This window comes from Opisthocomus hoazin, chromosome 4, assembly GCF_030867145.1.
Source record: "Opisthocomus hoazin isolate bOpiHoa1 chromosome 4, bOpiHoa1.hap1, whole genome shotgun sequence".
Lineage (NCBI taxonomy): Eukaryota > Metazoa > Chordata > Aves > Opisthocomiformes > Opisthocomidae > Opisthocomus > Opisthocomus hoazin.
Genome location: NC_134417.1, coordinates 18,608,934 through 18,875,461, shown reverse-complemented (window position 1 = coordinate 18,875,461; position 266,528 = coordinate 18,608,934). Strand labels below are relative to the sequence as shown.

The following is a 266,528-nucleotide window of genomic DNA, read 5'->3' as shown; positions in this document are numbered from 1 at the left end:
GGGCTATCGCTCCCTCCCTTTCCCGAGGGGGGTGACCCCGAAGTTTTGGGGATGCGCACGGGGTTCGTAGCTGCTCGCCCGCATCCCATGCAGTCATGGAGGCTGCCTGCGGCGTGAGTCACTGCTCTCTGCTGCTGCCAGAAGGGTTTTATTTCCGTGGGGTTTTTTTTCAGCTCCCTCCCTTGGACTTTGTTTGCCAGGGTGGGGATTGTATTCAGGAAGAGTTGCCCCCCTCTTCCCCCAGCCCTGCGGCTCTGCGAGGCAGGGTCTGGCCTGGCGGTGGGCGAGTGATGGACATCCCGTAGGGATGGCCGGTGGGTGCCACGCTGCACGATGCCCCACAGAGGGTGCAGGGGCAGTTGGGCAGCAGCCCTGGGGCTGCGTTACTCCCCACATAAATCCCCTCCTGTCAGGCCAGGCTGCGTCTCCCTCCCATCAAACCAGCAGCTCCTTTTCAGCCGGGGGAGCTCCGCTTCGATTCCCTGACCTGTTATCCCGTGGCTGTCAGTGACTGTCATGTTCTCCCCAGAGGTGACCGCAGCTCGGCACCAGGAGATGTGATCTGTGTGCGGAGGTTCAGGGTTGGTATTTTATTTAAAGACACTTCAGCAGGAAAAGTGCTTATGCAAACCTCTTGGTGGGGAGAGGGGAGCCCGGCTCCGGCTGGAGGGACTCGCGTTCCCGCTCCGGAGCTCCCAGGCTAATTCCCCGGCGTGCTGGCCAAGACAGTGGTTGTTGTACAGGCAGTTTCTTGCAGAGAAGAGATGACACAGCGGCTTATCCACCGGGGACCCGGGATCAACTTTCAGCTCGGTTGCAGCCTTCAAACGTGGCGGCTGAGAGCTGTCACGCTGCCACTGAGGTCTTTATGCTCTGATTTATGAAGCGGGGTTGGAAACTTGAACGCTGGAGTGCATCTGGGCCTTGGTCTCTCTCCCATTCTTCCCCGGCTTAGCAGGGCTGGGACGTGGCTCGTCCCCCTCCTGCCGGGGTGGCACGAGGGTGCAGAGAAAGGGCCTTCATCCTTTACTTGTGCGGGGTGGCAGGTAGCTGCCCAAGGGCAGCTCTGCCCATCCCTCCCGTGTCCCGGCGTGTGGGAGACACTGTCCCTTCCGTGAGCAGCACGCGGCGGGTGCCGAGCGTGCGGGAGGCCGAGCACCATCATCCCTCCTACATCCCCTGCACCGTGCTTGGGCTGGCAGCTGCACACGAGCCCTGGTTGCTCCAGCTTTGCTCTCCCCCATCAATCCTGTTATTTCAGGGGGTTTTATCCCTGGTGGATCTGGGCTCCTGTCCATTACCGGAGCACGTTTGGCAGCTTTCTGAGCCCAGAGCGTTCCTGTCCAAGAGGTTTCAGTCATCGCTCATTCCTCAGCAATCTGGTTCCTTACGCGTGAATCTGCATCCGCCCAGTCTGAGCCACCCGGGACTCCGGCCGGGCTGGGTCTTGCCTGTGCCGAGGCTGCTCCGCTACCTCTGGGCATCTGCTGTCCACGTCCTTGGGTTTCATGGTGGCGAGGGTGGCCCGGGCTGGGGGGACAGGAGCCCTGGACCTGCTCACCAGGGGCTTCCATCGCTCACAGAGGAGCAGATCTGCGCGTTCCTTTGCCCTCCAGCCTGCGCAGTCGGGATGGGCTGAGCTTTCGTTTCCCAAGGGAAGGCCCAGAGGCTGGGTGAACTCAGGTCAAGGAGATGGAGTGAGTCGAGCCATGTGGCCAGTCCCATTCTGACCGAAGAGGAGTCTCCTTGCCGGAAGGCTCGTGCCGTAGGAGCAGGAAGCGGCTGCTGCCGGTCAGGGGGGACGGAGACCATGGGTCTGTGGGTCCCCTCCTCGGCAGCGGGGTGCCCACACGTCCCCCTGCCCAGCAGCACCGCGATGGAGGGAGGCTTCTACCCTGCGGCTGCTCAGTGCTGGGCAAACCGGGGGGCCGGCTGGGCAGTGTGTGACTCAGCAGCGCTCCACGCCCCACGCGTGGGGCTGCAGCCAGCCGGAAAACTTCCACGGAGGGTGTCGGGAGATGCCTCATAGCAGGAAACTTCCGCCTGCCGCAGCCCGGTGAAGCACCGGGAAACCTCCTCCTGTTTACAGGGCGATGCGTGGGAGGCGGGACGGGGCTGTCGGCAGGGTTACGTGCCCTCGCCGCGGCCGAGCGAGGAGGATTCACCCTCCACCGGGGCCGTCGGTGCTGGTGCCACCCCGGCCGTGGCAAACGTGGTGATGCCAAAGCAGAGCCAACGCCGGCGGGTCCCTTGCTGCTTCGGCTGGCTGCGAACGCAGAGCACGGCTCCCCCGTCCTCGGGGCAGCACTGCGATAAATCAGGCTATTTCGAGGTGCAGGTCGGGTTCTGGAGGCTGCTCTGCTCCTCGGCTCAAGTGCCGTTAATCCTTTCACTTGCCCCTCGTTACGACTAAACGCCCCGCGCTGCCGGACGGGCCGGATCCCAGGACTTGTGGCTCCTTGAAGGACCCTGATCGGAAGCGGGAGTAGGAGGCGGCACAGCGATGCCGAAGCGGCTCTTTAGTCAAGGACCTGCAGGAATGTTTTCATCTCGCTCAGCACTCCACTTGAGCTGGCCTCGGGAGGTGCCGCTGCCCGGGGCTGAGGGGTGGCTGAAGAGCCCGAGGAGGAGCTGAGCGGCTGCATTTTGGGCATTTGGGGTGGCGGGGGCTGCTGTGGGCAGGGCTGAGGGGTCCTTTCCTTCCCAGCCGTGTTTCCCCAGAGAACGGATCGCTGACCCTGTGGGAGGGTGCTGGGCACGGAAACCAGCTGGGGAAGGGAACGTGGCAAAGCCCTTGGGAAGTGCAGTGAAGAAACAGAAGTGGGGCGGTGTTCTCCTGGCTGGAACTGCCCTGATCCACACACTGCTGGTGGTGACAGGCTCTGCCCATCTCCGGCTGCGCCAGGTCTGCTGCCGGAGCACAGCATCTCCGGGCAGAGCTGTGCCGGCGGACGCCAGCAGCCCCCTCGCACCCACCCTGCCCGGCCAGGGTCACCGCGTCCCTGGGCACGGCTGGCAGCGGTGGGAAGGCTTGTGGGTGGCCTGTAGTCCTCGAGCCGCCCATCAGAGTTCTGGCAGGGTGGCGAGGAAGGGTCTGCCCAGCCTTGGGGGGGGCGGTGGATGTTTGCTGGGTGCGCTTTGTAACTCAGGTCTGCTTTCTCTTTCTCCAGCATGTGGCCCGGGAACCTTCAAGTCTAAGCAGGGGGAAGGTCCCTGCTCTCCCTGCCCTCCCAACAGCCGGACCACCTCCGGAGCGGCAACAGTCTGCACGTGTCGAAACGGCTTTTTCCGCGCAGACACGGACCCCGCAGACAGTGCCTGCACCAGTGAGTCCTGCCCTGGGCGAGGAGGGGAGGTGTGGAGGTGGCGGGGGTCCACGCCCGGGGAGGGGGGAGTGTGCTGTGCCCACGCCGGAGGTGAGCCGGGCATGGGGGCATGCTGTCCCTGACCCCCACCTTCCCCCCACAGGCGTCCCCTCTGCCCCCCGCAGCGTCATCTCCAACGTGAACGAGACGTCACTGGTGCTGGAGTGGAGCGAGCCGCAGGACACGGGTGGGCGGGATGACCTGCTCTACAACGTCATCTGCAAGAAGTGCAGCGTGGAGCGGCGCCTGTGCACCCGCTGCGACGACAACGTGGAGTTCATGCCGCGCCAGCTCGGCCTCACCGAGCGTCGCATCTACATCAGCAACCTGATGGCCCACACCCAGTACACCTTCGAGATCCAGGCTGTGAATGGCATCTCCAACAAGAGCCCTTACCCTCCCCATTTTGCCTCTGTCAACATCACCACCAACCAGGCAGGTCAGTGGAGCTGCCAGAGAGCAGGGATTTCTTGCTGACAGTCTCAGAGGCTGCAGTCCTTTGTGCTGCCACGTTACTGGCTCTCCACGCCTGCATCTGATCCCCTGGGTAAATTCTCCTCTCCTTTTAACGCGTGTCCCTGGAGGAGATGAGATCAGAACGCGCGCAAGCAGAGAAGGGCAAGGTTGGCAGATGCTCCAGAGAGCTCTGGATCTCCTAGACCTACCCCAGAGATGTTGTGCCTGCTGTGAAGGGAGGAGGAAGGAAATGAGATTTCTCCCCTGTGGGCCTGGGAAGGCTCAGCACCAGCCCAAGCCTTCGCAGCCAGCCGACTGCTCTGCCGTTCCCTCCTTCCTCCCGCTCTGGCCCGGCTCCAGCGCGCTGCTAATCTCCAGCCGCTGCGCTCTGATCTGATTTCACAGGTCTCATCGGTGGGGTGGAGCACAGAGCTCCTGGTGAACGGAGGAGGGAAAAGAGCCCCGGTTTGGGCTGGCAGGGCCCTTCCCCAGACCAGCTTGCAGTTAGGCGTGGCGTGAAGTGTTGCCTCGGTGCTATTTCCAAGACTCCCCTTGGTCCCTTATTGCCTTGACTGCAAGATGGTGAGATCGCACCTCCCTATGGAGACTTGCGGGAGGCCTGTCTCAAAGGTTTTCCGTGCCTTTCCACGGGGGTTATCTGAGCAGGTCCCAGGCAGAGCCCCCTACACCGATGCGGGATGGTGGAGGGGGAAGCCTGGCACAGATGGCTCACTCCTCCCCTGCTCTCTTTCCCAGCCCCATCTGCCGTGCCGACGATGCACCTGCACAGCAGCACTGGGAGCAGCATGACGCTGTCCTGGACGCCCCCAGAGAGACCCAACGGCATCATTCTAGACTATGAGATCAAGTACTCGGAGAAGGTAAAGCCAGGAGGCAGAGCAGCCTTTCCCTGCTCCAACCCTTCCAGCATAGGGGATACCTGCAGATGCAGTGCCCAGGGGATGGAGGGGCGGCGAAGGGGGGATCCCTTTGCAGAGGTGACACCCACCTGTCTCCCCTACAGCAAGGCCAGAGTGATGGCATTGCCAACACGGTCACCAGCCAGAAGAACTCGGTGCGGCTGGACGGGCTGAAGGCCAATGCTCGGTACTTGGTGCAGGTCCGGGCACGCACGGTGGCTGGATACGGCCGCTACAGCCTCCCCACGGAGTTTCAGACAACTGCGGAGGATGGTGGGTACCAGGACTGGGCTGCCTCCATCCCACAGCCCTCCTGCAGGCTCCTTTCACAGCTTGACTTTGATTCCTGCCTCCTCCTCCACCAGGCTCCACTGGCAAGGCTTTCCAGGAGCTACCTCTGATCGTGGGTTCGGCCACCGCGGGGCTGCTCTTCGTCATCGTTGTGGTGATCATCGCTATCGTCTGCTTCAGGTACCGTCTTTGCAGGGAAGGAGGGGTCGGAGCTGGGTTGGGGGGTTGCTCGTGTCTGCCCGGAGCTTTCCCTCTTGCCTGTGGGCAGAGCTCTGGCAGCTCCAGTCTGAGCGAAGGACTGGACCTGCCGCGCGTGGGTATGAGAGCGTGGGTCCTGCGGGAGGGTGGTGCGTCTGCTTCCCCAGCACCAGTTGGGGCTCTGCCCAGGCTCCTGCCGTCCTCGCTCAGCACAACTAGGCCATCATCTCCCATCGCACCTCGGGCAGAGGGATGGCTCTGTTCGCAGGCTGCCGGGGGGGAAGCTCTCTGACATAGGCTGGCTGTGCTGGGATTTGGAAGCTGGCAGTGAATGTCTTTGCCCCATCAGGAAAGGGATGGTTACTGAACACCTCCTCTCGTCTCCTTTGGGCAGGAAGCAGCGCAACAGCACGGACCCCGAGTACACGGAGAAGCTGCAGCAATACGGTGAGTGTGAGAGCCCAGCAGGTGGGCTCTGCCTCCCCTCTCCAAATTCCTGCCCTGTGCATGAGCAAAGGGGTGGCCTTCACTAGCCGGGGACCAGGAGGGACGGGCTGACAGCTGGCTGAGCTGGCTTGGCATCTGTCACCTGCGCTGCATCTTTCCTGGTGACAACTCCTCTGCCCTTGCAGTCACCCCTGGGATGAAGGTCTACATTGACCCCTTCACCTACGAGGACCCCAACGAAGCCGTCCGGGAATTCGCCAAAGAGATCGACATCTCCTGCGTCAAAATCGAGGAGGTCATTGGAGCAGGCAAGTCCCGGGGCTGGGCACAGCAGCTGCTGCAACCGCTGCCTCTCGCCCTGCCGCGTGGCTCACCGTGCCACCCCCTTCTCCCCTTCCCCACCGCAGGGGAGTTCGGCGAGGTGTGTCGCGGGCGCCTGAAGCTGCCCGGCCGCCGCGAGATCTTCGTGGCCATCAAGACGCTGAAGGTGGGCTACACAGAGCGGCAGCGGCGGGACTTCCTGAGCGAGGCCAGCATCATGGGCCAGTTCGACCACCCCAACATCATCCACCTGGAGGGGGTGGTGACCAAGAGCCGCCCTGTTATGATCATCACAGAGTTCATGGAGAACTGCGCGCTCGACTCCTTCCTCCGGGTGAGCATCCATCCGCTCCTGCCCTGTGCTTGGGGGCTGCAGCATGCCGGGGTGGCAGCCCCAAGCCCTCCTCCATCCCTCTGCACTGTTGTGCTGGCATCCCCAGGGCTACGCTGTGCGTATGCACCATGGGGTAGGGAGGGAGGGGTGGCCCTAGGGAGGAGGAAGGTGGTGTTAGCACATTGGGAATCCTTCCGCAATCCATCCGGGGTGTTGCAAACTCCTCTGATCTCTGCTCTGGCAGCTGAACGATGGGCAGTTCACAGTCATTCAGCTGGTGGGAATGCTGCGAGGCATCGCCGCCGGCATGAAGTACCTTTCGGAGATGAACTACGTGCACCGGGATCTGGCTGCCCGCAACATCCTGGTCAACAGCAACTTGGTCTGCAAAGTGTCCGACTTCGGGCTCTCTCGCTTTTTGGAGGATGACCCGGCTGACCCCACCTACACCAGCTCCCTGGTATGGGACGCTCGTGGGGGATCCACCGATCTGGGGGTGGGGGGAGACACCCCAGATATGTGCTAAATAACGGAACCATGTATCCCTGCAGGGGGGCAAGATCCCGATCAGGTGGACGGCTCCCGAGGCCATTGCCTACCGCAAATTCACTTCAGCCAGCGACGTATGGAGCTACGGCATCGTCATGTGGGAAGTGATGTCCTACGGGGAGCGACCCTACTGGGACATGTCCAACCAGGACGTAAGTGCTCCCTGGGGAGGGGGGAGCTGTGGACTACGCGTGGGGGCCTGGGTGGCTCACAGCCTGCCTCTGCTTGTCTCTCCGCAGGTGATCAACGCAGTGGAGCAAGATTACCGCCTGCCACCCCCCATGGACTGCCCCACAGCACTGCACCAGCTGATGCTGGACTGCTGGGTGCGGGACCGCAACCTGCGGCCCAAGTTTGCACAGATCGTCAACACGCTGGACAAGCTCATCCGCAACGCCGCCAGCCTGAAAGTCATCGCCAGCGTCCAGTCTGGGTCAGTGGCATCCCTGCCTCCAGCCACGACTTCCCCCAAGCCCGGGGAGCACCGGGGTGGTTGGGACAAGAGAGGTGGGAGGGCAGGGATAAGAAATCTGCCCCGCTTCCAGTTACACCTCTGTGTCCCCTGCTCCCTGTGACCTGTGGCTCTCTTGTCCTTTAGCATCTCCCAGCCGCTTCTGGACCGCACCGTCCCGGATTACACCACCTTTACCACCGTGGGCGACTGGCTAGATGCCATCAAAATGGGACGGTACAAGGAGAACTTTGTCAATGCCGGCTTCGCCTCCTTCGACCTGGTGGCACAGATGACTGCGGAGTAAGTCCCTGCTTGCGGAGGAGGGAGAGGGCTGGGGCTGCAGTGCGTTGTGCCTTGCCTCTCCGGCAGCCAGCTCATCCCGCCTGAGCATCTGGCGAGCGGAGCTGTGCGTGGGGTTTTCCCAAGTGGGTTAAGGTCTGGGATTTGGCATCCAGTCCCCTGTGGTGTTCGAGGGACACGGGAGCTTGGCAGAGCGCAGTGATGAAGACGGGTCCCTTGGCAGCAGCTGGATGTGGCAGGGCCATGTGCTGGTGTTGCTGCTGGCTGGGGGCTGAGTCTTCACCTTCTCCTTGCAGAGACCTGCTGAGGATAGGGGTGACGCTAGCAGGGCACCAGAAGAAGATCCTGAGCAGCATTCAGGACATGAGGCTGCAGATGAACCAGACGCTCCCGGTGCAGGTTTGACCGCAGGGGACTCTGCATTGGAACGGACCGAGGGAACCTGCCAACCAGGTTCAGTTTGCGGTGCAGCCCGGCTTCCCGTTTCCCCCTTCACATGGCGCTCCTCTGCCTCGGACGGTCGCCTGGGACGGGTCGGGACGGGCCGCCCCTCCCCAGGTCAGAGGCACTCGTGCCGAGAGGGAGCCCAGCTTTTCGTCCCGTGTCCTGGAGCGGCGAGGCAGCAACGCATCTTCATATTGAAGATGGATTATGGGACAGAGACGGCACATCCCGCTTCCCGCCCTGTCTCGGTGCTTATCGGTTTGAAGAGTTGTTCTGCTTCTTGGATTTCTTTTCACCCCGTTTCCCCCCCTAAGTCTTCACTTCCCTCCCGTCCCTGAGGCCACAGACTGTTGACCCGTCCGCCGAGTCCGTCAGACACGTCCGAAGCCTTCCCTATCTCTGGTCACCGCGTGGAAGCAGCCGGGGCAGGCCGAGCCGGCGACAGGGCCGGGGCCATCGGCCCCAGACAATCACTCCTCTCCTCCAGCCCTGGCGGCCCCTCCGCCCGAGGGTCTGCACTGGAACATGTCCAAAGGGAAGGCTTCGCTCCCTTTCTTGGCTTTGCACGCCAGAACCCGAACCCCATGAGATTTACTATGCAGGGAGTTAGGCAAAAAAAAAAAAAAAAAAAAAGAAAAAAAGAAAAAAAAAAAAGAAGAAAGAAAAAAAAAAAAGAGAAGAGATATATTGGAAAAACAATAAGAGGGAGCAGAAAGGGGAGGGAGGGGGACCAGGCGCCCGGCTCCGCATCTCTTACCCTCTTGGTTCTCCTGGCCAGCTCTGGACTGCAGAGCGAGGCCGTCAGCACGTTTGCACAGGGACCCTCTGCCCCCGGACCACGGCAGCTGCGCTCCCCCCAAGGGGCCGGAGAGCAGGGCTGGGGCGGGGGCTGCGCCGGGGGCCGAGGCCCGGCCTCCCCCAGCCTCCTCTTTTATGCAGAAGGAGCGGGTGCCGCCGGCGCAGCCGCCCCGCTCCTGACACACGCTGTGATTGCTGCCAAAAGACTCAACTTCACCTTTTTTTCCCTGCGGATCCACTGCAGCCCGGTTCCTCCAAGCCGAGGGAGAGCCTCCCAGCGTGCCTGAGTGTGCGTGAGTGTGTGCGTGCGTGCGTGGGTGCGTGCTGGCCGGCAGGACTCTGCGAGGCAATGGGCAGAATAAAGGCAATAAGAATTTTAATGGAGTTTCCTTTGCTCGATCGTGCTCCCACTGGATGGGCACGGCTGCCTGCGGCTTCGCTGCCCGCCAGGATCCTCCTCCTCCTCCCGGCTGGCTCTGCGCCCCTCTCTGCTCCCGCTTTTTCTCGCTATCGCGTATTTGGGTGGTCCCACGGGCTTCCCTTCGGCACCGGTGCTGCCGCAGGGTCGGGCCAGGTGGCGACGCTGTACCCGCCCTGCAGTGCCGAGGGGCCCGGTGTGCTCCGCTGTGGAGGGTGGAGGTTACGAGGCCCAGGGCAGAGCCAGCCATCAAACTCCATCTAATGCGCTCGGAGATGCTCGTGGTTTTTTTGCTCCCCTCCCCCCCCCCCCCCCCCCCCCAATCTTCTCCTCCAATCAAGCAGGAACTGTGGGAACCAAACCCAGCGTGCAAAAACCAAGTGGGGAGCAGCCATGCTTGCTCCCCATCCCAGCGCCGGAGGGTCCCCGCAGCCCTGGGGCTTCTCCCCGGAGCGCCGGTCCTCCTCTGCTCTCCCCGGGCAGAGTCCGGCCCTGGGCGGGAGTGTTGGAACAGCCGCCGGCATCCCCGGAGCATCGGCCTCGCTCCTCCTGGCCGTGACATGGCAGCGGCAGAGCCAGGTGGGAACACGCCAGTGCGGGCAGCAAGGTAACCCCCGCCCAGTAGCCGAGTGGGACCCCCAGTTGCTCATGCTGGGGGGGTTTCAGCTCCGAACACCCCCTCGGCTGCAGCACCCCTCGCTGGCTCGCTGACCGCGATGCTTTGCTGGTGGCACAGAGGTGCAAGCAGGTGCTCTCCGAAACGGGGGGGTGCAACCCTCTGCTCCCCCACACTCAGCCCCGCTCACCTCCTCCCCGGGCTGGCCGAGCAGGTGCTGGTTTTCCCTTTTCCTTGAAACGTGCCTGCCCTTGGGTTTCTCATTAACCCCGTCCTCCTCCGCGAGGAGCGGTAACCCAGGCCGGGAGGGCGGATGTCCACAGGTCCTGTGCCAGGGAATGGGCTCCCCGCACCCCACTGTCCCTCCTCCGTGGGGGGTAGGGGGGATGCTGGCTGCTGGGGACAACGCAGCCCCCCGTCACGGGGGTTTCCAACCCTGCCCGCCCTGGCTCGCTCCCTGCCATGGTGGGACCCCAAAGAGAGGCAGGGCAGACCTCCCCCCCTGTCCCCCCCAAGTCAGGCAAAGCGACCTGGCACTGGGAGGCTTTTAGGAGCCCGTTTTGGGCTTGCTACCCCCTTCAGCCCCCCCACCTGGAAGCACTGTGGGGCTCAGGGGCTGCCCTTGCTGCCCCAGCCCCTGCTGCTGCAAGGTTTGGGGACCCACCAGCCCTGGTGCACCCCAGCCATCCCTACCTCACCCCTCCACCTGGCCTGGCTTTGTTTCCAGGGGGGTTTCTACTCATTTTAAACAGCAACCCCACAACAGACCCCTCCTCCATGCCCACCCTGCTCCCACAGGGCAGGACGCAGCACCCCCGGAGCCAGCCCCGGGGGTCCCCCCACCCTCGGCCCCCCACGCTGCCCAGTTTGCACCCAGGGCTGACCCCAGGGGCTCTTTGCGCCGTACCTGCCGCCCCTGCCCCTTTTTATACAGAGAGGTGCGGGGGGAAGGCTGTGTTCGACGGCGAAAGAACAGCAGCAGCGAAAAACAGCAGCAAGGGAAATCAATGCGAGCGTGCGTTTGTAAAAATATTTTTTAACGGAAAGACTTTTTTTCAATTAAATTATTGAAGGAATTTTATGGAGGTCCATGGTGCCCGCGTGGTTCTTGGAGGGGGCTTTGGGTGGTGGGGAGCCCTGTGCTGGGTGGGGGTTGGTGTGTGTGGAAGCGGGTCCGGGGCGGCGAGCAGCAGGCGCTTGGCCCCACACGGGTGCAAACCCAGCCTGAGCCCCCCCAGAGATGCTCCCCGCCACCTCCCTGGGCAGCCGGTGGGCGAGGGCTGCTGGGGGGTCTGAGGGGAGCGGGCGATGCTCCCCGAGCTGCCAGCCCTCGGGTGCCGCTGCAGGGACGTCCTGGGGCGTCGGGGATGGGGATGGCAGCAGCGGGGTGGCCCCTGGGGAGCACGGCGGCCAGGCTTGGGGAAGGCAAACCCTGCCTGCGCCCTGCGCTTCCCCCCACCCAGCCCCTGCGAAAGAGCCTTCTGTGCTCCAGGGGTTTTTTTCCCCCCCTTTTAATTCCTAACCAGGAGATTAAGGGAAGACAAAGGCTACGATTGTTCCCGCTCTGCAGAGAGCTGGAAAGTTCGAGGAGGGGGGGACCGTGCCTTTCCAGACAGACCCAGAGGAGGGGGATGCGACCCAGGTGGAGGGGCCGGGATGGAGCGGGGGCACCCCGGGAGCGGCGGTGGGGAGTCCCGGGGGCATGGCTGGGGTGAAGGCACAGCGGGTGCTAAGGGGGACCCCGCTGGGGTGGGCCAGGGGCTCAGGGCTCCGGCGGGAGGGTGGGAGGCGAGGAGGAGGAAGGCTGGGGATGATGGGTTGGCCGACTCGCCGGCTGCTTGGCGTTTTCCCTGCTAACTCTTGGCTGACACCTCGGCGACTTGGCAGGGAGAGGATCCCGCAGCCCCGTCAGCCTTCTGGGGCCGGCGCAGCTGGAAGGAATCACGGCTCGGCACGGCTCGGCACGGCCGTGACCCAGCGGGCCAGCCTGGGGCACAGGGCAGCAGGGGCACAGCGCATCCCCCCATGGCCACCGCCATGCCACCCTGCCGGAATCATCAGCCGGGTCGCGCTGGGGGCCGCAGCTCAGCCGAGGACGGGACGGACGCCGGCCAGGCGGGTCGTTGCCTCTTGGCTGGAGCTGGGGACACGCCATGGCCCGGGAAGGGGCTGTCCCCGTGGTGTGACGCACGGGACCCGGCGAGTTTTCCCATGCTCGCAGGGAGCCACAAGACACCCACGAACGCCCCAGCTCTCCTCCTTCTGTTTCCCGTTAAGATTATTTATTGGTAATTTTTAAGACCACTTACAAGACTCTGTTCATGTGCCAGGACCCTACACGGCTTTTTCCCAGGGCTTTTTCCCTAACAAAAAAAAATAATAAAATTGTTTTAATCATTTTCTTCCCACTCCTTCCTTCCAGTCTCCTTTGGTAGTTAGCAAGGGGCTTGCGCGTGGCGCAGCGCCCGTCCTTGGCTGCCGCCGCAGCTCGTCCTCCCTGCCCACTGCTGCATCCTTGGCTCCTCGGGCAGGGCAGGGTGTCCCCACAGGGGGGACCATGGGGGACAGGGCCTCCCCTCCGAGCGGTGCCCAGCATCCCTGCACTGGGAGCTGCCAGCCAGCCAGAGATGGTACCGAAAAGGGGATCCGGGGGCCGGGGGCTGCCTTGGGGAGCAGGAGGCGGCTCTCCCTCGGATGCCTGGAAGCTGACATCGTCTTTGGCAGCGCTCAGCCAGCGAGCGAACGCGCCCGCATCAATCACCCCTCGCCTGCCTGCCTTGTTTGAGAAGCAGAATCCTACCTGATGCTGGACCAGGAGGCAAAAAGCAGCTTTGGGTGATTAAACAGCACCAGGGCAATGACTTGACCCGATGGGGTGGTCTGGTGTTGGGGAAAGGCTGGGTGCACAGGGGGAAATGAGAGGGAAAGCCGTACTGGCCTTGCTGGTCTGGCTGGGGCTGGTGCTAGGGGCTACATCGCTCCCCCCATGGCCCACCCCGGCTGGAAGCGTGGGCTCCTTCGGAAACGAGGGGAGCGAAGGGGCTGCTGTGCCGCCGGGAGCAGTAGCTGGAGGTGCCCCGGTCCCTGCCCGCTTGCCTCGCCCAGGTTTCGCTGGCCATCGCACCTGCCCATCCCCGGGTGCCCGCTCGGTGCAGACCACCCCTGGAGCGGGTACCACTGCCCACGGCCTGCACGGCAGCATCGCCCGCTCCGCTGCCCACCCAGCCCCTCCCGCCACCCAGACCTGCCTGCTCCTGGAGCAGCGCCCAGGGGAAACGGGGAGACCCCTTCCCCCTACGGGACTCCCCACCATGGCCGCAGCCCAGCCGGCTGCTGAGCCCCCTTGTCCCCCTCCCCGCTCCCGCTTTGATCTCCCCCGCAGCCGGGACCGGTGTCAGCGCCGGGGGCCGGGGCAGCCCGGGTGTCAGACAGGTTCAGCCGCACATTTCTGCCTAATGAGAAATTTCCTCTCGGCCGGGTTTCTTTTTTTTAACCTCCGGTATCGCTACCCCACCTCTGCCTCCGCCACCATGGCTTCGCCCGCCGGCCCGCTGCTCGCCGGGCCCCGGCAGCACCCCCTCCCCACCCCCTCCCCACCCCCTCCCCACCCTTTCCCCGGGGGATGGCGTGGCCGGGAGCCCGGCAAAACCAAAACTCCGATGACCCATCCCAGTGCAAGAGCCAGAGGCTGCAGAGCGATGCTCTGAACTCTGGCGCTGGACCGAAGCCGGGGTGCGTGGGCTCGGTGCAGCGGTGGGTGGGGTATGGGTGCTGCACCCCGCCGTGCCCCAGTGCCACAGTCCGTGCTCGGGGGAACCACAACACCAGGTGCCTGCGGGAGTTTCAAAGGGAATGGAAAAAGCAGCAGTCCCACTTCTGCATGAGGATTCAGGCTCGTTTCATGCCTTTAACGGGTTTCCTCGCTCTGAACTCGCTAATGAGCCAGTGTGGGAAGTGGCAGGGGCCGAGGGCCCCCAAACTGGGGCAGCAGAGGGGGGCGAGCGGCTCCTCCCAGCATAGCACACAGTGGGGAGCGGCGCCCGCCATCCACCCTGGTCCCCCATGGGGTCCCACCTACTTTTGGGGCTCCCCGGCCAGCCCAGCTGACCCCCAGCCCATCCCTGCCACCCCAGCAGCCCCATGCCGGTGCCCCGAGAGAAGGGTGCCCTGTGCCACCACCCCCGTGAGGGTGCCTCATCCTCCGCCACTCCCACACGGGTTTCCCCCATCCCTCTGTCCCCATCGTCACCCAGGCGGGGAGCCGGGACTGCGCCCCGGGACGGCGAAGCTGAAACCATGACCCATCCCCGGGGCGGTGAGTCAGGCCGTGCCAGAAAACACGTTCCAGCGCCGTTCCCTTCCCAGTCCCTGTCCCCAGCCCTGTCCCTGTCCCCAAGCCCATCCCGCGATGCCACGGCACGGATGGACCCCACCGGAGCCAGCAACGGGGAGGAGGGAGGCGAGAAGCTCCGGGAGGTGGCGGGCGTTTCCATCCCAGGCCAAGCCTTGGCAGGAAGGGGAGCGGGAGGATGAGCCAAGCCCGCGGCAGAAGCACCGGGGCGGGAGCGCAGAGAAGTTTCAGCCGGCGTCACCAACCCTGTGCAAACAAACCTGCAGGACGACGCTGCGATGGGGGAGAGCTGGGAAACCCCCACCTCTTGGGGTCGAGGACCTGGGTGATGGACCCACAGTGCAGCACGTCTGGGGGCTGGTATGGAGCAGGGGGTGTCCCTGACAGCGCGACAGCAGCCATGCCACAGTCCCAGCCCATGTCCCCTTGTCCCCTTGGGCCCAGGCGGCAGGCAGGGGACGGGGTATGGTGGCAGCGGGGGGCCCGGGCTCCTGTTCACACGCTTCCACCGGGCGGGCGGTGGGTGATGGACGAGGCATGTCCCAGCCTCCGCGCCGAGATAATCCCGTCCCTGCCAGCACCACCGGCTCGCGGCCGGCATTTATCTCACACCAGGGCTGACGTCACCCCCCAAGACCCCAGCCAAGGCGGCCTTGCTGCTCCTTCCAGCTTTTCCCAGGGACAGGGGCTTCGGGCCCCTCGCCCCGGGCTGCAAGCAGGTGGATTTACGACCGCAGCCCGCTCCGGCATCCAGGGGACAGGAGAGGCAAAGGGGCCTTTATGGCTTTAATACACCTTTCTGACAGTGAATTTTAAATGGCCTCATAAACCCCCCTGTTGCCCACCCCCAGCAGAAGGCGGTGGTTTATTAGGGCTGTAATTCTTCTCCTGGCATTTCACGAGTGTCCTTTTAATCTGCACTCTGGGTTTTTTTCATTTCTGCTTAATACCGGCAGCTGTAAATGCTGTTAGGGATGGTCTTGTGCAGCGACCCTCTAGGGGGGACCGGGTGCTGGGGCAGGGGTGCGATGGAGCAGCGGGAGCTGGTGGCTGGGACGAGGGGTCGCACCGCTGAAGAAGAGACAAATTTTGCTGCTCCAAGCGCATCCCTCCTCTGCCGAGCGGGCCCAGGCAGGATGCGGCCACGGTGCAAGGAAAGCCTTCCCGGGGAACCTTGGGATTTCGGCAGCGGAGCTGGCCGGGAGCTAATCCTTTGTGCCAGGCTTTCCGCTTTCATCTCATTAACTCCCGCTCTCTGTGCTGCTACCCTCTCGGTTTTTCTGGCGAGGAGATAAGTCTCCGTGCTCGGCGTGGTGAATCCTCCGCGCCTGCTCGCCCGATGCTCCCGGTCGCGCTGACGCTGGCAGGCAGCTTCCACCCAATTACAGCGGGGTGAAGCTCATTTTAATTGCATAGAGCAACTGGGATTACGCAGACTTTATCTCCTAATTCCCTCTTTATCTCTTAACTTCACACTCGCCGCTTGCATTGAAGAAGGAACGCTTGTGCCGGCGTTTGCAATTTCTGAAGTAGCCTTTCGCCATGCACCTCCCACTTGCCCAGATGAGGTTGGCCCCAAAATGCCCCAAAATGCTCCAAAATGCCTGCGCTGGGGAACCCTCCACATCCTGTGGAGCTGGGATGAGCTGCTGACCACAGCCCCAAGGACATCCCCACAGTGCTGGGGGGTCAAGCCCACCCACCCAGGGGATGACACCCATCACACCGGCTGCTTTGGGAGGAGGGCTCTCCCTCGAGCTGGTGTCCCCAGTGAAGGCCACATCTCGCCTGGAGGCAGAGGTTCTCCAGGAGTAGCTGGGATGGGCACAGTGTGGGGAAAGGGCTTTTCCCCTTGACACCCCACGACCCCCAGGGACTGCTGGGGCTCCTGCGGGGCTCGGGGGGTCCCTGCGAGGGAGGGACAGGGTGTTTGGCCCCCAAAATGCAGTCTGGAGACAGCGAGCGTCTCAGCCAGCTCCTTGGGGATTCTTGAGGACCCTTTATCTGCCCTGCACACTTAAACGCTGCTGCAGGCCTCTGGGGGTTTGTTGGTGGAGCCAAACGGCGCTTTGTAAGCTCTTTGGGTACAAATAGCACCCATAGGTGCCTGCCTCCCCCTACGCAGGCTGCCCCGTCGTCCCTCCCCGCAGCAGGAGCGGCAGAGAGCCAGGGTGCTCTGCCCTTCACGCTTTTGTTTATTCAACTCCCTGAGCCATCCCTCAGTGCCCAGGGCAGGGTGGCGCGGGCATCCAGCAACACCCACTTCTGCGTGCAGACACGTCCACCCCGACCCAGAACGAGCTCTTGAGATAATGAGATAGCCAGAGGCTGCCCCGGGCAGGGGCACTTGGCGGGGCCGGCCCCGACAGCAAGGCGGCAGCAGGTCCCCTCTCCCTGTGACTATGTTTCCCCGTTGGTTTGATGTCCCTTGGCATCACGGAGAGCCAGGTACCGGGCTCACCCATGCTGCAGGTGGGTAAACTGAGGCAGCAGGGCAGGGGGCAGGTGTTTGGCTTAGCAAGCTCTGCATCAGCTCGGCCGGGTGCTAATTAGCCGCCATTAGCACACACTAATTAATCTAATTCCGATGACCCACAATTCCGGAGCGTGAGAGCTGCTCCTTGCCCTCTGCCAGCGCCGTGCACGGCTCTACCCACGCTGCGGCCAGTAGCAGCAGGGAGGGGACAGATCGGGGAGCCGCTGGTGCTGGTGCCGGTGATGTGCCCTCCCCGGGCTCAGCGCTGCGCGGCAGCACGCTCCCAGACTCCACTCCCCAGGCACTGCCAAGACAAGCCAGAGCTGGCCCATCAGGCATTTCGGGTGCCGGGAGAGCTGCCCTAAACCTGTCAGCTTGTACTGCAGGAGTGCCACAAGCGACCATTGCCCCGGTGTCCAGCCGGCCGCCTGCCCCCTGCACCTCGCATGGGGGGCCAGGCGTGCTCGGGGGGCCCGGTGCTTCGATATGGCGGCTACGGCAGCGAAAGGGTGCCTCTTAATCTGGCGGCAGCTGCGAGGCCCGGGCTTGCTTGTTCAAGGGATATGGCAGCTCGGTCAACAATCCCCCGGCCCGTTCCAGGGGGGATTAGCAGCCCCCCGGGGAGGGAAGGGGCCCACATGAATATTGGGCGGGTGGGAACGTGGCCCGTGGAAACAAAGCCGGCCGGGGAGGCGGTGGGGAGCAGGAACCCGCCATCCCAGGGCATCCCCAGGGCAGGGGACGGGGGCTTGGGGACCGTCCCTGTCCCCGTCCTGCTCTCACACCTTGCGGTGCCGACAGGAGGGAGCTCTGGTTATCATCCCGCGCTGCCCCGCTGCGATAACCCAGCCAGTGCCGGGGCAGACAGCAGCCCCCCACCACCCCCTCGACCGCCTGTCTGTCCCCACGTCCCATCGCCCCCAGCCCCGCAGGGAGGTGGCATGGGATGCACCCAAACGCCAGCACCTGGGAGCTCCCAGCAAACCAGGGCAAGTGTATAATTAGCCCTCATTTGTGAAATCCAAGCTGGAGGAGGGCATGGGGTGTCAGGTCAGCCTGGCCAGGAGGGGAGCTGGGCTGCCCGGGGACCCCCCAGGGGCTGTGGGAGCTTCCCTCCCTGCTCCAGTGCAGGGGCAGCCCCGGCCCCCTGAAACACCTCTGGGTTCAAACTGGGAGGCTCCATCTTCTGTTCGAGCAGCAGGTAGGACCCTGTGGGAGAGGAGGAGGGTGTGCCTTGGTGGCATCAGACCCATGTTTCCCACATGTTCGGCTCCCCTCCAAACCAGAGCTGCTCTCCTCTGTGTCCTGCTGTGCCCTGTGCTGGGTCCCAGTGTGCGAACCCTCCAGCCTGCCTTTGCCTGATGTTTGGGATTACCAGTGCGAAGGTCTCAGCGAACAGCCCCACAGCCCTCAGTGCCTACTGAGCAGCTTAGAGCCCAGCCCTGGAGCTTTGCCTGCCCCAGGCTTATCTCCCCGGGGATCATACCCCTCCCCGGAGCAGCTCCCGTGGGGGCTGTGGGGGTCCCTGGGGGGCCACGAAGGCAGGAGAGACCAGAGCATGCACCCAGGGAGCGGTCCCTCGTGTCGGTGGCATATGGGGGGATCATGCCCATCTGGGGGGATGTGCATGGGGTGCACGTGTGGGTGCACACACACGTGTAACTGGGTGCTCCCGTGGGGCCCCCTCACCCCGCTCCCTCTGGGTGCCGAGCAGGGGCCGCTTTTCTGCTCCGTTAGCCACGGCTGTGCTGGCACATAATGACATGGTAATTGCGAGCGGAGGCCCGGCCACACGCACTGCCCAGCTCACCGGCCAGCCCTCGCCACACCCGCGTTAGCCGCTGCCCGGGGGGTCTCGCTGTCCACTCCCCTCACCTGGCCAGGAGACCCCTGCATCCGGCTCCATCCGAGCTCTGCTCCGGCAGCAGGGTAGGGGGGAAGCCCCTTGGCAGGCTGCGGTCACCTCCTCGCCTGGGAGCTGGGAAACCTGTCCTTCCCCGTGGTGTTTACACGGGTAAGAGGGGTCCTCCGCCGCTGCACATCGCATTTTCTGCTTGGTCACTTCCATCTGTGTCCCCGCATAATGATTTTTTCTGCTACATTAATTTAACACACTGCGGCGAGCCGAGGCGCTGGGACCTCGGGCTGCTTAATTGTGTCAAAGGAAAGGCTCCCCGCTCCCGCTTTCATCGGCGGCTGGGGCTGCCGCAGGGTGGGTGTCCCCGCGGGGGGGTGGGAAGGGTCTCAGGGTGGTCGTGGGCTCCAGGAGGAGGCGGCGGTGGGAAGGTGGGGGGTGTTGGAGGGCTTGGTGTGAGCACCCCTAGTCCGGGGCAGACGGTGGGTCCTGGCTCAGGGCATCTACTGGGGGCTGCGGGGTGAGGGGGTGGTCCTGGGCACCCTAAAAACATCCCCTCCAGAGACCCTGGCAGCGTGGGCCATGCCACCTCATTCCTACAGACGCTGCAGCAGGATGGCGGCGGTGCCTGACGCGTTGCCTGGAGCCGGCTGGCCCGGGACGGCGGGAGCCGGAGGGTTAAGTGCCGTGTTTGTGTTGGCTGAATGCGGCGGGGAGCCCAACAAGGCCCCCACAAACGGAGGTGAAGGGCTGCCCAGACGGGATGTGACAGCCCGATTTCAGGGCTGTCAGCCCCGGCATGGTGGGCATTGAGCGGGGACATTCCTCCCCGCCGCTCCCCGCTCCCCTGGCTCCCGCGCCGTGGCCGCTGACAAAGGCGATGGGCAGCCCCTGCCCGCCTCGGCCCCACCATCTGGGGTGCCATGGGGCATCTGTGGGGCACTGCCAGGCTCGGGGGTGGGCTCCGTGCCCGGCTCATCTCCCCCAGCACAGGTGGCGCTCGGGGAGCCCCCCTCGCCGTCCCCTCCGGTGGCCCCGCCATAAGTGGCCTCCGGTATTTGCAAACATTGTGGCGAGGGGCTGGGAAGGTCTCGGCCCACCCCAGCGGGCCCCTTTGTGCGGCGCGGACCCCCGGGGTCTCATTTCCATCCCGCCCGGGCATTCGCCCCGCTCCTTTCAGCGCCGCCGGGCCTCGCTCCACGGCGTGCCGGAGCCCGGTGGAAGCGGTGCCAAGCACCCAGCTGTGCCCCAGCCCGGCACGGTTCCCATCCCGGGGGCCCATGCCTGCGCCACCGGCGTGCCGTGTCGTTGTGCCTGCTGCTGCTGGGCTGGTCTGTCCCGGCCCCTCCAAAGCCCACCGAGGGTCCACACGGGCTGCCGTGCTCGGAGGGGTGCGCAGCCGAGCACGCACCTCCTGCACACCCAGCTGCGTGGAGGCACCTGCTCACTCACGGTAGTTGAACTTGATGATCTTGGAGGTCTTTTCCAGCCTTAATCATAGAATGGTTTGGGATGGAAGGGACCTTAAAGATCATCCGGTTCCAACCCCCCTGCCATGAGCAGGGACATCTCCACCAGATCAGGGTGCTCAGAGCTCCATCCAACCTGGCCTTGGACACTGCCAGGGAGGGGGCAGCCACAGCTTCTCTGGGCAACCTGTGCTAGTGTTTCACTACTCTCATGGTGAAGAATTTCTTCCTAATATCTAATCTAAATCTGCCCTCTTTTAGCTTAGAGTCTTTCCCCCTTGTCCTATCACTACACACCCTTGTGAAAAGCCCCTCTCCATCCTTCCTGCAGGCCCCTTCAGGTACTGGAAGGCTGCTCTAAGGTCACCCTGGAGCCTGCTCTTCTCCAGGCTGAACAGCCCCAGCTCCCTCAGCCTGTAATGATTCTATGATTCTACGCACACCCACCCCATCCATGCCTGACAATGGCCATGTGCACCTACTCTTCCCCTGTTCCCCCCACTTTGCAACCCTGTGCACACCCCCTGCCCTCAGGACCCCCCAAACCCCCCCCAACCCAGCTGAGCGAGGTGCCCTGGACTGGCAGGCAGCTCTGCCCAGCCTGGCACAGCCGGTCCCCACGGCGCGGGGACGCCGTGAGCAGCTCTGGGCTCCCCATGGCTCCCAGCACCCTCCCTCTGCACCCAGCTGCACGGTCACCCCATCCCCTCTGACAAAATCTGGGAGGCTACCGTGGCCACATCCCCCACCGCATGGCAGGGACCCAGGCTGGCGCGGCGCAGCCGGCTCCCAGGCAGCGCCCGTTGGTTAGCACCGGTGTTTTATGGCCCTGTTTGACGCCGGCCGATCAATGCCAAGCCCCGGTTTATTTGCTTTAGGGGTTATAAACGTGAATGAACCCGGCTGCGCCTTTGCAACGGCTCTGCTCTGCTGCCAGGTGCGGGGTGGAGGGGACGGGCAGGGGACAGCGAGACCACGGGGCACGGTGCCCGTCTCTCGCCGTGCCCGCGTGTGCCCGAGGGAGCCGGGGTTGCTCTTTTCTCGCGCTTTTTGTGGCCGGCAAATCTCCTCGGGGGCCGCGGGCAGTGACCCCTTCCTGGGCGCAGCCACTAAGCCCTTTGTAATGGGATTTTGTGGCAGAACCGGCAAATTAGGGGCGAAGTGAATGTGTTAAGCTGCTGGTTTCTTTCTGGCGGGTTCCCCCTTCCCGGCCCATGCCGGCTGGAGCCTGAACAAAGGCGATGAGCTCTGATTTATCTTGGGCCTTTAGAAGTAGGAGCTGCACAGGGCTGTGTGTCATGTCCGTAGTTACCCCCCCCCCCCCGCCCCGAAACAGGCAGGCTGGGACAGGGATGGGGACAGGGACAGGCAGAGCCCAGGGCTGCAGGAAAGGAGTTGTGCCAACATGTTGGCCATGGGGGCAAATTTGGAGCAGGGGCACAAAAGGTCCCATCTCCAGGACAGGGTGATGAGGCACCAAGGGATACCCCGCAGCATGGGACCGCTCTGAGACCCTCAGCATCCGAGCTGGAGCTCAGCACTGGGAGAGCGACCAGGATGGGGGAACAGCTAGGGCTGTCCTGGCACGGGGACAGTCCCCAGGCGATGCCGGGGGCACACGGTCAGAGGAGTCACCTCTGCTCCAGAGTTGACATTGTTCCAGTGCAAGGACTTCATTAACACCGGCAAACACAAGCCATAAATACTCATTAATTCCGTACGTCACGGGTGGCCCTGGGAGCCAGCGTGCCCCCCAGTCACCCGGGGACCTCCACCAGCCCCATCCCCAGGGAGGGTGAGGGGTGCTGAGTCCCTCAGTGGAGAACAGTGGGTGACCCCCAGCCGGGGGCATCTCCCCGGGCATGGCCATCCCTTTCAGGGGTGCCCCACCACCCCCCAACTTGGGGTGAGAGCTGACCCCCGGGACCAGCCCAGCAGCCCCGGGTGGCTCTCAGTGCCTGCAGGCAGGAGGGGAGCACCCCGGGGATGGGGCTACTTTGGCACCCCAAAAACCCTCAAACGCAGGCGGGGAGCAGGCGGGGGACAGCACGGTGCCCCCCACGGCCCTGGTAAGGGCCTGATTTATCACTGCCTGCTGAAGGATGCCGTTAGGGAGCGGCCGGAGCCGGGAGCGCAGCTGCTGGAGCAGATCAGTGCCTGATTAATGTTGGGCAACTTGTTATATTGTCAGATAATTATCCCCAAACTGTATGACTTTTCTGCTAAGTGGCAGCGCTTAATTGTGTTTTTAATTACACCGCCATCACCGCAGCCCCTCCGTGCAGGAGGCAGGGATGCCAGGAGCTGGGCAGACGCGGGGTGGGGGGCCCGGCACCCCTTGCAGAGGGCATGGCAGGGGCATCCCGCTCCCACAGAGCCCCCCCGGCGCGGGGCACCCAGCCGCAGCATCCCCAAGCCACGGGTGCCATGAGCAGAGAGGTTTCGGGGTGACCCTTGTCGGTGGTCCGTGGGTCAGCAGGCACAGCGGGTGCAGGTGAAGGCGGGGGGTCGAGGCAGGGTGCTCCCCCCCGCCCGGCGAGGGCTCGCCGTCCACTGCAGCCCCCCAAGCCCCATGCGGCTGGGGGCAGCCCGGGGTCTGGCTTCCCCTCGCAGGCAGGGCCGGGTCAGGGGTCAATGCATTTAAAATTCCTCCTCGCTCTTCAAACTCCAGCGAGCGGCCGGGGGGGGGCAGCGGCTGCGTGGGGAGCCCCCACCCGCACCCCGGGGCGGGCAGCACGCGTGCACGGGCAGGGGTGGGCGTCTGTGCCTGTACGCGTGTGCCCACACGTGTCTTTGTGGGCTTTGGTGCGTGTGCGCTGACGGGCGTCGGAGCGCGCGGAGGGGTGCGTGTCGGTGTCCGTGAGCGGGGGCACGTCCGCGCTGCGAGGAGGGGTGCGTATGTGCAGATGTGTGTGCATACGTGGGGTGGGGGGGTGCCCCTGTGCACCCACCCAGCAGACCCTGCCACCTGGTGTGGCTGCGGTGGGTCCTGGCTCAGCCAGGGGACAAGATCCCCCCGGGGCTTCAGGTGCAGGGGGCACCTGCGGGTCACAGCAGCCCCTCTCCCCGTCCCTCCCCGGCACAGCGATGCTCCTGGCGCTGCGAGAGGGGCACAGCCCGGGACCCCAAGCACAGCCGGAGAGCCCAACCCCCGCAGGGGTCCACTGTGCCCCCCAGGGCCGGGGGGCTGTTCATGCCAGGGGACAGGGTGCCGCTGCCAGGCAGCCACTGTGTCCCAGTCCTCCCCACCAGCCGGACACTGGGCAGCGCTGGGAGGAAATCCCGGCGTTATCGGGCGGCTGGCTGGAGTCCCTGCCTCAGCTGCGGCCTCTGGCCCAAAATTTCCTGGTGTGGCCATCACAGCAGCATTACCCTGGGCTTTGCCTTCACCAAGCGGCGGCAGAGCCAACTGGAGACATGGCTTCCTCCTGGCGAGGAAGGTTCTCCTTCCCCTCTACACTGCCCTGGTGAGGCCTCATCTGGAGTACTCTGTCCAGTGCTGGGCTCCCCAGTTCAAGAAAGATGAGGAGCTGCTGGAGAGAGTCCAGCGGAGGGCTACGAGGATGATGAGGGGACTGGAGCCTCTCTCCTACGAGGAAAGGCTGAGGGAGCTGGGCTTGTTCAGCCTGGAGAAGAGAAGGCTGCGAGGGGACCTAATAAATGTTTATAAATATCTCAAGGGTGGGTGTCAGGAGGATGGGGCCAAACTCTTTTCAGTGGTGCCCAGCGACAGGACAAGGGGCAATGGGCACAAACTGAAGCACAGGAAGTTCCGTCTGAACATGAGGAAGAACTTCTTCCCTCTGAGGGTGATGGAGCCCTGGAACAGGCTGTCCAGGGAGGTTGTGGAGTCTCCTTCTCTGGAGATGAATTCAAGCCCCGCCTGGACAAGGTCCTCTACAGCCTGCTGTAGGTGACCCTGCTTCGGCAGGGGGTTTGGACTAGATGACCCACAGAGGTCCCTTCCAACCTTGAACATTCTGTGTGATTCTGTGATTCTGTGGGGTGGATCAGGCCCCCCAGGTCTCTGTCACCAGTGGAGAGGAAGAAATGTGGATTTTGACGGGGAAGGAGCCAGTTCCAAGTCCCCCCATGGTGCTCAGCTGTGCCTCCCACCCGCACAGTGAGAATGGACTGGGGCGAGCGTCAGGGCCTGGGGGGGAATAAGCCCTCTGAAACCCAACCTGGCCCCCAGCAGCCCCCTCACCAGCCCCTCTTATCTCCACAGCAGCCGGATGGGGTCTCACCAGAGAGAGGCTGAGATTTCAAGGAAAAAATGTAAATAAAGGTCCCTGTCCCGTTATCTCAGGAATCCGGAGCGCGCCGGCCCCTTCCCGAGCTGTATTTCACCCCAGCCATCGCTGCTGGCCACGGACCAAGGCGGTGACGATGGGGATGGAGGGAGGCTGTACTTGGGGACCCGCCGCTGGGACCCTGGGACCAGGGGAGCCACAGCACAGCGGGCTGGGGCCACCTCTCCCCCCCCCCCCCCCCGGGCCTGGGGTCATGGGATGGGCAGGGGGGCTTGCTGCCCTTGCCCTCAGCACCCAGCCACGGGGACACCAGGGTGGGGACACTTCTGGGTCCCTGTTGCCCACCTGCAGTCCCCGAGCAGCGGGGTGGGGGCTCGGCCACTTCCCCTCCCTGCTCCAAGATCAGCCGCTAATGATGTCTCCCGACCTGCTTGCAAAGAGCGTAAATTATTCAGCTCCTCATCAGGGCAATTAAATTAACTCGTCATTGCGGGCCATGAATATTTCAGGGGGGCAGGGGCCGGGGAGCTGCGAGGGGGGTGACACGACTAGGGCTGAGCCCCATCTCTCGGCCGGGGGGTGCAGTGAGTGTGTCAGTTCTCAGCCCGTGGGGTCCGGAGGGGGCAGGGAGAAGGGGTTGGGGGGTTTCTGGGTCAGGGGCTTGCAGACGGGTGCCTGGTGGTCTGGGTCCCGTTCTCGGCCCCGCCATCGCCCAATCCACTTGGGTTGCTTCCACTGGCTGCCAATGGAGGCTGGGTGCCGTGCAGCCCACCCCGACCCTGCTCCCCAAGCGCCTCCTGCACCCCGCATCGCCCCCATTTTTTGGGGGGGAAACCGGGGGTTGGTGGCACCACGAGGGTCTGCCTCCACCCCAAGGACCCCAAATCCCCCCCACCCTCCCCTTGCCCTGGGCTGTGCCAGCCTCTGCCCGCTGCCCTCCCCAGGGCCTGCAGGGTCTCCGTCAGGATTTCTCTTTCCTTTCTTCCTCGCGCCAAACAATTAATAATTTATCCCATAATAAAAGAGGAAACGGTTAATGAGATGAAAACAAGCCAGAAACATCTGCTGGGGCTGCTTTCATCGCCTCCCCGGGCCGCCTGCGCAGGAAGCGGTGGTGGGAGGGGGCCAGGGGGTGCCGGGGGGGCTGCAGCAGCAGGAGGTTGTCCCCTACACCCAGCCTTCCTCGCCGCAGCCCCCTCCTCCTCGAGGACCCCCAGACCGCCCCAGCCTGGCACTTTCTCCCTGCTGTACCATCAAAGCCTGGCTGAGACCTGATGAATGGCGCTGGGGGTCCCACCGTGGGGGTGTCACCCCGAAACGAGCAGTGAGGCTGTCCCCCCCGTCCCCTCTGTCCCCAGCTCCCACGCCCAGATGTTGTTCATTACTGGTGATCCGTTCTCCGGCCATCAGGGCTGCCCCGGGGACCCGACGCTATCGGGGTGGCAATGTAACCCCAAACCCTCCTGGGGTGCCGGAGGGGGGAACACGGGGACCGGGCACAGCACCCTGCCAGAGAAGGGGGCTGCAGGACTGCCCCCCCAACTCGTTACTTCACTAAGATTTTGGGGGGCCCCACGAGGAAGCTGATTTCGGGACTGATTTCCTCAGCGGCTTCATGGCGTGCGAGGAGAGGTGTGAGGGGACACGGCTGGGACGCAAGAGGGGTTGCGGGGTGCTGGGGAAGGGGAGGGCAGGGAGAGGGGGCATGGAGAGCGGGAAAGGGATGGGCAGGGAAAGGGAAGGGGAAGGCAGCAACGCCCGGAGGCTGCTGACGTGCGGCCAAGACCTAGGCTGGAGGGAAGAGCCTGCCGCGACCAGCCCCGCCACCAGTCTGACCACGGGAGGGGACCACGGGGACCCCGAGAAGGCTGGCGGGGTGGGGACGGCCTGGGGTCTGCAGGGACTGGGCTGGGGTCGGGGTTTGGGCAGGGTGGAGCAGGGTTTGGGCAGGACGCTGCCGCCTGCCTCTGCTTCCAATTTAGCCGATCCTTGCCCCGATCCCCGCAGCTCCCTAATCTGTTTGTCTTCCAAAGCCGTTAATTCGGAGCCTGGAAAAATCCCCCGGCTCTGATCCCAGCCCACCATCTGGCTCGGCCGGGTCCTGCTCGGCGGGTCTGGCAGGGGCATGGCAGGCAGCGGCCGGGTGCTGCCAGCGCCCGGCACCCAGGCCCTCGCCACCGTGGAGAGCGGGGACCAGCTCCAGCCGGCTCCCGCCGGCTCCCAGCCCCAGCTCCAGTAGTGCCCAAGGTCCCTCCTGGGGCCGGGTGCCACCAAGGGCCATCGTGGGGACAGGCGGGTGCGATGACAGCTGGGGGACATGGCCTGTCCCTCCGCCAGCCCGGCCGGGCACCCAGCCCTGCTCCAGAGAGGTGTAGCGGAAAAACCGACGTCAGCATCAGCCCGGAGGAATTCGGCTGCCCTGGCCCGTCCTGGCTGGGGACAGGGATGGGGACGGGGACAGGGGCCTCTGCCATGGACCACAGCAGTCTTCAGCAGGGCAGTGGGGGGGATCTATAAGCCCCCTTCCTTGCTGTACCCCTCCAGGGGCCAGGAGCAGCCAGATGGTCCGGGACCCCCCCGGGCACAGTCACCTCCAGTCCCTGCACGCGTGCCCCTCCATGCCCCGAGTGCAGAGAACAGACAGCTCGTGACACTGATGACCCTCCCTGTGCCAGGCAGGAACGGTGGTTGGGGTTGATTTCCTCAGAAGCTCATTTTTTCCTCCAGAGCCTCAGCGGGGGGGAAGGGGCCAACCCCTTTCAGGGACCCCCGGGGCTCCTGGCATGGCTGTGGCTCTGCCACCCCTTGGTCACCTGTGTCCCCCATCCTGCAGGACGTGGCTGGTTGTCCCTGGGGGGGGGGACAGAGATGGTGGTGATGAGGAAGCTGTCGAGACATGGTGACACCCCCCCAGCCACCCCCACGCTGGGGACCCCGCATCCTGCTCCCCTCCCCCAGCCCCCCGCCATCTCCTCATTCCCAGCCTGCGTAATTGGTGGCCTGGTGACAGACGGGCTCGTTAACAGCTCCATTTTGGCTTCGGGTCTTCCTGCCCGACCCCCAGCCCAGGTGGGGACCAACCCAGCAGCGTGCAGGGATGGGCACCCCGAGGCCTCTCTGCCCCATTGCTGCGCCCCAGGGGGGCACTCACGGAGCCGGTGGGAGAGCACGCGTGCACACGCATGTGCAACACGCATCGGCGGGCAGCCCACGTGGCCTCGGCTCCCTGATGTTGGGGCGCAGGGGGGGCACCCCCATCCCTGGGCACGGGGATGGTGCGCCCTGTCCCTCGCCGCAGCGATGCCGCCGTGGCGGGTGCCCGCAGGTGCCGGTGGCTTCCTGCCCTCCCGGCCTCGCCCTGCCCGTGTTTGCCCGCGTAACGGCAGCGACGGTTCGGCTCCTTTGTGCCGGCGGATAACAGCGGCCGCCGCCGCCGCCTCTGAAGCACCGGCCCGCAGCCCGGGCACCGCTGCCACCCCGCAGCGGGCAGCGGGCAGGGGAGCGAGCGGGGGGTCCCCGCGAGGGGCGCAGGCAGAGGCGGGGGCGCGGGGCGTGGGTAGGGGTGCAGGCAGGGATGCGCGGCAGTACCAGGCTGCGTCGCGAGCAGTGGGGATGGGCACAGGGTGCGGGCAGGGGTGCGGGCAGGTTTCCCAGCCTCACCGCTCCTCTGCTTTTGCCCTCGGGTCCATCTTGCAGCCCAGGAGCCCAGCCCCAGCACCCCCTCGCCCAGGCGGTGCCCAAATTCACGGCCCCTGTCCCCGGCCCCCCACCCGGCGGAGGCAGCCGGAGGCAGCCCAGCGATGGGTGACGTCGGGCCCCCAACGGCCGCCGCGCCGGATGGAGGCCTGGCCGCTTTTCAAAGGCTCCCTTGTGTTGTATAATTTAACAGCAGGAGATAACGACGTTAACGAGGAAGGGGAGGCTGCACCCCCCCGCTCTGGGGAGCCTGGCACCGCGGGCACCAGGGATGCTGGGATTCGCCATGCCAGGGGGAACGGGCACCTCCCCGGCCGCGGCGGGACAGGGGGACCCCCCCAGCGGGTCCCGTTTTCCACTGGGATGTTTTGGGAGTGCCCCAAGGCAGGGGCAGAGACGGTGCCGCCCTGTGCCCTGCTTCTGGGGTACCAGCGGAGCGCTGCCCCCCACCCCAGGTATGCCTGCCCCGGCCACCCCGATGCGCGGAGACCCCGGGGGCTATGGCACAGCCAGAGTGAAGGGAGCCTGGGGTCAGCTTTTGGGGGGCTCTTCACCCCCAGGGACTCATGGTCTAGGTGTCCCTCTGCAGCCCAGCGTGGGAGGGGGCCCGGGGTAGGGGAGGTCTGATCCCAGGGGCACAGGGGCAGCGCCTGGCGCTGGATCTGGGGAGGGTTTGTTTAATCCCAGATAAGGAGGCGACGCCAGGCACCTGGCTGGCAAACGGGCGCTCCAGAGGCAACGGCACCGAAGGCAGTGCTGACCCCCCCCCCAGTGCCCGCTGGCACCCACCCTGGGGCCGTCTGCTCAGCCCCAGCAGCGCGGGGCTGGCGTTAGCCAGGCACATGGGTCCCTCCGGCCACCCACACTCCTGCAGCACAGCACGGCACGGCATGGCATGGCACATGGTCAGTGCGGCAGCGGGCACACAGGCAGAGCCAGGGCAGATGGGGACGTGGCGCAAGGAAAAGCGGGGTGCCTTGTCCTCTGCCAATCCCAGATGGATTTAGGCCAGGGCCAGCCCCCCAGCCCATCCTGCCCAAGGACTGCCTGGGCATGGGGCTGAGGAGGGGGCTTGGCACGGTGGCCGTGCCGCACAGCCAGCCCCTGAGGGGCTCGGGGTTGTGCCAGCCTCCTGCTGCCACCCCATCCCCGTGGCATCTGGGGGGCACCTGGAAACCTGCCCCCCCACACCAGCTGGCCCCGCGGGTGGCTGCGTGCCCATGACCCCCGCGTGGGGCCGTGCCCGCCTGCGCCCAGGGTCGGGGCTCAGCTGTGCCAGGGTGCCGCAAGAGCGGGGAGACAGACGGCGCTGCCAGCTGGCAGGAGCTGCGGGAGCAAGCATCCCTGGGGGGGCTGCCTCGCCGGCTGGTGGGCATCGCCCCGGCTGCCTGCTGGCCTGCACCGAGTGTGCCAGGTCTCAGCAAGGGCAGGCAGGGGCAGTCGGGTGGGATCAGCCCAGAGTGAGCCCTTTGCATCACCCTGCAGTGGCTCTGAGAGCACCCAAGCAGGGGGCACAGCCATGCCAGGGCCCCCCAGCCTGAGTCGCATCGGGTTCCCGGGGGAGGTACCCCCGAGCACAGTGGAGGCTGGCACATGGGGCCCTCCCCAAAAACCAGTCCTGGACCCCTGGCCACCCTGCCCGGGCTGGCCGGTGGGTCATATCCCTCCAGGACGGCACCCTGGGGACACTGGAGGGAGCAACTGGTCAGACTGGTGAGCCTGGCTGGGATTCGGGCCCCCCCCCTCCCCCGGCATCCCCCGGGGGTGCTCTGCCATGCTCGGTGTGCTGCTGCCACCGCCTGGCAACGCGCACCGCCCCGGGTGCCTCTCGCAGCCCCCCCGCAGCCCAGCCCCGCACCCCCACAGCGGGCAGGAGCACCCCGGGGTGCAGGGAGCTGGGGGGGAGTGTCACAAAGCGGTAGGGGGGGGCCTGGGGATGGACCCCCCGCTGGGGCAGGGAGGTTTGTGCCCCCCGGCTGGGCAAAGCGGGGAGGGGGCGCGGGGCTGGGGTGGTCGGGTCGGAAGAAGCCGGGTCACGTCCCAGCGCATTCAGGCTGTCCCCGCTGAGTGCCACCGCCGCGGGGTGACTCCGCCGCGAACGGCCCGTGGGCCCCCCTCGACGTCGCGGGTGGGGGGGACACGCGGTGGAGAGGACACGTTGGGGGGGGCCTGGGTACCACGGACATCTGGTGAGGGGCATCCCGGTGCCGGGGGCACCGCGGCTCCGATTCCCCCCCCTCCCTGAGTCACGTCCCGGAGATGCCCGGCGTGGGAGCACCCCGCGGAGCCCCGACGTGTCAGCCGCCCCCAGCCCTGCCAGACACCACCCCCCCCCGCTCCCCTGACGGCCGATGAACCCGTCCCACGTGGGGAAGGGGAAGCAGCCGGGGGGGCTGCAGCCCCCGGCCCCATCGCTGGCTGAGCCCGCGCAGCTCATCACACTGACACCCAGCTGCGGCGGCCGGGTGAAGCCCCTCTGTCCCACGCCTCGGCATGGGGGGGGGTGTGGGGGGCTGCGGGGCCCCCGTGGGGCAGCTCGGACCTCCCCACGAGGGGGGGGCTGCGGGGCGGGCCCCGCCCGTGGGTGACGCCGTGTCGGTGCCATCCGCGGCCTCGCAGCTCCCCCTGCCGTCACCCGGCGGGGCGGGACAGGGGCCCTCCGGGGCCAGCCCCCGGCAGCGCGGCCACGCCAGGGGCCCCGGCAGCCCCCCCAGTGCAGCGCACCCCCCCCCCCCCTTCCCCCTCCGCATTGACCCAGCCGGGAAGCACAGCGCGGCCCGGGATGCAGCCCACGGGGAGGGGAACCGGGACCGGCGGGCACTAGGACCAGGCGGACTCCCGCCAGTGGCCGGCAGCAGTGCGCATGCGCAGGAGTGGCCCCGCCCACCCTGAGGATTCTTCCGCCCCGCGGCGGAAGTGAGGGCGCGTCATCAGCCGGCGCCGGGCGGGAGCGGGGCGCGGGGCCGCCGCCATGGCCGGGATCCTGTTCGAGGACATCTTCGACGTGAAGGACATCGACCCCGAGGGGAAGAAGTTCGACCGCGGTGAGCCGGGCCCCGCGCCGCCGCCCCGCCCGCTGGGCTCCGGCGGGGCCGCGCTCCGCCCTTCCCGCCGCCGTGCTCCCTGTGCCGCGGCCCCTCGCCGCTGCCTGGCACTGGCCCCGTCGTGTTCCGCCGCGCCTCGGTGCCCCCCGCTTCCCTGCGCTGTGTGCCCGCGGCCCCCGGTGCGCTCCGTCCCCTGCCCCGCCGCGTCCCCCTCTCTGCTCCCAGGCCCCGGCGTCCATCCCTGAGCCCGGTGCGCCGCTTCCCCCGAGCAGCCCGGGTGCCGTCCGGGGTGGGGGGCACAACAGCGGCCTGGCCCTGGCACCTTCCCACCCCGCCGCGCCCCTGGGGGTCTTCTCCGTCCCTGCCCTGACTCTGCGGCTCTCCCCAGTGTCCCGCCTGCACTGTGAGAGCGAGTCCTTCAAGATGGACCTCATCCTGGATGTGAACATCCAGATCTACCCCGTGGACCTGGGTAAGCCACCGGGCTGCTAGCTCGGGGGGGGGGGGGGGGGTTAGAGGGGCGTGCTGGTGCTCGGAGCGGGGTGGCTGAGGTCGCTGTGAGTGAGGAGCGAGCTGCCCTGGCCTCCGGTGGGCCCCTGTGCAGCCCTGGGTCACGGGGGGTGCTGGGCACTCTCACTGTGCTGGGGCTGAGCTGCGGGCTGGTTTGTCTCACTGTGATATTTGTTTGTGATCATCTCTGGCCTGTTCTCCAGAGGTGCTGTCTAGTGAAACTGCCCCAGCTGGTGGCAGCCGAGCTTTGAGGGGACACCTTTTGCAATGAGCTTCTGCGGCTAGATGGAGCAAGCGGGTGGAAAAGAGAACCTCGCTGTCAGTGAAGTGCAGAAGGGCTGGAGCGGGCGCTGCAGGGTCTCGCGTACCTGTCCAGGGCCCAGCCAAGCCCTCCTGGACTTGCCCCATGAACCTCTTGCCGTGAAAACACCAGTGGCAGTGTCCTGGTGGCTCTGGTCTCCTCCATGGTGGTGACCAGTATCTGCGAGGAACAGGGAGGCAGAGGATCCAGTGTGATATTTGTCCCATTCCACACAGTCTTGTTGGAAGACTGAAGGCAAGGACTGGGGGTTTGTGCTAAACCTGCCAGGACGGCTTGTTGCCACCACCCCAAGATTTGCTGTGGCCGCTGCTGCTCTGGCTGCACCTGCTGCCTGCTCACCACCCCTCTGCCCTCTCCTCCCAGGGGACAAATTCCGCCTGGTCATCGCCAGTACCTTGTACGAAGACGGCACGCTGGACGACGGCGAGTATAACCCTACGGACGACAGGCCATCCAGGTACGGGGTCTGGCTGAGAGCCACGCGGGGGTCGATGAGGGGGCAAAAGGCGAAGCACCGTGGGGCTGTGAGCTGCCGTCTCCTGAAGGAACGCTCTGCTGGGGGAACGCCCAGCTTTGAGTCTTCTCTGAGCTCCCGCCGTCCCGTCGCAGGGCAGACCAGTTCGAGTACGTGATGTATGGCAAGGTGTACAGGATCGAAGGGGACGAGACCTCCACGGAGGCAGCCACGCGCCTGTGAGTGCCAGTCGCAGGAGGGGGTGGAACGCGGTGCCCGCGGCAGTGCAGGGAGATGCCAGCATCCCAGCCTGGGTCTCCCGTGGGATTTCCCGCTCTCACCGCTCCTCTCCTCCCACCCCAGCTCTGCCTATGTGTCCTACGGGGGGCTGCTCATGCGGCTGCAGGGAGATGCAAACAACCTGCACGGGTTTGAAGTGGACTCTCGAGTTTACCTGCTGATGAAGAAGCTGGCCTTCTAGGAGACCTCCTGCCTCCCCGCCTCGCCCCAGAGACATCCTGCTGGCGAGCAAGCAGGAGCCCTGTGCCCCCAAATCCTGCCCCAGCCCCCACGCTGCCTGGCTTCTCCGGAGCTGGGGAGGAGGGAGCAGCCCCCCTGCTCATCCCGGCCTCTTCCAACTCCTGCCGCGATCCGCAGCCCCCTGCTGCGTGGAGAGAGGTGTCTGACAGCAGAGCGGAGACTGTGCCGCATGCCCCGCAGTCCTGCCTGCTGGGGGGCTGCTCCCACCTCCGCCCTCCTGTGCTTCGGAACCGGGCTCAGCCCTGGCCAGGGCTGGTTGGACTGGGACAACCCCCTCATCTGCCACGGGGCCGGGCACCGACTCCTGAGGAGCCATGCTGAGGCAAGGCGGGCTTGTTCTGGATTAAACTGGGATGTGTTTTCTAGCTCTGGCTCTGCTGGCTGAGGGGTGAGGCTGGCAGGGAGCGGGTGCGGGGGGCCCGGGCCACTTTCCCAAAGGGGGACGGTGCAGTCCAGACCCACCCCGGGCTCCACTGTGCGGCGCTGCCGGCCATGGTGCGCGTGGGGCTAGGGAGAGGCAGGTGGGTGCAGGGGCCGAGGGGTGGGAGCCGAGCACTCCGGGGGTGTGCAGTTCCCCAGCCAGGGCCGCGAGGAGAGGACACAAACAACCTTTAGAAAAATAGTTCTTTAATTGTAAAGTGTTCACAGTAGAGGGGCCTGCCTGGGTGGGAGCAGGGCCTGCCGCCTGCGTGGGCACCGAAGGCTGGAGGAGCAGCAGTCAGCCCTTCTCCTGTGGGCACCTTCCTGGGCACCCAGAGCGCAGCTCAGCGTCCGGCAGGATTGCTCTGACCCGGGGTTGGGGCTGAGCCCCGTGCGCAGCCTCACCGGGCCCCGCACCGGGAGTCTCTGCCACCCCCCTGGCCTTGCTTGCACAAGTCCTTGGCCAGGTCGTGGAAGAAGAAGCGCAGCTTGCCCTGCACCAGCTGCCGGTAGGTGAGGAAGATGCCGGTGACGTGGGTCTGCTCCGCGGAGCGTGGGGAGCACCCCGGCTCCCAGGGTCCTGCCTGCGGGGCGAGAGTGGGCCAGAGGGGTGACAAACGCTGCCGGCACCCGCGCCAGGGTGGGCTGGCTGGCATGGGGGGTTCTCACCTCCCAGCTGAAGGTCTGCAGGAGCAGGAGGAAGGAGCTGGCGTGTCGGTAGAGCTGGCTCAGCTGCCTGGCCCCGCACTCCTGCGTCACCTGGCCCTGGGCCCCCGCCACGGCACCCACCAGCAGTGCCAGGTCGCAGAGGATCTCCTGCCGCTTGGTCTCGTTCTAGGGGAGCAGGCAGTGAGCAGGTTGTCTCCTGGGGCCCGATTCGTTCCTAGGTCTGGATGGGGCCCTCCACCCCCCTGTACTGCCAGGTGTGCCCACAGGCACCACGTTCAGCGTTTCTGCTGCCGGTGCCAACCCGGGGGCTCCTTTTCCAGCCCTGTGGGCACCCCGGTGCCAACATCATACCCCCACCCCTCTCACCGATCTGGATTTCCACTGCTGGAGGCTGAAGTCCACCAAGGGCAGCACCACGGGGCAGCTGAGCGTGGGTGGTGGCTGGCACTGGCCCTGGGGGGAGAGGAGATGCTGGGGTGAGGCACTGGGAGCTGCGCCTGACCGTGGGTTTGGGGAGGGGGGGGACTGTATCCTCACCGCTCTCTTCTCCATGTCCTTGGCCTCCCCGATGTACTTCTGGATGAGCCGGTTGTCGCAGACCAGCCGTGCCGGGCTGGCGCGGCCCTCTTCCACATGCAGGAGGAAGGACGTGAGGAGGAGCAGTCCTGGGAGGACAGGGTTCCTGTGGGCACCGTGCCCCCCTCCCCGCGCCCTGCCTGCGGCAGCAGCCCCTCACCCCAGCCCGCTGGTGGCCGTGATGGCCCCGTGGTGGGGGGGGCTGAGGAGGGCCTGGTGCTGCCCTGCGGTCGGTGGGCGCCGGGGCCCGCTGCTCGCTGGGGAGAGCCAGGGTTTCCGTGCCGAGGGGCCGCACAGCAGCGTCTGTGCCAGGGTTTTGGGCTGCGCTCCAGGCCAGGCTGCTCCCTGCGCAGACCGGGCCAGCCCTCCTGAGCGGTGCCAGGAGCGGCTCCGGGTGTCACGTGCGCTGCGGGGAATCCCTGCCCGCAGCGTCCCGCAGCGTGCGTCTGCTCCCGGCCGCTGCTCCGGCCCAGGGCTTGCCGGCCAGCGCTGCCTGCTCGGGCACCCCGGCACGCTGCCGGGCCGGCTGCTTCGCGGCTCGATGCCTGCTGTGCCCCGGCCCTGCCCATCCCAGCAACGGGCATCTCCTCCCCAGAAGCCCTCTGCACACCCACCTGCCTCACTGCCCACGAGGCACGGCCGGTTCCCCGAGGCCGGGCAGGGAGAGGTGCCCGGCTGCCCTCCTGCGCCCGTAGTGGCCGGGTCCAACCCAACCAGAGCCCGCCTTGGGGTTCGTCGCCTGCGCGTGGGTCTCGTCCCACGGGGTGCCCGCGTGGGGGATGCTCTGGCTGTGCAGCCATGGTGTCCACCGCTACGCAATGCCCTTTCCCGCTGGCTCCCGCCCGCCCTTCGGCCGCGCACTCACTGTTCAGCTCCATGCTCAGCTGGGGGCTTCGGCCCTGCATCTTCCACCCTGGGGCCAGCGGCTGCTCCCCGGCTCCCGTCCCCCTTCCATGGAGGGCGGCGGTGGTGCGGGCTCCCCGCGAGTTGCCCAGCCGGGACGGAGGGCCGGGGGCCGGGAGCACCCCCGGGGCGGCACGACGCGGCTCTCCGGCTCCGGCCGTCCAGCCGAGGCAGCGCGATTTCCTGTTGTGTCGCCGATGACCTTCCAGCAAAATCGCGGCGGGGGCCCCGGGCCCGGGGGACGGCTTCCTGCCTCCGGCCGCTTCCTCCCTTGGCTCAGGGCACGGGAAGGGCGTCCCAGGGCGCCGGCCGGGCCGCTCACCTGCCCCCCAGGCCTGAGCGCTCGGCCACCAGGACCGCGGTGCTCGGCGCCTCGGCTGTGCCTATCCAGGGGGTGAAGGTGGCACCGGGACCTGCACAAGAGGTGGCATCGGTGACCCTGTGCTGGGTGGCCCTGGAACCGTCAGCCCTGGCGCTGTCTTGAGCCTGGCTGCGGCAGCCAGGCACGAAGGCCACCAAAAACCCTCACCCAGAGGTGGGCTCCGACCCTGGTGGCCCTTGTCCAAAGGTGGGTCCCAACCCCAGTGCCCCTCGCCCAGAGGTGAGCCCCATCCCTGGTGATCTTCACCCAGAGGTGGGCTCCGACCCTGGTGACCCTTGCCTGGGGGTGAACCCCATCCCTGGTGATCCTCACCCAGAGCTGGGCTCTGACCCTGGTAACACTTGCCTGGAGGTGAACCCCATCCCTGGTGGTCCTCAGCCAGTGGTGGACCCCAACCCCAGTGCCCCTCACCCAGAGGTGGGCTCCAACCCCAGCAGCCATCACTCAGAGGCGACTCGGGGAGCTGGAGATCCCTGGCAGGGCTGCAGTGCACGGGGACCCCTCTGAGCTGGGGAGGGTGGTGGAGCGTGGGGGCCTGGTGGGCACACTGTTTCCCCAGGGCATTGGGGGGGCAGGTGAAGCACCCATGGACACCTCTCCCTTGGGTGGGAGAAGCCCAGGGGGTCTGCCCCAGCGCAGCCATGACTCAGCTCCCCCGGGGCCCTCTGCCTGGGCAGGGAGCAGGTGTGCAAACCCCCATACCCATGTGCACATGTGTGCCCGTACGGCATGTGTGTACACACCCCCACGTGCACCCTCAGACCCACGTGTGCACATGCGCACTTGCCGCAGCGAGTGTTGGATAACCCCCGGGGCCGGGCAGCCCCCTGCACGCTTCCCTTTTGGGGGGGAACACCCCCCCCCCCCCAACCCACGTCCTCTCGCCTCCGGTCTCCCCGCAGCCCCCACCTTTCCTTCTCACACCCCTGCTCTCGCACGCTCCCACCCCTGTCCCTACGGTTCCGGGCAGCGCCTGGCCGGGTGACAGCAGGCAGAGTAAACACCTCGGCCCCGCATGGCCTGCCCAGCGCCCCGCTCGCCCCCCGCCAGCCCACCTTGCGGGTCACGGGGTGCCCGGGCGGGGGTCCGCTGGGCACCGTGTCTCTGGCGATGAGGCTGGCGGCGGCCGGAGCCGTGAGCGCCAGGGGTCAAACGCCACCGGACTTCCCGCGCATGGCCGTGCCCCGTCTCTGCGGACGTGACAAGCTGCAAACGCGCCCCGCTGACCCCCGCTCCCGCCGCCGGCCCCACGCCAGCCCTCGTCATGCCCGGGTCCCCGTCGCTCCAGAGCCAAAACCCTTTGCGATGCTGCACTGGAGAGCTGCAGTGCCCTGCGCTCCCTGCTTGCCCTTGTAATTAGGCAAATGAACCCATCGGCGGGAACTTGAGGGCGGCTGGTATGGAAGACGCCTACTGGACCCCGCTGGGCACCAGAGCACCCCAAGTTGCCTAAAATGGTCCCTTTGCTCCTAAATTCTGCTTTCCAGCCGTGCCATGAGCTGGTGGGCAGTGGGAGCCTGTGGGCAGCCAGGAATTCTGCTGCTGGGAAGGGCAATGCCAGGTTTGCTGCCCATGCCAGGGGGGCAGAGCAGGATGCGGGGGGCAGCTGCTGGCCCACCGTGCTTCCCCCAGCCTAAACCCAGGGATGCCCTGGAGGGAGGGGGACTGGGGCGGGGAGTGGGGCAGCGAGTGGGGCTCAGGGACCCCAGAGGGGCACGGGGGCCCTGGCCGAGGCGGCAGGGCTCCGGGGGGGAGGGGGGGGGGGGCAGGAAGCTGGGCGGGGGCCGTGGGGCTGCGCAGCTGGCCGGATCCTGGTGCCAAGTTTCCCACCTCTGCTTACAGGGTGCAAAGTGCCGGGAATCCCGCTGCGGGGGGGTGCAGCCGTTCGCACCCACTTTGCCAAGGTGCTGAGGGCAGCAGGAGGTGCCAGGCAGCAGGAGGGGGTCAGGGGGGGACCACGGGGCGAGTGGCACAGCTGCTGTCCCCGCGGGCCATCCAGATGTGCCCAGTGGTCACCCCCGGGGATGTTGGCACAAGGCGGGGGGGGCATGGGAAGCAAACCTGGGTCCCAGCCCCCTTTGAAGCCCCCATAAAAGGGTCCAGCATAAAGGGAGGAGAAAGTCAAAGGAACAAAGCAAGCGGCTAATCCTGGCGTGAGCAAACAGCCCCGTTTGCTCAGGGCCCAGCTGGCCCCGGCGCCAGGGAAAGGAGCACAGCGGGGTTCTGGGGGTGCCAGGCAGCTGGGGACCCTTTACCCAGGCCGGCCCCCTCCCTGTGTGGGGGCAGCCCCCGGGGAGCTGGGTGCCCCCTGCCCCCTCCAGGCCTTTTTTCACGTTTGCAAATTGCCAATAAACATCCGAGGCCAAATCCTGCTCCCCACATCCCCGGCACCGCTCCCCGGCAGCCCGTCCTGGGAATGCACCGTGATGCTGCTGGGCAAAGGGGCACCTTGGCCGGGGTGGCACAGCTGGGGGTGAAGGCTGGCAGAGTTCCCCCCCCCTTTCCCAATTCCTGGCAGGCCACACACTGCCCGGCACACCGGCACGAAGTCCCCAGTGCTTCCCGGCGGATGCCCATGGGCAAACCCTCCAGCCGCCGCCTTGTGCTAGGGCATCTCACACCGGTGGCCCTGCTGGCATCCCGGGCAGTCCTGCTGTGCCCCCTTTCCCCATCCTGCTGCTCGGCTCAGGTCCCCACCCCAACGGCGGGCACAGGGGGTGCTGGGAGGGCACCTTGCCCCTCTCTCTCCATCCTGCGGGGCAGCGAAGGGGTTAATGCCAGGCGGCCGAGCCGCAGGTGGGCGCAAGAATGAAATTCCTTCTCGCTGTCCTGCGAAGTCTGGGCACAAATATTTGCCTGCATGTCCGGTGGGGAGGGAGGAGACCACCATCGCTCTGAGAGTTTGCTAATCCCCATGCCAAACACGGCCCCCCCGTGCCCCACACACCTTCCCCCACCGGGGTCACCCCGCAAGGCCTTTGGGGAGCCCCCTGTTTGAGAACAGGGGGACACCAGCGTCTTTGGGTGCTCCTATAAGCAGGGAGTTCTGTGGAGCTGACGGGGCACTGGGAGCCAGCATGGTGCCCTGGGGCACAGCCAGGACCTGCTTGACCTGGGAGATGAGGCTGCTTTGGGGTCTCCATCCCTCTCCCTGAGCCGTGCCCACCACAGCAGGCTGGGACGAAGGCAAGAGCTCCAGCCGTCCCTGCCATGCCGGCAACACGCCCTCCGTAATAAACTCCATGTGTTCACAGAAAGAAAACAGCCACTTCCCCCCCCGCCCCCCAAGCTGCATCCCCCTCCCCGTACCTGCCACGCCGAAAACCCCCTCCATCCCCAGACCCCCCTGGCCTTCGTCTGGGGCAGCCCAGCCCGGCGAGCCGCCTACCAGTTGTGCAAATATTGCCGGAACGGCTGTAATCCCCGTGTCCAACGTGAATTATGAGATATTTCCACCCATTACGACAGCCCCCCCGCCCCGCTGCGTGTGTGCGAGGCCGGGGGGATTAGTCACGGGGCAAGCCACGCTCGGCACAGAGCTTTGGGGAGGCCAACGGCTCTCCCCATCCCGCGCTGGAGCGAGGCGTTCAGCGGGGTGGGGGGGCTCTTTCTGGAGAGAGGGGGTGCCCCCCTCGCCTTCCCACCCGCCTGGCACCGGGCGAGGAGGGGGGTGCCCGGGAGGCTGTGGGAGGCTGTGGGAAGCGGGGGCCAGGGCACGCGGTTTCGCCTCGACCCCCTCCCCAGGGAGCAGAGGCTCCTTCCCACCACCCCGAGCCCAGCTCGTGTTCAAAGCCACGAGTGGGCAGCGCCCGACGAAGCCGGCTAACAGGGAGCTGCGTGGGGCGGGAGCCCGCTGCGATGCCCCAGCGCCGCGGCCCTCCAGGACCCTCGGCGGGACTCTCGCCGCCGGGCAGGGCAGGTGCCCACGAAGCCCTGGCTGCACCGCGGGGGGTTTCAGGGTGTCCCACTCACGCTGTGCCGGGATGGCACCCCACGGGGCCATCGCATCCCCACCCAGGGACGAGCCGGGCACCCACTCCGGGCAGAGGTGCTGGAGGGGTGCGGGTGCCAGGCGGGGTGGCCGGGGTTGTCGTCCCGGTGTGGCTCCAGCTGCCCGCAGCCGGTGGCCCCGCTGGGGCTGTGCCGGCGCCAGGCCTGGCTCCGGAGCGCCTCAGAGCTGCCTTTGTGCCGGGCGCTCCCGGCACACATGTCCGGGCGCTGGGAAGCAGCTGGCGGGACAGGGGCCGGGACCCTTTCCCAGCACAGCCCCCAGCCGGCGACACCCCCTCCCCACCAGCACGGGGACCCCTGAGGCTCTGGCAAGCCACCCTCTGCGCCTTGCCCCGGGCACCCCTGGGCATTCCCAGGGGCAGCTGGGGCTGCGGGCAAGGGATGCCCGGGCACAGCCGGGGTATCCGTTCCCTCCCCACTCGCGTGCCCCCACCACAGGGGTGATGCCCCCTCCCCGGGCAGGGATGCCCAGCATCTCTCACCCTGCCGGCCCCCACGCTGCCATACCAACCCGGCAGCGCCCGGGCACCCTCGCAGCCCCCCTCTCCCTCACGCTTCCACCCCGTGCCTCAGTTTCCCCCACACTGAGGGCCGCGGCCGGGCGAGTTCCCCATCTCTCCCTCCTTCCTTTCCCCGGGAAAGGGGAGGGAGCTTCTCCCGCCGCTTCCCCACGTCCCACAGCCAAGCCAGGAGACTGTGACGAGCTCTGGGTGCGCGGAGCCAGCGCCGGATTCCTGGCACTGTCAGGACGGCCGGGAGCCATCGCCCGCCTCCTCCCTGCTCGGCCCCGCTCGCGTCCCGCCGTCCCCCAGGGCCACTGCTGCTCTGCGGTGGGCACCGCACATCGACGCTGGCACGGACACGCAGACCCCAGCCCTCCCCTGCCGGACCCCGGGCCAGCGGGGACGCCGGGAGAGAGAGGGGACAGGTCGGTGGCACCACGGGGGACAGCAGGGAGGGCACGAGGTGGGCAGCGAGGGCAGAAAGCGCTTTCAGGCAGCGGAGCGTCGGGCATGGCCGTGCCCGGGGGATGCCCGGGACCCTGGCAGCGTCCCAGCCCTGGCGATGCCAGCGGGCCGTCCCGCCGGGGGATGCCCGGCTGCTCCTCGCTGCCTCGTGCCAGCGACAGCTCCTGCCACCAGGCAGGTCCCCGGCACGGCCGAGCCCCCTGTGCCCCGCTGCCCTCCCCAGGAGAGGTGCCCGCTGCACGGGGACACGTGCCAAAGCGGGGCGGGGGATGGGACAGGGCAGACACGGGCAAGCCAGGAGTGGGCAACCCCAGGCGGGCTGGCATCAGGGGCACGGGGTGGTGGGCTGCAGCCCCCCGGCCGCTGGCCGGGCTGTGGGGAGGCCCCGGAGGAGCCTTCTGGGGAGGCAGGGGCCTGTTGTGCTCCAGCTGCGCCGTGTTTCCCTGGCTACACCACACAGCTGGCCGGGTGTTTGCACCGCCCGGAGTTGATTTTGGCAGCCCCCCACTTCCCCCTCCTCCCCTCCCCACCCGTCTCCCCCTCCCCAGGCGCCCACCCGCCACGCACCCGCCACCTCGGCAGGGTGGCAAGGCAGGGACACAGGTGGCACACACCGCCCCCCCCACCCCCCCCCCCAGTGCGTGCCTCAGTTTCCCCAGCTGGACGATGGTCTCTCCAGGCTTTTCCAAGGCCGCTGCTCACTGCCCGCCATCGCCACCCTCGCCAGCTCGGCCACATGTGGGTGAGGAGCCGGGCTGGGTGCTGCTCTCTCAGCCTCCTCCACGGTTCCCCCATTCCCTCCCCTGGCAAGGGAACCCGGGCCTCGCAGCTCCTGTCCCCCCACAGCCGCTGCCACCGGTGGGCAGGAGCCCGGGGTCCCGCTCTGGAGTCTTCCTCTGCCCAGGGTGGGCGGCAGCCAGAGGGATTTGGGGATGCGGAGGGCACAGCTGGGGGGGGGCGGTGACTTTGCAGAGTGCGGTGTGGATTGGGGTGGGGGGACATGCTTTGCGGGCTCCTGCTCAGGGGTGCTGGGTGGGTTGAGGATCTGTATGTCCTGGGGAGGGGCTGGCTGGGGGGCAGAGGTCTGCAGGGGGTCCACGTGCCACAGGGGGCTGTGTGCATGGACAGTGCCCTGCCATGCCCCATGTCCCGCAGTGCCAAGCGGCCTGGGAGGGGGCTGAGCGGATGGAGCAGTCCCCGGGATATCCCACGCCTGGGGGGCCCAGCGAGCCCTGGGAGGGCTCGTGTCTGAAGGTGGGCTGTGTGGATGGGGAGCCCCCAGGATGCCCCGCGCCCAGGAGATGCCCCGTGCCAGGGGAGAACAGAAGGATTGAGGAGGGGGGCATCTGAGTGGGGATGCCCCGCAAATGCCTTATTCCTGAGGGTATTTGTGTGGATGGGGGACTCCTGGGGGGGCATGTGGATGGGGGCATGTGGGTGGGGGCATACCCGGGATGTCCAGCGCCCAGGAACACCCCAAGCTCGTTGGAAGGGTGCGGATGGTGGCGGTGGCAGCGTCTCCCAGCGCCCTGTGCCCCGTTGGGTGCTGTGTGGATTGGGAGGGGGTTACCCCAAGACGCCCAGCCCGTGGGGGATGCCCCGTGTCCCGACGGAGGGTACGTGGACGAAGGCATCCCTCAGGTACCCCACGCCCCGGGGCTGGCACGTGCGTGGGGATGCTCCGGCTGTACCCCATACCCGGGGGTACCCCATACCCGGGGATACCCCATACCCGGGGGAGGGGGGACAACGGGTGGATGGGGGGGGGGTGGTCCCAGGACACCCCCAGCCCGGCGGGGCAGCTGCGAGCTCCGGGCTGCCGCAGGACGGCCCGTACCCCGGGGCGGGGGGGGGGGGGGATGGGGGGTGTCGGAGCGCCTCGGGGGCGCGTCCCCCCCCCCAACCCCCCCGGTCCGGCCGCTGCCTGCGCCTCATTAGCGGGGCCTTTGTTTGCACAGGGCTCGCAGCTCCCGCTTGCCCATGCCGCCGCCTATAAAGCGGAGCCGGAGCCGGCGGCTGGGCAGAGGCGACGGCAGCGGCAGCGCCCGGTCCGGCCCCCCCCTCCCCGCCCCCGGCCGCCCGCCCCGGCCGGCACCATGCCCGCCGCCCTGCTGCTGCCGCTGCTCGCCCTGCTGCTGCCCGCCCGCGCCGCCCGCCCCAAGCTCGCCCTGCCCATCCGCCCCGACACGGACCCGCTGCCCCCCGGGGGGGCGGCAGGTAGGAGCTCTCCCCCCCCGGTCCTTCCCCGCGTCCCCCTCCCCTCCCCGCGTACCCCCCGTTCCATACGCGCCGCTGCCGCACCCCCCCCTTCGGGCACCCCAAGCCTTAACCCCCCCCCCATCGCCTTTTTTATTGCCCCCCCCCGGCGGACCGGGACCGGGGTGGTGCCGGGGCTGCGGCAGGGGGGTGCCCGCGGCCCGGAGCTGACCGGGGGTTGGGGGGGTGGGTGTTGTGTTTGGGGGGGGGGTCTCCGCAGGCTGCGCTTTCGGGGGACGCTTCTACGCCCTGGAGGAGACGTGGCACCCGGACCTGGGGGAGCCCTTCGGGGTCATGCGCTGCGTGATCTGCCACTGCGAGCCGGTGAGTGCCCCCGCAACCCCCCCCGCGCCCGGGAGGCCCCACAAGATTCGGCCCTACGGTGGGGAGGGGGCTGGCGGGGGGGAGTGCGACCCCTTCATTCAATACACACACACACCCCCCCCATGGGAAAGGGAAGCGGGGATCCCTCCAGCCAGCCGGACACCTGGATGTCCCCCCCCACGCCGAGGCAGCGGGGAGCAGAAGGGGGGTTTGAGGGATCAGGCTTCATTCCTCCTCCCCTTCCTCTGGGATGGCCCCCGGCCCCCTCCCTCCCTCTGAGCAGCCCCCCGAGGCCGGGCTTGGCGGGGCCGCGCACAGCTGGGCAGGGGGCTGGGGGGAGGGGGGGGCGGGGGGCTTGGCCGCCGTACAGGCAGCTGGGGGCTGTGCAAGGTGTCCAGATGGGCCGGGATGGGGGGAGCTGGGCTGTGCCTGGGGGGGGGGGGGGGGGCAGCACACCTTGGCACGGCTCGGCACGGCTCTCCGGGGGTCTTCCTCCCCTTGCCCCCCCCCGCAGCAGAGGAACCGGCGGGGGAAGCCAGCGGGGAAAGTGAACTGCAAGAACATGAAGCAGGACTGCCCGGTGCCCGCCTGCCCCCGAGCCACGCTGCTGCCCGGGCACTGCTGCCACACCTGCCCCAAAGGTGAGCCCCGGGGGGCACGGGAAAGGGGGCTCGCTGCGTTGTGGGGGTTGCCATCCCCGAGCCACCCCGGGGCGGGGTGCACAGGGCTGAAAACCCTGCCTGTCCGTCTGCCTGCGCCCAGCGTGCCCCCGTGCCCCGGTGCAGAGCCCTGCGGTGATTCGCAGGGCGCCTCTCGGTCTGGCTCGGGGGGGGGGGGGGATTTGTTATTGAACCCCACCCTGAGCTCTTGGGCACAAGCAGCCTGGTGCAACGGTCTCCCCATGTGCCCGCGCCATGCCAGGCCCCCCGGAGAAGAGCCCCGTGCCCCACTTCGACACCTTCGAGTACTTCCAGGACAAGGAGGATGACCTGGACAAGCCCTACAACGACCGCTCCTACCTCAGCTCTGAGGGGCTGGCCCGCGACGATGCCCGCACGGGTGAGCCGCCCGCCCGGGCGGGCAGCAGCGGTGCGGGGCACCCCCCGACCCCCACCCCGCGCTCCCCGCCATCACCGGCATCCCCTCCCCAGAGTTCGTGGCCTTGCTGACGAGCGGCCCGGAGCCGTGGCACCCCACGTCCAGCGCGGTGGCCAAAGCTCGCTTCACCCTGCTGCGCTCCTACCTGCTCTTCTCCATCAGCTACGAGCGGTGAGTCCTACCCCCAGCCTTGCCCAGTCCAGCGCAGCGGGCACCCCCCTGGAAAAGGGGGGGATGCAGCGGCGCTTGTGTCTCAGTTTCCCTTCCGACAGTTTCCACCCCCCGCACTGGCAGGGCGAGAGATTTGGGGAGGGGGGCGAGGTGCTGAGGGTCCAGCCCCGGGCAAGCAGCTGGGATTTCGGCTCACCCACAGCGCCAGCCCGGCCTCACCCCTTTGCCTCCAGGTCTGGAGCGGGGACAAACGGGACCAGGTCCAGGGCTCGGCAGGGGACATGGGCGCAGCGGGTGACGGGCACCACTGCCGCCCCATGGGCTCTGCCGCCGGGGTCCCCCAGCCTCGCCGTGCCCTCCCCACTTGCCCGCTGGTGCTGGAGCCTTTCTTCTCCCTCCCTCCTTCCCGCTCCGGTTTCTTCTGCTCTTCCTCGCTTCCAGGCCCCTTTGCATAGTAAAGTGGTGACTAATTTCCAGCTCCGACCGGGGGGAGCCAAAACCAAGCCGAAAATGCTCCTTCCTAATTTACAGCCGGGCCCGAGCACTCGGCTCCCGACGGGTCCTGCCCCACCGCCTCGCCCTGCAGGGACCCCCTCCTGCTCGGTGCCAGTCTGGCATCGCTCTGGGGCCGGGGGAGCCCAGTGGACCCGTGCCGAGCTGGCACCCAGCGGTTTGGCAGTGTCGGGCTGGCGTGGGCACGGGTGGGCAGAGCGTGGCGCTTGGGACCCCAGGAGGATGTCATCCTTCTCTTGCCCACCCCCCCCCCCAAATCTCTGGGTGACCCCTGTGTGCCCTCCCTGGCGCACCCCTGTGCCCGGTGCTGAGCAAGGGTGGTGCAGGGGAAGAGGGGGACCAGGTGGGGGTCCTTGCTGACCCCCCGGGTGCCCACAGGCTGGGGCGGCCGAGCCGGGTGCGTTTCAGCGACCCCGAGGGCAACGTGCTGTTCGAACACCCCGTGCAGAAGAGCGCGGCCCCCGAGGACGGCATGGTGAGAGGGGCCGGGAGGGCAGGGGGCACGACACCCCTTCCTCCCCCAGTCTGGGCATGCGGTGCCCCCCGGCCCCTGCCCAGCCCTGCCCTCGCCCGCAGCTCTGCGGGATGTGGAGGACGGTGTCCAAGGCCAACATCCAGCTGCTGAGGGGCGAGCAGCTCCGCGTGTCCCTCGTCACCCGGGCGCAGCCCTCCGGGGAGGTCCATGGCCGCATCCTCAAGCACCGGGCGTTCTTCGCAGGTAGGTTCAGCTCCCGCACGCCCACCTGGTGGGTGCCCACCAGGATGCCCCTCACGCCCCCTCTTCCCACGCAGAGACCTTCGGTGCCATCCTGACCTCATCGGACCCCACGCACCTGGGCACTGGGGGCATGGCCATGCTGACGCTGAGTGACGCCGAGAACAACCTGCACTTCATCCTGATGGCGCGGGGGCTGCTGGAGCCCGGCGCGGGGGGTGAGGGTGGGCACGGGCACCCCAGGGGGGCTGCGTAGGGCTGCGGGGTGCCATGGCACGTGTGTGGCGTGGGGTGCGTGGGTCAGCATCTGTGGGGTCAGGGTGGGCGTGGGGCTCAGGGTGGATGCAGGGGCTGTTCATGGCAGGGGGGGGTGAGGTTGTTGCGTGATTTGGGCTGTGCTTGGGGGTGTACCTGTGGCGATGTGTGGGGCCAGGGGTTTCTGGAGGGCACATGGGGTGGGGGGTTGGTGCGCAGAAGGATGGGTTTGGGATGTGGGTTGTGCAAGGATTTGGGGGGTGCGGGGGGGAATGGTAGGAGGTCACGGTGTGTTCAGGGGTTGGGGTGTGCAGGACGGGACAGGGCCGGGAACTGGCAAAAAAGTGAGGGCACAGGGGGTGGGTTTGGGGGGCAGAAGGACAGTGATCACAGGCCTCCCCGGTCCAGTGGGTCCAACCCTCTCTGCCATGGCCAGAATCCCCCTGGGTCCCGCTGCGGGTCCGCATCCTGCACCAGGGCCAGGCGCTGCGGGAGGTCCGTGCCAACATCACCGTCGAGGTAGAGCCGTGCGTTCCCCCACATGCCCTGGCAGCCCCACTGCCCGCCATGCCAGGGCTGAGCCGTGGCACCATGCCCCCCCAACCCTCCCCGGCAGGACCCCGACTTCGCGGAGGTGCTGAGCGAGCTGTCTGCCCGCGAGCTGCAGTGGCTGGTGCAGGGGCAGCTGCACATCGTGGCCGAGACGGAGGGCAGGCATGCACGCCGGTTGGCAGGGACCATCACCACCCGCCGCAGCTGTGACAGTGAGCGCGGGGCGGGCACCCCGGGGCGCAGGGGGGTGGCTGTGTCCCTATCCCGTGCCAACCTCACCCCCCCCCCTCCCGTGCCTCCCTCCCCGGGCTGAAGCCATCCAAAGCGTGATGTGTGGAGCGGACGCCTTGCTGCCGACCAAGACGGGGGCCGTGGGCTCAGCCAAGCTGGTGCTTCATGAAAATGGCACCCTGGAGTACCAGGTGAGCAGGGGGCACCCGTCTCCTTCCTGGGTGTCCCGGGGGTGTCTCCCCCCCCCAGGCACTGCCCCTTGGCACCCTGCCCACAGGTACAGGTGGTGGGCACGGCCAGCGAGGTGGTGGGCATCACTCTGGAGACCAAACCGTGGCGGAAGAGCAAGAGAAACGTCCTGTTTGACATGACACCCAGCTACAAGGACGGGCTGGTGAGCGCTGGGTGGCACGGAGGGGCACCGCGTGGGGACCTAGGGTGAGTCCCCATTCCAACCCGTGTGGTCTCCTGTTGGCGGCAGGCCTGGGGCACCTGGCAGAGCCCCAGCGCCCGCGATGCCCACATGCTGCTGCAGAACGAGCTCTTCCTCAACGTGGCCACCAAGGACTGGGCGGAGGGCGAGCTGCGGGGCCAGGTCATCTCCCTGCCCTACAGCGGGCTGCTCGCCCGCTACACAGGTACCAGGGGGGAAGAAGGGTGGCAGTGGGGGCAACGGGGCAGCCCCCCCACCCACTGCCTTCCCCCATCCCCTGTCTGTGTGCAGAGATGCCGGTGGCGCTGGCAGGGCAGCTGGTGTCCCCGCCGGTGGGCAGCGGAGCCGGGGGGCACGCCTGGCTCTCGCTGGACGAGCACTGCCACCTCCACTACGAGATCTCGGTGGCGGGGCTGGGTCGCCCAGCCGACGGCACCGTCAGCGCCCACCTCCACGGCGTGGCCGAGCTGGGCGAGATGGGCGCCCGGCCCCACCAGCACAAGCGCCTGCTCAAGGGTTTCTACAGCACCGAGGTGAGGCGGGCGCCCAGTCAGGGCACGCCGTGGTGGAGGCTGGGCCGGCCCTCACGCCCCCCATCCCGCACCCCTCTCACCCCGGCAGGCTCAGGGGGTGGTGAAGGACCTGGACGCCGACCTGCTGCAGCACCTGGCCCAGGGCACTGCTTTCCTGCAAGTCAGCACCAAAGCCCACCCCAACGGGGAGATGCGGGGACAGGTAGGTGCCCACCCGGGTAGGGCACCGCTGCCCTGGGTCTCCAGCCTGTGACGCTGCCCAGAGCGGGGTGGGGACAGGCTGGGGGGCACAGAATGGCGCGGTCCCAGCAGCCCGCTGTGGTGTGTCCTGTGGTCGTGGGTGCTTCCTCCACCAGCTCTGGCCACGGAGGGCAGCCAGGCATCGGCACGGGACACGGGGTGCCCCGGTGGTGCCAACACTTCTGCTTCATGTCCAGGTGCACATCCCCAACCGGTGCCACACAGGAGGGACCCGCCTGGCTCCGGGGGAGGCTGAGCTCGCCGAGGGCACCAAGACCCAGGACCTGGAGCAGCTGAAGAAGGACCCCAACTCCTGCTTCTTCGAGGGGCAGCACCGGGCGCACGGCACCCGCTGGGCACCCGACTATGACAAGAAGTGCTCCATCTGCAGCTGCCAGGTACGGGCTGGGGGGGAGGGCAAGCTGGGGGTGGCACCCATCGGTGGTGCCCCCTCTAACGAGCCCCGTACCTGTTGCCCCCAGAAGCGCACGGTGATCTGCGACCCCATCCTGTGCCAGCCCCTCAACTGTACCCACCAGGTGCACCCCGAGGAGCTGTGCTGCCCCATCTGCGAAGGTACCTGGGGGCTGGGGGGGGTGGGGGGTCCCAGATGGGCAGCTGGGGGAGCAGGGGGGTTCCCCATGGGTACAAGGTGGGGGGTCCCTCTCTGAGCCTCTGCACCCCGTCATGGCCTCCCTCTTCCTTGCAGAGAAGAAGATGGAGCAGGAGGGGCTGAAGCTGGAGCGGGCACGGGACAGTAGCGAGGGTGAGTCCCAGCGGGCACGGGCTGAGGGGGCAGCTCTGCCCCCCTGGCTTCCCCAGCACCCCCCTCCCCTCCGGAGGCTGTGCCTTACCTCCTCCTCCTCCTCCTCCTCTCCCAGGCTGCTATTTTGACGGGGACAAGACATGGCGAGGCTCTGGCACCCGCTGGCACCCTGTCGTGCCCCCCTTTGGCCTCATTAAATGTGCCATTTGCACCTGCAAGGTGAGTGCGGGTCCTTGCCCACCTCCCCGGACCCCCCCTCTGGGAGGGGGGTGCGTGCCCTGTACCCCCTGCACCGTGCCCCCCCGCGAGCCCCCCCCTCTCCCCACAGGGCACCACGGGCGAAGTGCACTGCGAGAAGGTGCAGTGCCCGCGGCTCACCTGTGCCAACCCGGTGCGCGCCAGCCCCTCCGACTGCTGCAAGCAGTGCCCAGGTACCGCCACCCCATCTCCGCTCTCCCGGCATCCCTGGCACGGCCGCTGCCACCACCGGCGATGCCACGGGGTGCCCGTGCCCCCCTCCCAGCGCCCTTTCCTGCAGCCCCGGAGAAGAGCGTCCCCGAGCTGGCCGACACCATGCAGGCGGACGGGCCGCGGGCGTGCCGCTTCGGGCGCCGCTGGTACCTCAACAACGAGAGCTGGCACCCCTCCGTGCCGCCCTTCGGAGAGATGAAGTGTATCCTCTGCTGGTGTGTGGTGAGTGTGCCAGGCCTCGGGCGGCACCGCGGTGAGGAGGGGTGCCCCCTGTGCCAGTCCCCACCGCCTCAGGGTGGGTGGGAGAGCGACGCGGGGCGTCACCCCAGGGACCCCCTGCCCCCCCGGGGAGCCGCCGGCCGCTCGGTGCCCGCGCTCAGCCCCTCATCCCGTGCCGCAGTCGGGGGAGACGCACTGCCAGCGCCAGGAGTGCCCACCGGCCGCCTGCGCCAGCCCCGCCGCCAGGGACAACCCGTGCTGCGCCAAGTGCCGTGGTGAGTGCGGCTGCTTGCTCCCGGGCACGGCTCCCCGACACCCCGCCGTGCCCCGGGACCGGCCCAAGCACCCTCCTGGCACCCGCCATGCCCGCCTCAGCCCCACTTTCCCCGCAGCCCCAGACACCCCCTCGGATGCCCAGAAGAAGGTCCACGATGCCAGGGCGGAGGCATGGAGCCGCTGAGCAATCACCACTGCCCCGAGTGGGGCGAGTGTGCTGCGAGGCTGGGTGGCTGGGGGGGTCCCTGCCACCCATTGCCCCCGTGCAGGGCGGGGGGCACAGAGGAGCACGGCGGGGCGGACACGGCCAGGCGCCCAGCCTGGGCACCCCATCTCGGCACGGCCATGGTGCCGGGGCTGCCTGGCCCCGCTCAGGCTGGCGGAGGCCGGGGCACCCGCTGCCCTCCCCCTCCGAGCCCCCCTGGCCAGAGGGCACAGCGGGCATCAAGCCCACCTTGTACATAGTGTAAAATCCCCCCGGCCCCCATCTCTCTGCGTCCACCCCGGCTTGGCTGGGCTCGTCGCATAATTTATGGTGCCCGGGGACGGGGGTCCCTATGTATTTATTAAAACCAGAGCTATTGCCCACCCGGCTCCCTGCCTCTTCCTGGCAGCGGCAGGGCTGTGCCCCTGCACCCCACGCTGGGCTCTGGGGGGGTCCGCAGGCTCTGGCCTTGCGGGGTTTGGGGGTGCGTTACTGGATGGCAGAGGGCTTGGGAGCCAGTGCCTAAGCTGGGGGCACGCGTGGTGGGCTGTGGGGTGGCACCGGAGGGGACCGGAGCAGGGTGCAGGGCCCACTGCGGGGGATGCGATGCCAGCCCCGCCTGTGTCGGTGGCGGGAGCTGCGGAGGCAGAGCCTGGGGTTGGTGCCTGCTGGCACAGGGACAGCGGGGCTCTGTCCCCTGCACCTCGGCGGTGGCACCAAGGGCCCGGTGCCCACAGCTGGGTGTGCCACACAGCCACCCGTACCGGTGCCAGGGCACGTGTTCCGGGGCAGTGCCCTCCCAGTCACCCCAGTACAGCTGCACTGGGCCAAGGCCTCGCCTGGCTCATGGGCCCATGGGAGCCCCAGTGCTGCCCCCTGCCCTTGGGTCCCCAACATGGGCGACTGGGGCATCTCTGGGGACATCACTGTGCAGTGATACAGTGGGACGACGGGGACAGCACCAGAGCTATACTGGGCTATACTAGCACAGTGCCAGAGCCTTAGGCAAAGTAACACTGGACTCTACTGGGGCATACTGGTACAACAATGCTATAGTAGGACAGTGTTAGCCTGTACTGGGACTGCACCAGAGGTGACACTGGGTTAGCCCGGGGTAGTGGTAGGGCAGCAGCAGGATGGCACTGGGGCGTACCGGACTGGCGCAGAGCCCTGGGTGTCCCACCCTGTGCGTGCCAGCGGGGTGGCAGCACCCGTGGTGGCCTTGCAGCGTGCCAGTGGCCCGTGGCCGGGCACGCGGGTGGCAGCGGGCAGACCGTGTGTCCTGGCATGGGGCTTCCCCTCCGGATGAGCATCCCGGCTGCCGCGGGGCAGTGCCAGGAGCAAGGAGGGAACTCCGTGCTCGGGGACGCAATGAGCGGGCAGCCCATTTTATCGCCTCCCTGCTGCGAACCGGTTTGCGTCCGGCGATGAACCCTCCCAGGCTGGTGCAGGGCACATCCCAGCCCCCAGCCTGGCCATCGTCACCCACCCTTGGGGGTGCCAACGTCAGACTGGAGGGTGGCACCCGGGCGGTGAGAACTAGCCCATTCCCGGTCCTGCGGCACCAGTGCCACAGCTGCGTCTTTCCCCGCAGCCGGTCCTTGCCGCGGAGGTGCCAGACAGTGCCCCGGCGAGGAGGGCAAGCTCGGCCCTGCCAGCTGCCCCTGACCCCGCGGCGGGGGTGAGACGGGGGTCCCGGCAGCCAGCCTGCCATGCCGGAGGGTTGCCGGTGCCAAGCTCTGCCTGTGTGCCTCTCCGGAGAGGGCTGAGCCGCTGCTGCTCGGCGGTTTGGGCAGCGCAGAGCGGAGCCCACCTTCCTCCTGGGGGCTGGCAGCACCACGGTAAGGACGCGCTTCCGGCCAGCTTTGGGGTGACCGGCGAGTCCCCGCAGTGCCGAGGTGCCCTGCCACCCGCGGGCACCCACGGGTCACCCCCTGCGCCCTCCAGGCCGAGACCTCAGCCGTGCTGCGACCTCCCGCCGGGCACGGCCGTGAGACCGCAGTGCCCCCCAGCCCCTCCGGGGGGGGGACCCCGGGCAGGGACCCCACGCCGGCCCCTTCTGCCCGCGGGGAGCTGCACCCGCGCTCACCCCACGCCGGCTTCACCCCGCACCCACCGCCCACCCTCAGCTGGGACCCCCCCCAAGCCCGGCTGGGCGCTGCGGGGGGAGGCGGAGCGCGGCCGGTCCCTCCCCCGGGCAGTGCCCCGGGCCCGCCCCGGGAGGAGCCGCCGCCGCCGCGGGCACCGGCAGCGGCACCGGGAGCGGCGGCACCGGCGGCACCATGGCCTCGGGGGGCGAGGCGCAGCGGGCGCTGCAGTACGAGCAGACCCTGGTGAGCGCCGTCGGGGGGGCGGGGGGGGCGTCGGGGGATGGGGGGGGCGTCGGGAGACGCTGGGCGGTTCGGGGGTGCTGCTGTCGGGGGCAGCGCCGGTGGGCTCCGCAGTGCCCGGTGTGGGGGGCCGTCCCCGGGCTGGGGCTGGGCAGGGGGGCCACCCCGCAGCCCCCTCCTCCCCGCGGCGGAGGAGCCCACCTGAGCCCCCAGGACAGGTCTTTTGCACGCACCTCCCCCCCCCCCCCCCCCAAACTCACCATCATCACTGTGGGGGTGACGCCCCCCCCAAACCCATCATCACTGTGGGGGTGATACCCACCCCCAAACCCCATCATCACTGTGGGGGTGATGCCCACCGTAGGCACCACCCGGGCACCGTTCACCCCCTGCCCTGCGCCTGGCCCCAGCTCTCTGCCCCCGAGATAGCGTATCTCCCCCGCCCGCAACCTTAGCCCCGTGTTTACAACTCCATCCCCTCCGAGGCCTCCCTGCTGGCACCCGGGTGCCCGGCCGGCTTGGGGGTGTCCTCCCTCCCCGCCGTGCCCCCAGCCCCTCCGCCGGCCTTCAGATGCCCTGGGCAAAGGTTTCTCCCCAGCCTCTGCCTGTGGCAGTGCCGGGGGCGGCTCAGCGAACGGGTACTTTGCCCTGGCAAAGGAATTCGGACAGGCAGGGCGGGGAAGTGGGCATGGTGGGGGGGCTGAGCCGCTGCAGCGTACCCGTGCCCACGGCTGCCCAAGTTTGCAGAGAGCCTGAGCTCGTTGCTGCAAGCCACACCGGCCCTGCTGGGGCTTGCCCACCTGGCAAGCGGGCGCAGGGCAGCGTCGGGGCACCCTCTGCATCATCTTGCCAGGCACCCAAGGCCTTTGTCCGGGGGTGGCCCTCGCTGCCCACCCCTCTCAGCCCCCTCTCCGTTGCTGCCGGGGGGCTGCAGGGCACTCTGCCATCTCATCGGCCCCGCGGTGCCTCCCAGGCAGGGCTGAACCAGGGAGTAGCCGGGGGCACGAGCAGGGGTGTGGGGCACCGTCCAACGTGAGCTGCGGGGGTGCCTCTGCCCCCCATCCCCAGCACCCGACTGCTCCCTCCGGCGCTGTGCCCGCTGTGGGTGGGCAGAGAGGCCGGGCCCCGCGGGGCGGAGGAGCCAGCGGGCAGCACGGAAGGGGAGAGGCTCGCTGGGCTGGCGTCGGGGCAGCCTTGCATGGCACCAGCAGACTTTGCCCTCCCTTCCTCCGGGCAGGGTGGCACCCGTGCCCCGGGTGCCCCAGGGCGCCCATCCCCGTGGCCTCTGGGCTGCGACGAGGTTCACAAAACTGCCTGGGGCTCGTGGGTGAGGCTGGGTGCTGGCTCCTGTCCCACGGCCTCATGCCTGGCAGAGGGGTGCCCAGCTCTCCCAGTGCACCTGAGCCAGCCCCAGCTCCTGCCGGCACCTGCCAGGAGGGTTGGCTCCAGCCGGAGCCTGGCACGGGCTGGAGTGAGCCGGACAGCCGTGGGGACAGCCGTGGGGACGGCTCTTGCCCACAGCCGGGGCATCACAGCCAGGCTGCAGGGCTGTGCCCAGCCTTGCCCAGAGAGCCCCATCCCCCCGCCACATCCTTACCGTGCCCCCCCCCTCTGATTTTGCCAGCCCTGGGGTGCCCTGGCCGTGATGCCACTGGGGGCTGGCACAGCCTCAGCCCTGAAGGTCTCCCCAGGCCACGGCATCCCTCCCTGGGGACCCCGTGCTGGGCAGGTCCCTGTGAGAATCCCCAGCCGTGCCGAGGGTGCCAGGGTGCGTGCCAGCCCCCGTGCCCCCCACATGCCAGGCTGCTGTGGCTGGGAGCAAAGGGCCCCCGGGGAGGGGGATTAAGCTTGACAAACTGCCCTTGTTCCCTGCTGCGACATTCAGGGCGATTAGAGCCCGGCTAAGACGGCAGCGTGACACACAGCCGCCCGCTGCCAGCCCGCGGGACCCCCGGCCCCCCAAGCCTTGGTGTCCCCCCAGGATGACGGTTTTGGGGGGAAGGTTGGCTGGCACCAGCCGTGCGGCGGTGGGCACCGCTGCCAGGCAAGCTCAGTGCTATGGGACAGGGTGGCACGGGGACGCGGCGGTGACAGATGCCAGCATCACCCAGGCGCGGTGGGCACCGCGGGCTGGCACTGAGCGGGGGGCTGCAGCACGGCCGGTGCCCGCAGCGCGGGAGCCCGGGACCGTGTCCCTGGGTGCCCCCCACCAGGCCCCCCCCGTGCCCGCTCCCTGCCTGCCCGGCACTGTGATTGTTCAGCTGCTTCGCGGCGGAGGCTGTTTGTGTTTCAAAAGGCCTTTGTGGAAAAATAACCCGAGCGGGAGGAGGAGGAGGAGGAAGGAGGGAGACCACCACTGGCCTTCACCACAGCCCTGCGGCCATGCCAGGGCTGTGGGCACGGGACAGAGGGGTGGCACAGCGTGGCGGGGTGGCACGGCCCCGTTGCTTGCATCCTCGTTGTTGCAAGGGGGTTGGCAGCAAGCAGGGGGCAGAGGGGGAGCAAAATCCCCCCTCCCCCAACTAGGTTGGACTCCCTGGGACTGGGCATCCTGCCGGGTGCCCCCAGTAGCCGGGCAGCAGCGCGCCAGCCCCGGGCACAGCCCCAGGAGGCGGGCGCGGAGCCGGTTTGGGGCGCAGTCAGCCTGGGGGTGTCCCGGTCCCGGAGCTGGCCGTGGGGAAGCAGCGGGGCCGGGGAGGCGGGCGCTTGGCAGGGGGACAGCACTCCTCGGGGTGCCGGCCCGCATCGTCTTCCAGAGGAAACAAGCTTTGCCCGAAGGGAACCTTTGAACACTGGGCCCCATGCGGGGCCGGGGTCCTCCTCCGGCAGCCGATGCTGGATCCGGAACCCCCCCTCCCCGTGCCGGCATCTCCACCCGGCTCCTGCCGTCCCCCCGGCACGTTTCCATAGGTCGAGGAGCTGCCGGCCCCGTGCTGAGCAGGATTTTGGGGGGACATCTGTTCCCAGAGGGGGGTCAGCGGTGGAAATGAATGCGAACCCCCTCCCTGCCTGCCCCCTCACCCTCCCTCCCGCTGCCGAGCACAACCCGGGTATTAGACAGTGGAGAATCCACCCGGCGCCGTTCTGGCTGCTTTCCGCTCCCTGCCGCAGGGACCTGGGCAGGAGCGATGCCCGGTGAGAAACGCACCTTCACGCTGGCCCCGTGGCCAGCTGGCACGTGCCGGCAGGGCGGGGGGCTGTGGACGGGACCCGGGCGTCTGGGGTGGGCACCATTGCCAGGAGCCGGGGCTGGGCTGCCCACGTGCCAAGCGCGGTGCCCACCCACAGCGTGGCCCCTCTGCCATGCACTGGCACGGGCCGTGCCGGGGAGGAGGGCGGCCGCGTCCTGGCTGGGCGGCCACGCGCTGCGCTGGCACGGCGCGGCAGGTGGGCACGCCATCGGCATGGGGCTCACGTCAGCCCGACGTGGGAGCCTGGCAAGGGCCCCCGCGGCCCTGAAGCCTCCCTTTGTGCCGGGCCAACCTCTGGCGCTTGGCATTCAGGTCATGCCGGGGGGGAGGGAGGCGGAAACCAAGCAACCAAGTCCTTGGCAGTGCCCGCCAGCGTGGGACAAATGCCCCCGGCTCGGCGGGGAGGACGGACACAAAGATCTCCCGGCTGGGACGGGGGGAACTGCCAGGGCCACCCCCTCACCAGGACCAGGTCGCATGCCATGGCCAGGCACGAGGCACCCGAGGAAGAGGGGATGCCCCTCATGTGGGCACAGAGCCCCTTGCACCCTCTTGCTCCCCAAAACCTCCCCTCACCGCCCAGGGATCGCCCCATGCCTGATGCTGTGCCCCGCTCTCCGCTGGGACTGGGGATGTGCTGCCCTTCTGCCTCTGCCACCGGCTGAGACCGGCCAGCTCGTGTCACGTGTGGGCTGCTGACCCTGCCTCCCGGGGGGGACCCAGCCCTGCTTTCGGTGACGCCAAGGGGAGGCACCCACAGAGCGCCAGCACAACCCCAATATCAGCCCTCGGAGAGTCTCCCGGCCAGGCTGGCCGTGCGCCCATCGCCAGAGGCCCTTCCCCACCCTCCGCCAGCCCAGCCCGGTGCCCGGGGCACCTGGGCAGGGCTGGGGACTGGTACCAGCGGTGCCAGCTGCCTGCGCTGGGCGCGTGGGCGAAGCAATCGCCATCGATCCCCCCATTCCGTACCTGCCCGGCCCCTTCCCACACCCCGGCGGGCGGCTGGGGACCCCCGGAGGCATCGCTGCCTCTTCCCCTGGGGGTGCCACGGCCGCCTGACTCCCCACCCAGCACCCCCGTGGGGCTGGGAGGCCGTGCCAGCATGCCCGCCGCTCCCTGCCTCAGTTTCCCCACTTGGGCGCGGGAGCCAGGGTGCCAGCCCCCCGCTGACGCCCCGGCCTGCTCCTTCTCCCGCAGATGTATGGGCGCTACACGCAGGACCTGGGCACCTTCGCCAAGGACGAGGCGGCCCGGCTGCGGCTGCAGCGGGGGGACGGGGAGGGGGGCACCCCCCGGCCACGCCGCCCCTCCGAGCTGCTGGAGTACACCCAGGGCCGCTGTGCGCCCTGCCGCGGTAAGGACCACCGGGATGGGGACACCGGTGGGCACAGACCACCGGTATGGGCATGGCTGCCCACCCTGCCGTGCCAGCGGCGGGTAGGGTTTCTGCGGCTGTCATGGGACACCGGCGCCAAGGACAATGCCACCGGCCCGCCGAGCAGCGGGGACACAATGGCCCAAAATAGCCGGGCACGCCGCAGGGACCGGGGGGCCCCCAGCCCCTCCGCCTGGCGCTGTGCCTGGGGGGGGGGGCCGTGCTGGTGGGAGGCTGTGATGGCTGGGCACGGTGGTGCTCCTGCACCGGACGGTGCCGGGTCAGTGCCGCTGGCTGTGAGCGCTGGTGTCCCTGCCGCCCCGGTGTGCCCGTCCCCACGGCGCCCGGCCCTGAGCCTGCCCTTGTGCCCGCAGTCTGCGCCTTGCAGTGCCAGCAGTTCCTCGTCTCCAAGGTGGGTGAGGACTGGGTCTTCCTCATCCTCCTGGGGCTGGTCATGGCACTGGTCAGCTGGGCCATGGACTTTGCCATCGCCACCTGTCTGCAAGGTGAGTGGGCACCGGTGGGCTCCCCGAGGCGGGCAGGGGGTGGCCGTGCCACAGGGTTGTGCCATGCCTCTTGCCCTGCCTTGCCGGCTGTGCCCACAGCCCAGAAGTGGATGTACGGGGGCCTGGACACCAATGTGATGCTGCAGTACCTGGCCTGGGTCACCTACCCCACTGTGCTCATCACCTTCTCGGCCGGCTTCACCCAGATCCTCGCCCCCCAGGCCGTGGGTAGGGCACTGGAGGGGCTGCCTGTGCCCTCGTGGGGTGTCCCCTCCCTGGGGCTGTGGATTGGGACCTGCATGAGTGTCCTCCTGGGCTATGGGGTTGGGGATCCTGAGGGTCTTCCAAGAGCTATGGGCTGGTCTTCAGAGGATGTCCTGGAGGCTCTGGTGTGGATGTCCTCCTGGGCTATGGGACTGGAGGTCCTGGGGTCTTCTAAGAGCTATGGGCTGGTCTTCAGAGGGTCTCATTGGGAGCTAGTCCTCCTGGGCTATGGGATTGGGGGTCCTGGGGTCTTATAAGAGCTATGGGCTGGTGTTCGGAGGGTGTCCTGGAGGCTCTGGTGTGGATGTCCTCTTGGGCTATGGGGTTGAGGGTCCTGGAGGTCTTCCCAAGACTATGGGCTGGTCTTCAGAGGGTCTCCTGTGGGCTGTGGCACTGGGGTCCCCACAGGGCTGAGATGTTGCTACGTGGCCATGAGTCTGTTCCTGCAGACTGTGCTGTGGGGAGAGGTGTCTCTGGGGTCTCCCTGTGGTAGAGGGGGGGTGACAGAGCGTCAGGAATCCCCTGGAGCTATGGGGCAGGGGGTGCCCAGTGTGTGCCCCCCATGACCATGGGTCAGGGCTGTCCCCACGGTGCCAGGCTCGGGGATCCCTGAGATGAAGACCATCCTGCGGGGCGTCGTGCTGAAGGAGTACCTCACCCTAAAGACCTTTTTGGCCAAAGTGATCGGACTGACGTGTGCTCTGGGCAGCGGCATGCCCCTGGGCAAGGAGGTGAGGGCAGTGCCCCCGGGGCGGGCGGGGTGACGGGGAGGCCACCGTCCTCAGCTCCGCCGCTGTCCCCGCAGGGTCCCTTCGTCCACATCGCCAGCATGTGTGCGTCCCTGCTCAGCCGATTCCTCTCCCTCTTCGGGGGCATCTACGAGGTGAGCGGGTCGGGCTGGCCTCGGGGGCTCCGCCTGTGCCCCCCGGCAGGGTGGGCAGCGCCCGGCGTGGGGGGAGCGGTGCCCACTCACCCCCCTCGCCCACAGAACAAAGCGAGGAACATCGAAATGCTGGCGGCCGCCTGCGCCGTCGGTGTCGGCTGCTGCTTCGCGGCCCCCATCGGAGGTAGGGTCACCCCAGGCCCCCCGAACCCCCACGCACACCCCAGCCGGGCACCGGGGTCTGCCTGGCGAGGCAAACAGGTCCCCCAGGACAGCTGGTGTGGGAGAAGGCAGTGCCGCTCGGCGGGGAGGAGGAAGGGAGGAGCGGGCGCCGTGCTCCCGGAGGTGTAATGTCTGCTCTCGTCCTCTCCCCTGCCGCCCCGCGCTCCAGGGAGCTCCCTGCTCCGGCCCCGCTGAGCGCTGCCCGTAGGTTGGTGACGTGTCTAACTCTTTCCTTGCCCTCTGCCTGCTGCGCTGCCCTGTCCGTCTGTCCGTCCGTCCGTCTGCGTCTGCTCCCAGTGCCGCCCGCCATGTCTCTCCTCGCGTCCCCACGCTGCCCTCTTGCTCGTGCTGACTCCTGCTCTGCGACCAGCTGCGGTCCGGCCGCGCGCTTTGCCAGGGTCACCCTTCATCCTCCCCACAGTGTGTCCGTGGGGCCGGCCGGAGCCCCGCGGGCCATGCACGGCGTGGGCTCGGGGCGGGAAGCATGCCAGGCGCCGGGGGCCTGCCTGGGTTCGGCCGCCTCCCTCCTGCGCTTCCCCCCGGTGCCAGGCGTCCTCTTCAGCATCGAGGTCACCTCCACCTTCTTTGCCGTCCGCAACTACTGGCGCGGCTTCTTCGCCGCCACCTTCAGCGCCTTCATCTTCCGTGTCCTGGCCGTCTGGAACAAGGACGAAGGTACCTCCGGCGGGGTGGGAGGCACAGGCATCCCCCCACCCGGCCCCGCTGACCCCCGCTGACCCCCCCAGAGACGATCACGGCGCTGTTCAAGACCCGCTTCCGCCTCGACTTCCCCTTCGACCTGCAGGAGCTGCCCGCCTTTGCTGTCATCGGGTGAGTGCAGCCACTGTGGTGCCCGTTCCGTGGCCCTGGGGTGGAGGTGGCAGCAGGACATGGCAGTCCTCACCCCTTGCCTCCGCCCAGGATCGCCAGCGGCTTCGGTGGCGCGCTCTTCGTCTACCTCAACCGTAAGATCGTGCAGTTCATGCGCCGCCAGAAGACCATCAACCGCTTCCTCATGAAGAAGTAGGTGGCCTGGTGGTCACCGGCACTGGGCTGGTGGACCCAGGACTGCACCAATATCACCCCCCACCCCGTGCAACCCTGCAGGCGCCTGCTCTTCCCTGCCCTGGTGACTCTGCTTATCTCCACTCTGACATTTCCACCTGGCTTCGGACAGTTCATGGCTGGCCAGGTACCTGCCGTGGGGTGGCACACCGGTCCCCACCCCAGGGTCACCACCAGCCCCAGCTGACCCCTGCCCCTCACCAGCTCACCCAGAAGGACACCCTGGTAACACTCTTCGACAACCAGACATGGGCCAAGCAGGGTGTCAGCGATGAGTTTGAATACTTGGGCATCCTGGAGGCCTGGCACCACCCCCGCTCCAATGTCTTCATCACCCTTGTGGTCTTCATCCTCATGAAGGTGGGTGCCTCTTGACCCTGCCAGCCCCAAGGTGCCACCAGGAGGTTCTGGGGAGGGGGTCCTGGGTGCCACCAGGGAGGTGCCGGATGGTTGCCAGCAAGGTGGCACCAGGAAGCAATGAGTGGCTGCTCCCAGAGGCCACCGAGGTGTTGGCTGGGTGCCGCCGACATGCCGTCAAAGAGATCTGGGCTGGGAGCCACCAAGGTGCCCACAGGAGGTGCTGGAGGGGTGCCCCACCGGGGAGGTTCTGCCCCAGGAGGTATTGGCTGGGTGTCCCCGGTAGCTCAGGGAGGTCCTGGCCAGGTGTCTCAGGGAGGTCCTGGCCAGGTGCCACCAGGGAGGTCCTGGCAGGTGTCCCCTGGGAGGAGCAGGGCTGCCCCATGGCACAGTGCGGTGCCCACATGTGCTGCTCCACGGCAGCTGGCTGTGGGGTGCAGCAGGGGCAGGGCTGGCCGGGGGGGGGGGGCAAATAATGTGTGCCTGCATCCCCTGCACAGTTCTGGATGTCGGCCCTGGCCACCACCATCCCAGTGCCCTGTGGAGCCTTCATGCCCGTCTTCGTCATCGGTGAGAGCCCGTACCCAGTGTGGGCATGGCTGGAAGAGGGGGCTGCCTGCTAGCCCATGCTGGGGCACCCCCGGATGTCCCCCTCCCCAGCAGCCCCGGGGCCAAGGAGGGGCTGCGAGGTTGGGTCGGGTGCCCGGAGACCCTCAGCGCCTGCTCCCAGCTCCTCTCTGTGGTCAGGGGCGGCCTTCGGGCGCCTGGTGGGGGAGAGCATGGCAGCCTGGTTCCCTGACGGCATCCACACCGACAGCAACAGCTACCGCATCGTGCCGGGGGGCTACGCCGTGGTGGGTAAGCACCGGGCCAGCACGGGGACACCGCGGTAGGCACTGCTCAGAGATACTCCAGCGGAGCCAGTGGGTTCCCCCGGCTGAGCTGGTGGCACCACCGTTGGCAACATCCCCGGGAGGTCCCAAGGGCTCTGGGTGTGGTGGATGCCCCGGAGCTGGGGACCTAAGGTGGGGACCTAGCCTGGCAGGCAGCGCCTGACAGCCAACCCCCATATGTCCTGGGGATGGGTGCAGGGGCGGCTGCACTGTCAGGCGCTGTCACCCACACCGTGTCCACGGCTGTCATCGTCTTCGAGCTGACGGGGCAGATTTCGCACATCCTGCCTGTCATGATTGCCGTCATCCTGGCCAATGCCGTGGCCCAGAGCCTCCAGCCCTCGCTCTACGACAGCATCATCCGCATCAAGAAGCTGCCCTACCTCCCCGAGCTGGGCTGGGGCCACCACGAGTGAGTGCGTGTGTCCCCTGCCCTGTCCCCAAGCCGGGCGCAATGGGAGGGGGTGGCATCACCCTGAGGCCACCGTTATCCGCCCTGGGCAGGAAATACAACGTGCGGGTGGAGGACATCATGGTGCGGGACATCCGCTACGTCACCCTCAACTGCAAGTACCGGGACCTGCAGCACGTCCTGCAGAGCACCAAGATGAAGAGCCTGCCGCTGGTGGAGTCGGCCGGTGAGACGTGGGCAGGGGGCTGCTCCGGGATGGCGGGGGGTGATGGCGAAGGGGCCACCGGGAGCCAACGCAGCCCCTCACTGCCCCCGGCAGAGTCCATGATCCTGCTGGGCTCCATCGAGCGGGCACAGGTGGGGGCCCTGCTCAGCCACCAGCTCAGCCCCCAGCGCCGGCTCCAGGCCCTGCAGCAGAAGGCGCTGGCCGAGGACGGGCACCAGCTCTCCGATGCCGGCATCCGCTTCCAGGTGAGGTGGCGGCCACCTCAGCCGGGGGGTGCCCGGCCATGGTGCCCCCACCATCATGCCCCCACCACCCCGTCCCCCCGCAGATCAGCACAGAGACCTCCTCGGGCGCCCCTGCCCGTGCCGCCCCCCGCAAGCCCCTGAAGCCAGCGCTGAAGCGGGTGCCCAGCAGCCTGGCCGAGACCCCCCCGGGTGAGTGTACCCAGCCCCCCCGGCCCCCACCTGCGCTCCCCGCTGACCCCCGCTCCCTGCCCACAGCCGGCACCGCCGACCACACCGGCATCGCCCTGAAGAGCCTCTTCTGTGCCAGCACCTCCGCAGAGCCCACCGAGGTGAGTGTCCGGCCCTGCCCCATCCCCAAACCCTGCGTTTGACCCTGCCTGGCCCTTTCCACACACTGCCGTCCTTTCCCGTCGCTCCCATCCCTTTTCATCCCTTCCCGCCTCTTCCCACTCTGCCCATCCCTGCCTGGCCCTTCCCTTCCCTGCTCATCCATGCTTGTCCCATCCCATCCCATCCCATACCACCCAATCCCATCCCACCCCATCCTGTCCCACCCCATCCCACCCCATCCCACCCCATCCCATCCCTACCCATCCCATCCCATCCTGCCCCATCCCATCCCATCCCATCCCGCCCCATCCTGCCCCATCCCATCCTATCCTGCCCCATCCCATCCCACCCCATCCCATCCTATCCCATCCATTCTCATCCTATCCCATCCCATCCCGCCCCATCCCACCTCGTCCCACCCCATCCCATCCCATCCATTCCCATCGCATCCCACCCCATCCCATCCTATCCCATCCCATCCTGCCCCATCCCATCCCATCCCACCCTATCCTGTCCTATCCCATCCATTCTCATCCCATCCCATCCATCTCCACACCACGCCCTAACGCCGCTGTCTCTCCCCACGTGGTCCCAGGCCCAGGGCATGGCCTATCACAAGGCCAAACACGTCCGCATTTCCATCGTGGTAAGCTGCAGCCAATCACAGGCTGGGCAAGGCTCCTCTCAGCCAATCGGAGCCCACCATGGATTCTCAGAACTAATCAGGGGGCCTGGCAAGATTCTGCTTGGCCAATCACGTTTGGCCTGTGCCTATGCAGCCAATCTCAGACTGTCCCGATTTTGCTCAGCCAATCACGGTGTGCATCCTCCGAATCCTAAGCATTCCTGGCCAATCGTGGCGTGACCCAGAGCCTCTCGGCCAGTCACAGCCATGGGATTTACCCCACTTTGCTCAGCCAATCATGGCACAGCGTGCATTCTCTCCACCGATCACAAGCCTGGCTTGTCCCACCTTGGCCAATCGCTGGTGTGTCCTGTGTCCGTTCACCTCCCCCCTTCCGCAGGAGGAGATGGACCTGGGTGAGAAGATGTCCCCGTCGGAGGTGAGCGGGTGGGTGGGGGGCACCCGGCGGGTGCCACGGCGTGATGGTGCTGGGGGGGCATTGCCTGGCACCCCGGGGGGCTCTGCCCCTCGCCCTGCCCCACGGCGCGTCCCACCCCCCAGATCCTGGACTGGGAGGAGCAGCAGCTGGACCAGCCGGTGGACTTCAGCAGCGCCAAGATCGACCCAGCGCCCTTCCAGCTGGTGGAGCACACCTCGCTGCACAAGGTGCGCCCGCGCACCCCCCCAGAACCCCCACCCACCGCAGACCCCCACCCCGACCGCCAGCTCAGCCCCCTCTTCCCCCAGACCCACACCGTCTTCTCGCTGCTGGGGCTGGACCACGCGTATGTCACCAGCATCGGGCGCCTGGTGGGCATGGTGTCCCTCAAGGAGGTGAGCAGGTGGTGGTGGGGGTGGTGGGGTGCAGGGTGGGGGGCACCCAGAGTCCCCCGCCCACGGGTCTGGGGTGCCCGTAGCTGCGCAAGGCCATCGAGGGCTCGTTGACGGCCAAGGGGGTGAAGGTGCGCCCGCCGCTCGCCAGCTTCCGCGACAGCACAGCCAGCGCCGGCGAGCCCGACACCACCGCCCTGCGCCAGCTCTGGGACCGCCACCAGCACCACCCCATGCCCCGCGAGGCTGGCCCGGGGGGCGACGACGGCGAGGACACCCCCAGGGGCCAGTGAGATGGGGGTCCCCCCTCCCCCACCACGTCCCCGGGCTCCCGGTGGGTGCTGGGGTTTGCCCGCCCCATGCCCACCCACCTCAGCATAGGGGTGGGCACCCCTCAGTCCAGTGCCAGGGGCTGGCCGGGTGCCCCCCAGGCTGCCCTTGCCCCCCGCCTCCCTGCCAGCTCCTGGGGCTGCTCACTTTGCTACCTCTGCCTCCCCCGGTCCCGGTGCCCCCCACCCCGGGCACCCCAATGTCCCAGCTCAAGGTGGCATCACGCCAGGGTGCTGACGGGGACACTCATGGCTGGGAAGGGGGGTTCTGCCGCCTGTCTGCTGCGTGCCCCCCATCCCCCCCGGTGTAAATACAGAGATTTTTATATTAATTTAATAAAAGGACTTTATGAACAGAGCCAGAGCGCTGGGGGTCTGGGGAGGGGTCACAGCCAGCGGGCACCGGCCGAGCCTCGCTGCGGCACCGGCATTGGCGTCGCTCGGGGCGAGAAGCCTTCCTTCGCCCGGTGCTGGGTCAGAGCGTGGCCTCGCTGCGGTACCGCGGCGGCGGGGGCTCGCCGGGGCGCGTGCCGGCGCGGCGCCAGGCGGTGATGACCAGCGTGCCGGCCTCGGTCAGGACGCAGCTCACTGACAGCGGGTCCGTGTCCTCAGGCAGCTGGCACTTGTGGGCAAAGGTATCGCAGACGGTGCCGTCCTCGGCCACCTGCGGGGAGCCGGCACGGTGGGCATGGCACCGCATGGCACCGCAGCACATGGCACTGTCCCAGTTACCCCAGTAAGGGGCAGCTCCCAGTCACCCCAGCTCCAGCAGGGAGCTCAGGAGGGCAGTGCCCAGTTACCCACTGCCTCAGGGGCAATTCCCAGTTACCCCATTGCCAGCAGAGAGTAGCTTCCAGTTGTCTCAGTCCTGAGGGTGAGGTAATTTCCAGTTACCCCAGTGCCAGCAGGGACTGTTCCCAATTGCCCCCATCAGTAGAGAACGCAATGGGGCAGGAGTTCCAGCTGCCCCATTCTCAGTGAGGACAGCTCTCAGTTACTCCCAGTGCTGGCAGGGGCCACTCCCAGTTACCCCAGTGCCAGCAGGGGCCGCTCTGAGTTATCCCAGTGCCAGGGGATGCAGTTCCCAGTTACCCCAATGCCAGCAGAGGCCATTCCCAGTTACCCCCTGCAGGAGCGGGTGTGGTGGGGCAGAACCCCCTCTTGCTCCATGGCCGGGGTGGGGGGTTTGATGCCCCCCAGGGTGCCTCACCTTCTCTGCCTGGATGGTGACGTGGCAGTTGGAGGTGGTCACCACGATGTCGGGGGGCTCGAACTGGCTGACGTCGGCCACCACCTGGTAGGTGTCCCCCTGGGCACGCACCCAGGTGCCCAGGCTGCAGGGGCAGATGGCGCCCGGGGACCCTGTGGGCATTGGGGGGGCTGCTGAGCACGGGGGCACGGTGCCCAGGGGCTGGGGGGGTGCGGGAGAGGCTGGGGACACTGGGAGGGGGGCTGGGGATAGCAGGTGGCCCTGGGGGCTTGGGGACATTGAGGGTACTGGAGGTTTGCAGGGGGAACTGGGGGGTCCACGGCTATGTGGGGTACTGGGTCGTCTGGGGGAGCAGGATGCAGTGGGGGGGATGTGGGGGTACTGGAGGGCACTGGGCAACCTGGTGCAGGAGGCTGGGGACGGCCGGGAAAGTCTGGGGGAAGTGGGTTGGGGAGGGGGCTGGGGTTACTGGGGTCTCTGGGAGTGTGCAGGAAAGTGGGGGGTGGCAACAGGGGACACTGAGGGGTCGGGGGTACAGGGGGTCTGGGGACATAAGGACAGCTGAGATGGTCTGGGGGGGGGTGGGAAGGGACATGGAGGGGTCTGTGGGCACCGGGAGGCTTAGGAGTGTCTGGGGAGTGGGGAGCTGGGGGCACGGTGGGCCTGGGGACAGCAGGGACAGTGCGGGTACCAGGGACTTGGGGGGGGGGGGGCACAAAGTGACTTCGGGGGGAGAGGGTTGGAGAACAGTCCAGAGAGCCATGGGACACTTGGGGGGCAGTCGGGGCTCCCCCAGCCCCCCCAGGTCTGTGCTGAGGGGGGGTCCCACACTGTCCCCAGGCCCCAGGCAGCTGGGGTAGCAGGGACCCCCACCCCCCCCCCCATGCCACCCCCATCCCCGATACCTGGGTACCCAAAGGCGTCGTGCGCCCGGTGCCGTCGGTCGCCCTCGAAGCGGGGCTCTCCGTGCCCCGGGCCGTAGCCCCCGACGCGGTACGTGGGGGCTGAACCCAGCGAGGCCATGGCTGCTGCCGCCCGCGCCCCCCGGACCCCCGCCGTGGGGAGGGGGCCCCCCGCCTCTGCCACCGCCACCGCCAGATGCCCATAATTAGGCACCCGGGCCCGGGAATGCGAGATAAGGGCTGAGGCCTCGCCGTCACCCTGCGGGGACGCGGGGAGGGGGGGGACGCACACGCGTGCCGCTGGCACCCCCGGCCCCCCAAGAAGAGGTGCCCGGCGCAGCGCTCGCACGATGGACTTTATTGGAGACCTGGTGGGATGGAGGAGGGGGTGCCAGGACGTGGGCACCCCGCGGGTACCCCCACCGCAGCGGGGTGGGGGACTCGGGCAGCTCCCGCGGGTGTGCACACGCGTGCACATGCACATACGCTCCTGGGTGTACACACACAGAGCGAAGCCCCCCACCCCCCCACCCCATCTGCAGGCACCCCGTATCCCCCAGCCCGTCCCAGCGCCGTGGGGGGCATCCGCAGTCCCCAGAAAGGGGTTGGTGGTGGGTGGCAGGGAGCCCATCGGCATGGCGTCAGGCCACGCGTGCCAGGAGGCAGCCCCACGCCGGGCACCCCACGGCGGGGAGGGGGAGCGGGTGCTGTGCCCGGCAGAGGTGGCTGGGGGGTGCTGGGGGGGGGGCGGGAGCAGGGGCGCAGCGGGTGCTGGGGGCACCCCGGGGGCCTGCGGCGAGGAGCAGCATGCAGCGGGCGAGCGGCCCCACGAGAACACGTGCCATGCGGGAAGCGGGTGCAAGCGTTGGCAAAAAATGACATTCTTCTCCCCAAAACAGTGGCACCGCCCTGGGGGTCCCCCAAGCCGGGCTGCCACCCCCGGCCGGGACGGGGGGGCTGGTCACCCTGCGTGTAGGCACTTGGTTCCCTGCCATCAGTCCCGGGACCTGCCGCTCCCCCACTCTCCCCACCCCGCGTTGCCCCACGGCACACCTGGGGGGGGGACCCTGGCCAGGCTGAACCCCCCCACCGTGGGGCTGGCTTGGGTGTGCTGTCGCTGGTGGCCCAAAGCCCCCGGGCTGGGGGTCCGTCACCCCCTCGCCCCGCAGCCTCCCCGTGCTGGCCTCACGCGCGTACAAAAGTGTAGAAAGCCCCCAAACCATGGCACGTCCGCGGCCCCCCCGGCCCCCCCCCAGCAGTTCACAGTATAAAACTCAGTCCGATAAAAGCCGGCTGGGGAGAGAGGAGAAAAGTGCCCCGCTCCCCAAAACCCCCCTGCCACCCCGAGCCGAGGGTGCCGGCTGTGGGGTGGGGGCACTGGGGGGGGTGCTTGGAGCGGTTCAGCCATGCCAACATGGGGAGGGGCCGGTGCCCGAAAGGGGAGCTCGGGGTGGCTTAGGGGGGGGACATGCGAACAGCCAGTCCCACCGGTTCAGTCCTGTCAGTTTGGGGGGGGGCACATCTGAGAGTCAGGGCAGGGGTCGGACCCCCCCAAAGCCTTTCCCCACGCCGCTTCCCTGCTCTCATGCAATGAATCCAGGAGGGCAACGGCGTGGCCGGGGCACAGCAGGGGCACGCTGGTCGGGGGGGGCTGCGGCAGCCCCCCGAGCCCCCCCTGCGCCTGGCTAACGAGGGGCAGCGCCGGCAGGGCCTGTCCCTCGCCCCGTGTAGGGTCCGTCCGGGGAGCGGCGGCGGGGGGTCTGGGCCCCCTCTGGGAGAGGCAGGGCACCCCGGGGGGCATCAGGGCTCTTCAGCCTCCTCCTCCTCCAGCGATGCCACCCCGGAGGAGGCCACGTCGGAGGCTTTCCGGCGGAGCGGGAAGTCCTTGCTCAGCACCACCTCGTCCTCGGCAGGCGAGAGGCAAGCGTCGGCGTAGGACACGGAGTAGATGGAGTCCTGGCACCGGAGCCGTGCCAGGCCCCGAAAGGCACTTTGGCTGGCCGGGGGGGGCAGCTTGGGCAGCAGCAGGTCCTCGCCCCCCAGGGAGCCCAGCAGTTTGGCAGTGAGTTCGGAAGGGGACACCATCTCCAGGCTGCAGAGGCTGGAGCAGAGAGTCTCGGGGGAGAGGGTGTGCGAGGAGTCGCTCTCGGGCTCGCAGGAGCCGTGCCGCACGCCCAGCTGGCACAGGTGGCCCTGCAGCAGGTCTCGCAGCAAGGCGCTGGCGGGCACCGCGCCGGGCAGCTCTGTGGGGAACCGCAATGCCCGGCGTCGGTTTGGGGCTGACGGCACCGGGGGCTGCTGGTCGCCCCCCGCCCCGCAGGACGGGAGCAGCGGGATGGGAGCAGCCCCACGCCAGGCACCGTGCCCCCACTGCCCGCAAATTGCTGTGCGCGTGGCGCCAGTGACCACCAAAGGAAAAGCAAAAGCACCGGGAAAGGTGCCGCATCACAGGGTTTCCCCGTCCCCAGCGCGGGCACCGCTTTTGCCGCGGTGCCCAGTGGGGGACAGCCAGGATGGGGAACGTGGCCAGGCAGCGGGCACCCTGCTCCTCCAACCCTGGGCACCGGCAGCGGGACGCCGACACCGGGACACCAACACCGGGATGCCGACACCGGGACACCCTGCCCGTCTGGCGGCTGCCGGCTCCCCGTGGCACTTACCGGTGGGCTGGGAGCTCTCCGTGGAGGGCATGAAGTCCTCGTCGTAGGACTCGTCGTTGGAGTCATCCCCGTCCACCGAGGACCAGGCTCGCAGCTTGGCCTCGGCGATGGCAAACTGCTCCGCCACGCCTGGCACGGGACAGGCATGGGTCACGCCTGCACCGGGACGTGGCCCCAAAATCCCCCTGCCATGGCACTGAGGGAGGTGTGGAGGGATGGAGGGATGGATGGGTGGGTGGAGGGATGGACGGACAGATGGAGGGATGGAGGGACAGACGGTGCGCACCGGCGGCGAAGCGTGCCTCCTGCTCGCCCTCGCTCAGGTGGCAGTAGGAGCTGAAGGCGCTCTCCAGGGCGGCGGGCGGCTCCACCGGCTTGCACCAGCCCTTCCACTCGATGAGGTGGGCGACGCGGCCCTGCGCCATGGCTGTCGGCTTCGTCACGTGCTCCTTCACCACCTGTGAGATGCCTGCGAGATGTGCCCCCGTGTCAGCACCCCCCAGGCACCCCGAGTCCCCCCTGTGGAGCCCACAACCCCCGCACCCAGCACCTCTCAGCCCCAGCCCTTAGGACCCGGTGCCTCTACACCCTCTTCTTGGGTGCCACCAGGGACCCTGATGGTACCCTTGGGGACCCCAGGGTACCCCCCAAGTCCCAGAGGGGTGACCCCAGTGCCCTCCCCAAGAGCCCCAGCCCCCTCACCCAGAGGAGAACCCCTCTTCCCCGGATGCTCCCCCAGGCACCCCGATGCCCGGCGGTCAGTTACCGTGCAGCGAGGAGCGGGCCAGGGCGGCGATCTCCTGGATGGTCAGCGCGCGCCGCGACTTGGGCAGCATCTCGACAGTGTCCTCAACATTGACCTGCCAGGGGGGACACGGTGTCACAGCCCCCAGCCGCCCTGCCTGCCCCTCCCGTGTCATGGGCAGGGGCTGGGCCCTGCTGGGTGCCCACCCCGCGGGGCCGGGGGTGTCTATGCGCACAAGCGTGTTACAGGGATGTGCACAGGGATGGTCGCAGCCACCACGCGCAGGTCGGTGGGGACACACACACCCGTGCCCCCGTGCTGTCAGCGCACCTGCACGCCGCCGCTGCTCGCACACGCGCCCTTACCCATGCACGGACACAACGTCAGCGCACACGCGTGTCCGCCCAGGTAGCCACACGTGGCCGCGCACAGCCACTCCTGCACTGAGTACACACACGCGTGCTCGCACACGCATTCATTCTCCGCAGACAGGGCCCTCCTCGCTGCGCACACGCGTGAACTCACGGCACGCACACACGCGCTCGCCGCGCACGCTCTTTGCGTGCACATGGGCACTCCCTGCACGTGCGCACACACTTGTGCACACACGCTTGTGCGTGCCCTGTGCTGGCTGCTGCCACCGAGCATCCTCCCTCTCACAGGCGCGTGCGAGGCCCCCGGTGCCCGCCGTGCCGCTACGCCCCGCTGCCTGTCTCCACCGCCCGTCCGGGCCGTGCCAGGCCCCAAGCCCGTGGCCACGGGGAAGCAATGCAGGGTTTGGAGGCGCGCAACAAATTGCATTGCCATGGCAACAAGGCACCGTGGACTGATTTCTCCCAGGATACAGCCCGGCTCGCGGCTGACGTCAGAGCAGCCCCAGCGCCGGCTGCGAGCTGGCATGGCTGGGCTGGCATGGCTGGGCGGCCGGCGGAGCCCCACGCACCCCCGGTCACGGCCGGGACGGGGGTCCGGCCACGGGGTGCCGGCGCGCAGGGAGCCTGGCCAGGCTCGGCGGTACCTGGAGGAAGTCCTGGCTGTCGAAGGAGGGCTGGCGTGCCAAGCGGGGCAGAGGGCGGGCAGCACTCAGCGGTGACAGCGCTTTCACCTCCTTCCACTCCACGCACAGCGTCGTGTCCACGGCCACTGTGAGAAGAGCCGGGGCCGGCGTCAGCACCTCTGTCCCCCCGGCAGCCCCCCGCTCTGGGGCAGAGGCTTCTTGCCCAGTCTGAGACCAGACACAACTCGTTGCAGGGCCGCTCCGGAGCAGCCGGGTGCTGCAGCAGGGGTGACTCATGCCCGGGCAACTCTTCCGCCTGTGTCAGCGGTACCGCACGGCCCCAGGCTGGCACCGGGGACCGGGCGCCCGTCCCGGCTTGGCCGCTGTGTCGAGAGAGGTGGGGGCAGCTGGACCGGGCTGGGGGGGACCGACTGGAGCAGGCGCTGGGTGCGTGGAGGGAGGCGGCGCTGGGCATTGCTGCGGGGGGCTGGTGCTCCTCTACCATCTCCAACACGCCCCTCCCCTGTTCCCCATCCCTGGGGCAGGAGGGAAAGGAGCAAAAAGGAATGGGGGCATAAAAGCACCCGTACCCGTCCTCCACCCCAACAGCCTGACCTCCTGGAGTCGTGAACGGGTGGGTCCCCGTCCCCTTGGGCGCTGACTCCCAAGCACTGGGACTGGGACACTGCAGCCCCCGGACCACACCAGGCCCCCAGGGGCCGGGACAGGATGGCCCCAAGGAGCCTCGTTCCCCCTGCACCGAGGTGGGCCCGGCTGCTGTAAACCAGCCCTGAGGTGGGATGTGGGGGGCCGAACAGTGGTCCCCCCATATCCCATCTAGGGGCAAACCCTGGCTCCTGGAGAACCTGCTGATGGCATCACCCCCACCCCCAGCTGTGGGTGATACCATTGGGTGACACCAGGGCAAGGGCAGGGGCACCCCATGGTGGTCCCTCAGCATCGACACCCCTACCCCATAGCAACAACACCCCCAGGCCCCCCTCAGTGGGTCTGCAACACCCCCAACTCCGGCTCGGCCCCCAGAACCGCCTCGGATCACAGCCACAGCCCCCATCACCGCCATCTCTCCTGCAGCACCCCCAGGACATCTGCGGCACCCCCACAGCACCCCACACCCTGCATTGCACCCCTGCCACCCCCCATAGCCCCTCCAATCCCCCCGAAACACCTCCTTCCCCCCACAGCACCCCCACACCATCCCAGCCCTGTGACCATCCCACACCCCCTTCCCAGCCCCCTGCACCCCCCCACATATCAACCAGCTCCCCCAAAGCTGTACCCCAGCCCCTCCACTCCCCCCACCCCTGCACATCCTCACCCCCCATGTCTCCCCGCACCCCCTGGGCCACCCAGCTGCCCCGGAGCAGCATCCCCAGGCCCCAAACCCCCCCGTCCCTCCATAGCCCCTCCCCCTGTACATACCCAAGTCTTCCAGAGCCCTCAAGCTCCCCGTATCCCCCCCCCCATCCTTAGGCACCCCAATCCTCTGTGCCTCCCTCCCCACCTCCGTACCCCCAGTCCATACACAGCCATCCCCTCTGTGGGGTCTAGGGACCCCCCCTCAGCTCCCCCACACCAGCCCCCCCGTCCCCCACTTTCCCATATCCCCCAGCCCCCGCAGAGCCCAACACCTCATCGCATCACCCCCTGCCCCCCCCAGCATCCTCCCCGCACCCCCCCATCCCTTTTACACCCCCAGTACCCTCAGACCCCCCCCCCCGGTGGCATCCCGGTGCCGCTCACCCACCGATGGTGGTTTTGGAGCCGATGCAGCCCATGCTCCCGGGGGGGGCCCCGGTGCGGGCTCTACCGCCGGCTCCGCGCCGCCCGCATTGCCCCCCGGCCGCATGGGCGGCCCCGGGCAGCCCCCGCGCCCCCCCCGGAGCCCGCTGCCGGGCCGGGCCGCGGTACCGGAGCCCCGAGCGGTGCTTGCGCCGGGCCCGGGGAGCAGCACGGCCAGAGACGTCACCGGTGGGGGAGGAAGAGGAGGGAGAGGGGGAGGGGGGAGGAAGAGGAGGAGGAGGACAGGCGGAAGGAAGGCTGGGGAAGAGGAGGCAGAGGGGGATGAAGGATGAGGAAGAGGAAGGGAGGATGGGGGAGAGGAAGGCTGGGAGGAAGAGGAGATGAGGAGAGAGCGAGAAGGGGGATGAAGGCAGCCGGGGAGGATGAAGGAAGAGGGGGGCTGAAGGAAGAGGAAGAGGAGGATGGAGGAAGAGGAGGGGGGGGCGCAGAGGGCGAGGATGGAAGGAGGAAGAGGAGGGGGCTGGGGAGGAGGAGAGGAAGGCCGGGCACTGCGGAGAGCGCTGTGCCAGCACCGCGGACAGCGCCCGGGCCCCCCCCCGGGGCGCCCCCCCCCGGCCCGAGCCCCCCCGCCAGCCCCGGGTGGGGCAGGGGCAGGGCCGGGACCCTCCGGCAGCCCGGGACCCCTCAGCCCCCGGCCTGCCCGGAGAGGGGGGCTCTGACCCTGCCCGGCCCCCTGCCCCGCAGGGCTGCTGCTGCCAGGGGCCCTGAGAGCGGGCTGGGGGTCCCACCCGGCTGGAGCTGGGTTTGGGGCAGGGGATGCAGCTTCAGAACCACGGTGACCCCCCCCAGCAAGAGACCCGGGCCAGCACTGATGCCAGGCGGAGGGGTTAACCCGCAGCCAAAGACGTCTGTTCATTCTGAAACCTAATGACGGCAGGTAGCGCTGCAGTACCTTTTCCCTGGCATGAAGGGGTGCAGGAGGGCACCGCCAGGGTGCCACCCTCCCCTTTGGCAAGCAGGGGACCGGAGCAGCCCCAGGGCCTCCCTCCTCACTCCCTCCTAGGCAGGGGAACTCCTGGCCAGTACCCCCTCCCACCTAGCCACCGGCCCTGCTGCCCTTTCCCTGCCAGCTGCTTCCCAGCACCAGCGCTGCCAGGGCCGCAGCTCAGACAGATCGGCCTCTAATCTGGGGAACAGCCTCCGGCTAATTATTCTGTACCCTCTGGGCCGTGGCCAGGGTGACTCAGCAAGAGGCAGCCCAACACATGGGAGACCAGCCCACCCTTACCTCCAGCCCCAGCAGGGCCACTCGCACCGGGGACCCCCCCGGCTCACCCCACCTGCCCGACAAAAGAGAAGGTTTTGGGGGGAGCCCAGCTCAGCACCCCGAGGCAGAGCACAGGCAGCCCACACAGGTCCTGTCACCTCTGAGCCCGCAGGGAGGAACGCTGGGGGACACGGGACACCCTGTGCCAGTCCAGGCTCATCCGACCCGCCCTGCCACCCTCCCAGCCCGGGGGTGGGGGGTACCTACCGCCTGCCTCGGGGTGCCGGGGGAGGCTGGCACCCCCACGCCAGCCCAGGCACAAGGGACGGGGGGGCTGCAACAGCGGCACACGGGGCATTATTTAGCAATGTTCTTTTATTTCCAGTTTTAAGGTGAAAAGATGCCTTTAAATCTTCAATTAAATACTCCATAAAGAAAAAAAAAAAAAAAAGAAAAAAAATTATTTACAAATTCACGTGACCAGTAATTGAATCCTTGTTTTAATAATTACACGTGCGGCTCGTCACATCCGGCGCTCTATAAATACAGGGGACGCGGATGGGGGGGCCGCCCCGTTGCTTGCCCAATTGTGGCCTTAAACGTTTGGGAGGAGGATGAGGGCTTTGGGAGGGAGGAGGGGACTCGGCCTGGCCCAGAGAGAAGGGGTCACCCCCCCTCCTCCCCGGCACCCTCCCCAGGTGTCAGAGCAGGAGCTGGGGGGGAATGATTTATATTTAAAATAAAAAACCATGGGGGGGATCCAGGCAGTGATGGAGGAATAGAGAGAGGACAGGGGAGAGGGAGAAATCAAGCTCCTGTCCCCAAACCAAATTTAATAAGTTTATATATATATAATCTCTCTATATTTCAGCAAGAAGTGGGGAAGAGGAAGAAGAGGGGGGAGAGGAGGGGAGAGATGCGTCCCCATCCCATCCCCTCTCCCCATGCCATGAGTCCGGGGGTGCTCTGCGAGACCCGGTGTGCCTGCGCTGGGAGGGGGGAGAGGAGGGGCCCCAAGGGGACCCACGGTGACAGCCGCCTCCGTCAGCATCCGTTTATTGTCATCGTGAGAAACTAGTACAGGCCTCGCAATGGAACCGGGACAGAGGGAGGAGGGAGAGGAGGAGAAGTGAAAAGAGAGAGGGGGGCTGTGGGGGGAACAGCAGGTCTCTCGGCCCCGGCGTCAGCAAGTCCAGGGGGGCCGGGGGTGGGAGGGGATGGAGTCGCTCCCCAGGGTGCCCCCACTCTCTCTCCCCCCTTCCTCCTCCTCACGGCTGCTCAGTTGTTGTCCGACTCGTCCTCAGCTTCCCGGAGCCAGGTGAAAAAGGCTGTCACGGATTTGAGAGCCACCCCTTTGCCCTGCTGCTCAGCCGGGTCCTTGCTGGACTCCCACTTGTAGAAAGCCTCCTCCTTGATGACGTCCTCATCGTACAGAGCATCAAAGAACATTCGCAGCAGGTCTGGAGGGGGGACAGAGGGGGACCCCTTGCCATTCCCTAGCCACCAGCCACCCTGTTGGGGTGGGGACACGCCTGCCACCCCCCCTCCTCAGCCCACCCGTCCCCGCGACACTCACTGGGAGGCTGTTCCAGCTTCACCACTAAGGCTTGCAGGGCGTAGAGCGCCTGGAGCTCCTTCTGCTCGTCCCGCAGGTACTTCTGCAGCAGCTTGGCTTGGTTGCGGATGACCAGGGCATCCACGCGGTAGGGGTTCTCGACTGCGGGAGACGGGGCATGAGAGGGGGGCAGCGTGGGCAGGGGCAACCCCCCCCCTCACCCTGGTACTCACAGACAACGGCTGAGTGGCACACGGATGTCATCAGGGCCCTGATAAACGTGTTGGACGAGACCTGCTGCTCGCTCAGGTTGGCCTGGAGGAGGGAGGGCAGAGGGTTGTGAGGTGGGGATGGAGCCAGGAGGGGGATGCCGGACCCGCGGGCGCTGCACCCGCACCCTCACCTCGATCCAGTCGTGTATTCTTTGGTTGTTCGGGTTCTCCTTCAGCAGTTTGTCTATCTGCTTGCACAGCTCCTCCGAGGTCAGCTCCTTGCGGCTCGGCGTGTCCGAGCTATCCCCCACCGTGTACTCCAGTTTCTGGGGGAGCGGGCAGAGTCGAGCTGTTAAAGGCAGCACAGGGGAACGCTACGCTCCCGGCAGCAGGCCCCCCCTTCCCCAGGGCTCCCCCAGCCTGTCTCTGCCACTGAGCTCCCACCTGCTCGGTGACAAATTTGTTGACATCCTGGTCCTCGGGCAGGAATTCCTTCCAGCTCAGGCCCCCGTCCCGCCACAGCTTGCCGGCGGTCTTCTGGCCCTGCAGGACAGGCAGGCAGTCAGCACCGGCACCCCATGCCCTCCATCTCCAGGGAGCGGGATACAGCGGCTCGGCCACGCCACCCCCGGGACCCGGACATGGCAAGGGAAGCCCCCCGCCATCCCCTCTGGTGGCAGAGGAGCTCGGTCCCTGCATGCCAACCTGCCCCCACGAGCAGGCTGCCGGTCCCCGGGACAGCGCCGGCAGCTACGCGAGCCCCACGCACTTACCATGCACTTGCACAACAAGCCCAGCACCTCGACCAGCAGCGTGGTGGCCTTCCCAATGGGCACCAGGGGCTTCGTTATCTCCCTGCGGGGCACGAGACCTAGCTGAGCGACCTGCCCCCAGGAGACCCCCTGGGACTCCAGGGCAGCCCTGCGGAGGGGCACGGCCCTCACCTGAACAGCTCCTCCATGGGGATGCCTTCTTCCTGCAGGATGGGCGTGATGAGCTCGGCCAGGTACAGCCAGATGTGCGGGATGTCGATCTCCATGTCTTCCGCGACCTCCAGGATCTCCCGCAACCTGGGGGCAGAGGGGGGCCGTTGGGATCCAGCAGCCCCCACGCCCTCAGCTGGGAGGGACCTCGGGAGGTCTCAGCGATGGAGCCCCACTCGAGGCAGGGCCGAATTCAGAGCCGGGCGAACACCAGCTCGGGGCCAGGCTGCCCCGGCCCCTCACCCTTTGTAGTACTGCTCCTTGGCGAGCGTGCCCGCCTTCACCAGCTGGCACAGCAGGACCCCCATGTGCTCGCGGGAGATGGTGCTCCTCTCCAGCGTGGACTCGATGCCGTTCTGCACGAAGATGTAGAGCGAGGAGGGGCTGCCCAGCTCCTGCACGCACTGCAGGGCCTCCTGCGGGGAAAAAAGGGGGGTCAGTACTGTCCCACGGCCAGCCACGGCCCCCCCCTTCCCCACCCGGGCACCGCCGGCCCCCAGCCCAACAGTGCTACAGCCCAGGGAAGGGGACGGAGTGTCACACGGGCCATACGACGTGGTGCCTGGCCACCCCCTCCTTTCACCTTCATGTCATTGATGTGCAGGTATTCCTCTATGATCGCCTTGGATTTCTTCTCCAGCTCCTCGTCCGACAGCGCGGGCTTGGGGGATGCTGTGGGAGGTGCTGGTTCTTGCTTAACTGCGAGGAGAGAGCAAGGATCAGGCCACCGCGCGGGACAGGCAGAGCCCCGGGTCGCAGCCAGACCCCCAGGACACCGCCGCTCCCTGGCTCACTGGTCTCTCGGCTCCTGTCCCGTTCCTCCATCATGCCAGCAGCCTTGCACACGGCCTCGGGGCCGCTCGGCTTCTCCCGTTCTCGGCTCCTGTCCTCTGTCTCTTTGCTGAAGCTCCTCTTGGTGAGGGCAGACCTGTTCCTGTCTGCCCGCTCCCCCCGGTCGGGACGCTCCGCGCGGTCGCTGCCTTTCTCCGAACGTGACTCCCTGTCCCCTCTGTCCCCAGCCTTCTCCGACCTGTCGCGGCTGGAGCTGCTCCTGGGCAGGAAGGGACAGACACAGCGTGAAGAGCCCATCACCACCCTCCCTGACCCCAGACTGCAAAGCCCTGTGAGGCAAGGCTGTCCCACTCCAATCCCAGCCCTTCCCAGGGCCTTGTCTAGCACTTGACCACCCTCAGAGGAAAACACTTGTCCCTGTTTCTCCCCTGTTCCAACTCATGCCCTTTTCCTTTCACTCTGTCCCTTGGCATGGCTGAGCAGAGCCTGGCCCCAGCCCGCCCACACCTTCTCCCTGCTGCAGACTGTGGTGAGATTCCCCCTCTGCTTTCCTCTTCTCCTGAACAGAACCATCTCCAGCTTTCCCTGGGAACCTCATGCGCCAGCTTCCACGGGCTTCTCCCCAGCCCATCAACGACCCCCAGACCAGACCCAGCACCCAGGTGGGGTCCCCCAAGTGCCAAACAGTGGGGAGGATGCCCAGGCTGGACCCAGCCTTCTTTGCCACAAGGACTCAGCACCTTATAAATGCTTATAAATATCTTAAGGGTGGGTGTCAGGAAGACACAGCCAGACTCTTTTCAGTGGAGCCCAGCGACAGGACAAGGGGCAACGGGCACAAACTGAAGCACAGGAAGTTCCGTCTGAACATGAGGAAGAACTTCTTCCCTCTGAGGGTGACGGAGCCCTGGAACAGGCTGCCCAGGGAGGCTGTGGAGTCTCCTTCTCTGGAGATATTCAAGCCCCGCCTGGACAAGGTCCTGTGCAGCCTGCTCTGGATGACCCTGCTTCGGCAGGGGGGTTGGACTGGATGACCCACAGAGGTCCCTTCAACCCCTGACATTCTGTGATTCTGTGACCCTGAGTTCCCCCCAGGCCCCACTCTGCCCCAGGGGGTTATTCCAGCCCAGACACCATATGTTTGCCTACATCTTGACCAACCAGTGCCCAAGTTGGGGGTTTCCTCCCTGGGCTGCAGACCGGAGCGCCCACTCACCACGGCAGGGCTGGCCCCTCACCTCTGCACCACGCGACGGGACTCCAGGCTCTCGGCAGGCGTCGACTGCTGGAGCGCTGAGAAGCGGTTCAAGGTGCTCGTGGCTGGTCGCCCTGAATCAGATGCTGGGCGTGAAAAGAGGGGAGCCTCAGAGTTCGGCACCTCCCCGGTACGGGAACCGCCAGGGGAAGGATCCCCTCCCCCCCCCTCCCAACCTCCCCAACAGCACCCAGCCAGCCCCACGCTGCCTACCTGAATCTGCAGGCTTTGCGCCAGACCCTCCGCTGCTGCCTTTGCCCCAGCTCAGCCGCCCACCCGGCGCAAAGAGCTGGTTGTTGGAGTCAATGGATCCAGGCTGCAGGCGGAGAGACCGAGTCAGCTCTGAACCCCACACCAGGGCATGATCGCGGCTGGGGAGGCAGCTGGCTCAGCTGCCCACCCCGCACCCCCAGCCTCACCTTGGTGATCTTCGTTAGCCGGCTGGTGTCGATGGGCCGGTTGCCCTTGCTGATGGGCACCGTGTTCCAGCCATCATCTGCGACCAGGCTGCTGCGCCCACCTGGGCACAAGGGGGACAGACATAAGGCCTTGAGCAGTGCCCAGCAGGAGCAACCCATCCCTGGCAGCCTCAGGTGCCCCCAAGCCCGGGGCACTCACTGCTGGAGGACGGCCCGGGGGGTCCTCTCCTCTTGTCCTTTGACATGAGCTGCTGCACTTTGATGTGTTCCCGATGCTCCTCCAGCTCCGCTTCCTTGTGGATCTGGTCAATGGTTTTGGGGCCCTGGTCTCCTCGCCGCGGCACCCAGCTATTCTGCAGAGGGCAGGGAAGGAGGGAAGAGGGCACTGAGCTGGCTGGAGGACGGAGGCAGAGACATTCCCCCCTCCCAGCCATTCCACCCTCAAAGCCTCAGGCCCGTCTCCTGCCTCGACCATCCCCGTGTGCTGTGGCAGCTTTTGGCACAAAAGGGCTCAATTTCCAGAGCCCCCCTGCATTAAACAGCTGCCAGTTACTGTGTGCCCACTACCACGACCATGCTAACCAAGGGCTGGGGCCTAGCATGGCGTCTCTGGGGCTGGCCACAGCTTCCCCTCCTGGGGACACATGGAGTGCTGTCTGTCAGACGACACAGGCCAGCTGCTCCATGGAACCAAGCAGGGGACGGACGACAGTCCCCAGGCAGCAACGGGCCAAGAGCCTTACCTGTCTGAGGTCAATCACATCCTGCAGCATGAAACGGATTCGGGATGATGTCTTCTTCTCTTTGATGATCTTCTCCATCTGATTGAAGTACTGGTCCATCCTGGGCTACAGGGGGACAGAGTCATGGTCACATCCCTCCCGAAGGCAAGGGCAGGATAGGGCAGGGCAAGGGGTACCTTGGCCTTCTCAAAGTCCAAGTCCTTGCCAATGGTGGTAAGCAGGCGGCAAAGGCACTCAAGAGACTCCTCATCGTGGTTTTTGAGCAGCTTCACCACGCAGTCGTGCATGATGGCCTCTGTCAACATCTTTAGTTTGAAGAGCTCTCCAATAAACTTGATGTTGCCCAGGGATCGCCGGCGGGCCTTGTCCCGTGCCTCCTCCAGCTCGTCCTTCATGCGCGCCTTCTCCTCGGGCTGCAGGAGAGCAGGGCAGCTCAGAGGCCAGGCCCACCCCGAGGACACCCACACCAGCCCTCGGCCGCAGCCTCCCACCCCAACTCACAGCACTGGCATCGTCCATCTCCTTCTGCCGCTTCTCAAAGATCTCATCGTCGTCCTTGTCCTTCTCAAACTCCTTCTGGCAGCGGTTGAGCAGCAGCTTGCGGAAGTTCACAGTCACCGTGGGCTTGTCTGTTGTGGGCACTTTGAGCTGCAGGGAGAGGTACAACCCAGGCAAGAAGCATGAGTTGTGTCTCCCCCAAAAGCTGGTCAGCTAAGGCCCAAGCACTGCTCAAACCGAGAAAAAGCCACCCTACACCCTCATGATGCCCTGCTGAGACGCTGGACTTGGTCGTCCCCCCACATGCCCCAGTGTCCCCACCCCACACAGAAGGACCTGCACTGTGCCAAGCTCAGCTGAGGCCCCCCAAACAAACCCCTGCCAGCTTGGTGGAAGACACCCCCCCAGCTCCTGCTCACCCCCATAAGGCAACGGCACATGTTAGCATAGGCAACAGAGAAGTTTGGCTCCGAGATAGCCTTCTCGAAGACGAGGTCGATGACACCCTTGAGCCGCTCCTCCGTGTCGATGGACAACTCCATCACCTGCTTCATCAGCTGCTGGAACATCTGGGGTGTCAGCTTGTTGAGGATGCTGCGGACGCGGCGGAGCAGTTCCTGCAAGGAGAGCAGGGTCAGCAAGCACCAGGCACGTCCCCCTCGCCCTCCCACTGCCCGCCTGTCCCAGCTCCCACCTGCGTCTTGATGTTCTCGGGATCCTCCTCCTCGGAGGCACGCTTGCTGGTGGGTTTCCAGGCCTTCTCAGCCTTGTTCAGCTTGACATCCTCATTGAGGGACACAGTGGCAATGATTTTGCGGGGCTCCTTTCTCTGGCTCTGCTGGGAGCGGCGGGGACCCAACCCTGAGGGCTGACACAGGGAGAAGAAACTCAGCTCTCTGCTCCGGGACCAGCCGGGCCAGCTCCTGGGCTGTCCCCCTCCGCCTGCTCAGATCCTCAGCTCCATCACAGACATCAGTGGCCCAGACACAGCGGCTCGAAAGCTTGATCATCACGGAGAGGCAGAGGGGGACAGCGCGGGTGAAGCGAGGAGATACTCACCAGGCCCCGGTTGCCCATGACGGGCCGGCCGAGGTTGGCAAAGGAGGGGGTAAAGTCAGGGCTGCAGTTCATGCCACTGAGGCGGATGGGGTCGAGCGCCCGCAGTGGGGTCTTGTTGGCCTGCGAAGGTACACACGGCTGAGGATGCCCGGGGGGCAGAGGAGCGGGATGGATCCATCCCCCAGCCTCAGCGCCGGGACAAGGAACTGGAAAGAAGGCCCCAGAAGTGCCCCCCCCGCACCAACCCCAGGCTCAAGGCTCGTTGCGAATGCTGCAACAGGACCCCGAGCACAGCAGTTAAGTCCCTGCCCTGCCTCGACAAGGCACAAAGAGGAGCCAGACCCCCACCTGGGCACCACCCACGCTCCCCCAATTTCCAGGGCCGCGCCGACCTTGTCCAGCACCACGTCCGTGATCTGGGGTAGCCCCTCGGGCTTCTGCATGCTGGCGAAGATGAACTGGAAGCCCAGCAGGAACTCCCGGTCATATCGCTTCTTCTCCTCAGGGTTGAGTGGCTTCCATTGCTCTGCAGTGTGGGGCAAGAGGGAGTCCCTGATGTGGCCTGTCCTGTATCCTCCATCCCGAGCTGTGGCAGGTCCAGGCCCACCCAGGGACCAGTGAGGTGGGATGTAGACAACCAGAGCTGCCTCAGGCTGGTACGCCATGAGCACGACACTGCTTGCTCAGACAGAAAGCCTGATGCCACCGGCTCCCTGCCTCCTGCCAGGACCCTTGCAGTGGGGTCTCTGTCCCCATCCCCATGCCAGGCTTAGGGACAAGATGGGAGGAGAGCGTGAGGTTTAGGACAGCTGGACCATGCCACCTCCACCCTCCCCACCACTGGGTCCACAGGTGGTGGCTCCAAGCAGAGGCCTGGGCCAACACACGGCTCACCTTCCTTGTAGCGGTACTTCTGGTCGGCAGCCTTGCCCTTCTCCGGGGCCAGCTTGTCCTCCTTCTCCTCCCACGTCTCCTCCGACTCTTCCTGCGGACGAGCAGGGACTGCATCCTCTGCTTCACGGGCAGGGGCGGACGTGGGGGGCTTGTTCTCCGTCTCCGAGGCACTGTCGCTGATCTGAGACTGCACAGGAGGGACGGGGACAGCAGTCACCCTGCGGGCCTGGTCCTGCCTCCTCACCCAGCACCCAGGCGTCCGCCTCCCCTCAGATCCTCATTGCCATCAGGGAACATCAGTGGCCCAGACACGATGGCACAAAGCAGAGTTCATCCCAGGAGGAGACAGGGCCCAGGGTGACCCGCGGACGTCCCCGGGACACTCACCTCTTTAAAGGCATCCAGCAAATCGCCTACTGCCTCCTTCTTGTTCAGCTCCTTCATCCTTCGCTTCTTCTTTGGCACCGACATGGCGACTGGGAGCAGAGGCACGGAGGTGAAGGACAGGAACCCTCCCAGCCCCCCGTATACCCTGACGCCAGCTCGGGGGTCACCAGCAAGGCCTCAGTAACACCAGGCGAGCTTCGGGACTGGGTCGCGGGGAGCCATGGGGACATAGTCCTGCCACGCCAGCACAGCCCCCGTCCCCACCCAGGAACCTGCAGCCCTGCGGATCCTACATGCAGTCCCACCAAGGCACCTTGCTCCCTAAGCGTGTGCCCCAGAACATGCACCTCGCACCCCTCCCACCATCCGGACACTGCACCCCGATTTACCCTGTGCCTCTCCCAAGCACCTCATCCAGGCCTCTTCCCCCCTCAGGGGATCCCTGCAGACACCCACACCCCTCTACGGGGCAGCCCTTGCAGGGACACCCCCGTACACACCTCCACCCCCATATACGCTCCCCTCCCTGGCACCCCTATACACTGCCCCGTACAGAGGTGCTTCCCAGCAGCACATCTGCCCCAGGCCGCCCTCCTACAGCCCCCCCGTATCCCTGCACAGGGTGCTCCGTATGAACACGTCCTGCGTGCCCCCATCCCCCAGAACCCCCAGGTAGCCCCCACACTCCTGTGCAGGATGTTTAGAGGAAAAAAAAAAAAAAATCAAAACAAAAAATACCTTCACCCCAGCATATTCCCAGGGCACCCCACTTTCCCCAGGCACCCCTCTGTACCTGCATATCCCTATGCAGGGTGCCCCACCGAGCTACAGCTCCGCATCTCCCCTACCACCCCCCACCCCCCGGACGGCTGGGGACAGCCCCAGCACGCCCGCCCTACACCCCTGCAGAAGGCATCACATAAAACACGCTTCCCTCGCAGACCCTGAGCCCCAGGGCACCCCACACACCCCTCTCTACACCCACCCCACCCCTCCTGCATATGGATGCGCTCTCCAGACATCTCCCCCCGCCTCGGCATCCATAGGTGCCTTGTGTCCCCCCCCAGCACCCCGTACCCACGCGTCCTGGGCCACCCAACCCCATCGCCCTCTCCGACAGCCTCCCCGTGCCCCACGACTTAGCCCCGCACCCAGGTGACCCCCCACATCACCCAACACCCACCCTGGGGCACCCCATGGCCCCGCACACCCCAGCCCAACATCCCCAACCTTGTGCGGTCGCCTCCGAGGTCTGTGAAGGGGCAGGGGCCGGGCTCGAGCTCCGCTCCTGGGCCTCGCCGGGACCTTCGGTCTCCTCCTCCTCCTCCTCTGCCGGCGGGGAGGCAGGGGTGCCGGGCTGGGCTGGCTCCTCGGGTTCCGAGATGGGGCTGACGTCCGACTCGGGTTGCTCCTCGCTCGGCTCCGCTTTGCCGGTGCCCTCCACCCCGTTGGGCACGGGCAGCTCTTCAGGCTGGGCGACGGGGGAGTCCAGGGCGGGCGCGGGCAGCGGTGCGGGCGCTTGCACCGGCTGGCACACGGGTGCCTCAGGGACCGGCTCAGGCACCTCCTCTAAGACCCCATTGGCCTCGGTGGCAGGCTCGGCGGCAGGCTCGGGGCAGGGCTCTTCCCGGGGCGGCGGGGGGCTGGGGGAGGCGGGTTTGGCGGGCGCTTCAGGGGCCTGCGGCACGACGGGCGGCGGCGACGGCGCGGCCGGCACTGGGGGCACGGCTGGCATTGAGGGGACAACGGGCACCGGCGGCGCCTCGGGGGGCACAGGTGCCTGTGGTGCGGGCTCTGGGAGGGGAATGGTGACCTCCTCCTCCTCCTCCTCCTCCTCCTCCGCGGCCACCGTGTCCATGTCGGGCGCGGGCACGAGGGGCAGCTCCACAGTCCCTGGCACTGTAGTGATGGCGCGAAACGTCTCGTGCGGGTCGGGCGGCGCCTCGCCCAGCTCCGCTTTAGTGTCCGCGTCCACAGGGGTCTCCATTGGCACCAGCGTCACGGCCGAGAGCACCACGGGCTCCGCCTCGGGGATGAGGGGAGGGGGAGGCGACGGGGACGCCGACTTGCTGGGCTCCAGGGAGACGGGCTTGCTCACCAGCAGCGCAGGCTTCGGGCGGTCATCTGCAAGGCGGGTGGCGTTAACAGGGGGGCTCTCCGATCCCTGACCAACCCTGCAACCCCCCCAAATCCCTCCACCTGCAAGAGCAGTAGGGACAGATGTGCCAACCCACATCACAAACCAGTGGCGGGGACAACGGGGGTCTTCCAGTGCCCAGCTAGGCAGCTGGGGTGAGCAGACAGCCCCCCCAAACTCTTTCAGACCCAACATGGGGACACGGGTCCCCAGATACGTAGGGAACACGTTTGACCCCACGAGCCCCAGCTGAACCAGGGCTGGCATCTCACCTCCCACAGTGCCAAGGAGAGGGAGCCTGGCACCAGCCGTGCTGGCTGGCATGCCCACCCCTGGCACAGGCACTTACCTGGCCGGACAATAACTGCTACATGGGGGGTCTCTCCATTGGCCTGGGGCTCCAACCCGCTTCCAGCCTGGGGGTGGGGACAAAGAGGGAGCTCAGTAAGGCCCTGTGCATCTCCCGCTGCCCCAGTCGGGGAGTCGGGGGTCCCCTTACCTGCGGAGGGGTGGGGGTGGATGAGGTCCTTGCTCCAGACATGATTTCTTCAGTGATGTCTTTGCCGCCTTGGTTGGGGTCTCGTATTCGGATCTGCCCGGAAGTCAGGGCAGAGAGGGGGAAGCCGTCAGTGGGGTGGGGGACCCAGCACACGGGCCACCTGCTTTGCCTGGGCTGGACACGCCCAGGACACCCCCTTCTCCGAGGGCAGAGGCGAGAGGCTCATCCAGGGCCGTGCCTGCCCCAGCCACGCACAGCCTGGGGACCGGCAGGTGCCACCTCCCCTCGCCACAGGGCACAGCACCCCGCAGACACCAGCCTGTCCCGATGCCCAGCAGGCAGTGACGGCGCGGGGCACGGTGAGCCCTGCAAGCCACCGCGCCATGCAGCCGGACCCAGCACCGTGTCCCCAGGGGCTGGGGGACCCTGAGGCAGCACCACCATGCTGACACACAGGGTGCAGGACCCTCTGCCTCAGGGAGGGTGCAGGGGAGCAGCCTTGGCATGCAAACATTGCAGCAAGCCCCGTGCCACCCACAGCTTTGCCGGCCCTGCGCCTGCCATGGGTGCAGCAGGAGCCACAGAGCACCGTGGGGTGCGGGGACACACAGGTCTGGGACCCCAGTGTGGGGCACAGCGCAGCCACGGGGTCTCGCTCTCCCACTTCCAAACAACCTGTGCCCAGGGCAGTAGGAGCAGAGCCTGAGTGGCACTGGGGCCTCTCCACTGATAAAATGCCAGCATCCCCCCTCCTGGTGCCAGCGGCACCCCATGCCCCCCGATGCAGGGCTGTGCCGGCAGCCGCCCGGCTCCCCGCTATAAATAGGCCCCGCGCAAGGCCTCCCAGCGCCGGCATCTCCGGGAGCAGACAGCAGTTGGCAGCCGCGGCACCCCCGCCCCCCCCCCGGGAGCCGTGACTCAGCACAACGCTGCCCGCCGGGACGGCCAAGGTCGCCAGCACCCACCGTGCACCCCGGTCCCCCCCTGAGCCCCCCCAGCCAGGGGGACACGGCCCCGCACCGCCCCCCCTTCCGCAGCACGCCGTGCCCCATCCCGTCCCACCCCACGCACGGCGGGCACCCGGGCCTGGCACCATCCCCCCCGGCACGCCAACGCCCCGCCGTGCCCGGAGGCGGCCGGCTCCTTACCGTCTTGCGCTCTCGTTTCGGGGGGATCGGCGGCTGCTGGCTCACAATGACCTGGGCGGCGGGGACCCCCGCCGGGAACTGCTGCACCCCCCTGCGCCGGGTAATAAGCACCCGCTGGAGGAGAGGAGAGAGCGTCAGACGGACCGGCCAACCCAGATCTTCCAAGCCCGTCCTGGGGAACCCCCGCTCCCCCAAACACGGGGTCTGCCAGGAACCTGGGGAGCCCGTGCCGCTCCGCAGCGAACCCCCATCGCATCCGGCCCGGATCGTCCCAACCCGCCCGACAGGCCCAGCCGAATTCCTTCCCCGTGAAGCAGAGCGTCCCCGCGCCACCCCCACGCCCAGCCGGGCCCCGCGGGCACCCGCCGTGCCCACCGGCTCCACGCCACCGACGGCACGCGCGGCCGTGCCGGGCGCGGATGGACGCCTTCATGCCGGTACCCTTATCTGCACGGGGCCGGCACCAGCCCAAGGGCGGCACCGGGCAGCCCCGTCCGCACCCTCCATTCCCACCCAGACCGAGGGGCTCGGGCTACCCGCTCAGCCCGAGCCCCCGACAAGCCCAGCCCAGAGCCGCAAGCCGTGCTGGGGGCTGGCGGCAGAGCTGGACCCCATTCAGGGCTGGCTCGGCCCCGAGGCACTGCGCTTCTCCCCGGGCACCTGCCAGCATCCCCCCCCGCATCCAGCACCCTCCCGGCTGCGCTGAACCTGGATCGTGCCCAAGGCGCTCTGGTGACTGCCCCGTCCCCACGCTGGGGAACCCTCCTCTGCCCACCAGCCGGGCCTCGCACCCCGGGATTTGCCAGGCGCGGGGGGAGGCGGGGAGACCCCATGCTGCCCAGCCCTGGGGACCAGGAGGGCTGGCCCACGTCGCCCGCCGAGGGGCACGCTGTGCCAGGCCACCCACCCACCCCGCCGGCCTCGCGGGCAAGGGGTGTGCCGCTGCCAGCTTCCCCGAGAACAGCAGCAGCCCCGAAGCGGAGGCGGGGGGCAAACCCATCCCGGGACCCCGCGGAGACACCCAGGGGATGCCACAGCACCGGGCACGAGGAGCAGCCGTGCCCTGGCCTGAGCACGGGAGCCGGCCGCTGCTGGGGGCCACCTCTGTCCTCCGAGGGACGGGAGGGAGGGAGGACGGGCACATACCTGGCTCAGCAGGAGCCCATCTCCGCCCCGGCTATGCCTCGCTGCCGTGCCGGGCCGGAGGCCTCAGCTCACATTTCTGTGTCTGCCGGGCCTCCGGGACCGACCAAGCCTAAATATAGTCACAGCCCGGGTGGCCACATGCGAGCAGGGGGAAGGGAGGGGGGGGCTGCTCACACCGCAGCTCCCCAGTGCCGGGAGAGGGCAGGCACGGCGCGGCGCGGCTGGGGAGCCAGGAGCTGAGGGGGGGTCAGCGAACACCAAACTCCTCAGCGCCTTGACGGTGAGCGATGGGGAGCAGGGGATAAAGTCTGCCCCGGCCCTCCGCCAGGAGAGTTAAATATTAAACGGCCCCGATTTGGAAAAGGGCGGGGGTGGATGGACCGGTGGGACGCGATGCACAGCCCTCAGCGCTGCTGGGAGACGGGCAACACCCCCTGCCCCCCAAAACAGCCTGTCATGGGGTCACAGAGACTGCCCCAGTGAGCTGGCAAAAGCTGAGGGGTCTGTGCTCCGCTCCTGCGCGTGGGGGCTGCAGGCAGGCCAGGGGCCAGGCAGCAAAAGAAAAGAGGGGCTGGCAGAGCGCTGGGGAGCGGAGCAACCCTCCCGCCCGTACCGTAAGTCCCGAACTCGGTGGGGCTGGCTCCAGGGTAAAAACTAGGGGCGCCGGGCTGGACCGGGTACTGCTGGGTCGGGACAACGTACGTAGAGCGACCCTGCAACGGGGGAGAAGAAAGGTCAGCTGCCTCCCGGTAACGGGAGGATGGACGTGCCCCCCAACCACCGATGTACCCCCAAAATCTGGGTGCCAGGGCAGGGAACAGGGCGCGGGCAAAGCAGGCACCAGGCGCCTCAGGGGGCTGCTGGGGAGGGGGACCAGCACCGCCTGCCGCCTCTCTACGGAGCCGGGCAGCACCCCGCTCGAATCGGTGGGTGCTCGGAGAGTCTGGGGGATCCCCTCCACTCCCCCAAAACAGACCTGGGCTCCAACCCCAGGCAACACCCCGCACCGGTGCCCGTCCCAGCCCCCTCCCGCAGAGCCCGGGTCACGGCCCTCACCTGTCCGGGAATGTAATAGGCTCCTTGGGAAGGTGTGTAGGATATCTGGGAGGGTATCATCATCACCTGGGAAGCGGCCGGATACACATGGGCAGGGGGGCCGGGCCGGGCCGTCGTGTTACTCTGCACGCGGGTCGCGCTGGCGGGAGGCTGCGCCCTGTTCTGGTAGAAATGCTTGGGGAGAGACGGGGCTCGGCGTCAGGCGCAGCGCAGGCATCCCCGCCATCCCCCCCTGGCACTGACACACGCAGCGCAGAGACCCACCCCCCCCTCCGCGGCCTCCTGCTGGGATGCAGCCCCCCCCTCCCACACACCCTCCTTCGTTGTCGTCCCCCCCCCAGCACCATCCCGTCCCCACACACCTGCGGGGCCGCCTGCGTCCACCCCACCCAGCTCATGCCCGGCGTGGGCCGGCAGTTCCAGCGCCCGGAGCCGGCCACGGCCGCACGCAGCTCGGCGGCGGCGGGTCCCGGCGTCCTTCGCACCGGTTCCCGGCTCTCGCACGGAATGCTGGGACCTGTAGTCGCGCCACGCCAAGCTGTGCCGGAGCCGGACGGCCAGGGCGTGCGGAGCTGGCTATTCGCCCGCCCCCCCCCAGCCCCCGCCGTTCATCCCGACCCGGCTTCTCAGCCGGGCGGGAGCATCCCCGGGGAGCAGCGGCTCAAGCCCAGCAGCGAGTGGGCAAGGAAGGGTCTGCGCGCACGCCGGGGCAAGGAGAAAGCGTTACCTGAAGAGACCTGAATCCTCCCTGTTAGCAAGCGCACACGTGCAGAGGGAAAAGGGGAAAGAGAGAGACAGGAGTTACCCACATTGGGACAGGGTGGCCGGCAGAGGAGCGGACAGGAGGCTGGGGAGCCCTTTGCCCGGTCCCCATGTCCCAAATTCACCAGGGTTCCCTGCAGGGACCCCCCGAGGGGCAGGGAAGGGCCTAAGGGACTCCCAGCCGGCACAGCCAAGGACATCGCCGGATCTGTCCCCCAGCAGCTCCTCCGCACAAGAGGGCTGATGGAGCTCTGGAGCCTTGCACGGCATCGCAGGGCCTTGGGAGACTCCCACAAAGCGGGGAGGAAGAGGAAGAAGAGGATGAGGAAGGGCACAGGCAGAAGCAGCAGCCCGGGCTGGGGTTAGCACAGGCACAGCCACATGCCGTAGGCTTCATGCAAGGAGGAAACTGGGGAGACACTGCAGGGAAACCCCCCCTCAAAGCAGAGCGGGTGCCCCCCACTTCCCCCAGACCAGCCCGTCCCCCAGCTCCGGGGTCCCCACGTGCTCCCTGGCCCCTTCGTGCCCAGGGTGGGTGTCCCTGTGCAGTGCCAGGGCAGGGTGCTCGGCATGCGGGGCGGGGGGAGCGGGTTAGTACCTGCTGGTGAATAGCCCGAGGCCCTGCTGGAAACTGAGAGAGGAGGAGAGGGAGGTTTGGGGCAGGGGAGGAAGGAGAGAAGAGCAGTCACTCGGTGGGCATCCCTGGCCGGAGGCGTCTGCCCCCGTCCGAGGGCCGGGAGGCCCCCGGGCAGCGGTCGTGGTCCAGATTGTGGGCGCGCTCCCCCTCGCAGGCGCACGCCAGCCCCGAGGGGCTCCTCACAGCCCTGGGCACGGCAGCAGTGGGGGCTGCTCGGCCGGCAGGCAGAAAGCTGCTGAATGCCCCCCATTGCCCCCTCTGCCGCGGGGCAAAGCCCTTACCTGGCGCGGCTGAGAAGGCGTATTCATTTGTGAGGTCGGTGCCGGGTTAAAAACCACAGGTGCCGTCTGACCGGGTGGGAACGTCGGCTGGAGGGAGGCAGGGAGGGAAGGAGATGGCACCGTTGCCCCTGGCACCAACCGGGGAGGCAAAGCTGGGTGTGCCCCCCCTCAAAACCCCAAGGGACCGGTTACCTGCGGCAGTCCAGGAGAAGGGGCAGGGTGCGGGGCTGTCGGGGCTCCTCCTGTGGGCTGTGGAGCTTTGTTCATTTCATGGGGTTGTGCATAAGGATCCCCTCGCTATCTGCGGGGACAGGGACAGCGGGTGTCAGCCGGAGGCGGGCAGCAGCCCGGGCATCTCCTCCTGCCCACATCAGCCCTGAAAACGGAGCCTCTCCAGCCGCTCAGCGTAAAGCCAGGCACCGGCTGTGCCCCACGGGCAGCACCACGCCAGGGCGCAGACCCCCAGCCATCCCATCCTGCCCCACTGCGGGACGGGGAGAGGGTGGGCACCGCCGGCCAGCCAGGCCCCGGCTCCCTGGGGAGTGGAGCCCCCCTCCACCGTGCCCCAAACCCCAGTCGTGCCCACCCCTGAGGTGACCCCACCGAGCCGGGCGCCCCACACGAGCAGACACCGGTGCCCGTGACCCGCCGCCAGCTCCGAGGGGCTGGGTGGGCCGGCAGCACCCCGGCGTCAGCCGTGCCCAGCTCCACCCCGGCTGACCTACTAAGCCTTTCCCCCGGCCGGCCAAACCTGTTCCTGCCAGTGGTGCCGGGTCCCGGCGTACGCCGCAAACGCCTACCGGGGAGGGCAGGGAGCAGCTCCCGCGTCCCCCCGCCCCGCGCCGCCGATGCTGCTCTGCCCGGGGGACCCTGCAGCCCCCCGCCGCCACCCAGCAGCCCCGGCACCCTCCCGGCTGTCCCGGGAGGGACTTGGCAGCCGGTGCCGCGCTCCCCGCCCCAGTGCAAAGGCCGTCGGGAGGGCAGGGAGGGGAGGCGGTGCCCCCCACCCCCGCCGGGGGTCCCCCGCGGCACCCGGTGAGCCCGCTGCCGGCCACGGCACCCACGGGAGTGGCCGCGGTGCCTCCCGTAACCAAACACCCGGCCACGGGGCTCTGCCAGGCGCGTCCCACCCACACCAGGGTGCCCTGACCCCCACCCCGGGGCCGCACCCCGGCGTGGGGGGCTGCCAGCCCACCACGAGGGTCCCCCCCAGACACAACCCCAGGGGAGATGGGGTCCTGCTGTGGTTTCGGGAGGTGGCAGGGGCTAGGCTGCTCCCCCCGGTGCTCCCCCCCCAGCCCGTGACCCACCGGGGCACCGACCACCCGGCCCTGGGCTGCCTTCGCTCAGCCCTGGCACCAGTTACCCCAAAAAAAACCGGTGGGAGGGTGTTACACAGGGGATGGAGATGCCCGGGGACAGCCCCGGCCCCCCACCGGCGGCACAACCGGGAGCCAGCGGGATACTCACCCCCCCGCGGGAAAAACCTGGGCCGGCTGAGCGGGCCTGCAGAGACCGTTCATCCGACTGACTGGGAGAGAGGAGGGGGAGACATCAGCCCAGGGCGCGCTGTCCCCCCCGGCCCAGCCCCGGGAGAGGGGGGGGAAGGGGAACCGCCGGGGGTTTTGCAACGGGAGGAGCCGCCGCGGCCGCTGCCTCCCCCGCGCCGGGAAGGGCCGGGCCTGCGCTGGGCCCGCAGCCGGGCGGGGGGTGCCCGCCCGAAGCCGGGCCCCGGGGGCAGCTAGGCCCGGTCCGAGCGGGAGGCCCGGCCCGGCGGATGGGGGGTTGAGGGGCGGCGGGGTCGGGCCAGGCCGCGGCGCCGGCCCGGGATCCGCCGGCCCCGCCAGGCCCGAAGCCGCGGCCTCCCCCCGGGCCCGAGGCGCTGCCGGCTCCGTCCCGGTGCGGCGGGCGGGCCCGAGGGCCGGCACCATCTTGGCGCGGGGGGGGGGGGGGGGGGGGGGGAAGGGGTGGAAGCGGGGCGCGGCGCGGGGGGCCAGGGCGGCATCTGGCGGCCCCGCTCCCCCCCCCCGCGGCGGCGGCCTCTGCCAAGCACACGTGTCACTGCCGGCCGCCGCCATGGCCCGCGGCCCCGCCAGCACCGGCACGGGCGGGGCGGGGGCGGCGGGGCGCGCACCACGTGCCGGCGGCGGGCCTAGGCGGGCGCAGCGGCGGCAGCACGTGCGCGGCGGCGGCGGGGAGCAGCGGCCGGCACGTGGGCGCGGGGCGGCGCCGCGCGGGACCACCGGGGCCGGGCCGGGCCGGGCGGGCGGCAGGGAGCGGCGCGGGACGGGGCCGCTCGGGGGAAGGGGCCGGCGGCGGGGCGGCGCCCACGTGGTGGCGGCGCGGCGGGGCCCGGCGGCGCGAGGCCCGGGGCGGCGGCGCGAGGCCCGGTACCGGTACCCCCCTCCCCTCCGCTCCCCTCCCCCTCTCCCTCTCCCTCTCCCTCCCCCCCCCCCCCCGCCCGCCCCCCCGCGGCGCGCGCCCGCCCCGCCCCCGCCCGTTACCTTCAGTCTCCTTCAGCGCGCGCGGCCCGACGCAGCCGCAGCGCAGCGCAGCACGACCATTTCCGGAGCCGCGCCGCGCGCAGGGGCGGGGCCGGGCGCCGCCGCGGGGGAGGGGCGCGCGGGGGGGTGGGGGCGGGGCGCCGACCGCCGCGCCTTGAAGCCGCTCCGGGCACCGCCCCGCGGCACGTGACGCCGGCGCCGCGCCCCCTGCCGCGGCCGTCACGGGGCGGGGCGGAGCCTCCGCTCGTCCCCGGGGGAGGGGTGGGGCCGGGACCGCCCCCTCCCCGCACCACGCCTCCTGGCGGGCCACGCCCACCGCCGCGGCCCTCCCCTGCCTACTTCGTGCGGGAGCACGTGGCGCGCAGGCGCACTCGGCCCCCTCCGGCGCCGGCACGTTCGGGTCCCTGCACCCGCCGGGCTCTGCTCTCACCAGGACTCCCACCCCGCACCCACGGAGGGACACGGCCCCTTGCCCCCGTCCCGCCCCCACCCCAGGGCCCTGCCCCCCCCCCCCCCCCCCCCCCCCCCGGTTCCCACAGCTGGGGCAGCGCAGGGTCCATGGGGCACCCATGGCACACCAGGGCTCTGCCTTCACCCCCCTGCTTCTTGGGGTCTGCGCTGTGCCCAGCCCGCCCCCCAGCACCAGGAGGGTACGGCAGCACCAGAGTCTCTGCCCAGTTTATTTCCTTGACTCTCGGTAACAAAACCAAACAAACCAGGATTCATCCCCCCACCCAAACCCTCTACCCCCCCCCCAACCCCCCCCCCACCCCTGGCTCAAACGTCGTAGTTGGGGTTCTTGCGCAGGATAACAAACCCCTCCAGGATGGGCGTCACGGGCACGTGCTCCTCGGTGGCCAGCTCTGCCCGCTCCCCATGCGCCAGCAGCACCGGCGTCGTGTGAGTCTGGAAGCCAGTGATGGTTTTGGGCTTGCCCGCCTGGCCCACCACGTCCACAGCCTGCGAGAGATGAGCGAGGTAGATTTCGGGGACACGCAGGGATGCCAGAGCACACCAGCCCCAACTTTGGCTGCCCCTTACCTGTCCCACCCGAACTGAGACGGGCAGAGGCCGCAGCTCCTCATCGAAGGTGACCAGCATGCGGGGCTGCATGGCGGCGACGAGCCCGTAGAGAACGTAGTGCGACTTGCCCAGGATAACTGGAGGGGAGGCAGCAGGGAAGGGGCTGAGCGATGCCCGCCCCGTGGGGCAGAGGGCTGCCGGGGTGGGGCCAAGCCCACTGGTACTCACTGTTGCGCACGTCCAGGAAGGACACGAGGACGGTCAGCAGCCCAGCCACGGCCACCTGGCTCATGAGCTGGCGATCGCTGTGGTACGGGCAGAGGGTGAGCGTCCCCTTGCCCAGGTGGGTCAGACCCTGGTGCGGCAGAGAAAGCACGAGAGAGCGTGGTGGAGCGACGCCTGGGACCTCCAGCCCTGCCCGGCAGGAGTGTGACACCCCTGGGACCCCCCTGACCTCCCACACCCAGGGCAGGGACCCCAACCCACCCCTTCCCTGCCATGAGCGGCAAGTGCCGGATCATCACCTGGGCCAACCGCACCATGAAGAGGTTGTTGGGGTCCTTGGCGTGGTACTGGGCGAGCTGCCGCAGCATCGCTGCCAGACGGGCATTGTTGGTACCTGGGGAAGAGGGGGTGCAGGCAGAGTCAGGCACAGCGCTCAGGTTTCCCACCTTCCCCCCGACACGAGCCCCAAACCGGGCCGTCCCCCCCCAGCTTACCACTGCCCACCATGCCCATGGCGAAGATGGAGTTGTAGGAGACCTCGGGGTCAGCGTCGTGGGAGAACTTGCTGAGGGTGTCGAGGATGTTGAGCCGGGGGTTGGAGACCGAGATAAGTGCTAGGGCCAGGGGCACGGCCCGGCGGAGGGTGGGCTCCCCGTACCGCAGCTGCACGGAGGGAGGCTGTTAGACCCAGCTTAAGGGCAGCGAGGTCTACACAGACACGAGGGAAGACCCAGTCTCTATTCCCGGGTCCCTTCCCGGCTCCGTGCTGTCCCCCCGGTGTCACTCACCAGGTGGCCAAAGGTACGCAGGGCCATCTCCGCGCCAATCTCCTCGCCCATGGCAATGAGCGCGATCCCCAACACCGCCACGCCCTGCGGGAACACGGGCACTGAGCGCCAGGCAGGGAGCACCCAGCCCAGAACCCAAGTTCCCACAGCCCCTGCACCCACCCTGAGCCCAGGGGGACAGCGACAGCAGGGGGTACTGCTGGGGACTGTTTTCCTCCAGCTCTGATCCCACACGGGCCTTGGGCAGCCCCCCAAAGCCAGCTCCTGCCCCAGGGACACGGGTCCCAGCCCACACTTCCCCACCTGGTGAGCGCCCATGTCAGCTGAGCTCTCTTTCTTCTCCTTCTCTTTCTTGTCCTTCTTCTCCTTGTCCTCCTCTTTCTCCTTGGAGTCAAAGTGCTCACTGCAGATGTGCAGCAGCTGTTGCACCTTCAGGACATTCCCCGAGCCTGGAGGGCGAGCAGAGGGCCAGGATCAGCAGGCGGAGGGCCAGGCACCCGCTCCTGCCTCTGCCACCTCGATCAGCCCGACTCACCCGCATAGGCGCAGATGTCCACCAGCGTGTTGGCGAAGCTGCGGAACGGCTCCGACACCACCTCCAGCGCTGCCAAGATGGCCTCGATCGCCTCTCCCTTCCCTGATGAGGAAGGCGTGGTGGTTAGAGGACAGCGGAGGGACGCTCACACCCCATCCGCCAACCCAGCCTTGCCCAGCCACTGCCCAGCCTTACCCAAGTGGTTCAAGCCCAGGCCGAGCGGCAGCCACCGGGCGTATGTGTCCTTCAGCTCCGTCTCCGACTTCTCCATGATGGTCTGGAGGATGGTGGAGGTGACATCGCCGTTGCAGGAGCCCACCGATATCATCCCGCAGGCCAGGGCAGTCACACCAGCCACCTGGCGAAGGAGAGAAGGAGACATCTTGTACATGGGGACAGTGCTGAGTGAGCTGGCCCACAGCTCAGGGCTGGCCCTGCAGTCTGATGGCTGCCCAACCTGAAAGGGCGCGAAAATTTGGGCTACTGCGGCACCTGATGGCTTCCCACCCTCCCACATCTGCTGCAATCCCATCATGGGAGCAGCTCAGACAGGGAAAATAGGGTCACACTTCTGGCACAGCACAGCACCAAGCAGGGACGCGCAGCCCTGCTCCCGGAGCCCAAACCGGCTGCAGGACAGCCCCTGTGGTCCCCGGAGCTGCTGGGGACCAGGTGGGTAAGCAGGAACCCCAGGCGAACCCTGCCTCGCTCCCTACCTCCATGCTGGACTTGGAGTCTCCCATCACAGGTAGCAGCAAGGTCAGGACGTCCTCGCGGTTGGAGCCTGCGTACGCCAGCCCCAGCCTGCGGAGAATCCAGCGGAGCATGAGGGGGAAGCACGAGGGGGGAGCCACACCACCCTGCGCAGTCCCAGGTCGGCTGGGGTTAGGCCCTTACCCAAAAATGGCTCCGATCCTCATGGTGTTGCTATTGTGGAGGACGTAGTCAGACAGGAGGGCCAGGGCAGGGTCGCACTCGTTCCTCACCCCCGAGTTGACGATGCCGCAGGCCAGGAGGGCTCCCGACTGCGAGGCAGAGGCGCTGTCAGGCATCAGCCACCAACAGGCAAAGCTCCCTATCACCCAGTGACTAACGTCACCCCACGCATCGCACCCACTCCCCGGGACGGGCAAGGGGGTACCAAGAGAGCAATGCCACTCTGGATCCAGCTGAGCGGTCCAAAGCTCACAGCTCTGTGACAAGGGGACCCCAAAGGTGCCTCAGGCAGTCCCCAAGAGCTCCCTGCCCTGCTGTGAGCCACGCAAAAACCTGGGACACAGGGCATCCGACCCATCTCTGGGCAGGAGCTGAGCCGCACAGCGGACCAAGGCAGGGCCAACCGTTCCCCGAGCCAGCCGCGTGCCCAGCCCACCGCAGAGCTGCCCCACGCAGCCGCGGGGCCCATGCTGGGATCGGTGCCACCGACCTTGATATAATCCTCCGAGGAGTACAGGTACTTGTCGATCTGCGTGAGCCCCCCATCCACGTCCCACAGCAGTATCGTGCCCAGCGAGGCTGCAGCACTCAGCATCCCTGCGGTTCCAGGGGAGAAGAGCCCATGTCAGCCCTGAATTGACGTGCCCTGCCTGGGGCAGGTGGTGGCCAGGGACACGGGGCAGCCGTGCCCTGCAGCCCCCCCTTGCAGCAGGTCCCCAAAAGGGACACGGCAGCAACCCCAAGCCTAGGGGTACCTCCAGCCGGCCCCCTCACCGTGGTCCTTGTTCTTGTACAACCATTTATTGCCGTCGTCCGTCAGCAGCTTGTCCTGTCCAAACGCAGCGTTCACAAAGCCGTTCACGAAGGAGGAGGCCAAATTCATCCGGGCCGAGTCCACTTGGGAACCGCTCCCCCCGAACCCTGGGGAATGACAGCAGGGTGAGCCGAGCAGCGAGAGAAGCCTTGCCTGCCCTCCACCGCAGAGCTGTCCCACGCCACGGCCAGGCGAGGACCTGTCCCACCACCAGCAGCAAGGAGGAGCCCAAATCCACGGCAGGCAGCTGGGTCTGCTCCCTGCCAGGTCAGAGACGGCGGGTGGGCCATCTGCCCACCCCGGGACACACAGCTGACTGCGCCGGCCCAGAGGTGCCTCGCAGCCGCAGGAACTCCCCTCGGGAGGAACGACAGAGGCCACAACACGAGCCCTTACGGTTATTTTCCAGGTGGGTTTTGTAAATATCATCCGGCACTTTGGGCTCCATGATGTCCAGCTGCAGAGACAAGGGAGAAGGGGGTCACCTCCCGGCCAGCACACTCAGGGCAGCCACTCTACAGGGGCAACCTCTCCAGGCAGTGCCCGGCCAAGCTCACAGGGATGATGGATCTCTTCCCAGATCTTGCCACGGAGCCCGGCAGCCAGAGCAGCTGCAGCTGGAGGCAGCCCAGGGCTCCTTCCCCAGCCGGGAGACTCACCTCTCTGGCCAAAGCCAGGAAGTTGCTGTTGAGCTGGACATTGGACATGATCTCGGTCAGGTCCTCGTACTCCTCCACATCCTCGTTCAGCTCCAGGAAGACCCCGTGGCGGCCCAGCATAAAGGCCATCTGCTTCTGGACAACTCTGCGCAGAGGGAAGAGCTCTCACAAGTGCCCAGACCGCTGCCAACGTCAGCACAAACACAGGCTCGCCAAACGCCAAGCCAGCCCGCCCCACTCCAGAGGCATACAACAGCAGCCCAGAGACAACCCACACTTGCCCACCTTGATTTCAGGACCAAGAACCCCAGTCCGAACCCCCAGACAGCTCCGGTGGTGGCAGGATCCCACCCAACTCTGCCGAGGCAGGGAGCCGTGCCCCACCATGACGGGAAAAGGCCCCAGAGGCCAGGGAAGGAGTCTCCGCTTACACATCTTTGCAGGAAGTGAAGATGTCCTCCACCAGCTCCACATCGTTGAGCATCAGAGCCAGGCGCAGGGCTTCAGGGTAGCGGCTGAACTTGCGGAAGATGCCCAGGGCACAGCGCAGGAGAGCCGAGTTCTCGGGCTCTGGGACGTAGCTCACGCAGCTTTGAGGAGGAGACAGGCACGAGGGCGACGACCACGTCAGTCAGCCTCAGCCCACCGGGGACCAGGCCCCTTCCGGTGCCTGAGACTGCCAAGGCCCCTCACCTGGTCAGGTAGAGGCAGACTTTGGAGTAGGCGTTGTCATCGATGTACTTCTCCAGCATGTCCATCTGCTCGATCTCCATGAGCAGGTCGCAGGCCTCATGCTCCGCGTTGTGGGCCATGTTGTAGGGGACGATCTCCTTGACCAGGGTGAGGAGCGTGTCCCTCTGAGCCTTGTCAGCCTCATCGATCTCCTGCCACTCCTTGGCCACCTCCCCTGCCAGGTGCCTGCGGGGACAAAGTGACATCACCGCCACAGAAACCAGCTTCACCCACCCCTAAGGATGGGCAGCCGCTGCCACCAGTTAGCCAGGGCTGCGTACTGTTTGTGGGGGCTCCACATTCCTGCCAGAGCTGATGGAGGACAAGCCCAGGGGAGGACTAGGGTTAAGAGCACAGATTACAGAGGTCACGGCAGCAAGATCTCTGCAGCTAGCAAATCACTCTGGAGAGAGGTTGGGGTGACACATGTGCAGACACGACGGGGTAGCCGAGCACAAGCCCAGCACGTCGGGACACCTCCCAGGCAGGCCAGAGTTGAAGCGCTCCGGGAAATCCCCCTGAGCCCTTGTCCTTCCCCAAACCCAGGTCCCACCCAGGCTCACCTGACGTATTCATGTCCCCAAGACGCCAGCTCCTCCTGGGAGCCCACCAGACGATACTTGAGGCATTCGCGCTCCCCGCTCATGGTCATGGCCAGAACGGAAATTATGTCCGCCGCGAAGCGCTGGGGAAAGAGTGCCGGGGGGCTCAGACACCCGCCGGGCTGGGGCAAGCAGGGGCAGCCAGGGACGCACCACCTTCCCTGCACCCACAAGCCACCACAGCCAGCAAAACCCACCGGAGCAAGCCACGGAGGCTGTGATTAGATGACGGGGTGCGGCGGGCTCTGAGACCACCTGCCCCAGCACCGTCCCCCTAGACACGCAGGATGGAGAAGCCAAGAGCCTCTTACCTTGTTCTCTCCTGGAGCCATGTTCTCGTAGATCTCCTTCAGCTTGCCGTAATGCGGCCGTAGGAACTTGAGGGGCTTGGGAACAGAGGTCATGGAGGTGGTGGAAGAGCGGATCTGTCTCCGCAGCTCCTCCAGGGCCGGGGCGGTAGAGGGACGTGTCTTTCTCCTGCGGAGGGAAGCTGCCTGTCAGGGAGCAGGGGGCTGCGCCACCCCCCCAAGCCCTCCCCAAACACTGAGCAGAGGGAGGCGGCAGCTTCCCCGGGCGCAGGTCAGATGGGGGGACAGACCCCAGCGGACAAGGAGGGGCCCTGCTAAAGGTGAACCCCCCCTCTACCCCCGCCACCTCCACTGCAGAAGGAACAACGGTCAGCGAGGGACAGACAGACCCCAGCCCCGGCCTCCACAGCCCCTTGCCGGGGGGCACGGCTCAGACTCACCCCCAGGCGCTCCACCAGCATCTCCAGCTCGTCCTGCAGCTGCTTGTCCTCCTCAGACTGCCGCCAGGCGCGGGAGGAAGCAGAGTTACGGCACCCGGCACAGCCGCCCCCGGCGCCACGGGGACGGGGGTCTCACCCCGAGCCGCAGTGGGACCAGGGCACAGGGACACCGCCCGCCGAGGGCACCCCCAGAGCTACTGGGGGTCAGTGCCCGCGTTACTGGGGACACCCCCCGCAGAGACCGCCCCCCCTTCCCCTGGGCGCAAAGACCCCCCGCCGAGAGGGGCACGGCAGGGACGGCCCCAGAGCGGGGGACCCCCGGGGACAGCAGCCCCCTCCCCAGACACAGCCCCCCCGCGGGGACCCCCCCACAGCCCCCACCGCCAGGCGCGCACCCCGATGACATCACGGCTGCCCTCACCCCACCCCGGTGACATCAGGACCCCGGAGCCCCCCCACACGCCCTCGGGGCAGGGAGCCTTCAGCTGCGTCACGCGGGCACCCCTCGGACGTCACGGCCCCCTCCGGGAGGGAGCCCCTCGCCTCAGTGACGTCACGGCACCCCGGAGGGAGCCCCTCGCCTCAGTGACGTCACGCGGCCCCGCCAGACGGAGCCCCCTCACGCCGGTGACGTCAGGCGCCCCCGCCGGAGGGAGCCCCGGCGACGCCACCGACGCCCCCGGGAGGGGTGCCGGCCGCCCCGGTGACGCGCGGTGACGTCCCGCCCCGCCGGTGACGCGGGCCCGGCCGGGCCGTGACTCAGCGGCGCGGCGGCGCTCACCAGCTCCTGCTCCTTCTCGGGCCCCGCGGGCGGCTCCCGGCGGTCCCGGCCCCAGGGCGGCGCGGGCTTCTCGTCGCCGCCGGCCCCGGGGCCGCCCTGCACCCGGCTCTGCCCGCCGCCGCCGCCCGCCTCCATGGCCTCTCCGCCGCGCGCCCGACGCTCCGCGCTTGCGCGCCGCACGCACGCGACCGCCGCCAATCGCCGCCCGGCGCCGCCGTGACGGCTCCACCGAGCGACGGGGGGAGGGCGGGGCGACGGGCGGAGACAGGGGCGGGGCGAGGGGCGGGGCCAGAGGTGGGGCCGCCCCGCCCGTCGCCGCGCAGCGCCGAGCACCGGCACCGGGAGCAGGCCGGGGGGGGGGGGGGCGGGGCGGGGGTTCCGCCCCGCCGCGGCCCCCCGTGGGCAGCCCCCGCGCCCCTCCCGCACGCGTGTGCCGCTCTGTGCCCCCGGCCCTGCAGCTTGGACGGGCGGCACCGCCTCCCCCCCGCCCCACCGGGGCATCCCGGGGACATCCCCCCCCCCCCGGGGCAGCACCGGGCGGGTGACCCGCGGTGACACCGCGTCCCGGGCAGGCGGTCGCGGAGGGTCGAGGCCTCCCCCCCCCCGCCCAGCTCCCCGCCGTGCCTGCGGGACCGCCCTGGTGGCACGGGCTTGACGGTGACCGCGGGGCGCCTGCCGGTACCGGCGTGCGGGGTCGGCCCGTGTGCGTGCGGTACCGGGCACCGGGGGCAGGCCGGGCCGCTGCGGCCGCGTCCCGCTGACGGTGCCGGTACCCGGTGCCGCGCAGTGCCCGTGCTCGGTGCGGGCGCCCGGGTGCTGCTCCCGGTGCCGGTGTTCCTCCTCCGCTGGCCCGGGTGCCGGTGCCAGCCGCGGTCACCTTGGCGGCGGTGCCGGGCGGAGCGGTGCGACCGGGCTGGGCACCGGTGCCCCGGCTCCCGCCACCCGCAGTGCCCCGTTTCCAGCCCCCCCCTCGGTGCCCCTGCCGCAGCCCCCCCCCCCGCACCGTTCGTGCGGGCCGCGCCCCGCCGGTAGCAGCCCCCGCTGCCCCATCCCCGCCCGGCTCCGGTCCCGGTGCGGGCCATGGCGGCGGCGGAGGCAGGCGGCGCTGCGGCGGCGGCGGGGGCCCGGCGCGGCCCGGGCGGGGAGCGGAGCTAGGTGGGAGGCGGCCCGGGATGGCCAGGATGAACGTAGCCCTCCAGGAGCTCGGACACGCCGTGAGTGCCCGGGGCGGCGGCGGCGGAACGGGGCGGGGGGTGGGTCACCGGCTCGGGGGGCGGCGGGGGGTACGGGAGGTGCCGGGACAGAGGAGAGCGGGGGGGCTGGCCGGGCTGAAGGAGCTGGGGGGGCTGCGGGAGGGAAGAATGGGGGGGCTGGGGGAGCCCGGGGGGGCAGCGAGAGCCTAGGGCGTGCAGGGGGCTGGGGAACGGCCTGGCTGGAGGGTCCCCGTCCCCCACGGCGGAGGGGGAGAGCTGGAGGAAGGACCCCCCCCCCATCTCTGCCTGGGGTGGGGCAGAGGGAGCTGGGGCGGTTCAGAGACAGCCCCACAGACCCTGCTCCGCCGAGGCGTGAAGCCCACCCGGGGTACAGTGATGCTGCTCGTAGGGTGCCCCCCCCCGAGGCAGCACCCCTGGGGGGAGCGGGGGGGCCTGTCCCCGCGGGTCTCAGCCACACGGAGGGGCCAGGAGGAGCCCCAGGACCAGATCCTGCTCCTGCATTGAGGGTGCCAGGTGCCGGGGAGGGGGTGCTGCCGGCGGGTGTCCAGGAGGACAAGGACAACCCAGGAGGGGAGGGGAGCGTTCCAGGGGAGCAGGGGTGGTGGGGGTGCCCAGCTGGCCCGGCTTCCCCGGGATCTGAGCTGTCCCTCCCAACGCCAGCGGCTCCTGGGAACCCACCCCGGGGAGGGAGGGGGGGCTCCTCCCAACCGTCGATCCCAGCCACACGCCCTCCCGCCGTGGCAGCCCTTGGCGAAGCTCCCCCCGTGTCGGTGGGATGGCGGTGGGCAGAGCTGGGCACGGGGGACTTGCTCTGCTTCACCCCGTGCCCGTCATCCTCCTCATACCAGCTCCTTTCTGGCCCCCACCACCAGCCCTGCAGGTGTTGGTTCATCCTCCTTAGTCTGCAGCACAGGTGGGAGGGTGAGCCCCAACACACCCGGGCATTAACTCTGAAGCCTAAGGATGGCTCACGACCAGCAGCACTGCCGATTCTCTTCCAACAAAGCCTCCAGCTTTTTCTTCCAGCTTATTCCCCCCTCCCAAAGCTGCTGGCTCAGCTCCACCACCTCCCTCTTGGCTGGGTCCTCGGCAGCCCTCATGGCTGGGTCAGTGCAAGCAGCCCCTGCCAGGCTGCAAGGGGGTCGTGCCCCGCCGGCTGCCATCCCCCGTAGCACCCCCATTCTGCCCGCGCGGGCTCAGCCCTGCACCCCGGGCACCCCCGGGGCCAGGATGGGGCGGGAGGCACTTCCAGATGTTTCGGACCGGTGCACATCTGCATGGAAAGTTCCAGGCGGGGGAGGAGGGGCGAGGCAGCAGCACCAGGCAATGGTTGCCTGGCAACGGGGACCGTGTCTCCGTGGCGATGTGGCACCTGTCGGCAGGGCTGATGCCACGGCTGCCATGGCGACACGGAGGGATGCTCCAGTGCGAGCCCCCGAGCCCCCCACCAGTGGCTCTCCCCGGGGCCACCCGGGGCTGGGGACAGCCTTTGGGGGAGGCCCAGGCACACCGAGGGGGGTCAGGGGCTGCCCCGGCCCCCCCCGTGCACCCGCTGAGCCGGCACCGGCCCTTGCTGTAAGAGCCGGAGGGCATGGCAGGGTCGGGGGCAGCTGCCCTCACGCCCCTGCCCCAGCCCGCTCCCTCCCTTGGCAGATGCCCGACTACAAGCGTGCCACACTGCAGGACGACGAGGGGCCAGAGCCGGCCGGGGACGGCAGCGCTTCTCCCGACAGCGTGGAGGTGAGGTCTGCCCCAGCCCCTCCATCCTCCCCGGCCCCCTCCTCGCCCTCAGCCGGAGCCTGCCCGCAGCCGGGTGGGCAGCGGGAGCAGGGCTGGGAGCCAAGCCAGCCCTGGCTGTCCCCGGGGATGTGCTGGGAGGCAGCCAAAATGCGGCAGAGACTGTGCCCGGGCCATCGTCCTTCCTTGTGGCTGGGGGGGCCGCCAGCACCCGCTGCCAGCTCGCCAGGGCCAGTGCCTTGGGCACCTGCAGAGGGATGCCCCGGTCCCCGCCTTGTCACGCAGCCGATCCAGGCACCGGGGAGCAGCAGGGGAGGGAATGGGGAGCAGCGAGGTCTGGTCGCCCCGTGGTGCGACGGCAGGTCCTGCTCCTGCCCAGGTGGGGTTTCGGAAGGGGCCGGGGCCGCTGCTGAGCCGCCTGGCCTCACGGAGCCAGCTGGAGCTGGTGCTCTGCGCCGTCGCCGTCTCCCTCGCCCTGCTGCTCGGCGTCGCCGTCGTCGCCCTGGCCATCCAGTACCGCAGAGGTAGGGAGGGTCCCCACGTCCCCGCCGAGGCGGCGGCGGTGGCCCCCCACCCGGGGGGCACCCGGCAGGATGGGGAGGGACGGGTCAGCCCGGGGGTCCTGCGCCAGGTGCGCTGCCCACCCCGGGGTGCCGGCAGGGCTCGGCCCCGCTCCGTGCCTCGGTTTCCCCCGGCACACGCGCACAGCCCCGGGCATGCCTTCCCTGCCAGATCCCTCTCACAGCACGTGCCTGACGGACGCCTGCATCCGGGTGGCCAGCAAGATCCTGGAGGCCCTGGATGCGGAGACGGACCCGTGCCAGGACTTCTACCAGTACTCGTGTGGGGGCTGGATCAAGAGGAACCCACTGCCCAACGGGCGCTCCAAGTGGAGCACCTTCAACAGCATCTGGGACCAGAACCAGGCCATCATGAAGCATCTCCTAGGTGGGTTCTGGGGGTGCGGATCACGGCCACCAGCGGGCACAGGCGGGCAGAGCCCTGGTGTCCCCAGGGCTGACCCGCAGCCTCCCGCAGAGAACGCCAGCTTCAACTCCAGCAGCGAGGCGGAGCGGAAGACGCAGCGGTACTACCTGTCCTGCCTCAAGGAGCAGAGGATAGAGGAGCTGGGCTCCCAGCCCCTCGTGGAGCTCATCGACAAGGTGGGCGGCCGTCCACACGTGAGCTGAGCTGCTGGGGCTCAGCCCAGTCCACCTCCCACTCGGCTCTTCACGTAACTGGGGAGGGGGCACCCTTGGGGGTGGACCCCATCCCTCCTTGAGGCACCGGGTCCATCTGCTGGCAGATCGGGGGCTGGAACGTCACCGGCTCCTGGAACCAGACCAGCTTCATGGAGGTACTCAAGATGGTGTCAGGCACGTACCGGGCGACCCCCTTCTTCACGGTGTACGTGGGTGCGGACTCCAAGAGCTCCAACAGCAACGTCATCCAGGTTGGCACCTTGGCACCGAGGGATGGTGGGCACCGGGGGGGCACCGGCAGGCACCGGGCTGCCCACGCTGCCCCTCTCTCCTCCCAGGTGGACCAGTCGGGGCTTTTCCTCCCATCCCGGGATTACTACCTGAACAAGACCGCCAACGACAGGGTGAGGCCAGGCGCCGGGCACCCTGCGGGCAGCAGCTGGGGGAAACCCACGGCAATGGGGCGCGAGCAGGGCCGGGGCGCAGCTGGCACCCGCGCCCTGCCCGGGCTGGGGTGGGCAGCGGCTCTGAGACCCCCAGGGAGGTGGGATGAGCTGCAGCCGGGGCTGAGCCAGGGCTCGGGGTCCCATCAGGTCCTGGCAGCGTACCTGGACTACATGGTGGAGCTGGGCACGCTGCTGGGGGGTGCCCCGGACCCCACCCGCCTCCAGATGCAGCAGGTTCTGGACTTCGAAACCCAACTGGCCAACCTCACCGTGCCCCAGGCTGAGCGGCGGGACGACGAGAAGATCTACCACAAGATGAGCATCTCCGAGCTGCAGGTGGGCACGGCATGGCACAGCCTGGGGAAACCCTCTGGGGATGCGAAGAGGGGGTTGGCCAGTGGGCGCTGAGGGGTCCATGCCCGCTGCTGCTCCCCCACCCCCAGGACACCCCAGGCAGCCCTGTCCGTCCTGGGACACGCACTGAGTGCTGGAGTGAGGTGCTCATCCCCCCAGTCGTTACGATTTGGGGAGAGCTGCCACCCCACATGGTGGAGGGCCCTCCTTGTCCTGCAGCAGGGAGCCACAGGAAGGGTTTGGGGCAGAGAAGCGATCTGGGTTGGTGAGGGACCTCAGGACGTTCCCAGGGAGCACAACCCCTGCCCTGGGGGATCCCCCTATGCTGGGCAGGATGGGGCAGAGCCGTGCCAAGCACCCGGGTGCTGCATCCCTATGTCCCCCCCAGGCCCTGGCCCCCGCCGTCGACTGGCTGGATTACCTGTCCTATGCCCTGGCCCCGCTGGAACTGGCCGAGACAGAGCCTGTGGTGGTGTACGGGGACACCTACCTCCAGCAGGTCTCTGACCTCATCAACAGCACGGACAGAAGGTGAGGTGCCCGCAAGCCCCCAGCCATGCCCCATTTGGGGCTGCCCCTGCAGCAGGGGCACGTTTTGGGCTCGCCGGTGGCTGGGGCATCCCCCATGGCACTTACCCGTGGCAAGCTGTGGCACCTCTCTGCCTCCGCAGCATCCTGAACAACTACCTGATCTGGAACCTGGTGCAGAAGACGGCCTCCAGCCTGGACCAGCGCTTTGAGACAGCCCAGGAGAGGCTGCTGGAGACTCTCTACGGCACCAGGAAGGTAATGGGGGGTCCCAGGACCAGCTCCCTCTGCCCCCTCTGCCTGGAAACAGCCAGGACCTCCTCTGCCCTTGGGATGCCCTTGGGATGCTGCAGAGGGAGCCCAGGGATTAGCTTTTGGGATGGGGACTTAGCTGCTGAGCATCTCCCCACTGGGGAGGGGGCAGAGCCGAGCTAGGGGCAGGGAGGGGAGCAGGGGAGGGGGCTGGGGGTCTCACGGACCCCCGTCTCGCTCCCACAGTCCTGCACACCCCGCTGGCAAACCTGCATCTCCAACACAGACGACACGCTGGGCTTCGCCCTGGGCTCCCTCTTCGTCAAAGCCACCTTCGACCGGGACAGCAAGGCCATTGTGAGGACACTTCTGCCCCCTTCCCCTCCCTGTCACCGCCTGCAGGAACCCCCCCCCCTTCCCCCCCCAAACCCTAGGGCTGGAAGGCGGGCAGCAGGGAAACAGGACCCTCAGCCCTGGGGAGGTCGCATCCTGCCCACTCTGTCCCTGCCCGAGGGGCGGCGGGGGCAGAGGGGCTTCATTCCCCCCCTCCCCAGGCTGAGGAGATGATCAGCGAGATTCGAGCGGCCTTCGAGGTGTCCCTGGACCAGCTGGACTGGATGGACGAGAAGACCAGGCAGGCTGCAAAGGAGAAGGTGACCCTGGGGAGGGCAGCGGGTGGGACACCACCCCCATCCCAGTAAGACCCCCCCATCCCAGTAAGCCCCCCCAGCCCATCTCACCACTGGGGCCTCTCCCCATGCAGGCGGACGCCATCTACGACATGATCGGCTTCCCTGACTTCATCCTGGACAACAAGGAGCTGGACGATGTCTATGATGGGGTAGGAGGGCACCGGCTCGTGGCAAGGGGGTCTGGTCCCTGCTCACACCAAGCCCTGGGGGGCCCCACGGTGGGGCGATGTCCCTTTTTGGGGGACCTGTTTGGGATGGGGCATTACACAGAGACACCCCGGTACCGAGAGCATCCTGGACAGGGGGGAGGGAACCACCCCATGGACCGCTCCTCATCCCTCCTCTTCCTCACCAGTACGAGGTCTTGGAGGACTCCTTCTTCCAGAACATGCTCAACTTCTACAACTTCTCTGCCAAAGTGATGGCCGACCAGCTCCGGAAACCCCCCAACCGTGACCAGTAAGGGGGAGGGCCCGGGAGGCGCGGAGGATGTGGCACCGTGTCACAGCACTGTCCCCAGCATGGCCTGGGTGGCACTGGTTCACTGGGGGGGCAGGTCCACCCATGGGTCACACGGCACTGGGGGTCGCCTGTGGTGGCTCTGTCTTGTCCCCGGGACAGGGTCCCTTGGTCACGGGGCAGCGGTGCCAGCCCAGGGCAGGGCAGGACAGGGGACCTGCGGTGGGACGTGACACAGGGGGGTGCTGGGGCCGGGGGAGAGGGGACACATCCCTGCCCGTCCCCTGTCGCTGCCCCAGGTGGAGCATGACCCCGCAGACCGTCAACGCCTACTACCTGCCCACCAAGAACGGGATCGTCTTCCCCGCCGGCATCCTGCAGGCCCCCTTCTACGCCCGCAACCACCCCAAGTGAGCCTGGCGCGGGATGGGGGGCATCTCCTGGGGGTGGGGGGCACGGGCTGCTTCAGGGCCGGCACCCCACAGACCCCCTCCCCACAGTCACAAAACAAAGCCCTGAGGGGCTTGAGGGTCCCTCGAGGCTTTACATCCCGCAGCTGAGACAGCCTGCAAAGTCCCCGTGGGGCCACCAGTGTCCCCAGCAGGACTCATTCCCAGCTGGGTGCTAACCGGAGCAGAGCCTTGCCGGGTGCCCAGGCTGCGGAGGGAGTGCCCCGGCGGGGGGCACGCCGTGATGGCACCACCCCACCTCCCCGCGCTTACCTGGCTCTCTCCCGCGGCCCCACAGAGCCCTCAATTTCGGCGGCATCGGCGTGGTGATGGGGCACGAGCTGACCCATGCGTTCGACGACCAAGGTGAGAGCCCGCGGGCTGACCCCCATCTCCTTCCCGCCCAGCCCCCCGCCCTCGGCGCGGGGAGGGGGTGCCGCGGGGGTCCCGCTTTGCCATCCATTGCATCATGCGTGCTCGTGCCCGCCCGGCCGCCCCCCCTTCTATCGTCCTGTCTCCCCAGGTGGCACCCGCCGATACCTCCCCCCGGCTTCTCTGTGCAGCTTTCGCTCCATCCGCTTGGTGAGGACACGGTGTCTGCAGCCCCGGCCCCCTCCTCATCCTCCTCCCCGCGGGGCGCGGGACGGGTCCCTCTCGCATCTGCTCTGCTTTGCGCCTTCACCGCAGCCCCGGAGCTGAGATGGGGGTCAATGGGGGAATTTGGGGTGACAAATTTGGCTTGGGACAGTGGGGATGCCCCAGGGGATGGCTGGGGACCCAAGTGCAGGGCTAAGCCCCAGCCGGAGCCTGCCCAGAGCAGGGCTGGGGGACACCATCTCCCCCGGGCAGGGACCCAAGGCGCCGTGTCCCCACCGCACCCCACCCTGCTTCAGGAACCCCCGCAGCGGGGGCTCCACAGGGGGCTGACGTCCCCTGGTCCCACCACGGCTCGGTCCTGCAGGGCGGGAGTACGACAAGGAGGGCAACCTGCGGCCATGGTGGCAGAACTCCTCCCTAGAGGCCTTCAAGAACCGGACAGCGTGCATGACGGAGCAGTACGGCCGCTACACCGTCCACCGTGAGAAGGTCAACGGTCGGCAGACGCTGGGCGAGAACATCGCCGACAACGGCGGGCTCAAGGCAGCCTACAACGTGAGTGCTGCCGTCCCGAGGGGACGTGGACCCCCGTGCCTGCCTGTCCCTCCGCGGGGCTTCAGGGAGCCTCTCCCGCAGGCGTACAAGTCCTGGCTGCAGAAGAACGGGGAGGAGAAGCGCCTGCCAGCCCTGGGGCTCACCAACCACCAGCTCTTCTTCGTGGGCTTCGCACAGGTAGGGCGCGGCGGGGTGGTGGGTTCCCCATCCTTCCCGGCCCCTCGGAGCCACTCCGCAGCCCTCCCATCCCACCCTGGGGGGGGTTCTGTCCCCCCGTCCCTGAGGCTGCTCCCGCTCCGGCAGGTGTGGTGCTCGGTCCGGACCCCCGAGAGCTCCCACGAAGGGCTGGTGACCGACCCCCACAGCCCTGACAAGTACCGCGTCATCGGCACCCTCAGCAACTCCCGGGACTTTGTCGAACATTTCGGCTGCCCGCTGGGCTCCCCCATGAACCCCGGCAAGCACTGTGAGGTGTGGTAGGGACGGGGAGGGTGCTCTGCTGTGCCCCCCCCTCCAGCCCTCGCCGGCTGCCGGAGCTGGCCCACGGGCAGAGAGCGGGGTCACCCCCCGGGTCACCCCACCCCGTGCACCCACCGCACGCTGCCTCTCCCCACCTCTGCCCCCCTCCCCAGAACAGACGGCCCCGCACCGGGCACCCACCGCAGCCCCCGTCCGCAGCCCGGGGCTGGGCACGGCCGGCAGAGAAGCCGTAGCACCCCCAAAACGCAGCTCTGCCCCCAAAACCCCGACACCCCGGAAGACGGGCACGACTCACCCCCCCCTCAGCGCCGCGTCCCCCCCGGGGCGGGCACGGCAGAGGGTTCCCAGGGAGAGCCCCAGAGCCGAGCCCCCCGCTCCTGCCCCCCGACCTGCTGGAGACAGGGGACCTGCTTGTGCCTGGCTCCCCCCCGTCCGGCTTGGCGCCCCCATCCCCCTCCGCTGGGACCAGCCGGGCGGCAGCGGGGGCTCCGGTGCCTCCGGCTGCGGGCGGCTGTCGCTGGGTTTATGGAACGATTAAAAGCAGTTTCCACGTACTGCGGCGGCTCCGGGTCCTTGGCGGCGGCGGGGAAGGGGGGTGGGGGGGGTTCTGGAGCCGGGGGTGCCCCAAAACCCGGGGGCGTGGGGGAGAGGAGGCACCCCGGGGGAGGGGACACCCCGGGGGACCGAGGGGGTGTCCTGGGGGGCGGGCACGGGAGACCCCTCGGCCACTGGAAGGAGGGGGCGGGGGCCGTGCTGCCGGCCGGCACCGAGCGGGGCGGCCGGGGGACACCGAGAGCGGCTCTGGGTGAGGCTGGGGCAGAGCGCCCGGAGCCTGTCCTGGCCGGGCCCCCCGCACCGGGGTCCTGCACCCCCGCACCCCCGCCTCTGCACCGGGACCCCGCCAGGCACCGGGCGGGGGGCGCAAAGGCCGCCGGGAGTTGTGGTCCCGTCGGCTGCAGACGCAGGGCCCGACGGGAGCCGTAGTTCGGCGCGGGGGACGCTGGGAGCTGTAGTTCCGGTCGCGGCCCGCCCCGCCGCCGCGCCACGGGGGGCCGCACTCCATTTCCCAGCAAGCAGCGCGGCGGGGCCAGGGCCCGGGCCTGGGCGCCTCCGGCCTCGGGGGGCAGCAGGGGGCGGCGGGGCCGGGCCGGGGTGAGCGGCGGGCGGCGGGGCCGGGCCGGGCCTAGGGGGCTGGGTCCGAGCCGGGGTGGGCCCGGACCGCGGGGCTGGGCCGGGCCTAGGTGGGGCCCTGGGTGCAAGGCCCAGGCTGGGCCATGGGCGCTGGGCCTCGGCCCGATCCTGGGTGCAGGCCGAGACGGGCGGCTCCGGACCCAGGCTGGGCGAGGGGTGCTGAGTCGGGCCAGGGCTGCCGGGCACCCGTGGGTGCTGGAGCTGAACTGCCCCTGAGGACAGGGGCACTGGGAGGTCCCTGCCCTGGGAACAGGGGTGCTGGGAGGTCCCTGGCCCTGGGCACGGGGGCGCTGGGAGGTCCCTGCCCTGGGGATGGGGGTGCTGGGAGGTCCCTGCCCCTGGGCCAACCCGGCCCTGTCCCCAGCCCACACGCTCACCTTGCAGGCGTGCTGCCTGAGCCTGGCATCATGGATGCGCCGCCCATCACGCCCGGGGAGCTGCTGTGTCTGGGCTCCAGCCTCGCCTTCTCCGGCCTCTTCTACTACCTGTACAGGAAGAAAGCCGGAGTTGTGGCACGCATACAGGTAGCCCTGTCCCTCAGATGCTCTCTTCCGCCCGCTGTCCCTTCCCTACACTGCTCGGCCCAGAGCCTTTGATTTGGGTGCGCCTCACTGATGGCTGCAGCCCACTGCATCCTCCACCGATGTCACGATGCCCAGCACCAGGCAGGTCACATCCTGCTGCAGATCTCCACAAAGCCGTGCATGACCCACCCCCTGCCCCTGCCCGTGTTCACGCTCAGTCCTTGCTCTTCCAGGAGGCCCCAAAGCTCCAGGTTGATGACGCTTTGCCCGCACTGGTGTCTGCGGCTGATGGGAGGTGCCTGCCTTATGTTGCCCTGGAAGGTAAGGAGTCCCTGTGGCCCCAGGCCGGGGACAGGGGCTGGGCTCTGCTCCTTTGTCCGTGATGCATCCCTTGGTCCTTAGGGATAGTGCTGCCAGCCAAGGCTGCGCTGAGCAGCCATTACCATGAGGGGCTGCAGGGCGTGATCCAGAAACTGCTTCTGAAAGAACATCGGCTGATCTGGAACAGCTTGGCCCGGAGCTGGTGAGCGATGGGAGGGGATGGCAGGGGCTGGCTTGCACCGGTGCGTCCAGACCTCATCCTCTGGGGCCGTTCGAGAGGCAGAAAGCAGCTCAGTTAAAGGCTCTAGTCCCTACCCTGGGCTTAGCCTCGGGAGCTGAAAGTTGCCCAAATCTCAGCACCGCGCTCTTCGCTTGCAGGAGCGAGAGCGAGCGGGTGCTCTCGGAGCAGGTCTACACCGTTCCCTTCTTGCTGGCCTCACCGGACGCCGAGGCGGTGACACAGGTGAGCGTGGAGAGCCCGCTCCGAGCCGCCTGCCTGCCGCTGGAGACGGTGTACGAGCGGTTCCAGCAGCCGGCCCACGGCTTCCGTGACCTGCTGGGCCAGTACCTGAGCGGGGAGAAGCCCAAGGGCATCCTGGAGACGGAGGAGATGCTGCGGGTGGGGGCTGGGCTGACGGGCATCGGGGAGCTGGCCCTGCACCCCGACGGCTCGCTGCACCTCCAGCCACCCGCTCAGGGGGGCGAGTATTTCCTCTGCCTGGGGGACTGGCAGACGGTGCTGGCCGAGCTGGAGTCGGCCAGCAGGCTCTGGAAGGGGGTGGCCGTGCTATGCGCTGCGGCCGGCCTGGCCGTCCTCCTGCTCGCCCTGTGCCGTGCCTACCGCCGCGGCCGCCTTGGGCAGCGACGCGAGGACAAGGAGCCGGACGACGAGGTGGCCGGGGACGAGGGGCCCGAGGACTCGTGCGTGATCTGCCTGACGCGGCCCCGCGAGTGCGTCCTCTTGGGCTGCGGCCACATCTGCTGCTGCTTCCACTGCTTCCAGGCCTTGCCCGCCCGCCTCTGCCCCATCTGCCGGGGGCCCATTGACCGCGTGGTGCCCCTCTACCAGGCCTGAGAGCACCGGGGAGGGGGGGTCCCAGGGAGGGGCAGCCTGAACCAAGCTGAGCCCAGAGCCTGCAGAACTCTCAGCTGTCCCCTTGTGTGCAGCTGCATGATTTGTTTGGGGAGGAAAGGGTCCTGGTGTGCCTTTGGGGGGGGGGGGGGGGGGGGAGGAGGAGTTATAGCCTCCTCATCCTCCCTTTGTCTGCCAGAGGCATCCCCCGCCCCGCCAAAACATGAAGGCTTGGGGGAGGCAGACTCGGTGCCTGAGCCGAGGGGCCAAGTGCCCAGCCCCACACCGGGGCGTTCCTCTGGCAGGGGGCTGTTTGCCCCGTGCCCAGCCCTGACCTCCCTGGCGGTCTTTTTCCCTTGTTTGGCTTTTCCAGCGTGTGGCTTTGCCCGTGGGGAGGATGGTGGGGGTGGCACCAGGGCTGGTGGGACACAGCCGCCACGGTGGGGTGATGGAGACCCGCCACAGTGACGCACCTTGGTGCCGCCGTTGGCCGTCCCCCCACGATCCGTGTGCCTACAGCCGCTGCCCAGACCGCACAGGGCACCCAGGGGGCTGGTGGCGATGACGTGTGCCCCTTCGCCAGCTGCCCTGCCACCCAGGGAGGGGGACAGCGTCCCTCCGTCCCTCTCCACAGGGTCCCTGCTCCAGGAGCAGGAGGACAGCCCTGGGGGACCCCGGAGCCTGCCCGTGCCACCAGTCCCCAGTATGCCCAGCTTCGCTGCCCTGCTGGGACCAGCGCCAGGAGCGGCTTGCAGCGGTGTGTGTGGTGATAAAGCCAAGGAGCAGAGCTCGGCCTCGCCTCATCCTTCGCGCCGTGAAGCCCGGGGACGCGCTGGCGGCCGGGGCTCTGCCCGGAGGGGGGGTCGGGAGGGCACTGCCGCCTCCCTCCCCACCCGGGGAGCCGTCCCAGGTGCACGCTCACCGGTGGGTGGTGGGCAGGGGACCCCTGGCTGGGGTGCCTCTCCTCAGAATGCAGCCCCGAAGGGGGGGGGGGGGGGGGGGGGGGGAAGGAACAGGGCTGTTGCCAAGGCAATCGCGCTCCTCCGGTCTCCATGGCAACCGCTCCCCTGGACCGCTCCCCATCACTGCCTGGCTGCAGTTGCCCAGGCAACCCACGGGCTCTCCTGGCTCCTGCGGCTTCGGGGCGCCCAGGATTTGGGGGGGGGCGTAAGGCAGGCCTCTGGGAGCCAGACAGCAGCCTTGGGAGGGGGGATGATGTGCCCTCCCTGGGGCAGCAGCCCCAGTTTGGAGCCGGGGGCGAAGGTGCTCCTGTGGTGTTGCCCCCAGGGCCCACAGCCAGCCATGATGCCCCAGAGCACCCAGCGAAACCTTCCAGGACCCACATCCATTTTCAGGGTGGTAGGGTCCCTTCTCCTCTCGCCATCTTTCAGCCCAGCCTCTCCCTCCCATCAGCTCCACGTCTCCCATGCCGCAGAGTGAGCAGTGGGGCCCGCGTCCCCCCCGGAGCCGGGCATCCCCCCCACAGCAGGAGGGATTTCGGGAAGCAGATAAATACCAGATGGGCGAGGGCTGGGCTGCCAGGAACACACTCCCCACGTGCCAAGAGCTGCTGGCACCAGTGGGTGCGTGGGCCGGGGTGGGGGGGCCCATGCTCCCCGAGACTGCTCGCCTCGCTCCCCGGGCCCCGGCAGGCAGCCAGGGACGGGGACAGCTAGAGAAGGACCCACAGCCACCCGCTCCCCTCCGTCCCCATGGGTGCCGAGGGTGCCCGGGGCAGGGGACCCATCCCCTGTGCTGGAGCCACACAGGGAAGGTGCCCTACCCTGTATCCCCACCTTGGGAGGCCACCGGCCCCGCGGTGGCCTGGACACACAGACCCACACCGAGCAGCCCTGCCTGGCACCGTGCCGGGCAGCAGCGTGACTCAACCGCTCGGCTCAGCCAAAGCCTGGCCGTGCCAAACCGCCCAGCACAGGGGCTGTGCCGCAGCGCCCATGCCCCCAGCCGAACCCACTGTCCGCCATCCCGGCTCACAGTGCCCGGGCTGAGCCCTGCCCAGCCTCCCTCCCTGCCACGCAGGGCCCAAGAGGGACCCAGGGGTCCTGCCAGCTGCAGCCCCCCCACCCCCCGCAGGGTCCCATGGCCCCTACCCGCACCCCCAGGGGCTGCCAGCCCACTCCCAGCTGCCACCCTGTCTGTTGCCATGGTGACCAGAGATGTGGTGACAGACGAGGATGGAGCCTCACACCCCAGCAGGGCTGTTCACACCCCCTGGGGTCGGCCTCCACCCCCATGCTCCCCCCTGCCCCAGGCAGCATGCTGGGGGTGCCCATCTGCTCAGACACAGCCCTGGCATCGCTGGGGCCGTGGCTGTGCCCCGGGCAGCTCATGTGAGGGATGCGGACAGTGTCATCCCTCTTCCACCCCCCAACCTTGGGAGCACCGTCTTCCCGAAGCCAGGCTGTGCACCGGGATGGACAAACTCATCTTGCTGGTGACAACCTGCTGGCTGGCCCCAGCTCTCTGCGAGGGCTGGAGCCCTTCCTCCCTGGAAAGGCGATGTCCCTCCAGGGATGGCTCCTTGGCCTCACCTTCCCACACCGCCGGCTGCAGGGACAGCGCAGGGCGAGGGGCATGCTGCCCACCCGCGCTTGCCCCGGGCTCACCCACAGCAGGGTGCCCATGCCCTGTCCCCCAGCATCTCCCCGTCACAGTGATGAGGGCCACCACAACCGTCGGCAGAGCCACCCCCTCCGCCCAGCCCCGGTGCGCGTCTCCGCTCTCCCAAAATGCCCGTAAGAAGGAGCTGCCCGACCACGGCACAGGCAGCGCGCCCGGCGCCGTCCCCACCCACATGGCTACCGGGAGCTGGCAGCCATAGCCAAGGGGGGAGGCATCCCCGACCTCGTCGGTGACCTTCGTCCGTGCCCCGCGCAGGGATGGGGACGGGTGCTCGGAGAGCGCGGCAGTGCTGGCAGCAGGGAGCTGGCGCCCGGTGAGGCCCCCCGGGCCGCAGCTGTCCCCGCCGCGGAGCAGAAGGGCCATTTCACGTTTCTTGGCAGGGCTGGAGGCAGCACAGATGGAGGCACCCGAGCCGGCCCCCAGGCACGCCTCCGCAGCCCCCAGCCCCGTGGCACCAGCCCCGGGTGGCGGCACTGATGAGCTCCTGGACCTGCAGCAGAGAAAGCCCCAGGTCTGGTGGCTGATGTCTCCTGCCCCCTCCAAGCTCCCTGTCATCCAGTGCCAGATCACCGACCCCGTCCCTGCCAGGCCTGGAGGATCACCCGGTGCTCCCATCCTGCCCAGCTCTCGCAGGACATACCCCACCACGCACAGGGCGTTTCTCCACTGTAAACTCACTTGGAGCACCAGTGACCGCAGGGAAACCCCTCCCACCTCCATCACAGCACCCAAGGCTGGCACCCGAATCCCCACTCGGGGCAGCACCCAGCTGCGGGGCTGGGTCACGGTGGGCACCGGTAGGTTCCTGGAGCATCGATCCCCATCGCCAGCCCCACTGCAGCTGGGAGCCCTGCTGCGTGCCCCCTGCCCTGCCCCATATCCATCCCCGGGGGGTCACGGCCAGCCCCCAGCCCTTGCATCACCTGCAAGGTGTCCCAGCTTGGGGCCTGCAGCCCAGGTTGAAGGAGCCAGGGCAGGAAGAGCCACCTGCTTCCCGCGCCCACAGCCCCGTCTTCCCGCTGGAACCGGCTTTGTGTGGGACAAAAGGCTGCAAAGGAAGCGAGAGAGGAGATTGCGTGGCTGCTAAAAGGCGGATAACGAAGGTGGGATGAGTGCCAGGGGAAGGAGGGCCCGCAGTCCAGCTCACCACGGCACCTGGCAGGGGATGAGGATGGGGTCCCTCCTGCGTCCCCCTGCCCACCCTCCCACCCACCTTCAGGTCCCTGGTGCCTCCTCTGCCCCCGGGAATGCATGACCAGCTGCACCTTCGGGGAGCCAGGGACGAGAGGTGTCCCAAGGAGAGACGCAGTGCCCGGAGACACAGCGCTGCCCTGTCCCATCTGCAGCCCAGCTGTGCTGGCACAAATCCTGCCCGGGCTGGGTGGGGGGTCCCCCCCACACCCCCAGACCACAGCCAGCCCCACAGAGCTCCCCCCCACCCCACAGCCAAACATGTCCCATGGGTGCAAGGCACTGTACAGATGCAGCTGCAGGATAAGTGGGGCCATTCCCAGGGTGACCCCTCTCCAGCCTCTCCCCAGCAGCCCACCGGGCTGAAAAACCCTCCCGGAGCGCAGCACCAGCCCCGCTCACATCCCACACGGCCCATCTGCTCCTGTTCTCGCTCACCCCCGGCCCCGCGCGTGCCACGGGCTGCCTGTCCCTGCCCACGGGCAGCGGCACGTGGGCTCGGTGATGGGGAAAGCAGGCCACATCTCAGCGTGGGCCTCTCGCCTATTTTCCCCAGGCGCTTTTTGCGGGAGCAGAAGCCATCACATGAAAAAGTTCAAGCTGGTTCCTCAGCAAAGGCAGGAATAACGGCGCTGCCTCGCCAGTGGAGAGCGGGCACCGCTGCCCCCCGTCCCTCCCCGTCTCTGCTCCGGGAGGGGACAGTGGGGACCCGCGCTCTGCAGAGCCCAGCACAAAGGGAAAGGCACGGCTGAGCCTTCCCAAAATAGAAGCACCTGCCCTCCTGCATGAACCCGCCGGACTCTTCTGCAACACCTTTCAACAGGATCTCAGGCCACGGAGATGCCAGCATGGAGAGATGGTCCACAGGGCTGTCTGCACAACCCCGCTCTCGCTCCCTGGAAATGCCCCAAGTGAGATTCTCCCGGGGCTCATATGGGGCTGGCAAATTCTGCTGCTGCGCAGGGCTCCGGCTTGGCTGCAGCCCAGTGGGGCAGTGGGGCCTGGATGTGAGAGAGCAGCCGGAACAGGCTGTGCTGTGACAGGGTGGCCCTCTCCAACCAGCCTGTACCATCATCCTGCCCAGGGCCCAGCCAAGCCCAGGGGCCAGAGCCATACCCACAGCTCAGGTGAGGAGCAGCAGCCCCAGCCTGAGCTTAAATAGCCCCCCAGCCCCAGGTGGCCAGGATGGGGGGTTCCAGGTGAGGCCGCTCAGGGCCAGCGATGCCGATTAGCGCAATCACTGCCCTGGCAGTGGAAAATGCAGGAGGACAGGGCCAAGGTGGGTGTGGGGCAGGAGTGTGCAGGGGGGACACAAATGGGGCTCTGGCATGGTGCTGGGGCCACTCTCGTGGGTCTCTGCTCGCTGACCCACGGCAGATCCCCACGGGGGATGGCTCCCCTTCCCCTTGTCTGCAGACAGCAGCCCCCAGGGAAGGGCCAAACCCTGGGGCAAGGGGCATCCAGGGGCACGGCCCCTGTGTGGCCACGCTCATGGGCACCTGCGAATCACACCCACGTGCCCCCCGCAGCCCTGTGAACACACGCAAATGGGCACACATGTACACACACATGCACATGCGTGTGCAGGGACCCACACACGGAGGGTCAAGGGGGCTGGCAGGGGCTGGGGCAGGACCTCGTGGCCCCAAAGGGTGACCCCAGCACTGGGGGGGCTGTGGGAGGGGGTGCCTGGATGGGTGTTGAGCAAGGGGCACAGCGGGGGGCTCCGGACAACCTGGCTGGGGAGACCCGGGGTGGGAGCTGGCCTGGGGGGTCTGGGGGGGTTGAGCCTGCTGGGCTGCAGGAGGCTCGGGGCTGGGGGTGCTCGAGGTGGTCTGCGGGACCGGAGTGGGGTGTTGGGGGGGGATGGGGTGTCTGTTTGTCATCATCTTGGCGCGCTGGGCCAGGGCCCGGCTGTGCCTGGTGGTCCCCGGCTGCCCGACGCGGGGATATCCGGCTGTGCCGAGCGCTCCCCGCTCCACAGGGGCACCCCGCGTTTAGGGGCACCCCCGAATTGGGGTGAACGCCCCGGCAAGGCTGCGCCGAGGGGACCAGGCTGCCCTGGGGACGCGGCGGGGGCTGAGCCAGGGGTGTCCGTGTTCCGTCCTCCCCCCCCATCCCAACCGGGCGGGCGCCGGGCACCGGCCGCGGGGGTCCCCGTCCCCCCCGTCCCCCCCGTGCGGTACCGGGCCGCGGCGCTCCGGAGCCGCCCCCCCGCCGAGGGGGGGGTCCCCGCTCCCCCCGGATGCATGACTTCATCCTTCCGCCCGGGTTTCCTCCCCGCCGCCGCCGCCGCCGCCGCAGACCGGCTCCCGGCTCGGCGCGGCGCGGCTCGGCCCGCTCGGCCCCCGCCATGTCGCAGGTGCTGCCCTACGGCGAGGACAAGGTGGGCCGCTACGGCGCCGAGCCCGAGGCCGGGGAGCTGCCCTTCAGCTGCCGGCTGCAGGACACCAACGCCTTCTTCGGGGGCAACCAGGGCAAGCGGCCCCCCAAGCTGGGACAGATCGGCCGAGCCAAGAGAGGTACCGCCCGACCCCCCCCCCCCCGACCCCCCGCCTCAGCCCCGCGGCAGCCCCGCAACCCCCGCGCCTGCCCTGTGGCATCCCCGGCATCCCGGCACCGGCGCTTGCATCCCCAGCGCTGCCCCCCCGGCATCCCCGGGACCCCCGCCTCTGCCCCCCGGCATCCCCGGGACCCCCGCATCTGCCCCACGGCATCCTCGGGTCTGTCCTTGCGTCCCCGGCTCTGTCCCACGGCATCCCCGGGACCCCCGGCTCTGTCCTTGCATCCCCAGCACTGCCCCCCGGCATCCCCGGGACCCCCGCATCTGCCCCACAGCATCCCCGGGTCTGTCCTTGCGTCTTCGGCTCTGCCCCACGGCATCCCCGAGACCCCTGGGTCTGCCCCACGGCATCCCCGGGATCCCCGGATCGGTCCTTCCGTCCCCGGCTGTGCCCCACGGCATCCCTGGGACCCACGGCTCTGTCCTTGCATCCCCAGCACTGCCCCCCGGCATCCCCGGGACCCTCGGGGCATCCCCGGGACCCTCGGATCTGCCCTGCCGCATCCCCGACGCTGCCCCCCGGCATCCCCCAGCGCCGCCCCACAGCATCCCAGGGACCCTCCGTTCTGCCCTCGCATCCCCGGTACCCCCGGCACCTGCCGGTGCGTCCCCGGCGCTGCCCCCCCCGGCGCCATCGGCATCGCCCCACAGCATCCCTGGGGGTCCCAGCTCTGCCTTGCGTCCCCAGCGCCGTCCCCTGGCACCCCCGGCACTGCCCCGCAGGACCCCCGGCTCTGCCCCTCAGTATCCCCAGCCCGGCATCCCCAGCATCTCCAGCTCTGCCCCACATCATCCCCGGCACTGCCCCCCGGCATCCCCGGGACCCCCAGCTCTGCGACCGGCACCCGGCACTGCCCTAGAGCCGCGGGACCCCCCCGTCCCCAGCTCCAGACACCAGCGCTGCTCCACACCCTCCGCAGCACCCCCGGGACCACCCCGCAGCACCCCCGGGGCTGCCCCCCGGCACGTCCGCGAATGCCCCCGGGACCCCCCCGGAACTGCTCCTCAGCACCCCTGGGATTGTCCCCACATTGCCTTGGATTGCCCCCCCCATCCCTATAAACAACCCCCCCAGCGGCACCAGGAACGGGCCCCCCAGCCCCATAACCCCCCCCCCTCCACATTTCTGCCTGCCGCAGAGACCCCCGTCAGCAGCCGCCGGCGATGCCGATCAACAAACAGCCCCCCCCCCGGTTTAGTGTCCCCCCAGGACTCCGTGAACCTGTGTGCCCCCCCCCCTTTACTGCTTGCCTCAGAGACCCCCATCAGCAGCTCCCCTGCTTCCATCAGGACCCAAATAAATGCCCCCCCCCCGCACCCCAATCTGTCACCACTGATCCTCCTGCACGCCTTGGGGACCCCCCGATAACGGCCCCCCCCTCTCCCTGCAGCCACCACCCCGCCTGCTTGGGACCCCCATAGGCAAACACCCCTCCTTGAGCCGCAGGGGCAAAACGGGGGGGGGGACACGACAGAGCCCCCCCCCCAGCACAGATACACCCCAGCCCCGAGGGGGGGTGAGCCGCTGCCCGCTCATCCCGCCCCCCCCTTTGCGGTGGCTGGGTCTCGCAGCCCCCCCCGGGGGCGATGTGAGGGCCGGTTCCCCCTCGGGGGGGATGGGGGGGGGCTGGGTGCTCCCCCGGTGATGCTGGTGATGGGGGGGGGATTAGCCAATCCGCCCCCCGGGGGGGGGTAGCTGAGCACCCCAGTAGTGATATTGGGGGGGGGTGTCTGTCTAGCCCCCCGGGGGTGATGGTGATGGGGGGGGGTCCTGCCCAGCCGGTGATGTTGATGGGGGGGGTGTCTGTGTAGCCCCCCGGTGGTGCTGCTGATGGGGGTCTGTCCAGCCTCCCAGTGGGGTGCTGCCCAGCGGGTGATGCTGGGGGGCGGCTGTCTGGAGGGTGATGCCGGGGGGGGGGGGGGGGGTCCGTGCAGCCCGCCACACTGCCGGGGGGGGCTGTCCGCCTCCCCCGGCGGCGATGCCGATGGCGGGGGGGGGGGGTGATGCTGGTGACAGGGGTCTGGCTGCCGCCCCCGCCGAGCTGGCGGTGCCCCCCCCCGCTGGGTCATTACCCATTCCAGTCCTGTTGCTCTCATCAGCGCCTGCCGCAGAGAGGGGGGGGGGGGGGGGTCCTTCCTGGTCTATTCCTGCCCCCCCCTTCCCAAACCACCCATTCGGAGGCGGCCGGCTGGCTGCAGGGGGGGGCCTGCCCCTACCCAACGCGGGCCGGGGAGGTGGTTGGGTATCCCCCTCCCCATCCCCATTGCACCCACCTGCGCCCCAGCATCTGGACTGCGGGGGGGGAGGGGGGGGGCACATCTGGAGCCCTCCGGGAGCGGCGAGCGGGGTGAGAGCCGGGGTGAGGGGGGGGTCAGGGGCTGGGTCCGCGTCCCCTCGCCCACCCCCACCCCCCCCCCCGCCTGTCCCCGCAGTGGTGATCGAGGATGACCGGATAGACGAGGTGCTGAAGGGCATGACGGAGAAGTCGCCGCCGGGGGGTGTAAAGCCGGGACCCGCCGCCAGCACCCACCGCGGGCCCTGCCCTGCGCCCAGCCCGGCCCCGCATGCTGCCTGGGCGACCACCGGGCGGGGGAGGCCGTGCCCGTGCCCCCCCCCACCCCCCCCGGCGCGGGGGGGGCTCAGCGGCCACCCCCACCCCCCTCCCGAGCCATGCACTTTACCCCTCCGCTTCCCCCGGGGATGGGGCGGGGGGGGGGGACACAGAGACCCCCTCCCTCCCCGGGGGGGTCCGGGCCCCCCCAACCACCTTGACGGGGGGAGGTGAGGTGGGGGGTGTCCCCCCGAATCCCGGGGACGGATCGGGCCCCACCAGCGGGTAGGGGCGGGGGGGGGAGCGGGGTGGGGAGCGCTGCTGTCCAGAGACATTTTTTGCTCCATCGTTTTTTGCATGAGCTTGGTGGCCCGGGCGCCCGGTCCTGGGGCCGAGGGTCAGCCCCACCACTCCAGCACGCTTCTTTTTAAACAGAAACTCCTCATATTTGTATTTTTATATCCGAATCTTTGTTAAAAACAATCTGCTGACGTTGAGATGTCGAAGTAACCGTATCGGGAAAACAAACAAACAAACAAGCAAGCAAAAATGGTTCATATTTTTTTCCATAAGAAAAAAAAAAAAAAGAAAAAACCGAGGGGGGAAAAATAAAGAGGGGGGGCACAGAACGATGGAGGGTGCATAAGGGAAGCCGAAGACGCAGGGAGGGGAGCAGGGACCCCCCGGCCTGACCCCCAGCACCGGCAGTGGGGCTGGCCGGAGGGTTTGGCAGCACCATCGGCCGCCGCAGTCCCCCCCCCCCCCGGCAGCACCGGGGCAGAGCCCACCGGGGCCGGCTGCGGGTGCCAGGGGGTCCCGGCACTGCCCCTTGCTCGAGGGTGGTGGGGCCGGGAAGGGGACTAGGGAAGGCAGGGACCGGCCTGAGTCGTTGTTTTTAATTTTGTACTTTAATTTAATTTTATTTTTTAAGAAGCTTCTCGGGGGGGGGGGTCTGATGTGCATGAGAAACTCGTCATCTTTTTCAATAACCTACGAGTGGCATTTACGGAGACGACGACGCAAAAAAAAAAAACACCACAAAACCCACAACAAAAACCACCAAACAAAAAACAAAACCAAGGGGAAAAAAAAACTACACAAAAAAAAAGGAAAAAAAAAAAAGATACTTGTGTCATGATGTTCTACGAATGATCCATTGTAAATTTAAATGCCATTTTTCACTGTACTGGTGAACAAAACGCGATGAATAAAATACATTCATGTACCGAGGCGAGGCCGGCAGCCGCCTGCTCCTTTCTGTCCCTCCCCGCCGCCAGTTTTTGGGGTGCCTGCGGGATGGGGTGGCATGGCGGGGACAGCGGGGCTGACCCTGGAGCCCTTCACCGGCTCCCGGTGCGGGGGGAGCCACCGGCTGACCCACTTATGCCTGGAACAGCAGCCCGGCAGCGCATGCCTCTTCAGCGTCACCCCTGTCCCTCCGAAGAGGGGTCCCCTCCGTCCCACCTGGTGTCACCTACCCTGGAGTGGGGGGGGTTTGCAGCCCAAACGACCCCTGGGGACACCCCCGGTAGCAGCCATGACGCCGGCGCCCACGCACCAGCACCCACACGCTGCCGGCCGTGCCGGCACCCGACGGCACACCTGTCACCAGCCCCGGCACACGTGTGTCACCGCGCTGCCAGCCCCAGGCACGGGCAGCGCACCGGGGGTGTCACCGCGGCCAGGAGTGGGGATGGGGACGGGGGGGGGACACAAATGTGCCACCCTGCCTGCACACACGCCCCGCGGTGACACGGCCCAGACCACCCCCCCATCACCCGGCTGGGGGGGTGACAAGGACGTGGTGCCCTTGTGCACCCCCACAGCTGAGGAGGCCGGGCTGGGGGTCCCGTGGCAGGATGGGGGGGCAGCAGGCACCCCCCCACCTCCCCATCCTGCCCCCAGCCCAGCTGCCGGGGGGGGGGGAAGCAGGGAGCCGCTCCCCACAAGATGGATGGGTGGAATTAAACCCGATTTGGTTTCATTAGCAGCCGCAAAGCCTGGAGCCCTGGCTGCTCTCCAGCCGGGCGAGGGAAGGGCTGGGGAGGGGCACAGCATCTCTGCTCCCTGGAGCATCCCGCTGCCCCCCTGGGAGCAGGCCAAGCCCCCCACCCCATTTCCTCCCATTACTCACACCGCCGGGCAGCTCTGGGGGGGACACACCGGTCCCTCATCCCCCACCTGCGAGTGTGGCAGCTTAAGGCTTTATCGGGGGGTGGGGGGAGGCCGGGGAAGCCCCCCCGGCTCACAGCTCGATGGCAAGGAGGTAGTCCTCGTCGTCGTCTGGCGGGGCGGGGGGCGGCGGCGGGGCGGGGGGCGGCGGGGGCTGGTGCAGCCGGCGCCCCAGGGCCACGTCGAGGGGGTCCAGGGGCTGCCCCTTGCGCATGATGTAGAGGAAGTAGTGGAAGGCGCCGGGGTCGCCGTCCCCGCAGACGGCGTGGCGCAGCGACCAGCCAAAGGCCTCCTGCGCGTAGTGGGGCTTGCGGAAGTGGGGCTGGGTGAAGGTCATGGAGAGGAAGCAGCCCCCGGGGCGCAGCACCCGGCTCACCTGCGGCAGGAGAAACCCCCGGGCCGGGGCGGAGAGGGGACACAGTGAGGTTCACCCCCTCCAGCAGGGGACCCCCATCGCCACCTGCCAAAGATCCCCCCCCCCCCAGCCTCTCCCGCAGCACCCCCAAATCTCCTGTCCTAACCTTGCCCCCCGGTTCCGACACGTCCCCAGACCACCTGCAGCCCCGGGGGTCCCCACGCACAACCTCTCCCTGCACCCCAAAACTCCTCACCCACAGCGGACAGCACAGAGCCCCAACCCCGGCGCAGGGAAAAGCTTCGCCCTCCCGGGCGCAGGACCCCCCACTCCAACCCTGAGCAGCGCAGGGGACCCCGTCCCACCCACCCCTCCCCAGTGCGCCCGGTGCCACCCCCTGCCAACACCCAGAGTCCGAGGTAGGGGGGGAAGGACCCGACACTTTTAATCACCATTTTCTTCCTGCTGGAACTAAGCCCCCGCTAACAGGATGGAAAAGAACGTCAGTTTTCTTGCTTGGCTTTATCCAATGTCAAAAGCATTTTACGGCCAGCGCTCGCGTGCTCTGCATGCAAAGTCAGTGCCCGGGGCGGGCAGGCGGCCCCCCAGCCACCCCCCCCACCCCCCAGGTGGGGACACCCCAGATCCACCCCCCCCCAGCAAGGGCACAGAGCCACTGCGGCAGGGGAGAGGGCTGGGGGCTTCCGGAGCGCTGCTTTAATCCCGCTGGGAAGCTCCGCGCCTCGGCATGGGCTGGGGCCAGGGGTGGAGAGGGGAGCAGGGGGCCTGTGTCCGTGTGTCCCCCCCTGCTGGGGTGGGGGCTTTTGAACCAAACCTTACTGGGTTTGGCCAGGAAAAGGGGAAGGTGGGGCCCCGAATTCCCTCCCCGGGCATCCGGCTCAGCGTCCCTCCTGCCAAGCGCCGGACCCGCGCGGCTTCCCAGCTGCGGGGTGCAGGGGGGTCCCAGCGAGAGGCATCCCGCATCCCTGCATCCCATCCCTCGTTAACTAACGGAGCGCTAACGGCCGTTGCTTAGAGACGGCGCAGGGAACCTTCGGGGGGGGGGCGAGGGTGGCTGCTCCCCCGCTCCGGCACCAACCCGTCACCCTGGATGGCGGGGACAGGGCTGTCCCCGGGGCATCCCCACAGGCACGGCAGGTTTTCGGGTCCTCGCGTCCCCCCGCCCGGGGACAGCGGGGCAGAGGCTGTGACAACCCCAGCCCCCCCGGGAGAAGGGGGCTGCCAGCTCTGGCCGGACCCACACAGCCCGTTCCCCCCCCAAGAATGCCCGGCGAATCCCCCCGGGGGCGAGGACAGCGGGGACCGGCTGTGGGCAGAGGCTGGTGCCCAGCGGTGCCGGGGGAGGGCAGGGATTGAGCGGGGGATTAAAAATGGGGAAAAAAAAAAAAGAAAAGAAGAGCTAAATCCTCACCGTTTGGCCAAGCGACAAGGACAGGCGTTAGCACCGGCAGGGCCCGGGGGGCGAGGACAATGCCGAGGGTCCCCGGGCTTGGGGGAGGGGGGCAAGAAGGGGAGGGGGGGCAGTAGCCATGAGCACCCTCCCAGCACCTCGTGTCCACACCAAAGGGCGCCGGGCAGGGGCAGCGATTAATTAATTCATTAATTATCCTCTCAGTTCTTGCCCTGGGGGAGGGGGAGGCTGCCGGGACCCCCACCCCTGTGTGCCGGGGGCAGCTTCAATCCGGTCACTGCCTCCGCCGCCAATTAATCGGGGCCCGGAGGCATCGCCCGTCCCCGTGGCAACGCCGCGGCCCTGTCGATGCTGACGGGCGTTGCCATGGCAACCCCGGACCGGATGATGGGGACCCCGGCTAACGAGAGATCGGCTAACGAGAGATCGAAGCCCAGGGCGGTGAGGTGACGCCCCAGGCTGCCCACCCTGACCCCGTACCTCCACCAGCACCCGCCGCACGTCGGCGGCAGCCCGCGGCGAGACGTCCCACGGGTTGGCCTCCCCCGCCATCAGCGCGTCGAGGGTGCCCTTCTCCATCACGACGTCGAAGGCGGCGTCGGGGAAGGCGAGGGCGCGGGCGTCCATGACGGCCCAGCGCAGGCCGGGGCAGCGGGCGTGGCGGGCGCGCATGGCGGCGATGCAGGCGGGGGAGAAGTCAACGCTGGTGATATCGCGGTAGCCCAGCTCGTGCAGGTCGTGGCTCAGGGCGCTGGTGCCGCAGCCTGCGACGGGGGTGGGGGACGGGGTCATCACCTCGCTGCTAATTAACGAGCACGGGGCTAGGTCTTAATTAGCCCCCTTCCTGGCGGGTGGGCGTGTCGGGGTGAGGGCAGACCCCATCCCAGGGTGGGTGGGTGGGGGATCCGGGTGCTCCCCCCTCTCCCCGGGACCGTGTGGCTCCGGGAGCCGCAGCGGGGCACGGCCCCGCACCCTGAGGACCGCACCGGGAAGAACGGAGCGGGGTCTGCCCCCGGTGGGGGGGCGGGCCCCCCGGTGCGGCGGGCCCCCCGGTGCGGCGGGCACGGGGGGAGGCCCCCGCCCCGCCCCTCCCCTCCATGCCCCGCCCCTCCCCTCCATGCCCCGCCCCTCCCCTGTTCGCCACGCCCCTCCCCTGCCCGCCACGCCCCTGCCCTCCCCGCCCCGCCCCTGCCCGCCGGGGCTCGGGCGCTGCTGACCCCGCCCCGGGAGAGCCCACGGTGGGGAAGGGGGGGGGAATCACCCCGCGGGCGGGGTCACGGTACCGCACCGCCCCCTCGCGGCCCGTACCGGCGCGACCCCCGGACCCCTCCCCGGCCGCCGGGGCACGTACCGAGGACGAGGATGCGGTCGGCGGGGCGCAGCTCGGGCTGCAGCTGCGGGAGGAAGCGGGAGAGCCCCCCCAGCCACTCCCGGGGCTCGGCGCCCTCCCGCCGGTACCGCTCGTCCCAGAAGCGGCGCTGCCGGTACCGCCAGTCGGCCGCGGGCGCGCGCCGCCGCTCCATGCCCAGCGCCCCCCCCTCCCCAGACACGTGCGGCTTCCGGTCTCGGTTGCGCCTCCCCTAAAACCCTCCGGGCGGAAACCCGGCACGGAGCAGCGCAGGCAATGGCGGCGGGGCGGGGGGCGGCGGCGGAGCTGCGGCGGGCTTGGCGGGAGCGGCGGGCGGCGCTGCTGGAGCCCCGCTACACCCCGCTGGTGGCCGCCTGCCTCTGCCTGGCCGAGGGCGGCGTCAACCTCTGGGTCATCCGCAGGGTCCCCTGTGAGTGCCGGGGGGGGGCTGGGAGGGGATCCCCCTGGAGCGGAGAGCTGGGGGGGGCTAAGGGCCCTGGGGGGGGACCGCGGGGTCTGGAGTGGGGGGACACACCCCCCCCCCCCCGCCTGACCCCCCCCGGCCCTCCCCGCAGACACCGAGATCGACTGGAAGGCCTACATGGAGGAGGTGGAGGGCTTCGCCAACGGGACCCTCGACTACACCCGGCTGAAGGGTGGCACCGGGCCGCTGGTGTGAGTGACGGGCACGGGGGGGCTCCCCGGGGGTCCTGCGGGGCGCAGGGCCCGGCCCCTCACGCCTGTCTCCCCGCAGCTACCCCGCTGGCTTCGTCTACATCTTCCTGGGCCTGTACTATGCCACGGGCCGCGGCACCGACGTCCGCCTGGCGCAGCACCTCTTCGCCGGCCTCTACCTGCTCAACCTCCTCCTCGTCTTCCGCATCTACTGCCGGACCAGCAAGGTAGCCCGGGGCCGGGGGTCTCTGCCCCGCCGCTGTCCTCACCCGGGAGATGGTGGCTGGGGGGGCGGAGGTTTGGGGGGGCTCAGTGGCAGCGGGGGGGACAAGGCTGCTCATTGCCCTCGTGTCTCTCTGTCCCCTGCAAGGTCCCCCCGTATGTTTTCTTCTTCATGTGCTGCGCCTCTTACCGCATCCATTCCATCTTCGTCCTGCGGCTCTTTAACGACCCCGTCGCCATGGCCATCCTCTTCCTTGCCGTCAACCTCTTCCTGGAGGAGCGCTGGTCGTGGGGCTGCCTCCTCTTCAGGTGAGGGTCTGGGGGCAGGCCAGGGGCCGCTCTCCGTGCCACGGTGCGTGCCTGAACGAGCTCAGCCCCGGGGAGCGGGCTGCCTGGGCACCTGTGCTGGCAGCCGCAGCAGCAATGCAGCTTTCTGCTCAGCCTGGCCGTGTCCGTGAAGATGAACGTCCTGCTCTTTGCGCCTGGACTGCTCTTCCTCCTCCTCCAGCGGTTCGGTCTCCTGGGCTGTATCCCCAAGCTCTGCATCTGTGCCCTGCTCCAGGTGGGTCCCTGCTCACATCGGCTCCCGTCGGCAGGGGTAGGGGGCTGCCCTGCCTGCATCGTGGCATCCCACCTGGCTGTCCTGGGGGCTGGGGTGCATACACAGCGGTAGCAGCGTCTGATTTGGCCCCACACAGCAAGCTGGAGGTTGATAAATAATCTCGTTCATGGGGCCCCCATCTTTGGCTGGCTGTCCCTGTCGCCCCACACGGTGCTGAAGGTCTCGGGAGGTGGTGGGGGTGACCGAGACCTGGCTTACGGCCGCTGCGAGGGTGCTGGTGTCTCCCCGGCAGGTGGTTCTGGGGCTGCCCTTCCTGCTGGTCAACCCTGTGGGGTACCTGACTCGATCCTTCGACCTGGGCCGCCAGTTCCAGTTCAAATGGACGGTGAACTGGCGCTTCCTCCCAGAAGAGGTTTTCCAGAATCGGGCTTTCCACGCCATGCTGCTCCTGGCTCACCTGGCTGGCCTGGGGCTCTTTGCGCTGCACCGGTGGCACGGGTGAGACCCGGGGGTCCCCACGGGTGCTGGTCCCCATCAGCCCCCGCGGGGCGGGATATGGGTCCGTGACTCCCCTGTCCCCACAGCGCTGCAGTTGTGGGGTTCCAGGCAGGAGCAGGGGCGAGTTACTGTTCCAGTTTTGGGGAGCGTGCTGCCCAGGCATTCTGGCTCACAGGGGAAGGTCGGGGTGGGAGAGGCTTTGAGCAGCCAAGATTGACATCTGTGCTTCCCTCTCAGGTCCAAAGAGAGCATCCTGGCTCTGCTGAAGGATCCTGCCGAGAGGAAACACCCGTCCCCTCCCTTGACCGTCAACAATATCCTTTGGCAGGGTGGGCAGCAAGGGGAGGGGGCAGAAGGCAGGGCAGGGCAGACCCTGGGCTCGGCCTTTGCAGGCTCCCGGTCCTGCGGTGCTGTCAGGACTGGGCTGTCCTGGGGACAGGAGCTGTGCTGTGCGGCTGGGGAGCTGCTGTGGGATCGCACCTCCGGCTTCCTGCGTTTGTCCCCTTAATGCCGGCGCACAGATCGTCTTTGTCCTCTTCTCCTCCAACTTCCTGGGCATCTGCTGCAGCCGCTCCCTGCACTACCAGTTCTACGTCTGGTATTTCCACACGCTGCCCTACTTACTCTGGTGCACCCCCACCGCCAAGCTCGCCCACATGCCCAAGTACCTGCCGCCGGGGAGGGGGACCGCCCATCTGCTGGGGGGTCTGGGAGCGAGGGGACTGGTGTGTGTGTCCCCCACGATGCTGACCCCCAGCTTCCCCCCCCTCCAGGGTGCTGCTGCTGGGCGTGATCGAGCTCTGCTGGAACACCTACCCCTCCACGGTCTGCAGCTCCCTCTCCCTCCACATCTGCCACGGACTCGTCCTGCTCCAGCTCTGGTACGGCACGGCCCCCCCACCGGCACTGCACCCCCCCCAGCCGAGCCGGCGTCCCGTAGCCATCTCCAAGAAGGCCCGGTGAGAGCGTGGCCGCCCGGCCGGTGGGACCCGGCCTCTGGGACTGCCCCTTCTGCCCGCGCCTTCCCCACCCGGCTCCCAGGCTGGCCCCGGCCATCCCGGGAGGGCGGTGAGCCCTGGAACTGGAACTGTTCGAAGCGGGCGGCCTGGGGACCCCCGACGGGCAGGACTTCCCCAATAAAGGGGGCTTTGTGTGCCCTTCCCCGGCCACAGCGTCCTCGTGCCGTGACGGTGTCGGGACGGCCGTGGCTCAGCCTGTCCCACCGCGGGAGGCAGAGCAGCCCCGGGGCCGTGGGAGCTCCCTTCCCAGCTGCGGGAGAGTTCTGCCCGGGGCAGGGGAGCAGCCTCTGGGCTGAGGTTGACACAGAGGATCTACAAAACTGCTTTGCCTCAAGGTTTGGACGGCCTTGATGCAGCCAAGCGGTCCCTCCAGCACGGCTTTTCCTGCTCCCTCCCGCGGGAGATGGCGGAGAAGGGGGTGATCCCTCCTGGGCTCCGGCGTGTAACGGAGACGCGTGCGCAGGCAGCATGGAGCCAGGCGTCTTTATTGTCCCCGTCCGGCGGCCATCAGACGTTGTTGGGGTTGTAGCACAGCATGTTGAGCTTGATGTTCTCGTCCCAGTGACGCAGCAGCAGGAACAAGTGCCTGGCCGCCCCTTTGAGGCAGCCCACGTCCACCCCCTCGGGCAGCCGCTGCGCCTGCAGCCACGCGTCTGCCTTGGCCGCCACCAGCTCCCACTCCTCGAAGAAGCCGGCGCAGCGATGCTCCAGCCAGGCCAGGGCCACCGCCGTGGCCCAGCTGGCACTCTCCAGGTCCTCCAGCCCCGCATCCCGCCAGCTCGCGCTGGCCTCGGAGGGGGCGGACGACTGGGGGCCGGTGTCAGACTCGGAGCCGTGCCCGCTGTCGGCCTGCGCCCAGACGGCCACGCTGGGCAGCTCGGAGCAGGTGCTGCGGGATGGGGGCGAGCTGGGCTGGGGGGTGGCGGTGGGCTCCTCGCCCTCCCCGCCGCCGGGCCCTGATGCCTCTGGGGTGCTCCTGGCCCCCGGGGACGCGGGGCTGAGGCTGGCGCGGTGGGAGGCGTAGGGGGAGGCGCGGCGCAGGCGCTCCAGGGGGATCTGCACCACTTCGGAGAAGCTCTCGGAGAGCTGGAACGGCCCCTGGGCTTGCTGCAGCTGCACCTGCGTTGGGGGTGGGCCAGGCAGGGACGCAGACCCGCCGTGGCCCCCAGCACTCAGTGGTGGGGCTGCAGGAGTGTCCCTGGGGCACAGAGGCTGCCCAATGCACCCCCCCACCAAAGCCAGCAAAGCCCCCCAGGGCCGTTCAAGGGCTGAGCAGGCACCCGGGGAGGGGTTCACATCCTCAGCTGGGCGCTGGTGCCGCTGGGCATCGCCTGAGCGGCTTGGCTGGGACCCGGCAGGGTGGGTGGCTGCTGGCCCCCCCGGGTGGGTCGGGCGGGGGTCCTTACCAGCGGGAGGTAGTCGTGGCTGGCGTGGTTGCTGGAGCGCTCGCTTTCCGGGCTGAGGCACTGTGGGCGCAGGACCAGGCTGGGCCCCCTGCGCCGGCTCAGGCTAAACCTGTGGGGCAAATGGGGGAGCTAATGGTGGCAGGGGGACACAGTTCCCCACGGGCAGAATCACAGAATGGTCGGGGTTGGAAGGGACCTCTGTGGGTCACCCAGTCCAACCCCCCTGCCCAAGCAGGGTCACCCAGAGCAGGCTGCACAGGACGTTGTCCAGGCGGGGCTTGAATATCTCCAGAGAAGGAGACTCCACAACCTCCCTGGGCAGCTGGACCCCAGCCTGCTGCAGGGAAGGGGCTGGAGCACCAACCCCACCCCACATGCCGCAGGAGCTGGCAGGGGACGTTGTACCTGCTGTGCCCAAGAAGTGGCACTGTGCCCCTCTCACCTGCAACGTGCTATTTTTTGACCCCCTGCATCCCCCCACTGCCCCGCAGCCTCACCTGGAGCCAGCGATGCTCTCCGTGGATTTCTGGGAGCCCATGGAGGTGGTGGAGGGGCTGGTTGGAGGCCCTGCAAGGGCATTGGGGGGTCCATGATGCACCCAGAAGTGCGTCCCGCTCCCTGGCACTGGCGAGGGAGGCTCAGCCCAGTGCCCCGGGCAGGCGTGGGTGCTGCAGAGGCTCCGGCTCTCAGCTGCCAGCAGCAGGGTGCTGGGGGCAGCCCCCCACCCCCGCCATCCACCCCTTGGCCCCCTGGACGCACTGTTGGAGCCGTTCTGCTTCTCCCAGCCGTAGGTAGCGGAGGAGACGCTGGCTGGAGACCCGGGGGTCTCATCTCGCTCTGCAAAAGAGCAAAGCGCTGAGTACCCCTGCGACTCACAACCCAGAGCTGCTGCCAGGTGCTGCTACACTGCCCCCCATGTTCCCCCCCACCGTGTGGGGCAGGGGCCGATGCCTCTTCCCGGGCACCCACAGCGCTCCAGCCGGGGCTAACCAGGAGCTGAGGGTCCCCAGGGACCCCGGTGCTCAGGCAGGTCCCTGGGGATCATGAGCTGGCGTAAGGGCCTGGATGGGTACCTGCAGCGACGGGGGGCTCATCCTGCTCCTCTGCGTGCTGCTGCTGGCCTGGACCCCCTGAGACGCTCCTGTGGTGCCAGCTCACTGCTGCGGCGGCTCGTGGCCGGCTGGCCGAGCCTGCTGCATGGACGGTGCCACCTCAACCCGCCATCCCCTGGATGCCCCCTCCCCGGCACGCCGGGCCCCCCGGCCGTACCTGTGCCCCACACCTCGGGGGCTGCGGGCAGGGCCGCCTGCGTGGCCACGTCCACAGGCACCAGGCGGGTGTAGAGGGAAGGCACGTTGCAGGCTTTGCTGGTTTGCACGGCTTTCAGGCGAAATCGGCGGGCGAAACCTGTGCGGAGCGAGGCGGTTAGGGACAGGGGGACGCTGGGGCTGTGTCGGGATGGCGGGGGGACACACACCGGCACCCACCCTGCTCCAGCTTGGCTTCCCGCTGCGCTGCATTCTCGTTGTCCTGGATGACGGAGCGTGCTGCCAAGCGGTGCAGTGGCTTGTCCCAGGCCTTGGCTGCCCACCGCGGGGAGTCCTCCCTGCCCGGCCCCTCCGGGGGCTGCAGCAGTGGCTCCAGCGATGCTGTCACTTCCCAGGACACCGGCTTGCCGGCTCGGAGCGCGTGGATCACTACCTGGCAGCGCAGGGGCAAGCTGGCATCGCCCGGGCTGGGGTCCCCCGGCTCGGGTGCCAGCGAGGCACTGAACAGGTAGGAAGGCTCCACCAGCATGTCCCAGTCCAGGTGGGTGGGCGAGAGGAGGTTATCTGGGCAACAGCAAGATGTGGGCTTAGCAATCTGGGGACACCCGGCTCCGTCCCCACCTCCCTTGTCCCCCCGGAGCCAGCACTCACTCGATTCCACCGCGCTCGGCTGCGGCCGCCGTGCCCGGGGTCCCAGCTCATCCAGCCGCCCCTCCAGGGACTGGTTCCTCTTCTGCGACACCTTCTCCAGCGCCCGGCACAGCCGGAGGGTGTCCAGCTCCCCGTGCGGCGAGGAAAAGCTGCGGCTGGCCAGGGCGGCATGTGCCAGCGCCTTCTTCCGCCGCGCCAGCTCCTCCGTGCTCAGAGCCACCGTCACCTGCGGCACGGGGTGGCTGACGGCGAGCTCGGCAAAGGCACCGGCACGGAGCCCAGGCTGCGCCAAGCTGTGATGGGGCACCTGTGGTGGCCCTGGCTGGCTGCTGGCTGACACCCAGCCCTGCGCTCGGCAGGCTGGCACCCGGCAGCCTCCCAGGCGACGGGCGATGCTCGCCAGGCTCCTCACACGTGTGGGAAGCGCCGACGCCGAGGCAGGAGGAGGTGGCAGAGATTTTTGTGTGTGCGGGGGGGGCTTAGCTCGGCTGCTCAGGCTCGATGACCCCAGAGCAGGATGCTGACCCCAGCACAAAGCGATGTCCCCGCACTGAGGTGCTTCACCTGCAAGCTAGGGTAGGGCAGTGGCACCCGTGCTGCCTCTCACCCCAGCGGCAGGGAGCCCGGGGAGATCATTTACGCTGCAGGGCAATCACTTACGCTTGACATTTCGGCAGCAAAGGCCACCAGCTGTGCCGTGGCGCGGAGAGCGGGTTACCTAACCCGTGCCACCGGGAAGGCGCATGTCCTGGAGCTGGGTGACAGCTGGCCTCACCCAGCCTCGGGGACATCGTCAGCAGCGGACCCACCCCTCCCCAGCCCAGCGACCTGGCTGGGTTTGAAATCCAGGTATGAAGCCGCAGGGACGTGGCCCGTTGCTGGCCGAGGGCTGAAGGAGCCAGGCAGGAGCTCAGCCAGCCCAACCCCTCCTCTCCAGCTTGGCACGTTCCTCGCCTGATGCTGACCCAGCTATTTCCACTTGATCGCTGCAGCACCAACAAAGATCTGAGCTGGCCAGGGGGGCTGCTGGCCACCCAGCTGCCCACCGGCTGGAGGAGTGGGGAACCAACTACTTGGTCCCCAGCTGTCCCGTTCCGGTTGGGCAAAACCACCGGAGGAGCATCCTCACAGCACCCATGGGTGATCCTTGTTTAAAATCCAGGCTGCAACACTCTGGTTTCCACCCCAGCAGCCACAAGTCCGGGCACAACGGGGCAGCGAGACCCCAGCTAAGCCAGGAGCAACCCCCCCACGCGTGAGCTCTTGCACCCCGCCGGCATCCTTACCTTGGTGCTAGGCGGGGCGGAGGGCAGCGGGGCAGATTTGGTGGAGGACTCGCAGAGGGACAGGCTCTTCTGGCCCTGCTGGGAGGTGGTATCGGTGCCGGGGGCTGACGAGCTGCCCTCGGGGGCCACGTCACGGGAGCCGGTGGACTCGCTGCTGATGGAGCTGCGGGAGAGCAGCCCCCGGCTGGGGTCGGTGCTGACGGAGCAGTGCGTCAGGACGTACTGCTCCTGGATGTAGGAGGGCTGGTAAATCCGCTTCCAGATGTCCGCCCCTGAAACGGGATCCGCACCTGCCCAGCGAGCACAGACCCCGTCAGCCTAAGGCTCCCGTGCCACCCCCTCGCCCCAGCCCCGGCCCCACTCACTCCGCTCCGACGCCTCCGTGCCCCCGGCAGAGAGCTCCAGGGAGGCGTCCCCTGATCCAGGGCTGCTCCGGGGCGGCTGGCGGCTCTCCCCAGGACTGGGCACCTCCTCCTGGGATGGGAAGGCCGAGCCCCGGGAGCCTCGGCGAGCCCCTTCCCAGCCCTGGCAGAGAGCGGGCACCGCCGTCAGCCCCCTGGCACGGGGAGAAGCCGGCGGCACCGGGATCGTGCCATCCTCCCCGTGCCAGAGCGGTGCCAGCCGTACCGGCGGGCGCCTGTCGCGGAAGCGGGCGATGCTGTAGAGGACACAGTAGCTGACGAGGCGGTCACCGGGGTAGAGGGCTGGGAGCTCGGTGGGCGAGAGCAGAGCCTCCATGCTGTCGGGGACGTACCAGTCGATGGTGATGTCGCTGATGGCCGGCTCCATCGCCTTCTTCAGGGACTTGATCAGCTGGGGCAGGGAGAGGAGCCTGTGTCAGACACCACGGAGGGCCCTGTGCCCCCCGTGCCCCCCGGTCCCCGCCCGGGCATTACCTTGGGCTGCAGCCTCTCAGCCGGGCTCAGGAACTCGGCGCGGCCCCGGCTCACCTTGGCCATGCCCTTCAGCAGCCGCCGGCACGCCCGTGGGCCCATGCCGAAGCTGAAGCACCTGCGGGAGGGAGCCTGGCGATGAAAAGCCACGGCGAGCCGTGCAGCAGGGACAGGCAGGGGTGTTCGACAGGCAGCGATGCCGCCCGGGCTGCAAGCCAGGTTGGGGCACGTCGGGAGGGCTCAGCCGGTGGCACTGGGGGCTGTGATGGGTGAAGGACACCCTTGGGGCGAGATTTGGGGCTGCAGAAGGAGAAGTCGGAGGGGATACGGAGAGCACGGTGACCCCGCAGCGGTGCCGTACCTGATGGTGCTGGCCTGCCTGCGCAGCAGCCGGAGAGTCCTGCCCGCGCTGCCCGCCGCCGCGCCGGTGAAGAGGAAGAGCTGGCGGGGGTAGCCGTGGTGGAGGGGCTGCGCCAGCGCCCAGCCCAGGGCCGCCAGCAGGCTGGTGCCGCCGGTGTCTGCTCGCAGCCCGCCGAGGTGCTCGCAGGCACGCCGCAGTGTCTCCTGCCCGCACGGACAGCCGAACTTGCAGCGGACCCCCGGACCCCGCGCTGGGAGCCGGGAGGGGGCACGGGGAGGGGGGGTGTGAGGGGCTCTGCCCCGCGGCACTCACGTTGCTGCAGAGGCGGCTGGATGGGAAGAGCGGCTTCACGTTGGTGCCGAAGCCGGCGATGTTGAGCAGCGTCCCCGATGGGAGGCTCCGCAGGGCCACCAGCATGGCTTCCTGGGGTGACAGCAGGGACCGGGGAGGGCTGCTAAGGGCTGGCCACCCCGGGAGCATCCCCGGTCCCGCAGCCGTGCCTCACCTTGACCTTGTCGAGGTCGGGAGCATGCATGGTGCCACTGCAGTCGACGAGGAAGAGGACCTCACGGGTGACGCTCTGCAGGTCCCCAGGGACGCCCTCGATTGCCGGGCAGAAGTTCAGCATCAGCACAGGGTTGGGGAAGATGTCTTTGTGGAAACGCTTCTGCACAAAAGCCACCTGCGGGCCGGGTGGGACGAGCCTTTCTCGTACCCACCCCACCCCGCCGGCCCGCGCCGAGGTCTTCCTCACCCCCCTCCCACCGCCTCCCACCTTCCTCCTCCTCCCCGCCAGGCTGGCGGTGGCCATGCCCCATCACCTGTCTCTCGCCGCTGCCATCCTTCCTGGCAATCCGCGCGTAATCCCGGCGGCTCCGGACGTGGGCCTCATACTCGGGGTACGTCATGGTGCCATCCTCCATCACCAGGTGAGGGTGGTGGGGCTCTGGGGAGTACAGGGGGGGGTTTGGAGCTGCCCCGTGCCGCGCAGGGCCGAGCGATGCTCCGGACCCTTTTGGGGTGATGCCCCATCTCCCCCAAACCCGCCAAGGGTCCCAGTCCCCCTCACCGCATGGGTAGAGGATGATCTCCAGGTCCCTGTCGTAGCGGTGGGGCTCGGCCAGCGTGACACGGGTGGTGGTGGCAGAGCTGGCCCAGGGGTCAGCGTCGGCTCGCAGGGCATGGGACGGGCTCTCCAGCCCTGCGGGGAGGAGGCGGTGGCGGGGCAGCCCCTTGTGCCCCCCCCCCAGGCCCTGTCTCAGCCCCCCACCTGCTGGGCTCTGCACCTGCGCCGGACCCAGCACCACAGCGGTGGCTGCTCCCTGCCAGCTCTAATGGGATTAACTGGGCTGGCAGCCCCACCGCCCTGCATCCCCACCTCACCCGTCCTCTCCCTCGTCCATCGCTTCTTCCCGCGGAAGGAGGTTGCTGACCTGGAGCTGCCCCAAGCCATGAGCGGGGAGACCGTGGGGGTCCCAGCCCCAGGGGTCGGATGGGGAAAGGGCTTCTTTGCGGATAGGGAGCACAAGAGAACGCCCAGAGAACGGGGGGCTGCACGGAGGGACTGAGGGGACGCCATCCCAGGGGACATCACCCATGTTTTGGGAGGTTTTGCCCAACCAACCAATGCCACCCGAGCCGCCCCCCTACCTGCCAGCAAGCAGGGGGCCTTCACCAGCAGCTCGAAGGCAAACTCGTAAGCGAAAGGGTTGCAGGGCTGTCCCCGAAAGATGTCCACACTCTCCACAGGCGCTGCGGGGGACGGCTGGTTCCGGGCACCCGGCCCCCCGAAACAGCTGGTGGGGCTGCAAGGGGAGAGGGGGTGATGGCTCCAGCCCCCCTCCCCGCTCGCCCGACTTCAGCATCCCCCCCCCGGGATGGCGGAGACTGAGGAAGCCGTGAAAATCACCATAGGGCCAACCTGTCGTCACACAAGCTTGCCGGCTCGCTCTCGGGTGCGGCGGGGACGCGGGGCATGAGGACGGAGGGGAGCAGGAGGCGCAGGGCCCCGTCCGGCAGTGTGGCCAGCTCCTGCGCCGTGCTCAGCGTGACAGCCAGGCTCTCCGCCGGGCACAGCGTGCCCGTCACGATGACGAAGGTGGAGCGCTCCGCGTCTTCGTCCAGGACGAGGTGGCCTGGGCAGGGGAGGGATGGTAGGGGGTCAGCGGGGCGTGTGAGGTGGTGGTGGGGTTTAATTGCACTAGTTAATTAGGGCGATGTAACAAGGGCCATGCAAAGGGATGGGATAGGTGGAAGGAGGGGAAAGCGGAGGCTGAGATCTCCAGCCCCAGAGATCCCCAAGGCACCAGGGTAGCCTGGCAGGGGCTCTCAGCCCCTCGTATCCCCCCACGCTTCCTCCCTGCTCGTTCTGAGCCTCCCAGCTGGGAGGACCCAGCGGGATCACCCGTGCCATGGCACTCACCACCGGTGCAGAGGCGTGGCTGGCCGGCGCTGGGGCCGCACTGGAGACAGCAGTCCTGCGCCCGGTGCCGGTCCTGGACCTGGAATGTCACCCGCTGGCTGCCCGCCGCCGCCTCGAAGCCGGCCACCACCTCCGACTCCTCTAGCGGGTAGATGAAGATGCCTGTGGGTGGGAGAGACCCTCAAGGCAGGTCCCAGCACGGACATGGCCGTGGCACGGCGTAGCCCATGGCGGCACGGCTAAGAGCCTGTTGCAGGGCAATTCAGATGCACGAGAGTGGAGCAACACGCGGGAAGGACCCAGAGCCTCAGTAGCTGGGAGGATGAAATCCCTCTCTTCCTCAGCAATGGGAGTGTTTCTGCTCAGCCTCACTCTTCTCCTGCCCACAGGGCGATGCTAGGTGTTGGTGGTGCCCTCACCACCGCCAGCCCCCGCTCCCCACACTGAGCGAGGTCTGGGACGCAGGCGGGCTGGAGACAGGATGCTCTCCAGCACGGGTGCTTTTTGGGGTCCCTGCCAGCCCCGGTATCTCGCCCTTACCTTCCACGGGCTCCTCATGGGGGTTGGTGTACACGAGGTGAGCGGTGATGCTCAGGGAGTACCCGTTGGCACAAGTCTTCACCCTGGAGCTCTTCAGGGGCAGAGCATCCCAGGAGGAGAGGGCGTAGAGGCCCGGCATGGTCCCTCGGCGGGCGGCTGCAAGCAGAGGGGACGCAGGCACTGGGTTCTTGGGGACGGGGTCTGCCGGGAAGGGGCTCATGCACGCAAGCTGCTTCCATCTGCCCAGCCTGCAAGGGGGGGGGCAGGTCCCCAGCCTCCCCATCCCGGGAACACTTCTCTGCAGCATCCACAAAATGCAGGGACCTGGACCCAGGTCTCTGCTCAGATCCCAGCCCACCTGCAAACTGGGTCGGGAGCCACAGGAGCCCACAAAGAGCTCTTCCACACCACAGGGAAATCACCCTGGCTGCTGGGCAGTGAAACGACTTCTCCTGTGGGCAGCAAAAGTCACAGGCACGACCCAAGCCCTGGCAGACAAGCAGGGGCTCCTAGACACGATGGATAACGTGCCACACGCAGCCCATCTCTCAGCCACCCCACAGCATCTCGGTGGCTCCAGAGCCTCCCCGGACCACCTCCTGCACTGCCTGGGAGAGGAGCATCTGCTGCTCCCATCTCCATCCACCCAGAGGTTACCAGGGCAATTTGTTTAAAAAAAAAAAAAAAAGGCGAGAAGCCCACGGTGTAACTAGGCCAAAACAGCGAGCAGTGTTTGCTGGGGGTTTAATAACTAACAACAAGGTCAGTGCGGCACTGAAGAGCGGCACAGAGGGGAAGGCACTGCACGGGGGGAGCCCAGCTCGGGGGATGATGCTCTCTGCCTCCGGGCAAGTATCTCTCTGCCCGGAGATGGACGTGCCTGGCATCCCACCCTTCGGCAGCGGCTGCGGGAAGAGGGGCGGCTGGGGATGCCTTCTAGCCAGGGCACCAATCCACTCCGCACCTCTCTTCCCCTCGGGAAGACCACCTGGGAGCAGCATCCCAAATGATCGCCTGGAGTCACAGCGTCTCTCTAACATCACCCCATCCCAACGCCATCAAACACGCCCCAGACAAGGACAAGGCCAGGTGACAAGAGAACCATCTGGTCCCCCGTCTCCGGTGGCCTTCGTCCCGGGAACGGCTCGTACGAGCAGCGGTAATGGGAGGCTCAGGGTGCCCTCGGCACGCGGTCACAGGGTGCCTCTCCCAGAGCACCCCTGAAAGCCGAGCAGGGCTACATCCGCGGAGGCAGCGCCAGGACCAACCTCCCCAGGCTGGCACGAGGCAGGGAACCCCCCGAGAAGCGCAGAAGTGCATTAGCAACGTGGCTGCATCCCAGGAAAAGTCCATTATCCCAGAGGGGAGCTGTTTATCTGCTCGATTGGCGTGGCAGGGTTATGCTGGCAGCTCCTGGCCACCCAACCCACCGCCCACCATCCCCCATCCTCCTCCCTGTGTGCAGGACGCTGCTCGCGCTGTGAGCCCCCCACACCACTCTCCCAGCACACGAGGCAGCGCAGGGTCCCTGCACAGCCCGGTTTTCCTCCACACCAGCTGTGCCACCGCCGGGAACATCAGCAGCCGGGTCCTGCCCTGACCACAGTGCCCAGCCAGGCTCCGGGGACCGGGACTCCCCCTGCCCAGCCACAACCGAGCCGTTAACGATGGATTTCACCCCAAAGCCCTTCCATTTGTTCCCAAGGCACCCGGCTTAATGCTCAGCAACGCGCCTGCTATTTGCCGTGCCGCCCGCTGGCCGGGGCACTGCCAGCTTGTTTACCAGGAACTTACTGGAGAAGCCGTCCCGGCTGCTTTTTATCACTTCTCTTTACATTTACCCTCGCAGAGTAAACAGGCCCCATCTGGCCCCGCCGCGCTTCGTGCTGGCTGCTCTAAGCCCCGTGGTAATGAATAAAACCAGACCTGATGGTCCTCGCCCCGGCCTCTTCATCCTCTTCCCCTGGGGCGGCAAATTGTCCCCAGGTGCCAGCGTGGCATCACCAACAGGTCCCCAGCCCCCTCCCCACCCCCAGCATGGATGCCACCGCCTTCGCAGCTCCCTCCTCTTCCTCCCTTCCCACCTGCTGCCTGCAGGAGCTGGTTCAACCAGCAGCATCCCCAATACGGAGGGGGCCACAGCAGGAGCAGGGCTGGGAGCCGCTTGCCGTGCCAGCGGCAAAAGGCCCTCGGTGCAGGCAAGAAGGAGCTGTCTCTTCTCTAGGTCAGAATAACTTCACATTTCTCTTCTCGCCCGTGGGCAGGCTGAGCTTTCTGGGGAGGCTGCCGCAGCGAGCCAGGTGCCTGAGCCCAGCGGAGCCTCCTTAGCTGCCTGCGAAGTTGTCAGAGTTTCACCTGCTGCAGTGACAGCCGCCCGCGCCGGGGTTCGGTGTGGACCCCGCGAAGGGTCAGACCAGCCCCGGCACAGGCAAACCCAGCGGAAATTTCCACTGGTGACAGATGCACAGGCTGGTGCAAGAGAAGGATGGAAACAGAGGAGCCCAAGCCTCCGCGGCAGAGCTGTGCTGTCTCTCCTGCTGCCCCTGTCCCACCCTGCTCCCCTCGCTGCGGGACATCCCCGCGTCGCTCCGCTGGGACGGGGCACGAGGGCAGGAGAGCAAGATCCGTCCCAGCTGCTGGAGCAGGGAGGAAGCCTTGGAGGGAGGAGGTGAGGGGCTTCGCAGAGAGCCCCAGGAGGGGGAGTGGAGGGGAAAGGGGTTTCCACGGCAGCTGCAGGCGAAGGGGACGGGGCGAGGGGCTGTCCCCGGCCCGAGCCTCCAGCCTGCGGTACTGTCCCCCGGCCGGCACCACTGCTGCATCTGCTGGGAAGTCGAAACAGCGAGCAGACTCCGCTGCACACACGCGTGCATGCATGCACACGCGCCCCGGCACATGCATCGCACCCAGGACCCCCGCATCCAGGACCTGTGCTGCTGCTCCCGCCTCCCCACAGCTGCCAAAACCCCTGGAAAACCCCAGCCCCGTGCCAGGGAACAGGAGATATTTACCCTCGATGCACCCTAACACAGGCACCCCCCAAAAAAAATGCCCCAGCCCCACGGATTTCCCCCAGCACAGGCATGTCCCGGTGGGGCAGCCCCGTGGAAGGGTCCCACTGCTTCTCCAGCCACGGGACACTTGTGGCGTGGGCCAGGGACCGGTTGTGGACACCCTGGGATATGTTCCCAGCAGTCATCAAAGCCAGCCCTGTCAGGTCCGTGCCCGATGGCGATTTCAGCACTTTTGTGGCCCTGCTGCCTCATCTCCCACCTCTCCCCGCTCCCGCAGTCCAGGCCTGCCCAGCAGTGGGTCTGCGACCCAGGAGCACCCAGAAATTGCAGGACCCCCTCAGGGTCCCGCGGTCGCAGACTCCCCCCCACCCTGGACCTTACCTGGGGGAGGAGGAGGATGAGGATGACACAGGGGCTGCAGGCTTGGCTCAGCACCCGCTGGGTCCCTGCCCTCCGCAGAGCCCTCTGCCCTGGGGTGGGTTTCGCTGCCCCTCTGGCTGCGGGGCTGCGGTACCCGGCAGGATGAGCAGCCTCTCCCTGCTGCAGGCTCCCTCTCTGGCACCGGCTCCTTCACCGCCCTCGCTCCATCCCTCGCTCCCTGTGCCAGCATCAGAGCTGCTCCAAGCCCAGCCTCGTTAAAGAGACACACTCCCTGGTGCCGCCGCCCCGGGGAGGGCTGGGGGATGCTCTCACCGGTGGCACCGGGGCTCTCAGGGGACCGCCAGCACCCCCGAGGGTGACAGGCGCTGGCCAAGAGCAGAGCCCACTGCTGTGGGTGGCTCTGCACTCACAGCGTGGTGATGTCTGGCCAAACTTGGGTGCCGGTGAGACCCCAGGGTGACGCACAAACACAGGGTTTGGCTGCCTGGGACATGTAGCTGCCCCCTGTGTCCCCCCCCCAAACAAAGCACGGGGCAAAACGCAAACCCCCACCAGCCGGCTGAACTCTTGGGTACAAATACCGTGGGCCACGTGTGTCACAACCAGCTTTGCTGGGAAAGGTCTCAGCTGCCCTGAGACCACCAGAAGAGGACTGGGCACAGGCAGATGCCGAGCATCCACCCCAAACCCAGGTGCCCTGGGGTCTCATGGGGGCCGTCCTCACCAGTTTCCGTCTGCTGCAGTGAAATCCCAGCGCCCAAGAGCAGGGAAGAGGGGGGATCTGGGGAGAGCCCAGGCTCTGGGTGACAAGTGTGACATCAAGCCCCCTTGGGGAGGGTGCAGACGGTCAGGAAATCCCAGCAAAGCCAGGACATGCCTGCTGGCAGGGAGATCGCCCACCGTGGTGCACACCGGGAATCCCTCAGCCGCTGCTGCCTGCATTCCCAAGCGGGACTGAAGAAAACCATCAGCTTTGGGGCTAGCCTCTGCCCGGCCTCTCCCAGGCAGCTCCCTCGCCGAGCTACGGACAGGGCTGTGCTGCTGCAGCTCTTTTTATAGAGCACGCAGAGGGGAGCCCCCCCCCCCCCATGCACCGCAAAGCCCCGCGTCACAGCCACGCTGAGCCTGGGGCCAGCCCAGCCGCACCGGCACAAAGCAGGGCAGGGAGAGCTGGCCGTGCTGGGGAGCGAGCAGTCCCCGGGTCCTCAGCAGGGGATTCTGGGGTGGCCCCAGAGCGAGGGGGCCTGGCAGAGCAGCATCTCCCCACCCCATCTCACCTCTAAGCTGACCTACGCATGGCTTTGGCTCGTCGGTGCGGGTTTCACGGGTGACGGCAGGAGCAAAGGAGGACAATCTCGGTGGAAGACGCCCTTCGCTGCATGCGGTAGCACGGGGCACGCTCCCCCCTCCCAGCCCCTCACCCTGCGCTTCAGCCAACACAATTATCTGGCAGAGAGGCACTCTGCGCGTCCCTGGGGTGCTTCCAAGAGCATGCTGAGCCATTCCCTCCCCCCTGTGCGAGGTGCCCCACGGCACGCCGCTTCCCCTCCTTGTGCTGCATGGGGAGAGCTGAAGCGTGCAGCTGCCCTCGTTCCCTGTCACTTACGGCCGCAGGAGAAGGACGCTAACCCATCTATCACCCCACACACAACGGACGCCAGCTCTGCGCGCTGCTGGAGGCACGGCGCCGCAGCACGTCCGCCCAGCCTGCGGCTCGCACGGGGCTCCTGCTCCCATCGTCACGGCCAGCACCGCGGTTGCTCCAGCCTGAGAATAAAAAACAAACCCACAAGCTTTGAGTTTTCCCTGAGATGCTGTTTCTAGGCCAAGCTGAGGCGAAGAGAAGCGTCCGGATGTGAGCGCTGGGCCGGTGCCGCCAGCTGGGGCGATGGGGCTTGGCTAGCCCCTGGGGACAGCCGCTGCCTGCGGCCCCGGCGTTACGGCAGGTGAACAGCCACTGCGGCCGCAGCGCCGGGGACGCAGCCGGGTCTCCCTGAGCCCACTGGCGACGCGCGGCAGCCCTGGTGAGACGCAGATGTGCTCCGTCCCGCTCCGTACAAGCGATCGCACCGGCGTCAAACGGGCATGTGTGTCCCTGCTCCGCACCGTCACAGCCGCGCTACAGCAGCTCGTCACGGCCACAGACCGACCCGCAGAGAGCTCGGCGTCGCTTTTCATAGAATCAGAGAATGGCTTGGGCTGGAAGGGACCTTAAAGATCATCCGGTTCCAACCCCCCTGCCATGAGCAGGGACATCTCCACCAGATCACGGTGCTCAGAGCTCCATCCAACCTGGCCTTGGACACTGCCAGGGAGGGGGCAGCCACAGCTTCTCTGGGCAACCTGTGCCAATGACTCACTACCCTCATGGTGAAGAATTTCTTCCTAATACCTAATCTAAATCTGCCCTGTTTTAGCTTAGAGTCTTTCCCCCTTGTCCTATCACTACACACCCTTGTGAAAAGCCCCTCTCCATCCTTCCTGCAGGCCCCTTCAGATACTGGAAGGCTGCTCTAAGGTCACCCTGGAGCCTGCTCTTCTCCAGACCGGGGAGCGTCATGCCCGCAGAGATGGGGGCAGCTGGCGGGGACATCGGGGACCCCAAGGTGGGGGGAGCGGGGAAGGCCGTCGGCCCCCGCTCGCCCTGCCCGGGCTGGAAACCCTCCCGGGGTGCCGCTGCGGGGGGCTGCGGGGGTCTCCTCGCCCGGGAAATCGCCGGGGCCCGCGCAGCCGGTGGGGCCTCGCCCACAAGGCCGCTGGAAGCAGAACTCGGCGAGTTTCGGATCCCGGCGCTCCCCGCCCCGCGCCGCCGGTGGGGCCCTCGCTGAGGCGCCGGGGGAGAAACCACCCCGAATCCGGGGGGGGGCACGGAGGGAGCAGAATCCTGCCCGCGGGGTGGTGCGGGGGGGCGATGCGGGACCGAAGCAGAGGGGAAGCGGAGGGGCCAGGTCCCCGGCGGACGCGGATGGCCGAGCGGCTGCTTCCCTCTAGCGGGGAGCAGCGGGGGGGGGGGGGCCCGCCCCCCCGTCCCCCCCCGCCGGCACGTGGTGCGGGCGGGGCGAGCTTCCGGAGCGGCGGCGGCGCGGTGAGAGCGGGCGGGTCCCGCGGGCCGGGACACGCGTGGGGAGCCCCGGGGGGGTCCCCGGGCACCGCTCTCCCCCTCCCCGGTGGGGTGGCCACCCCGCTGTCCCCGCCGCCCCGTCTGCTGAGCCGGCGGGGCCCCCACGCGGGGCTGGGTTTCGGGGCAGGGGGGGGGGGGATGGCGTGGGGACAGAGCCGCGCGGGCGGGGGACCCCGGGGGACAGCGGGGCAGGGGCGTCGGGGAGAGGGACGTCGGTGTTTCGAGGACGCGCGCTCAGCTTTATCCCGTCCCCGCAGCACCAGGCCCTGGGAGACGTGGCGATGGGGAGGCCCAGGAAGGAGCCCGCCGGCACCGCGTCCCCTCGGCCGGCCACGGCCGCCTCCAAAACGGCCCCCGCCGCACCGCCGCCGTCCGCCTCGGCCACCCGCGCCAAGGCCGCGGCTGCGGGGAACCGATCCAGGAGCACTCCGGCTGCCGGGGCCAGCCAGGGGCGGGGGGCAAAGCCGGATTCCGCCCAGCCACGGCCCGCAGCATCCCGCGGAGCCCGAAGAGATGCCGGGGACCAGCACAGAGTGTCCACCGAGACTTGTTCCAGGACCCAGAAGAAGCCATCAGATGCCAAAGGAGCCGCTGGTCCAGCCAGACCTGACCCACGTCCACAGAAGAAGCAGCCCGGGGCTGACCCGAGCGGGGTGTGGGGCCAGTTCCTCCCCCCCCTGGAGCCCCAGGACATCCCACAGGTGGAGAAGGAGACCCGGGGCCAGCGGAGCAACCCCAAGTGGTACGAGTGGCGGGAAAACCGCATCACCGCCTCCGTGGCCCCCAGGATCGCCAACAGCAAGTTCGCCAACGGCAAGACGGATGAGGTGCCCCAGTCCTACCTGAAAGCGGTGGTGAGCTCCAGCCCTGGGGTGCAGACGCCGGCCATGTCCTGGGGGGTCCGCAATGAGAAGGCGGCCGTGCAGGCCTACGAGCAGCTGAAGTCGCAGGCGGTGGGCAAGCCGGTGCAGGTGGAGGACTGCGGCCTCTTCATTCACCGGGACAAGAAGTGGATCGCCGCCAGCCCGGACGGAGTCATCAAGGAGGCGGCCACAGGGAAGGCCCTGGGGCTGCTGGAGGTGAAGTGTCCCTACAAGCACAGGAACAGGACGGTGCGCGAGGCCTGCAAGGACAAGGACTTCTGCCTGGAGGTGGATGGGGATTCCTACGCCCTGAAGAAGGATCATGCCTACTTCACCCAGGTCCAGTGCCAGCTGGCGGCCGCCGGCTTCCAGCAGGCCGACTTCGTGGTCCACACCACCAAGGAGACGGCCGTGGTCCCCGTGGAGTTCGACGCCGAGTTCTGGGGGCAGACGGTGCCCAAGCTGGAGAAGTTCTACATGGAGGCTGTGATTCCCCACCTGGAGGAGAAGGCACGTGGCTCTGTCTGGGCCAAGGAGGAGTAGACCCCCCACCCCGCCTTGCTCGCCTGGATGCTCGCTTGGCCGCACAAACCCAGCTTTGGCCCCTAGCGCAGAAATTATGTCCGGTTTCGCTGCTGTTCTTGGACCATTCACTGCCTCTGCCCCAGTGCCACTGCCTCGGGACTGAAATGTTGCACCAGTAGGACCGTGCTTTGGTAGGGGTCCCCACAAACAGGGCCTTCTTCCTGGCCCTTCCCAGCCCAGCCAGCTCAGCCCCTAGTGCCTTCTTGTCCTGTCCCCCGTTTGACCCGACATCTCTGCCCGAGGGACGCTGGCACGCCTCTGGATCTGCAGGGGAAGCCAGTGATGTCTCTGTGCTGGAATGACAGACTGACTTTGTGGAGAAAACTGGATCCTCTGGCACCTCAACTGCTGTCAGGACTGAATTGTAACTCCTCTCCGTCGTGGAGACAGAGCCAGGGAAAGCTGGTCAGAGCCCAAGAGCAAAACACAGCTTTTTGAGCTAAATGGTGATGTGCCTTAAGCCTCAGCGAGGGCGCGTGGACACCCTTCCTCCCCGAGCCATCGGGCCTGCAGCTTCTTTGGAGTGACCCGTGATGCTCATGACCAGCTGGCTGCAGCCTCGGGAAGATGGTACCTGGTGAGGAGGCTGTCCCCCAGCCCGAGGACCTTCCTGTGGAGCATCCCCGTGCGCCACACCAGCGCGGGGAGGTGGTCGTTGTTCTATTAAATACAAGATACACTGGCTTGCTTGTTCCCTGTTGTTTGTTCAGCTCGGTGTTTACCTGGGGGGGGGGGGAGCAGGGCTGAGTGGGATCCCCACACCGGGTCCCCTCCCAGCCGCAGCAGAAGGGGAGCACTTGGGTCCCAGAGGGATGTGAGACCCAAGGCCACCGAACCATGCCAAAGCCACCACCGTTATGGCAAAAGTACTTTATTATATACATAAGACTCCAGCCACACTCCACAGGGCAAGGACCAGAATTTGCTATTTTACATATCAATACAAAGTAACTATAAAAACATAAAGCACTTTTGGGGCCCAGGCTTTCCACAGGAGGAGAGAGGCACAGGGACGAGCCTGGGGGCTGCTGAGCGACAGGGGCTGCCCCCCACCCTCCCCCAGCTGTGGTCCCACAGTAACCAGATGTGCAAGTAGGAAAGAACCCAGTTAAGAAATGTAGTCGTCGGGGCTGTCCCACTCCCCGCTGTGGGCAGCGGCGTGCTGGGGGCCGAGCTGAGCGTCACCAGGACAGGATCGGGGTCTGCGTCCCCCGGGAAAGTGCAGAAGGCACGTGGGGCCAGGCTCTTTGGAGGGGCTGTGAGGAGTAGGTGGGATCCAACAGTTGGTGCACGCGGGGCCCCGGGAGATCACACACACATACACACACTCCGTGCACAGGGGACACGGAGGGGTAAAAGCCTTCCACTGCCAAACTTAACCAGGGGCCTGGAGAGGGCACAACCTGTGTCTCCGGAGCAGCAGTTGCATAGCAGAAGGGGCTCAGGGCCCACTCGTGACAAGTCATTAGGTTTCACTCTACAAGTGCAGGAAAAAACCCCAAGCTGTGTGATGGAGGGAGTGCTGGGAAGCAAGGGCCTCCCAGCTCCGTCCGAGCTCAGGTCTCAACACCCAGCTGGTGCGGAAGCAGATGCTCCACCAGACAGCCCCGCAGACAGACGGCCATAGGGTACAAGCTTCAGTTGGTTTTAACTGGAAGTGAAAATGTGGAAAGCTAACTGGAGCACTCCCCTGCTCCCCTTCTGAAGGGCTCCCAGCCCTGCCACAGCCAGCTCTGAGGGTAACCTCAGTCTCCAGGCCAGAAACCTCGCTCCCCTTCACACAGGAGACCTCAGTGCAACTGGAGAACGTGAACCAAGGAGGGCTGCTCGGCAAGCACAGCCTTTGTAATCACCTGCTACAGGATGCCTCTGCTGCTCCTGACCCAACGGGGCCGCAGGCACAGCAAACCAAACCAGGAGCACCACGGGCCAGGGGAAGGACTTCACCTGCGCAGCCTACAAGGCCGAGGAGCCAGGGATGGACAGCTCCACTGATGCCCCCCTGAGATGCAGAGCCCCAGCCCGCTTCGGGCATGAGGAGGACCGATGTCCCTTCCCCCCACCCCGGAGGGCAGCATGCTGCGTGGATGGAGCTCACCTCGGCTGCACCTGCTTGCTGGAGGAGAACCTGGGTCACCGAGGCTTTGCCATCGCAGCCCACCCGCAGGTCTGAGGCAAGGAAAGGAAAACGGTGAGGAAAAAGGAGGAAGGGGAGTCACATCTTGGGATAAGTGTTAAGCTTCCACCACACCACAGAAAAACTACTAGGACTAGGTTCTCCTCGGCCGCCCCGGGGGAAAGGCACTGAGCCAGCTTTGTGCGAGGATAGAGGTGTTTCCGAGCGACCTAGTGTGCAGCCAGACCACCCTCCTCTCCCCCCCACACCTCTGGGGTAACCGAGCTCCGTGGCCAACGCCATGCCCAGGGAGGACACGTGTGGCAGCTTCCAGGAGCCAGAAGTGCAAGGGGGACAGCCCAGCCCCTCCCCTGCTGTTACTGTGCATTGATTGTCTAGCCAAACCGGGCTACAGCCTTCGGTTCAGGACGGGGACCCCCGGCCTCCCTGCTCTGGAGGAGCCTCAGTCACAGAAGCGCTTGCGGGGCACCGTCCGAGCTCGGTTCGAGCGGCGAATCTCCTGCTTGGCGTCGCGGCATCGCTGGCAGATGAAAACCTCAGGCACGTTGGATTTGCGGATCTTGGCACAGGAGAGGTGGATCCAGGTAGCGCATTCGCTGCATTCGATCATGGGCCGCCCTGCGAAGGGCTTCAGGCAGAAGCAGGTGATCAGATCCCAGGCGTCGTCGTCTGGTCAGGGGAAGAGGCACCAGTCAGAAACCATCTTAACTAGCTGCAGGTCCGGCTGTGGCCAGACCAGCCAGTTCCACTTGTGCTAAATGGGACAGCCCCCCTACTCACCTTCTGCTTTGGTGTTGGGAGCTGCTGCAAATTCTGTTGCTAAAGTTGCAAAAGGCGGGGGGGGGGCAGAAAGGAGGAAAAAAAATAAAGAAAACAAAAGAAGAAAAAAAAAAAAGAGAAAAAAAAAAAAGACCGATGAACAAGGCAACTTGACAGCCCACTTCAGACACGCGCCAAGTCTGTACCGCTCACTCTGCGGAACAGAGCTTCCACAGGGCAGGCCAGCTCCCTGCCCTCTGCTCTTCGGTCCTCCCAGGTCCCCAAGGTACCCCCGTCGCTGGGAGAGGCTTGGGCTGTCGACAAGCCCTCCCTGCAGCCAGCACGGGGGACTCCAGCGAGGGAGGGCCAATATTCGGCACTGGCCGCAGCATAGCAGGGCCCTCCACCCTCCCTCGCACACTCACCTCGGCTTGCATCTTCCCCTTCGCTTTGGTCCAAGGTACTACAAGAACTGGGGCTTTTCCTCCCTCCAGAGCAGGGGTCGTGCTCCTTCAGCTGAGGATCATCTCCTGCCGGCTTCTCGGTCCCCTGTGCTCCACGCGTCCAGTCCTTCTCCTCCTTCATCAGCTCCTCCAGGAGGGAGTTGGGCTGGGGGTCCCCAGCCGGGTTGAGGGAAGGCTCCAAGAGCTCCTCTTTCACGGGTGGCACCTGTCCCTCCAGCGCAGCCAGCTCCTTCGCTCCGTCCTGCTCTGCCCCAGAGCCCTTTCCCATGCTCAGCGGCACCCTCTTCTCCACCTCCTGCTCCAAAACGAGTTTCTTCGCTGCCGGTTTCTTCCGTTTGGTTTGCTGGGGCCGGACATCATAGAAGCTGGTGGGGAAGGCAGGGCAGCTCACCAGCAGGCTGCCGTCCTCGGCCCCCTGCGCCACGGCGTTCCTGCTCCTGCCGTCGTCCGTCAGGACCTGGCAGTCAGAGGAGTGGGACGAGGCCCAGCTATCGCTGTCCTGAGTGCTCCCTGTGCTGTTCTGGGGGCTCATGCTGCCTCCGTGGGTCCAGGGCTGGTTCTGCAAGAGGGGGAGACGCAGGACTAGCAGGGGAGACCGCAGCGCAGGCGTTCCGAGTAAGGAGGAAGGGGCTGGGGATGGAGAACGCTGCTCTAGGAGAAGAACTGGGAGCTGGGTCTGCGACCAGTCTTCTCACAGAGGAACACCCCGCAAGCCCGCTTACCTCTTCAGGGTAGGGGATGTAGCCTGCGTAGGCCAACACAAAGGTGCAGAACTGGTTGAAGTCCTCCACGGTCCTCTGTCGTTTCTGCAACGGCTGCAACAAACACCAAGCGTTGATTAAACTCCTCGGGTACCCCCAACCTGAGCCGACCGTCGCAACCGACCCTGGCAGGCAGCCCCAGACTGCCAGGCAATTCTACCAGCAGATAATATTTAGGTCACCCGAACACCCATCCATCCAGCCACCCATCCTCCCCGTAACCCATCTGGCTCGACAGATGCAGCCCTTCCCTTCCCAGCCCAGATTGCAGGGAGGGGGGGACACCCAGCGACGACACGCTGGGACACCCGGAAAGCACAGCAGCTGCCCGGCACAGCCTGAGTCAGAGGCTCGGGAGCCCCGGGGACCTCTGCCTGCCCCCCCCCCCCCCCCCGCCAGCTGACTCAGGGCTGGGGCTGGGAGCGTGACCGGAGATTTGGGCTTCCCCGGCTCAGCCGGAAGAGCCCGGCGCCGCTTGGGACCAAGTCCAGGGGACAGAGCGCCAGGGACCCGCGGACCCGGGTGCGGGGGGGGGATGGGAATCCCATGGTCCCGGGTGCGGGACCACCGCGGGTGGGGGGGGAATGTGAACCCCACAGCCGCGGGTGCGGGACCACGGGGGGGGAGGGGGATGGGAACCCCACAGCCCCGGGTGCGGGACCGCTGCAGGGGGGAACCCCACGACCGCGGGACCACGGGGGGGATGTGAACCCCACGGCGCCGGGTGCGGGAGACGGGAACCCCACGGCGCCGGGTGCGGGACCGCCGGGGGGGGTGGGGGAGGGTGGTTGGGAACCCCACGGCGCCGGGTGCGGGACGGCCGGGGGGGGAAACCCCACGGCCGCGGGACCGCCGGGAGGGGAGGCCAGGCAATCCCACGGCCGCGGGACCGCTGGGGGTGTCCAGGAGCCCGCGGCAGAGCCAGCCCCCGCCGGCACCCCCCGAGCGGAGGGAGCAGAACCCCGGCGCCCCGGGGAACGGGGGGGTCCCCTGGGGCCGGGCTGCCCAGCTCCCCCCGTGGGCAGGCGGCCGCGGCCCTCGGGGGAGGGGAAGGCGGGGGAGGGGAAGGCGGCCCCCCCCCCCCGCCGCCGCCCGTCCCCGCGCCGGGCACCTGATGGCTCCCAAGATGGCGCCGCACTCCCGGACCTGCCCCGACCGGCCGCCTGGGGGGGGGGGGGGGGGGGGCGACCCCACCCCCGCACACGGCCCCCCCCTGCACGAGCAGCATCCGCCCCGGCACCGCAACGGGACCCCATTCCCCCCCCCAGGAACCGGCGCACAGCAGCCCCCCCATTCACGCACCCCAGCACCCCCGCAGCCCCCAGCCGAGGGCCCGCCGCCGCCCACCCCCCCCCGGACCCACCGCGGCACCATCCATCCCCCCCCCCCCCCCGCGCGCACAGCCGCCCCCCGGGGGCTCCTCGCACGCGCACGCACACAGCCCCCCCCCCCCCCCCCCCCCGGGCACGTACACACAGCCCCCCACAACCCCCCCCTCCACACACACACAGACACACACGACCCCCCTCCCCCCCCCGCTCACCTCCTCGGGCGCCGGGGACCCGGGGCTGGGCACGGGGCTGCTGGGCACGGGGCTGCTCCCCGCCGAGCGCGGCCCGCCGCGGGGGAGCGCTCCCGCGGGGGGGGGCATGGGGCCGGCCCCGCGCCCCTCGCCCGCCGCCCGCCCGCCGCCGCCGCTCATGCCGCCCGCCGGGACCGCCCTGCCCTGCCCGGCCCTGCCCGCCGCCGGTGCCCGCCGCCGCTCGGAGCGAGGCTGGAGCGCCGCCCCGGCCGCAGGGGCGGGGCCACCTGGTGGCGGGGAAGGCGGGGGCGGGGCCTGGCCCCGGTTTTGGGGGGGGGGGGAGGCGGCTGTACCGGCGCGGAGGGGGCGAGGGCAGGGCCGGGCTCCGCACCGGCGGCACCGCTCCGCCTTCTGCTCCGCGCAGCCCTGGGCACCGGGAGAACGCCCGTGTTACCGGGCGCTGGCACCGCCCCCGCGTCCCCACGGCAACCCCACCCCCCCCCCCCCCCGCGTTCTGCTCCCTCCTCCCGCCCGCCCCCAGCCCCGGTGCCTCGCAGCTCCCAAACCACAACCGGATCCGTGGCCCCCGGACGCCCCCCCACGCAACCCATCCCTGTGCCGGCCCCCAACCCCACCCCACAGAGCTCCCCCCGCCTCCCGCTCAGGGCAGCACGACCCCCCAGAGCCCCCCGCCTCAACCCACCCCGGTGCCGGCCCCCCCCCCCCCCAATTCAGGCCCCGCAGCCCCCCAAGGAAAGGCGAGCGCTGTGCCCACTGTGTCCTGCGTTTATTTACAGCCCCCCCCACCCCGGGGCCGGTGTGGAACGGGAGGGCGGGCAGCACCGGGGGGGTCCGGCACCCCCAGCCCCGCGAGCGCAAGCCCCCGGGCAGGGCAGAGCAGAGCGGGCGGGGGGGAAGGGGCGGGGGTCACTTTTAGCAGCAAAGGCCTCACCTCCCGTGAGAGGGGCCGGGGCCGGGGCCGGACCGGTGTTCAGCCAAACGGAACAAAAAAAGAAATAAAAAGGCAGAGGGGGAAGCGCAGGAAGATGGAGAACGGCTCCTCTCCCGCCCCCGGAGCGCAGAGTTAAACCGGGGGGGGTCAGGGCGCGACCCCCAGCACCCTCCTCTGGGCAGAGCAGCATGGCACCGGGCTCCTGCTCCCTCGCCGTCCTCCCGCCGGGCTCCGCTGGCAGTCCGACGGTGTGGCGGGTGGCCCGCGCGGGTGGCAGCGTCCTCGTCGCTCTGCCGGGGATGGAGGCCGAGGCGGCCGAGCTCCGGCGCAGTCCAGCTCCCGCCTCCCTTATAGGAAGCCCTCCTTGCGGAACTGCTCCTTCAGGATGTCCCTGTACTGGTCGAAGCCGCCCTCGACGCGGGTCACGGCGGCGTTCTCGCACACCCACAGCTCTTGGCACACCAGGCGGATGAAGCGCTCGTCGTGGGACACCAGGATCACACCCCCCTGCCAACACACAAGGGGGGGAGCTCAGCAGGGTACAACCCAGGGCCCCGTGCTGGTGGCATGGAGATCCTGCGTCCAGCCTGCGCCCAGGACTTCAGGCTTCCACCCTCTCCAGGGAAAGCTGAACCGTATTTGAGCGACAGGGCCCTAACCCCAGCCTCTCCTTCCTTTGGGGCACAGACAGACCACGGACAGAGGAGGCACGGGCAGCGGTAACGTTTTAGCCTCCCCTCCCAGAAGGCAAGCGCAGGGTTTGTTACTGGCTCTCCAGGTCTCCGACAACTTCAAGGATGGAGATTCCAGCTGGAGTCAACGACAGTCAAGAGGTGGCTGGACAAGGCCCCTAACAACCTCTACCAAGCTTTTCTTCCACAGGAAAGCTGCCCCGGCCTGAGCAACTTCGAAAGGGTGAAGGCCAGGTTGATGACAGTGGTGTCTGGAGACTGAGTCTGTGGAGATCAGCCACAAATCAGGCCTGAGGAAGAGCCGAGAGGCCCCGAGACAGGGCTGAGCACTGCTTGCAGCGCACGAGGAGTCACAGAGGCTAGGTGGCTGGCCAAGATGGGGGGTCAAGGTGCTCTCTGGTCTGCTGCTGCCTCTCTCAGCCACCCCTAGCCAAAGCCAGCAAGCAAAACAAACCACCAGGGTGGACGGCTAAGGCAGAAATCTGCCTGACCCTCCCCAACATCTGTCCTGGACTTGGAGCCATCACTGGTATTCGACTGTCCACCTCCGGCTGAGATACCAAGTAACCCGGGCTGTAGGCTGCAGGCTGCAGGCAGCGTTAGAAGAACGGGAGATGTCACAGAGGGAGCCTTACCCGGAACTTATTCAGCGCCTTTGCCAGCGCCTCGATGGTCTCCATGTCCAGGTGATTTGTCGGCTCATCCAGGATGTAGAAGTTCGGACTGGAAGAGAAGACGGCTCTGAGCATGCACTGGAACAGGCCCGGGCTGGGTCCGCACCCCTTCGCACTGCAAGGACCTCCACCAGGCCGCTGCGTTAGCCATGAAAAGCCGCAGCCGTCGGCATGTGCCTGGCCCCAAGATCGGTGTTGCCCAGCTCCAGGGAGACCTCTTCTCCCTGTGAGCCCAAAGCGTCAGGAGAAAGCCACCTGCCTCCTTCCACACAGTCCCCCCTGGGTGACAACCTCCCTCCCCATGGAAGACCCAAGGATGAGGCTTCTGGGGGGCTGTGGAAAGTCCCTGGATGCCTGCCATCCCCCCGCTGAAACAGGCTCCAGGGACGGAGCCGTGCAAAAATTAACATTATCTCAGAGAAAATTACCAGGACATAGTCATCTGGGCGAAGGCCACGCGGCTCTTCTGACCTCCAGACAGGCTGGCCACGGGACGCACGGCCAGCTCCCCCGAGACGCCGTAGCTCCCCAGCTGATGCCGGTACTCCTCCTCCGTCTTCCCTGCAGGAGCATGTCACAACACAGCTGCGGCATGCCTGGCGTGACACCGGGCCCTCGGCGCCGCGAGCCCAGTGGGCGCCGCGGCCGGGCAGCCCGTGCCAGACCAGCTGGCGGAGGGGGAATTCAGCCGCCGCTTCCAGGCAATTTCCTCCCAAGCAGGGGGTCTGCGCGGAAAACCTGACTGACACAACCAGCACAGGGGCTGCAGGGCTGGTGACCGACCCCAAGTGTCACTGTCCCCAACTCCCTGCTGCCACGTTAGGTTAGGTTCAGTAGAGAAGGGAGCCAGAGATTTTGGCAGCGGGAAAGGGGGAACGGGTGCTTGTTCTGTGCCCAGCAGGAAAGCGGGTCATCTGCCCCCAAAACCCAGCCACGGCGGAGCACCAGCCTGAGGTCCACAGAGTGCCGGCTACACCCGCGCAACCAGCTCGGCTTTTCATGGCTCGTGTCCTGAGCTTGTGCTGGACGTGGGGGGCTAACCCAGAGCAGGCAGTGTCCCTTCAGCACTGACGTGACGGAGCCTTCTGCCCAGGTCCAGGGAACAAACCCATGCTGCTCCCTGCGTGGCAAAGGAGACCGCAACGGCCCACATCTCCTGGGATCTCCAAAACTCACCTGGGAACTTCCTCGCCAGCAACTCCACAGCACTGATGTTCAAGTCCAGTTGATCCACGTGGTGCTGGCTGAAATAACCGATCTTTAGGTTTCTGCAGAATGAGAACAGAGATCGGGAGCTGGTACCAGGCCCAGCAACCGCAGCGTTCGCCGCTGCAGCTACAGGAAAGGGGGCACATGCGTGGGCGTGCAGGACCCATCCCTGTCGCTCTGGCAGCCACCGCTCCGAAGCACGGCCCAGCAGCCCTCCAGCTGCACCACTCCCCCCAGTCCCCCAGCCGTTCCCAGCAGGTACCTGTGAGCATGTCTGATCCCTCTGACTGGTGCCAGCTCCCCCATTAAGATCTTCAGCATGGTTGACTTGCCAGCTCCATTTTCCCCAACCTAGAGCAGCAGCAGCAGCATTGGAGAACATGAAGCCCACGCAGGCACTTTGGGGAGGGGGGCAGGGATCAGGGAATTTCAGCTCTCTTGGATGACCACGCAGCGGAGGAGGGCGGGATGAGTCTCTAACCAGCGGCTCCAGCTACCTGGAAGCTGCGTTTCTCTCACTGAGGAGCAGCACAGGCAGCAGTGCTGGAGCACGGTCCCTCACCAACCCTCGAGCCTAAGGACTACCCGGTGCAAATAGCATCTCTCTGGTGCCCCAGTTCAACGCAGCAGCAGCCCCAGCTACATGCTGCTGCCATCAGCTAACTAACAGGGAGTCGCAGAGAAGATGCACCCAGTCTGTTCTCGGAGGTGCCCGGTGAAAGAATGCAGGGCAACAGGCACAAGCTGCAAATTCTACCTGCGATTAGGAAAAACGTTCCTCAAAATGAGGATGATCAAATGCTGCAGTGGGACCCAGAGGAATGGGAAAAATATTCCTCCCTAGAGACATCCAAAAATTCAACTGGACAAGGACCTGAGCAACCTGACCTAACATCAAAGCCAGCCCTGCGTTGAGCAGGGACCTCCCCAAGGCCCCTTGTAGCCACACTATTCTGCAGTCCCACATACCACACAGATGCGCGACTCCAGGTCAGCAGAGACAGAGAGGGAACGAAAGATGTAGTGACTTGGGTTGTAACAGAAGTCTACTTCATCTAGCTGCAGGATAGGGGGAGAGAACTTCTCAAAGCCGTCGGGGAACCTGGGAAGGCAGGAAGAGGTGAGAGATGGCCAGGAACTTCAGAGACCCTGCTCCCAGCCTCTCAGGACAACTGCTGCAACCTCCAGGCGGCAAGGGGGGCTTCCCTACCACGCAGGGCCTCTGGGAAGGGCGGTCACAAGCAGGGGACACATATCTGCAGCCTCGGCCCCAGGAGGGAACCCAGCTCGAACGCGGGGGCCTGTCTGGGCTCCCTGTCAGAGTAAGGCTGGCCCGCAGGAAGGGGTGGCTGCTCCAGCTGGGACAGGACCCAGGAGGGGCTCACGTCAGAAACAGAGCCAGGTGTCCTCTAAACAAGGGCTCAGGGGACACTTACTTCATGATCACCTCAGACTCCTTGTCCACAGGTTTCAGCTCGGGACTGCAAGAAGAGGAGACACATAACCAAGGTGTCTTGCACTGGGGGTTTGTTCTCATACCAGACGGCGTCAGCTCTGTGATGCCACATCCTAGCCAGAGCCTCTGGACCAGAGACACAGCACTCAAACCCCAAACCATCCCCGTATCTGCCAGGCACCCCGGTAGCCTCTGTGTCTTCCCATGAGCACCCCCCCTGCCCACCTCCAGAGAGGAGCAGGACAGGCACTCACAGCTTCTCCAACAGCTTGAGCTTGCTCTGCACTTGGGACGCCCGGTTGGCGTTGTAGCGAAAGCGGTCGATGAAAACCTACAAGAGAGAAAAGCATCAGAGAGCCCCCTCAGGCCTAGCTACCCCGCTCTGCTGCCAAGCCTCCTGCAATGACAGAGCCACAGCCGCAGGTCATCGCAAGACCAGACAGCAGCAAAAACTCCACGAGCAGGGATTACTGGAAGCAGGGCAGCTCGGGAGGCTCATTAGAAGCACGGAGAAAGGGATAAGGCTGGGAGTAGTGCCCCGGCACTACTGGTTTCTCCCAGTACCTGGATGTGCTCGCGGTACTGCTGCTGGGCCTCGTACTCTCGCTGCTGGTTCTTCAGCCGCTCCTCCTTGATCTTCATGAAGTTCTCAAAATCCCCGCGGTACGCGTCCAGCCGCTGCGAGTGCAGGTGGATGATGTCCGTGGCCACCGCGTTCAGGAAGTTCCTGTCGTGGGACACCACGAGGATGGTCGACTGCCAGGTCTGGTGGAGACAGCAAGAGGGAGGCCTGAGCATCAGAGCACAGGGCTTGGTGAGACACCAGCCTGGAGGACATCTCCATCCCTCACTCTCGCTCAGTCCCGGAGCTTCCCGCCACCCCCTACCTGCAGGTAGGTCTCCAGCCACAAAATGGCCCTCACATCCAGCATGTTCGTTGGCTCTGAGGGAAGGGAAAGAGGCACTGTGGTCAGCAGGGATGAGGATGGCTGGATTACGCTTTTTTAACATGGGCAAGGCTAGCGATCAGCACCGTGGAGGAAGCGACCCTGCGCCGGGACTGGGTCCCACAGCTCAGGGGACTCGCACGTGCGGCATGTGCTGAGGCAGGTGGGCACGGGGGCCGAGGCTCAGCCAGGGACGCTCCCCCCACTCCACTCTGGTACCTGGACCCTGGTGCCCAGCAGCAGCGTCTCGCCCAGACCCCCCACCCAAGGTGGGCAACTCCCCAGGGAGACGTCCCAGCGCCGCGGTCACCCCCTGCGGTGACAGGACTCCCCCCAGCACAGGCTGGAAGCCAGGGCCCACCCCGGCGCTGGGAGAGGGAAGGGGACTGCGTGGGGCACGGTGACACGTGGATCACTCGGCCAGGGCACGGGGCAGAGCTCCGCTGAGCGCAGCGAAAGCGGCCGCCCAAGCAGCACCGGCAGCTCTGCCCGCTGTGCCAGGGGAGCACTGACAGCCCGGCCAGCCCGGCCCCGTCACGCAGGGCTATTTTGAGCAGGCAGCTAAAGGCCACGGCGCACACCCAACCCCAGCAAGGGCACAGGCAGGCCCAGCGGTGCAGTCGGAGGGGACTCACAGTATCGACTTACCGTCCAGCAGAAGGAGATCCGGCCTAGGAAAAACAAGACGTGGGTCTCAGAAGCAAAAAGAGCACTGCGTCAATGCAAAGCACACAGAGCTGCGATGCCTCCAACACCCCCCACCCTCAGACCCCGAGTCGAGAGGACCCCCAGGCAGCACCCCTGCACCTCGTGGCGTGGGCAGCAAGGAGGGTTAACCCCATGGCATGTGGGCCTGGACACCAACCTGGCAAACAGGGCTCTGGCTAAGGCCAGTCTCATTCTCCAGCCTCCGGAAAACTCTCTGAGGAGATAAGAGGTTGCAGGGAGGGGTTACTGATTAACACAGAACGACTCTGCGTCCACCTGCCTGCCAGGCTCCCTGCTCCCCTGCGGCCCTCTTGGCTCTGCTGTCCCCCAGAAACAGCCTGTCCCTGCAGGAACCTCAGGCACAGACCTGCAGCCTGGTGGCTTGGCACCCCCAGGGCAGGAGCCCGCATCGGAAGGGCAGGAATAGCCCCTCGCTCTCCCACAGGGCTCCCCTCCCGCAGTTACAGCCACAGCAGTGCCCAGGGGCTTGCTAGGAGCAGCGTCTCCCCAGACCCATTTCTGTCTTGACGCCCAGAACCTGGAGACTTACTTGGTTGTCTGTTGTTGCATCTTGGCATTAAAGCCCAGCCCAGCGAGAATGACGGAGGCCCTGGGGAAAAGGGAGAGAACTGGAACCCAGCGACAGCACCCAACGGCAGAGCACAGTCTGAGGTCTCAGACCCACAGGCACTGCGGGGACTCTGCTGCACGGTTTAAGGCCATTCTGGCACAGGAAAACTTCACGGCACGCCCGAGAGCAGCGCGTGGCTGGGAAATGCAGCCCAGCAGCTCATAGCATCCATGTGAAGTCCCACTGGGGATTCACAAACAAGCTTTCAGCTCTTTGGCCAGGAAAAGAGTCACTGCCACCAACATCCCAGAAAAGTTCCTCAGCCCACCAGGAACCTGGGGAGGTCTGAGAGGAGCAGCAGCAACAATGCAAGCCGTTTGGGGGGGGGAAATATCCCTCCAGCTTTGTGGGGAAGCACGACTACTCCTAACCCAGCAGAGCTGTGACAGAAGAAGAGACATGAAGAGCAGCAGGGAGAGGTCCCTGTCCCCACATGCTGGATTCCATCACCCTTCCATGCCCCAAAACACTGCCCGTGCCAACAGACAGCGGTGCCCACAGGGCGGTCTCACCTTGCTGGGGCCTTGTCTGCCTCAATCTCCTCCAGCTTCGCGTAGATCTGCGACAGCCTGGCACCTTCTGTCCCTTCTCCCCTGGGGCAGGACAAAGAGGAGCGTGCGAGATTGATGGGGGTCAGGGTGTGAGTGCTGGGGGAGGTGGATCTGCCCAGGCAGGACTACGGTGGGCAGGACGCAGCCCCTGCCAGAGCCCTCCCTTTGAGGGGAGAGACCTCAGAACGAGACTTCGTGGTCCAGAAGCCACAGAAGGGCTGGAAACCCAGCGGCAACGCCTCACCTGCCGGCGTTAATCCTGGCCGTCAGATCCCTCTCCTCCCGCAGCAGGCTCTCCCGAGTGGTGTCACACTCCAGCACGCTCTGCAGCGCCGGCGTCTCGTCCCCCGCTACCTCCTGCTCCACGTGGAGGATGCTGATATGCGAGGGGATGCGCAGGCTCCGGCTGGCGATCATCTTCAGCAGCGTGGTCTTCCCCAGCCCGTTCCTGCCCACCAGCCCGTAGCGCCGTCCAAAGGCCAGGTTCAGGTCCGCTCCCGCCAGCAGGACACTAAAGCAAGAGAACAGGCAGGTACCTGGTCAGGCTGCCCCGCGGAGAGGGAGAGAACCGGCAGTCTCCTCCCCAAGCGTATTTCAGGCTGTGCCGGGGCCAAGCAACCATCACAGACTTCTCCTGCCTGAAGCCAGCCGGCTGAGGTGCCCACCTTGCTTCCCACGGCATCGGTCATTTGCCAGCCACTCTCCAGTCCAGTCTCAAGGGCCCACAGTCCAAAGCCCAGCCAAGATCTGTCCCTCCCCACCCGCACTCACCGCTCACCGAAGGACACGTCGAAGTTCTCGATGCGCACATCGTACGACTTGTTCTTGCCCGACGACTCCATGCGAGTCTCCTTCTTGCTGGCAGCTTGGCTGGCAGACGCCTCCTCAAGGACCCTGCGGCCAGGCAGAAGACAGAGACGGAGGCTGGACAGGAAAGCTCTGGTACAGCCAGATCCCAGCCACATTCAGCAGAGTGGAATGGGGATGTCGGAGGCATCCTCCACACTCACAGAGGGCCAGATGACTTCAGGGAATCCCGCTCCATCCTCTTGTCCTGCTTGGCTTTCAGCCTGGCTTCCGCCTTCTCCAGTTTCTTGGCATTCACCATCTGGGGCACGAAGCAGAGAGTGTAAAGAGAAGAGAGCGTCTTGAGCAAAAGCCCCCAAAGCCCAACGCCAGGAGAAAAGAGATCAATCAACCCCTCATGCCTGGAAGGGAGGGAGGGACGTAGCACAGGGTAACTGGGACAGATTCAAGCACGTTTCGAGGAAGCTAATCGGGCCAGGAAATCACTTCGGGAACGAAGTCCTAAATCAGCTGCTCACACACACCAGTTCTGCCTCAGCTCGGCAAAGGGTTTGCCTGACCCGACGCACAGCCAGTTTCTGTAGTTCCAGGGACCTGGCTCAGCCAAGCCACCTCAACAGCAGCAACCTGCCACCCCCGCGCCTCCTCCGCTACGCCCTGTGCCCACCCTCGCCCAGGACCACGAGGTGTTTCCCTGCCCGACACCTTACACATCAGCCAGTTTGGGGCAAACAGCTCACGCGGTGGATCAATCACAACAGAGACACAAAGTGTTTCATTAAACCCGAAGGCAAGAAGGAGCCAAGTGTTTTACCCCGGCCTCTGGCCTTGGCCAGGCTCTCAGCCCACTCCAGCTTGTTCCTGCGTCAAGCCAAATGCTTGTGGCTGCCCAGGAACGCTCCTAGGTATTTCCAGGCAACTCAGCAGCCACCGGAACACGTTACAGACCTGCACGCTAGACTGAAGAGCGTCTTGTTACTGCAGCTGTGACCCCGCACCTACAGACAGACCAAGTCACTCTGCAAACCACACCGAGCTCCCTGCATCTCCCAGTAAGACATGTCCTCCAAACTTGAGAGGCCTCCCTAGACCTCCTCTGAACTGTCTCCAATTTTTCTGAAGATCCTCTTTGAGTTGCAGACCCGAGAGCCAGAGAGCAAACCCAGCAGCAACAACTCCAGTGCCAAAACCAGCAGCAGCTGCCAGCTTTCACTTCAAGACTCCCACTCCGACACGCGGGGATCGCGTTAGGTGCCAGCCTCCGAGCGAGGGGCTCCCGTCCTCAATACATTACCGCAGGAGGGGAGAGCTCTACAAGCGACCAGCCTGGGAGGGAGACTTCCCACCCTGCACAGCTACCACTACCCTTGCTTTGCAGACGCCCAGCCGCACCTCTCCCTCTACTCGGACCTTGGCACACCCAAGGCAGAGGGCAAGCCGGGTCGCTCCCAAGCAGCTACATGTGTCACCGTCAAAGGTGTTTCGGCTTCCTCCAGGCCACAGAGCGTGACTGCTTCCAAACTTCTCTGCTCCTGCTCTTATTTCTCAAACCACGACAACCCACAGCCATTTCTAAAGCTGGGCCTACCAGGTCCCTGCAGCAGCGCTCTGGAAAACAGCTGCTCCGTGCCAGCTCCCCGCCTGTAACATCCCTGCGCCTCGCCACCAGCCAGGATTTTATCTCTCATCGGACACGGTGAGATGTCACCCCGGCACATCCTATTTCCCCAGTCAAAGGCCTCGCTGTAGGAGCCAAAGGCCCTTCTGAAAGTCAGAGAAGCCGCGCTCTGAGCAGCACACCCACCACGCTTTGGGGCTCACGAAGAAGTTATGGTGAAACAGATCTTGTCAAGTTAACAAGCTGTGACCGCCTGTTCAGCCTCCTCACCAGACCAAGGTCGAGAGTCTCCTAAATCACCGCGAACCTGATGAGGAGGAGCAGCCCCTAACGAGGACGGCCGCCTGCCCCGTCAGTCTCTCCCCGCTTACGAGCGCGGGCACGGCCTCACTCACCGAGGTCTGGCCCCTCTTCAGCAACAGCCCCGGCAGCAGGTCCACGCCGGCGTCCGCTGCAACGAGACGGTTGGGCCGGTGAGCGCGTGCTCCACGGAGGCCCCACCACGCGCTGCTGCCATCCCCTGTCCCCGCTCCAACGGGACGAGGGACTGGAGCAGCTCCTCTCCTTACAGCCCTGCACGCCCGGCAGCGGGAACTGGAAGCGGGGTCGCCGGGGGGACGCGCGGCCGGGCCCCACTCACCGCACCCGTCGGTGATCTGAGAGAGCTGGATGGGGGAGTCCAGCAGCACCTGGCTGCAGCGCTGCGCCCGGGCCCCGTCTCTGCGAGAGAGGAGGAGGAGGAGGAGGGGGGCGGTGAGGAAGGCCGAGGGCGGCGGAGCCGGGGGCGGGGGCGGCCCTTACAGCTGCAGGGTGTCGAAGAGGCGCTGGCAGATGTCGCGGATGTCGCCGTCGTCCTTGGCGTCCGGCGACACCTCCCTCAGCAGCTCGCCCACCGCCTCCACCAGCTCGTCCACCGACTCCAGGTCCGACCCGCCGCCGTGCAGGATCCCTGGCGGGGGATACCGCGGCGCCGCTGCACACCCCTCCACTCGCGCCGTCGCGACGCGCCCGGCAGGCGGCGCCCGGCTGTCGCGACAGCGGGGAGGAGTCGCGAGTCGCGACACGCGGCGGGACGGGGGAAGGGGGGGGGGGGGAAGGCGGGCACCGCTCACCCGTCACGTAAGCGAAGACCTCGCCGTCCAGGTCGGGGAACTCGCTGCGGAGGATGTCGGCGCACGACGCCATGGCCGAGCCGGAGCGGGGCCCGGCCGCGGTGCGGGCCGGCCCGGACCCGCCGCCGCCTGACGGAGCCCGGCGCCGCGGCGGAGGCGGAAGGGACGGCGCGGGGGCTGCCGGGAAGGAGGCGGGCGGCCGCCATGCGCGCGGGGGCCGCTGGGAAGTGGAGTGCGGGCCGGGAGGGGGGGGAGCCCGGGGCCACGTGCGGCCGCCGCGCCGAGCGCCGATACCGGGGGGGGGGGGGTGGGGGGGGGTGGAGAGCAGCCCCATGGCTCCCCGCGGGTGGGGAAAGACCCCGGGACACAGCCGGCGTGGGGGTGAAGGGGGCTCCGTCAGCGTTCGGGGCTCCCCCCCCCCCGAAGCAGCAGCAGAGGAGCCTGAGCCCCAGGGCTGCAAGGTTGGGCTGGGGGTTTCAGGCAGCCCCTCGGCTCTCAGGTCAGAGGCGGGGAGGGGGTCCTGCACCGGGGGCCAGCCCCAGCAGCAGCCGGGCACAGCACACCGCTTGCCCCCAGCCAAAGGGAAAACTTCTTTGGGTTTTATTCCTTCTGCAGCTGCCCCCCAGGCAAAGCCACCACTGCAGCCAGGCCTGCAGGGAGCTGGACATGCGGAGCCCGGAGCACCCTCCTGTCCCCAGGGAGCTGCAGCAGTGGCACAGTCAGAATCTGGAAGCAAAAGCACCCCTTGTTCTTCCACCTAACCCCCCGGGCAGCCCAGGGCCAGGCTCTCGCCCTGCACATCCCAAAGAGCAGCACAGGTCACCTTCTCCGTTCTACATACTTTATTAGATTGAGCTGGACAAATCACAAAGTGTACAAAATGGAGACCACACTACCAGAAGCAGGACTGTGGGTAGCAGCAGCATTCCTATGGCCCAGAAGCGTTCGGTAGAAGTGCGGAGAGGGCAGGCTGGGGCAGGGGGCTCTTACTGCCAACAGCATTTTAGGTTCCCAAGGACAGACCCTGTGCCCATCCTGACAGAGCTCAGCTGACCCACGTTCCCTGGGGCAGAGGGGCCATGTTTCCAACCTGTTTGGAAAGGACAGACTGGCTCAAGCCAGCAGTGGGCAGGGGTAAGCACTCCAAGGGCCTGAAATGCTGTGCCACCCACATACACGCCAGCAAGAGTCTAAACCCTCGTCCTTTTTGGTCACAAACCTTCCCACGGCAGGACTCTATACTGACGACTTCGCAAGAAACAGGTGGTGGCGAGATCTGGTTGACCCACCATCTCCTCTGGTGGAGGCCCCACAAACTCACCACCCCAGGCATCTCAGACTGGCCAGCAACATCTACCACAACAGCAATAGCTAGTACAGAAGCCAGGGTAACTTCAACTCAGATTTGTCCAGTCTATGTTTAGGTCTATTCTACGAGTACATATGCACAAGAACTTCAAAAATACTAGGATATGATGCAAGTAGTGAGACACCAACAGAAGAGGAGTTTAATGGTGGACGTTCCCTAGAAAGATCACGAGAGGATGGGAGTTAGACTAGCCCTTCCTCACCCTGGGACGGGGAGCAGGAGGCTGACGGCACCCCTGTGCGCGACTGGGTTCTGAACTTCATCTGCAGCATGGGTGGTAACTGAGCATAGGCAGGCGAGTCCACTCCCAAGGTGAGCCATGGGGGCTTTCGATCTGCGTAGAGGGGCCAGGCAGATGTTTTCTCTGAATGTATCTGAAGACTGAGGAGAGGCGGAGGATGGCTTGGAGAAGAGGGAGCCCGCCAGCCTGCTGGGGCTAGCATCTGGTCTCGTAGATCCCACTCCTGCCGATGTACCTCACCCATTTTATCACGTCATGGTCACTGTAGTTCAGCTTTGGCTCAAAGACTTTCAGGTAGCGCACCTTCAGCCCAGAGGGTGCAAACGGGACCTGTTGAGACAGGGAAAGGAGAGCATTAGAACAGAGGGGTAAGATCTCTCCATACACAAGAGCCAGAGGAACCCTTGGCTACGCATCTAGAAATGGACACCAGTGGCCACTGTTCCTTTCCCGACTCCCTGCACGCATGGTGACAGACTCTAGTGGCTTTTACGGACTGTTTTCTGCCATTAGCTTTGCCACCTGGCTGGCCTTGTGTCACAAAGAGTCACACGGGAGCCTGGGACAGGGAGCACTCAAACCTGTGCAGTTCCCTGAGGGCAGAAGGGACCGGACTGACAAAGCTCCTCTGAGGTTAGCTGCACCCTGGAAGGCAGACAGCAACTTACCTCAAAGTTCATGGAGATCGGGGGCCGAGCCCACTTCTTCTTGTCATTGGTGGGCAGCAGCTCGATCTCTGCACTGATCTGGGATTCCTTCATTCCAGCCATACGTTTTATCCTACCAGAGAAAGCCCAGAAGTGAGGAGGTGCCCGAGTTCACTCTCCCCTTCACTACACGTGCTCAGGGCAGACAGGAGCACTGGACAGACTCCACTTCCCCAAGCCCTGCAGCACCCCAGACCCAGCACACTCACTTCCAGACAATGGCGTTCTCACTGGCCTTGTACTTCGCCTTCCCTTTCATACAGATGACTTGCACTCCACTGGTATTGAGGGGCGTTGGGATCCGGACCTGGAAGGCAGAATCTGGTGAGCAGGAGCAAGGAGACTGCAGCCTGGGCACTCTGCACAGTCTGAGGGGAAGACAACCCCCCAGGAGAGCACAGCTGCTGTCCTGAACCCCCTGGCCTTCTCTCTCCATCACAGGGCCCAAAGAACATCAGCCACCACAAAGCATCCTAGGCTAGCTCTCCAGTTTCTTGCTTTGAAGTAAAGGCTCAAGCACATTTCCAGAATCCACAACAGTCAGTGAGGAACAGGGCAAGGGTCTCCAGTTCAGGCTGCAGGAAGCCTGGCTAGTGTTGGGTTGATGAGCTCAGGAAGGACACCGGGCTGGCCAGGGAGGTCTGGCTGCACCAGGCTCTGGACAGCTTAGTTTTGCAGCAATAAGCCTTTCCCAGAAGGGGGACTAAGCTGCAAAGCCACCCTTGGCCTGTCTTCCACAGCTCGTAGCCTGCTGCCTATGTGACACACCATCAGATCAGGCAGACAGAAGAACATCAGCTTCTCACAGTGGCAAATACATTAAGTGAACAGCTGCTGCAGGAAGCAAGGCCTCTATCAAGGTGGCTGTGCAGCTGAAAACAGCTTCCACCTCCTTACTCTGCAGCAGTTCCCTTCCACAGCACAGCAGCACCACCCACCTGTGGGACATTCACTTCACTTTTAGTCCTGCACAAGCCTGAGGACTCATCTGTGAGGACAAAGCAGAGGCACAATTCCCAAGCACAAGAGGCCATAGGCTTTTATTCTCTCACCTCTATCTTCTGGGCCAGCAAGGAAGGTTTGAAATTTGATTTGATCACCACCTTCACTTCCAGCTTGGTCCGACCCACCTCCCGCACCAGTGGGATCACACGGAAGGGAAGGATGATGTCCTTAGTGGTTCGGTATCTGCAGGGATGGAAGCAACAGCAAGCTCCAAGAACGAGTTGACTCCCATGTGTCTCAAACCGTATCACCTTCCTAAAGAGACAGCCTCCGCATACAGGGAACAGCTCAGAAACACCTGCCAGAGAGGGAGTGTGCTGGTTTTGGCTGGGATAGAGTTAATTTTCTTCACAGTAGCTAGTACAGGGCTATGTTTTGGATTTATGCTGGAAACACTGTGATAGTACAGGGATGTTTTCGTTATTGCTGAGCAGTGCTTACACAGAGTCAAGGCCTTTTCTGTTTCTCACACAGCCCCACCAGTGAGTAGGCTGGGGGTGCACAAGAAGTTGGGAGGGGACATGGCTGGGACAGCTGACTCCAGCTGACCAAGGGGATATTCCATGCCATATGATGTCATGCTCAGCATACAAAGCTGGGGGAAGAAGGAGGAAGGGGGGGACATTTGGAGTGATGGCATTTGTCTTCCCAAGTAACCACAACACGTGATGGAGCCCTGCTTTCCTGGAGATGGCTGAACACCTGCCTGCCGATGGGAAGTAGTGAATGTATTCCTTGTTTTGCTTTGCTTGCGTGAATGGTTTTTGCTTTACTTATTAAAGTGTCTTTACCTTAGCCCATGAGCTCTCACTCTTCTGATGCTCTCCCCCATCCCACTGGGGCGGGATTGCGTGAGCGGCTCTGTGGTGCTCAGTTGCCAGCTGGGATTAACCCATGACAGGGAGCCATCCCAGAAGGAAGCAGCAGTAAGACCTGTGCTGCCCTGGGGCGGTGATGGTTTCCAGAGACCCAAGTTTTACATCTGGTTCCTGCCAATGACTGTTCAAGGACACCAGTTTTAAGCACTGAAAAAACAGATATAGCAAGCTAAAGGGTAAGGAAACCCACACCCAACAGGGCTGTGGCAAAGAAAACCATGCAGCTGGGCTTCTACCACATCTGTAAAAGGGAGACCTGTGGGACACCCTAGAGATTCCACTCTGAAAAGGCGGCAGGCAAGCGAATATCTGTTAGGTGCACAAGCGCTGCAAGTCTGCCCGAGAGCAGCTACATTACTGTAGCGGCAAGGAGATGCCAAGACCTGCCTGTTCGTCCCCCACCACCGTACCTCATGAGCTCAAACTCTCCATCTGGTGGAATGAAGCTGATGCTCCTCTCAGAATCAAACTTGCTGAGCCTCACGCACTGGTGGAAAGTGCAGTCGTCGATGGCGATTGACTGTTTGCCGCTAAAAAAACAAGACAGTGAAACCAGCACAAGCTGCAGCCCTGGTATCTTGGTGCAGTCAAAGTCTGCCCAGGCAGAAACTACTCTACAGAGCGCGTTGCCAACCGCGGGTGTCCAGGAAATGGGGAGGCGGGGAGATTTAGCGGACAGCAGCCTCTTGGCTCAGACTTTCCTTGTTTCACTGCCACAAACATCATATTTCAGGAATCTTGTTTGAAAGAATTCTCTCCCTCCTCTCCCCAAAGAGGAGAGAGACTGGAGGAGCACCCCTCTGTCACAGCCAACACCACAATGCTTGGGCCAGCCAGCCAGCAGCACCTCAGTACTGCAAGGGCAACTCTGCTAGCCCAGGTCTTCTCGCAGCACGGTTCAAAGGAGAGAAAACACTTTCCTGTCCACAAAGCTATCCCACTGCCACACAGCCAGGAGATGCCAGGTTTGGGGTTTTCCTGTTCAGAAACAGCTGTTCACAGCTGTCGATTTCCACACTGCTAGCAGGTGGCTTGATTCTGAACCAATTTGCCAAAGATCACAATATCGTGCCATAAGAGTTTGTGTACCTCGCTTCTAAAAATCTATACAGCTAGTTCTGTCCATCTAGGTGCAGCAGTCTAACCTGCCAGCACTTGTGCTGGGTTCTAGTCTCTGAGAATACCTTCTCTGCCACAGGTCCTGAAGTCAGCCAAGAACTCTCAGCTCCTGAGACTGAGAGAGGACTAGAAAATGAGTAGCAATAGAAGGTGCAGCCGTGTAGAGCAAGTGCAGCAATACAGCACTGTGATACCTAGGCTGCCTCAACTGCTGGGAGCAACAGGACAACCATGCAGGTGTGCTGAGATAGTATAAGCACTACAGGCTGGTTCAGCTGTCCTAGGAACTACCACTGCCTGCACAAACAGGAAGCAGGCTGACCGGCTGCTTACTTTACACAACCCAGTGGTGTGGTCTGTGCTTCTTCAGCGGGAGTTAGTCTTTCCTAATCTGTTGCTCGGTTTCTTTGGAACACTGCTGGGAAAGCCCTGCTGTCTAGCACTGCTCCGGATCTCTGGCAGCATTACTTGGGATTTGGCATTGCCACAGGCTAGATGGCCAAAGGCAACTGGCAGCAGCTGTCCCTTTTGGTCACCTCGTAACTAAATGCCTCTGGAGAGTGACATCTCGAAGCTCTTCCCCACTAGAGAACCACAGCAAGAGAACTACCCTGTCCATCTTGCTTCTGTGACTCCAGAAAATAGCACATTTACAGGCCAAGGGAAGCTTTGGAACAGTGTTACTGACTCTTCAGAGACCTCCACGGGTAGCATTTTCACTGGAGTATATCCCCACTGGGCAGCAACCTGAGGCTCAACCATTTTACTAGCTAGATTCAGGTACAGAAAGGATGCCTTAAAGGTGACAGTGAAGTGATAGCTCTTGGCTTGGTTCTGAGAGAAAACGCAAATAGTAGCTCAGCTCCATTTATAGGAACCATCACGGAAAGTGTCTGAGATCTGAGTCACATGCACAAGTCACACAAAGCAAGACAGGTGGGGAGAGCAGAGTACACACACAGCTGAAGCGGATTATCTACCTTCCCAATTCACTGGGGGTCAGCAAAAAAACCAAACAAACAAACAACAAACAACCAAGAGAAACACAGTTGAGTTGCAAATGGTTAGTGAGAGAAAAGTGGCAGTCCCTCTGCTTTTATCTCTTTACCCCAAGCAGGAAGGCTGGAAAAGGCATAAGACCTGTCTTCAGCTTCAAGGTGGGCACTGACTGAGGTGCAGCTGGGCTCCCAAAGGGATGAACCTCCAATCCACACGGCCACTGACCACCTGCCTGTCAGCAGGAGGGGCTTACCCAGCTTCAGCTGTTCTGGTTTGTGGGAACGGTCTGGGTAGAGCAGGCTATGGTCAGAGGGGCTCCTTCACTGCTCCTTGGGGGCACTACTACTGCATCCTATGAAGAAGGGTTTCTGTACTGATTAGAACTACTAGAGACAAATTCTGGGAAAATCCATCTCAGGAAGTGTTTCTAGCTGCAAGAAGTCCACACTTAACATTATGTTTGAATCTTAATACTTGAAAACCTGTAGAGAAGACCTCTGTACTGAGGCCCTCAGACTGGTAGCTCGCATGACAACTGACCTATCCAGAGAAAAGTCAGCAGTAACATCTGAGGCGAATAAATGATTAGCCTTGTCTGTCAGATCAGAAAAGCTATTAAGTGCTGCCCTTTCACAAGCATCCCTAGTGGCAAGTGGCTTTTACTCCAGTGCCTCTTACCTTTTCCCCGTTTCATCCGCAGTCCCTTTGCCCTGTTTTTCAATGACAATCTTATCATTCATGCCAAACTTGCACTCTGGCATTCCACTCAGGTAACTCTTCATCACCACTCTGCCAGAGACATGGGCACTCAAAACCTGACCTGGTATAGGGAAGAGCACAGTTCAGAACACTTAGGCAAGTCCCACTCACAAACCTTGAAAGGGAGAAGGATACCAGCTCAACACCTCCTACTTACCCTGGGGGGACATCAAAAGATTCACACTCTCCAGCACATCAAGAAAGAGTTCATTGCGACGATATTTGATCCCTTCACGTCTCCATCCAATCTGTCCAGTCACCTGACTGGTGATCTGGGACTGCTCTTCCTTAGTCTGAAGGTAAGAAGTGACATCTTAGGCCTCTAGGTAAACTCAAATACTAAGAAGGCTTCCTCTAAGAGCAGATGCTTGCCATTTATTACACATAACTGCTTTTGACACTTACATATCAGTGCTGCCACAGGCCCCATGATTTGGTCACAAAAAATGCTCTTTTATCATTACAGCAACTACTACGCCTAACTAAAAACTGATCATAACAACAGTAGGAAAGGTTCTTCCATTTTGTTAGGCAGTCCATTAGGCTACATCTAGGTGAAGGGATGCATGGGCTCCACCAATGACATTCAAATCATGTCCGAGAGTCTCACATCAATCCATATGTTAAGCAGAGGCGCAGCAGACAGGCCAGTCCACATCCTTATCCAACATGAAACCCTAGGGCCACAAGTCAGCTGGTCCCCAAGGACTGCTGCTTAATGACTGCAGTCATTAGTTATACACCAACACTAACTTAACATGCATCTAACAACACCCAGGCTCTAAGCCTTCTAAGAGCACTAAGGATCATGTTGAGAGGCACAGGGAGGTTTCCTACCTGATGCTACAGGCGTGGTCCAGTCACACGCAGAAAGTCAAGAAGTAGATGAATAGCAGCATGTGTGGTGCACACAGGGTTAACAGGCAAGCAGGTCAATAGCAAGAAAAGGGAGGAAGGGAGAAAGAGGCAGGTTAGACTTCAGGCTACCTCAGGACAGGAACGAAGCAGGCCAGCTCATTAATTAGGTAGCTAATTAGCACAAATAAGATGAGGGGCTTTGACCTTTAGCTCCTCTCAGGAAACCCAGCACTCCTAGCAGTGAAATGGCTTTTCAGCCTTGGCCCATTATGCACCACCCAAATACAAGGTAGTGCTAAGCAAGTGACAGGCAGGCCAAATACCGCTCCCAGTAACGCTCCTACACAGAGCGGACTCCTTTTGTTGCCGTTCCTAAACCAAGCCCTGAATGTTCACCATGGCACAGATGCCCAGACTGAGAAGTACAAGGCATTCAGGACTGCAGACATCTTAAGTCTGGGTCCTGTATAAAGTTACACCCACGTTAATTCTGCCTACTCCGCCAGAATGCAGAAGTGGGTCCTGCCCCAGCAGCCTTGCACTGGGCCCACGGGGTGGCAGTACGTGATCTCAACTTTAGAACAGCAGTGGTTTCACACGTGCTCCGGGCATAGACACGGTCACTCCTTGAGCAAGCAAAGCCATTATTCTAATGCCTAAGAGGCAGAGGCAGAGCATTTTACATTCCCCTGGGAACTGCCCAGGTAAGTACTCAGTGTTGCACACAGTACCTCCCTCTTCCGTCCCACAAAAAAAACTCCTTATCTGCTGTGTTCCATGCTTTGTTCAGAGGAATGAGAGGCACACGTAGATATAATACCCAGTTCTCTGGCTTCCAATGGGACACTGATCACATGCTGATGTTCCCACCTCCTGCAACAGCACCAGTGCCATCAACCTACTCTACTGGTCACTGCAGAAAGTGACTGGATGGATCTGAAAGCAGACACCTGGGGAGTGCTGAAGCCAAGATCATCCAGCAGCATGAGTGTTCCCTATGGGAGGGACTGAAGGCACCCGGGTCTGAAAGTTGCCAGGACTGGAAGCTTCCCTCAGCTGGATGAAAAAGTCAGCTAAAATGGGACAAGAATATCTGACTTATTGTATGCAGCTGCTGGCATATTTATTCAGTTAAAGGCTACCAGCAGGTTTCCTGGACTCTGGCAGCTTGTGGCAGCCCCTCTCCTCACTTTCAAAAAGTGACACTAGCAGTTTAGCACTGAAGTATGTCTCGGGTCTGGGGAAAGCTCAGAGTTGACTGACACACTCGCAGAAAGCACTTGAAGGTGAAGAAAATAACAGCATTCAGCTTGTTAATTAAGCCTGGACAGATGCAGACAGAAGCTGCAGAGTAACAACTGGATACAGGGAGCACAGCTCCACCTCGAGGTGTAAGAGCAGGTTTAGCCTCTGCTGGAGGAAGATATCTGAGTCAAGGTCTGCATCAGTTCTGACACAAGACATCAGCGTGGCCTGCAGTCCTGCTACTTGAGTAGCAGGCTACTTCGTGGGTAGGGACTAGAAGGGAAACCACGTTACACACACCAGCATCTTTTAAAACCCGTGTGCCACACCAGTCCAATTCCCAGAGCACACGGGAACTTCCCTTGGCAAGCAACATAGTAATATCAGACCTACTTAAAAAAAATAAAGCAGATCTTGTATTCCAAGATAATCAGCTCTGGAAAGACCACTGTAGGCATACTGGGCATGTATTCAGAAGGTGGCAGCTCAGTATGCCTCAAATCGTTCATTAAGAAAAATGTCAAAAAGTTGGCGTTTGGGAAGTCTGCCATCACTGTGGATTTTGCTCCTTAAATTCAGCAGGACAAGCCCAAGGAAACCACCACCACAAAATAAGCAGTGATAAGGGAACATGGATGACAGGCCACCCAGTCCCAGATTCTGGCCATAGGTACCTGCCAGAAATTGTCTGCAAGTGACAGAGGAGCTGGAGGCTGGATGTACCAGAGCACAGAGCAGACAAGGAAATATGGCAAGTACTGGTTCAATTGCTGCTCTTGCCATGCTGTGTCTGGAAAGGATTACTTCTGCTTTTTGAACTGGGCTGCACAAAGATCCGGCACAGAGCAGAATAACTGCTTACCAACAAAAAGCTGTAGTACAAAGAGTTTTGGAAGGGAAGGACAAAACCTGCTGTTAAATGCAGCAAGATGCTGTGACAGTGGTTTGCACATAAACAGCACAGGAGTTTGTTAAAACAGACAAAAGCAAAAAAAGAGAGCTGGGGAAGGAAGTGAGGGTGGTGGTTAGTTTTGAGTTTTCCTAGGAACAGGAGCTGACTCAGCTATCTTGAGTGCTGACTGGCCAAAACGTCAGACTGCAGAAGGCCAGAGTGATTTACACTAGGGCTCGGGATGGGAGACCGAGACCGGATGAACTCTCATCTGGCCACTGATACATGCATGCCCTCTTGCAAAACACTGTTCTAGCAGAAAATACATTGCTCAGGGGGAGCTTCTCTCTCACTTCCTTCTGGAGATGCAGCTAGTCTTGCTACTAGTAGATTAAAAATTTAAAAAGGAGTTTTTAGGAAGTAATTGCTGATGAACTGAGTTGAAACAGAGCCTCCAGAGACTCTGACCTCTGCTTATCCTTAAGACCAACAGTCACCAGGCAGGCTCCTGTTCAGCACTTTGCTTCTGTTTGTACCTTGGGGCTGAAGTTTCACCCAGATCTCTGCTGCACACAGCTCCAGTACAAACTGACTCCCAGCTTTTCTCCCAACTCACCTGCTACTCAGGGGAGAGGACTGAGTTCTAGCCTAAGACCCCATTCTGAGTTGCACAGCTGTGTTAGATGGACAAGGTGAGCAATATTCCTTGGAGACACAAGAAACAGTGACTGTAACAGTCCTTTGGTTTCAGAGGTTGAACATGAGCTGTCCAAGATGGGAAACCTAATTCTGAGGACTGTAGCCTCAGGAGGATTAGAGCTCTGTAGAATCAGAGCTAGTTTAAAACACATTCCCACGAACAGTCCAATTCAAGTCTTTTTCCCCAGGTGCCCCTTATCTTCTACCTCCATGTCAACTTTGTTGCAAGGGTTAATACTGTGCCAAACACCCAGCAGAGATTCTCATCTCTAACACAAGAAAGCTCAGACTGTACTGATGCTGATCTGCAGAGATGTTACAGGCAGCAACAGAGTAACATACGCTTCCGGACAGCAAGATCCACAAGGCTGAAGAATACTTCATTGTAAGGCAGGCGTGAAAGCCTGACAGCTAAAAGCAATGAAGGCTGGTGGAAGACAGACCTGCTCCACAAGACTCACGCACAGAAGAGCTATTTCTGGTTCAGCAGGTAGATTTGTTTATCCTGTCAGAAGCTGACACAGAGCAGAGCCTGAAGCCAGCATTCATTTACATGCAAGCAACTGGCATTATGCTAGCTTAGGGCCCTTCCTCCTGCATCTTACCATGCACCAAGGAACACGAGGTGACACAAGCACAGTGACACCTATAAAACAAGACGCCACCCAGCTACATCCCTGCCAGGGTGTTCTCAATCTACTCGGGCACCTCCACTCAGCACAGGTCAAACGGTCAGTTGGTAATTCAGACCATACTTTCTTGAACAGAAAATTAATCAGCAGAGCAGTGCTGTACCCCAAATTCCTCTAGTTACCTGACTCTTGATGCCTTGCTGAGTGATGAAGGTCTTCAGGGCTCCTGTTTCAGAGTTCTGAGGATAGCCAAAGTCCAGGATTTCTACAGAAGAGTAGAAGAAGGTTAGTTCAGAGCTGCAAGGTATAACCACGCCAACCATGCTAACCATTCCTGTAAGGAGAGAGCCAATTAGTGCACAGACACTGCTTACACATTAAGTTTCTGGGTAAGTTGCTGGAGCATTCCTTACCAAGAGGAAAAAAACAACAGGCTTGCTAAATTGACTTCCCTGTGCAATATTTTGGAGAGGAGGGGTGATAGAAAGCTGTCAGCTGGCGAATTTGCTGTTTTTTCTAATTACAACTACACTTCAGGACTAAATATCAACTAATCTAGCTATGTGCACAGCACACATGGAGGAGTTTTTCCAAAAACATCCAAGGGACAATAAAGAAGCTTAATCCAACAGCAGAACAATCTGTTCTCACTGCATTTTCTTTAGGTGTTGATTTCTGTATGAAGATGTAATAAAAACTGAAACCTAAAAAAATAACAGCGGAGTAGTGGCACTGCAGGATGATCAGTGCAGGAGAGAAACAGATATTAACTGCAGACAGCTAGTGCACTGAACACCCACTCCCCTCAAAGAGGAAGTGAATAACCCACAAGAGATCTAGAGGGGAGAGACGACCACTAACATGAATACTGAGGAACACCGCACTGGCAGGTTTTGACCTCACTGTGCCACCAGGAGACAGCAGTGACTGACCAAGGCAGAGAAACAGCAGTCCCTTGAACCCATCAGTCACTGTGACCCTTGGCTAAGAGTCCCAGGACACACAAGCATCATGCCTTGTCTGGAAAACAAACTGAAGCATAACTAATACAAAGTGCTCATGTTATGTGAAACAGGGATAGCTCAAGGGCAATCTCCACAGGCAGGCTGATACCACGAGCAGCTGGAGTGACACTGTATTATCATTCTATGGTGAAATTTAGAGCTGTACCACTGGGGGAGGTAGGGCTGGGGACAGAGTAGGTTGGGTTTTATTTATTTCCTTCTGTCTCAGAACTGCCCGCAAGAGTAGCGACCAACTGCAGCCTGGGTTGACTGCTACCACACAGTGCTAGAGCCACCTGGGCACTAGCTGGGATGGCCGGCCTTATTGGTGCTAATGACAGCCCTCTTTACATGCCTCAGTATGACGACAGCCCTGCATCTACACGGGACCCACTCAGAAGCTGGGGTCCAGTATCAGCTGCCTCAGTTGTACAAGTGCACATCTCCCAACGCTTCAGCAAAGTGAGGCTCGAGATGTAACCTACACTTACAGTACAGGTGGCATTAGAAAACAGAGGAAGTAACTTGGAACTCAGTCACACATGTTAAAAATACTTCAAGGATCACCACTACAAACGAAGCTAATGGTTTTAGAATGACCAAGTGCAGTGTCACTGACAGGTAAGGGAAACATCTCACCATCCAGCAGCTCATAGATCAGCACAAAGTTGTTCTTTATGTTCTCCTCACTGATCTTCCCGAAGTAGGCAGTCATCACGTCACACATCTTGTAAAGAAACTCAAATACCATGGCAGCGTTGACATTCTGCTTGGTGACAGCAGCCAGCCAGATGTTGGAACGCTTGACATGGAAGAAACTTGTGCGGGCGATGTTGGTGACAGGCGAGCGTACCTGCTGCCGTGCGTGGATGACATTGACGCGGAAGGCATCAACAGCATTCCGCCTACGAGATCACCACCAAAGATAAGTTAGCACATCGTACGTGAAAACAAGCTGGCTGCACAGTTCTGATTATGCGATTACAGTCAGACACTGAACTATATACATCAAGCTCACTTAGGAAAGGCGCCTGGGGGTGTCTCTAAGAGGGACAAGTCAAGGCTCTGAGCAGTGTTAGACATTAAATTCTGCACAAACTAAAGGAAAGACAGAGCACTGCTAGTCTCTACGGAGCTTTGGACTACAGTGCAACTGTAGTCAGAAGGAGAAGCTAACCTCTGTCTGGAGTCACATGACAGAGGAACCTTCCCTTCAATTAAATTTGCTAGCACTCCCGATTGATTGCCATAGCTGGGAATAAACACAGTAGCAGCTTATGGCTCAAAGAGCAGCCCAGTTTTGACCAAACACCTAGTTTCTGTCTATTCTGCAGGCCCAGGCCTTCATACTCTTGCCCCAAAGCAAGATGTAGTCTCTCAAGATATTTGTCAATGGCAGTTCCTCCCAGACACACCATCAAGGAAAAAACAGCAAAACCTACCTGGGTCACCTGCAGAAGTCAGTGCCCAGGCACACCACAAAAGAGAGCTTCAGTTCCCAGATCCACCCCACCTCCCCACCCCAGGCACCATGGAGGGCAGGCTCAAAGCAGCAAGCAGGTTTAGGAACATTTTCAACTTTCCAGTTACATGTCCTCTCAAGTCTGCCAGGCTTCAGAAGAGGTCTCTTGCAGATGGACTTAGGGTCCCCACAGTGCAACATGCTAGTAGCACTGCATCACATACACTGCATGGTCCAATACCACTTACAGTAAAAAGGTTCTGCACAGTCCCAAAAAGATGCTGTGCAAGCTTCCCCTAGCTGCTTCCATCTTTAATCCAAACTGTCTACACACTAGGGACAGGGAATAAATCCCTCCTGGGTAAACAGGGATGTCCGAGTAGCATTCTGGACGCCAGCTCTGCCACACTAGAGTTTCCTTATCCTGTAGCTACAGGTCAGGATAAACTCCCCAAACTAGGTTAAAGTCCACCAATCCTAAGAACACAGGAAGGAAGCCCGAGTGCTTTATATGACAAGAACCAAGACTTCAAGCAATAGTCTACACGCCAAGCCAAGACTCATCTAGTTGTGCTTTATTATTCATACTGTTAGAGACTATGTAGAACAGTGGGTCTTCTGACTGCAGCATCAAGGCCATGGTACTGATTACACAGAACCATGTTTGAGAGCAGACAGTACTATTATCCTCACAAGCAAGGATACAGGCATACAAACGCTCATAAGCACTGAGGGCTGTCAACAATTCAGCAGACAGTTCCAAGTTTGAAAACAAAGGATATTCAAAGGAACATATGCTACCACAGCAGGTGTTTGCTCCTTGAAGGTCTGGGTACATATGTAGAAGCTTCATCAGTAAACATGCTCCCCCACAAGCGAAATTCTGGCCTTCAAATACTTCTCAGGTTTTATTGCTCCAGAAGGATTGCAAGTTTGGGTTAAATTAATATTTCATTTCTACCTGAGTTTTTTTCCGTAAGAAAGTAATTTAATCTACTATAAAATTAAAAAATCTGAAAGTCCCATTCCTCCCCTCCAGTAAACCTCGCAAGGGACATTCAGCTTGTTCTGGAGCGCTAGCCCTCCCAGCCTCAAGTTCTAGCCCGCTAGAACTAATACCAGAACCAGCATCCAGACTGGTGCATGCTAGAGGAGAAGCCTCAGGTCAGTGAAGCTTATCTAGCACACCAGATGCCCACTGTGCAGTGCCAGTCGTGGCCTACCACGCGTCTCTTACCTATTGCTACAGCAGCCAATGAGATGGGATGGACAGAAATGGCGCCAGCGGAGAAAGGAGGAGTGACAGCAACAAGAGAAAGGGTTAGAAACACACACACAAGGCACAATGAATCCAAAGAGATAAGAAGATACTAAACAGCACCCCCTCCCCCTGCTCCTGTGCACAAAAGGCCAAGGTGACACTGGATGGACCGTAACAAGCTGTGGCAGCAATGGAGCTCTCGCAAGGCACAACGCTGACATGCCATGGTCAGGCTGCCAGCGAGGACAGACTAGTGTTCGGCTGAATTTTAGGGCTAACTGGGTGTTTAGTCCAGATGAGCTGCATCCGTATCACATCAGTGATACCCAGTCTGCTCTGCTAATACATGTAGCAGGTCCTGGAGAGGAAAAAACCCCAAAGCCTCAATCCGAGGCATTGCCTGCGGACCATAAAGTACCAGGTATCTTCTTCCCAGTCTGCGTCAGAACCCAGCTGCAAGTCTGAGTGGGCATTTCTATGACAGTACTTCTCACTGAAGCTGTTTGGGTTGATGCCTTCTGGCTTGGCCCAGCCAACAGGAAATAAAGCAAGTTTGATAGAGCTGGAGCACATCTGGAGAGATACAGCACATCCTGCCGATTCAGACACTGCTCTATCCAGCTTGCACTTTCCCTTAAGGATCAAGAGCCATGAAGCTGAAGTGATGTATGAGAAGCTCAGAAACGAAATGCCTATTACATTTAAAGTGCATGCAGTTTGTCAGCTGCTCAGTTTCACATAGCCTCTTTTTATTAAATAGCTACAATCTTAAATGCAGGTAGGCTCTCCCAATGACTACATCACTGAAGAACAAGGCACTTGAAGATCACAGTAGAGCCCTCCATGGTATCCCGAATTAAATGCACAGTGCTTTGCCTTTTTTTTTTTTTAAGAGGCTGCTTATGCATGCAGCTAGCTGCTTATGGACAGAAGCACTACATGCACTAAAGCCAAAGTTGCAAGCAAAGAAAGTTCAAGTTTTGTAGTATTTCTGCCTTTAACGAAGTCAAGGGAAGGGTTTCTTCATTGACCATCTCTGCTCATTAACTGAACTAGTATGAGCTGATTTAGACCATTAAACTTGCAAGGCGAGGTGTTCTCATAACCACAGATAACCTTTACTCTCTCCCAACACGTAGGTTGGGGCTTCAGAATGCCAAAGGCAAGTGCCAAGACCAAAGAATCTTAAGGGTCAATCACTCATGGAGTCAGGCAGCAGCTATGCTCACTTCCCATTCAACCTACTTCCCAACAAGCTGGATGGGCTCAGCCCTCAGCACTTCGGATCTATCGTTAGAAATTAAGAACTGTATAGTACTCTAGAAGTCTATTACCTGGCTGTTTGACTAGAGACAGAACTCCTACAGAGTACAAGCTGCAGTATCATGGCTATTCCTTTCCCTACCTCCCTCTGAAGATTAGGATACTGAAAGCCTTTAAGTAGACCTGGTATTGATGCTAATGTTCAGACTAGGAAATGGCAAGATTCTCAGTTACTTGATTACACCAGAAGATGAGACACAGCCATTTTAAGACTTCTTGTTTCATAAGGTTACATGCCTAAAAAAATTCCAGACCAGGTCTGAAGACCTATTTCAGGAAGAATCCAACACCTTGGGGAGCAAGCTTAGTTAACAGCCAGGACCAGCTCCACCTAAGTCACAAGACTGACACTTTCACAGGAACCGAGTGGAGGATTTCACTCAAGGGAACACTGACTCCTGAAGTCCTACAGAAAACACTCAAATCTTTTTGGCATCTTTTGCCAAATGAAAAAGTTAAGATAGACTCAGGCAGGAAACCCTGTTTTCTAGTTTTGTCTGGCCAGCCAGAAGGAAGCGCTTTATCATGTACTGAACACAAGTCACTTACTTTGTAAGAGGAACAAGCCAAGATAAAAAGCAACAGAAGATCACTACATTAAAAATAACCACTTCATCCTCCACTTCGTATCTCCACAGCCAGAACGCCCTTTAAATTCAAAGCCTTCTTGAATAAACATCAGTTTGAGCACAATCCTATCTTTAAGTACTTTTACATTTGCCAGCCACAAAAAGAATATTTTTGTCAGAAACTGCAGTAACAGTGTCCCTAGCCCCGCCCCCCTTCTCAAAATTTATCTAGAATCCAGACAGGCTTGGCTCAGTCACTGTGACACCTATGCATTAGGGGAACTTTACAAAGTCAGAGCTGGCATATCAATTGCTCTGAAGAGCATCAGCTAACAAGTATTCAAGACTGAAATGAGTTAGCACAGCAGAAGAGGCAAAACTTTGTAGTTAGTTTTCTTCTTCAGAAATACAATGCTTCCTTGGCTCAGGTCTGTGTGGAAGCCCTGGAATAACTTAGTCAACCTTAAAACAGCTACTTTACTCTGCCCTTAGCTGACTTAGAACACGCCAAGAGATTTAAAGCTTATTAGGTGAAGCCTTACTACAGACACTGTGTCGACCACTACTCCAGAAACGAAGCAGTGCAAGCCTTGACTAGCTACTAGTTCTACACCAATTTTTAATCTCCACTAGACAATCAATAACCAGAAGGGACACGCTCTTCAGACTAGAGCAGTCTGAAGGCACACTGGCTTGACAGTTTTTTTGTAACTCGTGGCAAGAAGTTATTTCGCAGCACATCTTGCCACTATTCACTATGTAGATCTGGTAGAAACTATTTTTTCCTAAACTGGCCAGAAGGATCTCTCTTGTTGGACTTCGAACTAACACCTACCACAGCCCTGCTTCCATTAGCTATGTTTTGACTCTGTCAACTTCAGTGACTAACTTCCACCTAATGCCCAACACCAATGAAAACCCACTCAGAAGAACAGTGCTGTGCAAGAAGGCCACTTAAGGTTTTCAGTCCAAGCAGCACCATCACTTGATATCGAGATCCTTATAGCACTATCCACTTCCTATACAACACCAAACTTTTCGTAAGCTCCTTTCTGGGAACTAGCAGCCTAAGGATTGTACAAAACCTGTCTAAGCGAGCAACAGAACACTTGTGTGAAGTGTGAGACATCTACAATCTACTGAAGGCTTTCAGCACTTCCTACAACTTCAATTACCCGATGAATGTAAGCTTGTTACAAACAAGGGTGCCATACAAAGTTGGGAGTAGAGAATGCCAGCTTTAAGGGTAGAGCCGTGGTTACTGCGAAACTGCTTGCAGACGTAACTTTCAAAGTGCCAAAGACCATAGACAGTCTTCTGCATGCCCGTACTTGATGCTAGACATCTGTGTTTGAAACTAATTCAGAGCCCTGGTTATAGCATGTTCCCACATTACTGCTCCCATAAAGTTTTAACGATTATGGTGAGGCTGGTAGACTCCTGCAGTGGCAGTCCACATTGCTGAAGCATTTGGAGTAACAGCCAGATCTCTACCATCCAAAAGAACATCCTAGGTTTGCCTTCAGGCTATCCTTTACTACCATCTGTCAGTGACCAGGGCCTAACAAACTTTTTTTTTAAGTCTAGAGCAGCAAGTTGAGTTGCAGTCTTACATGCATGCACAGCTAATGCAAAACAAAGCAGCTCTGGGTTGTTATCCACACCAAAATGAGACAGAAATGCAAAGACCAGGGATGCAGCAGAAGCACTTACCCAATGTCATCCCGGTAGACTCGAGAGATTAAAACCTCTCCTTTGTGATTATAGATGAATAAGCCTCCGATCATGATGGAACGTTAGTCTTCTCTTCCCATGTTGCTTAAGACCTGAAGCAAGAGAGGGCATATGTTAGTCAGCCACATGGCAACAGGCAACACAGCAGGCACCGACTTTGACACCCGCTGGCTGTTAGCCAGGGCTTACACACCTTTTGTCACACACGTGCCCAGCCAGAAGCACAAAGCACTTCCTACAACACCTGTGGTGGTGAGGACCCAATAGCACACATCTCAATGCCACCGGAGTAACGAACCCCAGTGGACTGCAGGGAGGGACAGGAGGAGGGCATGCTCAGAGATATTCCTGCAAGTCTGATGGTGTAGGCTACTTCACCTAACTCATCTGGTTACATCTGGCCAGGCTGGCACATCGCTGAGGCCCAGTAGGGCAGCTAGCAACTCAGGAGCGGTTCGGATGCTGGAAGCGACTGCCTGCCTCACGCTTACATCCTGGAGAAGAGAGTACACAGCTCCTTACTTACAAAGGACTATTAGAACCAGTGTTTTACTCTGGAGACGAGGAAAGTTGCCTTATTGCTGTGGTGACAGATGACGCTTTTTGATCTGCTGGGATTTTATACGGTAAAGTGTGTGTTCCCAGTGCACAGCAGACTGTATGCACCACCACAGACCTACGCCCCTAACTACATGCCAGTTTCTCCAGGTCAGCGTTCCCTCATGTTTGCTGCAGAGCTGCCCCTCTGAGGCACGCAGTAACACAGACTCCACGGGAAAGCCCAAGGGAACAGCCTTGTTCCAGACCTCAGGAGCCATGGCAGGAATCCTGACAGAGGCCCAGCTGAGGGACTTCCTGAGTTTGTCTGAAACAACTCAAGAGCTCAGGTGTAGGTGAGTACATACAGCTACCCCGCATCCTGTAACACGAGGCTCTGAATGCAACTGCCATCTGTAGCTTGGACTGAACCTTAAAATTAGCACTGAATAGCTGGTGGCTTACTCCTCACTCCATTCATCAGCGTGGATGGATCAAGCTTCAGGTATTAGTAGTGTCTGGCCTACCCCCTGAATGCAAGGGAAAACACAGGCCTGAAACTACAAGCAAACCAAAGACCCTTTATTTCTACTAAAAAGTGTCTATCTGCCCAATGACCAAGATACAAATCAGATTCAATTCTTAGTTAGGCTTTTTTGCACGCAGTTCACACAGCTCCAAGATGTCAGAAGCCTAGGAAGACTGCTGAACTTAGAGACAATCATTCCACAGTAGCAACCATTGATCTAGTTGGTCCAGTAATGCAACCCTTCTAACCATCACATTTGCAGGTAAGGATTATTTAAGCAGCATCTTGACAAAACTGAACACAGATCTGCTTGGGACCATAGCTACCTAGTAGTACAGGCTGCATTAATAACCAGACACACAGAGCTAGCAGTTGTCATTAGCCAGGTAAGCTTTTTAGACAGCAGCTCATTCATAGTATTTCTTACCCACATACCAGTCGCAGTGCAGCTGTGAGACCAAAAGCAGCTCACTGGTTTAATAAAGCAAAGGGTGATGGGGAACTGCTACAATACACGTGGAGTCTATATATGGTTATGTTTTAACTGCTTTCACAGCTTAGAATTAACGTCTTCAGCAAGAGTCCTCAGACCTAATTTCTAGCATCTTGCACTCAAGATGTAAGGATACAGCATAAAAGGTGATCAGAGGAAACAGGGTCATCCTAGTTACTTAAGCTATTTGGTCTTCGGCATCTGGAGTGCTTGTTCAAGAAATAATTTTTATGTAGCAATGTTACAGCCTTTGCTGGTCCCTGGCAGCAGTACTGAGCAACACCTCAGCATCCAAATCAAGAGCTGCCTGGCCACAAGGTGCCATCGGAGGGGGAGATCTCAGCCATGAGCCACTTTAACTGGTGGCTAGCACCACAGAAGTTGCCCTCTCAAACTGCTAATCTTCTCCTGCTTCAAAGGAAGATCATTCTGAAGAGAACTAAAAAGCTGGTAGACATTACTGAGGCAGAAGACAGGTTGATTTTATTTTTTTTAAATACACAACTACTTTACCAGATCCCATTCCTGTAGTCCTATGCATTCCTACTCACTTAGGTTTAAGTCGTAATACCCATTCTAGCAACTGCTTGGTTGGCTTAGTCCAGAGAAGAGCAGTGCAAAAGTGATAGGGCAAGCCTCGTGACTAGGTCTTGGGATGATCACATAGGTATTTCTCAGCTTTGGCATTGCAGGGCATTAGATAACAAACCACCTCCATGCTGCTGTTGGGTGTAGGCTAACCCACCCTACTAAGTCTGGGGTGGGTGGAAAGGATAGGGAGAGGCTAGCCTAGAGCAGATGCTGACAGTGAACCGATATGTGTTTGCTCCGGAACACAGGAAAAACCGAAGTTGAAGTGACCTAGCCTCAGATCAACTCAAAGGTCAGAAAAAAAAAAGAATATAAAGCAATACACACATCAGTGGGACAAATGGACTTCCAGGGTAGAAACCTGGAGTATTAAGAGTAACGTATCCTCTTGAAGTTATGTTCAAGAAACTAAAGTTGCTGCCTATTTGAAGGAAATACTGCAGGCATGAGCTCTGTGCTGAAACAAGATTTATAGCACAGCCACTAGTCTTAATTTCAGAAATACAGAAAAGGAACTTTAAATTTCATAAGCCTTTACAGCAACATATTTAGCTACACCTAATGATTCCTCAGCAAGTAACATTACACATACTTCTCTGCTATGGGTCTTCAGTTACCAGATGGCTGCTTCTGCTCATTAAAATGAAAAAGAATCAAAAAGTCAGTTGTTAAGTCAAAATAGCGAGAAACAGACAGACAAGCATTTTCCTAAGGCTCACTAGTGAGCTTCCTGGCTTTTACTCCCACATTGTGCAGGTTGAATGTCTCTGGCTATTAACAGGCTGCCTCCTGCCACTTGTCAGTGGCTTCATGTGGCACTGTCATCAACATTTTTTGATGTCTGAGACTCCATCTAACACCAAAAAGGTTTTCAAATTTGTTTTTCTTCCATTACCATTAGTCACCCTTTATAACTTCAGGATATTAATATTTCATTTACTTCCAGAAGTTGTGGTAACCAATGTTAAGTCAGAGGCAGCAATTTCCAAGATTCCCATGCATTTACAGAGTGGGAAAAGCCTTGTGTAGCTCCTCACTGTCCCATGTCGGGGGACCGAGGCCTCGCAGTGTAGCTGGCAGCAAGGACAGCATCCCCACGCCAGAAGACAGAGACAATTCTGTTGGTCAGAACAAAACCAGGTTCTGAAACTTAAGGAAGGGGCTGTTCCACAGACCTACAATGATTTACGTGAAACACACACAGCTCTAACAGGCCACTGAAAGGCAGCATGCAGGGCAGGGCCAGAACCCAAAACACAGAGAGCATGTTTGAATACAGCTGCCCAACAAGTCTGGCAGACGCTGAAGCTGTAACTCAGCAAACATTTGAAAGGTTATTCATGCAGGCCAAATGATAAGAAGAAAACCATTTATGACAATGAAAGCAACGTGTTGCCTGCTCTAGGAAATTCTTTTCTAATTAGTATTTTTTCATTCCAGATAAGAGACAAGGATGTCTTTTCAGACTGCTACAGCAGTACATTCAGAGATGGACTATTGCTGCCAAAGGGGAAGAGGAGTTCCTGCATCCTCTTCCAGACTTACATTGTATCGAACAGTTTCCTGGAAGCTTATGCAACTGGTCAAAGCTGGATCATACGAATACCACAAACCCTTTCCAGAAGATTCCTAGAAAGCACATCCTAGTCTTAAAAAAAATAATCTTCCTCTTGGGTTTTAATGCCGCTTAAGTTATTTGTTGCACTATTTTTAGCATAAAGGAAACATCTGCTTTGATTAGCAACAGGATCAGACACACAGCATATACAAGACACAGCATCTTGCTAGCATGACAAGCCAATTGCTTTCTGAAAAAGCCTTGATTTGAATATTTACTACATTACTATAAACACGTAGAAGACTGTTGACCAAGCTTCATGTTGGAAATTAAAATCCTTCTCTTAAGATGATCTGCAAACTTTAAATGTTGATTGAGATAATCAGGCTATGCTTTCTCATATGTTAGGTTAGAACATATTCTGTAATAATTCCACTTACATTGCAGGCAAAAATATCAGCATTTTTAATTGCATCACAGTACTAGGCAGCAGGGTCAACTGCTTGCTTATCCTATAGGTTAGTAAAAACATGTTAGATGGAGAGTAGATACAGCACGATTCAAGTGCTTTTAGTCTTTTACACAATTCTTTGTCAATGCAAAGAAATGCTAGGCTTCTTCCTCATACAAATATACTGGGAGCCGAGTTCAGGCTTCAAACTTTCCACTCACAGTTAGCTCCTAACCTAACTAGTTCCATTTGCACATTTAAGAGCCACATTGGTTCACGCTGCAGAGCTGTTAGCTCAGTGTCCGGTCTCTGACATCGGCAACAAAGAGACAGTCAGATAACAGTAAGGACAGGTCAAGAAAACGCTCCCCAGGAGATCCCCCTGCAATGGCCCATTTTAGAACTCTCAGTGGATATCTAAAGTATTTGCCCAGTTTCCTCCCACATCTCTGCATCAGCAGCATCCCAAGGCAAAAAAAGTCTACGGGTTTACAACTGCTGTATAAAACACCCTCCTTTTTGTTTCAAGTCTGCTTCTTCTTCCGCTGCCCAGCTTTGTTTAATGGCCTCCAGTTCAAGTGCAATTCAGAACCAGCCCCCATACTCTTATCTCCAGGCCACTCAGGATTTTGCAGATCTTCTCCACTGCCCCTTTCCCAGAATGAGATGTTCCCACCTCACTCAGCTGCTGTCCACAAGGAAATTGCTTTATGCTTTGGTCTTTCTCAGTGCCTTCCTCTAAACATTTTTCTTCTGGAAGTGAGCACAAAACTGCACAAGTTATTCAAGATGTAAGCAAACCACGACACAGACAATATGACAATCACACATATCCTGCTTTGATCTTTTCCTAGTGGTTCTTGATACTTGACTTACATTTTTAAATCACCACTCAGCAAGAAGCTAACAACGTCATCATTTTCATTGTAGGGAAGTGATCATGTCCCTGTACTCGGCACTGGTGAGGCTGCACCTTGAGTACTGTGTTCAGTTTTGGGCCCCTCACTGCAAAAAGGACATTGAGGTGCTGGAGCGTGTCCAGAGAAGGGCAGTGAGGCTGGTGAAGGGTCTGGAGAACAAGTCTTACAAGAAGCAGCGGAGGGAACTGGGGTTGTTTAGTCTGGAGAAGAGGAGGCTGAGGGGAGACCTTTTTGCTCCCCTGAAAGGCGGTTGTAGTGAGGCAGGTGTCGGTCTCTTCTCCCAGAAAACTAGTGATAGGATGAGAGGCAATGGCCTCAACTTGCATCAGGGGAAGTTTAGATTGGATATCAGGAAAAATGTCTTTACTGAAAGAGTGGTCAGGCATTGGAACAGGCTGCCCAGGGAAGCGGTGGAGTCACCATCCCTGGAGGTGTTCAAAAAACGTGTAGACGTGGCACTTCGGGACATGGTTTAGTAGGCGTGGTAGTGTTGGGGTGACGGTTGGACTTCATGAACTTAAGAGGTCTTTTCCAACCTTAATGATTCTATGATCTGTCATAACTCCAAGATCACACTGAATTTGGTCTTCAAGGTGATTAACAACACTACAAGTGAAGGTAGAATTGGCTTTGCTCCCTAATCCACCTATCTGCTATATGCACTGTTGTACCTTTACATACCTCGAATTTAGCATGACATTTTATAGCCCCATCACTGCACCTTTATGCCATTTTTGACCTCTTTTGCCCTTACTACTCTGAATACCCTCATATCTACACCCCAGCACACCCACACACACCCACACCCCCCACTACTGACCAGGATTGCTCTTATTGCAAATCCTCATTTGCTACAGGAGACGACCATGCAGAGAGATCTGCCACCATCCAGCTGACACGTACCAGCCGTGTGACGCTGGTAATGCAACTCAATATTGAACAACCTGCTCAAAGCCAGAAAGTGACTGGGGCTCTGTGCTTTGTGAACCCCTGGCTAACACCCGAGGCAGCAGTTTCACTGACTACAGATTTAGCCACAGGACCAGGACCATTCTGCCCATTTGTTTCATAATGGCAGCCTACCAGCATAAATACACGACAGCTGCACTAGCGATATTTCATACACAGCAGCAGCTTGCCTCCACACCAGTTATGATTCTCCTCAAGCCTCAAAAAACTCCACAGTTCTATAGCTCTACAGATTAAACTTGAAATCATCTTTAAGTACAACTTACCTAACTCAATTTGTGTCAGACAACTAGCAAAGTGTTTCCAGGTACCAAGCAAAGTCACATGGGCACTAAGTACAGTGAATACAATGCAACAGCTTTAGGTGACAAACCCCATTGTACCAGCTATCCGTCAGGCCTCCACAGTACTTGGAGGACACAGGCAGTATAAACCTCTTGCTGCACTCACATCTCACGACATCATGGACGAAAGAGGTCTCAAGCACACAAGTTATTTAACACAATTACAAAGCAGATCTTCCTTGCTCTGCTCAACTTCTGCAGTCCAGCATCTTGAAGATGAGTTCCAAACAGACAGCATGACGGCATCAACACAGCCTCCAAGTTCGGTTTGGTACAGTGCCGCTCTCTCAGTCAGCCTTCACCAAGTTCGCCCATGATGGAAGTTCAGGAAACACTGACAACATTCCAGTCTTCTGCCCAAGCCTTGCATTCCATCCCCCCAAACACAAGATCAGAGTGACCACACTCCCTCCCCACTACAGTTACTTTCGTCAGCTAATAGGAGCATGTCCACACAGCTGGAAACTGAAGAGGTGGAATGACTAGCCCAGAGATATATGAACAGATGAGAGGAAAGCTATACAAAGGGCAGCATGCAAAAGAAAGTTGCTTAAAGCTTAGCAAGAAGAATGGCTCTTTAAGATGACAATGGCATTCCCTGAAGTGGCTGCAATGAAAACAAGCCTGCTTTGTTTTGATCCTCATTTGTGTTTTGGTACAAGTTTCACAGATACATCTTGCAACTATTTCAAGGTTACACTGCCATTAGAATGGGGTTTTTAGTGGTACCGTTCAGACTCGGTATGACCTTCCACACGTTTTTAAACAACGAATAGTTTTCAGATCAGCTTTGAAAATGAAAGAGCCTAGTGTCTGTAAATGGTTAAGAACTGCAGGGAACAGGGCTCAAATTAATTCGAGACTGACATTCAGTGACTCATGGCTGCTGGAATCAGAAGTCCCCAGAATATGAAAGCCACCACAGGAGATGGGTTTGTCTGCTTGCTGTACCTAAGCGACATGACTCAGAAAGCTTCCCAGCATTGCTCAATCAGCTCTCAATGACTCATTCTGCTCCTCTCCGCAGTCAGCCTTTTCTAGGAAGCTTGCCCTACACGTTTTTGAGTTTCCTCAGGCTAATAGCTCACTGCGAGACACAGCTCAAAAGCAAAGCCCATTATTTCTTTAACTGTTTATCACTAAGTGCATGGAAATCAAGATGACTCTAGCTGAAACCTTTGGGTTAATGGTCCATCAACTGCATTTGCAGAGCTTTGCAGCTCCACTCCTTCTGTTTCACTAGCTTGAACATATGGCGACCCACTCCACACTGCTAGCTACAGCCTTGTTTTCTAGTTATAGTACGGATGGATTTATTCTAGTTAAGGCACAGAGAAGGTCCACATGAGTGTTGAATTCGCACCAGCTGGTGACTAATCACCTTAATTTAGGAACAACAGTCCTCTCTCAACACACTCTGCATTCTTCAAGCAGCTAGCTACTGGGGTAGGAGTCACATCTCACATCTGAATGCTGCTCCTACAAATACCTAAGGCCAGTACGCTTCCTACTCTGCTGCCAAGTATTTGCATTGCCATACACTTCAATTTCAACCCATAAATAGACAGGAAAAGGATCATGAAGAGCATCATAAACAAACCACATACTTATACATGCTTATAAACCCACTAGGAGTTAAGGCTACATGGAAATGCCTTTCCAGAATGCCCTTTCACTCAAATGAAGATTAGAGCATTAAGATACACTTTTATAGGAACTATGGCAAAGTTTCAACATTAAGACAGCCAGCTACAAAAAAAGAGCATGTATAAAACCAAAATGCTGAGATGCAGATTTGAATGCATTTCAGCAGTTACATAACTGAACAGCAGCAGGATTAGCTGGACCTACAGTGACCGACATGGTAACGTGCACCTTCTTCAAAGAGTCAAGCATCCTCATCTCAAATCAAGTCACTGCTCATGCTGTGCAGGTGATGCACATCAGGGAGCATCCCTCTCTCAAACCATCATGACATATTACACAAAGCCCCAGAGGCCAGTCTGCAGCAGGTTATCTGCAGACCATAACCAAGGGAGTCCAGAGAAAGACAAATACACAATAAAGCATAGTATCTCAAAACCTGCTTTTGTCCGTGATTCTATGATAGATAGAAAATGCTCTATTTGTTAGGTCTGACCTAAAGACAGGTGGTTCTCCAAATGCCATCAGACTTTGCCCTTTCAGGCCTACATTGTGCCACACGCTTGGAATGTGAGGGCGCAGTCAGGAGCACAGGCTCACGCCGCAGTATCCTGCTGTGGGGCTGTCAGCAGCTTCACATATTCTGAGATGCAACAAGTGGCTGAATTGAGAGCTACCTAGTGAGATGATGCACTAAACCTGCACTTAGCAAGAGGAGATCCAGCAGCTCCCTCCTGTAGCACGCAAGAGCCGAGCCTTTCACTTCCATTGCCTGTTCATGGATTCTGACCCAGAATCCATGCGGAAAATGAACAACATACAACAAGCAGCCTTCTTAGAGTAAACGAGGCAGACATAAGGAAGGGACTAACAAGCATAATTTGTTCTCTCTGTGATGATTTGTTTGTGTTTGCAGCAACTCTTCCCGAAACACCACAGCAAACACTACCAATTCTCCAGCCTTAGTCCAATGCTTTAGCCTCCCAGTCTCTCCACCTGAGAAGCCACAGCAACACACCAGCAACAAAACATCACTTTAGTACCCCAACCATCTGTTCATTAGGGTATGAAAGACAAAGCTGAATTCTAGCCTAAACCCCAGATATACAGACATTCAAACAAGTGATTTTGTCCAATACATTTGTCCCATAACCTGAAGTCTTCCAGGTGACACCACACAGACCATTAATCCTTCCCTGCAGCAGCAGGAACCGTGCTAGCTTCATCCCACATTACACACTTCAGAACACAGCTGTTTGCCTTTTATAACTATATTTGCACAAATGAGAACAAAAAAACCCAAACAGTGAATTGTTAGTCAGTTTTCTGCAGTGGTACGAGGCAACATGTCTGCAGTAATTGCAGCTTCACATCCAGGCAAGAGATGCTTGTTCCAGCCCTAAAAGAATGAGGTACTGTCTGAAGGAAACATGTCATTAGCAATGTGCCTAACGGTACTGGAGCCACCATAAACTTTGTGCATATATTGGTATTTTTGCCTCAGGAAAGAACAAATGCAGCTGTCTGCATCCTCCCATGCCAGTTCCTGCAAGATCAGTGCAGGCAGAAGCTGCTGAACTCTTGAGCCCAGCCTGGCCGCTCTCATGGCAGGTCTGCTCAGCAAACCCTCTATGTTGTCTCTCCAGAGGGGCAGTGGTAACATGGCAGCTCAAGAATCAATGCTCAGCAGCAGCCCGACAGCAGGGACAGGAGTTCTTATGCTGCCCCTGACAACATAACTACAGTTTCACATTACCACCCAAGCACCAACAGCCTCAGGGTTTGGCGAGCACTGGTAGCACCCCGACAGCGCTGAGTGCCTTTGTCCATTCATTTTAAAACGAACCTTTAGGATCAGCTGTATTTTACCAAGCCAGCTGTGCGGGTGCTATTCTCACGACGGAGATACCTCTCCAGGAAAGACTCTGAACACTCCAGGTGGTGAAAATAAGCATGCAAGATGGTCTGCCAGTTACCTTCGCCTCAGCCACGGACAGAGCAAGCCACCGAGGCTTGATCAGCAGAGCTGAGGGGACTCCTTGCTTATCTGCAAAGCCATTTTGGCCACAGCCCCACTGTGAGACAAGCTGTTAGCTTCAGAGCTTCCTGTGCCATCAAGTACAGGCTACGAATAAACACAAGATGATCAGTAGCCAGCCCAAGGCCCAGCTACTCTGGGCTTTGTCACTGCCATTCAGCAGCCAGAAGTTTCCCAGAGCACAGACATCACCCAGTTTGAATGAAAACAGCAGTACTCGTTTCTCTAATCAACACAACACATCTAGGAAACAGCAACCACAAGTCAGTTCATAAGCTGGTGTAAAGCAACCAACCCATTTAGTAGTCTATTAAAAGAAAGTTTGGGTTCTGACTTAACAGTAAGTAAGACTTCTGTGCATTAATGAGCTTATCTAACTAAGCAGTTCAAGGTACATTAGCTGCTAGAGTTTTCATCCAGCTCTCACCCAGAGGACAGAGAGTAAATCACCAACTGTAATGATTTCTGCATTCCAGAAATCACTATGATCTTGGACAAGTGACAACAGTCGAAGCAGGAGGGGGATTAGTCAGGCTGCTCTGGCAAACTGGAGTTATTTAGAAAATCAGTCCTTTCAGGCTAGCACTAGCCATTATCAAACCAAATGGATTAAGGTTTACGACGATGTCATCACCCCCCCAGCTAATTCGAGCATCTAAGCTTTGCTTTGAGGGCTGCATTAGCCACCTTCCAGGAGGCCAAGGGCTGCACTTGGTTTTAAACAAGAGTAGCTGCAATCACATCATCCTGGGGAAGACAGGCTGCATGATCTAATTAAGAGGCATACCGCGAGCTAAAGAGCTGCGGAGATAAACCCATCAGTTTCAGAGAAACCACTCCTATTTTAAAGCCAATCCCATAAATCACCATAACCAGTGGACAAGAAGAGAAGCACATGCATCACTTACCAGGCTCTCCTCCTATAGTCTAATTCTACATTTCACACTGCACACAGTCAGTCTAAAGACTAACAGGAGATAAATACTGACACAGGGAAACAAGAGAAGCTCCCTTACTCTGTAAAACACCACAGAACAGCGTTTAACACACCTCTCTACGTTATTTTGAGTGCAACCTCATCTAAACAGCCCCAATGTCTTCTTCCACTTCTACCAGTTCTTCCAAGGCAGTTTTAAAGTCAGTTTGAAGCAACTTCTACTTGTTTTTCACTCGAGCTACAAACTTGAACAGTGACTTGCATTCTATTCATCGTCTAACAGAAACACTGACTGCAGTTTGAGCAAGAGCTTGTATTCTGCAGACCAGTAATGGCCTAGGTGTCCTGACTTGCCAGTGTTTCTCTTTCTACTATTTCTGTGGAGCAGATAACTGTATTTCACATTCTGTGCTCCAGTTTGCAAGGTTTTAGCTGAGCTGCCAACCTCCTGCTGAGATCAAAATAATAAATGGCTTGCTAGTAACTTTTGACTCTGTAGGTCATTCACTACAGGAAAGAAGCTGAACGTGCCATACAGAACAACTATAATTTGGCACCCTAGGCTGTACTTCTATCCATCCTCCAGTTAACCCTAAGAAAAGCCTTTAAGTACTCAAATGGTCTTCATTAGTATAAGCTTAGAAAACCAGTGCAAGATGTGCTGCAAATGACAATCTTGGCTTTACTACTTCTTGATGCAGAGATGAGACAAGAAAAGTTTAACAAGGGTTACAGGAGGTTTCTTTACAAAGCCCATTTTGTTTAGTGACTGTTCCCATTCCATCAAAAAAAGGGGATACTATCAAACCCACGTGCATTTCCAGTCATCTGTGCTTCAAAGAACTCAAGATGTAACCCTTCACTGCCTCAAGACTCAGCTCTTCAAAAGCCACAATTGTGCACTCTCAGCAAGAGGAAGAAGCCAGCCATAACACCCTTCAAGGATATCTCAAATGCACTCCCTGGAAGCAGACATGGCCAGTTGCAGACCAAAAAACGACAAGTACCTTTGTCACTAGATGTCAGTAACATGGCACTTCCCACAGAAGAGAAATGATGCCTCCCTTCTGACAGGGAAAATATGGAAGCAGGCAGTTTGGCAGCATCTCATCAGATTAAAGGCTGTCCCTGCAAGCAAAACTCACAGGGACAAGTACAGCTTTTACTATAGCAAAAAATGGTAGCTACAGCTCCAATAGCATTCAAGCTAACTCTGCCCACCAGGACACCACATGAGCCCATATGCAGTTAGAAACCTGTAATACCTAGACTTCCGAGCCGCAGAAGCCATCTGGACTCACCTATTTGGGAAAGTTCCAGGCTCAGATTTTGGCAGCCTGAGGCTAAAACTTGATAGCAGCTTTGTCATACTAAAGCAAGCAGAAAACAGATCGTGGAATCACACAGCTTATGGGAAGAAGACTAGATCAAAAGTGAGCCATTTCCTAGCGGGGAGAGAGGTCAGCTGCAGTGGGCAATAAACACAGGCTGTGTTTCCTGCAGCTTTACTGAATCCAAAAGCCTAGCCCAGGGAAGAATGGAAGTGGAAAGGCATGTAGAAGAGCCACTGGATAAGAGCCCATTTTAAGCCTCAGAACAAGCACAGTTCAGCATCAGCAGCGCTACGTTCTGCCTCAGCAGCTTTTCCAGGGAGGAAGCTAGAGGGTGCAAGCCATGACCTAACTAACTCACGTTTGTACGGGTAGTACAGGCAAATCATTTTAGGGGAAGTTCCTGCCCGGTCCAACTAGCAGACCTTTGCCCGGGCTGACCCGGCACACGGGTGCAGGCCTTCCCCCGGCGTCCTGTGCCCCACGGAGCTCGGCTCTCTCCCCACCCTCAGCCAGTTCAGCACCACAGGGCTGCCACCCCAGGTACTCCAGACATACAGCTAATTAACAAAAGCAATTAATAAACCCCCTCTCAACCCCAAGCAACGCCCGAGCGGGTGAGCCAGCCTCGACGGGGTTGGGGTCCCCCGCGCTCCCTCACCGGGGGCTGAAGAACACCCTCCCCGGGGGAGCCCCACTCCCCTCCCGCAGCCCAGCTCCGGAGGGCGGCCCCGCGCCCCTCCTCAAGGGCAGCCAGAGGGGGGGGGACCCGGCCCCGCAAGACGGACCCCCGCAAGCCTCCCGCGCCGCGCCCCGAGGGCTAGGCCCACGGACCCCCACCCCGGCGAGCGCCGAGGCGACAGCCGCCACCCGCGGCAGCTCGGCCTCCGCCCGGGCGCAGCCGCGGAGCGAGTCTCGCCGCAGGAAGCCGCCCCAGAGAAGGGAAGCGGGCCACGCACCCCGCCGGGGTGCGGGAGAACGGCGCCGGGCACCTCACCTGCCGCCGCCCGCCGCCACTCACTGCCCAGCGCCCAAGATGGCGACCGCCGCCCCCCCTTCCCTCCGCGCCCCCCCTATCACTGCAGAGCCGCCGCCGCGCATGCCCCGCCCGCGCCCCGCCGCCGCCGCGCATGCGCCATCGCGGGGAGGCGGGGCTCTCCCGCCGGCGGCGCCGCGAAGGCCAGTCCAGCGCGGAGCCTGCCGGGAGCTGTAGTTCTGCGGCGCGGTGCGCACGGGGAGTTGTAGTCTGGGGCGGGGAGGCGGCACGGGTGCCACACCCACGCGTGGGGCCTCCCCTCCTCCCCGGCCTGCGTAGGGACCGCCCGTGGGGCACAGGGGTGCGCCCGGCCGGTGGGGGCTGCTCTGCCCCCGCAGAGGCCTGAAGCCGCTGTGCCCTACCAGGGGGCTGCTCGCTCCCGCGGCCCCAGCAGCGCCCACGCAGGCCCAGGCACCCCCGGGGCTCGCCCGCTTCCCCCCCCCCCCCCCTCATTGCCGAGGGGGCTGCACCGAGACCCGGCGGTCAGACCTGCCCCGGACTGTCCCCCCGTGTTCCCGCTGGAAACGGGAGCCGCGGGGAGGCCGGAGCCCCGCACCGGTGGAGGCCCGGTCAGGCCGCAGCAGCCCTCAGCACCCCGGGGAGGGTCTGCTGGAAACCAGGCCCAGGCACGGGGAGCCCCGGTCCTGCTGCGGTGAAAGGCAGGAGGGCAGAAAGGGAGGCTGAAACAAAAAAAGAAAAAAACCCAAGACAAGGCAGGAGTCCGATAAAACTATGTTTATAAATAAAAACAAGGACGTTGGTTGTGTCGTTATAAAACCCAGCGGGCAGGGTAGGGCGAGGGCGTGAGCAGGGGCTGGGGAGGCTGCTGGCGGCATGGGGGGGGGGGGGGGGAGGGGGGGGGGGGGTGGGCACAGGTGGTAGCTAGCTGGTGCCAGGCCGGGGAGAGGGGCACGGGGCAGGCGGAAGGGAGGGAGAAGGCTTTCGGGACGAACCGATGGCGCGTGAGAGCTGGCAGAGGGGTTAGGGGGGCAACGCGGACCCCCACGGAGCAAAATATATTTCATCTCCAGCGTATAAAACGGGCAAACGGAAGAAGGACGAAAGGCGGCAATAAGAGAGGGCGACGGGGCACCAGCACCCAGAGCAGCAGGGTCGAGTGTGTCCATACCGTACCGAGCTTGGCCCCGGGCATGGGGCTGCCCCAGCCCGAGGCACATCTCCGAGTACCCGTAAGAGGAAGGAAAAGGGCAGGGAGCGCCAGACTCGGCTGTCCTGACACCTCCGCAGGCACCGAGCCCGGAGGCCGCGGTCCATGCCCGAGAGCTCGCGTTGCTGCCAGGCACCGTTCACAGCCCGGAGCGGGGCCATCCCAGCTCCATCCCAGAGCCTCATCCCTCCCGGCAGCCATGGAGCTGCACAGAGGGGGAGGCAGACTCAGGCCCTTCCTAGGACAAGCAGAAGGGACCTCCATGTTTCCCCAAAGCGTGAAAGCAACACAGCTGGGCCCCTCCCTCACCTCCTAACTCCGTCCAGGCCCTTGAGGATGCCACACTGCTGAGCAGCAGCGCGGCAGCGGCAGGGAGGCCACAGCTGCTACCGCCAGCCCCAGGCACGGGATGGCCCCTACAAACAGGACAGGCAGCAGCACATTGAAGGCAGGAGGGCAAAGAGCAGGACGGAGGGAGCAGAACTCTGCCCTTAAATCCCCGCCGAGTACCCAAGCGCAGGTGCGGAGCCCTGAGTCACGCAAGACTGCGCGCAGGCACCCACCGCCGCTCCGGGCTGAAGGCAGAGGCACAGCCCCAGCCCCGAGACTCACAGCCCGGGCAAGGTGAAGGAGGGTCCTGCCACGAGGCAGTGCCAGGCTCAGACCTGGCCCAATGCGTGGGCAAGAGGGAAGTGGCAGCATCTCTCCACTCCCTGGAGGCACTGAAGCCCTGGAACATTCATGCATTAGCCAAAAGGCAACTACAATGGGATTTAAAACATATATATAAGGCTGGTCCCTGCTCCCCTCTCAGGGCTGCGGGAAGGGCAGGGTGTCTTCCGTAAGGGGGAGGAAAGAAGCCATCTTCAGCGCCACGCGTGCCCAGCGCCCTTGGAGCTCCGTGTCCTCCTGTCGGGCCACGCCACGCTCCAGCTCTCCCCCCCACAGGCGGCAGGCTCAGAGAAAGTCAAACACCCCGTAATTCTTTGCTGCTTGATAGAAGAAACACAAAAGGGTGAAAAGAAAGAAAAGATGTTTAGGGTGGAAGGACCGAGGCAGCAGTGACACACGGGCAAGCAGCACAGGGCGCTAGGACGGATGCGGATTAATGGGGTTAGAGAGGATGTCAGGAGGGAATTGCCATCGGCAATACACAAGTCTGGTGGTGGGATGGGCTGGCAGCACCCAGCAGGACTGCCAGGCCCGTCTACCCCGCTCGAGGAGGGATTAGAATCAAGGTTTAGTTCCATTTATTATTTTTTTCCCTTTTTTCTTTTCATTATCAAGACAAAAAAAAAAAAAAAAACAACAAAAAAACCCACAAAAAAACAAAACCCAAAAAACAAGGGGTGAAGCCAGGGCCGGTCCTAGGAGACAAACGATGGGGATGGAGGGGGGAAGGAGGGGCAGCAGACAGACAGGGGACGGGCGCTTCACATTACATCCACAAAGAACTCACTGGGGTTGCCCATGGCCATTCGGAAGGACTGTCTACTGGCTGTCAGTTCGGGGGGCACAGAGGCCAGGTCACGGCCTGGCGGCGCCCCGGGGGGCCCCATGGCTGAAGGCGGCGGAGGCATCAGCAACATGGGGGGGCTGAAGAGAGGGGGGAGGCCGGGCGGCCCGTACGACTGCTGGCTGTGGTGGCTGCGGATGCTGTGAGCCAGAGAGTGCTGGCTGCGCTGGCTGTGCTGGCTGGCTGGCACCGAGCGCTCGCTGGCCGCGCGCTCACGCCGCATGCTGCTCCGCGTGGTGTGGTCCGACTCGCTCCCACTGCCGCCTGACTTGGACTCCCCAGTCTTCTCTCTCTCCTTCCTCCTCTCGCTGCCGCTGCGATTGGAACCGCTGCTCCGGCTCCCTGCGAAGTGCACGAGGCAAGGTTAGGTGACAGCTCGGCCAAGGCGGGAAGAAAGGATGCTCCTCCAGCCAAGAGAGCACCGCAGCACACTGCAGCACAGCCAGCACTGTCCGTGCTCTCAGTCTCCTTTCAACTCTTGAGTTCCACAGCCCTGGTGAGATCGCTTTTGCCCTGGCTCCCCGCACAAGCAGGGCCTTGCCTAAGCAGCCTTTTCCTGCTGCTTTCCTGGACTGAACAGGGCATCTGCCCATCTGCAGGCGTATTTTAGTCTTTTTCACTCACCTTCACTGTGCTGGCTGCCTGCACTACCCCCTCCGTAGCTGTAGCCTGGGTCAGGGAAGCCGGGGTGGGGGTTGTATGGATGAGGCGGTGGATACTGATACGGGAAAGCCATAGGCCAGGGTGCGGCTCCCGGGTGGGGGAGCGGAGCCAAAGTGTCCTGATCAGAGGCACCGCTGGAGCCATCATGATCATGAAGAGACAGATTAGCCATGTCTGCAAGAAAGCAGAGAAGAGGGGTTAAACCAAGCAGAAAGACAACCACGTGTGATGAAACAGCTCCCTGCCCACTCTTGCTGAGGGACAAGGATGGGGTACACATGGAGACGCAAGAAACTGGCACCCTTCCTGCTAGTCAGTGCAGCCACTTGTGCTTCCTGGCTGGACAACAGCCAGGCTACGTGAGTCCGAGCTGCCGCTCTAATACAAAGAGCACCCTGGTGGGAAAGAAGCTGCAGCTCACCCTGCCAATTACTTCCCCCATCCCTCTTGTTTGAGGGGAACCCAGTTCTCTGAGCACCACCCCCTTGCCAGCACTTGATGTTCAGAGCCTGGAGACAAAGTGAGTAACAACTGACTCTGTTATGGCTGCCTAGGAGAAAAGCTCACACAGTGGGTGACACTGTCAACGCTGCTTCCAACTTCACCACCCCAGCAGCACGACAAGAGAGCTGGGATATTCTTCATCACTCTCTCACATGGTGTGTAGAACAAGGGGCCCAGCCTGATGGCAATGGCTGTAGCTATGTCCCCGCCATGTCAGCAGGGCTCTGCAGGACCTCTACCCCTCCATCCTCTCCCTCCCACCCACGTCGAGTGCCATACTTCCACAGAGGTCCCCGAAGATGTAATAGCACTGCTCCGAGAAGGTGATCTTGTTCACGGTATGTCGGATGTAGCCAGCCTTCAGCAGATTGCTGGCGTATTTGCGGGATTCGCGACGGTCTGTAAAGCCCTCCACATGGTGATAGAGCCAATCCACCACATCCGAACCTGCCACCAAACATCAGAGTTAAATACAGCAAGAGAGAGGAAGACAGTGGCCCTTGAGGCAGCGGGCCACAGTGGAGCCAAGATAAAGTGAGCCAAAAGATGAAAAGGGACTGCAAACTGAGCCAAACTGGTTCAGTTTGTGACTCTGGCCCCGTCAACAGTTAGTTTACAGTGACAGAGACGCTCCCTTGGGCATCTGCTTGGACAGCAGGCCACCCATACCCCGGTCCCTGCCTCTGCTGCAGGCAGCACGGTCTCTTACCAATGAAGGCATTGGGGATGGTGATCTTCAGCCACATGCGGTCACGCACCTCCAGGCCTGACTCTGGTGAGGCCATGGCTTTGACAATGGTGGCCATGTCACTGTGGATGGACAGGTGAAAGTCATCGAGGCCTGTGGTGTGGACGAAGGAAGGGAGGCAAAGATGAGAGAGGACAGAAAAGACAACAGGGCCACATGGAAGCATCGCACACAGGAGGGATGGGCCAGGGAACAATACATCGCAGACAGCCTTGAGGTGCATGCTGTGTAACCCCCCTTCCAGGCTTCCGAAGTTATCCTTCACACGTCAGCCACTTCCTCTCATGCAAAACCCAGGCTAGAGTCTCCTTGCTTCCAGCCAGTCCCAGGCAGCTGAGATCCCAAAGCTGCCAAGTGACCCCACACAGCCCCACACGAGAATTCTCTGCTCCTCACAAACTTACAACAAACTCCTAGCTTTGTGCCCTGTCTGAGCTCTCCAGACCCTCGCTTCAGGGCTCTGTATACTAGAATCACCCAAAACCTTCAGAAAGCAACCAAGAGAGCCCTGTGCTCAGCAGGACCCTGCCCCACTGTAAGGCTCTTTGCTCCCCGCTGCCTCCTCCATCCTGCCCTGTCTGCTGTCTGGGAGGGCAATTGCTCCAGGGACAAGCTGAACTCCTCTGGCCCCACACCCCCAGCTGCTAACCCCTGACTGTTCTGAGCCTTTCCTCTGCACCTTCCTTGGCTCCCAGATTGCACCCAGACTCTTCTACTCTCCTTACACAGAAGGCTGAAAAATGCGGTATTAATTCACCAGGCAGAACTCCCATTGATCCAAGCGCCTGCCTGGCGATAGCTGCCTCCCCAAGTCCCTTTGCAGGGCAGATCTTGCCTATCCCAGCTGTCCCCAGGCAGATGTATTGCTCCCTTTACACCACAGCGAAGGCGAGGAAGCCGTGCAGCGAGTGGAGCACGGAGGCACAAGGACTTACGTTCAGTCTCTGGGATGGAGCTGGTGATGGAGGAGCTGGTGGAAGTGATTGTGCTCATGGATGGACTCATACCGTACGCTGGGTAGGTGCCAGTCATCGCTGCCGTGTGAGATACCCAGGCTGCCGGGTCAATGGGCCGGATGGGCTCACCTGCATTGAAGAAAGAGTCAGTCAGTAGCTATTAGAAATTATTCCCTCATCACATCAACCTCTGGGGAGGGACAGGGACTCAGCACAGCCTATTCCATCCCCAGCATCTGCCGGGACTCACCCGGATCGGAGCATGGAGAGTCTGGCCCAGCCCAGATCCGCTGGGGAGCAACTGGGAGAGAAAGAAGAGAGGGAGGGTCAGCAGGAGAGGTGCAGAGGGAGAGATCCCCCTATGGCTCAAGGGGGGGTTTCTCTTTCCTCTGGCGCCCCGAGCAAGTGACCTCCCTGCCCCAGTGAAACGCGTCCCCAGCGTGATGTGGGAAGGAGGGCTGGGCTTATGGGCATTTTGGCCTGGGCATAGGACATAGCAGCCTCCTAACAGGAGAGCTGAAACCCCATCAAATCCCAATTCAGTGCCACATGGAGTCACACACACAGGGGTGGAACAAGACAACAACCAAGTAAGTGCTTAAGGCAGGGCTCACATGAGCTGGGCACCAGCGTTAAGGGTGGGTCAGCTATCCACTTACTCCTGGGTAACGAGAAGCAGCCCCGGGGGCTGGGGTCCCAGCACTTGGCCACTGTCAGGGTGATGGGCCTGCAACAAAAAGGCGAGAGTTAGAACAAGAGCCCAGTGGCACAAGCCCCCCCATGATGGGTGGATGCTGTACATTGGCTCTCTCCTGTGAGACAGGGAGAAGCTGCCAGTAAAGGGCCCTTGTCCCCATCCAGCTACGGATTTCCTTAGTGGCATGGAAAAAATGATGTGACCCTGCTGAGGGTTGCTGATGGCCCTAATGACACAGCATCCCCACAAAAAAGGGGCACAGACCCCAGTTCACCACCATTCTGTTGGCTGCAATTCTCGCTCTGGGCATGAAAACCCAGGAACCAAAGCGACACCAAAAACTTAAGTCCTGAGCTTCTGCAGAGCCACCGGCAGAGGTGGCTGGAAGACACGACTGACAGACCCCAAGCACACACCGTACAGCTGCCCATGGAGGTAAGGAACAATCCAAGTACTTACCCTGGCTTGTGCACAATCTCCCTCAGCACCCGCACAGCATCATCGTTGCTCATGTTCTCAAAGTTGATGTCATTTACCTGCAAACAACGCAAAGAGGTGAGTCCCAGAGATGTGACCAGAGGCTGAGCTCCCCACTCAGCTCAGCAGTGACTCAGCTTCCCTCTTCCAAGCGCAGCTTCCTGGGTTCAGCCTGCCAAAGTGCGCAGCGAGGCTTCTGGGTCTTTTCTTACTGCTTTCCCAGGCCCAAAGATGGAGGTATGTGGGCGTGAAGTACCTGCAAGAGCATGTCTCCTGGCTCAATCCTGCCATCAGCTGCCACAGCGCCACCCTTCATGATAGAGCCAATATAAATGCCTCCGTCCCCACGCTCATTGCTCTGTCCCACAATAGAAATGCCCAGGAAGTTGTATTTCTCTGCAGGGATGGAAAGAGAAAGAAGTAAGATACCATAAAGTAGTAGGCACAAGCAGCCCTAACCTCAGATAAACCACGTGCTAATGATGGTTGCTTGCACCCCTGTCCCAGAGAGATGTCCTGGGACGCAGAGAAACTTTTGAGAGACCAGTGCTTCAAGACAGGCCACTTTCCTACAGAATCCACCTCCTCACTCCTCCCCACATGTGTTCTCTTTGGCCCCTCCCCAGTTCCTTCTTCGCCACCCAGTCTAGCTCTGGAAGGACTGCAGGCTCCACGCACACCTCCCACTCACCCATGTTCAGCGTGACTGTGATGATGTTCAGGGACATGGTGGAGTCTGTGATGCTGCTGAAGGACGATGACTGAAACATAAGCGAAACGTGAGATGTCCTCTTGTGCCTCAGTAACATTCCCAGCCCCAGCTCCCTCCATCTGTGCTCCCTGCCACTCCCTGTGGCACCACAGCCCCCACCCATAACTCCAGCCTTATGCTGGGAGCTTTGCAGAGCCAGAACGCATCAGACACAGTTCTTGTGATGTCTCCACAGTGAGGACAAAGTCTGTGGTCCCAGCTCTTGAGGCTTGGAAAAGGTTTACAGCACTTTATGAAGTCTCAGCACTTGGACACCACCCGTGCCCACAGCAAACACAGCCCCTGACCATCCCTGAAGCACTGAGTAGAGACCCACCAGGCAGCCCACCTTGCCCTGCATTGCCCTCCCCAACATAGCTAGCCTCTGCGTACCCGCTCAATGCGTGGAGCCTTCTGTTTCCGCCGGCGTCGCTTGTGCCTCCTCATTAGACGGGAAGCACTGCTTTGCTCTGTCGAACTGCTAAACCTAGAGGTAAAAGTGAAAGTCAGCTCTTCTGCTGCCAGGGTGGTGGCTCTGGCAACAAGACAGCCACAGAATTGGCACAGGGAATATAGGACTGCAGGGGCAGAACACGTGCGCAGGGGACAGATAATAGCAGAGGGGGCTGCTGGGTGAGACTTGGGACAGCAACAGGTCTGAGCAAGGACTCTGGAGCCCAGGATTACTGTGCCCCGCAAACGCATCTCTCTGTGCTGGGAGGTAGGGGGAAACTAGTGTTCCTCCAGGACCTCAGCTCTCCTACCTGCTGGTGGAGTCATCTTCATCTGAATCGAAGAAGCTGGTGGTCTCCAGCTCACTGCTCATGAGTGTGGAGGAGCTCTCGTACCCGCCCAGGTCTCGGCGCCGCTCTCCCTTCACTGTCCCATTCACCCTGGGTGCTATGAAAGGACAAGGCTCAGTGTGCTTAAGACAGGTCACAGGGAAACAATCCCTTTACTTCCCACAGGGCTCACAGCAACCTTCCCAGAATGAAATTGTCCAGCAGGCTATCTCATCTAGTGCCATCCAGCTCTAAGTCCACCCTGGGATCAGAACTATCTTCTGTGGGACACCTCTTCTATCATTACAGGATGGGCAAGAGGCTGATGGGCCACTAGGAATAATGCTGCTAAAGTGGTGGAAGACTTGCAGCTGGTTCCTTGGCAGAGCAAGCAGCAGCAAGGAGTGACAAGGCTACAGCACACTCTGCTTTTCAACCAAGAAGGACGGAGGCACTGCTGTCTCGTGCTCTTGACGCTTCTACACGAGACATCTCCTTTGCCCCCAAGGTTTCAACACCAAGCTCTGATGCAACACAGGTGTTAGTTCCTGTCTCCAGCATGAGGCTATGGCCTCAGATCACTGCTCAGCCCTTCTAAGCTGGGAAGGTTCTGCAGAGCAGAGCGCGCTGCCCCATGTCTGGAGCTGGTGCTCCCACCATAACCCAGCCATGACCTGCAGAGCTCTTGCCATGTTACCAACACTCACCATGTTCAGGCCCATCTTTCCGACGAGGTCGTTCCCTTTGCGATGAGACCACTGAGTCTGTCTCTGTCTCATTGTCCAAGTTTTCCCGGCTCCCCCCAGTGTTAGGGCTGCAATGAGATACAAAGAACAAATATGTCCAACAGGTAACAACTTAAGCAGGCTCTCTCTACCTCTGTGCTGGCCAGCATGAACCTCCAGCCATCAGCTGTCTCCTTCTTGAGGGATAGGAGCAGAGGCAGTGGGGAACAACCACAGCACATCTATGACTGCATGGCAAGGGACTGGGCGAAGCTGTGCCAGCTCTTTGCCAGGTTCCCTGCGCTATTTTCAGCATGCCTTTGCTTGTTGAATAATGCAGCTACACTTCAAATCTGTTCCCAGCCCCATCCTCCTCCCCTCTGGCTGGCTCTGATCCCTGCCAATTTGAGTAGGAGTGTCCCAGCTGCTGGTCTGGATTTACAGCAAAATCACTGTGGGTCCCTCAGAAACCAAGTCAGGTGTCCAGGTAACTTACTGGAAAGAGGGGGGCCTGGAGTCTCCAATTCCTCCTGTGCGCTCCATGGAGGGCGGCAGCTCTGTTTGGTTATCGGCACAGACCGAGCCAGCATCTGAATGGGAACCCTCCGCAGACACCAGCTGGAGGGACGGGAGACAGAGAATGAAATGGATGAGGCACTGGGAAAACGTTTACAAGAGTGGCCAAACGAGCTGGCCAAAAGCCTGGCTGGCCCAGGATCTCATCTCTGACGGTGGACAAGTGCAGATGCCCAGGAGCAGGTATGGAACAGGCCAAGCATGTAGCAACATTCCCCCTCAACGCCTTCCCAGAAGCCAGCTATTTGTGGCTCAGGAATTCCTGACCCAGTGGTAAAGTCCGGGTGGCTGATAGCCCTGCCTGGAGACTCGGCCATCATCTGCACACCCACACCGCACCATTTTTACGCTCAGGTAATCTTTAGCACATGTCCCGTAGCAATGAGTAGATTCTTCTCGTTCTTCTTACATCGGAAGGGGCAGCTACCAGTCCATCGTCTTCTCAATTTTACCAGCCCCCTCAACTCTGCCTTCGAGCTGTGGGACCCAGCAGGACTTTCATCTTCCCAGCCCACGATGGAAGCTGGGGGTAACAGAGCTCAGGGCTGAGGCTGGCTTTAAAATAGACTTCAAAACGTATTTTTTTTTCCCTGGTTTCTACAAGTACTTTTCAAACTTTCAGCTTCTGTCCAGCTAAGCGGCCTGGGCATAGCCTCCAGCCAACCTCTGGGAAGCTCAGCAGTTGCCTCAGCACATAAATCCAATAAAGGGTCAAACCCCAGGTACTATTTATACTATCTGTGCTTTGGGGCAGCCCAAGCACACCTACATCTGTGCCTCTGGCACTAATTTCAGGGCTCAGGGAATGAGGTGGAGGCTCTGGGGGGTTACTCCTGGGGGGTAACAGGCTCACTAGTGGGATGAAATGGAGGACAGCTCAAATGAACTCAAGGGAAAGTGGTTTCCCCAACATCACTCCGTACCCAGGTTTGTGCTCTCCCTGCTTTCAAGCTGCCTTGAGCAGAGCTAATTCCGATAGAGCCAGGCAGGAAAGCAACAGAAAGCCTCTTCCTTGCAAGAGACATTCAGTGACCCCCAGAGCAGAGGTGACAGGGCCCTGAAAGGAGCCCTCCCCTGGCCAAGGAGTGAGTCCCCAGGGAAAGGCTAGAGCTCTCGAGCAAGGCAAGATCAATTTCCATCTCCAAGGACATTCAAATGTGCTTTTCACATCTGCACCATGTCTGTCCCCTGCATGGCATTGGCAAGCAGGGGGATTGGCTCTCTCCCAGTGTTCAGGAGGGACCACAGGACCCAGCACCTTGATCCGCCCCAGACAAAACAGGCTGTGGGTCAGCCTGAAGCCATCCCAGGGAAGCGAGCAGACCAGAACAGGGGTCAGGCCTCAGCTCGTGTGCTTGAACCAACTGCCAAGCCATCAGCCATCACAAAGAGGTCTGATCTAACAGAGGTGATGGACGTGTCACCGTGGGTCAGGGCAGAGGGATCATGAAACATGGGCTGGAAAGGAGCTGATAGCTGCTGCCCAAACTGTAACACCCAATTTAAATGCAGAGGCAACTCTGCTGCTTGCTGGTGAGGGGATCAAACCCGCATGGACGCAGGAGCAGATGCCTGCCCAGGTGCTGGAGGCACAGCCCATTTACACAGGTCCTGAGTGCTTCCCAGCATCACTGATGAAACACAGAGCTGCACCCTCCCCACCTCGGAGAACTGGGGAAGATGATAAAGGGGGCAATGGACCCCACAGACCATCTTTAGGGCAGGGGGAAAAAGGTCTGCTGCCAGGGAGGCACTGGGAACAGAGAAAGGGATGCAGCTGTGGCAAGGAAGACAGGCCAGCCCCAAGAAAGCCACAGCCACGGCAGCAGACAGGGCAGAGAGCACCCTGGGGTGCCAAAAGCTGCAGAGCCCGTCCCACAAGCCCCAGGACAAGCCCAACGGCTCCTGCTCTCACAGTTGTCTAACCAGCTCTTGTCTCCCACTGGGCTCGGCTTCCCTCCCTCCAGCAAGCCCCAGGCACATGCCTGGCTCTGCTCCTGGCACCTTCCTGGTGACTTGTCTTCCCAGGACCCATCCCACTCCCTGAGGGCCACATCTCTGCTCTGGCAGCCACTGCCTGGGAGCACAGGGTAGAAGAGATGCTGGAAGGGCCCAGCATCACCTAGGGAAAAGTCATATAACACTCTATGCTTGAAGACCTCAAGGCAAGGCCAGGCAAATAGAACTGGACAGAGGGAGCTAGGCCACAGGCAGCTGTCAAACAGCAGTGAGGAGCAGAGGAGAGCAGAGGGGGTGTTCCTGAGCAGGGGGACTGGTGCTGCCTTCCTCCAACACTCCAGGGGCTGGGATTTCCTCCAGGGAAGTTTTTGATAACCACCCTGCACTTTTCCTGCCTCTTACACTGTCAGGAAATAACCACTTGGACCCAAGCCCCAGACTTTCCCTCTAGCTAAAATTAGTACCAAACTCCTAAAATAGCCTCATCCCAGCCTGTCCGGCAGAAGCAGCAAAGCAAGTGCTCCCCCCCCAGCCCCCAAACCACCCATGGACAAGGAGACTCCCAGCAGAGATAGAAAAAGGGATCAGCAGCTGTACATCAGGGTCTCCAAGACGGCCGTCACCCTTCGTGTGCAGGAGCCAGCAGTGGTGCTAACTCCAGGCACAAACTTCCCGCAAGCAGCCAGCACACCCAAGCAGCAGCGCGGTGCCCTGGTCACACCGGACCCGTGCCACTCGCACTGAGCAACCAGAGAGCCCCTACCAGGAAAGCCAGTGGGTGCATGGGTGCGTGGACCGCAAGGAGAAGCACACCAGGCAAAAGAAGAGCAACGGAGAGGGTTCAGAGACTCCGGGACTGCCCATGGAGCAGGTGGAAAGCAAAGGGCAACTGGAAGGGGAGGCTGGGGAGGTGTCTGGAGCTGAGAGCTGGCAGGCTGCTCATGGCGGGCCTGGCTCACCGCTGGCGGGGGCGGCAGTGCCTGCGGGACACACGACGTGGGACACGGGCAGGACCCCCCCTGCATACGGCGCCCCCAGGAGCCGGGCTGGCAGCAGGCATCCTCCCGCCCCACAGCCAAGGCCCAGCTGCTTGGAGCAGGGGTAGAAGCAGCATTAGGTCCCAGCTAGCCTGACTGGCTGAGGATTTTCACTGTTTAAGGGCTATTTGGTGGCCTCTGGAAAAAGACACTTGGGGCTTGGTTCCACTCCTGGCGTAGACCCACACAGCCCCATCAGTACAAACTGCAGCTCAGCAGAGGGGAAAAAGGGATGACAGGCTATGGAGGCTGAATACCCTCTTGCCCCACCCAAGAGGGTCCCCTCGAGGGCAGAGGGAGGCATGCGGGCAGGGGACAGAGCATGTGCACGGCACAGCATGGAGGGAGAAGCTTGTCCTGCAGCTGCCCAGGCAGTACCTTTAGTCTTCAGGGCAGCCAAATCCAGTCCGCTTCACCAGCACTAAAGTCACTTAAGCCCTTTGCGCCAGTCACCGGAGCAGGACTTTCCTTGGAAAGCTGACCCTGCCATAGGGGCACACGGGTTACACTGCGGACAGGCCGGGACCACGACCTCTGCCAGGCATCAGTCACCACGAGCTCTCCACAGAGGCATCCCACATCTTCCCTGGCACAGGGGACCCAGTACCACACTGCCCCATCTCCAGCTGAGGGACTGGAGTGTGGTAATCCAACTCCTTGGCTTCGTTAGCAGTCACCACACTGACAGCACAGAGCAGTCCCCGTGCCTTGCTCAGCACTATGCAACCGAACGGTGGTTTTCAGAGAGGGCAGAAACAGGCAGCGAGATACTGAAGCAAGGGGCTTGCTTACCCATGACACCACCCGGCCGTTGAAGCAGGGAAGCTTGGCATTGTCATCCGAGATCTCTTCTTTCACCACCCTGCAGAGGAGAGAGGAGGCAGTCAGAGCTGGGTCCGGGACTTCAGAGAGAAAGGAGACCTTGCTAGGTGGGTGTCTGCACCCAGCAACAGGCAGCCCAGGCTTGGGGATGGGGCAGCTCCCTCCTGCTGCCAGGCTAGAGCTTCCTATGCCCACAGCCACGACCGGCAGGCTGGAGGGGAGAAGACAAGGGCAGAACAGGCTTCCCTGTGTGCATCCAGCTGTTCTATCCCCCGATTCACATTTTAATCAGTTAAAAAAAAAATTCACAAGCATATTTCTACCAGTTCGCTTACTTCTAAAGAAATACATAATTTAAACCTCTTTATAATGATCTGAAGGAATCACAGCCTATGCCAGAGATTTCTAATAGATGAAAGTGAAATACATTAAACATGCTGCCTCCCAAATGTTACTGTTGCTTTTTAATTACGTACATAATATTTCAACATCACTTTAAGCTTTATAGTTGTGCCACAATGTCATGTTCCTGCATTACACAAACAGCTATGTTATTATCAGCCTTCATAGTGGAGGAAGCACTGATAATTTTTTTTCCCCAACAGTATAAACACCGATATTCTTTGGAGACAAAATTTTTTCTGTTTTATATATCACTGGGCGCCTAAATGCTTTTTCCACAGTGAGTCTGCAATGAAAACAACTTCACCAGATTCAATTAATACCATCTTTGATAAATCAAATTTAATGGCAAAGTAAGCTTTAACAAGCTCATTTTCTCTTCTACTCAATTACAATATTTTAAGCACTTTAATACAAAGACATCTTACAAGTAGTTTGTGACATTAATTTCAAGCTATATCTAAGGTAGCTTGACATATATATTGTGCTTAAAAAATAATGTAGTAACTAAACAGTGAATAAATTATGTTTGGGGGGGGAAAGAATCCAACAGAAAAAGAACAAAAGAATGAATGTGAAACCAAGGGAAACTACATATTAAAAAGAAGTAGCTTATCAGTAACTAATAGGTTCACAGAAGGGGGATCCTGTCAACAGCTCTGAAGCGTCCCCAAGCCAGTCCCCAACTCACGGAGAATCGAAGAGGATGCAAGCGTGGGCCGCGGAGCTGTGACCCATTGCCCCAGACTGCCTGGCAGCCCAGGCACTGCCATCGGGTTGCAGCACGCTGGGGCTCAGAGAAACAGGTACTCTGGGGTTCTGGCTGCGCTCCCTGGTGTGCCAACGGCTGCCCAAACCGTCACTGAAAATAGGATGGCAAGGCTCGCCAACACTCGCAAGGCACCAGCAAAAGGCAAATGAACAGCGCGGGAGGACCAAAACCTGGGGAGCAGGCTCGCTCCACCCTGCCAGCCGCGCTGGTTGCTCCAATGTCACACACGCCCAGCAAAGGGCTGTCCCACGGGGTGAAAGGCAGCACGTTGCCATGTCTTTGCTGGCAGCTGGCACTTGCGATCCTGGTCCAAACTGGAGAGCCAGCAAAGGGATTGGATAAACGCTACCCACCCCCAGAAGGCACAGATGAGGAGGTCACGGTCTGAGCAGTCTAATCCACTCCCAGGATGTGCGTTAATTCTTCTTGCACAGATGGAGAAGCAGGAAAAAGCGGGAAAGGAGCAGTGAGGATGGATTAAACCCCTGCAGACTTAATGCTTCTTCAGCATGCCCTGTGCCAGCCTCTGCCCAAAGCCCCTGCAGCCCAGGATGAGTGTCAAACACAGGCAGACCCCCAGGACCCATCCCCTTTGGTGTCCAAGTCAACCCTTTCCAATGCAGGCAAGTTGCCGCCTCCTCCCTTCCAAGTGCGCACACACGCACCCTGGCCTGGCTGCGCTAGCATCCATTCATACTGTCGCCAGCAGCCTGGACTTCATCCAATTCCTAGAGAGAACTTCAGGCAGAGCCAATTTTCAGTGCTGCATGCTGCCTGCTCAGGGACACAGAGCCCTGCCTGTGGGTGAAGGGACAGGGTGACATATTTGCAGGGTCAAGGTGACCAAACGCTAAGCACAAATGAACTATTCCACTTTTGGTGGGGACAGAGGAAACCAAACCCCAGGACCCCCTGCCCACCCTCAACTGTGATGCCCGACAGAAAACAAGCTCCCTCTGTCCTGAGAGCTGGTCCCTTGTCACTGCTATCACCCTGCTGCTGCTCCAGACATCCCCGGGGTCAGTCCCACCCCGCAGCAGCTTTCTCCCTCCTTCCCCAGCCACTACATTATTTATCACTATTTACCACCCAGATGCCAAAGCACAATGGATTATATATTTAGACTCTACAGAGCAAAAACTGATAGTGCTGGAGTTGGGCAGATGCTGAGCAGGAATATCTACGCAGCCCTGCTCATGTCTGCTGCGCCTCGCACGGTCCCAGCTATTCGTGCCCTGCATTCCTCTCCAGCCTCAGCCCTGAGCTGTAGCCTTTCTCCCCCCACCTCTCACCACTCTCTTCAAGTCACACTTCTCCCACGAACCAGACCGCAGGTTCACATCAGAAGCCACCGACTGAGCAGCCTCTGGGGGAGCTGTGAAGGCTGAGCTGTGAGCGGTGCCACGTTTCTCCTCCGCGGTTGCAAGGGGAGGCGGCCATGAGATGAAACCATCCCGTGGATGTACTGGGAGGGAAAACCATCCTGTGAATTTGCTGGGAAAAGCCCCAGCTGACAGGGTCTGAGCCCGGGAATCCCGAAAGAGCAGACCCAGAAGGATCTCAGGCTCTCTCGATTCTCTAAAAGCCCTTCTTTTTGGCAGGAGCCACCACAGCCCAAGGAAAACATCTGCCCAGGGCTGATTTCAAAGGGACTGCTTTTAGTTTGCCATCCATCAAGGCAGCCCGGTTTCAGATTTTCTGGTGTTTAAAGTCCTGCTGGGGGCTGGGCACAACGTGGCTGAGAATGGCGGTGAGGGAAACCCCTCTGCTAAGCGAGAGGCAGCCTGAGCCTTGCCCAGGCGAGCGCGGGTCCAGCTCTGCATGGAGAATCGCCCAGCAGAACACGCGCTTGCCGGCCCCATCCCGTCCCCGGGGCCGGCTGACGTGCTGCGGCCAAGCTGCGTGCTCATCGCCTGGCCGGCAGGCCCAGTGCTCCCCAGCACTCATATGCCTTGAATTTTCCAACAAAGAGACCTGCGGGAGGGAGGAAGGAGGGAGGGAGGGAGGGTTACAGGGGAGGCAGGCCGAGTGGGCGGATGATTCGAGCGCCATCCCCAGCGACACGGGGCCAAGCCAGGGGAAGAGGGGGGGACGAGGCTCTGGCTGCTGCCGGAGCCCGGCTGGGCTGTGCGGAGGGGGCTGCCAGGGCTGACACAAGCAGCACATCTGCTCCCATGCAGCTGGGGGAGGGGACGGGGCAGCCCCGGCACCAGGGAGGGAAAGTGGAGGAAACGCAGCTCCGGCCATCGCTCCATCCCTGTCCTCCCACCGGCTTCTCTGGAAGAGCCGGCAGACCCTCCCCCCAGGGCCTGGGAAGGTGCCACGCTCTCAGCTTCCCTCCCAGCTCCCATCCCAGTGGGAGCAGCCTGGAACAGGGATGCAGGGGCAGGTGAGGGACAGGCAGCAGACACTGCCTTCTCCAGGGAGCCCCAGCTCGCCTCAGGAAATCAGAGGGTATTTTATATCACAGAGTCATGTCCTAGGAATGAAGGGAAAGCAGGGAACAAGAGAGCGTGCGCAGGAGAGACAGGAGGACAGAAAACCCCAGGCTGGGAGCGGGCTGTGCCGCGTCAGGGACCCTGGGTGTCACCAGCACAGCTGCTGCGCTCCCAGCCTCCCCGCTTCCCCTCGGTGGCCTCCAGCCCGTCGAGCCTGCAGATACAAGGGAGTTTCCAGCTTCAGCCAGCTCTGCTCTCTCCTGAGCAGGACCCGCTAACCACAGCGGGGTCCCAGTGAAAAACTTGGAGGGAATAACGCGAGCCCAGGGAAAGAAGAAACCCAAGAGGCCCCGACAAAGGCTCCGGCAGGAGGATTTGAACCTCAGATGCGGATGCAGGCTGGAGCTCAGCAGCAACTGCCGCTCATCTCTGGTGATCCTGTCCCCCAACTCATTTAAGTGCTTGCGACGGGGAGGATACTCAGAAAGGAGCAACCACAGGACACAGCGGTGATAAGAAAAGCTGAATCTGGAGTTGCGGGGGGTCAGTACCAAGAAGGGAGGTGAAGGAAGGGGACCCCTCAAGCATGTTCGGCAGCTCGATGGCCAGGATGAAAAGGAGCCTTATCAGGGGAGGTGCAAAGATTGAGAAGACAATTGAGCAGTGAATCTCACACCAAAAAGATGAAAAGCTAGTAGAGCAGATGGGGAAAAAAAAAATAAAAATCTCTTCCTTCATTTAGTTCAATTATTGAGAGGAAAGACCTTCACAGAACAGCAACATTTTTTCCAACATTGCAAAGCCCAGAAATTCAATGTTAAACTTAATCGTCTATTACAATCCCCTAAAAGTGCACAGATAGGTAGGTCACTCCTCTGACCTTAACAGCCCCCATCTCATACAGCCCACAGAACCACAGAAAAAAAAAAAAAAAAAGAAAAAATAAACAAAAAACATCAGGAGACACTTCTACCCAATAGCACAAGCTTCAGGGATTTACACACCAGAAATGTGAGCTCATTTTCAAGACCTTTAGTACACACCCCTCAGGGCAGGGATGTCTTGCCTCCAAATGACTGTATAGACTAATAATGCTGCGTAGCTAAAGGAAGCACCTTCATGTGCTACTATCCAAATGTGAGCATCTCCTCGTTCTAGAGCAAAACCTTCCTCCCTTCTGCAAGATCAAATGCTGGGGCCCCAGGGACAAGCTCTGCAGCCATTTCACCAGAAGAGAAAATTGGACAGGACAATTGTCCGACAGAGTTGGGATTTTGGATGGGAAATACTCGCCTGTTAGAGTATTTCTACTCTAAGCCCCGGCATGACACATGTGCTTCCTGTGGGGATACAATCCCCCTGAAGGGCTACAGGTCCAGCTAAAGAGTACACACATGTATCAGCGAGACCTTGGGCTCCGCAGGCAAACAGCACGCCTCAAACAGGATTAGAGGATTTGAACTGTCTGTCTCCATAAGCCAGGGCATTCTTCGGGTCTTCCTCACTGTATTTTTACCTCCTACGCAAGGAGGAGGAGTACATAGGGTACAAATTGCACAGTTCACTGGGGTAAGCAGGGCTCTCTGAGTGTAAACAGAGACCATCATGGTCCCATTTAATTTCCCTCCCAAGCCCCAAGACAGGGTATTCTCCACTGCTCTTCTATGCCGTAGTACAGGGTAAAAAGGGAAACACAAATCTGTGGGTGGTTGGGCTCTGTCAGACCACCTCCAGAGGAGCTGCTGTGTTCCCACCTGTCCCTGCACCCCGTCTGAACACAAGCTCCCTTGCAGCACTGTCTTTACCTGGGGTCTTTTTTAAGACTCGAGCACAAACCAGCTGTCCTGCTCACACAACAGTCAGGCAGCTCTGCATTCAAGCAGGAAAGGCCACCTCTGCTCTCCTAGCAAATCAAGGGAGCTTTACAAGGATTCCTTCGGGAGCAGGTCACCCCATCTCAAGCTACCACCCACTCTCCTCAGGAGCAGGGACATCGTGCCCATCAGTGGAAGCACAGGAACAGTCTCTTCCGTTTTCAGGCTGTAACCTCTACAGCCTCCCTCAACCGTGCTCACCACTGCTGCCCCACAGTCTCGCCATGCATCCCATAGCTTGCTGTGCTTTCCCCCACGGTCACTCAGGCAGGGGCCGAACCGACATCTAAGATGGCGACTGCTTTCCCCAAGAACCCCCCATCCACACTTTTGCAGATACTCCACTGGACATATGCCAGGACAACCCCAGACCCCCGCCCAGGAGATGCTTGGCTCCAGCTGGACCTGCGCTCAGCCCTACAGGCATCGCTGGGTGGAGGACAGACCTCCTGTTCATCTAGTCCAAAGACTGGAACAGGAATGGCATTTAGGAACGAGTCACCCGACCTCCCAAGCCTGCCCAGGAGCAGCACTTACCAAAGCAAAGCTACAGACTTTGATTCCGAAGTGAGTGCAAGTGCGCTGGCCGCCCCTCCCGCCTTGATCTCCGGAGTGACCATCTGGCTGCAGCACTGCTCTGCGAACAAGCCCATCAGGCCTGTCCTCCAACAGACTGACCGACCAGGAGGAGGAAGCTGCACCCAGACTGCAGCAGGCACCTCCACACCAATTAATCCCACCCTGCCCAAGCGATGCGCCCAAGCCCCAGAAGGACATTTAGAGACACCATCAAAGGAAGCATTCTCCAGGCCCCGGAAGATTCAGTGACACTTTCATTCTCTTTGAATTGGAAATCAGGACAAACGGGAACACCCAGCAGAAGCCCAGCCAGGATCTTCACCCTGGTAGCTCAGTTTCAGCTCCTTGACAACTCTAAGAGCTTGCATGGCCCAGCACAAGGACACAGCTGCAAGGACTCATTGTGAGAAAGAAAGATTCGAGGTTAAACATCTGTAGAAATGACCTTCAGTGAACTGAGAGTTCCACAGACACAGCAGCGATCAAAATCTGGCCTTGCATTCAAGGTAGCATAGGAAACCCACCCAAAGAGGCCTCAGCTGAACAAAGACACGCGGATGAGGCAGGGCAAAATCCTGATGCAGTTGCTATGGTTTACATATTTGTTGAGAGATGGCAAGCTGTGGCACTTAGCTCTATCTGGGTACAGATGGTAGACGGATCTCACAACACAGAGCTGCAACATCGCAGCTCCTCCCAACAAAGAGAAAGGGACCATGCAGAGAGGTGGAACACGGGTTTACCCAGTGACTGCAAGTAGCAAAAGACACAGGGAGCAAAAACATCTTATCAAGAAGTTTGTGGAAGAGGTGCCTGGGCCCCACAGGGAATTCCTTGCAATTCACCCACTCCTCTCTAGGCTGGTTAGAAAAGCAACAGGCTCCCCTGCAACACCCAGGGACTTCACGCTGGTTAAGAGAACAGCGATGAGCTGCAAAGGGCTCCAAGGACAGCCGGGAGGACATTAGCACATACACAACAGGCAAGGGAGAGGGGCATGACGTCCAACAAGGCTCCGCACGCACCGAGGAAGGTAGGACCAGGCCTTCCTTTTCTGGCCCTCAGCTGAGGGACGCCAAGTCAGCCCTGCTTTTTCTTAACAGCAGGCGAGACTCCTGCCAAGAAAGCACTGCTGCTTCTGTGGAATGTGCTGGGCCAGCAGTACAGCTCATTCCTGGAAAAGCATCAACTCAGCAGGAGAGCAAGGAGAGGAGAAGAGGGGGAAAAACGGGAAGAGGGGGAGGCTGGGAAACAAAATCCAAAAGCTTGGACTTCCACACCTGAGGAAGCAGGGAGCTGCCACGGAGCACTCTGCTCGCCAGCACCCCCTTGTCCCGGGCTGCCAGCACCGCAGCCCTGCCCAGCACCAGCCCTCTGCTCCCACAGCTCCTTTCTGGTGGCCAGCCACCTCCAGAGCGGGTCTGGGAAGGCACGGACAGAGGCAGACATCCGTGGGGAGGAGGAGTGAAGTTTGCTTCCTCCGTCATGTTAACGATTAATTTGTATTTAATGACAGATCTCCAGCAGGAGATGACAAAGCAGCCTCCACAAGTGTCCTGCCCTCAAGGCACTGACCAGCTCACATTACTCTCTCCTGGCACAAACAACTTTGCAAAAGTCTCCCAAGGAAACCAGCTCAACCTCCCACCCAGTCAGAAGGGGCCTTGAAAGGTAACAGGCTCTAGATGACTGCACCTACTCTTCACACCGAGCTGGGCTACCATCAGCAACATCTCTGCTAACTGGGTCTGTAAGACACGCAGAGAACCCCTATAAAACCATCGGGGAGTTAATAAAGCTCAAAACTAAGTTCCACCACAAAACATCTGCCAAAGACAATAAGGAAGACACATGCAAAGAAGAGCCTTTCAGAGCCACAACAGCCGCATGGTGGCAAAGAACACTGTCCCCGATCCCAGGCTATTGCAGCACTCAAAAAAGGGCAAACAGTGATTCTAGGTCCCTCTGGTCCTAAAATTCAGGAGGCAGCAGACAGCATGAGGGGTCTGAACACTTGCAAGAACCATTTCTGACCATCGCTAGGACAGGCACGCGTGTTGTTTTTCTTCCTCACCTTTAGGCCCTGGATAATTTGTGGTGCAACCTGAACTATTCACTTCACTATCAGGAAATTGTCAGCAAGCCAGGAAGAACTTGGAGAGAACCAACGGTTTAAATGATCAGCTCCTACGTAGGCCCACTAACAGACAAACCAATCAAAGGTAAAGGCAGGCTGGCTGTTTCACCTGGTCTCCTGCTTTTGATGGTGTCAATGCAGGGGATGGTACAAGAAATTCCCTGTACAGAGAGACAGCAAATAGAGCATGTTTTAGTAGCCTTTTACATACTTCATTTATTTCGGCTAATACCAGTCATCTTCATCAAACTCCTTTCAAGCCCTTGAACAATACAACGAGCACTCTCCTACCAAGCACCCTGTACCAGGGCAGCCAAGCTTGCCCTCCAACCATCACCCAGCAAACAAGTCAATACTGTTCAACTGCTGGAAGAAAGAGACAAGAAAGATGCTCCAGTCCTAACCAAACCAAGCGTGTGCTGGTACACAAGTCACTCAACTAGAGGTCCAGACAGGGAATGAGAGCTATAAAGCAGGAGCCAATCAACTACTGTAAATTAAAAGGAATCCGATTAGCCAAGAAGCAGGGAAAACATGAGCTGTCTCCACCATGCTGCTGGTTTACTCTCAGCAACGAAAATACTCACTTCTTTTTCCTTCCTTTATGAAAGCCCTGGCCCACAGGACTCGTTCTGAGGCCTGATGCATGTTCTACTGGACAAAGTAGTATCTAGGCAGTCAGCAGACCATCACCTGCCTAGGACTCCTTCAAAGGAGCGTCTGAGATTTACTGAAACAAGGCACAGGCCACGGTCTCGATCTGGAAGGAAGGTGTTCTCTGCAAGTAGTCAGGCTTTTCTGTTTTAGCAGCCCAGCCATAAGCGATGACTGGCACTAGTCCGTAGTCTGCGTGAGGTGCCATCTACAGAACTCGGTCCACATCCTGCCAGGACTCATCTCTCCACCAGAGATCAGCAGCCTTGTCAACAAGAGGGTAGGTTTCCCCACAATTTAAAAGAGGACGGTGCTTTGGAATAGACTACAGCAACACATCCCACCTCTCCAGGACCAAGTTCAACTCAGCGCTACTGCTTTCCTTTGACACTGTGAACTCCTGGGACTGACCCCGTCGCATACCATTCAAAACCTTCCACCTGCCACCTCTGACAACTGCACCAAAGGCTGGGGAGCGGTCAGAGACCTCCAGAAGTCACCACGACACATGACGTGAAATGTTCCTCTTGTGGAGGGTCTCAAAGCCACAGCTGCCAACGCCCAGGTCCTTCAGAGATGGAGAAGCACAGAGGAAGGCAGCACAACCTGTCTGCAGTCTGTAAATAACCCATGAGATCAGTAACTGTGCTGATCTGGTCACTCTACACGTTAACTATTCCCAACGGCAGCCCAGAAAGACTCGTCACACGTTATTACTGCAATGGGGCCACTTCTCGTGTCTGTGAATCTGCTGGTTAGTCAAGTTACAGCAAGACCCTGATTTTGAGCTTCCCAATTATCTGTGACACTGACATCAAGTTCTCATGTTCTTAACATGGGAACATTACTTCTTTAAGGTCCTAAAGGAACATGACTCCTTTAGTCACACGTAAAGCCACCACAAACACTTCATGCCAGCACCATGTGTTGACCGACCAGGAGCTCACCTGGTCCCTGCAGATAACGTGGACAGACACTGTCTCCACATCTCACTACCCGGGAGAGCATGTGCGCCACGCAGCTTCCTGTTACCAGAGCACAGGTATCAACTGCACCAAAGGTAATGTATGAAGGCACCAAAAGATTTTTAATGTGTCCTACGCTAGCAATATTAAAAAAAGAAAAAGACTGCTGTAGTAGTCTCCCGTGTCTCTGCGTGGGGGATTCAGAAGCACGGACACATGCTGCACGAGTCTGACCCAGCTCCGACACACCAGCCTCAATGCACATACCCTGTAGAGATGTTACGTACCTCTGCAGTAAGCCTTGGGGAGCTGCCCCAAGGAAACCCAGACAGAGCAAACCCTAAGCAGAAGCAGATGTTGCCACCACAAAACTCCTCTGCTGCTTCCAGGATGCCTGGGCAGGGAATAATTTACGACTTTTCCCAAAGTAACCCACCTTTTGGCTCCATCTGAATGGGAACATTTCCACTCTGGAAGGAAAATCCATCTCACAGGAGCCCCTCCAGCACCTAAAGCTGCATTTACCAGCTCTGGGTCTCAGACAACTGGGAGGTCTGCCACAAGGGACTCAGGTGTGCAGCTCAATCCATGAAAATCCACTGTTCTCAGAGCTACAAAAGCCAGTAAGAAAAAATTCAAATGAACACTGTGCAATGGCAAGACTTCCTCCATTAAGGCCCTATATGGGCTTCCAGTATAGCACAGCCTCAGCTGGGCCCACAGGCAAGTCTCTCTGCGAATGGCACTAAAATACTGGTTGAGCTAGGCAGGGCTGAATGAACTGGGACAGCTCATTAGCCGTATGCAAACAGAAGTACGGAGTTTGCATATACATCACAGCTTCTGAAAAAAGCTTCAATCTGAGAAGCTGCCGCGCCCCGGGGCCAACCCAGCCAACAGCCATGGGCACAGCAGCAGCCTTCTCCCTGCCCCTGCCCTGCTGATCCCATCAGGCCACACAGCCGGGTTCGTCACCGCACTTCTGTCACTGCTCTGGTTCTCAACAACGGCGGCAGGGCACAGTGCAGCGTACAGGGGACAGCGTGTTTGCTCGCAGATGGCAAAACACAAAAGTACCACATCTACTCAAGTAGGTCTGAATAGGTCAGAGCAATGCTGAGGGAAAAAGCTGAAGCCCAGCGAGTGGGCAGGCTAACATGCTAGCACCAGCCTCCCCACTATGGTAATCCACGCGGACCCAGAGCTCCCAAAACACAGGCCCTGCTGGCAGACCCTCAGGATCCTTAGACCCAGCCTGTACACGGCAGGAGCTGCCAGCCATCAGGAAGCAAGGAAAAGCCCATAGCCTCTGTTACCCAGATCCTGAATTCCCAGGCTATCACAGAGACAGCTGCCAGCAATCAGAGGGGCCACGTAGCAAATAAATTCCTCTCCAAACCCTAGGGGCAGGTCAAAAACCAGCAGAGGAAAGACCTTCCCACTCAGTGGCCGGTGCCAGCTCTCCCAGAAATAGATCTCTGCTCCAAGTCATGCGAGGAAGCCTTCACCCCTTCAGCCAGGACCAGAAGGACAGACTCTCACTGCAGCGATTCAGTCACCGCTCACTGTATCTTCCTTTCCTCCAATTCTTGCAAGATAACAAAATTTGGCCACCAAGGTACACAGACAAATACCTCAGTGAAGGGATAACCCACAGAGAGGACTTTGTGGAGCAGGGTGCCCAAATGCTGCTTCCACTGCCTTCAATAGCTAGCTGTGACTGGAAAAAAACAATGCCTCTGGCACATCTCCTCTAATAAATAACTGATACAACCACCACAACAGTCCCAGCCCTCCACCGTGATACAGGATCATGCTGCACAGGAAGGTCAGCACCAGGCATCACTGCCTGCCAATGCCTCCAGAGAATTCCAGCCCATTCCTGGACGGGCTCAATATTAGTGCTACAACAGTAACAACACCATGATGGAAACCAGTGAAACCAAGAGCTTCAGAGCAGGAGGGGCTCAGGGAGACGCTAATACTTCAGCTCTGCAAGCTAACACAGACCTTGGAGACAGTGATATTCACAGCCCAAGAGCTCACATACTCCCCTAAGGCCACCATGGCATTACACAGATAAGCACACGGACAAAGCAGACAAAGTCACAGAGATTAGACTAACTCCCAGATTTGTACCTTACTTCAACACCTCCCAAAAAGCCTTCATGAAAGGATTTGGTCCAAAAATTTCCACCAGCAGGATTAAGTTTTACTTAACTCGCCAGCTGCTGCCTAACAAGCCAGCACCACTAGGACAAACAGTAACACAGCCACGTGGTGCGACATCCCCCTTCTGGAAAACCACCATCCATCCAGCGCAGGTCAGAAGGGCAGGCTCCGAATAACAAACATGGGATGGAGAGAGGAGGAAATCAATAGGAAACACCAAAAACAGGCAGCCCTGACTGCTGCCTCATCAGATGTGCAGCGCGATGCAAAGCTGGTGTGACAACATGAAGGCAATTTCCTGCAGGCGCAGTCTCAGCTGTGTTCTGCAGGCCCAGCTCTCCTTCATGGGCTTTTACACAGCTCAAATATCCTAAACCACAACATTGTTCTATCTATTTGGATGCAGTCGAGGGTGGAGGAGTAGCACATCATTACAGCAGATACTCTCGGCTCAGAACAGCTCAGCAACCGCCATGCAGACATGTAAGAGTCTTCCCACCACTTAAAGTACCATGAACTCAAAAAGGACTCAAGGAATTTTAACTATGCTCCCTACACCTCTATGTACACAGCCTTCAAGTCTAGATGGAGGGCCTGATGCCCACCCCGAGAGAGGACTGAAGCCAAACACATCTGTGCAGCAGAAAAGCTGCGGGGGAAACCAGATCTTATTTGCTTGTACTCACAGCACCCTTCTTCCCTGCGCACCCCCAAACGCAAAGCGGTGGGTAACTACTTCCACCTTCAAGACTTCAGGTCACCAGGCTGCAGACCCGGATGCCTCTGCCTGCTGGGAGACCAGGTGAGGAAATCACAACTGAAGGAGGCCAGCAGCATGCTAGAGAAGAGGGACTTACCGAAGGCTCAGTGCTCCCAGCGCACAGGCCTTGGGCTCAGGGGCCATCTGTCTCCATGCCTACAAGCCAGCACCTTCCTCCTCCGAGTCCATCACGGAACGCTGCCTCCCCAGCTGCCCATCCTGCTCCCACCATAGCCGCATAGGAAGGAACACCACTCCTCATGCCACCACCCAGAACACCCGGTACCCACTCCTCAGGCGAGCCAAGGTCTGGGATTCGGGAATGACCAAGCTCTAGATGAAATCCTCAAAAGCCGTATTTCAGCAGGAACCAGAAGACTGAGCGGTGAGGCCACCGCTGTCATCCCATAACAACGAACAACGGTCAGGTCACAACCCAGATTGTGGTGGTTTATGAGCCATTTTTAACAGCGTTTGGCCTTGACCTCAGGGACTGAACCATGTTGGAGCACAGCTGCACCACAGACAGTCAGGGCACACAGATTTACTTCATGGCAATTTCCGAGACACTGAGGTAGGTTTTTGCTCTGTGCAGGAATTTGAAGAACCAGAGTCCTCCAGATGATTTCAAAACACAGAACTGCATCAAAACACCTGTGTTCTTACGGATGGGCAAAGGTTTCTCGACCTTCCTTTCTCTTTTTTCCAAGAGATGACAAGAGAGGCTTAAAGTTCTGAAACACCCCCAGCAAAAACAGAACTGAAAACAATACCTCTCCAAGAAAAATGCTGGCTTCAACATAACACCATATTTTGGGAGAAAACACATTCAGTCAAAAAAAATTCTGACCAGCTCTAGCTGCAAAAAACTTCAATAGCTGTTGTAAAGCTTCATTGTTTGCATAGTACAGACAAGGCCTTAGGGAGATTGGTCTGCAGCCCGATTAGGCTAACTTGGCTTCCCGAACGCCACCCCTGGGCAAAGAAACCAGGCTATGACTGCCATCCAATGTGACCTTTGGAGCACAGCTCCAACCACAACAGACAAAGCCGGACACCTACGGAGTCAGTAATAGCTGGGTCTGAGGAGCGGGACGCACTCTGCCAGGCGCAGACAATGCAACCAGGGAAGGAGCGAATACCATCAGCTAACGCTCTCCATCCGCACCCCAGCCCTGGCACTGCTGCGGCCCCCTCCCTCCACCCCCACTTGGAAACAGCCTCCAGCAGCAGCTACAGCCAGCACCAGCTCCAGTGTCGACGGGCCACCCCCCAGCACGGGCGACATTACAGGAACTTCCCACCACAAGCACAGACAGTGGTTAGCAGCTCTCTGCCAAATCCTCAGCAGCCCAGGAGACAGAGGCACAGGCTGCAGTAACCTACATGCAAGATGTCCAAAAAACAACCTCCGGTGGACCCTAGCTAACCAGGGCAGCACACCTCACATGGGCAGGCAGGGAACCACGCGTCCTCCAGAGCAGGGAGCACAAGAGATGGGGTGCTGCGGCCTCTCATATGGCTAAGTCCTGCACCCCACACAGAAAGGACGGGGACTAGCCAGAAGATGAGGAAAAGTGACAGCCACCTCACTGCCTGGTCAACGGTGTCACTCAGACAGAAGCACCACAAAGGACGTGAGCACGTAAGCGAGTTGTGCTCAGTTTTGGAGGCTCTTTTGTCACAGACCTCTTGCCAGCCTCTCCCTGCATGAAATCTCTGCCGACACGGAAGCGCTCTCCACCAGGGGCATGGGACAGGCAAACGTCTTCTGCAGACAGCAGAGTTCCCAACTCAAAATTTAAAAAAAAAGTTCCAAAAATCAAAACTCCCCCAACTCACGCTACAAAGAGCTGGCAGAAAAGGCAGGGGCACCATGCCAGCCGCTCACCACTGCTTATGGACTGACACTGCTTATTAAGTTTAGGATCCCTTCCCTGGCTCCACACACTTCCAGCCAGAAGGACAGTCACTGCTGGCATCAATTTCAAAAAGACCCTGCAATAAAAATAAATCACTCAGCCTTTCAGTGAGCGTCAACGCGTTTCCCCACGCACATGTGCAGGAGATGAGGTCGCCAAATACCAATGGCATCTGACCCCTGCACTGGGAATTCCAGCAGCGCCCGCTTTGTTCTGTCTCCAGAGTGTTGCCCTCATCACTGCCTTGTACCCGGCTTTGGAGAGAGAGTGATAATTAAGCAGGTCTGGATTAGATACTGGGCTAGTGATTAGCTGGATACCAATTTTCACTTGACAGTTGAGACCTAGGAATCACTCACCACAGCTCTAAAATTAAAATTGGAATCGAGAACTGCAAGAGGGAGAAACCAGCAGCGGTGGGAGGAGCAGCACCATCCCACCACTGTACCTCAAATCGCTGGTGTCTTCCCGGCCATGCAGAACACATAGGTGAGATGGGGAGGGATGCTCTCCTTGCAGGAGGAGCGGGCCTTTCTGCTCTCCAGCCTGGAAGGGGAGAGGTGGCCGAGTGGAGATAAGCAAAATGATCAGCCAAGTGCCTTCTCCGCACGCCAAAGAAATCAAAACTTTCAGGCACTCCAGAATTTATGGAAAGACGAGATGAAACTTCAGGCCAGGTGCTAAGGACTTACCTGGATACACAAATTGCACTCATTTAACTGAAACTGCTTTGAAAAGTTAAATTTAAAATTTAGTATGCCCCTGTGGGATCACCTTTCAATTGATAGAAAACGAGCAGCGTCAATTACAAGTGAAAAATGAGTCAAAAGAAACCACATTTCACTTGATATAAGAATATCCTCAGATTTGTACTAGTCACCTGGCCAGATGAAAAGTCAAACCTGTAGTTCAGCTGGGGCAAACACGCACACAGCCTGGCTGGCGAGAAGATCCACGCCGCCCAGAGACAGGTACAATTCTCACGATGGACCTGGGCAGGAGCAAGCACTTTACACATCACTGAAACCCACGTTCCAGCAAACTGCGAACTACCACGGACAATCAGCATGGTCGTCCCCTTCCCAACTGCACAGCCGCCCAGGAGAATTCTCCGTACTGTTCCTGCGGCACCTCTACGGAACTGAGAGCTCTGACACGCTATGATCCACACGAATGTTTGCTCAAGAAGGTCACAGTGTCAAGTGGACCAGACAAGGCACAGGAGCACTGTTAGAACTTCCACTTTACAGATTAGGAACCAAAAAGACAGAAATTTAAAAGTCTGTTCAAAACCCCATGAAAAACCCGCAGGTGGCTTGATGGAAACATAGATCTCGCAAGCAGTCATAGCACTGCACTGATCTAAGGTTCCCTCCCGCTGACCAGGACACAGATCTTGCCTGTAAGATGTTGAACAAAAAGACTTAAGCTGTAGAAAAAAAAAAAATCCTTCCTTCTCTAATGAGGGCAAGGTTAGCAGGCTAAGGGTAGTTCCACACTTCACGGTGAGGCACATCCACACAAAGTATCTCAGGTCCAAGACCAGCGTACCGCATCCACGCTCTGCTATACTTCCACCATTAGTCTGCTTAGCTCCTCCCCATCTCTCCTGTTCTGGGATTCGCAACACACAAAGCCAACGAGGGCACAAATATCTGCACCCTGTGTCACTGCCCTGCACCACCAGGCTCGGGCTGGATTCTCTACTTGCAGCCGTAGCCCACTGCATGCTGGGTAGACCAGGCAATGAAACCCCGCAGCCTTCCTGCTGCTCATAGCTCCTCTCCCCAGGATCGGGTGTGTGAAATCTTCTCATTTCTCCTCCTTCCCACCTAGAGGTGACGCCATTCTGGGGTCTTCTTAATTTGGGGCTGAGTGCTTTGACTAGGATTAGCTCCCGGCATGGCCCGACAACTCCACAGCCACCCAGGGGAGCCTCAGTTCACATTTCCAAGGAGATATAAACACTGAAGCTGCTCCATCACCGCCCTGATTCTCAGAGCAAACAAATATTAACAAGATAAACAAAAGAATGAAAAATCCCACCCACCAAGACTGTGGCTGTAATATTGTCTTGGGGATGGGGAGAGCTGAAGGGAATGCCAGGCTGGAGATCCACAGCCTGGAAAGAGGAGGAAGAGGGAGAAACAGATTCAGTTTGGGCAACAGAGGCGAGAGGACACGCACCACATCTTGCTCCAGCTGACCCTGGAAGGCGAGATGCCTCCATTCACAACAAGAGATGAGAGGAGAGCTTAGTCATATGCCACAGGGATCCTGCAAAAGGTCCAATTGCTGACAAAAAGCACGAGCCATCGCATCTGCAGGTCTCCTCCTCGTCGATCAGCTGCCGTAAGGCCATCCACAGTTAACAGCTCGTTTCTCAGGAAGGGGCCTTACTGCGGGTGCTACTTCTGGACATTGCCCAACTGACAAGAACCAGCCCTGCTCAGAATCTGTCAGCACAAGCCAGGCCATCCCCCACGCTGGGCAGAGGGCATCTTGCAGGAAGGTGCGGAGAGGGATACGCGTGTGAGTGCAACGCCTGTCCTGGCACACAGCTTCTGAATACAGCCATCGTTAATCTCCTCCTGGTTTCCACTCACTGCCCATACACTTACAGCCAAGCAGCTGAGGTGCCTCCTGCCCTTCTGTCCCTGTCTCCTTGCAGGCCAACGTTTGCTCTCTCCTGGATGCCAATTACCAGGGATCACAAAATATTTCAGTCGCATCTCAAAGCACTTTTCCAACCTAGACTATTCTACAATTCTATGACTCTATTTCGAGTGATGCCTGGGGCTCCAGGGCTTCTCAGAGACAAGGCTGCAGCTGGACTGCTCTGGCTGTTCAGCCCATGCTCCAGCCAACCACCAGCACGTTCTTCAGCTCTCCAGAGAGAAGCAAAGACAGTTTTCCTGATGGGGCAGCATCCACAGTGGCACCACAAGGGGCTTTCTCCCCTCTCTTCCACACGAGGCCTCGCCACACGCTGCTCCAACTGTGCAAGTTGTCACGCAGGGCTTCGCCAAGGAACAGGCTGCGCACACGCAGCCTCCGGCCCCTCTCAGCTGCACCTCCCCTTCCAGAGAGGTCCGCTCTTCCCAGAAGAATTAGCTGAACTGGTCCCAAGAAAAATCTCCTCCCATGCATTTCTGACGCAACCCATCTTGCTGCGCCTTCCTGAGTGATTTTCCCCTCTCCCTGCTAGCATCCACAACTCCCTATGCTGCTCTATCATTGAGTTTCATTAATCTACCATCTGCCTCCTCTTGTGGAGCCTTAAAGAAACAGAGGATGAAAAGGCACAGCACAGAACTTTGCTGCCACCAGACCCCTCTTCCCAATGTGAGACACTGCTGTTTATTACTAATCTTTGTTTATAGTTACGCAGACACTCTCCCACCCACATGGCAATGTTTCATTCAAGACAAGTTTGAATTCACTTCAAGAACAACATTTCAAAGGATCCCAAAGCATTTGTTTACAAACAGCGTGCACGGAGAATTCACTTCTCCCACCAATGAACACGGTCCCCTCCGAGACGGGGAGCGGCAGCTGTTTTGTAGCACCCAACGCTACTCAACAGCTGAAGGACAGGAAACGATCCGCAGACAACTGATATTGCCAAGGAAATTTATGGAAAATGAAGGCTGGAGACTCCTATTTGCCTGGAGAGGACAGGGAAGCTTCTGAGCACTCAAGCTCTCCACTGGGTCAGGAGGAATTTAGGGAGGCAAAGCGTCCCAGACTGTGGTCAAAGGAGTGACTCCAAATTTCAAGCCTCATCTGAAAGCTGGCACCTCCCAAGCTAACGGGAACCCGGGCACTGGGATAATTTGGCTGCAGAGGGGAGAGCATCCCCTGCCGAGGCAGCCACACCGCTCTCCATCCAAGCCCTGAACAGACCCAGCCCTGTTCAATGTAGGGTATGAGCCGAGATCGCAGCCTAGGGAGGTATCTGGTGCAGCAAGACGACAGTAGGAAGACTACAAAACTGGAAGCTTTTTGCCTTCCCAGCCTCCATACACAAGACCTACTGTAAACACTAAATCTTCAGAGGAGGACAAAATCCAGAGGAAGGAGGATCATGCAACTCTTTCAAATACCAAAGAGCTAGGAATGGTAAAGGGTCACACATTGTGGACGCCAAGGGAAGCTACGTTCCCAGGATGGAAGCGGAGGTCCTCAAGAAGGCTAGAGGAGAGTCAGATGTAGGAAAACTCTGGACAAAGCAGAGTGGGGACAAAGGGTCTTACAGAGAGTTGGCTTCACGTGGTACTTGCTCCCCAGAACAGTCATCGGCTTTATGCAGGCAGGAGACAGCAGGGGCTCCCCAGAAGGTCAGTCAGCACAACTGTCCAAATGAGGGACAGAACACACCTCCTCACCTCCCAACAGCCACACGCGATAGAAGGAACCAAAGGGTATCACCAAAAAATCGATGAAAATGCCGGTGTCGGAAGAGACCTGCCCCACAGGAGATGGGATGCGAGGCAGGGCTGCACCTCTCTTCCGTGCAGACCGACCCCAGAGATCGGGCACGGGACACCCTACACCGAGGATGGGACATGTGCGTGGGCACAGCAGGTCTCGGGGACGGGCAGCACGTGGAGAGCTCTCAGCACTCCTCCACGGAGGCAGGGGAGGAGAAAGCTGCTCCCCTTCACCCATCCTTCCCAAAGATGAGACGCGGTGGACGAAGCTGCCAAGATGGATGTCCCTCCCCAAAATGGATGGCAGGAGAACAAAACTGTCCCCAAAACCCGCTCCCCAGGCAGGGCTGACGGAGGGGGCACTGCCCCGCACCCTCTCGGCAGAGGGACCAGCGGGAGATGCCCGGGCCCTTCCGACGGGGAACGATAACCCAGAGACGGTGCGGGGGGGGGGGGGGGGCATCGCCACCAATGCGTGTCCCCCCCGCCCGCAGCGAGGGGACTGGGGGTGCACAAGCCCCCGGGGGCCCATCCCCAGCCGGGCCCCCCCCCACTCCCGGGGAGGCCCAGGCGGGGACACCGGGGTCTTCCCCCCCTCCCCGCTCCCCGGGCCCGCGCTCACCCGAAGTCGTCGTCCATGGACTTGAAGTAAAACTTGTAGTTGGGGCGGTTGAGCAGGCCCTTGAAGTCGCCGAGGGTGACGCGCTCGGCCGGGATCGGCAGCTTCACCAGGTACGGCGTCTCCTGCTCGTCCAGGTGGTAAATGATCTTCGTCTCGGCCGCCGCCATGGCGTCCCTGTCCGGCCGCCGGGCCTCCGCCGCCGCCGCCTCTGCTCCGCCCGGCCCCGGCCCCGGCCCCGGCCCCGGCCCCACTGCGGCCTCCCCGCGCCCGCTCCCCCCCGCGCCCCTTGTTCTCCGGGTCCCAGCGCCGCCCGGCTCCAGAGCGCAGGCTCGGCCTCCGCCGGCCCCTCCTCCTCCGCCCGCCCGCCGCCCCGGCTCCGCCGGAACCGGAACCGGCGCCCCACGGGGGCCGCGCCAGCCCCGAGCCGGTGCCCGGGCACGGCCCAGGCCTGCAGCCCGCCCCACAAAGCGAGACACCCCCCCCCGGGCTGGCACTGACCCCCGCCGCCCCTCTCTCCGGTGCCGTTCGCCCACTGCTGTCCTGTGTCCCCTGGGCGCGCCCCCCCGTACCGCGCCCCTCGCCCCGGCCACGCAGCCCCACCGCCAGTCGAGGGGCTTGGACTTTCACTTTGCACCCCCTCGTACGCGGCCTGCTACTCCCCGTGTGCCCCCTCGCAGCTGGTCGCCCCCCAGCCCACCCCCGCTCCGCTCTTCTGGCCCCGCCGGTGCCACACGTTGGGTCCCGCAACCTCCAACCTCGATCCTATCCTGCCACGGGCAGACCCCTCTGAACTCCCCACACGCCATCTCCACTGGCTGCCCCACATGGGGACTCTGCTGCACGAGGGGAGCGCAGTACCTCCCACCACAGCCCCTCTCCGGCCATGGCTTCCCTCCAAACCCCTCGCCACCATCCGACAGCCTCCCCTGACGCTCGGGCACCAGGCACCGCAGTGCCCCTTCAAGCTCCCCTGCCCCGTTCCCTCACCGCGTGTCCTCCTGTCCTCACACCGCGGCCTCTGCAGCTGCACACGAATCAGCTCCAACAGCCCCTTGGCTCCGTGGTTTCCTCTCCAGCCTCTCTCTCCCCAGACCCTACCGCTCTCTTACCTACAGACAGCAGTGACCTCAGCCCCGAGGACTTGCCTCTGTGCCGCGGCAGGGCTGGGCTGGCTGGCTTCATCACCAGACACCTCGCCAGCACCCAACAGGCACCGAGGAACTATCTCCAGCAGCAGCTTCCTGGAGCTGCGGCCAAGAGCAAAGCTGGGGTGGACAGAGCCTGGGGAACACCCACCATCAGGAAGGGCAAGAACCACCTCGCACCATCCTGGGTTAGAAGAAATGGACACAGAGGAAGAAAGGCACCACGGGCCTGCGTGGGGCGTGAGGCTGGACCGCTGGCCCTCAGCGCCAGGCTCACCCGCCGCAGAAGGAGCCAGAGAGATCTCAGGGGGAACAGAGCCAAGCTCCTCAGGCTGGCAGGCAGGCATGAGCTAAATAGCCACCTCAAAGAGCCCTGTGGGCATTGCTAGCAATTATCTGGGCAGCACTGCTGGACTGGGTGAAGAATCTGACATTAAATTAAAAAAAAAAAAATTTAAAAAAATCAAGGGAAGACCTCAGGAGAGCAGAGGTTACGAGGCGCAAGGCTGGCCCATGTTTCCACATCAGCTCGTGGAAGATTGTCACTTCCTCATGCTTGGAGCTCTGTGGCAACAGCTGGCGAATCTGGAAAGAAGACTCCAGACCAGGAATGGAAACGTTGAGTTTAAGCTGCTGCTTAATTGTGTCAGCCCTGACAGAGCTAATCTTAAAGCCTTGCTGCAACACCTCCCTGCCCCAAAAGCTGGGCCCGTGTGAAGGAATTCTAGTCTTCCCTTGACAGGGCCATGCTCTTGCCCACCTCCCAGCACAGCTGTGGACACACCTTGTGTCGTAGGCGTCAGACACCATTGTTATGAAAAGGGCAATTTTGTTACCCAAAGGCCAATTCTCTGAAGCCCTGAGCTCCCCAGGCAGCACACGCAGCCCTGAGGAGGGGTGCCATACAGCCCTGGGTGGGAGTAGAACTCTCCTTGTTACAGCTGCCTTTTCTTTCACAACAGGCCAAGCGATGGAATAGCGACAGATTGATTCAACTGCTTGCAGAGCCTTGCGAAGCACGACTCGCACGATGAATGGAGGTTAAGAACACAGAGCCAAAGAAATTAGCAGTAGGGGATTGTGCTGAGTGCTCTACATCCACAAGCAAGAGTTTCTCAACAGCCTGTTGGCTTATGCCTACATTTAAAAATCGCAGCATTGACAGCATTGGTTCTCCTCACAGAGCAAACGGGCTCCAAGCATTTAAGGGCATCTAGGAACAGCCCAAAGCAGAGGTGGATGTACCCAAGTTCCATCGCTTACACCTTTAAGCAACACAAAACTATCACCTTTTTCTAAAAAGGCGCACTATTGTTAAGTGAAGTTATGGGTTTGATACAGGAACACTGGGTGACATCCATCCATCCACCCGCGTCAGATGGGCGCTCAGACAAGTTGAGTACTATGGCCTTAGAAAAAATAAAAATACTCACTGCTTCCATCGCTCAAACAGATGGAGAGCAGCGACTGAGCAATCAAGGTTGCTCTCAAAGGCACTTCCAGTCTTCCATCCAAATACAAATCTTTACTGAAAGCAATGGAAAGCATCAAGCCCGCCCTACACTTTCACAATGCAATTAATGCTCCTTTAGAAAGTATATGCTTACCTGCCCATAAGGGTGCTGCACCATGCCAGAACTCCACCTTGGAGGGGATCAAGGGTCTTAATTTGTCTCCTTTTTGCTACTCTTCTTCTCAGCAACTGTAAAACCACCCCACCACACACCCCACCGAGGCCTGAAGGGCATTTGGCTGTAGAGCAACATCCTCCCCCTGGATCTTAGCCCCTGAGTAAGAAAGCAGCTCAGCCATGAGAGCAAAGGAGGAAGGAGTGTGGGAAAAAACAGAAGTGGAATTGTTACTTGGCACAAAGAATTGAGAGCCTCTAGGAAAACCAAGCCATTTACAGAACTACCTGTTAAACCCATTTTTAAGCCATCTTTACATTGTAAAAGGAAAAAGATACTTCAGATATCCAAGGAGATTTTAAAATCACGAAGTCTTGCAGCTGGTTTGTAAATGCTTTTACTGAGAGCTCTGTAGCTGTTCTTCCCCCTCTGCCAGTTCCTCCTCGCCCACACCAGGAAGGCACGACACAGTACCCAACAGCCAGTGTTCCCACTAACTCTCATCGTGGCAAAGGATAACAGGTTTCATAGGATTTAAGGTTCACCCTTGCAACATAACCCTGTACAAAACCAAATCGCACTCATTCCAGGATTCTAAGTTCAGAAGTTTTAATAAACTGTTCTCTGCTTGTAAACAGTGAGGTCGTGAGTTATCACTGAACATTTACACCGATTTAGTGGTGTGCTGATTTCCTGTTATGCGCTTAAAATCTCGAGGAAGACGTAGCAATGAGTTATCGAGCCCGCTCGTTAAGCCCTCCTCAGGCATGTGCCACAACTGGAGCCATACAATTCAAAGTCAAATAACGCAAACAAGCCGGTAACACCAGGATAGTTTTTATTTGCTCCCTGAATTAAATATTGTCAGATGCAGAAAACTCAGATACCATTTCCCCAACACTTACAAGACTGAATTTGCAGTGTCAGAAGACAAGCACATTTGTGCACAATCCTGGCAACTGATAGTGCGAGTGCACGGGACAGCCCTGCCCGAACACCCGTGTTGAAGAGGCAGTATCCCTGGTCTCCAGCATCCAACGCTGTCCCCTCACTGACAATTGTGGCACCATGGAACGGCCAAGTAAATATCCTGAGTGGGCAGCTCCAGTGCATTTCCCCCCGCAAAGGATTTATCCCATGCTCCTCCTGAAGGGGCAGAGGCAAGGTCAGCACGTTCAACAAATAACCCAGCTACGAACGCAAGCCCATTCTCACTGTGCCTTTTCCGCTCTGTTCTGAGGGCAGGGAAGAACACAGCACAGCGACACTTCCAAGAAAGCTGTTCTTAAAGGCCTTATTGCTGCCACACATTGTCTGTGCTGGCAACAGAGCGCCAGAGGCATGCTCGTTCCCTGCTGCATGCCACGCTGCTCTGAGGCTGCTGATCTTTACAGTGGGTTTGCAGCACTCTCCCTGCTTTCTGAGGGAAGTTTTCAAATAAATAAAGGACATGAAGTAAGCAAGCTTGTACAACTGAAATCACATGGAAACACAAAGCATGTGCTGTTGAAGGAAATATCATTCGCTCCTCCTCACACTGGAGCAGACCTTAGGAACTTGCATCCTCCTTAATGAAGCTGGTGCAGTCAGTGCCTCCAGAGCAAAACACAACCGTAGTTGGTGCAGCAGGAGGACCAGGTACCTCTGCTCCCTTTTTATAAAAAAAATAAACAGACACTTTTCTCAAACATGTCTGCTAAGCTGGGGACGCACAGAAGACAGATCACATCTAAGACATAGTGATCCATACAGCATTTCACTGGCCTGTGCACATCCACCAACCGCCAACCCCCGCGGGGGAAACTGAGCACGTATTATCCCGTTCTACATCAGGGGCAAACACATGGTTTTACCAACTCTACTGTGCAGCCTTGTGTTAGATCCTAGCATGGCAGATGGCAAGAGATTTTCCCTTTTGGAAAGATCACAGAAGCGCCTTCTAGGCTGCAAAATGCCTTGGGCATCCTCAGGCAGCTGCATCTTCGCCAGGCACCGGAACTCCTGGATCCCAGTCCTGCACTCCAGATCCTAATCCACATGCTCCTACTCACCAACCTTGCCAGTGTCTCTTCAGCAGGAGTTCTCTTAGCTCCAGAAGCAACAGTAGCTCCACATAACTTAGCTGTATGACCATTCTTCCACAACCCTGATGGTCAGATTTGTAAGAGCATTGTATGCATTTGCATCTATTTGTTCCCTTTGCATCAGTAAAAAGGACCTCCCACAGGATAGCTTATCATATACCACATCCAGGCTCCAGAGGGATTCTAGGTATCACCACTTCCTGCTCTTCCCTGATGGTTTTTACACTGGGCTGCAACCATCCAACATAAGGTGCCACTGGGCAAATAAGGGAGGGAGGGAAGTGGCAAAGTTGGAAACACACAACTTAATTAATGATGGGATTGTCAGTCACTTCGATGTCAGGCCCCAGATCTACACATCATGCACTGGCATTGATCTCGCCCTGCCCACTCGGCCCAGAAAGGCAGCGAGAGCGTCTCTTCTCATGCTGAGCCACCATGTCAGTCTTGGTCGCCATCAGACGACTCTTCCTCTGCCTCCTCCAGCCACTGGATAAACTTCTGGAGCTGCAGAGAGAATGAAATGTAACTGGGTAACAAATGACACCTAACAGATGCTGGGAACACTCCACAACCACACCATGTCAGTGAGCATCACTACCACACACAAGAAAGAGAAGGAGTTTTTCTAGGAGACACGGAAACAGACACAGATTGAGGGGGGAGAGAGACAAAAGTTTAGATGAAAAACAACTGGGATGCCATGGACAAACCCAGACCAATCAGATTCCCAAGGGAGACTGCTCCAGTCCTAAAATCCCTGCAACACTCAGCAAAAAGACAAAAGTTTGAGAGTTTTTCAGAGCTTGAGGGAGAAGAGATGACAGCTGCACCTCAGCTAAGACATGTTAGGAAAACCCTGCTGGGAAAAACCCACTCTCTGAGAAACTGCTATACAGAAGACAGCTTGTTTTACCCTTTAACCGGGCTGGAATAAGCAGCTGAAAGCACTGCTGACCTATACTAAGAGCTGACTTTGCAAAGGTTTTAAACAAAGTTGGAGTTCTTCAGAGATGGCTTTGTTCCCCTGCTTCTCTTCCAGATCCAGGGAGGAGGACTGGAACAGGGCTCAGCCAAACTGCAGCACAAAGTTCTGCTTGATGGAGGGGGGACGTTTAGATGGTCCTTGCAACATAAGCCAAATGAAACCACTCAGTACAGCAAATGCTTAAAAATATATGCGAAGGGACTGGTGAGCCAGGAATGAAAGCTTCAAAGGAACTGCATGGGGCCAGTACGCAGGGCATTGGCCTAAAGCCCATTTCAAATGGGTGTTGGCTTAGAGAAGTCGCGCTGCTACTCCAGAAAGTGCTGGCCTCGTGCTACAGAGAGCCCACGAGAAACAGTCTCCCTCTCCTACTTCCTCCATTCCTCATCCACAGGATGATTATGGCAGAACGCACAGAATGTCTTTTGTGGATAACAAAGTTGTGTTGCTCAGTGTTCAATGCACTGGCGCATTGCTGGCCTAACATGCAATGGCAGCTGCTCCGTGGAAGGTGACAGTGGCACTGAACTCCACTCAAAGCTTCTTTTAGCAGTTGTTCTCTCTCTCTCTCTCAACACCTTTGGGACTTACCCGCTGGTTTTTGCGAAGCTGCTTTCCCTTGTCAGATGTGTCCCGCAGAGAGAACCAATTGAGAATTACATCTTCTTCCAGAATTTCCAGCTGGTAAAATGTCATCAACACCTGCATCAATTAGAAAAGAGCAACAGGGTTCTCTATAAACTCTTTTGGGGCTAGCTCATGTCCAAGCACAAAATTTGCACGTAATCTGTGTCTCCCAGCTCTATTTTCAACAGAAGGCACTCAGTCTGCTTTATTTTGATTTTATTGTTAAGAAGAACTCTGCTTTCTCTATCAAGCCTTGCACTCCTGACAGATGCTATGACACACAACGAGTCAAAGTTCAAGCCTCATCAGCTTCAGCTCTGTGGATGCAGGGTACGTTGGAGAGCTGTGGGCAAAGGGCCACAGAGGATGTCAGTTCAAGAAGTTAGGTAGGTTCTCTTTTTAAAGCATCCCCAAAGCAGATCTAACAGGAAACTCTGCTGCAGGCCCACATATGCACAACGGAGACGTGCAGAGAAGAGCATGAATCTACCCAGCTCTGCCCCCGGCTCCCTCCTCCTGCTAGTTCCCTCTTCAAAGTGCCTTCGTCAGGTGTCAAAGCGATTGGTCATTCATCAGCTCAAACTCCTGCCCAGCGCAGTGAGGGTAAGACGCAGTCACGCTTTCTCAGGGTGCCTTTGTGCTCAGGCAGATCAGGCACTTTGCAGTCGGTCTCCTCGCGGCAGAGCACTGACAAAGCTGGCTGCCAACTCCAAATATAAAGTGTCAGTTCAATTCCCAGCCTCCAGGGAAACCCAGACCCCTGGAACAATGGACACATGCCAAACAACTGCTGTAATTCAAGGACATTTTGGCTCACCAAACCAAAGGCGTTTGGCTCCAGTCCTAAGTGTTTTGCCTTTAGCCAGAAGCACTGGTAGCAGAAGTTGGGATTACTCTTTCTTGAAGAACAAGAGTTAAACAGGCTCTAAGAGAGCACTTCCAAAAGAGACAGGGGCTTCCCGAGACACTGCTAAAGGAAAGACTTGTGATCCAAGTCAAATGGTCTCTATGACAGGGCAGAAAGAATGCAGGGACAAAATACCTGCGAAGGAGGTGAGAAGGAATATACCGAAAAATCTCAGAGCATGGAGATGGGTAACAAGCCATGTCAGCTCCCCTCTATTCCCAGTTTTACAACTAACTCAGCCTGAATAAAAAAAAATAAATCCTACCCTTATTCCCAGCTTTGCTTGTTTTGCACTCTAAGGTAGAAAAAACCATTTGGCAGTTAGATTCCAGGGACCACGGAGAGACAAATGAAGTTAAGCTCTTCCTAAAGCAAGCCTCTGGCCTTGCCTCTTCCAGCGTCACACAATAAGGGCATCTAGGTTAGAAGCTGCAAAATAATAGCTCCCTTCAGGCTGCGTGATGGTAATTAATACTCACTCTCAGCTGTGCTCCCTCAGAGGCACAGGCAGACATAGAGATTTTTTTTTTTTAAAAGCAATTGTTGTAGATGGATTTTCTATACACCCTCTCCACTGAGACTCCAAAATTCTCTCCCCTAAAGCAGACAAGCCAATGATGCAAACAGGATGTCTTTCACCATGAATGTGGCAAAAACAGGTCTCCTCAGAGCTGGGAGCGGATACTCACTTTAGCTATCAATGTGCAGAGGCTGTCATGTTCCAGGAAGAATTCCTCAATGGCAAATAAGGCATTCAAGTGATCTGACGCACGTTTTATGTAGTTCTTAAACAACGGGGTCCAGTTCTTCAACAGCTGCAGGGGAAAAACAGAGCAGAGTTCTGAGCTATGAGATGGATGTGTGCACTCAGCCCTGTTTCTCAGCTGTGTTGCACTAAGGAACTGACCCAGGGAAGTATTTTAAGAAACCATTCAGCTGACCACTTAATATATTTGCACCATTCAGTCCACAAAACAGGTGCTATTAAGTCTCACGTGTGCAGAGAGGACCTGGTTTTACTAAGCAGTTTTGAGGATATCCATTAGCTCTCTTGGTTTTGCCTCTCTGTATGGAATACTAGATTATCACAACAAATGTGTTTAATGAAATCTGGTACTCAAAGAAAATCACTTCACAGCAGACTGATAAGGAGAGGTACATACATGCTGCTGAAACATTCCTCTCACAGAGCAGCTGACATTTCAGCGGAACTTTCCCTCAAAGCAGAAGAGCAAATAACAAAAAAAGAGAAAAAGGCCAGGATAATTACCAGCTGAGTAGCAGTGGACACTGCAGAATAGCCACCCCTAAAAGAGGAATGCAGTGCAGCGGCCCTTAAGTGCAAGTCACACGTTTGCTGTGTGCCTACGGGCTTGTTTGGATCCTGGAGTCTGCTGCAGGGAATGGGTAGGAAGGATGAAGGGCAAGAAGTTGTTACACTATTTACACTATTAGCTGATCTCAGTTCTCTCCTCCAAGGCTTATTTCTTACGAAGTCTTTATGATAAAGATTTTGGTGCTGCCTCTTCAAACCATGTTTCTGTCCGAGCCCCCCACAGCTCTTTCATTTGTTACACATAGCTGGCAAGCAAGCGGCAGGGAAAGCTCTGCAAAGCAGCACAGACTGCCCTGAATTGGGATAGGAGGTAACAAAGATACTTAGTCTGTAACAATGTTAAAAGGTATCATAAGAATTTTAAAAGGTATTGTAACTAGGATAAGATACAAAAATTCCTCACTGGTCACATCATGATCATACCATTCTACAAAATCATTGTACGACACTAAATCAGAGTTCCACATCTTTTTAAATGGATTAATTCGACAGCAGGCATTCCTGCAACTACGTCCCTGGCATGTCCATACAGATAATATTGTTTTGCCGTGCCTTCAACAGTGTCTCCTTACAGAACACATCTGGTCTGTTTTGAAGGAAAATAGGTAATCCACAGGGGCTTGGGGTGTGACAAGCTCTGAGTCACCTACATTCAGTGTTAATCTGCATTACTCCATCCAGGACAATTGTTAATGAGTAGTAGCCCTGCCAGAGGGAGGGCTCCAGGACACACAGCGGAACTGGAACCCAGGCTAGCTACCCCAGACTACCAAAGGCAGCCTGTGCTAGGAAGCGGTGCTCAACTGCTTGGTAGTACTACACTCCATCACCTCTTCAGACACATTTGCTATGCAACCATGCTGGAATTCGCATGCCTCAAGCAGAAACAAAGAAGGGGATTAGTACGAGCAAACTGATCTGTACAGTAGTACATGGACTGACTCAACGCACAACAATAACAGCACAGAATGATCCTAATCATCATGGTATCACAACAAAAAGCTGAGGGCTGCATGGCATATTTCCAGAAAGTATTTTAGCCTTTAGCAAAATGCTTAATCCTAAACACTCTTCCCTCCTCTACAGCCATCTCCTGCATTTTTATTACCCTTTGGAATTCTTCACCTCAAATGTAGTAAAGCTACTATAGAAGTTCCTTCCAGGCTAAGAAATATTTTGTAATACTTTTCAGTTAACACCTTTAAATCATAAACGGGCACAATTATAACCAGAAGCTACTGTGTTTTGGAAAGCAAGTTATTTATAAAGAAAGCAGAGCTATGAACACTCACAACCCCAGGCCTCAATCCAGTATGCCTGTTGTTGGGAAAGAAGAAAAATACATTGTCTGAGGTCGAGAACATGCACTGCACTGTAACTGGTGATAATGGGGAAAGCAGGGCTCAGCCCCACAAAAACCCTAGCAAAAACATGCCCATGAGCCTGCATGACCAGAGAGGCTATTTCAGGAGTTTAATGAAAATCTGAACTGGGGAATTAGAAGCTTGCAATTATTTTAGATTGAATAAAAGACTGAAAAATGTGAAGAGATGTATGACAGAGCCCTGTGGACAGTATCATAACTTTCCAGGCTTTGACTCTACCTGGGTAACTCCTCAAAACAGTCTACAGTCTGGAGAAAGCAATCAAATTCCTCTGACAGGTCAATTCATTTTTCATCACATCTGGTCAGTGATGCTGTGTCAACTTCAGCTTCAAAGAGGTTTGTGATCCACTTTCCTTTAGTTAGAAGGACAGTCTCGACACCAGGTCTATCTTAGCCCTACCTCCAACGCAGAACACCATCCCGAAGTATGGGTAAAGCACAAGGACAAAGCTGTAATTCCAACCTGTTACACCATAACAGCATCTGTGCGGATCACCATACGCTGCTTCAGTGAAAGCAGAGATCCATTTGGTCCCTGAATAAGCAATCCCATGTTGTGTTCACTTTCATGACATTACAAAAGAGTAAGGCTCCCTGACAGAAACCCGAGGAGGCGACCCACACATGCTTGCTGCCGGGCAGCAGTGCAGACACTGGCCAGATCAGCAAAGTGAACTGCTGTATTGCCTTCCCCGGCTCCCTTCAGACATCCTCACCTATATAACCTTGTCTGATGCTGCTTCAGTGACAACAGAAGCACGACCTTCAGTTTATCAGCAGCTTCAGCCATCTTTGCTCACATCACTTCTACAGTTCTAGGAAAGGTCTGTTCTTTTGCACCATCTGTGCTTTACAACTTGTAGAAGAGCCGAACAAGATGCCTGACATACACCAAATTGGATAGCTCTATTTCTCAAGCCTCCATGTTTCATCTGAAGAATACCCACGGGCATATCCTTTACCAGATGCTTGTTTCCTATAACTGCTGTTAACACTGCAGAGCTTCATGCTCAGGGGCCAGCACTTCAGAGAACATATTGTGGTTTAAAGTCAAACCGTACATCATAACTATGGCATTTCCACAATTTCCCCTCCTGAGCTGTGTCAAACTGCTCTACCATCGCTCTTACACAAGCAACCCATCTTCCTTCAGCATCTCTTCGTAAGATTTGAGCTACAAAGAGAGTGAGAAACACAAAACAGCTCTGCAAGTTCAGTGGGCTTCTGATACTCACCAGCCTCAAATGGAAGTATTCCCATCTCTTACAAAATAACACTTTGCCACGTGTAAACCATTCTAACCAGATCTCAGCCTAATACCACTACTGACTGAGGCAGTTTGGGTTGCATAGCTACACGCTTTAGCTACATGATTTCATTATGTACTAACCTCTACCAAGCTAGTGCTTGGGATTCTCAGCGCGTGTTAGTAAATTAATGGAGTGTACTTTTTACTAACTAGGGAACCACACGTTTCTTGCTGCAGAAAAGCCATTGCTTCAGATGCTGTACAAGCACGCACATTCTGCCCGAAGAACTGATCTCTCCAGAGCCCTGTCGGTAAATACACAAAGCTGCTGCCCAGGAAGACCATCGATGTCTGTTTAATAAGCCTTTGAAGGCTGATTCACTACCTCCATTAGAGGCACATCTCAACTCCAACATATTGGGTTATTGTAACAGTGATTAACACCATGTGTGCAACTGAACATTAACAGTATACCTCAACAGGACACTGCCTTCCTGCTGACTGCAGTACAGAAAGCCAGCACAACAATTCTGCACACAGTAAAGGCACTGAGGCACAAAACTGTCCCAGAGAAGGATTCTTTGAGAAACTTCCTGGTTGTTCTTTACAAAGGAGCATCTGGAGAAACTGGCTGCCATGACGGTCAGTCGGTTTGACACTTAGCTCTCTGAAAAATCTAAGGATAATTTGTGTTTCATAAATACACGAGCCACACAATTCCCTGCCTAGAGAAACTCCACTCGTCCCTGACATGGGGTATGGTCACTCTAAATATTACATTTAGATTATTATCACTTCTCACTAAAGGCGAGTTGACTTGCTGTCTCTGCTGTTAAACACAAGCATCAGCTTTCCTATGATGAAATACATATGGAGAAAGTTACCCAGAGGTAAGCCCTTCATGTACTTCCACTGTTTTTAGCTTCTAAGGGGCTTTGAGCAATTATGCAAAACATTATGTATTATACAGCATCCTTTATCCCAGACTAGAACCTCTTCTGACTGGGTGCTGCAGTGAGGTTCTCCTGTCCTGTTCCTGCTAGATTAGGAGCCCAGTTTGGGAGACAGAAAGAGATTCCATATCCCAGCGGGAAAAACCCCAACATCCTACACAGCGACCAACTCCACACAACTTGTTGTCTAGATATACTGCTTTCCACTTATAGAGTCTAACACCTGCTCTAACATTCTCTTCAGTCCTGCTCCTTCAATTCTCTTTTTCCAGGACAGGACATGCTATTCAAGAAAACAGTCTGAAAAAAATGAACAAAAGCAAGCCGAATTTAAAGAGAGCGAACAGCAAAACCTCACTGAGCCATCTGATGAACAGATCAGCTCACTTGGATGTTTCCTACAGCAGGCATCTCCACACATCTAAGAGATTAATTAAGTGCCATGCTTACACCTAAAGAATAAGTAGTTTTCCACCCTTCTCCATCAATTGAAAGCACATACTTCCTCGGAGGAAGGATAATGAGGATGTCTATAGTGTTCCTCTTTAGCTCCATCTCCTAAAAAAATTAAACTACTCCTTCCCTACGTCAGACCTATTCATTCTGAAAGAGCACTCCCGTAACCTGCAGAGTTTGCAAACTCAAATACACAAATGGGCTATAGCAGAGAGACAAAACATACCACAACAGCTTCAGTTGGGATCAACAAAACCATTAAGATAAGACTGCCTGCTTTTTAAAGCAGATCCTACCCTATTTTGTCTCCCTTCAGTCAGGAAACAGAAATAGCTCTCATCCAATTATACAATCCATCTCTTTAGAGACACAACAGAACTCTGTATCTTCGCTCAAAGACAACAATTTCAATCCTTTGCATTTGGCTGGAAAAAAAAAATTGGCTCCAATTACAGTAAGCAGGAAAGTAAGACCTTGGAAAGGATCCCACTGGGAAAGAAGCATTCCCTGTGGCCCCAGGGGCCGGGCTTATCATGCACTGGAACCGGGTCTCTGGAATACAAGCTTGTAAAGACATTTCTAACAGACCCTCTCTTTTCTTTTCTGCAAGTGATGCACTTCCGCAATCACACACAGGGAACAGAAACAACCATAGGTACTGATGCAGAGCCCCCCACACTTACAGTCGCAGCTGAGTTCTGTCAAGCAGGTACAATAATTCCGGTTCACTTCTATAGAAGACAAAGAGGCTCACGAACTCAAGAAGTTCAAATGGCTTCAGGCTTAACCAAAAAGAATTCTCAGCCAGGAACTACCTGGGACATCCAGACAGACTCCTACACGCTAGGAGACAAGCCCAAAGAAGAGTCAAACGAGCAGGACTCACAGGAAGTAACGCTGAGAAATAGTTCTGGGAGTCCAGGTTTGCATCCAGCTGCTGCAGTGGGAACTCGAGGATCACCTTACTGAGCACCTGCATCATCTCCTTCAGGCCAATGTTATATGCATACCTGTGAGGCAAAAAGGCAAAACCCCCCAACATTTCACACTGATCTCTGCAGACTGTGGCTCTTCACAGAGATACGGCAGAAAATTTTATTCTCATCTTCCAGACTCCTCTGTTTGTTTTCCAAACATTCAGACAATAAAACCACCTTGCATTGCATCAGTCCCTGCATAAAGCCACAAGTCCTGAAAATCTGCTATCACAATGGAACAAACTGCTGCAGGGACACTAGTGCGCGGTAGGAATATTGCTGTGCAAAAGAAGGGAAACAGGTTTGTATTTGAGAAACACTAGGTAAAAGGCACTCTGATTACGTGTTCTAGTCTTGCTGCTGTAAAAACAGTGGACGATGCACAGCACAGCCCCAGCTGCAGGCAGCTGGCTGAATGTTGCAATGCACAGAGCAGCAGCCCCTGCATGAACTTACACGCAGTCTGTGCCAAGAACTGGCTTGCTCTCTTCAGTCCACAGTTACTTAATAGCAATTCAATCTCCTGTTACAGAATTGGGGCAGGAAAAGCCTAATCACCGAGGATGCTATAGATGCAGCTGGCACTCTCCATCAACTCCTCTCGTCATTCGGTCATGATCTCTAATCCGCATTTCTCATGCTCTATACTGACAAAATTCATGTTTAACAGTCAAACATGGGCATTCACATGGTTTCTCCTCTTTTTTCTAGATCAACTGTCAAACCCAACTGTTCAGCATAAGGAACAGCAGCCCTAAGAGAACACTCACTTGAGGGAGTTGATTTCCAGGACCAGGTTGTCACAAGAAATGTTTTCTTCTTCGCCTCTCTGTAACGTACCCAGAACCTCATTCTGGAAAACTAATGACAGAAAGGACAGGTAGTTAGACAGGAAAGGGAAAAACACAGATTCTTTAAACTGTTCATTACTGAAGAAAGTATGCCTCTTCCTTAACAAAGAAAGCATTCTGACACAGATGTCTATATGTTCTCCATAAGCTGGCACAAACCCACTTATAAATAGTGGAGCATAATTCGAAGAAATGAGATGACCTACTAGATATCATTGATCTATCCACACAAACCAGTACAAAGCTATTTACCTCAGCAACCTTTTAGAGCAGAGATTCTATTATACTTTCACAATCTAGCCTTTCCTGTTCAGACAACCCTTATCTTCCCCTAACTAAATAAGTGAATGTAAACCTAAAATTACTGGTTTAATTTCCTTTGGTGAAATATTTTAACGTGAAATAAGGTTTTTTTTTGCAATTTGGCTTGAAACCCTTTCACATCTAGCTAAGCTTAACACAACGAAACATAAAACCAAAACAAAAGAGGCAGCTCCTACAAGGACATTTAATTCTCCAGCATGATTACAGCAGTAAGCTGTCCACACAGAGAAACTCTGCTGGAACTTCACACAATGTCTTAGTTTGGGCAATGACACTGCCATCGAAACAGACAAGCCAGGGAGGTCACTTTCATGCAGGCCCAGTGATCAGGAGTGAGAAAGATGGAGGATCTTTGTCTAGCTTCTTGGCCTTGGGTTAACACAACAGCAATACAGGGAATATTAAAGAATTTAGTAGAAAATGAAGGAAATGAGGTCAGGAAGAAAATATATTACAGACACCCATAAATTTTCCAATATACCTAGAGAAAGCAGCACAAATCTCACTTTCACTGCATTATTTGCAGACTCACCATCCCTCTGAACAGCCCCATCTCTCACCTTTGATGTCATCTAGCTGAGGGGACGCTGCCCGACTGTCTGGCTCCTCAGAGCCCATGCTCAGGTCGCTGTCTGACACGCTCTCTTCCTCCGAATGCATAGCTGGGCCTGATGAAGAAGAGGACAGGCAGCATTCAACACTCAAAAGCTGCAGCCGTCACATGCATGAGGAACCAAGTGTCCCAGGGACTTCCCGACCGAGTCGGCAACTATCTGTCCTTGCAAGGAAGCTTGTACTTACAGGTCCATATGGTTAGATTTGCTGCAGAGGGAATGCTATAGCTGGCACTAGGATAATGGGACTTTTTTTAAGAGTCTGCAGGCAGCAAAGGACAGGGACAGAAGCAAATGCTCCTTGCGTAGACCGCTGACTCATGATGGAGCAATGTCAGCAGACACTGTCGCTAGCAGGAAGAAAGCCAGCAGTACCCGGAATAGCCAAAGCATATTCCCTCTAAGGGAGGGCCTTGTATCCCATGGTGCGCCATTCACAGCACAGATAACTCTCTGTGTTAGAGTAAATCAGATGTAACAAACATCTGCCACAGAGCACAGGAAGAGAGAGAATCTGGTCCACAATCTGCTTTCACCTCTCACCTCTCCTCCACACACGTGTTATCTGGAGCCAGTCTGCTTCAAAAGGCTCAGGTCTTACTCTAGACACAATTATCAGTGTTACTCAGCCAGTTTCCCTGGCACAAGTCTGCCTGCCCATCCCCAGGCGACTACACTAAACTTTTCCTCACCCCATAGGCTGTGTCTCTGCTCTTCTTCATCCTCCTCATTCTTGTCATCTGCTTTCCAAAGATACCCTCTACCTTCTGAGCCTACATCCTTTTTATTGTAACCTGAAAAAGAAACACCGATTAGGAGGTAATGTACTGGATCTGCTCACAGGCAAACCTGGAATAGACTGGTATAACCTGCATATTATGGCCTCCAAATGTCCTTCATCAAGAGGGAGCTGGGATTACTGCATACGGATTTCAGCTTTTATTTTCTCACGTGCCTTCTTCACAGTTGACCAACTTACTCCTCCCTATCGCAGCAACATTCAGCTGACCACATTTAGATCCCTCAATAAACCTCAATAAACCCAGACTGGTAGAAACAGTACTTCACAAGGACAAAGTCCTTGGATGCAGTCCAGGCACACAGACACAGATCTTGCAATCTGTCTTGAACTGAACATCTCTTCCAACTTCAGCTTATTGTCTCCTAAAAGGCTCCTACTCTAAGAAAAATGGAAAATAGTTGAGTCTCCAATGATTTTAACACTGAGGTACTGATGCGCATCTCATTGCTCAACTCCAGCATAACATACCTGCTCGCCCTACGGAAAAGCACACATAGTCCAAGCTGAGTGCAGCACTAAGCTCCAGCCGGCACTGCAGAGTCTAGAATGGGGGAGGGAAAGACCCCAAAAGATCTGCATAGCCTGAGGGCATGAAGCCAGAGACTTTCATCATACCTTTCAGTTTCACTTTGCTTTCCTCCTTGTTCACGCCAGAATCGTCACTGAACTGGTCATCGTCTTCTTCCTCCTCATCTGGTGGGTGCAGAGATATCACTGTGCCCTCAGAAAGAGTGATGCCAGGACCGACTACTACCTGCATATATGTGCGACACATCTTAAATACCCTGATCGCCCCCGTGTACCACCACCAGACAAGCATAAATGAAGACACCAGCACTGCTAGATCACATACCATACTACCCTAGCCAAACAAAAGGAAGAAAAAGGAGGGAGCAGTGGCATATTCCCCCCCTCTGCAAAAGGCTCGGGGAAGCTCTGCATTCTGGTATGGTCTAGTCTAAGTCTAGTAACCTGCCAAGAAAGGCAGAAAGCAGAAGAGACATAAATACAGCTCACCTGAGAAGACAGGACACAGTGGGGCTTTAGCTTTACTTTCTCCTTCACTTCAGCTTCATCACAGATAACAGAATGGCAGATCTCCACGTTATCTGCTATGTGCACTCTGTCCCAGAGAAAAGCTCCGTCCAAAACGACTTTATCACCTGTGATACATCACCAAGTACAAATACATTGAGCAAGGCAGTTTGCTGCTCTCCCACACTGCTGAGTACACTAGAAAGCATCTTACTGAATCTCAACGCCCTTGATGCATGATTGACGTTAGATGAAAGGTAAAAATTGGCCTTAGAGGCCTATGGCTACTTCTTACCCAAAGCTACAAGATGAGTTTGTTCTCTACAGCAACTTAACAAGTTGCCAGTAACAACTGACATCTTGGTTTTGCACAATTACAGCCAAATCACAAAAAAAATTCCAGCCAAGACTAGGAAGAAAGGTACCAGGCAGCTCACAAAACCAAGGACAGATGTCCCTCATTTGCAGGATGTTGGTGGGTGGCAACTCCAGATCAGTAAAGGTCATGCATTCTCCACTGCTGAAACAACTTATTTGCACGAAGTGCCTTCCACCTCTCAGCATCATTACCATATCCTGAAAATTCTCATCTATTTCCTGTGCTGGAAAACCAAGCTTTTCTCCTTTCTTCCCATTAGAAGTCAGTCAGTACCACCTATCATCCTCTCTCAGAGCCAAAAGCACTTTAAAAACTAAATTCCAACAACCTGTGCCCTTGCTGGCAAGGCCTGCGCGTCCCCCATTCTTGTGCTCACCTATCCTACAGTTCTGCCCAATAATGCTGTTCGTTATGGAGCAATTGCTGCCAATGACTGTTCCCTGCCCAATGAGCACGTTCTCTTCCAGCACGCTGCCGTGGCCAAGGCTCACATCCACCCCTCGGTAGATGTTGTGTTTAGAATGGGTGTAACTCTGATTCTTGTCATCGGTGAAGTTCATCTCTGGCGTCAAAGGATAAACCCAGCGCCGGATGATGTCAGAGCACACAGCTTCGTACATCAGAAGGTTGCATATATGGGCACCGTACTCTTCTGTCGTTACATGCATATGGATCTGGTTTCCCAGGACCTGGGAGACAGGCAAAAACACGTCAGAAGATTCTCTAAGCAAGGGAACAGGATCTCCCTTCTAACAACCCTCTCCTTACCTCCTCGTTCACCAACAGCCCACGCACAAAGTCATCCCTTGTCTGGTAGTCAAAATTGTCTGTGAACAGCTCAGCCACCTGCCAGGAATAAAATATGAGGAAATAATACAGTTGGCAGAAAATGCTGGCAGGGAAGACAGATAATTAATGGCCGTTCAGTGGTTCTCAGAGAGCCAAGCTATACAGTATAGGAAAGGGACGCGCTTGCCTCGAATAAAGCTTTGATTCCTTCTGCTAGGAGTGTTGACCTTCCCATCTCCTCCTCCTAACGGAGACTATGAACAGATTCTGGTTTTCAGAAGGGGCAAAACACTGCTTTAGCATTTCCAAGCAATCTGCCCAGCCTCACTTTGTAGTTTCACTCCCAAAGGAAGGCTGTAGCCCAGCTTTTTCAGATGTGGAAGAGATGTTAGCGAGCCTAAGCTGGAATAACCCTGGATGTTACTCAAACACGATATCAGCTTGCAAGTACCGACACTTTTCCTTAGCATAGCAATCACCTCTGCTCCACAGACATTACTATACGTGAAATCACTTATTTTCCACAACAGTTTCATCCTGTGCCAAATCAGCCAGCCTACCTAAGCATCCACTGTCTAGTTCTGCCTGGGCTTGAGCAGCGGATGCCAGACACAGACTGAGCACTCGTGCAGTCTGCAGAGTAGTGCCACATGCTCACTCAGGCTCTCAGCTCAATCACTGAGCACAACTGTACTAGGGTTTCCAAACTCAGTACACTCAGGCCACATGCACCCCCTGCATGCCAGCAGCACCAACGGAGCAACGCAGACTGAATTCTGGACCCTCAGAAGGGCAGAGCTCACCTGAGGAGAGCAGATGCTGATATGGCAATCCAGCAAGTCATGGCGCACCTCAACGTTCTCAATAGAGTTCTGGAACAGACTCTGAAAGAGGAAAAAATTCAGATGATCTGAACACCTCATGCAGTACCGACTTCAAAAGCCTTCTATAAGCCAGGGACAGTATTGATCAAATTATTAAACTAGCTGAAGTTCTGAAAAGCAGAGAAATCTACCATCTAGACTGAGACACAAGCTTAACAGGAACAGCCTGGTCACGGACAGAGCTGCCAGTCAGTCAGCAGAGACTGCCCTCATCCTTACACAGTGCAGCTCTCCAAAAAACAGCTTGTACTTCAAATGATCGCTTTTCCTCCAGGAGGCTCCTTACCTTAATCACTGCGAGCTACAGATGTACAAAGAACACTAATACAACAAAATGCAATATTCATAGCTTTCATACTCTCTGTGGATTTTTACATCTGTGTGTTGTTTTTTTAGTTTAGTTTTGTTTTGCTTCCTTTTTGGTGTCATACAGTAATTTGTGCTTTCATTTGAAGGTAAAAAAAGGGTCTACTGGTTACTGATTTTGGGATGAAAATGCCACAAAACCACAGCTCAGTTCTGAGTTGAAAAAACCAAAAGGTCCACCTGTGTCACTGGACAAAGTGCCTCCACAGACATTTACACAGCATTTATTGCTTTAGAAGAGCCTATAACCTTTTCAGATGAGCAGTACAGGCAGAGGTAATATGAGGTACCACCCCTTGCACCTGCTGTTATTCCATCCCCCAGTGCCAGGCTCAGCTCTGCTTCAAAACGGTTTGTGTACAATAGTGGTATCCGCATCCCAATTCAAGAACCCCTGTAACAGCACAAATCATTCACATCCCTCACTTCCCATGGATAAAACGAATCAAACACAAAAAACTGAATTGTGACAAATACTTCTGTCCCATCTTCAAGCTCTGGAACGAGTCCCAAACATGTGTGTCCCAGCACAATTTCACCAAGTCTCAAATAAAGGTTCCAGGAAAAAAAAGCCAGTTTACCAAGAGTTATTTCCTATCATCTGCTCCTCCAAAAGAAGCAGCAAGCACAGTTCCCCAGCCCTCACTCAAGGAGGGCCTCCTTGGGGTGGGCTGCTTCACTACTGCAGCCCTTTTCCACCTGCCAGACTCCAGACGCACCATAGGAAAGCGGAAGCGTTTCAGCCCCTGGGTTCTCTGGTAGTGAAGGACGCGTTTTGTGGCACTGTCCATAGCAATAACAATGTCATCCTCTTTGCACCTGGCATGGTGACCAGGTGAGGACTCCTTGAATATCATCGTCATCACAGAAACATTCTTTTCCATCTTACGACGCAACCTGAAAAAGAAAGGCAGAACTTCAAAATCACTCTTCAGAGCGTCAGAGCCCAGACTAACACAGCAGTCAAGTGCATAATTTTTTTCAACCCCTACTTGTGCTCTTCCAGGGCTTTGGATATATTGAAGTTGGACACCACATCTCCAGTGACAAGAATGAAGTCGGAACGAACAAGGGACTTGGCATCAACGTCTCGCAGCACGTCACCAAGGGAGCGGTACAGGTCAGAAGTCACAAAGCGCACTGTGTTGGGAGAGGTGTGGCGGCACCACTTGGATTTTCTGGAAGCAGAAAAAACACATCAGGAAGGCATAAAGAGAATATTCCTATCAAGGACACAGTGCCCCAGGGCATGCCACATCTGTAAGCGAACGCAAGCAGAATCCTGTTACGACGAGCCCACTGTCGATAGGTTTAGGTACGCTCACTCGCACACAGCAGGTGAATTGAAGAGGGTTAGACTCTGAGACCACAGCTAACGGAAACTCAGGAAACTCGACTCCACTGTGAGCCAAGTTTTAACTAAGGAGAAGGCAAAGTTACAGACAACCCAAACTTTTTTCGCCTCAGAAAGTATTACCTGGGGCAGGGGAAAGACTGCCTGCTTCTCTTTGGCTTGGAAACCTGCAGCACGCAGAGGCAAAGGTGCTGTCCGAGCGAGCTGTTTCCGTATGCTGCACGACATACGGAGACAGGGCATGATGCAAAGGGTGGTACCATAACTTACACGGCCACCCAGGAAGCCTCTGCTTTTGGACAAGAAAAGGTAAATGCCAATACAAATGCAGTCCCAAAACACTCCACCTTTCTAACACACTGCACAGCCACACTCCTTCACAGGAGGAACAGTCTTTTTTTGAGATGTGTTAGAAGACTTCTCTTGAGAGGGAATCTCTAGCACACGGTTTTAATCAGAAGGACCAGGGAGATCTTTGAGACTTGCTGGAGGATGGAACAATCCTCTCCCTGACCAAGCTGAAAAGAAGAAGAAATTCTTACTGTAAATGCTCTTTTATCTCAGTTGCCTTCCAACAGCAGAAAACAAAGGTTTCTTCCACTCCAGTTGCTGTGAGGAACTCCAAGGTATAGTCAATCATGGCCACGTTTGCCATCGGTAAAAGAGCCTAAAAATAAAAAAAGACACACAGATAGCTGAACAAACACTCTGCACCTCAACAGCAGCAACACCCCCTTCCAACTTGAGGACGTATCATCAGTGGCACCAGAAAAATAGCACAAATAACTGCTCTGCCTCCTTTTAGAAAAAAATTTCAAAGTTGAGCTAAACAGTAAGAGCTGGTTTCTGATCTTCTACAGGGGCAAATCCTCACTTCAGAGAAGGAGGCATAAAACAAGTAGTTATTGCACATAAAACTCTTCAAGATGACTCAAATAAGTGAAGGACTGGGAAGAAGAAAAAAAAAAAAAATCCCAGAGTGCTGACTCCTTGACTCAGGCTTTAACTGCTACAAGAAAAACCTGTCAGACATGAATGGTGAAGCCACAGGAATACGAGCGTCCAGAATTAAAGAAGGGGGAAAAAAAAACCCCAACGTAAAGTGAAGTGAGCATTCTCTTGAGATTTAAGCCACACTTTTAAACCAAGTTACTGATTCACAAGTGAATGATGCCATACTATTCTTTAATTCATTTTTGGTGCTGTTTTGTTTCAGGCCTGAGCTCGCGTGTATAATTATGACCACCACAAACAATTAACCAGCAAGATAATTGTTCAGACCTAAATTCTCCAGAAGCGCTTCCTCCTTTAACATACAGCTTTCTGATCTGGATAATTAAAGTGCTTCTTTCCCCATCCATTCTTCCGGCCATATTCTTTTACTCATTATTGCTGGCAAGGACAAAGATTTTGTCTTTTTCTTCTGTTGAAAACAAGCCTGCCCAAACCCGCTGCCATTCCTGCACCAGCAACGGGTGAAGAGCAAACAGTTCCCCATATGGAAAATGCAAACAGTTTGCCATATGGAAAAGAAACCAGCACCAGGGCTGTCATCAGCGCCCCGCTGCCCCTCCAGCGGGGGATACAAACACCAACAAGCGAGAAGAACCGGGCAGAGGCTTCCGCAGTGCGGGGGAAGGCGGGAGAAGCCGCGGCGGCGGGGCCCGCCCGAGCCCCGGGCGGACGCTGGGGCCCAGCAGCCCCCCAGGGCCCGCCGGCGGCGGCGGAGGGGAGCCTCGCTGCCCCCGACCCAGCTGCGGCCGCGGGCCCGGCCATCGCTGCCGGCGAGCACTCCGCCTTTCGCCGGAGTCCTGCCCGCGCCGAGCCCTCCGGGACGGAGGAGAACCGGGACTGGCGCCCCGGAGGACGCGGCAGCAGACGCGGGGGGGGGAGGGGATTTCTCACCCGCGGGCGGTCTTTGGAGATAGGGAAGAAGCGGCGGTTGAAGCTGTCGGCGACCAGCACGGCCTGGAGCGGCGGCGGCGGCTCCTCCTGCGAGTCGGGCCCACGGGCCGCCCCCCTGCCAGCCCCACGCCTCGCCGCGCCGCGGGCCGCCATCTCCTCACGCTGCCTCGGCTCCCCCCTTCCGCTTCCGGGTCCGCGCCGGAAACAGCGACGGCAGCTCGGCGGGGACAGATGAGCGCGGCGCGCGTTCGCGCGGAGCCCGGCCCCCGCGTCCTGCCACGCCGGCCGCTGCCAGGGCCTGCCCCGCTCTCCGGGGCCGAGCTGAGCGCGGGCGGCCGGGGCGGCCTCGGGAGGGGTTCGGGAGCTCCCCGTCTCTCCCCTCTGTCAGCAACTGCGTGGAGAAGAGCCGCCATTGCGAGACGGGCCTTTCCTCGGGCGAAGCCGGGCAGACGGTGGCTGCTGGCCCGCGTCCCTGCGCCTCGGGAGCCGGGGAGAGGCCTTTGCCCCGGCTTCCCCTGAGGAGGGAGAGGGTGGGGGCGGGGCAGCTCCCAGCCGTCGCGGGCGCGGCCGGCGGGCCGAGGGGGAGGCCGGAGTTTCCCCTACATGGCTAGGTCGCAAATGACCTGGGGGTCTGTTTGCTCCAAGCCCGGGGATTTCCACTTCAGGGAAACGTTCCGTGTTCCTGACGACGCTTCGTGGCCGCGACGCACTCGTGCTGCGTTGCAGGATGTCCAGTCACTGTTCCCGCAAAGGCTGGCCTTGCTGCGAGCCAGCCCTCTGTCCCTCACGCCCTCCGTCCAGGACTGACCCCCAACACCTGCGGGGCCTGTTGGAGCCCACCCGGAGACACTTCCGGAGAGGAGCATCTCTGCTATAAGGAAAGGCTGAGGGAGCTGAGCTTGTTCAGCCTGAAGAAGAGAAGGCTGAGAGAGGAGATCTTATAAATATCTTACGGATGGGTGTCAGGAGGATGAGGCCAGACACTTTTCAGTGGTGCCCAGGGACAGGACAAGGGGCAATGGGCACAAACTGAGGCACAGGAAGTTCCGTCTGAACATGAGGAAGAACTTCTTCCCTCTGAGGGTGACGGAGCCCTGGAACAGGCTGCCCAGGGAGGTTGTGGAGTCTCCTTCTCTGGAGATATTCAAGACCCGCCTGGACAAGGTCCTGTGCAGCTTGCTCTGGGTGACCCTGCTTCGGCAGGGGGTTGGACTGGATGACCCACAGAGGTCCCTTCCAACCCCTACCATTCTGTGATTCTGTGAAAGCAGCCATGGTTTCAAGGGGGGGGGGGAATTTGTCGTGTGTCCCCTCCCCCCCCCCCCACTTGGTGAAGCACCCCCAGTTTGGGTGCTGCAGGCAGTGGTGTCTGGCTGTGCACTCTGCTCACATGCTGTCAGCTTCCTCCGTCCCTTTCTCACCGGCCATCGCTGCCCCAGGCCGGGCTCTGCCCTCGTGCAGGGCTGGTGGTCCTTCCTAACATGCTTCAATATCGGCCTGGCCCTCAGAAGGGGATCGGCCATGTACAGTCCTTGGCACGGACAGCGTGCCCTTGGCTGAATCCCCCCTCTGCTGCCAGTCACGATGCTGCGGTCGCTCTTGCCTGGCACAGCTCACACAGCGCTGCTGCCTGCTCTTTCTTCAGAGAGAAAAAACTCTCTGGTAACACCTGCCTTCAAACCCAGGGAAACAGGCTGAGAGATCTCCCCAGGGACCCCCTATAGCAGGCTGGCAGCGGGAGGGCTGCGGAGAGCCCCGAGCCTGGCGCAGGAGGGCCCATACCGGCACTGGGTGCTGCAGGACCCGATGCTCGCTGCCCTGCCCCATGGTCACGCTTCTGCCCCTCCCCGCGTAGGACAGGCATTCACAGCCCCTGCTCTGTCTCCTCACCAGCCTCTCGTGGATTCTTGCTCTCCCTTGCTCCCCATGAACTGCCCTGCTGTGATGCCCTGCTCTGGCCCTTGCTGCTCTCATCTGCCAGCAACGCTGCACCTACGCGCTGACTGACCAGCCAGAGACTCCAGGAGCTGATACACAGCTCAGCTGTGGTCTGAGAAAGAAACACAGGGCACTCGCACCCCTGCCTCCGAGGCAGGGCCCTTCCCCAGGGTGGAAGGTGGCACGCACTTAGCAGCCCAAGGCGAACAGTATGGCCTTTCCATCCTGGTGACGGGGGAGATTAAGGGAGGCACAACTCAATCACAGGCCTGCAGCACTGTCCCTGTGTCGCAGGCAGCCTGTGCAGCCCCCGTGGCAGTGCTGAGGGGTCTTTGCTGGGTTGTGAGTGGGAGAGGAGTGCAATATGCAACATGCAGCATCCCTTTTTGTTGGTTGAATTGCAGGCTCAGGGTTGACACAGTAGATGATGACTCTCCTCTGTCTCCTGAAGGACTCTGCAGCATTGGGTACTCCGTGAGATTTCCTTTACCAGTTAAAATGTTCAGGCATCGCTTATGTGGTGCCATCTGCGCCCAGTAACTTGTGACTGAGCCCTTGCTGTGCTGCACCTTGCAGCTGAGTTGCTTGACCTTAGCTAGTGGTTTGGAAAACAGCAGTGAGGATGGACACAATGAGAAAATAGAAATGAGCTGCCCTAGGGAAATAAATCATACTCATCCTTTTCAAAAATAGGTATCCGCATACCCTTGGGAATCCTGTTGCCTCGGCAAAGAAGCTAACCATGGAACAAAAGCTCCCAGGTGGTTTCAGCCCAGGGGTTACAGCTTGAGAAATGATCCAAGAGGTGGATTTGTCATTGCCTGAGGGCAGGACAGCATCTTCCTTCCTGCCTACATAGCATTAAGTGCATAAACAGCACCAGAAATCAGGTCTGATCCAGCCTGCACAGCCACTGCCCATGTCGAGACCGGGCACATAGAGCTCGACAGGAGAATCGGCAGATTATCTGGCTAATTACATCCTGTTTTCTCCAAATGAGGCGAGTTTCCAAGACACTGCCCTGGCAAATTGGCAAGAACAAGGGAAGGTAAATCAAGGTAATCGCTAATGAACTGAACTCAAAATCAGCCTTATAAATAATCCTCAGGCTTTGCACACACATTTCCCTTTGGTTTCACCGGGGACTTGCAGGCCAGTAGCACCCAAGCTAAACATTTTCTGAAAGCAATAAAACTCCAGGGGAACTTTTAAAATTGAAATTAGCTCATGAAAGTTGAAGTGAGGCGGGCCTGGGTTAGACTGGAGGTCCATCAATCCCAGTATCGCACAGTGGCTGGGCAGGGGGTTGGGAAGACCTGTAGGCTGTGGGGCTTTTTCTTACTCCCTCACCCTTGGATATCCCTGGACAGAGCATCATGGGGCAGCACCCACCAGCTCTCAGAATGATGAGCGTGGTGGGGATTCTCTGCTCTCTGGGGCATTCTCCCGGTCCCTGTTCCTACATTTTCAACCCTGCTCTCTTTTCTGTTTACTGTCCTCTCTGAGCATTTGGCTGCTCCCTGGCTTTTCCCGCTGTGTAGATGATGGCTCATGAAGCATCGCTAAGCCTTGGCAGGCAGCTCCAGACTTGGTCCTATTTCAGACAGCTCTGGGGCTACACATTCATCGGGCTGAGCGGTACCTGTGTCAGGTCACCACACAGGGTGGTGAGTCTTGCAATGAGCAGGATCACAGGAGGTCTGCATGGAGGAACCATGTACCTAGCATGAGGCTGATTTCCCCTCACTTGTCCTGCCTGGTACCCAGCAGCTCTTATGCCCTTGGAGCATCCTTGGGTGCCTCAGCAGAGCTATGGCATGTGTGTCATCTCAGCTCCAGGTCAGGGATGTAACTTTTGCCTAAACTCAGCTCTTCTGGCCCATTCCACGCTAGCAGGGAGCCTAGTTTGGCTGGGGCTATCCACACACAGTGTCAGAGGTGACATGGGCAGGCCATGAACCCTGGCACGGGGTGTCTGGGCTCAGAGGGCTGTCCTGAGCTTACCCAGGATGGCTGATGCTCACCTGCCAGCTGTAAGAGGGGTCTGCCTGCCCCAGGCACCCTTGGAGGAGCTCCTGCCCCTGGGACAAAGGGTAGGCAACAGCCAGGACGTGCTTACATTGTCCAGCCCTCCTGTATGCCTGAATGGCTCCGTGCCCGACACAAGATTTACCTGAGCACCAAACCAAGTCCTGCAGATAAAAAGAAAACTGCAGACCACAAGTAAGTCAGCAAACATGGAAGTCCAGACAGAGTCTGCATCCCGACCGTTCTGCCTCACACCCTCCCTCCCACATGCTGGGCTTCAGCCAAGATGACAGCAGGGACACTGACTCACAGGCTATTCCTCCGCTCTTTGTTCATTTGGGCGTCCCCTGTGCTTCTCAGCTGAGGATTTCTGCCAGATAAACTGCTGGGCTTCCTCCGCTCTCGGCGTCCTGCTGCTCCTGGGTTGTCAGCCTTGAGAAGGGGAGCCAAAGACATGAGGCCAACCTGTCTGCATCCCCATGGGTTTCCACCTGCCCTGGGGTGCCACTTGCAGAACTCTCTGGTGGCCCTTTCCACCAGCGAGATGCTGGGCACAGCATCATTCACCTGCTAACAGGGAGGATGCATTACTGCTGCCTGTAGCTCAGCTGCCCCGTGTTTCCTGCTGCCCCCGTGCCAGCTGGGATGTGTAACGGGGCAGGTGGCTGCCACACCAGCACCTCCCCAGTTGCCAGAATATGGAGACAGGACTGGGGGGGTCCTGTTGCAAGCAGCAGAGCGTTCGCAGTGAGCAGACTGCAGCCATAGGGTGCTGCTGGTGGATGCTCTACATGCTGGTGGATGCTGGTGGATGATACGCAGTGCCCTGTGCTACTGGGTAGCACGCAGGTATGCCAAGCTGAGCAGGTTCCCCACGGGTGGCACAGGTCTCCCTGGAGGGACAGGGGACAGCAGAAGTGCCCCACTGCTTAGAGAAGGGACATCCATGTGACAGCCTGTCTTCCACTGACCAGCCCTGCCTGGAGCTCAGGAATCTGCAGTGAGAGGAGAGGCAGGGAAACCACAGCTAAGTCTCAGAGTAAACTTCTCCCTAATTTACTTGTTCCTCGGGGCTTTTCCTGGTCCCAGGCTCTCCACAGACACAGACTGGGCTGTAGGCTATATTGCCCTGGATGTTTTAGCTGAGTTTCCAGCCCTTTACAAGCCTTGCTCCAGTTTCTCCCCCTTGCAACTGTTTTTCTCTCTCCCCATGGCCTCAGCAAGCAACAGCTACTTCCAGAACCCTTAGGTAGCTCTTGGATGAAGTCTGTGTAATGGGATGCATGTTTTAGGATGCTGCTTCCATCATCCCCCACGAGGTGCTCCCCCAAGGGGAAACACTGGCCCAGAGCGATGGTGCTCATGTCCAGCTAACAGACACGGTCTCGCCCAGGTAACCACGGTGCAGATGCAGGGGCATGAGTGTGCTGCTCTTCTGCTATCGCTGCTCACGCTCTGGCCCCATCCTTTGCTGATTCATCTCTCTGGTCACTCTCAGAGACTGATGAACTTTAGGCATGGCAGGCGAAGGCTCCTCAGTCAGCTCAGCGAGGACATCCTGCCCAGAGGTGGGAAATGAGTCAGCGGCCATCGGGGCTTGGTGTGTGCTCCAGCCCCGGGATGGCCGCCCCTGGGGTCAGCCACACTGCCTGGCCCCAGAAGCTGCTCAGGTCTGAAGAGCAAAACACATTTCCCATGGGGGACAGTGCTGGAGCACTGATGGGAACCAGCACTCCCAGTCACGTGGGGCACTGCCTGAGCATAAACACCTGGAGATCGCTTTCTCGCTGCGCAAGGCTCGTAGGTCTGCAGACTAACACTTCCCCTGCCCTTTCTATGTTCCTTATTCACATACAAGCTTTTGCACCACTGCTACACTGGTAACACGTCCTTCCCTGGGGTCCCTGCCTTCAAAGCCTATGTTAGTCCAGGGTTTACCCCCCTCTTTGTGCTCCAGTTTGGCTCTGCACTGAGCCATGTGAAATACGGTGGCAGCCCACAAGCAGATCCTTTTTCCCAGTTCAGTGCTGCACAAAGAGGGAGGTAGCAGAGCTGCCTCCTACTTTCCCAGCTAACCCTTTTCCAGCTCTGATCCATGTGGATTTCTGTAGCGGGAGAAGCTGGGAATAGCCCTTCCCAAGCAGGTATGTAAGGGTAGCCCAGAGGGGCTCACACTTCAGTAATAAACAGTGTCTGCTAGGACGGGATCTATGGGTTGAGCCAGAGAGCAAAAGACGTCTCCTTTGGAAAGACAAAGGGCTGAGCAAGATGTGGGGCTGGGTAATCGCAACCTTGGCACTGTGGGGACAGGCAGGGAAATGCCATGCTGCAGAGGGTTACGGGGACAGGACCTGGTGTCACCTGCATCATGAGAAGAGAACCCATGGTGCCAAGCCAGGGCTGCCAGGGCTAAGGACAGAATTCCCTGGCTCTAAGCAGCCAGGGAGAATAGCCAGGAGAAGGATGGCTGTCCACTTTCTGACCCAGGGCCTCATTTCGAGAGCTTCCCAGCTGGCTCCAGCCCATCCCTCTGCTCCCTGCCACCCGGGGGCCTTATGCCACCGACACAGAGCAGCCACCAGCAGGAATTATTGCTCTATCCCTGCTCCCTTGCTCCCAGACGGGGCTGCTCCTCACTCCTGTGCGAGGGCAGAGGGCAGGGTTATTCCTCATCCCTCATCTTGTCCATGGGAGGAAAAAGGCTCTTGCAGCATCCCCTCCCGCAGCAGTCCCAGCCCTGCCTGGAGGAGATGCTGCGGGAGGAGTTGTCCATCTCTCTGCCTTCTCCCTGCTGCCGGCACCAGATGCATCATTTCAGGAAGGAAGCAGCTGCCTGATCTGCCAGAAGTGAGGGGGAGCTTTGATCAAGGCACTGCTATCTGTGTGCTCTGGATGGGATCGCTGCGTTTCCTGCAAGGGCCCTGTTCAGAGGAGAGGGCACATTTCCTTTACCCCTTCCTTCCCTGCAAGGCTGGAGCTTCACAGGAAAGGCACATTTATCAGAGCTCTCAGTCCAAGGGGCTTCACATCTCCAGGGGTGGCTGGGAACTGAGTGATATTCAGTAGCTGTGCCACTTCAAGCATCCATTCAGTTGCTCATGCACCCAGAGTTCTGTTTTAGCAAAGCTTTGTGCTGGGGCTGCCTTAAGGTCCAATTAATAAAGAGAGAGAAGGGGAACTTTCTCAGGGGAACTCGGCAGCCCCCTTACATCACATCAAAGCCGGTGAGAGATCACATTATCTTGACAGATGTTGTACACTACAGATCCGGTTACTGAACTTATGTTTCCCATGGACTCATTCCAACACTTCTTTTAATTTGTCGGGGTTGTATTTCAAACTGTAATATGCACATGGTTGCAGAAAAGTAGAAGGAAGTAGCTGATTAATGACCTTTTTCCTTGTAGTGTAGATGTGCTGGTTCCAGCTGTAGTAGATACCAAACAAAAGGTAATATACTGGAAACCAGAAAAAAAATGAAGTCTCTTGGATTAGAGGTTCCTTCTGTTTCTTCCAAGCCAAAGCAATTAATAATGCTGTAATGCAACGCACTAAGCCATGTGATGAGAGTCTATACCTAAGATATGCTGAGGAATTCATCGCAGTGCTCCCACCACTTTTCTGTCACATCAGTGGAGATATTAGGCACAGGCAGTTGAGGTACCTTTTCTCCAGGAGCAGTTTCCCCACGTCCACTTGTCTGCAGCACTCTCCTTGGAGTGCTGGCTTGGGTGCCCTAAACAGATGCATTATTTCTACCTCTTTTCATCCTTTTGCAATTAACCACAGTCTGAAGCACAGGTGACACCACCAACCACAAGGTTTGATACTTTGTAGTTCTCAAACTTGTTTCTTGCTTGATGCAGCCACCTGAGATGAAATAAGATTATTAGTTCCACGGGGCAGGAATACGCCCCCTCCTCAGCACTCAGACAGCTCTTGATCCTGCCAGGCTTGATGTGTGCTGTCAGATCTGGGCTTGAGCGCCTCTGGGGCTGTCTGTCCCCATCACAGGGCCACTACTTCCAAAGAGGGACTCCAGGCACGGCTGCAGTGCCGATACTATATATGGGAATAAACACTCTTAGCAGGATCCTAATACTCAGCTTTGATCCTTGGCCCTTAGAGATAACCAGACAGCTCTGATCCCTGCAGTGCAGATACACAAACAGCCTCTTGGGTAGAGGAGTGTTTAAAGACCTGGCTTGGACTTTGAGGGGGTGTCCGCAACAACGTGAAGTGTAAAACCGGGCAGTGGTGAGCCCAAAGACACCATGGCTGCAGTAACTGATGCAAGGAGAGTCCAGAGCATGCAGCTCTAATCCACAGGCAGGGCTCAACTCTCCCCCACAGCTGGATGGTGGAGGGATCAGCCCTGCACAGAGACATCACCTAGACCTACTCTTACCTGTATGTGACACAGGTGTTCAGCTAGAAACTCAATCTCAGTTGTATCTCTGCCTGCAATCACAGGACATCAGAGTGTGATCTCATAAATGCCTGCAGTAATATGTGTTTTAAACCATCTCTGTGCATTCCTCTCTACAAACCACTGAGGAAATAGAAAAGCGACAAACCAACATTGAAAGTTGAACTTAATTCATATTAGACTGTAGCCATATTAAGGGCATTGCAGAGAGCAGGCCCTGGCTTTTTTAAAGACAGAGGAGGCAGCAACAGGATTCACAAAGGCCGTGCAATGCTTGAGCTCATTTTTCCCACCCATGTGAAGAGCTGCTGTATTTGCAAAGCAGGAGCAGCTGGTGATTGATGCTACACGGGCCTCACTCCGACAAGGAGCTGGGTCTGAATGGGGTATTTTCCATTAGTTCGAACTGGTTCAATCTTCTGCCTTTAAGAGGGAACCAGATGCTGCTCACTGATGGGGAGGATCTTCTGCACAGCAGTGTTTTGAGACCTTGCTCTGCTTTTCATGCAGCAACTCTCCTTTGCCTCTGTCACACGGTTTCCAGCAGTCACGCGTTTTTTAGGAGGAGGAACTGAGCCACGAGTTGGAGATGTGATACACTTGTGGTCACAGAACAAGCTGGTGACCATCCCAGGAATCGAGCACCAGCATCCTGCTCCCATCCCGTAACCACACGTGGGTGGTGGTGGTCCTGGTGCTTCTAGTCTTTACATGCCCCAGCTCCCACATGCTGCACTCCCAGTCCTGGGGAGAGGGCATGGCAGGTCTGGAGGCTGGGCCATCCTTCGGTTGTCAGTATTCAGCTGGGTTTGTTAAAGTGTCGTGGGGCTGTGATTTATGTTAACCAGGCTGCAGACCCTGGAGCTGCTTCCCACTCCTCCAGCACTGGCCTCATCTCTGCAGCCGTGGCTGGGAAGGTTTCTATCTTCCCGCATCGTGATGGAGAGCAGCACGCAGCAGCTGGAGTGCTTTGTTTCCAGTTGACCCGACTAAGCCATGATTACACATGGGGCTTTTCCTCTTAGTGGCTGAGAAACAGGTGGGGGACTCCCCCACATCTGCGGAGCTTGGGACAGGCACGTGACACAGCTCTGTTTGGCAAAGCAAACGGGCTCCAGGCATATGCTTTCGTGTTCGGGGATTTCTGTAGCCTCAACAGCCTCAAGGTTTCAGATTGATCAGAATTTCCTTCAAGGGTGTATCTTCACTGCAAGCTTCACCTTGGCTAACCCACGCTGTTGCCTAGGTTTTGTCCCAAACTTTTTGGTGTCCCATAACAGCGGTCTCCATGGTCCCACTGGTTGATGAAATGAGAAGAGATATGAGTGAGCGATGTGGCCACCCAGATTGAGACCCATCCTCCTTGCACTGTGGCCAGGAGTCCCCCAGGACACATGTGCTCACCCACCATTAACTGTGCCAGTCCCACAGAGAGCCCTGGGAGCGGGAGGTTTAGCAATGCACAGAGGGGAGCATGGGGCTGCCGATGACATGGGCACCTGGGTGTTATGGTGGCACTGCAGCATGGCTGCTGGTCCTCAGGCAGATATTCCCAAGGAGGGAAGAGCCATTAGCTCAGCAAAACAAGATGCACAGAGGGGGTTGTCTCAGGAGCCCCCAGGAATCCAGTCGTGCTCTTCCTGGTGGGAGAAAGCAGGAGACAACTGTCTCTGCTGCTTTCTTCCCCAGCAACAGAGCAGAGCAAGTGTCCCCAAGCCCTGCCAATTACTCACTGCTGCCTGGAGTTCCCATCCCCTTGTTGTCTGGACACAGAGCTGCTTGCCTTCCCCTGTGACCCCAAGCAGGAGTCTCCAAAAAACAGCTCCTTGCTCCGCTCACCCCCATGTGCAGTAGGGCTGGCCCTTGGGACCTGCCCACTGTGGGACCCGGGGAGCCCCAGCACCAGCTGCGGCAGCAAGGACAGAGCTGCCTTTGACTTGGCGGCTTCCCCTTTTTCCCAGTTTTCAGCTGCACAGCGACAGTCCCAGAGGCCCAACACTCTCTGACCTTGGCTGTCCTCATCTGCTTCTAAAACTGGCTGATCACACTGGTGAGCTCCGAAATTGGCATCCCAGCTGGCCTTTTCTCCGCCACATGGGATTCCAGGCATCACCAGGGGCTCCCAGCATTTTTAATTATTTTTCTCCTTTTTTTTAAAGCCCTTTTTGTTCATGCTGCTTGTGGTGTTTCCAAGGGGACAGAAAGCTCCCAAGGGCTTGAGAACATGTGGATTGATAGACACCTTGACTCCAGCTGCAGTGGCAGTTCCTGCAGTGTTGCCTTCCTTACGGACCCACTGCCATGCACCAGGGAAATGTCCCGTCTTCCCAGAAGCGCAGCTGGTGCAGACATGAAGTATGTAATGACCAGCTGAGCTATCGTCAACAAGCATCTCCGCAGAGGATGAGAGCAGGTGGTGAGAGAGCTAATGGCCCCCATGAACCATGTCCTGGGGGAGGAGAGAGCAGCAGAGGAAGGCTTTGGACGTCACGACTATGCAGCATCACTGAGACCTTGGATGGATGCTGACAGGGTCGCTTCACAACGGATGTAGGAAATGTGGAGGGTTTGAGGCAACGGAAGATGCGACTCTTGGAACTCTCAAGTTCATCATCTGATGGAAGATGTGCTTGTCCATGCCTGATGTGCGCCTCGTGCACCAGGAGCTGCTCGGAGAAGCTGCAGCGCTGCGGGTGCTGGCAGGGAGAGCAGCAGGAGGGAGCACTTTGCGTACTTACACGGGGCTGTTACGGCTGCATCCGCACATTGTTTTTCCACAGTACGTCCTCATGGTGTCCATCAAGCCGGCCTTGCACAGACACATAAGCAGCCAGCTGTAAGAAAATCACATCCCCGTACAGGCCAGCCAAGGGACCTTGCTGCTGTGTCTGGCTTGGCTGTTTCCACGCAGCTGGAAGCAGTGACACCTTCACCTTGGCAAGCCCATTTTTGCAGAAAAGGAGTGACCAGAGCCCTACCCTGGCAGCAGGCTGTGACCATGTCCCTGGGAGCCGATAGGAAGTTTGCGCTGCATCATGCCCTGGCCAGCACCTCCCCGTTTGGCAAGGTTTAAACCAGTTCCCCTGCCGCATCCTGCATCCAGTGCGGCTCGAGGGTCATGGCTGCTGGGCTAGCCCTGACAAGCTCCAGAAAACCAGCCTGAGCTGAACACACCACTCTGACGTGGCCATTGTCCTCTCCCTATGCTCTGGCTTGAGGACAATGCTGGACTGCTCTAGGAGAGGGGGTAGAGGAGTTTCTCCTGACATTTTTAGTGCTGCAGACCAATCAAAGCTGCTACTCCACATCTGCAGACTATGGGTAATAGGTGAAAGGAGGTAACTCCCAAAGGCAGAGGGGTGTAGCTGGGATGCATCCCACCCAATAATGCTCATCCAGACACATCTCTCGCTTTTTTATTGTAGCATTGTTTGGCCTTTCCACTAACTTCACCAAATAACCAGCCGTAGGACACAGCCAAGGCTCAAGTCTGCTGTGCTTGTGGCAGCAGGCAGACTCCAGCTTGACCCACGCTGCAGATTTCTGTTTGTTACTCATTAACCACGGGTGTGGTGCAAGCAGTAGGAACCACACAACTTGCTACTGTGCACAGGTCTGCACCAGCTTCTGGTCTCCGGAGAGTGGTTTGCTCTTGAACTGATCTTGTCTTCTGAACAATCAGGTTTATAGAGGAAAGATCGAAAAATCAGTCTAGAGGTGAACTGCCTGGAACTGGTTTTCGGTACTGGATTACACTTTAAACCTCGCAACAGCTTTGAGAGCTTCTGGCTTTTCCCTGTAAGAAAAAAAATTTTGAATTCGTTGCTACTAATTGTGTTGGGAGGGTGTTATTTCACAGAATCATAGAATCATAGAATGCTTTGGGTTGGAAGAGACCTTTAGAGGCCATCTAGCCCAACCCCCCTGTAGTGAGCAGGGACATCTTCAACCAGACCAGGTTGCTCAGAGCCCTGTCCAACCTGGCCTTGAATGTTTCCAGGGGTGGGGCCTCCACTACCTCACTGGGCAACCTGTTCCAGTGTTTCACCACCCTCATTGTAAAAAAATTCTCCCTTATACCTAGTCTAAACCTACCCTCCCTTCGCTTAAAGCCATTACTCCTTGTCCTGTCACAACAGGCCTTGCTAAAATGTTTTCCCCATCTTTCCTATAGGCCCCCTTTAAGTACTGGAAGGCCACAGAAAGATTTCCCCAGAGCCTTCTCTTCTCCAGGCTGAACAACCCCGACTCTCTCAGCCTGTATTTGTATCCCACTCTCCCAAAGCCCAGAGAAAGTAGCATATGAAAAAAGATGGTGTGCTTTTTCCGTGCTCTCTCCTTCCGACCTGCATGATGAATTACAAACCAAATTTAAGCTGTGTGATACAGCACAGTATTGCACCTTTTACTTCTGCAACTCTGACAAGCATAAATGCTGTAGAAATAGGGCAGGATGATCAAAACCTAAAAAAATAGAACACCGAAAGGCATTTGTTGCAAAAGCGTGGCTATTTGTAGAATCTTTTGCGAACAAGAGTAAAACACCGTTAGCTTGGCTAGGAAGGTTCACCCTCCCACATGAACTGCAGGGAAGGTGGTGGGTGGTACTGCTGTGTTCTGGAGCCGTATCTCTGCCTGGATCAGCCTAGGAGCCTTATCCTCGGAAACACGATCCCTGTGAACACCCACACCGCTAGCAGCTTTGCACAAACATCAAGCAAGTACAGTTCATTTCCAGGAAAGCTGAATGCACAGGTGTATTAAGATATTGATGAACTCCTGCCTAGAACAGGTCGGGAGGAAAGGGGAAGATTCATCTTTTCTCTAGGTCCAAGCACATCGCATCCTTCTTCTGTATTTTCGCAGGGGAAGAGTGGAGAAATCACCACTCCCCGCTGCGCTGTGTGAGCTGGCCTCCACTCTCCCCATTTTCTGATCTGCAATACAGATTGTTCAGCACTGAAGCAACATAAAGCACATGGACTTGAATGTCTGAATGAGTCATTTGCAGAGCTGCAGGCACAATGAGACTGCAGTATTGAAAAGGTGGGAGCTCAGAGAGGGTCTGTGCTGCAAAGCAAAGGGTCCCTGGGGTGTTGCTTAGATCTTCAGCAGCCCACAAGGTTCCATGCCCCATGTGCCTCGAAACTCAGAGCAGCCACATAGAAAATGCTGAGTTCCAGGAGCTGGTTGGCTCATGGCACGGAGTCTCTCACACTCCAACCACGCTAATCCCTGTCTGTGCAGCTATGGCTGGGATGGGGGAGAGGGATTTGGTACTGGGTCCATACGAGGAGGTTATTAGCTCCATGCTGTGGGTTTGGATGGAGCCAGGTAGGCATAAAGCACGTGGGGTGGTGTGTGCACAGTCTTGTGGACAAGCACCTGTGGTCCAGCGGGCAGAGAGATGCCCGGTGTGGCATGGACAGGCATGTCTAGCTAGGTGTTGCTGCAGGCAGTCTGGAGGGCTGCTGTCACGAGCCTCCGCAGACCCCACACATAGCAGCAGGATTTTTAGGAAGACTCAGGCACTAGCAGCACTAAATATCTGTGGGGAGTATTTGTGACTCTTCTTGTTGCAAGGCATGATCAGATCCATTAGAAACCATAACTTCTCTTAAATTAAAGGCAACCATACCAATTTTTTGCTGTAACAAGTAATGAGCTATTATGCAACAACACTATTGCCGATTATTAACGTCTTTGTTTGCAGGAAACTGGACTGTGGTTTTCATGTGACAAACCCAGCCCACTGATGTCCTGAAACAGTTCGTATGCTAGCGAGATTTCAGAGGGGAATGGTTAATCAAGTCACAGCAGTCTCTAACAACCCTGCTACAACCACAACATTGGCTTCTGCCCTCCTCGTCATCTCCTCAATGGGATGTTAACTCTGGAGCCTAAGGATGATGGACTAAGAATGACTATTCTCAGTCACTTTCTTGTTGATGCTTTTGCCACAAATATTTTCCTTTTTCTCTTAAACTATGAAGGTGGATATAAGATACAAAAGCAAATGAGCAGCGATGCCTCTCCACTCTCCAGTTGTAGGCCTGTCTGAGGCTTGTTTCAGCCTGCCAAGCTGCTCACATGGGTTGGTGGCTTCTAGGAAAGAGAAATATGGCCCAGCTGAGGCTAAATTATTGCTTTCCAGAAGAGTGACTTGCAGTAGCTGCAGTGCAACAGGAAATCTTTTGGTCTGCTCTGAGAGCTCAAAGTCCTGAACTAACAGGCTGTGTGTGGGAGGG

At 61.2% G+C, this 266,528-nt stretch overlaps 21 protein-coding genes and 2 non-coding genes across 48 annotated transcripts in view; 9 read left to right on the top strand and 14 right to left on the bottom strand.

Annotated features, from left to right (window-relative positions):
• EPHB3 (EPH receptor B3) overlaps positions 1-8,679 on the top strand; it is a 26,265-nt gene extending 17,586 nt beyond the window's left edge. The window contains exons 4-16 of one of the 2 annotated variants that reach the window (XM_075418232.1): positions 3,171-3,326; positions 3,469-3,804; positions 4,578-4,702; positions 4,846-5,014; positions 5,107-5,212; positions 5,625-5,677; positions 5,863-5,985; positions 6,085-6,332; positions 6,577-6,792; positions 6,884-7,033; positions 7,121-7,314; positions 7,480-7,635; positions 7,932-8,679. In XM_075418232.1, coding sequence (XP_075274347.1) covers positions 3,171-3,326; positions 3,469-3,804; positions 4,578-4,702; positions 4,846-5,014; positions 5,107-5,212; positions 5,625-5,677; positions 5,863-5,985; positions 6,085-6,332; positions 6,577-6,792; positions 6,884-7,033; positions 7,121-7,314; positions 7,480-7,635; positions 7,932-8,040 — 2,141 coding nt within the window. In that variant the 3' untranslated portion in view covers positions 8,041-8,679. Of the gene's footprint in view, positions 1-3,170; positions 3,327-3,468; positions 3,805-4,577; positions 4,703-4,845; positions 5,015-5,106; positions 5,213-5,579; positions 5,678-5,862; positions 5,986-6,084; positions 6,333-6,576; positions 6,793-6,883; positions 7,034-7,120; positions 7,315-7,479; positions 7,636-7,931 lie in introns of both variants that reach the window. The other variant, XM_075418231.1, reaches the window with a different exon arrangement.
• A 22,245-nt stretch (positions 8,680-30,924) lies between these two features.
• POLR2H (RNA polymerase II, I and III subunit H) lies at positions 30,925-33,246 on the top strand. 2 transcript variants are annotated; one of them, XM_075417364.1, is made up of 5 exons: positions 30,925-31,055; positions 31,444-31,527; positions 32,251-32,344; positions 32,497-32,580; positions 32,705-33,246. In XM_075417364.1, the coding sequence occupies exons 1-5, from the start codon at positions 30,983-30,985 to the stop codon at positions 32,820-32,822; spliced, it is 453 nt and encodes a 150-aa protein (XP_075273479.1). In that variant the 5' UTR covers positions 30,925-30,982; the 3' UTR covers positions 32,823-33,246. The 2 variants fall into 2 exon arrangements, with proteins under 2 accessions (XP_075273479.1, XP_075273480.1); XM_075417365.1 differs by lacking the exons at positions 32,251-32,344; positions 32,497-32,580.
• A 390-nt stretch (positions 33,247-33,636) lies between these two features.
• Positions 33,637-35,541, bottom strand: THPO (thrombopoietin). Its single transcript, XM_075417363.1, has 5 exons — positions 35,412-35,541; positions 34,508-34,635; positions 34,337-34,423; positions 33,971-34,135; positions 33,637-33,885 (listed from the first exon to the last, which is right to left on the bottom strand). The coding sequence occupies exons 1-5, from the start codon at positions 35,449-35,451 to the stop codon at positions 33,703-33,705; spliced, it is 603 nt and encodes a 200-aa protein (XP_075273478.1). The 5' UTR covers positions 35,452-35,541; the 3' UTR covers positions 33,637-33,702.
• A 7,365-nt stretch (positions 35,542-42,906) lies between these two features.
• Positions 42,907-50,392, top strand: CHRD (chordin). Its single transcript, XM_075417362.1, has 23 exons — positions 42,907-43,027; positions 43,287-43,390; positions 43,905-44,031; positions 44,312-44,449; positions 44,542-44,659; positions 45,551-45,647; positions 45,749-45,890; positions 45,965-46,105; positions 46,579-46,661; positions 46,759-46,906; positions 47,010-47,116; positions 47,203-47,319; positions 47,407-47,563; positions 47,650-47,891; positions 47,980-48,093; positions 48,329-48,529; positions 48,614-48,707; positions 48,841-48,897; positions 49,013-49,116; positions 49,226-49,328; positions 49,436-49,590; positions 49,769-49,862; positions 49,980-50,392. The coding sequence occupies exons 1-23, from the start codon at positions 42,907-42,909 to the stop codon at positions 50,045-50,047; spliced, it is 2,832 nt and encodes a 943-aa protein (XP_075273477.1). The 3' UTR covers positions 50,048-50,392.
• A 1,369-nt stretch (positions 50,393-51,761) lies between these two features.
• Positions 51,762-64,501, top strand: CLCN2 (chloride voltage-gated channel 2). Of its 5 annotated transcripts, none has more exons than XM_075418225.1 (23): positions 51,762-51,909; positions 56,787-56,943; positions 57,339-57,470; positions 57,570-57,698; positions 58,332-58,465; positions 58,540-58,617; positions 58,723-58,801; positions 59,137-59,514; positions 59,586-59,670; positions 59,761-59,862; positions 59,947-60,031; positions 60,109-60,264; positions 60,762-60,831; positions 61,009-61,119; positions 61,353-61,566; positions 61,659-61,792; positions 61,886-62,037; positions 62,121-62,226; positions 62,293-62,366; positions 63,393-63,431; positions 63,554-63,658; positions 63,740-63,826; positions 63,910-64,501. In XM_075418225.1, exons 2-23 carry the CDS (start codon positions 56,787-56,789, stop codon positions 64,114-64,116), a joined length of 2,814 nt encoding a protein of 937 aa, XP_075274340.1. In that variant the 5' UTR covers positions 51,762-51,909; the 3' UTR covers positions 64,117-64,501. The 5 variants fall into 5 exon arrangements, with proteins under 5 accessions (XP_075274340.1, XP_075274341.1, XP_075274338.1 ...); XM_075418226.1 differs by lacking the exon at positions 51,762-51,909 and adding an exon at positions 52,321-52,401 and having other exon boundaries at positions 59,389-59,514; XM_075418223.1 differs by lacking the exon at positions 51,762-51,909 and adding an exon at positions 52,321-52,401.
• On the bottom strand, positions 64,500-66,907 carry LOC142361130 (uncharacterized). The gene is made up of 3 exons (XM_075418230.1): positions 66,268-66,907; positions 65,363-65,514; positions 64,500-64,816 (listed from the first exon to the last, which is right to left on the bottom strand). The coding sequence occupies exons 1-3, from the start codon at positions 66,899-66,901 to the stop codon at positions 64,628-64,630; spliced, it is 975 nt and encodes a 324-aa protein (XP_075274345.1). The 5' UTR covers positions 66,902-66,907; the 3' UTR covers positions 64,500-64,627.
• Positions 66,908-66,920: 13 nt separating this feature from the next.
• FAM131A (family with sequence similarity 131 member A) lies at positions 66,921-72,841 on the bottom strand. The gene is made up of 6 exons (XM_075418229.1): positions 72,435-72,841; positions 70,688-70,812; positions 69,691-69,784; positions 69,211-69,393; positions 68,925-69,053; positions 66,921-68,507 (listed from the first exon to the last, which is right to left on the bottom strand). The coding sequence occupies exons 1-6, from the start codon at positions 72,463-72,465 to the stop codon at positions 68,065-68,067; spliced, it is 1,005 nt and encodes a 334-aa protein (XP_075274344.1). The 5' UTR covers positions 72,466-72,841; the 3' UTR covers positions 66,921-68,064.
• A 1,340-nt stretch (positions 72,842-74,181) lies between these two features.
• Positions 74,182-92,759, bottom strand: EIF4G1 (eukaryotic translation initiation factor 4 gamma 1). Its single transcript, XM_075418222.1, is given in 35 exon segments — positions 74,182-75,157; positions 75,274-75,414; positions 75,486-75,567; positions 75,656-75,790; positions 75,909-76,007; positions 76,238-76,319; positions 76,409-76,534; positions 76,691-76,863; positions 77,031-77,146; positions 77,242-77,498; positions 78,478-78,580; positions 78,708-78,810; positions 78,914-79,014; positions 79,113-79,266; positions 79,657-79,761; positions 79,833-80,069; positions 80,158-80,304; positions 80,574-80,771; positions 80,849-81,022; positions 81,214-81,333; positions 81,606-81,739; positions 82,108-82,294; positions 82,495-82,583; positions 83,725-84,618; positions 84,981-85,047; positions 85,131-85,223; positions 86,279-86,368; positions 86,370-86,392; positions 88,038-88,137; positions 88,481-88,654; positions 89,208-89,228; positions 90,161-90,247; positions 90,353-90,461; positions 91,631-91,691; positions 92,665-92,759. Coding segments are annotated over 33 exon segments (4,869 nt in total). The 5' UTR covers positions 90,428-90,461; positions 91,631-91,691; positions 92,665-92,759; the 3' UTR covers positions 74,182-74,975.
• On the bottom strand, positions 81,097-81,171 carry LOC142361280 (small nucleolar RNA SNORD66). The gene has a single exon (XR_012763875.1). It is a non-coding gene; the product is annotated as a small nucleolar RNA SNORD66 (small nucleolar RNA).
• Positions 82,373-82,449, bottom strand: LOC142361278 (small nucleolar RNA SNORD66). The gene has a single exon (XR_012763873.1). It is a non-coding gene; the product is annotated as a small nucleolar RNA SNORD66 (small nucleolar RNA).
• ECE2 (endothelin converting enzyme 2) lies at positions 87,966-110,017 on the top strand. 4 transcript variants are annotated; one of them, XM_075418220.1, is made up of 19 exons: positions 87,966-88,038; positions 103,375-103,461; positions 103,838-103,982; positions 104,191-104,406; positions 104,497-104,621; positions 104,765-104,911; positions 104,999-105,064; positions 105,254-105,442; positions 105,849-105,991; positions 106,132-106,246; positions 106,487-106,597; positions 106,795-106,893; positions 107,004-107,081; positions 107,288-107,391; positions 107,691-107,801; positions 108,139-108,206; positions 108,802-108,992; positions 109,074-109,169; positions 109,296-110,017. In XM_075418220.1, exons 2-19 carry the CDS (start codon positions 103,375-103,377, stop codon positions 109,470-109,472), a joined length of 2,268 nt encoding a protein of 755 aa, XP_075274335.1. In that variant the 5' UTR covers positions 87,966-88,038; the 3' UTR covers positions 109,473-110,017. The 4 variants fall into 4 exon arrangements, with proteins under 4 accessions (XP_075274335.1, XP_075274334.1, XP_075274336.1 ...); XM_075418219.1 differs by lacking the exon at positions 87,966-88,038 and adding an exon at positions 101,599-101,721; XM_075418218.1 differs by lacking the exon at positions 87,966-88,038 and adding an exon at positions 103,084-103,296.
• Positions 93,430-99,777, bottom strand: PSMD2 (proteasome 26S subunit ubiquitin receptor, non-ATPase 2). Its single transcript, XM_075418217.1, has 20 exons — positions 99,727-99,777; positions 99,290-99,455; positions 98,940-99,061; positions 98,338-98,562; positions 98,076-98,234; positions 97,645-97,789; positions 97,382-97,442; positions 96,946-97,092; positions 96,662-96,768; positions 96,133-96,260; positions 95,952-96,039; positions 95,431-95,593; positions 95,236-95,337; positions 95,004-95,149; positions 94,701-94,784; positions 94,407-94,575; positions 94,212-94,306; positions 93,916-94,042; positions 93,706-93,824; positions 93,430-93,624 (listed from the first exon to the last, which is right to left on the bottom strand). The coding sequence occupies exons 2-20, from the start codon at positions 99,380-99,382 to the stop codon at positions 93,442-93,444; spliced, it is 2,463 nt and encodes an 820-aa protein (XP_075274332.1). The 5' UTR covers positions 99,383-99,455; positions 99,727-99,777; the 3' UTR covers positions 93,430-93,441.
• Positions 110,018-110,550: 533 nt separating the features above from the next.
• LOC104339566 (mitochondrial ubiquitin ligase activator of nfkb 1-A) lies at positions 110,551-112,736 on the top strand. Of its 3 annotated transcripts, none has more exons than XM_075418213.1 (5): positions 110,551-110,624; positions 111,048-111,187; positions 111,421-111,508; positions 111,590-111,710; positions 111,887-112,736. In XM_075418213.1, exons 2-5 carry the CDS (start codon positions 111,071-111,073, stop codon positions 112,581-112,583), a joined length of 1,023 nt encoding a protein of 340 aa, XP_075274328.1. In that variant the 5' UTR covers positions 110,551-110,624; positions 111,048-111,070; the 3' UTR covers positions 112,584-112,736. The 3 variants fall into 3 exon arrangements, with proteins under 3 accessions (XP_075274328.1, XP_075274329.1, XP_075274331.1); XM_075418214.1 differs by lacking the exon at positions 110,551-110,624 and adding an exon at positions 110,640-110,654; XM_075418216.1 differs by lacking the exon at positions 110,551-110,624 and adding an exon at positions 110,694-110,713.
• Positions 112,737-118,644: 5,908 nt separating this feature from the next.
• Positions 118,645-122,759, top strand: CAMK2N2 (calcium/calmodulin dependent protein kinase II inhibitor 2). Its single transcript, XM_075418212.1, has 2 exons — positions 118,645-118,936; positions 121,411-122,759. The coding sequence occupies exons 1-2, from the start codon at positions 118,660-118,662 to the stop codon at positions 121,761-121,763; spliced, it is 630 nt and encodes a 209-aa protein (XP_075274327.1). The 5' UTR covers positions 118,645-118,659; the 3' UTR covers positions 121,764-122,759.
• On the bottom strand, positions 121,977-127,098 carry EEF1AKMT4 (EEF1A lysine methyltransferase 4). Its single transcript, XM_075418211.1, has 3 exons — positions 126,840-127,098; positions 125,969-126,252; positions 121,977-124,077 (listed from the first exon to the last, which is right to left on the bottom strand). The coding sequence occupies exons 1-3, from the start codon at positions 127,009-127,011 to the stop codon at positions 123,775-123,777; spliced, it is 759 nt and encodes a 252-aa protein (XP_075274326.1). The 5' UTR covers positions 127,012-127,098; the 3' UTR covers positions 121,977-123,774.
• On the top strand, positions 126,863-129,850 carry ALG3 (ALG3 alpha-1,3- mannosyltransferase). Of its 2 annotated transcripts, none has more exons than XM_075418210.1 (9): positions 126,863-127,266; positions 127,412-127,511; positions 127,591-127,738; positions 127,882-128,042; positions 128,175-128,295; positions 128,588-128,793; positions 129,031-129,108; positions 129,314-129,391; positions 129,567-129,850. In XM_075418210.1, exons 1-9 carry the CDS (start codon positions 127,113-127,115, stop codon positions 129,754-129,756), a joined length of 1,236 nt encoding a protein of 411 aa, XP_075274325.1. In that variant the 5' UTR covers positions 126,863-127,112; the 3' UTR covers positions 129,757-129,850. The 2 variants fall into 2 exon arrangements, with proteins under 2 accessions (XP_075274325.1, XP_075274324.1); XM_075418209.1 differs by having other exon boundaries at positions 127,064-127,266; positions 129,314-129,457.
• Positions 129,851-130,310: 460 nt separating this feature from the next.
• Positions 130,311-142,190, bottom strand: VWA5B2 (von Willebrand factor A domain containing 5B2). 4 transcript variants are annotated; one of them, XM_075417358.1, is made up of 22 exons: positions 142,032-142,190; positions 138,640-138,795; positions 138,100-138,261; positions 137,587-137,812; positions 137,328-137,482; positions 136,747-136,878; positions 136,499-136,623; positions 136,183-136,359; positions 135,990-136,100; positions 135,678-135,880; positions 135,320-135,434; positions 135,051-135,236; positions 134,789-134,948; positions 134,424-134,713; positions 133,138-133,363; positions 132,706-133,050; positions 132,488-132,625; positions 132,292-132,411; positions 131,978-132,055; positions 131,716-131,785; positions 131,219-131,327; positions 130,311-130,931 (listed from the first exon to the last, which is right to left on the bottom strand). In XM_075417358.1, the coding sequence occupies exons 2-22, from the start codon at positions 138,776-138,778 to the stop codon at positions 130,320-130,322; spliced, it is 3,879 nt and encodes a 1,292-aa protein (XP_075273473.1). In that variant the 5' UTR covers positions 138,779-138,795; positions 142,032-142,190; the 3' UTR covers positions 130,311-130,319. The 4 variants fall into 4 exon arrangements, with proteins under 4 accessions (XP_075273473.1, XP_075273474.1, XP_075273475.1 ...); XM_075417359.1 differs by having other exon boundaries at positions 132,292-132,408; XM_075417360.1 differs by having other exon boundaries at positions 137,599-137,812.
• A 2,752-nt stretch (positions 142,191-144,942) lies between these two features.
• On the top strand, positions 144,943-147,282 carry PRR18 (proline rich 18). Its single transcript, XM_075417882.1, has 2 exons — positions 144,943-145,116; positions 145,410-147,282. Exons 1-2 carry the CDS (start codon positions 144,943-144,945, stop codon positions 146,556-146,558), a joined length of 1,323 nt encoding a protein of 440 aa, XP_075273997.1. The 3' UTR covers positions 146,559-147,282.
• A 173-nt stretch (positions 147,283-147,455) lies between these two features.
• Positions 147,456-152,854, bottom strand: LOC104326475 (PHD finger protein 13-like). Its single transcript, XM_075417881.1, has 7 exons — positions 152,810-152,854; positions 152,597-152,669; positions 152,265-152,530; positions 150,683-150,775; positions 149,922-150,519; positions 149,518-149,556; positions 147,456-149,406 (listed from the first exon to the last, which is right to left on the bottom strand). Exons 1-7 carry the CDS (start codon positions 152,852-152,854, stop codon positions 149,180-149,182), a joined length of 1,341 nt encoding a protein of 446 aa, XP_075273996.1. The 3' UTR covers positions 147,456-149,179.
• A 155-nt stretch (positions 152,855-153,009) lies between these two features.
• Positions 153,010-163,742, bottom strand: ABCF3 (ATP binding cassette subfamily F member 3). The gene is made up of 21 exons (XM_075418208.1): positions 163,601-163,742; positions 163,290-163,437; positions 163,129-163,208; positions 162,884-162,939; positions 161,074-161,171; positions 160,835-160,957; positions 160,308-160,574; positions 160,025-160,105; positions 159,432-159,491; positions 159,039-159,095; positions 158,822-158,844; positions 158,114-158,169; positions 157,791-157,991; positions 157,481-157,557; positions 157,207-157,251; positions 156,740-156,872; positions 156,033-156,121; positions 155,738-155,829; positions 154,990-155,122; positions 154,523-154,610; positions 153,010-153,702 (listed from the first exon to the last, which is right to left on the bottom strand). The coding sequence occupies exons 1-21, from the start codon at positions 163,671-163,673 to the stop codon at positions 153,544-153,546; spliced, it is 2,139 nt and encodes a 712-aa protein (XP_075274323.1). The 5' UTR covers positions 163,674-163,742; the 3' UTR covers positions 153,010-153,543.
• A 682-nt stretch (positions 163,743-164,424) lies between these two features.
• On the bottom strand, positions 164,425-195,781 carry AP2M1 (adaptor related protein complex 2 subunit mu 1). Of its 2 annotated transcripts, XM_075418206.1 has the most exons (12): positions 195,696-195,737; positions 194,669-194,737; positions 182,336-182,448; positions 176,647-176,912; positions 175,186-175,268; positions 170,835-170,970; positions 170,597-170,738; positions 168,211-168,330; positions 166,970-167,105; positions 166,127-166,224; positions 165,879-165,990; positions 164,425-165,540 (listed from the first exon to the last, which is right to left on the bottom strand). In XM_075418206.1, exons 3-12 carry the CDS (start codon positions 182,407-182,409, stop codon positions 165,406-165,408), a joined length of 1,302 nt encoding a protein of 433 aa, XP_075274321.1. In that variant the 5' UTR covers positions 182,410-182,448; positions 194,669-194,737; positions 195,696-195,737; the 3' UTR covers positions 164,425-165,405. The 2 variants fall into 2 exon arrangements, with proteins under 2 accessions (XP_075274321.1, XP_075274320.1); XM_075418205.1 differs by lacking the exon at positions 194,669-194,737 and having other exon boundaries at positions 195,696-195,781.
• Positions 195,782-196,464: 683 nt separating this feature from the next.
• DVL3 (dishevelled segment polarity protein 3) lies at positions 196,465-229,080 on the bottom strand. Of its 10 annotated transcripts, none has more exons than XM_075418200.1 (17): positions 228,846-229,080; positions 209,086-209,155; positions 205,218-205,339; positions 204,704-204,810; positions 203,979-204,114; positions 203,608-203,701; positions 203,155-203,224; positions 202,720-202,859; positions 202,446-202,522; positions 201,904-202,016; positions 201,540-201,590; positions 201,341-201,418; positions 200,295-200,426; positions 199,865-200,032; positions 199,043-199,255; positions 198,362-198,760; positions 196,465-197,891 (listed from the first exon to the last, which is right to left on the bottom strand). In XM_075418200.1, the coding sequence occupies exons 1-17, from the start codon at positions 229,010-229,012 to the stop codon at positions 197,860-197,862; spliced, it is 2,169 nt and encodes a 722-aa protein (XP_075274315.1). In that variant the 5' UTR covers positions 229,013-229,080; the 3' UTR covers positions 196,465-197,859. The 10 variants fall into 10 exon arrangements, with proteins under 10 accessions (XP_075274315.1, XP_075274309.1, XP_075274314.1 ...); XM_075418194.1 differs by having other exon boundaries at positions 196,466-197,891; positions 201,269-201,418; XM_075418197.1 differs by having other exon boundaries at positions 196,467-197,891; positions 201,269-201,418; positions 201,949-202,016.
• A 3,162-nt stretch (positions 229,081-232,242) lies between these two features.
• Positions 232,243-252,057, bottom strand: EIF2B5 (eukaryotic translation initiation factor 2B subunit epsilon). The gene is made up of 16 exons (XM_075418193.1): positions 251,886-252,057; positions 250,523-250,647; positions 249,619-249,804; positions 249,346-249,523; positions 248,180-248,260; positions 247,356-247,433; positions 246,964-247,276; positions 246,191-246,336; positions 245,789-245,927; positions 245,064-245,165; positions 244,318-244,425; positions 243,353-243,443; positions 242,492-242,615; positions 236,914-237,039; positions 235,282-235,392; positions 232,243-234,209 (listed from the first exon to the last, which is right to left on the bottom strand). Exons 1-16 carry the CDS (start codon positions 252,036-252,038, stop codon positions 234,144-234,146), a joined length of 2,127 nt encoding a protein of 708 aa, XP_075274308.1. The 5' UTR covers positions 252,039-252,057; the 3' UTR covers positions 232,243-234,143.
• Between the last annotated feature and the right edge of the window lie 14,471 nt (positions 252,058-266,528).

Bases quoted from the DNA above. Each gene is read 5' to 3' on its own strand.
- POLR2H (XM_075417364.1), top strand. From the start codon at position 30,983: ATGGCCGGGATCCTGTTCGAGGACATCTTCGACGTGAAGGACATCGAC. The intron at 31,056-31,443 runs GTGAGCCGGGCC...GGCTCTCCCCAG, and splicing joins GGGGAAGAAGTTCGACCGCG to TGTCCCGCCTGCACTGTGAG. The intron at 31,528-32,250 runs GTAAGCCACCGG...CTCTCCTCCCAG, and splicing joins GATCTACCCCGTGGACCTGG to GGGACAAATTCCGCCTGGTC.
- THPO (XM_075417363.1), bottom strand. From the start codon at position 35,451: ATGCAGGGCCGAAGCCCCCAGCTGAGCATGGAGCTGAACA. The intron at 34,424-34,507 runs GTGAGGATACAG...CTCTCCCCCCAG, and splicing joins AGGACATGGAGAAGAGAGCG to GGCCAGTGCCAGCCACCACC. The intron at 33,886-33,970 runs GTGAGAACCCCC...CTCGCCCCGCAG, and splicing joins TGCAGACCTTCAGCTGGGAG to GCAGGACCCTGGGAGCCGGG.
- CHRD (XM_075417362.1), top strand. From the start codon at position 42,907: ATGCCCGCCGCCCTGCTGCTGCCGCTGCTCGCCCTGCTGCTGCCCGCC. The intron at 46,106-46,578 runs GTGAGGGTGGGC...TGCCATGGCCAG, and splicing joins GCTGGAGCCCGGCGCGGGGG to AATCCCCCTGGGTCCCGCTG. The intron at 47,117-47,202 runs GTGAGCAGGGGG...CCCTGCCCACAG, and splicing joins ATGGCACCCTGGAGTACCAG to GTACAGGTGGTGGGCACGGC.
- CLCN2 (XM_075418223.1), top strand. From the start codon at position 52,351: ATGGCCTCGGGGGGCGAGGCGCAGCGGGCGCTGCAGTACGAGCAGACC. The intron at 58,618-58,722 runs GTGAGCGGGTCG...CCTCGCCCACAG, and splicing joins TCTTCGGGGGCATCTACGAG to AACAAAGCGAGGAACATCGA. The intron at 61,120-61,352 runs GTAAGCACCGGG...GGATGGGTGCAG, and splicing joins GGGGGGCTACGCCGTGGTGG to GGGCGGCTGCACTGTCAGGC.
- LOC142361130 (XM_075418230.1), bottom strand. From the start codon at position 66,901: ATGCCGATGGGCTCCCTGCCACCCACCACCAACCCCTTTCTGGGGACT. The intron at 65,515-66,267 runs GTATCGGGGATG...CAATGCCCACAG, and splicing joins CGACGCCTTTGGGTACCCAG to GGTCCCCGGGCGCCATCTGC. The intron at 64,817-65,362 runs GTGAGGCACCCT...GGCTCCCCGCAG, and splicing joins TCACCATCCAGGCAGAGAAG to GTGGCCGAGGACGGCACCGT.
- FAM131A (XM_075418229.1), bottom strand. From the start codon at position 72,465: ATGGGCTGCATCGGCTCCAAAACCACCATCG. The intron at 70,813-72,434 runs GTGGGTGAGCGG...CTCTTCTCACAG, and splicing joins CGGCTCCAAAACCACCATCG to TGGCCGTGGACACGACGCTG. The intron at 69,054-69,210 runs GTGCGCACCGTC...GTCCCGTGCCAG, and splicing joins GGAGGCACGCTTCGCCGCCG to GCGTGGCGGAGCAGTTTGCC.
- PSMD2 (XM_075418217.1), bottom strand. From the start codon at position 99,382: ATGACCTCTGTTCCCAAGCCCCTCAAGTTCCTACGGCCGCATTACGGC. The intron at 94,576-94,700 runs GTGAGTGACACC...CCCTCCGTGCAG, and splicing joins TGCGTACCTTTGGCCACCTG to CTGCGGTACGGGGAGCCCAC. The intron at 94,043-94,211 runs GTGATGATCCGG...CTGCCGCACCAG, and splicing joins TCATGGTGCGGTTGGCCCAG to GGTCTGACCCACCTGGGCAA.
- ECE2 (XM_075418218.1), top strand. From the start codon at position 103,123: ATGGCGACACGGAGGGATGCTCCAGTGCGAGCCCCCGAGCCCCCCACC. The intron at 105,443-105,848 runs GTGGGCACGGCA...TGTCCCCCCCAG, and splicing joins TGAGCATCTCCGAGCTGCAG to GCCCTGGCCCCCGCCGTCGA. The intron at 106,894-107,003 runs GTGACCCTGGGG...CTCCCCATGCAG, and splicing joins GGCAGGCTGCAAAGGAGAAG to GCGGACGCCATCTACGACAT.
- LOC104339566 (XM_075418213.1), top strand. From the start codon at position 111,071: ATGGATGCGCCGCCCATCACGCCCGGGGAGCTGCTGTGTCTGGGCTCC. The intron at 111,188-111,420 runs GTAGCCCTGTCC...TTGCTCTTCCAG, and splicing joins GAGTTGTGGCACGCATACAG to GAGGCCCCAAAGCTCCAGGT. The intron at 111,509-111,589 runs GTAAGGAGTCCC...CTTGGTCCTTAG, and splicing joins GCCTTATGTTGCCCTGGAAG to GGATAGTGCTGCCAGCCAAG.
- CAMK2N2 (XM_075418212.1), top strand. From the start codon at position 118,660: ATGCATGACTTCATCCTTCCGCCCGGGTTTCCTCCCCGCCGCCGCCGC. The intron at 118,937-121,410 runs GTACCGCCCGAC...CTGTCCCCGCAG, and splicing joins GATCGGCCGAGCCAAGAGAG to TGGTGATCGAGGATGACCGG.
- EEF1AKMT4 (XM_075418211.1), bottom strand. From the start codon at position 127,011: ATGGAGCGGCGGCGCGCGCCCGCGGCCGACTGGCGGTACCGGCAGCGC. The intron at 126,253-126,839 runs GTACGTGCCCCG...CCCCCGTCGCAG, and splicing joins CGACCGCATCCTCGTCCTCG to GCTGCGGCACCAGCGCCCTG. The intron at 124,078-125,968 runs GTACGGGGTCAG...CTCCTGCCGCAG, and splicing joins TGCGGCGGGTGCTGGTGGAG to GTGAGCCGGGTGCTGCGCCC.
- ALG3 (XM_075418209.1), top strand. From the start codon at position 127,113: ATGGCGGCGGGGCGGGGGGCGGCGGCGGAGCTGCGGCGGGCTTGGCGG. The intron at 128,043-128,174 runs GTGAGGGTCTGG...CTTTCTGCTCAG, and splicing joins TGGGGCTGCCTCCTCTTCAG to CCTGGCCGTGTCCGTGAAGA. The intron at 128,296-128,587 runs GTGGGTCCCTGC...TCTCCCCGGCAG, and splicing joins GCATCTGTGCCCTGCTCCAG to GTGGTTCTGGGGCTGCCCTT.
- VWA5B2 (XM_075417358.1), bottom strand. From the start codon at position 138,778: ATGCCGGGCCTCTACGCCCTCTCCTCCTGGGATGCTCTGCCCCTGAAG. The intron at 135,237-135,319 runs GTAATGCCCGGG...TCCCTGCCCCAG, and splicing joins CTGAGAGGCTGCAGCCCAAG to CTGATCAAGTCCCTGAAGAA. The intron at 133,364-134,423 runs GTAAGGATGCCG...CCCGTGCCGCAG, and splicing joins CCGCCCCGCCTAGCACCAAG to GTGACGGTGGCTCTGAGCAC.
- PRR18 (XM_075417882.1), top strand. From the start codon at position 144,943: ATGCGGGACCGAAGCAGAGGGGAAGCGGAGGGGCCAGGTCCCCGGCGG. The intron at 145,117-145,409 runs GTGAGAGCGGGC...CCGTCCCCGCAG, and splicing joins TCCGGAGCGGCGGCGGCGCG to CACCAGGCCCTGGGAGACGT.
- LOC104326475 (XM_075417881.1), bottom strand. From the start codon at position 152,854: ATGGGTTGCGTGGGGGGGCGTCCGGGGGCCACGGATCCGGTTGTG. The intron at 150,776-152,264 runs GTGAGCGGGGGG...TGTTTGTTGCAG, and splicing joins GGTCCCCGGCGCCCGAGGAG to CCGTTGCAGAAACGACAGAG. The intron at 149,557-149,921 runs GTGAGTGTGCGA...TTGCAACTTTAG, and splicing joins AGGGGAAGATGCAAGCCGAG to CAACAGAATTTGCAGCAGCT.
- ABCF3 (XM_075418208.1), bottom strand. From the start codon at position 163,673: ATGGCGTCGTGCGCCGACATCCTCCGCAGCGAGTTCCCCGACCTGGAC. The intron at 160,575-160,834 runs GTGAGTGCGGGT...CTCTTGCTTTAG, and splicing joins GACGTGTCCTTCGGTGAGCG to TGTCCTGCTGGCGGGAGCGG. The intron at 157,558-157,790 runs GTACTGGGAGAA...TCTCTCTTGTAG, and splicing joins AGTACCGCGAGCACATCCAG to GTTTTCATCGACCGCTTTCG.
- AP2M1 (XM_075418205.1), bottom strand. From the start codon at position 182,409: ATGATCGGAGGCTTATTCATCTATAATCACAAAGGAGAGGTTTTAATC. The intron at 168,331-170,596 runs GTAAGAGGCACT...TTGTTTTTTTAG, and splicing joins GCGGATGAAACGGGGAAAAG to CGGCAAACAGTCAATCGCCA. The intron at 165,541-165,878 runs GTAAGTTGCTGT...CTGTCTCAACAG, and splicing joins CGATCTCCATGAACTTTGAG to GTCCCGTTTGCACCCTCTGG.
- DVL3 (XM_075418194.1), bottom strand. From the start codon at position 229,012: ATGGCGGCGGCCGAGACGAAGATCATTTACCACCTGGACGAGCAGGAG. The intron at 202,860-203,154 runs GTGAGTGGGAGG...CCATCCCTGCAG, and splicing joins CACAGTCACGCTGAACATGG to AGAAATACAACTTCCTGGGC. The intron at 200,033-200,294 runs GTAAGAGACCGT...GTTTGGTGGCAG, and splicing joins CATCCCCAATGCCTTCATTG to GTTCGGATGTGGTGGATTGG.
- EIF2B5 (XM_075418193.1), bottom strand. From the start codon at position 252,038: ATGGCGGCCCGCGGCGCGGCGAGGCGTGGGGCTGGCAGGGGGGCGGCC. The intron at 246,337-246,963 runs GTGAGCACAAGA...GATGTATCACAG, and splicing joins TGGGCAGAACTGTAGGATAG to GTGATAAAGTCGTTTTGGAC. The intron at 242,616-243,352 runs GTGAGTGTTCTC...TTTGCCTCACAG, and splicing joins CTGGAAATCAACTCCCTCAA to GTATGCATATAACATTGGCC.